Source organism: Melitaea cinxia, chromosome 21, assembly GCF_905220565.1.
Source record: "Melitaea cinxia chromosome 21, ilMelCinx1.1, whole genome shotgun sequence".
Taxonomy (NCBI): Eukaryota; Metazoa; Arthropoda; class Insecta; order Lepidoptera; family Nymphalidae; genus Melitaea; species Melitaea cinxia.
The window spans coordinates 1,483,716-1,738,162 of record NC_059414.1 but is presented as its reverse complement, the minus strand read 5'-3'; the positions used below and the strand labels follow the sequence as shown (position 1 = coordinate 1,738,162).

Sequence of the window (254,447 nt, the reverse complement as noted above, 5' to 3'; positions counted from 1 at the left end):
TCTGGACTTAACATCATCCACAGGCAATATTCATTGCTAAAGACAATGATCAAAAGCCAAGAATAACTATATCTAATCAATGCTATTTTTTTTAAACAGCCATTATTACAAATTTAGAAATAACAAGGTATATGATTCTGTTTAACAAATAAAAGATTTTAATTGAAAGAGATATCTAAATATGTTTAAGAAAATTTCAAAAATCTATAACGCAGAATTTCTTCAGTAAACAACTAATACCGGAATAAAAACTACTGTATTAGTTACTTTAATGAATTCCTTTAAAGAAAATTTTTATAAGGTGTACATAGAACGGATAGTTTTTAGTTGAGTCGTACATGTGTAATCTAAAAATGAATTATCAATGTATCTGGAAAATGGCAAAAACCAATTCCCAAGACTGACTGTTAGATGAGTCTTAAAAAAAAATCTAACAATACGTAGTATACTTACACTGGATAACACATAAAAACTCCAAATTCAAAATTAAAAAAATTAAACTTACATCTTTAAAAAATTTACAATATGGAAATGTTTTAAGCAACGCTAATATCAAACAGTGAATGTATACAGTAAATAAAGTTTCAAAAATTTATACAAAATAAGGGTCACAAAATATAATTTTCACGATTTATGTTGTTCCGCTTCAATAAGTATCACTAAACTTTATTATCTCCGGAAGCTGCTTTCATTTATATACTATTTTATCTTGTGTCGTAACTTTTTATATAATCATAAGCATACGATATATTCTGATCTTCATCGAATATCTTTAACCGATAACTAATCGACTTGTACAGTTCCACCTCTCAACGTCTCTGTAGTTATTGACATCTTTAATAAACACGTTTTTTTTAAAGTTGAAACAACGAGACTCATTGAATATACAGTTGGATTCTAATTAAGCCTGCCTAATTTACTGCTTAATATTATAACATAGATTTTATTATTTTTAAATAACTAATTCCGTACCTGGCGTGATGAACTTGATAAGTCCAAAATGGCAATTTTACAGGGCAGCGATTTTAATGTTTGACATTTTCTCTAAAATCTATTTTCATCTTGATCTCATCTTTATAGCTTGATTTATGGATAATTCTATGAGATCTTTCGAATTATTTTATGTATTATCGTAAAATCTACTTATTTTGTAAGGTATTATCAACATACGTTCCAGAGACTTATCAACTTATATACAGTATACATACATCTGTGAAAACACTGTTTAATTTAATTCCTAAAAATCAGTTTTTCAGTGTATTTGAAATGTCTAAATTGATTTGGAGTAATTTTAGATGGTTTTTCAAATATGGCTATGCATTTCTTTCTTATTATCTTACTATTCATAATAATTAACTTGTCAACGTGTTCACCGATGATTTATCAACTTATTCACCATATAATTGGGTATCAATAAACACATTTATCGTTTGTAATCAACTTCCTTTTAATGAAAATGTTCGTAATGAAATTTCGATCAGATTATAATTCTATTTGCTTGCAAACTAAATAATCGAATTCAATAACTGTTCCTTTACCAAAATAAATTAACAAACGTAACGATGTTTACGCAAGTACGTACATACGATCGTAGCTGTTAAAGATCACAACTGTCATGTGACGTATTTGTTATCTGTAGACCAATGCATAATTCTGAGACAGCCGCCGGCGGTCAAAAAAACGCTCGACAGATCCTCACTGCTCGTGAAACCGTTGCTATTCAAATTCAATTACGAAACGTTAATTTGCTAATAGTTAACAAAGGTGCTTCAAGCTTATTAGGATTGCTGCCCACAACGAAGGCTGGATCATCGTGCAGTTGCAGACCCAGGTACGTCATACATTGTACTTCATTTGTGCTGCTTGTCGTGAACATCGTTTAACACGTTTTGTACCTATGTGACTCTGCCACCGCTCAGGTGCAATTTCCATGCATAAAATTGGTGCCGAAACCCGGGATCCTGACTGTTTCACAATTCGACCTAGGTATATATGGTATTTTCTGGTGAAATCGTATCAATAATCGTAATAACCTTAACTGAAACATAGTTTAACATCGCGGTTTTAGTTAAAACGATTTTTCATCCTCGTACCAAGTATCAAGTAATTCTAATAATAGTCATTATCAAAAAGGCGTTTCTTCAATTTCGTGTCGTAGATATGGGATAAGATAAGATTCAGTGTAAAGAACAAAGTTATGCGACCACAAAATATCGGTGCTTAATATCTTATCGACTTACATTTTACCCTAAATCCATAATATTTCCTTTAATTTACATCATTATACATCAAATAATTATTATTTAGGTACAAAAAAGATAATTATTATACAGGTACGGAATTAATTTACAACTAAATATCCTTTCTGGTGTTACTCGCCTTTATATTACGGAAATTGTACCCCTTATTCTATTAGATTATAATAAAATTTTAATAATGCAGTTTTGTATGGTACTCTACCAAAATTATACAAAAATATATATTATATTAAACATGCCAATTCGATAGATTTTTTGCCGGTATCGTATGTAACTAGTCTACGACCTGAAGTTCGAGTTTAGCAAAAAAACGGGTTTCGGTTTAGTTTCGGTTTCTTCAGGTTTGCCGCCAATACGACCAAAGCCGAAACTATATTTAGGAGTTCTCGCGCTGTGAGCGAATGTTTCAGTGAACAATTATTTAGTCACTTCAGCCTATCGCAGTACACTGGTAGACATAGGCCTCCACAAGTTCGCGTCAAAAATGGGGTGAACTCATGAATTTTGGCCATAGTCACCACGCTAGGCAGGCGAGTTGGTGACCGCAAGGCTGGCTTTATTGCACCGAAGACACTGCTTCCTGTCTTCGGCCTGTGTATTTCAAAGTCAGCATTTGGATGGTTATCCCGCCATCGGTCGGCTTTTTAAGTTCCAAGGTGGTAGTAAAGGTACGCCCAAACAAAACTTAAGAAAATTTGTGTCATAATATCAGTCACATGAATTAAAAAAAATTGAAAAAAAAATTATGTACAATTATAATTATAACAATATTAGTGAGTTAATATTGAATTTGTTTGCGTTAATTGCACAATCAGTTACAGGTATAATACACCACATGCTTTTTATATTATGTATACATAGAAAAAATTCTTACAAACTAAATTATGTGCTAACCACCAAGACTAATAAATAAATGACTAATTACAATGAAACTATGAAACAACCCCTCCAGAACCCACCGTGACCCACCAGGCCTCTCAGATGCCCGACGCTCCGGATACTTTACAGCGACCACGATAACGTCGGGCATCCAAAAAACCCAACAGACCGCGACAAAATCCAAAAAAGCAGTCCCACTACAACAAGTGAAATTCGCGTAAACATTAAAAAAATAATAATAACAATAGCCACTAAGTCAGCCTTTGGGCAATTAGTGTTTTAAATCCAATTAGGGACATGGTGTATACGTCAATCGATCCCCCACACCTATTATAGAGCAATAGTATAGAGTATTTTCAACGCTTGAAAAAACGAAGAGGTATGATAGTATTGGCATGACCTGACATGATACAAGTGAAAAAAAAAAACGCGAAAAGAATATTTTTTCTTGCCTCTTTTCATAACTTTTTTTGTATAATCCGGTTTGGGAAAAATAATGAAACAGAAATTTGAAGATAATGCTTTAAAATAATCGTGTTTTGAAAAAATCGGCGATGTATTGAAAACTACAAGTTCATGCGCGCCATCAGCTGACAGAGTTCGCCGGCGCGAGGTCAAGGTATTCCCGCACCGCTACGCTCGCGTGCTTGCGTCTCCGGTGCGAAATATCGCTTTAGCCGTTCATTGTTTTAGTTTTTACGAATAAATTCAATAACAACATTCCTATTTTTTGTAATTATTCTAATTTGTTATGAGTGTACGTGTTACGCCCAAAAACCCGAAAACGCTTATTGAGTAAAAAGAAAGCCCCAACGCGTTGTAGACACTGTAAAACACATGAAATATATAACACACCAAACACACAACACCAAATTATGCAAACGACCACAACGCGTTGTCGACTTTCTGTATGATGGTTTTTTTTTTCCGCTCAATAAGCCTTTTTGATGTTTGAGCGTAACATACAATCTGCACGCTGAACAATAAACACTGGTACTTATACATTTTCATACGAACTTTATTAAACATTCATAAAAAATATCTTTACTTAGTACTACAAAAAGAATAAATAAATACGAACATTTTTTTCTAATATTTACGCGAATTTCACTCATTATAATGAGATAAAGTAAAATAAAAATAAAATAAAATAAAATAACTTTTACGGATTTTACTTTGTACATATTGGTTGTAATAACAAGTTTACCTATTCGCGCGGCCGCGGCGGCCTTTTGTAAAGACATGCGGCATCTTTGGCGAATGTCGCCTTTGCCGAATACCGACTTCTAGTAAAGACTGGTTACATTTGCTATTTTTTTATACGTTTATAACGTCCTTTTTCAAAGCATACTAAAAAAGCACGCATTTAGCAAATGTAAATATGCTATGCTTTTTAGCACACTAAAAAATCTGACTGATGGTTTCCTCTACTAACTCTGGTATGATAACAGCGGCATTTCAACGGGTGTTAGAAAATCGTCCGATAGCTCCTGTGGCAGCGGGTGGTGGAAGAGAAACAGAAGTGCAAACGGAAGCGAACATTTTAGATGTCGTTCATCGCAATCCTCGTTTAAGCACACGAAGCATTGCGAAACTGTTACGGCTCAGAGGCTGGCATATGCCATCTAATGGTTTTGTGCATAAAGTGCTTCGACGGCACAGAATGCGCCCGTACATAATCTACAGGGTGCAAGTACTTGTACCTGGTGATCTAGATCGGCGCTACATTTTTGCCAATGGCTTGTTAACAAACAGGACCAAACAGAAAATACTGTCATCCTACATGTAATTTGGACCGATGAAGCCACCTTCACGTAAAATGGCCTGTGGAATATGCGGAACCTTCATTTGTGGTCAAACCAGATGGCCTGTGAACGTGTGGGCTGGAATATTTATTAAACAGTTACTGGGACCAGTGTTCTTGTCGGAGCGATTAAATGGACCACGTTATCTCGAGTTTATAAATGACCATATAGAAACATTTTTAGACAATATTCCACTGTCAGAGTATCGGATAACGTGGTTCCAGGGTGATGGTGCACCACCAGACGTTGTTAGGTCAGTAAGAAAGCGTCTAACGAAGTTGTTTGGCGATTGCTGGATTGGCAGACCAGGGCATTATGCCTGGATGCCTCGTTCACCTGATCTAACTCCATAAGATTTGTTTTTGTGGGGTTACGTAAAGGATAGGGTATTCGATCGGGAGTGTAATATCGCTATCGAAATGCGTGATCGGATTTGCAGTGTTTTTGCCAAGTTGCGAGAAGATTGTGTAGAGGATCCATCTTTAATGCCCCGACTTCACGAAGAGACCCATAGACGAGCCCAGATTTACGTCCATAGGAATGGAGCACAATTTGAACCCCACCTCATTCGAACCTGAAGGATGTAAAAAGGTAAGTGGTTCTGTACTTTTCGCTACGCCGCTACCCGCTAGTCGCGCGTCTCGCAGTCAACGAGAGTGCACAGCGTGTATGCATACATTGCGGGTTCGCAAAATACTTAAGTCCTAAAATGTTCCTAAAAAAACGTTTCTGAGATAAATGGTTATATGGATTATATAGTATAGAAATAGTATATTATTAGGTTTAAATCTTTTCAAGCGTTCCAAACACACCCGGTATTATAACTAAAGTCTACTGCATTATGATACATAGCTTTCATTAATAATTGTGTTTGCTCGCAAACGAAAAAAAAACCGATTTCAATTACATCGACGAGTAATACAACGTAGATCGACGAAAAAATAATCAAGTAACTACGCGTTATCAAAGATTACTCAAAAAGTAGGTTTCAGATCTCAATAAAATTTATATGTGACCACATGACAAACATTAGCTTTCGATTAAATTAAAAATTATTAAAATCGGTACACCCAGTAAAAAGTAATTGCGGATTTTCAAGAGTTTCCCTCAATTTCTCTGGGATACCATCATCAGATCCTGGTTTCCTTATCATGGTACCAAACTAGGGTATCTCCTTTCCAACAAAAAAAGAATTATCAAAATCGGTACATCCAGTAGAAAGTTATGCGGTATAATACAACGTAGGTCGACGAAAAAACCGTCAAGTAAAAACGCATTATTAGATATAACTCGAAAAGTGGTTGTTAGATCTCAAATAAATTTAAATGGGACCAACTGGCACACACCACCTTTCGATTAAAAAAAAAATTGTTGAAATCGGTCCACCCGGTCAAAAGTTCTGATGAACATACATAAAAAAAAAAAATACAGTCGAATTGAGAACCTCCTCCTTTTTTGGAAGTCGGTTAAAAAGACTTCCATATAATTTTTTTAGTATGTACATTCGGACACAGTCGTCTGTTCCTAAGGTGGGGCCTTACTTAGTGTTTATGCTATAACTTACATGCGACTGACATAGCTTTTTTCTCGATGAACACATATAAATAATACTTATATCAATTAAAACTTATATTACACCCAGACTTGACACACAAATTTTGACAACTATTTTTGTGTTTGTTATCTATACTATTAAATTTATAAAGCTAAAGAGTTTGTTTGTTTGAACGCACTAATCTCAGGATCTATTGCTTTTATTGATTTTTTTTTTTTTTGGCTAGTCCATTTACCGAGAAAGGATAGGTTACATCATATTTTAGCAAGTTTGTTTCTCAAATGACGGTGATACCTAAACGACTGCAAAAAATAGGTTACTGAACGTAATTAGAACATACTATTTTGTACTTGTGTATTAACCCATATGTGCTCACCGCCCCATTTTTAAAACGGCAGGTTATTTATTTTCTGTGTCAAACTAAAACTGTGGTTTGATTATTGAATGGTACTGTCCGCTTTGTTTACATTTTGACATTATGAAAAAAAAAAAAAACGAAAAGTTGTTGGCGCCATTTTTTCTGTTTTTTGGAAGAATAGTAAGTGCAAGTGTGGTGTTCACGATGACGAGAATAAAAAGTAAGTTTATTTTTTATTTATTTATAAGTAAAACCGTGTAAAGCAGTTTTTTTATATGTATTATTTTATATTTGATTACTTTTGTGATAAAAATCGATTCTTTCGGTTAAGATTTAGTTTTTTAGAGGCATTATTTATAGCGCCCCATTATTGGGGCGCTGGGCACGTACTTGCATGTTGATTTCAAACTTCATGGTATATGTGTTATATTTTATTTACATTGTTTATAGCAACTTCCAGTTATATTGGAACTTTATATGTTATACTTTTATATTTATTATGTTGTTTTAGGTTGAGTTTAGCAGAAATTATCGACTTATTGGAGACGGAAGATGAGGACACTATCTACACATAGCCCAGCAACCAAATGTTGACGAGAGACTGCGATAGTGACGAAGTGCGAATGCGCTTGTAGGTAATATCAATCATCTGACAGGCAATCAACTACGAGCCGAGGCGCTGCTTGTATGTGTGCGCAAATCGGGTTCACTTTTACAAAGATAAGTTATAGAAGTGGACTCGATTGATGACGACAAGATATCCCTATCGGGAGATACATCCACTTCTGCGCCAAAAAGAGGTAGCACAGGTAACACTAATCCCGATCTAGGTGTTGGAGGATCTGTCATTACGAACTTGGCGGCCAAATTGCCTACAGATTTTCGAGTTCATGTTTACATAGACAATTTCTTTACATCGTTTAGATTGCTTATCGCTTTGAAGAATTTTGGTCACCAAATTTTGGGGACATGAACAATACGGGCCAAAGGGTCGAAAATGCGCTGCTGGAGTCAATCGACGACATAAAGAAAAAACAGCGTGGGAGCTATGATCAACACGCCTGATGTTTCATCAAATCATTGATGAAACATCAGGCGTGTCTCTAGTACGATACAACGTCAGTAACGTCGTTACCGTAGCTTCGACCTGTGAAGGTGTTTCTCCAGTTGGCGGATCCAAGCGATGGTCAAGTGCTGAAAAAAAAACCCTCGATTCAACAGCCCTTTTGTGTTCAAATGTATAATCAATATATGGGCGGAGTAGATCGCCTAGAACAAAATATAGGCTGCTACCGCAATAGCATAAATAAAAAAAAATGGTATTATTCTGATGTGTGGATGTATGTAGATGTTCTTAGATGTAATAAAAATTCATTTACAACCTCTATAACCGTTATTTTATTAATATTACCCTTTAAAATAAATGCAATTGAAAAAATTAAGGAGTGGTTATAGACGTGATCTGCCGTGCTCAGCGCCCCAAAATTGGGGCGGTGAAAATGTCCAAAACGGCATATTTTTTTTTATTTAATTTTTAGAATACCTTTATTTTTATGCTTATTGGACTTAGAATAAAACGAAAAAATATCAGTTTTTACGAAAAAAAAAAGTTGAGCACATATGGGTTAATATGACAACTAACTTGACTAGTGGGTCAACTAATTATTCGACTATAACTAGTCAACAATTAGTTTATAAATAAAATCAAATAATTTGTTAACTTATTACTCGACTTGTTGCTATACTTGTCACTAGATTATTCGACTAAATATTTTTTAGACCAGTTGGTCGATTTATCGCCTAACTTTTATCTAGACTAGTAACTAAACTAGTATCTCAAATATAAACTTGATTGACTCATAATGATTATTAACCGTTCGGTTTGTTCAAGTAGTTGTCCGACTTGTTGCGAGAGAAAAATAAAGTACTAGGTCTTGTGTTTCCGTCCGTACGATTAATTACCTATTATCACATACGAATTTCATAATTTACTTAGGTTAAGCTAGCGTATGTTAACTTACATAGTTAAAAGTTCTTAGTCTATTATACAAAATTATCATAATTTTTACAATCTCGTTTCATTTACTTCGTTATCGTCCTCTTTTAACTTTTTGAAAAAATGCCAAGATGTTAAAGCAATCATAATTGATGTCAGCATGAGGAACGCGCAGAAGTGGCCAATTAAATAAGGGAAGGATGCGCTCTGTAGATGACACTTATTTCCTTCGAACCAACGACAAGTCGTAACTGAAAAAAAAATTAAAAAATTAAACTTGAAAAAAAATTATGTTGTTCATTGTTTTCATAATTTACAGATTTTCGGTAAATATTTCGTATCGTCAATACAGAATACCGTAAAAGTTAACGCTGGTTTATTTAAAAAATGTATTCTGTTCAAAAATCACAAAAACGAGAGAGATGAGAGGAGTACAATACAAAACGAGAGAAATTAAAGGAGTACAATACAATATAATTATCTTATTACCATATATTTTTTTTTATATTTCTTTTTATTATACGATTAGGTCGGTAAACAAGCGTATGGCCTAATGTAAGCGAGTATCGACATCAGCAATACTAAAAGCATCCGAAAAACGTAACATGATATGGTCAGCTGACTTTATTTTTCTTTCAAGATATTAGGTAAACTATAATCTGAGAAATTTTAAAGGAGAAGGAAATGACCAAAAAAAAAACTTTTTGTTTCATCTTTTAAAGTACCAACTAACGAAATTTCCACCGAAGTACAACCAGCTGACATTAATTTTCATTCATAGAAGCATATAAAATATCATCCGTTAAAATTTTAGTTGAGAGGGAATCATTGAAAAAATATATACTTTTTATTGTTCAATCAGCCAGCTGACTATAATCCACCATGTTATGATCAGCTGACTTTATTTTTCCTTCAAGATATTAGGTGTTTACCTATATACCTATATATATAATCCGACAAATTTTAAGTGGGAGGAAATTACTAAAAAATTATTTTTTCCTCCATGCGTGGGAGGCTGCCACTGCCAGTCCCACCCATGGAGTCGCAGCTAACGGTCGCGGATATTCATAATATAAATCCCTAATGCAGCTTACGAAGTTTCGAATGGGAGGTAATAATTGATCAAATTTGTACCTGGCTCCCGGACCATAACGGTAAGCGATTATCGTATCATCGTAGCGGGTATAGCCTATACACATCTGCAATACCAAAAGCATCACAAACACGCTATCGACCCCACCCCAGACCCTTCCCAGGAGCTTTGGGCACGTTACTCACCAGAGGTACTTCCCCAGTCGTGCTGCTCCAGAATTCGAGCAAGATATATCAATGTTATCTTGTATTTTGGGAAACTTACTTTGAAGTCCATAGAAAATTGTGTGGCCCACGACGAAGGTCAAGATAGCGACGAAAGAAAAAGCCAAGCCTTGCGCCACGGACTTATCGCGAGGGTCCACGATTTTCAGTAACAGCACGCCCTGACCTTGCAGCGTTAAAACTGTAATAAGGTAAAAGCAAGAGTGAGATAAGTTCTGATAGATGTCAGTAAATATTTTTTCGTCATTGTATCTATTATCAAATATTACTTTTGTTTTTTGGTTTATATCTATAAAAAGTGATTTTTTTGTTTCAGTTTTTATATTTAAATCCGTAATAGATTTAGATTTATTAGATATTAAATTCTCATTATGATGATAACATTTGCACTCAGAAGCTTAGTCGAAGTAAAGTAATTGCGCGTCTGTCGACACTTCAGCGATGTATATTATAATATCGGTTTTTGTATAATAATTACTCCTACTAAGCAGAATGATTGAAGAGTAATATGCCAAGCTTCTCCACTACATATTGTTGGATTAACTTGTTCCTGTCTGCAAATTGGGTTCGAGACATTCAGTCTTAGCTATGGTATTCTTTCATAAGAAATGATGACACGAACTTTTTTACTTCAAATTAACTTTAAAGTTTCTAAGCTTCTGGTACACTTTTGCGATTAGAACTAGCTCTTGAATTTACATTTTCTGTGTCGGGAGCCCGGAAAAGCACAAAATACTCAATCGCAAACGCCCAGACCACAAACATATGTATAACCAATACAAATGTATGCCACATGCGCGGATCGAACCCGCAACCAACAGCGCAACAGCCATAAGCCAATGCTTTGACCGTTACGATAACGCTTTGACTAAATTTTGTATCTATAGTAATAGTTCGTACTTCCGAGCATAAAGAGCATGTAGAACATCAGATCGTGCAACGAGTTCGCGTTCCGACACGGCTCGTCGCCGCACGCGCGCTCCAACACGCGTCCACCTCCCGCACACGTGCAGTTCGAGTACACTCTGTAACAACGTATTCTTACTTAGTAACACGGCGAAAATGTAACGAATAAAAAAACGTAATTTATTCGAAATTTTTAACTTCTCATTAAGGTCCAAAATTTTGTAAAGGAAATTGAAGTAAACAGGCGTCTCTAAAAACACCCAAGATGATCTGACATACTGGAAATAAATTTTCTGTATAGTACGATATGATCGTGTGCCACTAGAAAGGTCACGTTTCAAGGTCACGCACCGACACTAATTACAAGCACTCACTGTGGTCTAAACAATGTAGGTGTGTTCCTGACGTCAAAGAGTCAATTTGCACTTTATTATCGCTGCACAAAGTTCAAATTCAATCATATCTATCAAAACAGTGTGCGTGTCCGCTTTGGAGGATCTAATGTCGCGTTCCGAAACTCAACAAAAGTGATAATATCGCGAACCCGACCAAATTGAATAGTCAAAAAATGTAAGAACTATAGATCATTAGTACTGATTTTTATTTCAGTTGGCTTCGCGATATTATTTCTTTTGTTAACCTACTTCCAAAAAAGGAGGAGGTTCTCAATTCGACTGTATTTTTTTATGTATCATCATTACAGCCTATACAGTCCACTGCTGGACATAGGCCTCTACAAGTTTACGCCAAAAATAACGTGAACTCATGTGTTTTGCCTATAGTCACCACGCTGGGCAGGCGGGTTGGTGACCGCAGTACTGGCTTTGTCGCACCCAAGACGCTGCTGCCCGTCTTCGGCCTGTGTATTTCAAAGCCAGCAGTTGGATGGTTATCCCGCCATCGGTCGGCTTCTTACGTTCCAAGGTGGTTGTGGAACCTTATTATCCCTTAGTCGCCTCTTACGACACCCACGGGAAGAGAGGGGGTGGCTAAATTCTTTAGTGCCGTAGCCACACAGCACATTTTTTAATGTATGTTACATCAGAACTTTTGACCGTGTGGACCGATTCCGACAATTTTTTTTAATCGAAAGGCGGTGTGTGTCAATTGAAGAAGATATCCCTAGTTTAGTACCATGATAAGGAAACCAGGATCTGATGATGGGATCCCAAAGAAATCGAGGGAACTTCTTGAAAATCCGCAATAACTTTTTACTGGGTGTACCGATTTTAATAATTTTTATCGAAAGCTGATGTTTGTCATGTGGTCACATATAAATTTTATTGAGATCTGATAACTACTTTTTGAGTAATCTTTGATAACGCGTAGTTACTTGACTATTTTTTCGTCGATCTACGTTGAATTACTCGTCGATGTAATATGCGCACGCGACATAAAATGCATCAGTTTTCACGTCATTACATCTGTCAAGCAAATCGCGTTTAAAAAGATCTTGATAATTTAATATCCCTATCTGTGTAAAATTATTTATCCGAGCGAGGCACCAATAAGATGTTTTAAAAGTTATAGATACGCTATACTCGCCTAAATTATCTCACTTACATTCGATCACGATCGGGCCAAACCGGTGCGATTGGGCACGACGCGTCACGCGTTCTGTGACTTGCGTCACTTTTAAATACAATTATGTCGGTTAATAACCCGTCTATCTCTATGTTATGTCATTGAGACACGCAATTTTTAAATATTTAGGTTCCCACTGTACTTTTATATTATTATCCAATCAGGTTTGAACACTAAGTTCGCCTCTTAGTTTGAAGCCCTCTAGCAGACATCCCAGTCGAGGTTTTTTAGTGGGTCACAGAAGGGTGGCCAAAGTTCGTGGAAACGAAGATACTTTGGTAACCCAAGCTGAACCTCACACACCGCCTATCATCAGGGTGACGGTTCTGTTCAGGAGAATTTTTTGCAACGACTATAAAATAGGTGGGCAACAAAAACCTGCCACATTCCAAATTTTTTTGATGCGACGAAGTCTATCGGGTCCGCTAGTGCGCAATATAATTAAATTTTACTTACTGGATCCCATTTATTTCTTGTGATTCACGGCAACCAGCTTGGCATGGTGACACATAGCTGACCATATCATCAACCGCACACACCGGCTTGAATTCCTCCCATTGAGGTTTACAACTATAAAGAGAACTTAAAATCAGTAACTGTTCAGAACACCAAAATAATTTCTAACAGAAATGCTACATTTACCTACTACATTTTACATTATACTTCATATAAATTACTAATTTTAGCTTTTAGCTACACTTTAGCAGACTGACCAGAACTGAACCACATCATTTCATAAAATCGGTAAGAAGTGGTACCAAACTAACTGATACCAAACTTTCAGCCAAATTAGTAGTTTTCCTTATATTTAGGTCCCTTTTATTCTTTCACCTGTTTTAACGAACCTCCACAAATACTAATAGTAATTTAATGTAATGAAATTCAATAAATTACAGCGGTTACAGCAATAATTTTGTGTTTTTATAATTACCAACAAGTAAAGGTTCAAGACAAGACATTTTTAACGTACTTGCAAGCAAGACTGCATTGCGGGTGGCTGTAATAATTTCTTCCGATTCCCACAACATTCCCTGTGTTGCAGCGCGGAACAGTTGTCATTACTATGTAAAATACAAACATTAGCACACTCATACTGGTCGCTTGTTTGAATGCTTTTATTTGACAAAACTTCTTGAGTATAGGATCGGAGAAAATAGCACCGAAATACTGAAATAGAAATTACCTGTATTAGAAATAAGTGAATAAATAATATATTTTTCATTATATTACAAAAAAGAAAACGCTGAGACGACAAAATGGCACAAATATTCATCACTACTTTTACATCCGAATTACATCTTTGTGCCTATTGCAGTCAAAACACTTAAACCTTGGAGTAGCAGAGCTAAAAAAAAATTAAAACAGATAACTCCTTGTCTAATTGCCTTCGCTGATGACAAGGGGGCTGGTGCATTTTTTGCCCAGACAGTCGGCATAGCGATTCAACGGAGAAATGGAACTGTCCTTATGGGTTTCCCCACCGTGCCTCGGAGAGCACGTTAAGCCGTTGGTACCGGTTTTAATCATAAATACCTGACAGCAATAGTTACTCATAATACAAAATATATCAGCCAATCCGCAGTGGAGTAATTTGGTGGATTCCTTCTCCTAAATGGGGAATGAGGCCTATGCCCCAGCAGAGGGATGTTAGAGGCTAAATGCGATTATTTTATTATAATAATTATATTGATTAAAACTCACCACTATGCAACCAACTATTAAATAATGTAGTAAAATTTTAGAAAAATTTACGTATCCACTAGAAGTAGGCAGCAAGTTGAATTTCGCCTAAATAAAAAAAATGTAGTTAAATACTTTACTTGAGAATTAAAAAACAATATAAACAACAAATTTTCATTAAAACTTGGATCCTTTTTAACATTTATATAAATTTAATGCATGATTTTAATTGATTTAAGCTCTGTTAAATTTTGAACATGTCTTTTAAATTTAGCTGTTCGTTTGCAAAACGACTCATTTTCTCAACATAAAAAAGTGGAATGACTTGTTGTACGTAGTTTGTCAACTAAAGTCTATCAAATTATAACGTATAATAAAAGATATGACAAAAAAATACCTTAATAATGTCAATCTCGTAGTATCCATACCCCCACATAGAGGCCGATACGAGTCCCATTGAAAACATTTGGGTCAGTGCTATTGGGTTGTACATCACGCGTTTAATACTTGCGTATAGACCTGTCAAATAAACGAAAATGTAAAAAATGGTGATTTCCTGATAGCGATCGTTACTCTAAGTAACAGGGAAATACATCGCACGTCGTAACAGGGAATACATCCGCCGACCCGCAATCCTTCTCCTACATGGGGAAAGAGGCCTATGCCCAGCAGTGGGATATTAAAGACTGAATTAATAGCACGCGCATTAAAGAAAATTTATACTAATATTATAAAGCTAAAAATTTTGTTTGTTTGTTTGTTTGAACGCGCTAATCTCAGAAACTTAGTCTAATTTGAAAAATTCTTTCAGTGTTAGATAGCCCATTTATGGAAGAAGGATAAAGTCTATTTTTTTTTTAGACCGACTACAGAAGCCTCACTTCTTTCAAACCTAAGAATCTGAGGTATTTATTTATTTAGTAAGAACCACCAACTGAATTACATGTTTAAAAAAATTAAAATCAGTTACATGCCAAGGTATTAAATATATACATATAATTCCTCTTAAAGGTAGTTACTGTGCTTAAGAGAATTAAGTCGTCTGCCTATTAAAAATATTTTGAACTTTCAGGATTTAAACTAAAAAATACATAGAATATAAAGAACTAAATAACTATTATACTATTATCAATTAATATTAGTGCTACATAGCTTTTGATTTGAGGAATCAAATGACTTTATTATTTTCTTCTTAAATTTAGCTATGTTATCTGCAAAGATGTCTAATGACTCGTTTTCAACTGTAAATTCTCTGTAGAGCCTACTTAGTCTAGGGATGAGGGAATACTAACCGAGGTTTGTTCTCTGGGTTTTATAAGCAAATAGTGAAATGGGATATCGTGGTATGCGAGAGGGAACTTTAATTGAAATTTTGCTTTGGAGTTCTGAACTATCCATAGTTCCATTCACTAGTTTGTGTAAGAAAACCATATCAAGGAGCTTGTCCCGGTGTGAGAGTGAATTTAACTTAAACTTATTTAGCCGCGAGTAGTATAGGCATATTCTTTTGTCCTGCCCAATAGAATAAAATTGCGTAAACCGTCTCTGTATACTTTCCAATCTATCTTTATGGGTCTGGTAGTTTGGGTTTCAAATGGGCGTTCCATATCTAGCTTACTCCTTGTAGAGAATATTTTTTTTTGGTTTTAAGTTTTTTAAATTGTTTAGAATTTCTAAAAATAAACCCCAAAATTTTGCGTGCCGACCTGCATATGTTGCCAATATATGTATATACAATATACATTATAACGTAACTTAGCATCAGTAGTGATACCTAAATCGCGAATGTACTTCAATTTCTGTAATTGGTGCGTACCAATAACATATTTTACCTCAACAAAAAATCGTTTACGAATGAAGGTAATATATTAACATTTGGAGGGGTTAAGCTCCATTCCATTTAACTTACACCACTCGAAAACTCTATTGATATCTTTTTGTAAAGATTTAAGGTCATGCTTATTAATAATTTCTTTAGCAACCTTTAAATCGTCAGCATAAATTAAACATTTGGAATTCTTGATGCATTGGTAATGTCGTTAATGTAAATATTAAATAGTAATGGTCCTAAAATTGATCCTTGAGGAACACAAACGTGAACAGTGAAAGTGAACATGGCGTGACAAAATTGAGTGTAGCAAAGATTCGAAGACTTTTGATAGTGTTGAGAGTATTGATATAGGCCTGTAGTGGATTCATGATCGCCATTCTCATGAACAGGAACTATTCTTGCTAACTTCCGTATTTCAGGATAAACACCAGTGCATAAAGATATGTTATATATTAATTGAAGTGGTGCTAATAATGGAACAGCGCATTCCTTAATGAATAAAGGAGGCAAATTGTCCTATCCTTTCCTTACACCAAGTACTTTCAGCTTTCTGAGTGTAACCTAAATGGTTATATTAATATTGGAAAGGCTATCTGAGATAACATTCCAGACATGTTAGTGAAGAGTTTGTGAATACTCACTCGAGTCATAAACCGATGCGAAGAAATCCGCAAAAAGATTGTACAAGCTAGGACTATCAGTGGTAATTTTATCACCAAGCTTCATCTTTGCGGGATATGTGTTTATTGACTGTTTAATATTTTTTAGATGAGTCCAGAAATATTTGGGATTTTTCGTCAAAGTATCATCAATTGATGCAATATATCTATCATAGTATTCCTTCATTAAATTGTTACTGTCGTTTCTTAGAGATTCGAAATGAATTTTATCAAGTTGGTTTTTGAATATTTTAAATTTTAATCTGTTTATTTTTAGTTTTAACATAGAAATGAGTTTGTAGTTATACCATATAGGGAATTTACTGTTTTTACGTTTAGTCTTAGGAACATGTTTATCAATGATTACCCTCACTTTAGTAAAAAATATTGTGAGCATTGAATTGACATCATAACAATTTGAAAGTAAATTAAGTTATATAATGCACCTTGCATTATTTAAATCATTGATAATATTAGCATAGTTTGCCTTATAGAAGTTTAATCTTTCAGTTGCCTTTTCATCTATATTAGCTAAGTCGCCTTATTCAAGACTAACTAATAAGGGTGGATGGTGAGTGTCAACTATACTGATAGGTGTTGGGTATTTGATGACATTGACATACATATTACAAGTGAGGACTAATCAAGTAATCTTTCATTGGAATTGAAAATGTTATTAAATTGTTTCAAATTATTTTCTTCAATAAAATCAATAAGAGAAGTACCAAGATAATTAACACATTCTGGGTACATATAATTTACTTCTGGTAATACAGACCACGATATACTACTTAAATTAAGGTCACCTATAATGAGCACATGTTCATTTGCGTTAATTATTCTAGACGTGTTAATTAAAAATGTATTGAGTACTTCACTTTTTACTGGTGGTGGTATATACAAAGCACAAAAAGCTATTTTATTAAGTTTGTTTTGTATTACTGCATCAACTGTCACCCATAGGTCCTCGCAAATATTATGCCACTGTGATAAACGACTAGAACTAATACTACTTTTTACTTCAATCATTATTCCCCCTCCATTACTAACCTTTTGAGTATTACATTTTGAGTGTTTCCTGTCTCTACGATAAACTATATAGCGATTATCAATAAATTCACCATCAAATACTCCTTCATTAACCCAAGTTTCTGTTAGTATAATAATATCAAAGTCGTAAGATAAAATATTAAGATTTACCTCGTGTGTTTTGCTTTTCATTCCTCTAACATTCTGGTAATATATTTTCAAATTATGGAATTTTATATATAATAAATAAAAGACTAGACTATTCAAAATTAGAGTTCTAAGATTTAAGTTGTTCTAGCTGTTCGATATTCTTTACAAAAATACATTCTGAGCCACCCGTTTTCCTTAAAACACACGTCCATTTTTTATCCATACGTATTTGTTATTTAGTTTTTTTTTTTGCAGTTATTCTATCAAAAGCATAATTTTTTTTTATTTCGGGCGTCAAGTGGTCTATGACGTAGATTTGTCTTTTCTCACCAGATATGGTTGGCTTGGCTTATCTTTAACTTATCCTCTTTATTTTTTTTTTTTTTATTGAATTTAATTAATCCAGCCAAAAATGTGTCTCGAATACGCGGGCTTGCAAACTTTACGATCACGGAACGTGGGCGGCCATTTGTTGGATTTGTTTTGCCAACCCTGGTACATCTGTGAATATCAGTGTGTATATATTACTATCTATATTATTGCCTGTTATTTTTCCTATTTGTAAAATAGTATTTGGCAAGTTTTCGGATTTATGCTCTGGTATAAATTGAATCTTTGCGTGTTCCATTAGAGTTAGGCGACTATTGAGATCTAACAACAACTACTGTCGATTTCAATTTTTCATTTTCTTCCTTTAGTGCTTTAACCACAGTTAGCTTTTCTTGAATTTTATTTTTTAAGTCCTCATATTGATTATTAACTTTTCACTAGTTTTAATTTCCATTATTTTGTTAAATTTACATTCCATTTTAATCAAAAGTGTGTCCATTTCTTCCTTGACTAGCTGTTTTATATTTTCAAGGGTAAAATATTCATGTACCTGTAATGTTGGCTGTACAGAAGGCTGTGGTCGCCTATGCGTGATGTTAGAAGATAGACTATCGTTGATGACGGTAGTTCCACGTGCTGGTGTGTTGCTATTATCACCTTTTGGTTTCTTAGAGCAGCAAGAGGGACATAACCAGTTAGTTTTATACTCTGGTGACAGGTCATTAAGTTTTTTGTAAGACGTGTTGATACATTCAATGTGATATCGCAGACCACATGTACCCCATTAGATTAGCTCTGTTGCTGCGATGTCGTTTGTGCATGCTGCGCATTGCTTAAATTTTGGAAATTTTGTATTCATCTTTAAGGTAAGTTTTCTATGCATTTTTGAATATCATATCAAAAATTGACCGCTCCAGCGGGGTTCGAACCCGCGTCTCTGACTGACCGTGTCGGCTTTTTATGGTTGGTTTTAAAAGGCAATCATATTATCAAGTAGAGTTGCGTGAATGTTTCGCTGTATCTCTATATTAAATAATTTGGCTAGTAGATATTAATTCGCTGACTAATTTATAATGTATTTTCGTTGTATTAGGAAATAATATATAGATAAATTTTTAACGTTTTTAGTACTACTCTCAATATGTTAAAATTCACCTTTTTGTACACAGATATGAAACGAAATGAAATGAAAACATTTATTTCGTCATAAGGTAAGGTAATATACACACTTAACGAAAGAGTTACGGAACCACGATCCCACGAACATGCTGACGTACCAAACAGATGGAATGTTCCCAGGCGATCGCCTCGTGAGTTTCCCATATTGGCCGAGTTCTCCGTATTAGCGTTTCAATGCCCCATTGTTATAATTTTTAACTTTATTAATTGTATAATTATTTCGAACACTCTTTATTCCCACTTCGAATAAAGTAGTCGTTAGTCTTAAGAATAATTGTATTAATTTAGTATTAATAAATAATTAAGTAAATAATAATTTATTTTATTTTATTTTTCAATTATAAACCGTATAAAATATAAAAAAAGTAAATTTATACGCCTTTGACAAATTGGCACTTTTTTTTCTTCTTAACAATGTAAATATATGTATGTAACATATTGTGTGTTGAAATTAAATGCTTTATAATTTACATAAACTATGGCATGTACACAATCTGAGATCTTATTTTTGATACAACAAAAAAAAAAAAAACACTCACCCCTATCTTTTGGAGGCAAAGCTTCCATCAGCACTCCGTCCACTATTGGCGGTTCGTTTGGTATTACGTTAGGTAGCTGCACTAAATTCGCCAAGGATCCAAGTGATAGAATGAGGATTTGAATCAGTAAGCTATTTTCCACCACGATCGTCAATATTTTATATCCCAGGATAAGTGGAAACATTCGTGACACTAATAAAACACCTGAAAATAATACTAGTTTTTAAATATTCATACCTTATTAAAAATTTTAAGGGATTAACCTACTCTGATAATGGATTGTAATAAACAGTGTCTTTAGTTGAAGGTTCAAGACGAGAGAACCTTCATATTTTAAGATAAATTCTTAGCTACTTTATTAAACGACCCAGCAGTGAAATTGGGATGCTTACAAGTTGCTACATTATGGTAGAATATAACCAAGTAAAGTAAAATATTACAAGCTCCTACTACGAGTATATACATACATTTAAGTTCAAATGTTAATTATGGTTGTTTTTCCATAATAATTATTATTTACCATAGTGCATGCTTGTCCTAGCTGGTGCGTATTCATCAGAATAAGCAATACTGTGACTAAAAAACAAAACTCGCCCGACAACAAATATAATACAATAAGATATTATCATGACGAGTCGAAGAACAGTGCGGGTCGAGGTACCGATGAATCCTATATTGTTTTCTAAGTTGGCTGCATCGCACAATTCTGTGGACAAAGAATAGTATCGTTAATAAAAGTAGTAAGGTCAGGGTGGCATACTCCGTCTATGGGGCGTAACCGTCTACTTGAAATATTATGCTCATTATAGTCGAGTTGCAACGTTTGTAGAAGTATCGGTGAAACAGCATTACTTTTAACTTCAAATTAAATTCCTTAGATGGCGTTAGTCGCTATAAAAATTAGTAAAACCGTCTTTAAAGTTCAGTTGCTTTTTAAAGTGAAATATGAGTGTCCCACGCTGCTGTATTTTCGAAGGTAAGTTTAAAATTATAATAATAATAATAAATAATAACTTTGTTTGTAAAACACACTGTTTCTAACACACACAATATATGCATATACATATAACGTCCGAGGCAGGCATTACAATTAAAGTCTTAAGTCTAATACAATATGTGAGTAATAAAAAACAAAATAAAAAAATAGACGATAAAAGAAGATAGTAGCGCGGCAACAGTGTGTCTCACAAAAAGGTGGGACCTCAGCTATTCTCAGGACTAAAAGCCCTGACACTGGTTTTTAGGACCACCATTTGTTTTCCCATTCTGGCGGCAATGGTAAAAAGAATAATAAAAAATAATGCGAAATTGAGGTTAAACAAATATTAATTATTAATAAATATATATAATAAATACACTAAGGAAAACAATAAATTATAATATGTGACATATTAAAGACAAAATATGACCTACATGACAATACACATATTCATGAACACACACACACACAAACACACACATACAATTATATAATACATGACACATACAATGACACACAGTAGTACTGAACACAGGTGACCAAATCAACGAATGCTGCTAAATTGATAATGAATGTATGTAATTTATCACGTTTGCAATAATCAGACTATAATTTTAAATATCTTGTTGCCCTAAAAGTAACGTTATTTTGTATACTTTTTTAAAACTTGATTTGGTTGTTAAATTACGTAGCGGTGGTGGCAAGTTATTCCAACACTTAGTTGCAGCATATTTAAAGCTACCGCGAAAAGCGGCTGTACATGGGCAAGCTCAGGGCATACTGAGATGACCTTGTGCAGTGCGCGGTGTTAACGTCTCGTTTCCACTCAAGTTTTTCAACCAGATATGTAGGTACGCCATGCTTAATGACTCTAAATAACATTGTGGCCAAGTGTAACCGCCTACGGTTCTCCATTTTCAAAATGGACGCCTGATTCAGGTAAGAAGTGACATGATCTCGCCGCGGTATGTAGAAGCAGTAGCGTGCACAGGCGTTTTGAACCCTTTGTATGGACTTTTTTGCTCTCTAGTAGTCGTGGCCCTATAACGACAGCTATGTAGTTAAACTTAGAGAGTACTAGTGCCTCACATAGTGCTATGCGCAGCTTTTCATTGAGAGAATCCCTGATGCGATATAAAACTTTAAGCCTATGAAAACAAGTTCGTACTATATTAGACACGTGCGATTCGAATCGCATATTATCGACCAACAATAGTCCAAGGTTCCATACACACTTCACATACACCCTCGATCCTGCTACCGTTTATTTTGAGAGAAGGGGCTTTGCTCTTCACTAACTGCACTTGGTGACGGGTGCCAAGGACTATGTGTATTTTGTTTTATTTGGGTTCAAAACCAACGCATTGGATTTCGACCAGTCAAAAATGCGTTCTAGGTCACTGTTAATTAATTCTAATAATTTTTCCAACTCATGTGGCTTGATGTAACTTACACTGTGCTTATGTAACTTACAGTGTCGAATGAATTTTATATATATAGTGTAGGGCCCTTGTAGAGGATTCGTGTATTATTTTGAAGGTAACGCTGCAAATGATTAGATTATTCAACGAAATAAACTCGAAATCGTTAAGTGCATAATTCCGTCTATTTTAAATGGGGCTAGATCATCATATGTCGAATATGCCCCATTTCTGAGGTCGTAAACCTTTTTTGTCCCAACTTTTTAAAAGAGAACCATTCAATATTCACTAATCTACTTACTTAAAGTTCAAAGAATATATAATTTTTGTAACAGTTACAGAATAATCGCCACCACAATAAATTTTAGGGACATTTCTTCTGAATTTGTTTTTTTTTTTTTTTTTTTTTGATGATCACAAATAGTCGTTGTATGTTTAGTGAATTTAGATAATTCGGTTGGTACTAAATTGAATTAATTAAATTGTTTCAGTTCAACAGACGTTGCTGTCATTCATTATGGTAATAGTTTAATTAAATATTATCACTGTATTTGAAAGTTTACAACATTATTATTTTCATGAGACCATATCATTGATCATAAATCAAAACGGTCATCGGATACGGGCACTCAAAGATAAGTCGAAAAAAACTATGCCGGATTTAGCCACCATGACCTTACATAGTTTTGTACTCAAAAACTTTAAGTACCAGGAAAATAATTTAAACTATAACAAAAAAAGGTTAAAGTTCTAAGAAAAAGATTAATACCATATCAAATGGTAAATAAACGAATCAAATAACGCCACCTCCGATATCTAATAGATGGCCATATTAGAATGGTCGAACGACGTATGACATCTTAATACAGACACCACCACACCTGAAAAGTGAAAGGCGCGGAGAATAGGTAACGCACGGAAACGTAACGAGGTCATTTCGTTCAGTAGATTTTACTCCTCATATTGTTTTAATACCGGAGGCCTTAAATAAAATTGAGTATTGTAACATAAACTACTACGACTTTTACATGCGTAAAATAACTAAAAAATGCTTTGCATATTCGCAAAGTAAAGTAATTTGAAGATAATTTTATTATAAATGCCTTCCGCATGGAACATTGCCAACAATTCTGGTATCAATTTGCCGTTCAAACAAACGAACTTTTGTAAAGCTTTCTAGTTACCGAAACTCTTGACGGACATTTATGGTTTTATTTTATTTGCATTACGAATATCAATAGAGTCATCTCAAAAATATGTTTGAGCGAATTCATATTTTGATAACATAAGTGATATATTTTATCACTCCTGGGATTACACATTCTTATCTAACGTCACGTGTGTGTTTTTTTTACACTTTCATACAAAATAATTACCTGATTCCTTTCTTTCCAATTTCGCTGGCAGTAGAAACCAAGACAAAAAACAGACGATCAGAGCAATTGTGTAACCAATGAACAGCTTTCGTCGCTTCGTATAACCCCACCAGGATACTATTGGTGCTACTACAGCTTCAAATACTCCGAATATTACTATCATCAAATCTGAAAAACAAAGACTAACTTAAAAAAAATTATTTCGATACACAAAATCTGTACTAATATCTACGATTTTATTTTTGTGTTACCCACACATTAGGAATTCTAAACACCTGACACGACACGGTCAGTCGGAGACACGGTTTCGAACCCCGCTGGAGCGGTCAATTTTTGATATGATATTCAAAAATTGTTTAAAATTTGTACTCTCATACTCAATAACGCCAATTAGCACGTTTTTTTAATATCTGTATTCCGAACCCACACAACACAAACGCAAAAATTATGACGAACTACATTTTTCATCAAATGAAATTTTCTCAGGATATTTTTGTAAGTCGCTGAACTTTTTACTAAGTAAGATAATCGAGGTCGATTCCTAATTAAAACTATCGCAAAGCATACTCATGTTTTCAACTTGAAGTCATCTATATTAGAAATTTAATAGATCTAATTCTATATATTGAAGACATTTTGAGAATTATTTTTCGAGCCCTCTTCCTGGATCCTTTTTTTCGTTTTAGTCTTTCCGTATCTCAACCTCACACCGAAATTTTAGATCAATTGGAATGAAACTTGTAATGATTTGGGTGATGCAAGGTGAGACTTGTTTCACCTAAGATTACTAAATATTTTAAAAAATGACCTCTAAGAAAATTATCCTTGAGAGAGTGGGTTAGAATCGACAACAGGTTTGCAATATTTCTAGTGTTCCAGTTGTCCATAGGCTACGGTGTCCGCTAACTATCAAGTGGTCTGTACGCTACTTGGTCGGTTATAAAAAAAACCTGTATTTCCATACCTGCAGTGTAGCTAGGAAGTTCTCCAGCTCTTACATCTTGCAAGATAAATCTATAACAACATATCTCTCCGACTGTAATATTAGCTATCGTTCCTAACATAACTCCTCTTAGTTTTCTTGGGTCAAAATTTGTGTTCTTCATCCATGATACTATTCGATTTCGTACTGAAAGAAATCAAAAATCACAAATTAAGAACCGCGTATTTCACATATTTTCTTCAAGAGTCACTAAAGCGTGAAAGCAAGTAAAGTAAGAATTATGAAATTAGAAGAAAAGAATTATATAGCAGACTTTAGCAGTACTTCTGAAAAACCAAACAAAAATTTAAGCTTAGGATAGGTGCAAGTAGAAGTAGTAATAAGGCAGAAATTAGATTATTTTAGTCAAAAACCGACTTCAATTACATCGACAAGTAATCTGTATCGTAAGTAAATGAAAAAATAGTCAAGTAAATACGCGTTAGTAAAGATTACTCAAAAAGTAGTCATCAGATCTTGATCAAATTCGGTATACGCAGTGTAAAATTTTGCGGTATAATACAACGTAGGTCAACAAAAAAGTAGTCAAGTAAATACGCATAATTAGATATAACTCGAAGAGTAGTAGACCTCAATTAAAAATTAAATGGGACCACATGAAATACAACAAATTTGATTAAAAAAAATCATTGAAATCGGTCCGTCCAGTCAAAAGTTCTGAGGTAACATACATTAAAATATACAATAGAATTTAGAACCTCCTCCTTTTTGGAAGTCGGTTAAGAATATTATTGTATACAAAGCACTTAACATGTATGTATGACTCATCTTAAGTTGTTGATCATACTTTATCTAAAATGCATCATATAATGAAGAACGATTCCAAGATTAAAGTCGTGAGATTAAAGGCGTGAAAACAATGCAATTTTACCTCTCCTCGATTGACTCAACATTTGTTCAACATCCATTGTTCTATTTGTTAGTATATCTATTATTGAATTTCAAATGTAGATTTCAGAAGTCTTCTTACTTAACTTGTTACCTTTTTTCTTTTAACCTGCAACAAAAAGTAAAAACATTTATGATAGGCTCTCATTTAGATTAATACAGTTATTAATAAAATAATAAGATTTTGATCTTTATTAACTTTCACAAGACCAATTAATATTTTAATAAAAAAAATTTTATAAAAAAAATCGAATCTAAGTTCATCTGAAAAAAAACGCATTTTCGTTGTTTATTAACATGCGTGTATGTTTAGTTGTAAAAGTTGTAGTTGTAAGTTGTAAACTGCACGCTGGCCCACCTGTTGGTCATCGAGTTGCCGAATTGTGATTCGATTCGATGACTGTACCGACGATCTACGAAAGATCGCCGGTATAGGCTGGATGAGGATTACGAAAAACCGCGATGTCTGGCCTGAACTTGGGGAGGCCTATGTCCAAAACTTAGTTTGGCACATGTATCTTAAAATCATGCTGAATTTACAACGAAAACAGTGCCATTTATAAACTTACACGTCGTTGATTGTTATTACTATTAGCAACCACCTTTTCCATATTACAATTAACACAGATTTATTAACCACAATGATCAGGAGGTAATTTATTTATTGTGGTTGAATAGGACGGAGTATGTTAATATGTTATCAATGCACGTGGCTGTTGAGTCGAGTTTTAATCCTTTTAACATAAACTTTTACGATTCAGCCTGTAATACCCCACTGCAGGGCATTGGCCTCTTTCTCCATGTAGGAAAAAAATCAGAGCTTAACCCACCACGTAGCTCCACTGCGGAATGGCCGATATATTATGATAAGTAACGACTCATAGTCTATCTATAAGTACTATGAGTCATTAGTCATCGCGATGTTTATCGCTACCAGGTGTGTATGATAACGATCAGAAAGATAGCTTAACGTTCTCTCTGAGGCACGGTGTCCCCACTTTGACACCTACTAGGACATCCAAACTAGAAATAAATATTAGCACAAATACACATATTCATCCCCAGCGGCAATCGAACCCGCAAACTGCCGGTGTATAAACGCTTAGACGGCACACACGCACCACTACACCATAGCGGTTGTTATAAATAATAATATAAACTTTTATGTATCGGTAATTGTAAAATCATTTGGGTGTTTTTTATTCGAAAACGATTCCACACTCTAAAGAGCATTTACTTTGTGTCCACCACGCTGCTCCACTACGGATTGGCGAATATCCGTATAAAAACTATACTACTACTACTACCGTATATAAACTATAACTATACTACTTACGTATTAACAGTGACGTAAAGAGCTTAATTCGCGCCTGGGGCAAAATACATTTTCTGCGCCCCCCACCCCATTCTAAAAGCATAAATGTCCTACATTTTTTATTTTGCGGACCATTTGGCGTCCCTTTATGAGTAGCGCCCGAGGTATGATGCCCCCTTTTGTCCCCCCCCCTCGTTACGCCACTGCATATTAACACTAATACTACGATCCACTGGTACCTATCACTGTTATCACTGTTATTTGTATTACCGTATCTTTCTTTATTTATTGTAACTAAGTGTTTATGAGTCAGCCATATAACGAACGAATGACGAAAAATTAAATAAGAAAATCAAGCCGGGCGGGAAGCATTGCGGTGATTTAGATGTCTGACATTGAAAATATCGGTCTTCTTCATTTATACGAAACAATTTCAGTACTTCCCCGTTTTGGTCCGTAAAAACAAAACATAGCCGTTAGCTATCAAATGTTTGTGTACTTATTTTTTAAGGGTACCGTATCTCAAAAGAAAAAACGGAATCCTTATAGGATCACTTTGTTGTCCGTCTGTCTGTCAAGACCATTTTTCTCAGAACACGTAGAGGTTTCAAGCTGAAATTCATATCAAATGCTCAGATGGAGTATTTGATATGAATCCTCCCTTGGAGCTGTGAAAAAATCAAACTTCTAAGCCACCCCAATCAAAAGATACAGCCGTTTAGGCTGCAAATTTTCGACACTCGGAATTTTGGTTTCTATAAATAAAAACCCATGTTTCTATTGTAATAAAGACATATGGTAATTTTTTATTATTGTTATATTCGTAACTCAAAAACAACAACCTTCTTAATGGCGTCATACCAATTAAATTACTTAGCTATACTGTATATATTAATTTATTTTCTTTTTGACAGTTCAAAAACATTTAAAATTAGTGACCGTCACACGTTAACACTTCGAGTTGAAATAATAATCGATTTTATTTAAGATAAAAGGAATAACACAGTTCTACTACTATAAATAAATAAATAAATATCTACACAATACACACACGGTCGTCTGTTCCTAAAGTAAGCAACTTAATGGTAACAGCCGACTGGTATAGCTACATTTTTTTTTACTCATCATCATCATCATCATCATTTCAGCCTATGGCAGTCCACTGCTGAACATAGACCTCCCCAAGTTCGCGTCAGACATCCCGGTTTTCCGCAATCCTCATCCAGTCTACAACGGCAATCTTACATAGATCGTCGGTCCAACGGGCCGGGGGACGTCCCACACTGCGTTTCCCAAGACGCGGTCCCCACTCCAGGACCCGTCTACTCCAACGGCCATCGGTCCTGCGACACAAATAACCAGCCCACTGCCACTTCAACTTGCTAATTGTGTGGGCTATGTCGGTTTATTTTCGTTCTCTCGCGGATAGTCTTATTTCTAATCCTATCTTTGAGAGAAACCCCAAGCATGGCCCGTTCCATTGCACGTTGAGCGACTTTAAATTTGTGGACCAGTCCCTTCGTCAGTGTCCACGTTTCGGCTCCATATGTTAAAGCAGGCAGGACGCATTGCTCGAAGACTTTTGTCTTCAAGCATTGCGGAATCTTCGAAGTGAGCTGTGTGGCTACGGCGCTATAGAATTTAGCCACCCCCTCTCATTCCGTGGGTGTCGTAAGAGGTGACTAAGGGATAACATAGTTCCACTACCACCTTGGAATTTAAAAAGCCGACCGATGGCGGGATAACCCACCCAACTGCTAGCTTTTTAAATTGCACAGACCGAGGACGGGCAGCAACGTCTTTCCTGCGTGGTGACTATGGGCAAAAACCTCCATGAGTGCGCACCTTGAGTCATATATGCCATTTTTATTTCTTTTTTTTTTTTATTAAATTTATAAAAACAAAAATTACATGACGTCAAATTATTTTTTTCAAAGTAATATTAAAATCCTCGATATTTCCACCGACTTGTTATAAAAGCATAATAGAATCAAAAACAACGTTCACGTTGCAAAATATTTAGAGTAAATCTTTAAATATCCTCCTTTTGTTTATTAATCTGAGGAGTGAATACAATGTAAAAAATAATTTGTAAAGAATAATTTAAAAATAAATTATTGACATCAAAAAATATTTTTATAAAAAAAATATAAAACACATAAATTGAGGTTTGATTATTATTCTGATATAAAAAGTTTGTATATGTGTGGATAACCTACACGTAGAAATACTTTTAAGATAATAATGTCACATGGGTTCAAAATGCAAAATAAAAATAATAAATATTATTGATATAAAAAATGTTTTTTTTTTTTTTAAATGAACATTTATACAAAATTCAACATACCGAATTCAGCAATGATATTTTTCTCACAATAGCTGTATAAATTCACAAAATTCTAACAAAAAAAAAATTACTAGGGAGATGGGCATAATCAAGTTATTGAAAATTGTCAATCACGCATCCACTATACACGGAATACACGAATACCACACAATTATGATGTGTCTAATGAGGATAATATACTAAAGCCGAATCCTCAAAAACTACTTTTAAATGTATTTTACCAGTGTTCCAAGAATTATCGTATTCTAAACACAATCATTCAAACAGTGATAACAAAAGATTAGATGCAATTTCTGATTTTTAAAAAAACTATGTTACTCATTCGACTGTATTTTGCCTCATAACTGTTTAATTATGTATTCACTTGACTATTTTCTCATCAACCTACGCTGTATTATTATACTTGTGCATCGGGTAGGTCTGAGAATCGGCCAACATCTATCTTTCATACCCCTAGTTATAAGGGTCCCCCCCCCCCTTAAGAGGCGACTAAGGGATAACAAAGTTCCACTACCACCGTGCAACTTAAAAAGCCGACCGATGGCGGGATAACCATCCAACTGCTGGCTTTGAAATACGCAGGCCGAAGATGGGTCGCAGCGTCTTCGGTGGGATAAAGCCAACCCTGCGGTCACCATACCGCCTGCCCAGCGTGGTGACTACGGGCAAAACACATGAGTTCACGCCATTTTTGGCGTGAACTCGTGGAGGCCTATTTCCAGCAGTGGACTGTATAGACTGTAATGAACGCAGAACTTCTTCAGTAAACAACTAATACCGGAATAAAAACTACTGTATTAGTTACTTTAATGAATTCCTTTAAAGAAATTTTTTATAAGGTGTACATAGAACGGATTATTTTTAATTGAGTCGTACGTTGTAATCTAAAAATGAATTATCAATGTATCTGGAAAATGGAAAAAACCAGTTCCCAAGACTGACTGTTAGATGAGTTTTAAAAAAAATTCTAACACTAATACTTAAGTATACTTACACTGGATAACACATAAAAACTCCAATTAAAATTATGTCTTCAAAAAAGTTACTATATCGAAATGTTTTAAGCAACGCTAATATCAAACAGTGAGTATACAGTTCAGTAAATAAAGTTCCAAAATTTATCGAAAATAAGGATCACAAAATATAATTTTCGCGATTTAGAGTTGTTCCGCCTCAATAAATATTACTAAACTTTATTTTCTCCGGAGGCTGCCAGCATTTATATACTATTTTATCTTGTGTCGTAACTTTTTTATATGTTCATAAGCATACGATATCTGATCTTCATCGAATATCTTTAACCGATAGCTAATCGACTCGTAGTAAAGTTCCACCTCTCAACCTCTCTGTAAATATTGACATTTTGAATAAACAGCTTTTTTTAAGATGAATTAACGAGACTCTTTGAACATGTAGTTGGATTCTAATTAAGCTACTCCAATTTGCCGCTTAATATCATAAACATAAGTGTCATTATTTTTAAAGAATAATTAATTTACAGCTAAATATCCTTTCTGGTGTTACTCCTATATCTTTTATATTACGGAATATCTTTATCCTTTATATTACGAAAATTGTACCCCTTATTGTGCAGTCTATTAGTCTAAGTCTAAGTCCGTAATAAAAAAATAAGTAAGTTCCGAAATAAAAAAAAATATTACATTAAACATGCTCACTCAATCACTTCAGCCTTTCTCAGTCCACTGCTGGACATAGGCCTCCACAAGTTCAAGCCAAAATTGGCGTGAACTCATGTGTGTTGCTCATAGTCACCACGCTGGGCAGGCGGGTTGGTGACCGCACATTAAACATTCAAATTCAATAGATTTTTTGACAGTATCGTATGTAACTAGTGTCTGACCTAAAGTTCGAGTTTCGGCAAAAAAATGGGTGTCGGTATAGTTTTACCACGACCGAAACCGAAACTGCATTTGGGAGTTCTCGTGGTGTGAGCGAATGTTTCAGTAAACAATTATTTAGTGACTTCAGCCTATCGCAGTCCACTGCTAGACATAGGCCTCCACAAGTTTGTGTCAAAAATGGGATAAACTTATGTATTTTGCGCATAATCACCACGCTGGGTAGGCGGATTGGTGACCGCAGGGCTGGCTTTATCGCACCGAAGACGCTGCTGCCCGTCTTCGGTCTGTATATTTCAAAGCCAGCAGTAGGATTGTTATCCTGCCATCGGTCAGCTTTTTAAGTTTCAACGTGTTAGTGGAACTGTTATCCCTTACGCCATCCACGGAAGAGAGGGGGTGGCTATATTCTTTAACGCCGTAGCCACACAGCACTAAGATTAATAATAAAATAATATTATCTATGTAAATAAAAATAAATTGCCTTAATGTATTACACTCATTACTTCTAAACGACTACAAAAAATTGGTTGATGAACGTAATTAGAACAGACTTTTTTGTACTTTCTTGTGTATTAATTTGTCAACAAACTTGACTAGTGGGTCAACTACTCATTCGACTATAACTAGTCAAAAATTAGATTTTCAAATAATTGGTTAACTTCTTATTCTATATTCTTTACTGCCGTAACCACACAGTAGAATTTAGTGCTACTGGATAAATTGATTTAGACGGATAGAGCGATTTGCGTGATGAAAATATTTATTGTTTCTGACCTAAAATATAAGATTGTTTAGTTATGAATACTACTAAGAAATAAAATCACAGATATCTACTTAAAATTATGAGAATTCCTGTTGAAATTTCCTAAGTAAACTTCCCATACAATCATCGTTTTTATCACGCTTTTATTAGCTTGGGTTGTATGTGTTTATGTATGTATGTATGATGTAAAAGTGTGAGGTGCTTCATATATTAAATGTTACAATTATGCTACTTGCAACTATCTATGTGCGGAGAGTTATAAAAACATAGTAAAAAGTTATGAAAATATAGTAAAATGCACCCGACGTTTTTTACTCTGAATTGAATTATTCTCTTCATAATTTAAATTTTATTGGAACGAAGTTCCTTACGGTAGGCTTGACATTTGGCTGGGCGACCGAACTGAGAAAAATGTGAGACTAAAACCGTAAGAAAAATATATAATGGCAGTGATGTAATATCAGTCACACGACTGTATAATATGACGTATGTAAAACCGAACTCATTTAACATTAACGCTATAAATGTTTGGCGTTTTTTGGTAAAATAATGAATTATAATTGTGTTTGCTCGCAAACGAAAAAAAAAAAATCAGTCGAATTGAGAACCTCCTCCTTTTTTGGAAGTCGGTTAAAAATCAGCCATACGACAACCACAAAAGTTCCGTAGGGAGTGGCTTAGTAATCCGGATTTTTGTTCGTGACTCTTGCCTGATTCTAACAAATTAAAAACGCCTGATATTATTGTCCAAAGCGACAATCACTGCGGCGTTAACAGTTATTCGCAATTATGCAACTAGCAGAAATCATTTAAGAATGCTAAAGAGTTTAAATAAACGAAACAAAATTATTAGTTTTACTGATAAAGCGTTAAGTTAAGATCGAAATGAATCACTGGATGCTAAAATTTCACGCGCAGAAATCAAATTATGTAGTTTTATTTCAGAACACTTTATCTTTTAAGGTTATGAATCACTCTTAACACCTCAAGAGTATTTTTCTGATAGTGCCATTATTAGATGAATCAACTGACATTTCAAGGATGCAAACGTTGTACGTCATTACGATAAAAGTCTTGGACGAACAGTTAATCATTTTTGGGAATTGTGTAAAATTTTCAAGGATGATTCTTGAGAAATAACTGCCACAGCAGAGCATCTTTTTAATTGTGTCCGGGAACTCTTTCAACGTTTCTCTGTACCCTTTGATAAAATTATTGGTTTCGGGTCAGATGGATGTAATGCCATGATGAGTAAAAATAATTCAGTAAGAGCAAGATTTGCAGAGTGTTGTTCAAACATTTACATTATGACATGTATTTATCATTCACTTCACCTTTGTGCTAGTGAAGCTTATGATTCTTAATTGTGAAAAATTATTCCATTCTATTCAAATCACTTCTCATCAAGTTGTAAACGACAGCATGAATTGAAACAATATCAACAGTTCTTAGAGCTAAAAAGTCATAAAATTTTGCGTCCAGTGGGGACTTGATGTCTATCAGTCAATCAATCAAATCATTACAGCCTATACAGTCCACTGCTGGACATAGGCCTCCACAAGTTTACGCCACAAATAACGTGAACTCATGTGTTTTGCCCATAGTCACCACGCTGGGCAGGCGGGTTGGTGACCGCAGTACTGGCTTTGTCGCACCGAAGACGCTGCTGCCCGTCTTCGGCCTGTGTATTTCAAAGCCAGCAGTTGGATGGTTATCCCGCCATCGGTCGGCTTCTTAAGTTCCAAGGTGGTTGTGGAACCTTGTTATCCCTTAGTCGCCTCTTACGACACCCACGGGAAGAGAGGGGGTGGCTAAATTCTTTAGTGCCGTAGCCACACAGCACAACACAGCATGTCTATCAGTAATGGCTGTAATTACCAGGTTTTTAGCAGAACTCAGTGGGACGCATTGGTTTTATATTTTAACAATATTGCTTATGATATTGAAGGAAAAAGATTAAATATTTGTAAATACTACTTCAACGGCTATACATTTTGATACAGAAGAACTTATACCTAAACAACTTAATGACGTGTTTTCTCATTGTCGTATACATTGTAAAATATTTTGTGATATTAAAATGGAGCGGGGCGATAAAGAGAATTTTTAAAACTTTCCATACGCTTGGTATTAGTCAAATCTTTGTGTACCGGGCTATTGATAGATACAATGAATCCTCCTCTCTTTGTGACGGAAAAAGATCTGGCCGCCCATGTTGTATTCATATGAAAAAGGTGATCAAAACAGTAAGCGAAAGAATTTGAAGAAATCCTGTCCGAAAGCAAAAGTTTTTATCTTAGAAGATGAAGATATCACCTAGAACCTAAGACTAAAGAGACGCACTGGTCATGATGTACGAACGTCACTTTTTGTAAGGTACCCCATCCCCGTTTGTTATATCTTATCACGGAAAACAAAGCCACCCCTTCACCCTTTGTGTCCAACCTTCTACGACACATACGATTCTACATCTACGACACCTGACATACAAAAAATTTGAAATAAACCCTCTATTTCTAATTTTATGAGAATATAACTGCTTACAAAAAGTAATAATACAAAATATACCAAACTAATTACAGCTTATCGCATAGACCCCAATTGCTCCGTACACCATGTCTAATTACTTCCGCTGCGCCGACATCACAGAGGTGGGGCTAACGAGCTATGAAGCTACTACCGATTTCAAGTTGACAATGAAAATAGTTAAAAAAATATCAACCACTAAAGACCATCTGGGGTCGCGGTGGTCCCGCGCGCCTAATTTGAGGTTAATAACTTTTCAACAAAAAAATATTTTATTAAAATGTGTCGTAAACTTTATGCTCTGCGATTTTTACCCGACTGCCAAGGAAGGGTTATGTTTTTCGCGCGTATCTTGTATGTATGTATATTTGTATGTAATATTCTTTACTACCTCATATTTCCAGAACCACTGAACGGATTTACATAATTGAGGTATCGTTAGGTTCATCTTAGCTGCCCAAGTGTTCTTAGATAGGTGACATTAAAAAAAATCAAACATGGCGGCTGCACGAAGTCATTGTAGTTAATGAAAAAAAATTTTTTTTCTCGAATACTACAATATGGGTATCAAATTGAAGGGCACAATACAAGGATTTTAAAAAAGTATATCATGATTATTATTACCGTAATACTAATAAAGAAATACAATATTAAAGTTTAAAAAATGTGGACTTTGCTCTTTCCCACGCCTATGCCATGCCAAACTCGCCTCCTAGGCGACGATCAACTTCGGGGTGTAGCCTTTCTCGGCCATTCTCCGATTAGCAAATTTTTCGTGTCCGGGCTTGTTTAAACCGTAATATCATCATATTCAATCATACACTTTTTTATATATTAAAGATAGCATCCGTACCTAGCTGTAAAAAAAATATTGACTTCTGTTTTAAGTAATTAAGACTAAATTAATTTAACTTATGTTCAAAAAACCTCTGTTCTCTAATTACCGTGGCGTGTCCGCACACCAACTTAATCTTAAAACTTGCTTGTAATTTTTATAGCGTATAGATTTACTTTGATCCATTCAACGTTTTAAACGATATTAAGCAGCGTCTATCGCATAACAAAATATCAACTCAATAGAACCAGTCTACAAATAATTATTATGAAGTAATCGTATGTCCAATGGAAACTTCTAATTACCGTAACATCTGCTGTTCTCGAGTGCACATCCCTAAATAAAAGTATTTGGCACATCACTACCGTACGCATCGCGTCTCCTCAGTGTGTACCGAGGTCCATCAGCAGTTGTATGACTCTCATGTTAGTGTACCGCCAATGAAGCACGTGAGTATATAATTACCGTAGCCTTGGTTAAAAACTTTTCTAATTACCGTTGTTCTTATTTTAATACTAGATTTTTAAGATAGACCCAAGTTGATCATGTAAATGGAGACACTACTTTGGCCTCCGTACGTTGTAATAAGCTAAAATTTGTATACTGTGTCGGTTTTAAACATTTTTATGAAAATTTATCGTTTTCTAATTACCGTATACTAATTACCATATGTTTATAATTACCGTTGTATGAAAAAGTAATACTTGTTTACCGCGGTTTTCGTAGATTATTATTATTATTGTCCGTAAATATGTCTATATTCGTCAAATTATTTAATTTATAAGATAGGAAAACCTAAAAAGACCAAAGAGGAAGTTAAAGAAAATAGAAGGCTTGCCGCGCGACAATGCCGAGAACGAATTAAAAATGCCCCTTTTTGTATAAGCAATCAAAAAAAAAAATAAAGGAGAAAGAAGGGTACAATAAAAAAATAAAAAAATACTGCCTATCTGCGAAATGTCACCAAAAGCCGGAAGAAAACTCAAAAAAGAAGTAGAGAAAATTTCAGAGCTTACTATAAAAGACAAAAGGAAAAGGGAAAATTGAAAACAATCGAGGAAGAAGTGACCTTAGATATAGAGGTGCTTGATAACAATATAACAGATCCTCTTAAAACTTTGTCACACCACATCTCAATGATTTATCATACTCGCTGCGCTAAAAAGTACACTAAAAGTTTGGCATTAAAGCTATCAACACGCCTCGTAGTAAACATTTCGGAGGTACTGCAGTAATGCGGCAACTCGAGCAGCACTCTAAATGCATTGTTGTACTGGACTCCCAGGGCGTTGTACGCTAGCTGCGTATACCTGACCCAAAGGCTGCAGGTGTAGAAGAATTGGCAATATGCCTTAAACAGAGTTAGCTTCACACTATCAGTACACCTTGCAAACCTTCGGGCCAGCATGTTGAAGCGCACGGCCAGCGCCCTGCGCTCTCGCTCCAAATACTCGTCATCGCTGAGGTTGTCCGAAACCCAGTGACCCAGATACTTAAAACGTTCTACTCTATTTAAAGCAGCACCTCCCAAGATATAAAGGTGGCACATTCGCATAGACTTTCTTGCCAGCCTTAAACACTAGGAGTTCACTCTTTTTCGAGTTGTATATCTGAGTCCCTGGGCCTCAGCATACCTTTCACAAATCCGTATTAATTTGCGCAGTGTACCTATAGATGGGCTTAACAGTACCATATCGTCAGCGTAACTGATGTTATTTAATGTTGCTATTTCTAAGCTCACCAAGCAGCCCGTTCATATACAGGTTAAATAAACTTATAATCATAATTCATAATCGTTTGTACAAAATTGTCCCGAAAATCCCAAATTAAAAAAAAAGAAGATATGATTATATCAGCAAGACCAAATTTTTCTGCAGTCGACTTCTTTTGAAAAAGAATTAGTTCCCTTGAAAAAGACACCAAATTTTAAACCTTCTTTAACCACATCAACGCCGCGTCCATCTAGTGCTCTGTCATCATCTTCTACTGAAAGTATGTTATTTTATTATTAATCAATAATGAGCATTTGACCGAAAATAAAGATACAAGTGTGAATATTACGGAACGAGCGTCTTCCTTGTGTTCAACACCAACTTCACCAACTTCACCATCTTCAAAGATAACTGTCGAGAAACCGATACGTAAAAAATCTCACTCTTATTGTTATTTAGAAGGCATGTATAGAAAACAAATAAAGAAATGTCATATTTGAGACCAAACAATAGAGCTAAGAAGAGCAAAAGAAAAGTACAGGAAGCAAGCATTAAGACTGAAATATAAAACACGCTACATCCAAAACCAAAACAAAGTCACGATAAAGAAATAGAACCAAAGTATTTACATAATAATAATATAGGGATTACTGTAGAGAAAACCAAACAAGACGTCCAAATTTTTGTAGAGCAAGATGAGATCAGTCACATTTGTCCTGGCAAGAGAGAATATATTTCAAGAAAAACGTGGCGTGAACTCATGTGTCTTGTCTTGTCTTGCCCATAGTCACCACGCTGGGCAGGCGGGTTGGAGACCGCAGGGCTGGCTTTGTTGCACCTAAGACGCTGCTGCCCGTCTTCGGCCTGTATATTTCAAAACCAGTAGTTGGATGATTATCCCGCCATCGGTCGGCACTTTCAAGTTCCAGGGTGGTAGTGGAACTGTGTAATCCCTTAGTCGCCTCTTACGATACTCACGGGTAGAGAGGGAGTGGCTATATTCTTATTGCCGTAACCACACAGCATATTTTCTAATTACCGTTACATTAAATATAAAAATTTTCTAATTACCGTACCCATAAATTTTTTAAGTCTCATTATCTAGAAAACCACAATTAACTGTTACATGCCAAAATAATTATTGAATTCGTATTTTTGATTTGTTTCATATTTTAATGTGTTTAAGTCAAATCAGTGAAAAATAAAAAACGTCACGGTAATTAGGCAAAGAACGCCGAATTGGAGAATGACCGTTCTAATAAAATACAATGGTTAAAAAAAAACATACAATTAAAATTACAAATAAAAATTAATAAAGGGGAATGCCCATACGTGGTTTCCTCCTTCCACGTCGTTGTGCCTAAACCAAATTAATATTAAAAACTAAGTTTTTAATTTACACTAGCCATTGTAAAATACTTAGCCATAACTTCGACGGATAAGAATCCACATATTAAGCAGTAATTTATTCATTTCCGTTTTACTCGCAATTCCCAAGTATTTTTTGTTATTGACATTTGAATCCTCAGTATTGCCATTTTCGTACGAGCGTATCGACTCACCAAAGTATAATCGATACACTTATATTTATTGCGTTGCATAAATTTTCGAAGGACTACCGTATTAATATATTTTAAATGTACAGCACAAAATGTTTGATATTGTTTCTATTTATTTCGCTGACTTTGTGTGCATATTGAATTTCTATCTTGTTCCAGCTTTTTCAGTTGATTTTCTATTAGTTGTTCGTCACGCAGGCGGGTTTTTTGTTTTTTTTTTTTTTTTTTATAAAAATATTGACATAATTGGAGTTACCTATAGAAAACGAGATAATCACTTTTACTTTTACTGTCTTTCGTGACCATTGACCTTGAATAACTTATGTATTATTGAGGTGTTTTACAATAAAATACTATTACTTTTATCACTGTATTTTATTAATGTACAAATATATTATCATCTAGTTATGAGCTAGTTATAAACATGTCTCTCTGTATTCCGGCTATATTTTATATGACAAGGGCAACACTTTCGCCTGCGTTCAGGAGGACAGCGTAAGGCTGCGTTCGCTATCGCTACAACTTACAGCTCTCTAGGTGTACGCCTTTGACACCTGGTAATGTAGTAGTATCTCAAATGTATATATGTAATAGTATCTAAGGCCATTATGAGATAAACTTCATATGTGTCGATTTTAAAGTTACGTAGTAACGAGTTGTACTTATTACTGCTTCCTTTATTTTTTCATATATAATTTTGGCTATGGTATGCCTCAATGTATCTCTATATGGCCCTAAATGGAAAAACGCCAGTTTAATAACACGTTGTATATGTAAAAGTAAGAGGAAAATAAAACTTTTACTATAATACTTTAAACGTATAATATTGTCATTACATTATGAAAGCGTATTGAAGATTAACAAATTAAATAATTAAATAATGATAATATAATTATAATAATAAAGAGTTCAGAAGTAGAAAACCTTTAATAATAACAATATTAATGACCTATATAATAAAATAACTTAATATGTACAATTTTTTTTTTGTGTTACCCACACATTAGGAATTCTAAACATTTTAAAAATTTCGATCTAGCGGGTACATCGTTCTATAGCTTAATTGGCTAGGCGCCGACATGGTCAGTCGGAGACGCGGGTTCGAACCCCGCAGGAGCGGTCAATTTTTGATATGATATTCAAAAATGTTTAAAATAACTTAAATTAAAAAACAATATATTTACTAAGGCACGAAGTAGTGGTGGGTAGACGCAGTAAAACAAACAACGCCGATCGCTTTTTGAATTAATATTAGTACATAATATAATATCTTTTTATACATAATAATATATCCAGCCTTTTATACAAAATACAAGCCTTAATGCGCATATTATATTTCTAAACTATGTGCAAAAAATAGTCTATAATAGACGACAAGTTCGATTGTATACAAATTATGCCTATAGTGCTAATACAATGTTTGTCTAAAGCTTAGAAATGTTATATAGTACCTAGGTATATGTGGTTTAATTTTATCCTTCATTATATCCACTCAATATGTACACTGTATGTATTTAATTAATTAACAGTAATGTGAAATAAATAAACTACGTCTCCGTAAATCAGCCATGACAATCTGTCGTTTGTTAAAATCATAAGAATACCTTGGATACTATTTCAAAAGTGATGGAATACTGGTGACCATCGCGTGAAGCGATCGAAGACTGTCCAACAATTGATCAATTGTCGGTAGTATTACACCGATCAGGTCTAAATGAACATGTTTGAATCACGTTGAAAGTGACGTTCTTAGGTCAAACATGTCTTAGACCGTTTACGTAAGTTTTTTTGGGGTTAAACCCAAATTAAACGTTGTAAAACAATAAATTGAAAATAAAAAACTATTTTTCACTGCTCCTTATCCTTATAAAGATATAAATGAACTACAATACACTATGATTATAATCCTACTAATTTAAAGAAACTCAATATTTACAAATATATACAGTCTTAAAAAAGTTTTATTATAAGGCATAAGACAGTAAATCCTCTTTCCAAACTTAAGAATGTATAAAACATGTCTGTTGCACCATAACTTTGGAAACAACTGAAGAAAAATCAAAAGTAACAATTTATTCAAATACAACTATATTTAATAGTTATATTTTTATATCACATATATATGTATTTACAAATATACAAAATTTTCACCTAAATCGGCACCAATAAAAGTGGTTTAAATACTCAGACCGAGATTCTGAAATTGCGCCCTTTTAAGGTCCCAAAAAAAAGGTATTTTTGGCCCAATTAATGCTAGATAGCTATGATCGACTAAAATTTTTTAATTGATAATTGGTATAAAATAAGTTACTGCTTTGTCTCATCTTATTGCATCAAACTGTATTATCGAAAAGAAAACACTATTGACCATTTTTTTTATTCTGATCAAATCCCCTATCACTAGACCATAAAACGACTCTGTCTTACATAAAGTTATGACTAGAACTAACACCACTTTTTTATAACCTTGTAGCTGCAATGATATTTTTATTTCTATTTGATATTCTGAAAAAATTCCATGATGTTATCGTGGTCATAATGGATGTTAGCATCAGGAACGCGCAGGTGGCACCCAGAAGATAAGGAAAAACCTCACTCTGTAGATGGCATCTACCCCCTTCGAACCAACGGCATGTGAAAACTGAAACAAAACGATGAATAGATTTAGAAAAAAAAGCAGATATCATGAATTTTTTTTTTTTTTTCTATTAAACTGTTTTACGTCTCTATATTATGAGATTATTGTTTTATATTTTAGGATTGTTATTTTATCGTCTTCTTTATAGCGCAATTCCAAATACGTAACAGTAGATGTCCACACACCATACACACCAGTAAAGGACACACTAATAGGCACAAGGAAATCTTTTACATCGGATAAGGGTCGGGCAGGAGTTAGGTGCCTTATTTACCACTCCGCTGTACTGCGATAAGATTACAAAAAGGACTTCCAAAACATGTTTATAACTTTACGTGAATTTCCTCCAGCGCCAAAAAACTATTGCTAGTCCAATTCGCCAACTTAGTAATAATTCCTCCGGGTTACATTTGCTCTAAAAATAATACAAGTCCGAACATCCTAGAAACTATACCTTGAAGTCCATAAAAGGATAACTGTCCAACGACAAAAGTCATGATGGCGATAATAGAACACGCTACGCCTATTGCCAGGGACTTATCGCGCGGGTCCACGACCCGCAGCAAAAGTACACCTTGAGCTTGAAACGCTAATACTGAAAATTAGATAAGATCAACTAATTATTACCAGCCAGATTACCTTACTAAGCTTATTCCCTACATAAGTTTCAGGCCACAATTTTAAAGGCAAGAGTGACGTAAACAAGGCAATGAATGGTTTACCTAAAATCTGAACTATTACCCTCAATATATTTGATACATTGGGTTTACTAAAAGTTACTTGATTGTTTTTTTCTATATTCTCTTTTACTTTATATAAGAGCCTGTAAATTTATTTCTGCAAGACATGGCCTATTTCAGTAAGCAGATTCGATCGTGCTTTCTAACCTGTATCTTTAGTTTCTAACCTGTAGCAGCTGTACAAAATATTTCCAAAACACGTAGATTTCAGAACAATATTCAAATTCAATATACAATTTTTCGTTAATTGTTAATTCTTCACTAACTACTACTTATACTCCATGTTCTTTTTGGTATGTCTGACCTTAACATAGATATGTACTGGGTCGGTTTCACCAGTTGTGGATAAAATTTATCCTGCACATAACTTACGAAAAGAGAAAATTTAGAAATATAGAAGATCACAGCAAAATAATACTGTTTTCAAGCAGTATTGTGTTCCTGTTGGTGAGTAAGGTGACCAGAGCTCCTGGGGGGATTGGGGATTGGGTCGGCAACGCGCTTGCGATGCTTCTGGTGTTGCAGGTGTCTATAAGCTACGGTAATCGCTTACCATCAGGTGAGCCGTACACTTGTTTGCCGACCTAATGACATTAAAAAAAAAAAAAAAAAATATCTCATAAACTACGAAAAATGCGTTGAAAATGAATAACTAATAACGTTTATCTATTGGATACTCCCCGTTAAGTAGCGTTATCAACAACCGATGGAACAGGCCCTTACTGTCCATTAGTAAATAGAAATTATAAATAAATTATTATAAATAAATATCTACACAATACACACACGGTCGTCTGTTCCTAAAGTAAGCAACTTAATGCTTGTGTTATAGGTAACAGCCGACTGGTATATAGCTACATATTTTTTTTTCGATAAACATACTTATAAATAATACATATATAAATATATAAATAAATATTTATATTACACCCAGACTCGGGGTGGGAATCGAACCCACAACCCTCGGAACAGAAAGCAGGGTCACTACAAACTGCGCCAACGGGCTAGTCATGAAATGATAATAAAGTAACGTCGCTCACTCGCGAGGGTGAAGAGCATGAAATACAGCAAGTTGTACAGGAGGTGCGCGCTCCGACACGGCGCGTCACCGCACGCGTGCTCCAGCACGTGGCCGCCGCCCGCGCACGTGCAGTTCGAGTACACCCTGGGTACATAATATTCTCACTTAGGAGCAGAACTTCTTAAACTTAACAAGCGTAGTGGTAGAAAGTAGTTGCCACAACCATCTACACTTACAAACATTATATGAATATAACGAAGGAAATATAATTTTATACTTTTCTAATCAATAGCCAAATAAACAAATATTAACTGACGTGACAGACAGTCCCGTCTTGCGTAATATCAAAGGCTCCAAGCTTAAAGTATCTTAATAAACGTCACGCTGTTCTCAAGTTATGGTATGAACAAAAAAAAGTGATTTCTTTAAATAGAGTAGGAAACTCACCGAATCCCATTGATTTCCTGTGACTCACTGCAACCAGCGTGACACGGGGACATGTAGGTGACCATGTCGTTCACTGAACACACCGGCTTGTACTCATTCCATTGAGGTTTACAGCTGTAAAAGAAATTTTCAAAATATGTTTGATAATCTGTAAAGTGACAACTTTAAAAGATTCAATACGATATTTTATTTTATTTGAGAAAAGTTACAATAGGTTTTAGTAATATCTTTTGCTAATTTGTGTGAAATTTAATAATAATTCGACGCGTTGACTCAGCGATCACAGATCTGGACTGGCGCCAGCGGTCGCGGGCACGATCCTCGCTCATGACAAACGTTGGCCATATAGACGTTTGTCGTAATCTGAGCATCTGTGCTTGTGTATTGTTTCCGGACCCCCGACATAGGAAAAAATCCTACTGGAGGCCGTTGAGTGTGAAGCGTTTATTTCTTTATTTATAATGAAATGTATAGTATATAATGAGTGAGGGATCCCGAGGGACACCGGGATCCCGCTTTGCGTGATTACAATCCCTAGTAGAGCCATAACTCTCTTTAGCACTTGTTAAAAACACGAATCAAAAACCAAAAACTGCATTAGTGCTTTACAAAGTGGTATGAACAAGAATTCTTGACCTAAAATGAGATTTAGGTTTCCAGGATATTTAACCTACTTGCACGAAAGACTACACTCCGGATGACCATAAGTACCCTTCTCCATTCCCGCCACATTCCCCGTATCACAGCCAGGCATAGCTGTCATTGCAATGTAAACCGCAAACATCAGTACACTCATTATTATTGCCTGCTTGAGCGCCTTTAATTTGCAAAACTCCATTAAAACTGGAGCTGAGAAAACGACGCCACCGTACTGAAATAAATAAATATTGATATTATAATAAAATAAATTTTCTTTGGAGAGGCATATTAAGAATATACATGAACACAAATAACACATTGCACATTTTGCCCGACTGGGGTAGTACCTCGACCTTACAGAAGATCACAGCAAAATAATACTGTTTTCAAGCAGTATTGTGTTCCTGTTGGTGAGTAAGGTGACCAGAGCTCCTGGGGGGATTGGGTATTGGGTCGGCAACGCGCTTGCGATGCTTCTGGTGTTGCAGGTGTCTATAGGCTACGGTAATCGCTTACCATCAGGTGAGCCGTAAGCTTGTTTGCCGACCTAGTGACATAAAAAAAAAAACATGTATAAAAAATGAATAACATATCTACATATATACATATGAAAGAAAATAACTGTATTTGCTCGCAAACGAAAAAAAAAACGACCTGTATTGATAGGTAATTCAACGTAAGTAGTTAAAAAAATAGTCAAGTAAATCACGTTATCAAAGATTACTCAAAAAACAGCTATCAAAGAAGAGAAGCATTAGTTTTCGATTAAAACAGAAGCATCAAAATCTGTATACCCAGTAAAAAGTAACACGCTATAATTTATTATTACGTAGATCGACGAAAAAATAGTCAAGTAAAAACGCATTATCAGATATATCTCAAAAAGTACTTGTTAGATCTCAATTAAATTTAAATGGCACCACATAACACGCACTGCCTTTCGATTAAAAAGAATATTGTTGTGCCGTGCATTTGTTATCTGACCTAATTGTATACAAATTTGATTGTTAAATATTTAACTTGTTAATATTTATTTATTAATATTCAACTTATTTAACTTAATAAATTATTTAACTTACCGCAACAACAACAGCAATGAAATGACACATCCCGATTTCACTGAAGAATTCATATATAGTTGTGTGTGGAAGCAAATTGAATTTCACCTGGACATAAAATAACTTATTAGAAATCACTTAAAGATTGAGAATTTTTATTATTCCATAGTTAAGTGTCTTAAATTTTAACAAACTTGAGCTTTGAATGAGATGTTCTGATTTTTTTAGGCAAAACGATAATTCTCAGACACGTAGCAAAACCAGCACTGCTGGAAATTTTACTGAGGGTGATTCTTTCAATCACACTTAGATAAAAGCAAGTTATCATACTAACTGTCCTCTCTAACCTTCTCTATTTATGTCGAGTGAAATAACTATTAATTTCAAAAAACATAAGTATTGATATTCTAGACCCAACTAGAGCTTTGTTTGATTTGTATTTATTTGTTAAGTCGTAGGATTTCAGTAAATAAATAAGTTGCAGGATTTGTCTTTTAACTTTTCTTCAACACCGAGATAGTTAAACTATCTGTTATATCACACTAGTTAAGAAAGAAACAACAAGCTTACCTTGATAACATCAAGCTCATAATACCCATATCCCCAGAGAGATGTTGTTGTGAGCGCCATTGAAAACATAAGAGTCATTGCTACTGGGTTGTAAAACACGCGACCAATACTCTTGCAAAAACCTATAAGCAACACCGAAATCGAATTAATAATCAAAAAACTCGACACGATAAAAAATTCCGAAGTATGAAATTTATTAGGCTTGATTAGACAAAACAATTTAAGCATTTATTAGATCCTTGTCTGCTTCCATCTGTTGCATGGTTACGGCAGTAAAGAATATAGCCTCCCCCTCTCTTCCCGTGGGTGTTCGTAAGAGGGACGACTAAGGAATAACACAGTTCCACTACCACATTGCAACTTAAAAAGCCGACCGATGTTGGGATAACCATCCAACTACTGGCTTTGAAATACATAGGCCGAAGACGGGCAGCAGCATCTTCGGTGTGACAAGGCCAGCCCTGCGATCATCAACCCACTAGCCCAGCGTGGTGACTATGGGCAAAACACCTGAGTCTGCGCTATTTCTGGCGCGAACTTTGGGAGACCTGTCTCTAGCAGTGGACTGCGATAGGCTGAAGTGAAGTGAGGATGATGTCTGCTTCTATTTGGAACTTTCTTAAATACGGTCTTGTAAGTTGTATGAATTGTCACTTTGAGTAGGGTAAGTACCAATCCATAGTAAGACAGTGTGGCGGGTCAAGGTCTTCTTCAAGGATGTCTTTGTTTGGTTGTGGAACATTTCATTAATGTAAAAACATTTTATTGAGGTAGGACACAGCAGGATACATCCTGTATAAAACCGTCGCTTGTTTGCCGACCTAGACATGTAAAAAAAGTCAGACTTCGAATTTGGCTTTGAGACAAAAATCTATTACCTCTATCATTCAAAGACAATAGTATAGTTTGCTCTCCATCAACTATCGGTGCATTTCTTGGTACAGCACAGGGCATCTGTACAAAATTCATCCCGTATCCAATCATTATGAGAACAATCTGGAGGATAATGTTACTTTCCACAAGGCCTGTTAATGTTTTGTGTCCGAGGAAAAATGGAAAAACTCGAGCCATTAGCAAAACACCTGAAAAAACAAGAGATTTTTCGATTATTTAACGTAGCACTAAACATACCTACTAAATACTTTTGATAAAGATTAAATTAGGTGATATAGCAATAAAAAGAATGGTACCATTATATTTATTGGACATTGAAGCTAAAGCGAAAAAGCGTTGTAGATTAAGCTCCGATGCTTCTTTTGCATGGAAAATATGCCCAGCAATGGAATATTAAAAGCTGAATCCCGATATATCATCAACTAGTTTTATTTTTAAGCCTCAATCTTTCAATATGTAGTAGAGGACTTTGGTAATTTTTATGCTGTTTTATAATAATTAACAAATTTTTACCGTAGTGCATACTAGTCCGAGCTGGTGCGTATTCGTCGGAGTATGCAATCCCGTGACTCAAACACACAATCCTCGTAAGAATGAAAACTACACAGCTAACCGTCACAATAACGAGACGAACCGCAGTGCGTGGAGATGTTCCGATAAATCCAATATTGTTTGTAGTGTTTTCTACGTCACACAGTTCTGTAACACATTAAAAAAAGACAAATTAAGAAAAGAACATTTGAAGAAGTAAAGAAATTTATAGAATTACCTAGCTTATTAATTACTTCTACTATAGAAATCACTTTTTTTATCAGCTAGAATATATAGTAACTAATTTCTAAGAATTTACGATAACGCTTAGAATTACAATACCATAAAATATCTCAAATAAATAAACATTACCTGATTCTTGTCGCGCCAATTTTTCCGGCAAAAAGAACCAGGATAGAGAACATATAAAAGCGGCTACTGTATACCAAGTCAATAACATTTGCCGTTTTCTGAAACCCCACCAGGATACTAATGGCGCTGCCACAGCTTCAAATATAGCGAATATCACTATCATCATATCTGCAAGAAAGAATCAGCTTTATTGTTTTTGACATTAAAAAGTGCCTACGATTTGTTTCCAAGAAGTATATAAATCTGCCAATACTTATTATCAGCTTTTTTTCAGAAAGGCAAAAAAAAAATGATGAATTCATTAGTTTGCTTATTATGTGTATGTCTGTTTTCAGAATTTATAGCAATATCCGCTCTTCGTGCATCTAGCAGTTTAGAGCGTTGATTGCTATCTCCTTTTTTTCCCTTCTCGCTCAATATACATTGTTATTATTTATTTAATAACGTTTTTGTACAATATACGTAATGTGTTATAAAAAACGTTGGCAGAACGCTACTGCATTTATTACCAGCCAATCTCAATATAGTATGCTCGTATATTAAGTAGTAACAGCAGTAAGCGATCATAAAGAAACAAAAAGAAATTAATTTTATACCTGCAGTGTAGAATGGAAGTTCGCCAGCTTTTATATCCTGCTTGATAAGTCTATAACAGCAAACCTCCCCAATCGTAGAGTTAAATATGATTCCCATCAGAATACCCCTTAACTTCTTTGGAACGAAGATTGTGCCGTTGACCCATGATGCTAGTCGATTTCGTGCTAAAACACCATAAATATACAATATAGTGTTCAATTTACTGTCTTTTTTACGGTAAAAAATAAAATTTTATCTTTTATCGCTTAGCTGTTGACGAGATGTCTTATTTATAAAATCGTACCCAAATTTTTCTGACAAATTTTGAAAATTATTTAAATACCAGATATACATATATAAGTGACATTCTTGTTAAATTTTAATTAAGTTGAAAAAGTAATAAAATAATTGAATAATACCGCGCCTCATACTCAGCAATCCCCAGTATGTAAGCCCTGTGTCGCAAGTTCAGATAAACACACAACACACAAACTCAAATGCCCAGATCACGACAAACATTTTTATAGCCTGTACAAATATTTTATTAACCTTTCACACATTATATTACAAATTTTGGACGATTCAGCCTGTAGCATCTCACTGCTGGGAAAAGACCTATTTCTTCGTGTAGGAGAAGGTTCAAAGCTTAATTTGCCACGCTGCACCTGTGCAGGTTGGCGGATATATACCCATCTATGAGTAACAATTGCTATCATCATTAGTGTTTATGATAAAAACCGGGGCCAACAGCTTATCATGCTCTCCGAGGTGTTGAGATCCACAAAGACAGACATTCAAACTAGAAAGAAATATATTTACAAATATCCATCCCGAGCGGGAATCGAACCCGCAAACCGTTGGTGTTTAGGCGACTACACGCATCACTACAACAGAGGTGTTAGTAACATCACTAATCAAAACTGTAAGGAAAAATTTATGTTTAACATTCGTAGGTTAAGCATGGAAGGAAGCAAAGAAGCATGTATTCTTTTCAGAGTCATGTTCAAGTCTTGAACTTTCATAATTTCTCCGAGCAACTAGTATTTATTCAATTATTTGATAATCCTTTTATTTATTCATTTAGTAGTTTCTTTAGTGGTAGTGGAGATTAACTAGCTCAAGGGTTTGTTGGTTCATGATTATATTTATTTTGGTAGAGTTAGTCATCAATTTTGTCTTACTTAGATTCAATTTCAGTCCTAATTTTTGACTTTCTGCGAACTACATCTATAGTATATCACGAACTATATCTATATCTTGAACAATTTTTCCAGATTTTCCGGATTTTCTTCGAAAAGTACCAGATCGTCAGCAAACCTTAGGATGTTAAATTTAAACCCCTTTAAGTTGAGACCAAAACTTTCCCAGTTTAGGTTACGAAAAATGTATGAAGAATGTGTATATCTCTTCTTCCTATCAGCTGCGCGCTTTTACCCATGCGCATGGAAAATATTTTCTCAATGTTCACAGAAGCCCAGACCGGAAAGAAATACTTGCACAATAACAACAATCCATCCCGCGCGGGAATCGAACCCAAATTTTAAGGTGTTTGAGCGCATACACTATACCAGAGTAATGTTTACAAACTATTAGGGTTCATGAAAAGGATTTTTACCTGATAAGTTATAGCGTTTAAATGCCATCTTTACTTCTGTTTACTTATTTGGCTAAGCAAATAGTTCTTCATGCGTAGATCTTCAATTTACTCCTAGACCTACTTTCTTTTATCCTGCAACAAGACAAAATCAGAATTCAAAATTAATGTATAATTATGTTCTTACACTGTTTTATATTTCTTGCTTCTAGGAAAAATTGATCTAAAAGTAAGAAACCGATTCCTTTTAAATTGAATTTCAGATGTAGGTATGTTTATTGAATTTCCTTATTCCTGCTAATTACGAACTAAATACAAAAATGTATAACAATATATTATTATTAAAGTTAGTTATATTGATATTTAGTATTTACTAGCTGTACCCGCGACTTCGTCCGCGTGGAATTTACAAAAAATGTATTGCTCAGTTCGCAGAGTTATAAAATAAATAAATTTCTAAAATAATAGAGCCCTGCTCTCTTAATTACTCTTTATCACAGCCGCTATCTGCCAGTGAAAATCTCGTCAAAATCGCTCCAGCCGTTTCAGAGATTAGCCGGAACAAACAGACAGACAGACAGACAAAAATTCGTACTATACCAAGATCGGTTATAAGAAGTTTTAATTTTTTTTGTAAATGTTGCACCCACAAGACATCGTAAGCTTCATTATAAGTATATTTTTTCGGTGATTGTACCTTTTCTCGAACTCGAATCATGCAATTTTCAAACTAACTTTCTGGGTCCGCTGACCCTACCTTATCCTGTTAGACCATTTATGACAAAAATAATACTAAAAGATGTATCACAATATCATTTCTAGTGGAGTTTAAACTGAAACAAATTCCGCGAATAATAACAGAAAACGGAACTATATTTTTTTTTAAATACACGTTCTAAAAAAGGCAGTTCAATATGCGTTTAGTTAAATGGAGAATAGATATTAACTATAATTAAAATTTTAGTTTGTATGATGACGATTCGAAGTTGTGTTTGAAGTCTATTTGAATAAAAATATTTTGATTGTGATTTTATTATTTTGATAGACATATTTACATATATTGATCGATTGATTGATTCAACGTGTAACATCCAACTAACATAGGTCTCTTTCTCTATGTAGGATAAGAGTATTTTAGGGTTACGTTTTAATAAGTACATTTAAAACATTAGAATCCGAACAGAGATTAAAACCGCGACCAATCAACTACACCAAAGTGACAGTCGACATATTGGATTATTACCTACAATTCTAATCAAAGCAATGAAACTGGCAAACATCTCTTCATTAACTAAATAAATGTATCAACATTATAATCACCTACTTTTAAAGTAGTCTACTAAAATAATTGTATTTGCTCGCAAACGAAATAATAGTCAGTTCCCTACTTTCGTCTCTTAGTTATCATTCTGTCACCGTCTTACTCCATTTTCCCTTCGCGTCACGCATCATATCCGCCTCCATTTCTGCTTATCTATTTTGCTAAGAATGTTGTTAAGTATTGTTTTACTTCTGAAATCAGAGTATCTCACTTTATCTTATCGTTCATATCCTGTTATGCTTCGCTCCATTGCTCTTAGGCACTTACCCAGATTTTCTCTTAAAGTTTTGGTTAGTGACCATGTTTTACATCTGTAGGCTAGGCATAGAAGAATCACATATTAAAGGTTTTTCTTTTCAAAGCCTTAAGTCTTGAGGTTTCGTAATTTCCCTGAAGGACAGGACATTTTTTCTATTCCTTGATTCCTTATATTTATTTATTTAATAGCGGAGATTAACTAACCTCATCATTTCATCATCATTTCAGCCTATTGCAATCCGCTGCTGGATATAGGCCTCAAAAGGTAGGTACCTCAAAATTGTGCAACTGTGATTTGTGTATGTGCAGAGGCGGCCCTTGTGGCGCCCGTATGCAACAAGTACCCTGGCGCTGTCTTTTAGACGCGGGGTCAAAATGGAATACTTACAGTTATATTTTCAAACGGAAATTCGGGTGCAAAGAGTGCAATTTTAAATGATGTGGGGAAGCAAAACGTGTTTTTTCGGAAGGAGGGGAAACAATAAAAAAATCACAACTTTATAGTTCGTTTAAAAATATTGAATTAAAAACATATATATTACAAGGCGCTCGCACACACAAATATACATGTACACACACACAAATGTATTTACAAAAAAGTTACTTTTCGTGCTTTTGCATTAGCGAAATCTTTAACAATGTCACTGAGTTCAATTTTGATTCATGTTCAGTACTTTTTAACGATAAATTTGTCAATGTAATTTGCGACAATGTTGATCTAAGATAATTTTTAATTATTTTTAGTTTAGAAAATGATCTTTCGCTGTGTGCTACAGTGACTGGAAGTGTCAGATCTGAAATCCTCAGTGCTGTGGACAGATTTGGGAATACTAAAATTAATTTATTCGTAAACAAGTAATTTAAAATATCAAACGGCGTAGTGGAATCATCAATAAACATCGGTAATAATTCGATTTCATTAAAGAGCTCGAACTTTTCCACATCTGAAGAGCCAGCATGGCAAAGTTTATTTTCTAAATTAGAACAATGTGCTTTTTTTGTATCCGAGTTCAAATCCTTCCAGTGTTTCAATTTTTTAAGAAATGAAAAATTTACATTATTTTAATTCAAAAGTTTGAACCGTTCATCGAACTTAGTAATTGCGGTGTCTAATAAATAGTAGTAAAAATTTACTTTGAAATGTATTTTCGCGTCTGTAATCGGTTCATCCTCCGCCTCATAATTAAAAAACCTTTTACGAGCGCTAGGGCGTACAGATGTGGGATGTTATTACCTCGATTTCTTCCGCTACAGTTTTCGCGCTGTTAAGAAGCTCCTCAAAAATGGATTCATTACGGAATTCAGACAAACTTATTCTTGCATTGTTATTCATTTTCACCGGTTATGATAATACAACGTCTGTCTTTTGAAGTGCCCTACTAGCTACGTTTATCTTGCTTAAAATTTCAGACCAAATAAGCAGATAGCAAATGAATTTAAACGACTTAGTTTTTGCCAGTAAGGATTTTGCCATATTTCTTGACTCCAAATCTTTACTCCTGTCGTAATATATGGTAAAGAAGGCATCATACACTTTTCCCAATTCAAAAGGTAGTGCTTTTACTGGTTCAACCCTGCTCTCCCATCGAGTATTTGAGAGTGGTTTTAGACTTAAAGTTAGCACTTCTTTAGATAGTATTTGCCAACGTGCTGTTGACGCAGGAAAAAAACACAAATTTCTTGCCCAATTGAAACGTCATTCACTACCAAATTTAGGCTGTGTGTCGCACAAGGTACATAAAATGTGCGCGGGTTTAAATCTAAAATTCTTTTTTATAGACCTATATTTTCCCTTTCACGTTTGCACTACTATCGTAAACTTGACCACGCATATCTTGTGTCAATTTCATTTGAAATTAAAAAATCTTAGAAAAATTGAGATAAGCCCAGGCCAGTAGTGTCTGTAATAGGAAAAAAAAAACCAGTAAGTGTTCTTTTACTTTATTAGAGTATAACAGCCTTGTTGTTGCTTCCATTTAAAAGAACGTACCGTACGACAACCGATATTTGTTCTTCGTAAGCAATATCTGGAGTGCAATCTAAAATAATTGAAAAATATTTGGATTGTGTCAATTCCAAAACAATAGCTTTTTTTTTGCTTTTTTCTCGTAATAATTATATTATTTCATTCTGAATATTATGCCCAAGATAATGAGTTAGGCGTGACTCGGATTTTTGAGTAAGGGCAATGTGTTCCGCAGGAACATTATCAAAATTAGAGGTATATTCAACCAACTTTAAAAAGTTACCATTATCAGAATCGTAAAGTTTTTCAGATCTTCCCCGAAAAGCCAGACATTGCCTGGCTAAAAAATGAATTAGGTTAATTATTCGTTCGAGTACTGCAACCCAACGTTTTTTTTTTCTCGTTCAATTTCATTTTGGTGCAAGAAATCTACCGATTTTTATTTTAAAATAACAGTTTTCAATGTGATTTGTTTCTTAAGACATGATAGGTGCCCTAAGCTCTTTTCGTGACGCTCTACAGCAATAGACAAATGCTGCCAATCTTTGATGCGACACTACGCCAATATAATCTTTAATTATCTGTTTTATGGCTGATTTTACGTTGAAACAAAAGTTATTGTGTAGAGTAGGTAAAGACGCAGCTTGTGGGGGCGCGCATTGATTTGCTACCGCGCGCCCGGCATCGGTCGTAACACGGGCGCAGGGTCTGTGAGAGCACCGGTGCCGCGAGCGACGCATCTTTGGAGGTGTCGCATTAGTCGGCGCCCCCTTAGACCCGGCGCCCGTGTGCGCCGCACACCCTGCACTATAGGTACTGCCCTGCACTGCGCTTCTGTATATGTATGTGATTAATATGACATACAAGCCCATATGTGGTTGTTTTATTTGTATACGATTCTTTTTCTCAATATTAAATGTTTATGAATTTATGTAAACAACCGTTGATTAACCAAATAAATATAATTTTTATTTTTAATTTCCAATTATATCTTTAAGATAAATTTTCCACATGAATAATAGCACGGATAGCTTTAAACCGTGACCATCTGATATGAATCCTCTACTAATTTGTTCGATGATCCAGGTCCTAGTAATCTACGTAGATGGAGGTAATAAAGTATATATAGGCATGTCTCATAATTATGTTTTGGTAATATAGGATTTCATATAGGAGAAGGATCTCTCCTTCTTTGATAATATGTACCGTATATGGGTGAAACAAACTTTACGTATAACATATGTAATATCATACTTTATTATATTTTTACGTAATGTTGTTTTTTATTGACTTTTATTATTTGACTTACGCCGAGGTGCACGAAACAAAATTAAAATTTAAGTAGAGATTAAACTAATTTAATCACAAGAATTTCATACAATTCTTGCGATTAAATTAGTTTAATCACTACTTAAATTTTAATTTCTTTTCTTGCAACTCAGCGTTAGTCATTAAGTAATGTTAATTTAATTTTGTATTCAATTAATATTATAAATTGTTTATCATTTCAACTGTATGGTCAATTGGTCGAGACTTTATTATACTACTTTAAAATTGCTTTTAAATGTATTTTAATTATTAGGTATTGTTTGTTATAATTATAATATTTATGTATATTATACGTGCTTAATTTAATAGAATGAGTGTAACACATATAATTAAGATAACGTTTAGGTTTTATCATTTATTTATGATTATAACTGTATTGTCAGTGTCTTTTTGTTTTTGTTAAATAAATAAATAAATATGTTTTAATTCCACAAATTGAAATAATTCATCTATACAAATATATAAAATTGGAGTGTCTGTTTGTAATATTAAAATAACCGCTTTTTACTAAATGCTTATGGATGTATACACGAAATAAAATGTTTTATCATTTTTCTGTCTGTCTGCCTGCCTGTCTGTCTGTCTGTTTTTTTAAACTTATCTCTGAAACGGCTGGGCCGATTTTGACGGGACTGTAACTGGCAAATAGCTGATGTAATAAGGAGTTTTATAACTCTGCGAACTGAACAATAATTTTTTGATTAAATTCCACGAGGACGAAGTCGCGGGCACTGCTAGTCGTAATATAAATAATAGTAGTATAATAATAACAAATAAAATTATTACATACCAATATTTTATTTAACAAAGTAATTCCCGTAACTTTACTCACAACTGTCGGAAAAAAAAACGTAACAAAATTATAACAAATGTAACAACGTTACCTTCAACTTGACAATGAGAAATGAACTTGCTTGTGAAGAAACGAGTGTTATACTTTAATAAAATAAAGATAACAATCAGATAACAAATATACAAATATCACTAAACTCTGATGTCCACTATGTAGGGGAGAAGTGGCATGAAAGAGCCACTTTACTAAACAGAGCAAATAAATATACTTTTAATGAAAGCAATTATGATTTTTTTTTTGTCAAACTATTATTTATTTATTAAAGTTTGTCATTTCATAAGAAAAAAACCTTAAAAATATTACACAAATCAGTGCTGTATTCATTTTTAAAAAATGTGTCTTTTGGCTGTTTCATAACTTTTCGGTATTAAAAGAGCTACCAAAAGTTATGAATGAGCCAGTCAGTATTATAAAGTGTAATTGTGAAAATTATGCAGAATAATAATTATTGTCCTATAAAAAAAACGACAATTCTAACAAATTCTTCACTAACGACTTTAAAAAAAATTGTATCAGTCATTTTAAGTCATTATTCTTAACATATTATTCAGTCATAACTATTATAATATATATAATCTTAATATATTAGAGGCGGATTATATTTTATTAATAGCAATCTCAAAAATTTAACAAACAAAAAAATAATATACAACTTTTAAAAAAATATTGCTCACATTGAGCTTTAAAGTGTTAACTATTAATTTGCTTAACTTTAAGATTCAGACATTTTAGGAACTTTAGAATATAATGTCATTTTCTCAAAATTAGAAGCATGTCTTGCAAAAGAAGTTAAATTTCCCCTTAATGCCACAGGATTCGTGAGCCCAACCAGAACAAATTTTAACTTAAACCAATCTTCATCACTGTTTTCATATGTTTTGTGACAAAGTATGCAATCATCACTATTTTTCTTTGTTTTGGAGTTTGTTTTTCTTCGAACAACCTTTTTTTTTTACTTCAGCTAATACGATAGAGTCCGACGAATCAGAGTCACCTTGCAGTACGGAATTTTCTTGATTTATTATTGATTTTCTATTAAGGGTTTTCTCTTTTGTAGTCAGTTTCTTAATATTTTTTGTTTTCTTTGCATTATCCTCTTTTTCTTCTAATTTTTTCTTTTCGGGTGTGTCAATTACGATGGAAGACGACATTTTTCTGTTATTGCTTGTCGTGTTTTGTCGTGGCCCGCTTTAAAAAATGGTCTTATTATTTCTGGTGACATAATTTGTTGCCTTAAAGTACTCGGCATCGCAACCGTAAGAGTTAAATGGAGAGATGATCTGATATTCTGGTCTATTACCTCATTTTCTTCGTAAGCTTCAGGTGGTTTCGAAATTTCAAATGCTGGGTTAGGAACGAGCCGGTTATTTAGATTTAGAGTTAGCTCTTTTACGGCCCATTCACCCAGCTCTTTCAAAACTTATTCTTAAAAAAAATATATCCTTCAAAATAATAACAATATCAAAACTTTTGCGACTCAGTTGTTACGCAGCTGCAAAGCCCAATATATCCACAAACTCAGTCTACAATCCATGTACCTATATTTTTTTACAATAAAATATCAAAAAACAACTAAAATGAAGTAAAATACCTACTTTTTAGTGTCAAAAACTTTAACTCAATGCACTGGCGTCCGTTGATACCGGTGAACTGTCAAATGTTTGTAGGTGAGAGGGAATAAGTGCTTAAAAATAAAATCACCAAGCAAATCTTTTCCTAAACTACCGAAATAATAGAAGTGGCTCTTTCAAAACCTGGCTCCTTCATGCCACTACTCCCCTATTTAGCGCTAAATTGTATAATCAATGTTAGCTTCTGTTTTTATTTACTTCAAACCTTCTACGAAGCAATGTCTCATTAAAACCAATAATAAAATAAGATTAGATATTAAGAAATATCTATCCGTATTCTATAAATTAACCGGGACAATGGAAACACACGTTGGCACTTGGTTGATCGTTTATTCACACTCGAAATGCAAGTTGTAAATACCCCCCTATTTATACATATACAAATAATCTTTCTACCTGCAATTTACATATAGCATCACTACATAGTATAAAACAAAGTCGCTTTCTCTGTCCCTATGTCCCTATGTATGCTTAAGTCTTTAAAACTACGCAACGGATTTTGATTTTTTTAATAGAAGAAGAATTATTTGAAGCTTATACCTAGCGGCGCACTCTTTTAGCTTGTTAAGGAACTAATGATCAACCATTTGCTTCAGCCTGTATTATCGCACTGCTGGGTATAGGCCTCTTTCCCCATGTAGGAGAAGTATTAGATCTTAATCCACCACCATCCAATGTGGGTTGACAGATATAATCCCTACTATGAGTAAGGATCGTTATCAGGTGTACCTGATAACAACCGGAACCGACGGTTTAACGTACTCTCCGAGACACGGTGCGGAGACCCACAAGGATTGCACAAATACCCAAACCACGGCAAACATCCTTATGTCCAATACAAATACTTGTCATGTGCGGAAATCGAACCCGCAAACGCCAGCGCGACAGCCACAACCAGTACTGCGATCGTTGCGCCAACGCGTCGTCAAAAATGATCAACCAGACAACGACAATAAGTTCAATTGTATATTATTATGATAGAATCTTGATTTTTTTTAATTTTGTTGATTGGTTTTTAATTAAGTACATGAAAGTATTTAGGAAATTTAGTATTTTAGAAAATAACAAATACATTAAAGTAATATAAATCAAAAAAAAAAAAATAATAATAATTCAATCTATTAAATGAAATAAAAAAACATATGTCTTTATTTATTTTTGTCGACAGTATAAAATTACATAAATAACTTAAAAAAGTTTACTAGTAATATTTTAGTTTTACAAACGACATATTATACAGTAGTGTGACTAATATTACGTCACTTCCGTTATATATTTTTCTTACGGTTTTAGTTTCACATTTTTTTCAGTTCGGTCGCCCAGCCAAATGTCAAGCCTGCCGTACGGAACTTCGTTCCAATTATAACGACGCAAAAAAAATAAAAATGTAAGATACAGGAGGAAAAATATAACATATGAATTAAAAATATTGTTTAAAACAATTTGAGCTAAACAAAATTAACTAGATTTAAAGCTTTGCTGTCATTATTATCGCCTATATCTGTCCAACAACTGGCCAAATGCGTCTTCACCTTTCAAGGAGAATGATTTCACTAAAAACAAATAAAAGATAACAAACTCCTAACGAGGCCTTTTCTATGCTTATCTCTGTCCGGATATTAGATGTTTTAAAACAAAAATACCAAGACACCGATAAAACCACATATAACAAACGCAATTGTTTACGATAAGCGAACATCGCACTTTGGACGACTTGCATGTGAATTTAACTTTTTTTTTTATAACACTAGTTCGGCAAACAAGCGTACGGCTCACCTGATGGTAAGAGATTACCGTAGCTTATAGACGCCTGCAACACCAGAAGCATCGCAAGCGCGTTGTCGACCCAATCCCCAATCTCCCCAGGAGCTCTGGTCACCTTACTCACCAACAGGAACACAATACTGCTTGAAAACATTATTATACTAAAACTAAACTAAAACTTTTAATACAAGAGGACTGGTGCATTTTTTTGCCCAGAGAATCGGTATTGGGATCTTTTGATACGGATATTACTTATGTCACAACAACACGTTCCACATCAAAATGTGAATCTGTAAATAATCAGTTCTTAAGTTGGGAATTCTAAATATCCGTACTTTTGTAAAATTACTAATCAAATTTAAAAAAAAGTCATTTAACAAACTAAGTTGCGTTCATTCTCAATCTCTTAGAATTTTGCTTGCAACGTAAGAATATTCAACACAATCGAACGTCTATAAAATTCGTCTATAAATTGAAAAATGTAGTTTGCAGAACATAAGCTTTTCAATTCTTGTGGAATTGTATGCCAACTTTGATTTGATTATACTTATCTTAACTGGAATACAAATCGTACTACAGAGCTATTACATAGTGCCGTATGGAGCATCAAATTACAGTATCAATAGGTAAATCATAAAATTAGAAAGGCGTTGGATCGCTATAAATTATATAGAATTTTAAAAGAGTTTGAAATTAGAATTTCAGACTGGCTAGAACAGTTAAACCGTAACAACAGTCAAAATTAACTTGTTAGGTTTGACACTATTTATTTAACTACCTTTAATTAAATAGTGTCATTTATAAAAAATAATTTTATGTCACACCAAAGCTATAGTTTAATAAAATAAGATATCGATGAATATAATAAAATGAGGTAAGTATTTTAAATAGATATTTGTATATTGAATCAAATTTTAGATAAAATTATATTGTACGGCTGTATCAAGTTCGTCAGTTACAGATATCGCAATGAATAACAATGAACAAATAAGAAATAAAACGAAAAATTCGGTGATACATTTTCTGTATATTTAATCAAGATATTCCAGTGTAAATGACACGTGGACATTAAACGCAATGGCTTACTATTATAGCGACCATATGAAAATAACGACATCGTGATCTGTGATAATAATTGTGTTTGCAGGCAAACGAAGAAAAACCGACTTCAATTAGGTATATCGACAAGTAATACAACGTAGGTAGACGAAAAAATAGTCGAAAATATAGTAGAGTAGTAAATACGCATTATCAAAGATTACACCAAAATTTGTAATCAGATCTCGATGAAATTTAAATGTGACAAATATCGACATGATAAACATCGGCTTTCGATTAAATTAAAAATCATTAAAATTGGTACACCTAGTAAAAAGTTATGCGGATTTTCCAGTTTCCCTCGATTTATCTGGGATCCCATCATCAGATAATGGTTTCCTTGGTATCAAACTAGGGATATCTCCTTTCCAACAAAAAAAACGAATTATCAAAATCGGTTTATAAACGACGGAGTTATCCCCGAACATACATAATATATATATATATATATATATATATATATATATATATATATATATATATATATATATATATATATACGGTCGAATTGAGTAACCTCCTCCTTCTTTTGAAGTCGGTTAAAAAAAGTTATTGTTCAGTTCGCAGAGTTATAACATAAAAATAAATTCTGAAATAAAAGTAGCCTAAATTACTCCTTACTATATCAGCTATCTGCCAGTGAAAGTCTTGTCAAAATCGGTCCAGCCGTTTCATAGATTAGCCGGAACAAACAGACAGACAGATAAAAATTGTAAAATATTATTTTAGTATATGTACCGTGTATACCATATATCCATATGCATTTAGTAAAAAGCGGTTATTTTTATGTTAAATTCCACGCGGATGAAGTCGCGGGCACAGCTAGTATCTCAATATATTTTAATGGGACTACAAGAAGAGAATAAACTTTAATCGAGTACTGACATAGTATTGAACACACTCCTAACTTATGCAAAAGTTTGGATCACATAAAAATTTAAAAAGACTAAACAGCACATTCTAATCCTAATTGAGGCGTAACAAAATCAATCGCAAAAAAAAAGTACTTTCCTAAAATACGTTTACGTATATATTTGTAGGCACAAAACGATGGTGAATCATGAATGGTTTTCAATAATAGAACAAATATTGTGACTACAATAGTACACCTGAAAATTTGTTTAAGTTGATAAAATTATCAGTATTTAAATATATATTATTATTGATACGGTTACATTTTGTTTTATGATCGCGATTACTTGTGCTATCTGGTAAGTTAAATGTAGTAAAGCAAGCGTAGGTATCTAATTCAGCCCAAATAATCTGATACTATACTTATGAAAAAGGAGCATTCAAATATAATACTGTACGAGGTAATGCACAGCAGGAAATAATTTTTTAAAACTTAAGAATATATTAAAACTGAAGATAATAGCGAAATTATATTGCGCTCTAGATGTGTTATGTTCTTGTGGAAAGTAAGATAGCTAGCGCTTTTAGGGATTCACTGAATTTACGTCGGGGCTGACAACGCGTTTATGATGTTCTCGGTATTACAAGCATCTATGAGCTACCGCAACCGCTCATTAACGTTAGGCGAACTTTAAAATTCTTTGCTAACCTTAGTAATCGAATATTAAAGACTCTAAGGTATCTGATGAGTTATATCTAACTCTGTTGCTTTGACATGCTTAGAAATTATGTCAATAAAACAGTCTTTATTCAAATGTTTTATCAAAAAATATTAAAATTTATTACTCTGTTGTTTATAACTTTATAGAATCAATTTCAAGTTATAGATAAAATAAATAAACAATGGAAAATAATAGCATAGATCATTGTTATTTTTTGTTTGCGTGGTTAGTATCAGAGCACGGAAGGAAATATTTTATTCGAAATTTTGATTAAACTTTAGTAACTAGTTTAGTTTAGTGCCGTGTGGCTACGGCACTAAAGAATTTAGCCACCCCCTCTCTTCCCGTGGGTGTCGTAAGAGGCGACTAAGGGATAACAAGGTTCCACAACCACCTTGGGACTTAAGAAGCCGACCGATGGCGGGATAACCATCCAACTGCTGGCTTTGAAATACACAGGCCGAAGACGGGCAGCAGCGTCTTCGGTGCGACAAAGCCAGTACTGCGGTCACCAACCCGCCTGCCCAGCGTGGTGACTATGGGCAAAACACATGAGTTCACGTTATTTTTGGCGTAAACTTGTGGAGGCCTATGTCCAGCAGTGGACTGTATAGGCTGTAATGTGTGTAACTAGTTTAGTGTTCCTGTCTGCTACTCATGTAGTAGTGGGTTAAAATCGTCAATGTGCTTGCAATACTCCTGGAGTTACGGGTATCCATAGACTACGATATCTACTTACTACCAGGCGGTTCTTGGCCCCCATGTATAAAAAAAGTATTAAGTGCATTTTACGAAGAGAGATTTCTCAATTTCTTCTCTTCCATATGTATCTACGAACGACTTGTCAAATTCTGTAAGTTTATACCATTTGCGCATAATTTGACGAAATGGAAATATCTATAAAAATACAATACTGTTCATCTTCAAGCATCAGACAAAGAACTCACATTCAAAAAAAACTTGGAGTATATGTTTCAGTGTTAAGCCACATTTATTATGTTATTATTCCAATTTGTGACTAACTTTAATGTTCTTTTCAAATTCCCCTTTTTTCATTCGGTCATATATACGAGTGTTTATTGTCTCGCCGATTATCTCGCTCAAGTTAAAAACTATGCGGACTACCCTCCTGTTATTGTAACGTTTCAATTCAATAAAAGAATATTTACATAGATGAAGTTAAGTGAAGCACTATCCTTTAAACCAAAATAACCATTTTGAAACACTACACGAATAACATCTCGTATGTCTGCGGTCGTCAAAATTGTAAATTGAGATTGTAACCTCCTATGAACCAATCAATCTCTTAAGGATCTTCCCATCTATTCTAAGTGACATTAAATAATCTGTGCCATCTCGGCACCAATAAAACACAATAATTCTAAATAATAAAATTGTCTAGTATGTATGTAAAAATACATTAACTACTCGTATCTACTCGCAATAACTAAATTTTTAAAAATTGGCAATAAGCGTTTGACTGATAATCACTTTAGTCATCATACTCTGGATTCAATTTTAGTAATTACGTCACCATACTTTATCGTCTATAATATTTTCTGTGGCTACAGTCTATAATCAGCTGCAGCTTCAAAAGTATCAGTTTAATATTGGCCATCTAAATTGGCTTACGATGCGAAGAAATACTGATTTTTTCAACTCGATATAAAATGAGAATAAGGTCAAGTGAGCCGTACGGAAGCTGGACAATTTTCTTGATGGAAAGCAAGTTAAACCAATTTTAGTGTCCATTTGCTCTGAAAAAGTCTACTCTTCTGTTGCAGGTATCCAAATCCCGAGAAAATAGACATGCAAGGAGGCGGTTTTACTTTATATGAAAAAGATGGGCAAAAAAGGCTTTCTCCGAAAATGACGTAGACTACAAAAATATACTAATATATTATTCCCATAGCAACCATGAGTTTTAGTTTACACCTATGATGATATGATGGTGATCTACTGATCACCTGTTAGAAGTGAAGAAACTCAAAACACTTTTTATGTTAACTGGCCTTTTTGCAGATAGGCTTTATCATGCTAGACGGCAGAAGATCAAAATTAAAGGTTTCGATATGACCCAATCAGACACGCGGTTGAAAAATTGAGATACGTCTACTATATCTATGAAATACATAACAAGATTAGATTTAATGAAACTAATCTTGAAACACGACGATAAAAATACGAATCGTTGTCTTGTTACTGGTTGATATAAAAAAAAAAAAACTATAAATCATAATAAGCGTACAATTAATTATTATTTATCGAGTCGACTTAGAAGTCTAGACATTATCTACCAGAATTGACTAATTAATTTGAAGAGTCCGTTATGATTATGATCATCAGGTGCTTAAGATAATTAATGAGTCATTGTCATGCTACAGTATTACAATGCGATGAGAAACTGAGATTTGTGCAAATAAAAATAAGAGTAAGTGCTTCCCATACTTTTCATTTTGTGAGAGTAAGGTACAGCTTCCTTGGAAACGTGCAATTTTCGAACCAGAAGTAAAATCCTTAATACAGATATGTAGGTACCTCTACAACAGAATCGTGGTTATTGATTACTTTGATTTTGGTATACGAATGTTGTAAAACATTAAGTAGTCGGCAGAACCATTTTAAAATATAACAAACTGTAAATGTTGTGTGCTGAACAAAACTTCTGAAATGCTTCTTTCAAGAAAAGTGACAAAATAATATCTTTAATTATGCCTATCCTTTTTCTTGGAAAAATAAATGTATATAACAATTGCCTCGCTGTCTCTTATTTCTGTCGAAACATGCAGATTAACTCATCATTATTTCATTCACACAAATTAATAGAATTTTTAAATACATTTAGTATTAACGCCGCGTTGGTGCAACGGTCACAGCTATGGATTGTGCCGGTTGTGCTGGTGGTTGCGGGTTCGATCCCCGCACATGACAAACATTTGTATTGGCCATACAGGTGTTTGCCGTGGTCTGGGTGTTTGTGCAGTCCTTGTGGGTCTCCCCACCGTGCCTCGGAGAGCACGTTAAGCCGCCGTTCCGGTTGTTATCATGTACACTTGATAGCGATCGTTACTCATAGTAGGGAATATATCCGCCAACCCGGATTGGAGCAGCGTGGGGGATTAAGCTCTGATCCTTCTCCTACATGGGGAAAGAGGCCAATGCCCAGTAGTGGGATATTACAGGCTGAGGCGTAGTATTAGAAACTTGAAGTCAACTTCATAACTTTATTAATAAGGCATGCTATTCACTTTACCATTGGGTCTCAGAGTCCGCAATTATTTATTACTTGAATAGGACGAAATAATAATTTACGAATGAAGAACTAATTTACACAACATAGTTTATACTTATTTAAATATTATTATTAAGCTATATTTCGTTATCTCCAAGAGACCACACATCGCCCGATATTGGTCTTTATTTGTATATTTTTATATGCATATGTGGGACTTGTTTATCGTTTTATTAAATAGATTTATGACACCTAAGCCCTAGACGTACTTGTAAACAATTTGCTAAATCATAAAATTAATTTTCAAGGCATTGTGGCAAAATTTGTAAAGATTTCATTAAAGTGACACCTTTTTGGACAAAAAGTCAAAATGCATTATCTAGTAACAACCAGCAAGTCACACTGTCGCATTAAAAGGTCACTTTTACTGGCGTAATTTTGAATACATTATTTTACACTAAATTATTCGTAAGCACATTCATTCTCCCGTTAAATATGGCAGTCTCTGAATGACCCAATAAAACATGATTTGGCAATAATAATTGATGCCCAAGATTCTCTATTGTTGTAAATCAGTTCAACTAAACAAAATGCTGTTTCCCTTTAGGAAGTGGAATATAAAAAATAAGGAGAAATCCACTACTGAAATAATTAAGATATGAAAAAAGAAAAGATTGTGAAACGACTATTGAATTGAATATTGCATGTCTAGTTGCCAAGCTAACAAAAAGCTAAGCTTTGTAAAGATATACGAAAAATGTTTTTACGCAGTGACACTTCGAAACATAACCATCAAAGCAGCATTATCCTTAATCTTTTTTATCAATAGCAATATAATCATAAAACTAGATAAATTTATATTATAAGCTCGTAAATATTATCTAAATAATGAAATACAAAGAAGTATTGTCATGAAACGAACACTGACACCTTGGCCTTTAAAGTGGTATAAACACTCTTTCTTCTCTTTGATAGTGTTAGAGTTTTCCTACAGAGGCGGCGCAACCCACAAACAAAATTATGATCATCTACGTTGTATTTTTCTATACCATAGCAGATTGAAGTAGGAGACAGAAGGAAATATGTTGCTTAAAATTTCGACCAGCCCAACTTTGGAGATATCCCAAACATACAAAAAGCTATAGCTAAACATTACTGCTCTCAATTAGTGTGTTCTTCTGGTGGATTAGGTAGCTGCAGCTGTTAGGCAGATTCGAGGATAGGGTCAGTAAGGTGCTTGTATAGCCGTCCATAGACTACGGTATCCGCTTATTATCAGGTGGACTGTACGTTTTTTGCCTCTTTTTTTTGTAATATAAAAAAGTAGCTAGAAGAAGCAATTATCTGGGGGCACGGTAGTGCCCCCGCCAAGACGAGCCAAAAAAAAAAAAAACGAAATGCACTACCTATCTTTTCTCGAAGCGCTTCGTCGTTTTTTTGAACCATCATAACTTTGGTTTAGATTATACCAAATCAGCAAAATTCTGGGGATATGATGTCAATAGCGGACGTATTAAACATATAAAGTTTCAATTGCTTACCTCTTATACTTTAGATTTTATGGATATCTAAAAAACCCCGATTTCGTCACGCACTGATGATCATCAAAATTCTTAGAGTACTTCCTGAAGTCCCAGAAAGCTGAAATTTGGTATGTAAGCTAGTATTAGTACACAAACAACAAAAAAATTCTAAAACTTGGAACTTTTACCCCCAACCCCTTAAACTAGGGGATGGAAGTTTGTATGAGACTTCCGCAAATTTTGATGCTAGAGGTCTGAAAATTGATATAGGGACTCCTTGATACTCCTTGTTATAATTAATAATAATAAAATACATAAAAAATAAAAAACGGTTATGAGTTTATGTCAAAAATTTACATTTTGTAATTTTGGTATTTAAGTTTTGGCGGAGGTCACCGTTTGCATATCAGTTCAACATAAAATCAAAAACAGCGTGCTTAAACCGAATATGGTGAAGATTGGATGATATTTATGGTATTATTTATGGAATAAAATGTGTCTGAGGTAAAATGCAGCTATAATATTGTCATAAGCAACTTACAAAAAGAAGTGAAATCCCACCAAAAACATTTTCATGTAAAATGTTGCCAAGACGAGATCATATGGCTCGCACAATCACATATTTTGACTAAGGTGTAGAGTTTGTGAAGTTAGGGCTTGTAGAGTTAAGGCGTGTATAGTTAGAAGTTTGGCTCTACATGAGATCTGATAACTTTTTGATAGTGCGAGCCATATGATCTCGTCTTGGCAACATTTTACATGAAAATGTTTTTGGTGGGATTAATATGATTTTGCATATGTCTTATGGTTGATGTAATGAAAGGCAATTGGGTGTCGATATGTATTGCAATATTATAATTTGTAATATTTATTTAATGTAACAATATTACAGTGCGAAGTTAGAATGGCGACTGGCAACAGAATATATACTCGTATAATAATTTATTGATTGAATATGTAGCATATCGAATATCGATCGACATCTCACTTCTAGGCAAAAGACCTTTCTACATACAGAATAAGGGTTGAAATTAGTCCGACTGGTTACTTACTGGGGGTTGGCAGATAATTTTTCTATGATTAAAAATTATTAATAAGTCATTACCACGAACGATTGTCAAATATATTATCAATGGGTTGGACGTAATATACCATCAACCAGGAACCAGGTGTACTTGTTACCATCCATCAATGTAGGGGTACATTTTTGTATTGTATATGAACTGGCGAGGTTGAATAGTAACATTCACACAAACATAAATAATACAGAAATAGAATTCTACTAGAATGTAAAAGAAACCTTTTTTTATTAAATTCAATACAAATTCGATGCACTAAACTTAAAAAAATATCCTAACCCATTTTTAAAACACTGGACCGACGATTGTACATTTGATCCGTGTGGACTTAATGACGCTGTATTTTACGCAACATGTTACTAATTTTGTACTAAAACGTATTTAGGTATATATTATTTTTCAAAAGAGTAACTGCAGAGTTTCTTGACGATTCTTCTCTGCAGAATCTACATTCCGAATCGGTGGTAGCTTTACTTTTACAAAAATAATAATTTATTTTTAAAATTTTAATTTGTAAAATAACGATTTGAAAGTGCTCTATTTGAATAAATCTGTTTTTATTTTGATTTTGGTTTTGCTACAGATATTGTTAAATATAGCTTGAATGGTACGTAAATAAATGCTCAACTTTTTTCCGATAAATAAAAATGATTTGATAAAATTTGTTGATCTTTATCATAATTATACTATATATCATGTTCATGTTCATTCATAATATATATATACCTACTTAATCGTCATAAAAGGGACATAAAATAAAAAAAAATCATATCACATTCATGATACAAAAAAAAAAATCTACAAAAACTTTCCGTTACTTCGCTCATTGCGGAAAAACAATAAACCTTAATCAATGAAACAAAAATATTATGCAACGGAGGGTGTAAGATTTTAGTTTTACACACGAAACTCACTTAAGAGTCTCTTACAGTCAATTGAATGTAAAGAAATCTTTAGGGTTGTGTTTTGACACAGCCTCATTCTCGTACATGACGTAAAGCATGCACGCTTCTTTATTTTTTATATTTAACTATGTCGCCCTATTCATTCCCTTAGGAGATCTGGTTCCTATGGGAATTATGGACAAAATAAAATTATAAAAACATTATTTAATTGTAACTGTAGAACTAATACTGCAAAAATTTATAAGGAAACGAAAATTATGATTATTAAATATTAAACAAAAATTGTACATAATAAAATTTATTCAAAAATAAAATTTACACTAAACAATGAATTACCAAAATATATTCAACGAAGACCTGAAAAAACTTTTCTAATTTCAAAAACTAGAACTAAATACGGACAATGAACCTTGGTCTTTGAAGGAGCGCAATTATATAATAAATTACCAGACGCATTAAAAAGCTGCAAATCATTAAATATAGTTAAGATTGGACTTAGAAAACATGTCTTGCATTCATTTTAAATAAAATGAACTTTTACTTGCATCCCTATGCGGACGTAACCTGGAGTCTGGACCGGTCGACTGGTGTGCGACCGGCAACTGTGACAGTACCATCATAGTACTTTGTCGGCCGCGCGCTCTGTGCGCGCACGTCGGCACCATTTATTTTGAATGCAAGATAGATAATGTACCTATAGATAATGGATACAATGTTATACATAAAACAAATCGTAATGTACCTATGAACTGCTGGACAATTTTTGTATTTTTACCCACATATTTTGATAATTTCTCATGTAAGTGACTGTGTGTTTTCAGTGAGAAAATAAATATTCTTTAAAAACAAATATTTAAATATGCTTGAAATCAGCATTATTTTGCTGGTATCTTCTGTAAGGTTGAGGTACTACCCCAGTCGAGCTGCTTCATATTTTAAGCTGGAAATTTCCTATCGGAGGGGATTGGGAGTAAAGTCGGCAGCACGCTTGCGACGCTTCCGGTGTTGCAGGTATCTATAAGCTACGGTAATCGCTTACCATCAAGTTAGCCGTACGCTTGATTGCCGGATTACTTGTATAAAAAATGGCCATGTGATTCTTGAGGAAAAGTGGGTATCAGTAATCAAGGCTTATCAGAGTTAACACGACATAATTTAATCGACGATAATGTATTTGTTTTATGACCTGTTTGTGTGTCAATAGAGCTAGCTTAAGGATTTGTTGAGATTTACCTATTTTTGCCAAATTACTCAATTTAATGGGAACAACTTCTAAAAGAACATCAAAAGAAATAATTCCAGGGCTTGGTAGTATTTATTATTATTTCAGTGCAACATAGGGCTAACCTACAAATTCATTAATGCTCAGCGTGTGGCGGAATTATGGCTTATGGCGGAATTTGTGGTATCTATGACAGATAGAACTCGCAATGGATTTATTTGCCAAAGAACTGAAATTAATCGAACACGTCTCCAGAATTCCTGATCGTATTATAGAATCGACCGTGCTGTAGAACGCCTAGCGACACGACGTTATCAGTTCAGCCTACCTATATCAGTACTAAAATTAATAGCAATGAAAGTAAATAACATAGGTACATTAACTCTCAAAATATCATTTGGTACATCATTCGAACGTTCTTACGAAAAAAATCCGACCGCAAGTTCATAAGGTACTGATAATTTATATTTTTATTATATTATGTATGTCATGATATAGGTATGTTTATCGTGATAACAAGTTAACAACAAAATGACAGCCACATTACCAATTTGTGACAGGTATACGTCCTTTCCACAGGTCCGCTTTTAATAAAAGATAGATAACACAGTACATGCCATATAACACTTTATTTATAATTCTACAATTATAACATCAAACATTTAAACATCCACAATTATATAATTATGATTCATAATACCGTGTACGAAAAATATAGGCTTACAGTAAACGTTTAACAAATATACAGTATAAGATAGTCGATAAGTTATATGTATAAATAGGCAAGTCTTAAGAATTTGGTCGAGGTGATTACAAAAAAAAGTCTGTAAATGTGATAAATACGACTCAAAATAAAATTTCTGATATATATTTTTTTTTCTTCATACATTATATAATAATAAAGTTATAATATGTATAATTTGAGGTTATTCCTTAGGCTGCATATATTTTTTTAAATGTAGAACCAAAACATGTCCAACTAACAAAATTTTGATGTGGTAACACTAAATCATCACCATTTAATTTACTTATTTATGCTTAATTGTTAAAAAAATTAATCAGTATAATACCTAAAATTTCGTTCTTTTAAAGCAGTAGTGGAAAAAACTACGTAAGACAAATATTATAAGGAAACAAACTTTTTAATAGGACTAAAAATCTATTTATTTATTTTTTTCATTTCAAACTTCGAAGACTGAACTAATAGAAATTAATATGAGGTCCAATGAAATTATGGTCGATTACAATAAACCTATCCTAAAATTGTATTTCCAATAAGCACAATTACTAATAAATATAAAGATAGAATATGGAAACTGGCATTTAGTGATCTTATTTAATAATATTATATGTATTATTTGTAGCTTATGTTTGACTCTCTTGTGAGACTTGCTAATGAAATAGAATCATAAGTAATTAAATGAGCCATATACATTAGCTCTAAATTGTTTCTTAATAGTAATAAATTTTCTAAACATTTAAGGACACCGAATAATAAATTTTTATTTAATAACATTTATATACGATATAATATTTAACATTTATACGTATAAGAATAATGATTATATTTATGGAAACAAATACATTCAATTTATAATATGTATTAAATACACAAGAACAGTAGACAATATTATTATTACGAAGAATAAGGTTAAAAGGATAGGTATCTATAAAAAAAGTCTATATAACAAAAAAAACTACAAGAAATGGGTGTAGAAAAAAAAGTTGAGTTAAGAAAACAGTCTTAATCTTATGATATACAAAGAGGTATGTATACCTACATCAAGAGATTGTAGAGGGGAAATAAAAAGAGTCGAACATGTTACAAAGAAATATTTTGTGTATTTATTTTAAAATGCACTTTTTTTAATTTGGAAAAAATATTTTATTAAAACTTTAAAAAAAAAATATTTCGTTTAAACTTTTTTTATTTGTAATTTTTTTTTTAAAGATATTTTCATCTTAAATACAATTTAAGGTACACTGAAAATGCCATGAGATTTGCCAGTTTTAGTATATTAAGACTAGTTTAAAGGAAAAAAAAAAGATGATAACAAGTAGAAGGCTCAGACGTTTTCTATCGAAAACTACTGGCCATTCAATGGAAATATTTTTAAGGGTAAGGTAATGGAGGTACTACATCTACTCAAAGTCATAAAATATTTTTTTTCGTAATATGAATGAAAACGAGCTAGAGGTATTAAAATAAAATTCTTATACAACATACCTAACCTTAATAAGTGAACCAGAAAAAAAATTTAAATACATGATTTAAAACACAAACAGGTTTCAAGTATATAGATAAATTATAAATAATTAATTTAAGAATTAATTTTGACCGAAAGTTTATAGTTATATTATAAACATTTAATTTCAGGTTTAATATTGACCAAGTCTATTATAAAATGTAAATCTCATATTCTGAACAAAATATAAGTAACTAATTACAGGCCTTTCACCATTTACTGATCAGTTATCTCAAACATAAGTTAATGATAAGTTTTATCAGCAGGTAAAACAGACCTTAGAGCCTGTTTCATCTCTACTAATAAAGTACAACTACATAGTATTAGATCCACAACTGTGAATAGAATATCTCATAAGTTAGAACTTGATGGTAAAAAAGCAAAATTACATTGTAAACTTTTATCTTTTGTATACCATCCTACGTCAGATAGGTTCAACGGTAACCAGTGAAACAGTCACTGAGACAAGCATTACTTTTCCATTAGATGATCCTTTGAAATTTTAAACTGAAAACTCTAAAAATGTTTCCGATTCATAGATCATAAACTTTTTTATTGTTTTAGGAATATTACTACCGACCATATAAACAAAGAAGACAAAATAATAAGAATACAATACTTCACAGTCAATATTATTTAAATTTACTTGTGTCTTGTTTAAGATGGAGTTTATAAAGATAATTTTATAATATTTACTTTAATATTACTTGGAATAAATGGTTTAAATCGCAAATGTGATCTATCTATAAAAAAAAACTTATTATGCACCAAAACAAATTTAAACCTACTCAAATAATATTAAATAAAACATGCAATAAAATATACCAATAAAACACTTAACAGATTATAAATTACAAGAAGACCCTTAATATAGATCTGTTGAAATAAAGAATGCAAACTTTGTTAAAAAATTAGGACTTGTTTTTCATAACAAAGCGCAATATAAAAAGCTTTTATTGACAAATCAATTCTTGTACTTGTATTTACTTGTATTACTAGTGGAAGCTTCAGTGCTTCCACTTGTCTCCTTTTCTCAGTCGGCCGTCCACTGGCATGAAAAAAAAAAAAACAAGTTAATAAAATAATAAATAAATATGCTTAACATACAATCACGGTCGTTTGCTCTGAAGATATGCAACGTAATACTTGCTGTAGGTAACAACCATAGAGCTACGTTTTTTTTTGTAAATCATACATACATTACACCCAGACTCAGGCAGGAATTGAACCTGCTGTGTCACTGCATACTGTGCGTAATAACCAAATTGATTCAGCTCTTCTTAAAGCATTTAGCGATAAATTTTTATTGATTGTTTCTTAATAACATATACCTTTAAATTAGCGCCCCCCTCCTTCCGGAGCTCCTGTTCTCTCTTCTCCATTTCCTCAGCCCGCTGCTGCATGCGTCTCACCTTCTCCGGGTCTTTAACACCTCGGGCCGCTTCTTCAGCACGACGCCTCTCCGCTGCTTCTACTTGCTGCCTACGTCTGGTCTCCTGGAAACAAATTAGCGGGAAATATTCTAGTAATTTTAAGTGCTTAATTTATGACTTAGAAGGAATTTCTGACTAAATTATTTCTAAATACTAATCAGTATTTAGAAAAATTTCGCAATTTGAAATCTTTATCATTTTTTTTTTTCTCTCATATCAAATATATTTTGTTATTAGCCTGTGTTAAAAGTATTGTTTAAAAACTTGATGAATTTCGTACTTAGCAGGATAATATATTCAGGTAGATCTCATAACAGGCTTTCAAAGACATAAAAATACTAATAAAAATATACTAATAAAATTGACCAAGTAGATTATTTAAAAGTATTCTAGTTTGTAAAATATATGGATCTTAATTAATTTGAAGTAAACCAGAGGAAGAATAATCTCCAAAAATAATTTAATCTTAAAATACATCATTTAAGCAGGCTTTCATATTATTTTTGTATTTATTTTCTATATCAAAAGGTACAATTATATCAAAAGGTACAAATATACAATTGCCAATCATAGATCAAGTAAAAAAAGGTAGATAACGCACCTAGTACAGAAAACTGAAGCCACTTTTTTAAAGATGTGTGGGTGAGTGAAGTGTTGACACCTTTTAAAAAAAGTCCCTAAAATTTTTATTAAACAATTAATTTAATATCTCAGATCAAGTAAAAAAAGGTAGATAATGCGCGGCCTTTGTTGTTACTGAAGCCACAAAACTCGGCTCCTTCAAGTAAACACACGCGCTCACGCACACATATGCATCAAACTACGCTCATTTTCGTCAGTATCTCACGGGGCCTCGTACAGTAACTTTGCCTATAAAATGCCGTTCTTTTGTAATTAAATGGTGCAAAAACAATACCAAATTGAACAAAAAGTCTGAAGAAATATCGTTTCACACGTAAGTACATACAAAACTTTATATTTTTTGTTATTCCAAAATAATATTGAGGTTATTCGGAACTTATAATTTCTATGCCATGAAATGACGTACCGAGGGAGTGTTACCAGTAATTCTTATTTTCATTAGCCCAAAAGGCGGGTAGGTAAATTGTAGGCAATCATAGAAAAATAATTAAGTAGAAAGTGGACATCATTATTGTGTTTTTTTTTATCGTGTGATTTTATGTTTTACCTAAATTGAAGTCAAGCTAAATATGAATTTTTTACTTGTTTGTGTCTGTTTAAATTTGTGAATTAACTACTTATATTTTACTACTAAATATCATGATTTTAGGTTTCCAACAAATATTTTAATAGATGAATAGGTTTTTTTATTTTTATATATCACTAGGTCGGCAAACAAGCGTACGGCTGACCTGATGGTAAGCGATAACCGTAGCTTATAGACGCCTGCAACACCAGAAGCATCGCAAGCGCGTTGCCGATCCAATCCCCAATCCCCCAGGAGCTTACCTTACTCACCAACAGGAACACAATACTGCTTGAAAACAGTATTATTTAGCTGTGATCTTCTGTAAGGTCGAGGTACTACCCCAGTCGGGCTGCTCCATATTTTGAGCAGGAAATTCCTGCTGTGCCCTACCTCAGGTAGCTGCTGTACGACTGAGCCGAAATGAACTACAACGACAGCCATCCTCATCTAGTGTGGTTCGTTCTAACCATTTTGATAAAGCTGACATGTATGGTACAAAACGTGGACTTCACAGAGTTCCATCACGTACATACTACTACTTACTACTACGTATTTTAATGTTGAATTTTTTGTTCTAGGACCTACCGGATGAGTCTAAAATTAGTCGTTTACCAAGATTCAATCTTTGATACACCTAGAAAACATAAACTAAGAGGAAGTTAAAAAAACAGGAACTTTATTTTTAAAAAAAATGTAAAAAAATTAAATCATTACAGCAAAGAGTTAGATGTCTTTAAAACAGGAACTTGCCCTTCAGAGGAATCATCAATTACTTAAAAACGCACTTTTCATTGATTAGACACAGATTTATACAATTCATTAAATCAAAACTTGGCTGCAATAGATTTATTTAACAATTTGAAGCAAAAAAAAAGGAGTAAATATATTTAAAACTATAAACAGATTTTTATTTTTGCATACCCATTTTACCTATATTAAATTAATTGTGTTTAATCCCACTTAATAAAATTTTCAGGGACTTTTTTTAAAAACTGTCAACACTTCACTCACTCACACATATTTAAAAAAGTGGCTTCACTTTTTTGTTCTAAGTGCGTTATCTATTCTTTTTACTTGATCTATGTTTAATATAGGTAAAATGGGTATGTGAAAATAAAAACCTGTTTATAGTTTTAAATAAATTTACTAAAAATAAAACAAAAAATCGGTAGAATAATAAAAAAAAATATTCGTAAGATAATCGTATGAATGGACACTTCCTATCCCCCCCTATTTTTATCTCTTTTCAGTTTGCAGTCGGTTTTTTTTTAACTATTTTTCTTAAACCTAGAATCCTTTATGTTGTATAAGTTTTTTAAATTTTTGTCGCTTAGAACTCAGAGTCATCGTCATTGTTTGCATTTTACTAATATGATGTAGTCTTATGTTCAAATATTTTTCAATCACTAATCGTATTAAATTGACTTTATGCGCATGGCCAGCATAATCGTGGTCATTTTCTCAGTCTTACAGCCGCTACCCATTCACCTCTTATTAAAATATTCGTTGGAAACCTAAAACCATGAAATTTGATAGTAAAATATGGGTACCTAGTTTACTCAAAAATTGTAAAAAGTTAAAACATAAAACAAACGAGTTAATAATTCATAAATATATTTTGATTTTTTTATTTTCAATTTATGTAACATAAAATATCACGAGAAAAAAAAATAACTGTCTACTTTTTACTTAATTATTTTTCTGATTGCGTACAATTTACTTACCCACATTTTGGGGTATTGAAAAAAAGAACTACTGGCAACACTCCCGTAGTACGTCATTTCGTGACATTGAAATTATAAGTTCCGAATAACCTCAATATTATTTTGGAATAACAATAAATTTAAAGTTTTATATGTACTTACGTGTGAAACGATATTCCTTCAGATTTTTTGTTTACATTGGTATTGTTTTTGCACCATTTAATCACATAAGACAGCATTTTATAAGCAAAGTTACTGTATGAAGCCTCGTGACATACTAACGAAAATGAGCGTAGTTTGATGCATATGTGTGCGTGAGCGCGTGTATTTACTTGAAGGAGCCGAGTTTTGTGGCTTCACTAACAACAAAGGCCGCGCATTATCTACTTTTTTTTACTATATCTATGTTGCCAATGATGTTAATGGTTACTGTACTTATCTGCAATATTGGGAAAGTTGCAAGAGTGTTGCTAGCCTACACAATTTAATTCAATCAAATGCATTCAATGTGTTTACCAGATTTGGGTGTTAAGGAAAAGATACCATACAGTTGATTCTTGAAACTATCCAAAAATATATATAATTCAATGAAAACCCCAAGAGCATTATAATATTTATTCTGCTAAAAACATCTATTCTATTGATGTAAAACTTCTTTATGAATGCTTGACTTGGGGAGCAAGCTGGTGAATGCGTGACGAGAGTGTAACAAAAAGTGTGATCAGACAAGGGGAATGGAAGTTGAGAGAGAGATATTAGTTAGATATCATGCAATTAAAATGATTATGTCCATAAATGAATTAAGTATTTTGTAAGTTCATCATAATAGGTTTTGACTCTCAAACATTTTTAAAAATATCTACATCATTTAATAAAATTGAAAGCAAATATTGAATTGAATAAATCTACAATGTACAGCTGCAAAAACATAAGGAAAAGTACATAGCTATATATGATCGCGATTATGGTCATGGTATTTATAGCTGTGTTGACAAAATGAAACTTAATTTATTTATTTTTTTTTTCATCTGACTACGGTAGCAAATTGTGGTTGTTATGATAATCGAAATCTTATATTTTTTTTGTAAACAATATTTAAATCGCAATTAAATGCCTAAATTGTCAACTTACAGCGTCTGGAGTCAACACATCCGTGGCTGAGGGTCTACAACAGGACGTGAATATTCCCATTCTTAAGATTTTTTAATGAAAAACTTAATTTCGCTAGAAGAGATTGCACATTTCAGTATTATCAACTATACACTTATACAGTGCATTATTGACAAAATGACAACAATTGACATTTATATTAGCGTTCAAAACTATTTTTAAATGAACCATTTATTTTATTTCAACACCTGAAAAAATAAATTAAAAAAACACACTTAAATTAAAACAAGAGTAATCAAAATTAAATAAACAATAAATTTGAATGTAGGAAAATTTATCATGTAATTTTTCATTACTATTAACGTGTATTTACTAACTATATATAACACCACATTCATTAAAATGTTGTTTTAACTAACCATTCTCATCCAAATCATATTTAAGTTTGCCATGATGGTAGCAATAGGTAATACGTTGAAAATTAAGCGAAGAAACAAATAATCCAATCAAAATATCCACTACGTAAAGCAAGGCGATAAAATTCAACTTTACGATCAATACTCACCTGTTGCCAACTAATAAACGTTAAATGGGTCAAACTTTTTTTTTTTAATATTACAATAAATACTTCTGCTCATAATTGCATTTTTTTTCTAATTTTAACTTATTTATTAAAATAAGATGTCTCTTATCTCTTTCATTAATAGTAGGGTAACATTATTTACGTTTTTTGTCGATAGTCGATAAAATAAATCGTACGTCGTACCCGTACGTCACTAACGCAAAGTACATTATTCTGGGACTGTCGAAAAATAGTGGTTTTTATAGAAATTACGCTTTAAAAATGCTTTCACGCTTAGCTTTGCGTTCAGGTATGTTTAACTATATAAGAATATAATAATATATCAATTATTTCTCTCCAAATGAATAATAACCTTAGTGTTAGGGTGGTTTATGTAATCATTTTGACAAGTGCCGAATGTAATGTAATTTTTTTTTAATTGTTATATTTGGAATACTGGCCCTGTAAATTAAAAAAAATAGTGTTAGGCCATATATTCCCTACCCTTGTAAGTTACATGTTGATAAAAAAAACCAAGCTTAAATCCTATTACAAATGTAAAGAAAAAATTACTTAACCATGTACATATATTAACCAATTAGAATACATAAAAATAATTTAAACCTGTTATATAAAAAAACACATGTAAAGAAATAATTAGCAGCTGAGTATAAATAAAAAAAAAATCCGATTGAATTGTAATGTTTTAGCAATTTGATGATTAGACAAGATTATTAATTTCTACTATATAAAATAGTAAAAAATTATCTTTTTTTATAGTTGATTAAAAATATATTAAGAAATATTTTTGACTTTTTATTATCTTGTATAAACATGTCTATATAAAAACCACTATGTATATTTCAGTATTTCAATATTTCATATGTATATTTCAGTAGCGGCCCGTCAGTCCCCATCCACAGCCCTCATTGCACGTACCTCTGCCTCATCTACAGAGGTCAGTGGCGTGCGCGATGAGAAAAACTTCCCAAGACCAGTGAGAGGAGAACCCGGTAAAGTCAGACTTGGCTTCTTCCCTGAAGAATGGTAAGGATAATTTAGACAACATAAAATTATATATAATTGATTGATTGATTGGTTTAATGGTTCATTTGTGCTAATGGAGCACGGTTGAGTCCGCCAATGTCACTTAGAGTGGAGAATACACAAAGGCGATTTATCGATGCGGTTGAGATAACAATATCAATTTAATGTATTGTCTTATATTTTCAAAACCTAACCAATATTATGAAATTACAAACTGTACTATGATGTCAAATTAAGCATGGAATAGACATGTCAGTGTAAAAGTGTCACAACTGGAAAAAAATTGTAGGATTCTTTTATATCAAATCAATTACAAATTTTGTTTTATAAATCTCCAATTAAGCTAATTTTCGAATAATAAAAATGAAAATTACTATGATTATAAATATAGAATAATAAAATCACATGTGAAGTTAAATTTTTCTATGTATTGTCTATAATTTATTGCATTTCAAAAATCAACACCACCATATAAAAAAATGTATATGCTGCTCCAGATAGATTATGTAATCTGTCCTTTCCCAAGATCCACGTGACATCCATTTTACACTTGATCTCAAACGGCACATGAAAAAGACAACTATTTATTGTGTTATTGAAGCTACCATTTCCAATATTCATAAATTCCAGGTTCCAATTCTTCCATTCCAAGACGGGAGTGACGGGTCCGTACACATTCGGTGTCGGTCTTGCTACGTACCTGTTCAGCAAGGAGATATACGTCATGGAGCATGAGTACTACACTGGTCTCTCAATCTTCATAATGGTCTACTATGCCAGCACTAGATTCGGACCTAAACTCGCTGAATTCCTTGACAAGGAAGTCGAGGTGGGTGGATTTTATTAAAACAGCAATAATAATACAAGTAATTTTAAAAATGCTAAATTTATCTACAAATTCGTTTTTAAGAATTTTAGAGTATATTTCTAAGCAATTGATTTAAACTTAAAGAATATATTTTCTAAGGGCCTGCTTCACTGATTGTTGATAACCCTATTTGATGGATGACAGTAACTGACAGATAAAAAAGTTTATATTATTCTTCTTTACTATCAAATTTCACTACATTTATGAGATACATCTATTTGCAATAAAAATGTAATTTATAAATTATGGAGAAATAGGTCGTAGGGCCAATACTACCTCCTGCTGCAAAAACCTATTCTTAATTTAGCGCATTATAAATTTTTATCCAAAACCTGCGAAAAGACTCTTAAAGATATAATTACTTAAATGAGAACAATAAAATAAGTGTAAATATACAAATATTAGTTACTCAGTTAATGGAATAGGATATTGTTAAGTTGCCTTGTATGTTTTAAATACTATAAAAATGGCTATCTCCAAGCTAGCTAGTTGTGAAATATAAACTCTTAAAGAATTTAAAACTTCCATCTTCTTGAGCAAACTGTCTCATATAGAATTATTATTCCCATGTTTTCATTTATGGCTTGGTTATTACCTGTTGCATTATTAAGCTTAAGTTGTTTCTAGGTAATGTATCATAGTTACAATAATATTAAGCAAGTAGCAAGTTTTATTAGAGATCTATTTCTTATACCATATATGTCCGCAATTGTTCCACTGGTGGGTAAAGGTTATATGAAGATGAGGAAATGTTAATTACAATTTTTTTTTCAAAACACGTTTGTTCTCAACTGCTAAACACAAGATTAAATGTGATATAAAGTTAGGGCTTTGAAGGCTTGTCGAGATTATCATGGTGCAACTGATTGATTCTTGTGTTTTATCTCACATTATTTATAGAATTAAGAAAATATTTTTTTATACAATACTTAGCAACTATATAAGTAACACACTATTCCTAATTTGCTAATATTGTGTCAACTCAACTTTCAGAAAGTAGAAAGCAGCTGGAACTCTGGTCGTTTAGAAACCATCAAGTCCCTCGAAGATGCCATCGCTGCTGAGAAAGATTCGCAGTGGAGGGCTCAGGGACAGGAACTACTCATCGAGGCCAAGAAGGAGAATGTTCTGTTGCAACTCGAGGCTGCTTACAGAGAAAGAATGATGAGTGCTTACCAAGAGGTATGTTTAATACATTGAGGAACAGCCCGATTCTGTGTTATACATATATACAAAATAACCATTTTCCATAATTCTGTGCTTTGGCCCGAATATCAATTTTTCAAAATTTTGTAGCCCCCTCCAAAAAAATGTTGCTGACCCCTGCTATAAATAATATGTGGTGAAAACAATGCAGTAAGACATTAAATTGTTCAAGACAATCATGATCAATATAGACAAATTCCTACACAAATATTTAACTGAAAAAAAATTAACTCCAATAATATACAAAATTGACTACTAAAGTAACTTTTATTACTACGTCGCACTTAAGAAATTTACAGCAACAGTAACTCTTATTAAACAAACAATCATTGATATACAGATACCAATGCCAAAACAATTTTAGTCCTTAAACATCATACAATTTCAATAAAATTAAGCCTTAAAACCGAAATGTGCAGGTCAAACGCCGTCTGGACTACCAGCTCGAAAAGAGCGTTTTAGAACGTCGCATTGCCCAGAAGAACATGGTCGACTGGATAGTAGCCAACGTTACGAAGGCCATCACTCCCGACCAGGAGAAACAGGCTCTGGACCGCTGCATCGCAGACCTAGCGGCCCTCGCCAAGAACTAGACCTTAGCTATTTATCTGTATATTGTTAATAAAGTGAAATCGAACATACTATAGTATATTATGAGTCTTTTATTTATTTTCAACTAGCTTTTACCCGCAGCTTCGCTTGCATTACATTTTTATTTAAAAAAAAATACATATCCTTTGTTACTTCTAATACCTCCAAGAATATGTGCACATAGTGTCATGATGATCGGTTAAGTAGTTTTTGTTTGAAAGCGTAACAAACAAACTTACATTCACATTTATAATATTAGTAAGGATTACTAGCTGACCGAACATTTTGCCTTGATTGGTAGTTCGGCAAACAAGTACGACTACGTTTCATAGATACATATATTTACGTTTGCAACGTTTAAAACAAATTTCTCTGAAATTTTCGAATACATTGTAGAAATATTCTATAGAACAAAAAATTAGGAATGAGATCATCTGAAGTAGAGCACGACAGGAAATTTCCTGCTCAAAATACGGAGCAGCCCGACTGGGTAGTAGTACCTCGACCTTACAGATCACAGCTAAATATTACTGTTTTCAAGCAATATTGTGTTCCTGTTGGTGAGTAAGGTGACCAGAGCTCCCGGGGGATTGTGGATAGGGTCTTGCTTCTGGTATTGCAGACTTCTATAAGCTGCTAAAGGAAATTAAAAGACGAATCAAAAATACTTGGAATAAGTACTGGAGTCAGAAAGAAACACTGAAAAGCGACCTACCAATTCAGCTCAAAAAGAAAGTGATGGACATGTGTATACTCCCTACATTGACCTATGCATGCCAAACATGGAAGTTTTCAACAAAGGCGAAAAGATTAATAGTCACATGCCAAAGAGGGATGGAATGGAGTATGATGTAAATAAAAAAAAATACAAAAAATAAATCACTCCCAAATTAGAAAAAAAAAACGCAAGTTATAGACGCCATAGAGTTATAGACGTCTAGCCCAGAAACTTAAATGGAAATGGGCCGGCCGAGAGGCGGCCATCCCAAGTAACGACATGGAAGTCCAGAGGGCAAATGGAGGTCGGCCACTAGCACGCTGGACAGATGACGTCGTGGAGATAGCAGGGCCTAACTGGGTATGGAAGGCTCAAGATAGAATTAAATGGCAATCTCTGGAAGAGGCCGTCACCTCATAGAGGATTCTTGTGCACAAACAACTACTTTTTATTGATAGACAATTGTTACAATTTTTTTTTTACCAACAGCAAATTGTTTTTTTTGTAATCAATTTTTGTAAAAAAAAACAGAAATAAAAGGGTTTTATTATAAGCTCCAGTAATCGCCTACCATCAGGTGAGCCGAGCTTCTAACTCCCACCCAGGGTGTCCCCTGGGTGGGAGCTAGGAAGTTTATAGTAAGTACACCTGCATACACATTGATTAACTTTTAAAATAAGAAATAGACTAGAGGATAAAATAATAATAAAAGTAAAAATAAATATTTTTTATATTAATTTTATTACAATAAGGTATTACTTGACAACAGTATGGTTATTCAGTTAAGGGCGTATAGGCCACAGTTAAAGCTCTTTTAAACGTATCTACCTCGGTTACTCCATACAAAACACACCAGTTTTTATACGACTGCATATACGGGCGAAACTACATAAATAGGTAATACATAATATGATTACATCATACTGTTAAGCATTAGTATAAAAAGAGAAAATCAATGAAAACATTTGTTTCGCCATAAAGTGATACTAAACGAAAGTAAAAAAAAAAACATCTACGATTTCAAACAACTACGTTATTGTAGTAAAATTAAGTTAATTAAAAAAATTCTACATTTTAATATTCGGTACATAGCAAACTTGGTAACCTACCCAGTTCTACTTTCAATAAACATCATCAATCCAACATATTTATGAAAAAATATTTTAATACTAACAATTATCAATATTATATTTTGAAATATGTCACAAAATTTTGGACCTCTCCCCACCCCTTGTCACACAATGTCACACTTTGTGCACTTTAAAAAATTTGCTGCAGCATTAAATAGGGTGTTTTAAAGCATTGCGACATATACAATGTAGTTTCGCCCAAACATTTCATTTAACAGTGAAATCGTCACATTGAAACACTTGTTACCGACAGAGCTTAATCTAAAAAAAAAAAATTAACAAAAATTGCACAACACGTCAAAAAAAAACAAATGGAAATCACTTCATTGTATCTGTGTTCTAGTATTGTGTATAACATGTCTGAAACCTAGATTATTATAGACATTTATAAAAATAAAAATAAAGTGTACACACAACTGGAGTTTACTCCTTAAAAAGAAAGAACCGTGATATTTAAGAATACAATTATCTCTTTCTCGCGAAAAACGTTGCGCTGTAACACACACACAGTTTGTAAGAACTCTCCATACGTATATCTGTATATATTATTATTTATAAGATATATATATATTATTTCATATCACCGGTCTTATATCATTTGTTAAGGAGTGAACTCCAATAGTTATTGGTAGCTCAACCAGTCATTGGTAGCCAGCTCGGTTGTTGATATGTACAGTAATATAGATATATAAATAGATCTCAGCAGTTATTTATACGCTAATGTGATATTACAAGCTAAATTAAATTACATGTATATACCGCATCAAAACATGTGCGTCTAAAGTAAAGTTATGCTTAGCAAAAAATGCATACAAACAAATAATACAATATAAAAAATATATAGTATATCTCCATTATAAAATACCTAACACTGGTGGGACGACTCTCAATTCATCGAAAATTTATCCCAGACGTTTCAAAAACAATTATAAGACCGATGATCCAACATTCCGAAGACTATATTATTATGTAATTAGAAATCTTGGTCTTTAAATTTCTGTCCACGATATCTAATAATTTTGATACTCCAAAATTTCATTCAAACGACTTACATATTTCATACAGATCTCACAAGCGAGAAGCATAAAATAAAACCATATACCACAAGCTATGTAACTGAAGTTTTCTGATTCTTCTTCTCAAAATCTACATTCCGATTCGGTGGATAGCTTTACTTTTAATTTGTAAAATGACAATTTAAAAGTGCTTTTGAAGTCTACTTGATAGAGGTTATTTTTGATTTTGCAAAAAAGAAGTTATAGTTTAATAATTTTAGTTGTAAACCTATCTTGTGTCAACTACTGCGCCTATTTAACTGATTATTTGTATATAGCTTATAATGTAATGCATATTTAGTATATGTGATTTGAATGCCACTCGCTTATATATAATCTGTGTACGTACTGTAAAACTTAGTACTAAGTTAAAATGTTACAAAGAAACGAGACTAAAAACAAATTATCCATATAAATTAGTATTTGGTTTCGAGATGTACATGTAACATAACAATGGTTAGTTCACGTTGTTTTTTACATTTATTTATTAGTTACGTAATTACGTAATTAAATTTATATTTTTTAGTAAACACATATCCAATCAAAAAACATTTATATAAGATTATTTAATTTGTGTCTAACTTTTTTCTTATTGTATAAGTGGGTAGAAATAATGTTTACGTTATTCCTAATAGGATATTTAACTGAGTTGAAGGGCATATTGGTTTGGATTCTGAAGTTTAGTTGAATCGCGTCATTTATCCGACGAACTCTACGTTTTGGATTGTGTTGTGGAATTTGCGAGTGTTAAGTTGTCGAAGTTCTTTGGTTTTGTTGTGATAAATAAACATCTAAAGGCGCCTAAGAATCCATAAAAATGCCTTTGTCACCAAGTCAGATAGCACAAGCAGTGGAATTACTCGAACAAGGGATAACCCATCGTGAAGTGGCTACTACCCTTAATGTACCGCGTTCTTCGATCCAATATGAACTAAAACGGTAGCAAGAGACTAGCCTCTGCACACGCAGACCAGGTAGTGGTGGTTTACGTTGGACGTCAGCTCATGACGACCGCTTTATTGTGTTAGAGATTTTAAGAAATCGCTTCCTTACTGCTGTCGAGATCCAGCAGCGGTTTCAAATCTCCAGGAACGTAAATGTTAGTGAGCGTACGGTGAGAAGATGTATAGAGGAAGTTAATTTAAGGGCAAGAAGACTAGCCCGTGGCCCACAGCTTCTCCCACATCATAGAGCACCTCGACTTTAATTTGCCCGGTTTTATTAACGGATGAGTGCAGGATCGCTTTAAGTGCATCTGATGGTAGACAACGTGTGTGGAGAAGGAAAGGTGAACGATATCTGGCGATTAGTAGCACTCCAACAGTGAGTTTTGGTAGAGGCTCTATAATGGTATGGGGTGGCGTTAGTTCTGATGCATGTACAGAATTGGTCATCATCAATAACGCTCTAACTGCAACACGATACGTCGAGGATATCCTTCAAGAACATGTTTTACCCTTTGGAGGGTTTATTGGATATGACCAATTCATTTTAATGCATTATAATGCACATCCTCACGTCGCTCAAATCGTAAATGAGTACCTTCAAGAGGTTGGTATTCAAAAATTGCAGTGGCCAGCTCGCAGCCCTGACTTAAATCCAATAGAGCATATTTGGGATAAGCTAAAAAAGACAATTAAAACAGCATCGAACCCACCACAAACTCTTAACCAGCTCCAAGATGCTGCATTGATTGCCTGGCGCGACTTGTCGCAAGTGGACATCAAAATTGTCATCTAAAGCATGCCAGACCGAATGCAGGCGGTCATAAGGGCTAGAGAAGGAAACACGCGATATTAAAAAGCTCACCAAAGATCAAACAGTTCAAACAGTTTTTATTACTAGTGCTCAAAACTGCAGTGTTTAAATTTGTGTAAATGTGATTTTGCGCTTAAACTTCATTATAAACTAAGAAAAAACATTATTTATGTTTAATTACGTATTAAAGACGTTAATTGGATGAACAACGATCAAAATTGGCTTAAATTTTCAGTGTAAACTGAAAAAAATTAAAGTTATCACAAATTTTATACTTGGCCAAGTTTCCGTGCCGGTGAGTGTATTTTAAAATGGATTAAGAAATATTTTATAAAAATAAAATATTCTTTTGAGCATATTGTGCGTATTTGTGTTGCCATAGAAAAATTGTCAATTTCAATAGCATTTGCAAAATAAAATTGCAGATTAAAGACTACCGGGTATACTTTTGCCAAATCAAAAATTTCAAAAATGGTATACAAATGGTCACAATTTGTATTGCATCATCTGATTTGTTCATCGCTTTATACAATTTTACGTAGTGTAAAAATAACTGATAGTTTAAAAATAAATATAAATATATGAAAATAAATAATAATGCCTAACACCTAGCATAAGTAATATAAGTTATAAAAACTTCAAAATTCATTGGAATCAAGGTTTCGCAATAGCGGCCAGCCAAAAGTGGCACTGATTATTATCTAAAAATTGTAAAAAATTACTTCTGACAACAGTTTTAAAAATTCATAATCAAAGCCAAATCCTGTGTGTGACTTAAAGCAATAAATAGCTTAACAGCTAATATAAAAAAAAAAAACTATTTATTTTTAAATATTAACAAAAAAGGTGCTTTAAAATAAAAATGGCTTTTTGAAAAAGAAAACGAACGAAAAAGAGAATTTCGCAAATAACATCCAAATAGAAGCACCATATTGTTTTTTTTTTTTTTTTTATCCGAATGACAGATACACAATGTACAACTATCAAAAGTTAACTGTCATTCGAATTTGACGTTTCACTTTTTCTATAAAGCTCACTATACACCAAAAGTGTTACAAGATGGTGCATTTCTTCTTTCTGATCTTCTGTTCCGACTTGATGTGGATCCTCTCCGCTTCTTGGAAGCGACGTACTAACCTTACAAGTTCGTGGAAAGCCTGATCGACGTTCATTCGCGCTTTGGCGCTACATTCGATATACGGTACCTTCAACTGTCTGGAAAGCGCCTGCGCTTCATCTAATGTGACCTGCAAAGATAACAATTAAATGTAAGCAACACAACATTTTAAAGGAATAACTGTTTGCTAACAAAACGAAAAAGAAACCAACTTCAATTTACATTGACGATTATTACAATGTAGATAGTCGAAAAAATAATCAATTAAATACGCGTATTAGAGATAGCTCAAAATGTGTGCGTTAGATCTCTGTCAAATATAAATGGCACCACATGACAAGTGAAAGCTTTCGATTACAAAAAAATAAGCGTCAAAATTGGTACACCCAGTAAAAACTTGAGCTAAAAAATATTGAGAATCTCCCAATTAATAAATTGCAATGTACTTTTACTTTTTGTGCTGTGTGGCTACGGCACTAAAGAATTTAGCCACCCCCTCTCTTCCCGTGGGTGTCGTAAGAAGCGACTAAGGGATAACAAGGTTCCACAACCACCTTGGAACTTAAGAAGCCGACCGATGGCGGGATAACCATCCAACTGCTGGCTTTGAAATACACAGGCCGAAGACGGGCAGCAGCGTCTTGGGTGCGACAAAGCCAGTACTGCGGTCACCAACCCGCTTGCCCAGCGTGGTGACTATGGGCAAAACACATGAGTTTACGTTATTTTTGGCGTAAACTTGTGGAGGCCTATGTCCAGCAGTGGACTGTATAGGCTGTAATGATGAATGTACTTTTGCTTCTAATGAACTCGTTCAACACGGACAATGTTAACCAGAAGATCATCACACTTTCAACCAGTCCTCAGTCACCCTCTTTACCCTAGCTATCATGACGACACCCCTAATTATTTTCTAAAACCAACATAAACTCACTACTCTCTGGTGTTCCAAGTCAGCTTTATTCCCCACCATCAGCATGGGGAACTCATCACGGTCCTTCACACGGAGTATCTGCTTATGGAACTTGAAGAGTTCATCGAAGCTAGCGTGGTCGGCCACTGAGAATACCAGGAGGAATCCTTCACCAGACCGCATGTATTGCTCTCTCATGGCACTGAATTCCTCTTGACCGGCTGTGTCTAGAACTAGAAAGAAAAATATTTGGTTTTGTTTAGGAGACGTCCATTAATCACTTTTTAACCCCCTACCCCCTATGTGGTAAGGTTTTAGACTTCCTCCCCACACCAAAAAATGGTATTTTTATATAGTATATAAAAATTTTCAGAAAATTATGTTTCAATACATGTATTATCTGATTCAATTTTGAAAAATTAAGAATCGTATTACGAATTTTCAGACATCAGTGTTGGTGGTGTTTCTTGGGTAATCTTTTGGGCCCATGGTAAGCTTAGCTGGTAGAAAATGCAGTAGCTTTAAGCCTATCTGTTGTATATTCATTAAGGATAAGATAAAGTATTATATATATAATTAGGCTGACGCGCCACCGCCGCACGACATGGCACGGCTGACAACATACTGCGAAGAGTCCGGACTGCAACTGATTGTAGGCACTGACTCCAATGCACATCACATCCTCTGGGGAATGAAAACAACAAACGAAAGAGGTAAGCTCTTAGTTGAATATCTGATGACGACTAATCTACAGATCGTGAACGTGGGCTCCGAACCCACATTCGTGAACAGACGTAGTAGGACAATCATCGACCTAACACTAGCCACAGAAGCGGCCTCTGGAACCATCTCCAACTGGCACGTATCCGATGAGGCATCGTGCTCAGATCACAGATGGATACGCTTCGACGTGCAGGTAAACACAGTCCCAGCAGTCCCTAGGCGTAACCCACGCAAAACCAACCGCGTGCATTACGTCGAGAGACTGGAGCAGCTGCTCAGCGAGCAGACATGCCCAGACAGACTCGAGGGAACAGGACAGATAGAAAAACAGGTAGATATGTTAACTAACAATATTATAGACTCCTACCAAACTGCATGTCCCTTATCAATCCCACCGGAGAACAAAGTGAACTGGTGGGGGCCTGAACTGGAAAGACTCAGGAAAAAGGTAAGGCGACTCCTAAACAGAGCAATGAATACATGCGCCGATCTGGACTGGGACAAGTACAAGAAGGCCAAGTCCAGATACAAGAAACGTTTAAGGTATAGAAGTACCGACTCGTGGCGCAAATTCTGCAGCAGCGTGGAAACCTGCGAACAGGCCAACAGGGTAAGGAAGGTTCTCGTTAACCAATCTAGCCAGTTGAGGGGCTCCCTGAGAAAGCCAGACAACACCTTCACGAGCACGCTGGAAGAAGCTGAGACCATTCTGGTGCAAACGCATTTTCCAGGCTGCCGCATTATGCGGTCGGTCGATTGGCTCGAAGAGGATGTGACCCCAACAGAGGAGCAATGGGAGTATGCACTCAAGGTAGTAAGTCCACCAAAAGTTAGATGGGCTATCAACAGCTTTGACTCCTTCAAATCCCCAGGGTTGGACGGGGTCTTCCCAGCACTTCTGCAGTGGGGAGGCAACCAACTGACCCATAGGCTTACCGCTGTCTTGGTAGCGTGCTTAGCTCACAGGTACGTGCCAAAGCAGTGGAGGGAGGTAAAGGTAATCTTCATCCCCAAACCGGGAAAAAGTGACTACTCCGAACCCAAATCCCACAGACCTATCAGCCTAACATCGTTTCTGCTGAAGACCCTCGAAAGGCTGTGTGAACGGGATCTGAGAGAAAACGCACTGGCTACAGTACGCCTACACTCACACCAACATGCGTACAGCCAAGGTAAATCAACAGAGTCAGCTCTACATGCAGTGGTCAGCAAAATAGAAGAGGCCATTGAAAACAAGGCAATGTGTCTCGGCACCTTCATCGACATAGAAGGTGCGTTTGACATGACCAACTTCACCAGCATCTCGTCGGCCCTGGTTAAGCACGGTGTACACCCGGTAATGGTTGACTGGATAGGTAACATGCTCAGTAAAAGAGTCATCAGACTTACATCATCTGGGACACAACATGCACTGGTGGTTAAAGGATGTCCACAGGGAGGGGTGCTCTCCCCACTACTGTGGAACGTGGTGGTGAATGACCTTATAACCAGACTGAACCAGCACAACTACTTCACGATCGGGTATGCTGACGATATTGCCATTCTAATTAGCGGCAGGGTCAGCAGTACCGTGTGTAATGTTACACAACAGGCGCTACGGATTGTGGAGAGATGGTGCATAGACAACGAACTTACCGTCAATCCCAGAAAGACGGAACAGGTAATGTTCACTAACAAACGACTACTGGGGAACTACAATCCCCCTAGACTGTTCGGAACGGAGCTGCAGTTCAGCTCGGAGGTGAAGTATCTAGGAATCATTCTAGATAGTAAACTGAACTGGAGCAGCCATCTCAACAGCAAGATTGACAAGGCCACAATAGCCTTCTGGCAGTGCCGCAGAATGATAGGTAAAAGATGGGGTTTATCCCCGAAAATCACTCTGTGGCTGTACCAGTCCGTCATCAGGCCAATTATCAGCTATGGCGCAGTGGTTTGGTGGCCGAGAACCAAACTAATCACCGGCGAAGCAAAGCTACAACGACTTCAAAGGTTAGCTTGCATGGCGACTACGGGCTGCATGAGGACCACCCCGACTGCGGCCCTGGAAGCCCTACTGAACTTACCGCCGCTGCATCTGTTTATCCAACAGGAGGCGGGAGCGGCCGCGGTAAGACTCAGGAAGCTAAACCTATGGAGAAACGTAAAAGTAACACATACAGGTATACTTGGAGAACTGGCGAACAGGGAACCGCTCATCGAAGCGGTCACCGACAGAATACCCAAACAGTACGTATTCGACAAAAAATATAGAATACAATTACATGAAGACCCAGGGGAAGGCATCAACCCCAAGGAGCTGAGAATCTTCACAGACGGGTCGAAAACATCAACAGGTACAGGTTCTGGGGTTTACTCAGAAGACCTGAATATCAACATGTCATCGCCATTGGGAATCCACAACACCGTCTTTCAGGCGGAATGTATGGGAATCATAATGGCTGCAACAGCGATCACGGCTAGAGAGGTACAGGGTTTTCCAATCCGTATTCTTTCCGATAGCAGATCGGTCCTGCAAGCCCTACAGAGCGACACCATGACATCGGGGCTAATATACGAGTGCCATCGAGCTCTGACGAGGGTAAGTGAAACAAACACCATTATCCTCCAATGGATAAAGGGCCACAGTGGATCGCGAGGCAACGACGCGGCTGACCGACTGGCGAGGAATGGATCGGAGATGAGGGTCTACGGACCCGAACCCATTCTACCTCTGCCTTTCGGATGGCTGCGCAGCCAGCTGCGACACAACACCAAGGTAATGCACCAAGAATATTGGACAAACCTAACCACTTGCAGGCAGACCAAGGAAGCTCTTCCGACGATCAACCCAGGATTGTCCCGCAAACTTCGCGGCTATGGGAGAGCCCAGCTCCGACTACTGGTCGGGGCTGTTACCGGACATGCCTTGCTCAACAAACACTTACACAACTTAGGTGTTACAGACAGCCCCCTATGCAGAGCGTGCATGGAGGCAGAAGAAACGGCCACACACATCCTGCTGGAATGCGGTAGTGTGGCGAACTACAGGGCGATACACCTCGGGACACCGAGGTCGCTCCGGGAAGTCGTCGGCAACGCAAGGGGTCTGCTAGGCTTCCTCAAGGAGCTAGGCTGGCATGAATGAAGCCCCCAGCCTACCACGCAAAATAGGCGCACTAAGTCGTCGAGTTGCGGAGAATAGCCCGTTGAAAATCAATCAATCAATCAAGATAAAGTATTTAAATAAATAAATTCTTCTATACCATACTTACCATGTATAAAGGCATGATTATTCGTTAATAACATATTAATAAGACTTACTCATTATAAGAGAAACTTAAGGCAAAATTATGTTATAAATACATTATTAACGAGAAAATGACAAACATCTTATTAAGTATATGTGACAATGGCGTTGCAGGATATCGAGAACTCAAAATGATTAACAGCAAATAAGGTAAATTCCCTATCGTACTAAACAAATGAATTAATTGTTAAAATATATGTACATCAATAACTTCAAAATGATTGCACCAGTTTTAATTAATTTTTTTTTGTGTTTTTTATTGTCATGACAATATTTGTGTAAGAGAAAATTTAAAAAAAAATCGATATGTTAAAAAAAATTATGATATTCAATGGGTCAGCTACTTTCAGATATTTGGTTGATTCAGTTCGTAACATCCCACTGCTGGACATAGGTAGGCCTCTTTCTCCATATAGGAAAGGCTATTGCTATTTGGTTGGCAGGCTAAATTTGGTAAAAGATTTGAAATGTTTTGACACTTTTATATAAATTGACAAAATTTTATTGACTAGGCAAGCTCTTTAAAGCTAGAGAGCGCTTAAAATCATAGCAAAATAACACTAATCTCAAGTAACATTGCATTCCTGTAATGAGTAAAGGCTGCAAAAGCTCCTGGGATGCACTGTATCGACAGCGAGATATGCAGGTTAGCAGGGTAGGTTCAGCAACACATTTACGATGCTTCTAGTGTTGCAAGTGTTCATAGGCTACCGTAACTGCTTACCTTCGAGCAGACCATATACTTGTTTCTTATCATACTGATAAAAATGACTTACTGTCCAACTTAGCCGGAATATCGTCGATGACGCATTGCTTAGTATAACTGTCTTCAATGGTGGGGTCATAATCTGTTACAAAGTAGCTCTGAAATAGACAAAACAATACATTTTATAAACATCTTCAGCTTTAAACCTGTAGTTTTTTATCCAGTGATGTTAAGAGAAAAAGTAGAATTCAGGCAGAGGCAGTCAAACTTGTTTCTTTTACCATATATTTTTATCTCGAGAGCACTAACTTGTAGAGCATATACTATTTAATTTCGTGATACATTTTCAAGCCTGCTAAACATGACCTAATCCTAGACTAATTGTCATTATAAAATACAATATAGCAAATAGCCTATTGGCGCGGTTTGTAGTGGCCCTGCTTTCTGTTCCACGGGTTGCGGGTTCGATTCTGCCTGAGTCTGGGTGTAATATTTGTATTTATACATATTATTTCAATGTATATTTATCAAAAAACAAAAATTGTTATAACAGTTGGGTGTTACCTATAATACAGGCAATTAAGTTGCTTACTATAGGAACAGACAACCTAGTGTGTATAAGATATTTATTTAAATATTTTTTTAAAGTCAATAATTACACTTGAATAACCAAAACACAATTTCATTTTTCCTGTCAATTTTTTTAGTATGATAATCAGGCCATTGAAAGATATCCAGTAGATAGCATTGAACTTGTCAAGATATTTATTATGTCACAAAATACAGTAGGTATTATTATTTATCTCCTTTATTAAAATATGATTATGTCACTGTGTTATGTTCTTACTGAGACAAACAAAAATATTTTACTTGAAAAATACAAATACAGAGAATAATATTCTGATGTGGTGTCGCGAGTAATCACCTAAACACCAGCTCAGTTACAATTCACGCTTAAGACAGATATGTATATATCTGTAGTCTGTACAAAATTTGTACAGATATAAATATGTATGTTTGCTTCTGGTCTGGGTGGGTTATATGGGTCTCTAACGTATCTCCGAGAGCACATTAAGAAATCAGTTCCGGTTTTTAGATATTAGATAGTTTTTGTTACTCATCATAGGAATATTATCTGCCAAGCTGCTGTGGAGGGGTGTTCAACAAAGCTGTAACATGTAAAATAAGCTGTTGCCCAGTAGAGGCATGTGTAAATGGCAAATAATAAATGTAAACATGTAAATTTTAGACATCTCGAATTGTATACATCAAATTTGATTGCATTATCCAATGAGGAAATAAAAATTTTATGTCTGTGGCCTACTTATTGGAATTTGTAATACCACTTAGTAGTAAAGAGAGGTTATAGAAGTCATAGTAGTATGGAAATTATTTATTTATTATTTTATACTTTATTGTACACCACAAATACATTACAAACAAAGCATAGAGATAGTTACAGACAGTGAAGTACAATGGGCGGACTTATGGCTAATTAGCCATTTCTTCCAGACAACCCATACTTAAAACCGAAAACTGAACCGAAAACCCATACTTAAATTACTTATCTTTATAGTTCATATTATACAAATGACTTATAAATATAAAAAAATTGTTAAATTAACTGTTTATTATTACGTTAATGGTTTGTAAAAAAATGTTAGAAGACTAATATTAGATATAAATTTGTTAAGAATTTAAGATTGATACTAAAAAAGGATGCATATAGTTTTTATTTTATTCTTATAGAAAAAGTAATTTTTGATAAATGCATTACATTTCTTTATAACTGTCTTCTATGATTAACAATAGAAAAATAGAATTTACTAATAATTTTACTGACTATTAAAGGTAAATATATATTAAATAAGTATTTTAGATAATAATATATTTAAAAAAGTAACAAACAAACCGAAAATTAATTTTATCAATATGTTTCATTTGAGTACTCATAATTTCTCTTGTCTTGTGTACTCATTGACAAGAAATAATTTGAATTCGTGGATGATCGTTAGACGTCGTAGTAACCGTGTTTCAGACAGTTCCTACAATCAATATTCAGTAATTATGAGGAATGATGACACCGGTGGGCGGCGTCTACATCTAGCATTTTAGACCTTGAATGTGTATTCATTAAGCACTATTTATAAATATGACAATTCTTTACGATACACAAAACAATATCATCTATATTTTAAGATTAGAGAGCAAATTGTCTAAAAATAGAGTAACATACGTTCCGTAGGCGTATCAATAGCCAAATAGGGAAAAAATACCTGTATGAATTGAATTGTAATGGCACTCTTTCCGACACCTCCGCCACCGACGACAACGAGCTTGTACGTTTGGGCTTGATTTGGTCTATCTCCGGGTCGCGACATGTTAGAACATCAACAATTAACTAAAAAATTGAAAATATAACACTTAACTACAGTATTTTCTAATTTCTATGACGGTCATGGATGATTCAATGGTTACGTTTTGTTTTACGCAGTGTTTTATAATGTTACAGACTATCAAATATATTTAACATTCAAATTGGTACGAAAAAAATGTACTATTTACGAGATTGTGTAAACTGAAACGTTAACATCAGCTGGATGTCGATGTTGCAACTACAGTAAATCAGATTTTTTTTATACAACTAGGTCGGCAGCAACAAGCGCAGCTTATAGACGCCTGCAACACAAACAGCTTTGCAAGCGCGTTGCTAACTTCCTCCCCCAGGACCCCCGGGAGCTCTTTACAGGAACACAATACTGCTTGAAAGCAGCATTATTTAGCAATGATTTTCTGTAAGATCGAGACGCTTCCAAGTCGGGGTGCTCCAGATTTTGAACAGGATATTTTCTATTGTGCCCTATTTCAGTTAGATGTAAATTTAATTAAAAATTTAAATTAAATATCTTATGTAAATTTTATCTGAAATCTCTAGAAATTTACAAAAGTCGCTTAATCTGAAAAAAATAAATTAATAAAATATTTTCAATATAAATATAATAAAATGTAACGGATAGTTGTCTGTACATGGAAGATATATGAGAAAAAATATTACTGGGACCTTTGTCAACGCAAATAGCACCAAAAATAATGATTATTAGAATTTTTGTCCGTTTGTCTGTGTTGTTTTCACTAATTAATATATTGCTGCTGTAAAATAGTGTCAAAAGTGACTATTCACGCGGATGAAGTCGGAGTAATTGGACATTAATTCCCGGGAATTTATCAGTACGTTTTTGCCGAATCGAATGAGAAATGACAGTCACAATTTGATATTGACGTTGTTTTTTTTTAAATTCCCGCCACGTTTTGATGAAAGTCAACTCTGACCCATCTATATTTTATGGGTGAAGTGGGTGCGATATGATGGTGATCAATGAAGTTATCTATGACGTCGAGTTATCGCTCGCGACGACCACGGTGGAACGATAGGAAGGGCTGTGCAGTCGTTGCGGTTGCTTAGTGGAACGCGGCCATGGTTACGAACAACGTCACGTCTTAAGTCAAATTTGAAGTTTGAAGTTCAGACAGACCGTTTGTTAACATCAAATACGAGAGCCAAACTTGTTGATATTACTTAGAGATTTGTTATTAAATGTAATTAAAATGTTTTCAACTAGCTCTCAAAGAAAGTATTGGACATTTAGTGATGAAAACGAGTTGGCCCGTCACCGGGAGAAACATAACTTGGAATTCATTTCGAAACACGGTCATCACATCGACGAATATCAAAGGTACAACTTCTTTCTCTCACCAGAAGAAGAGAGACTACTTTTAAAACAATACGAGCTTCATTTAAAAGAGTTCTGCAAACGATTCGCTCCTCCAATGCCAAAGGGAGTAGTCGGCACAGCATTTCACTATTTTAAAAGGTTTTATTTGTATAACTCTTCAATGGATTATCATCCTAAAGAAATTCTTGCAACTTGTGTATATTTAGCGTGTAAAGTAGAAGAATTCAACGTATCAATTGGTCAATTTGTGGCCAACATAAAAGGCGACAGAGAAAAGGCATCAGACATCATACTAAACAACGAATTACTGCTGATGCAACAGTTAAACTATCACTTGACGATCCACAATCCATTCCGTCCCGTTGAGGGATTTCTAATAGATATTAAGACCAGGTGCACACTTGCTAATCCCGAACGGTTAAGAAGTGGCATTGATGAATTTTTGGAGAAAGTATTCTTAACAGATGCTTGTTTACTTTACGCGCCTTCTCAAATCGCGTTGGCGGCTGTTCTTCACGCTGCTAGTAAAGAACAAGAGAACTTAGACAGTTATGTCACAGATATGCTGTTTCGTGACGCTGGACAGGATAAGCTAGCTATACTCATTGAAGCCGTGCGTAAGATTCGGTCAATGGTTAAAATGGTCGAAAGTCCAGCTCGAGAGAGAGTTCGGATAATTGAAAAGAAATTGGATAGATGTCGTAACCAGGAGAATAATCCAGATAGTGAGATTTACAAGAGACGCATGAGGGAGGCTCTCGATGAAGATGATATGCCACAAACTGGGTCGAGCAGAATGTCTTTGGATACAAGTGGCATTTCACAAGTACTGTCTCCTTCAGCTTCATAGATTATAATATTGACTTATATTTGACATTTATTATTAAATAAACTTATGACTATTTAACTGTTTTTTTTTTTTTTAGAATAATCAATAAAACCTTATATAGAACTGATATGAAAGTTACTTTAAAAGGCATGTGTTCAGTGTTTTCAGTGTTTAATTACATCTTTTGCTAATTTATTTTTCCTTTTAATACTACATTTTTATCACAATAAAGAGAATTTTGGCCAGCTTTGCTACTAGCAATATTGTCTTTTGCCAAGCCTGGAAGATATCACTCCTTTGTTTATTTATTTTCTATTTTTATATTTTTGGCTCATATCTGTAACCAGCTTTCATAGCAAAAACAAAGAAATCAGAAAAAAATTTAGACATGTTTAAAATGTAGGGTCTCAATAAGTTTTTTTTTTTTTTTAATAATTGTAATATATGCATTTAATTTTTTTAAAAGCTTTATATTAAGAAAATAATTTCATGAAATAAATGATAAATATAAAAATAATAATACATATATAAATACAAATAATACACCCAGATCGGGCTGGAATCGAACCCACAACCCTTCGGAGCAGAAAGCACAAACGTCAACGGGCTAATATTAGTAGTAGTAGTAAATATATATATATAATTTGCTTAATTACAGTATAATATAGTCTATTAAGGGTTACTTATCATCGTTTATACCTATTACATCGGGTGTGCCCCAGGGCTCTCACCTCGGTCCTCTACTTTTTAATATATTTATAAATGATATAAGCAATGTGTTTGTGTCCTCTGAATTCCTTTTGTATGCTGATGACACTAAAATATTTAAAACTATCAAATCATTAGCTGATTGTTATGATCTTCAAACCGATTTAAATAGTCTCAAAATATATTGTAATTCTAATTTGCTTCATCTGAATATTATGAAATGTAGTATAGTTTCTTTTTCACGTAAAAACTCAAACCTTTAATTTATAAATATACTCTTAACAATACTTTATTAACCCGGAAATCTGAGGTGAGAGACTTGGGCGTTACACTAGACTGTAAACTTACTTTTGGGAGCCATGTTAACAACATTTCAACAAAGGCCTATAGTTTGCTTGGATTCATTATGAGGGTTGGATCTGAGTTTAGGAGACCTTCCACGCTTATTCTTCTTTACAACTCCTACGTTCGCTCTGTACTTGAGTATGCCTCTACGGTCTGGAATCCACAGTATGACGTTTATAGGAATCGGATTGAGAATATTCAGAATAAGTTTCTGAAGTATTTGTCGTATAAATTTACTGACTTACCAAACAAGCCATTGAGTCTGTCTAGTCGCCGTTCTGTTCGAGACCAAATATTTTTATTTAAAATTGTTAATAGTCACATAGACTCTTCATTTTTACTCAGCAATCTACTTCTGAACTGTCCACGGTCTGGTTCACGTCATCCGAGGTGTTTTCATACTCCAACCTGTCGTACATCCTATAACGCTAATTCTTTTTTGATCAGAGCTTGTCGTGAATACAATGAGCATTTTGAGAATTTTGATTTATTTCATTTATCTTTGCCTGAATATAGAAAGCAGTTGTCGAATTTCATTGAAACAATTTAATGTAGAATGAATTTTATATCGTTCATTTGAGCTTTTTTTTTTTTGAGTTTTTGATGTTGATTAATTTATTAAAGCTTATCATTACTTTGGAGTGCTTTTATGAAATAACAATTGGTGGAAACTTTGCTGGATTTTGTAAAATTAATTTGTGTTAATATTTTTTTATTATGTATATCTGTTTGATTCCCAAATATTAAATTAAATTAAATTAAATATAAATAATTATTACCTCAATAGATACATTAAAATAATACGTCATTAAAGAATATTTATTTGCATTTATTTAATAACAATAAAATAATAATAAACTTGTCAATATGTAATAACATTTTTTCATTAACAATAAAAATTAGTACCGCCATATGCCGTTGTTCATAACGTTGTCCTACAATTCGAGTCCTTTAAGGTTTTTGGCAGAAGATAAGTCTCTCGGCTTCGTTCTAAAAAATAACATAAGTTTTATTAAAGTAGCTTGTAAACACGATATTAGTAAAGATTTTAGTTAAAATATTAATACGATTTTTTGTTTTATTAAATAAGAATATAAGCAGATGATTTTTTCCTTTTTTTTTTTTAATTTACGTTGATAGTTTAAATTAGAAAAATACTTATCAGTTATTATGGGATACGATCAAATAATAAAATAAATAAGGTACCTGAATCATTTTGTATATGGCGGCAACAGCATCGTCGCTTCTGCACATCATCGGTCCAGCAGATCTCTTGCCGCCCCAACTGGAGGTGAACGTCAGCTGCGCCTGTACTGCATAGACGCACGCAACCAGGAACACGCAGAACAGAATCTTGTACATCTTGAGGGTAGTTTTGGAACTGTCCTGCTATACTGTCTTTGCACGTTGGAAGGTCTGCTGCTTATGATTTTTATCTGCCTAAAGACTTTCCTTTTATACTCTGTATATGAGAGCGAAGCCCTTCCTTTTTCAATTTGTTCAATCAATTATCAGGAAATGAATTGTCATGTATGGCCTCCTTAGTGTCATATATATAAATAATTGATACATTTTTACTAAAGATACAAAATTTTGCCGTTACAGCGAAGAGGCTTAGAAACTGTCGTTAAAAAAAACGTTAATGCGTTTGATTACTCCGTTTCGTGATAAGACTTATGACGGTAGGCAGATGCTTAAAATTATTAAAGCATACTAAATGAGGTTCGCGGTTTGTCTTGAAATATCGGGATGAAAATAGGATATGTGTTATTCTGTAACTCTACCTAGTGGCAGGTCTAGCCCATGTAGCGCCCAGGAACAATTTATACCGTCTTGAAGAAAAATAAGTCAGCCGAAAACATGTGTCTTAAGCTAGGTATAAAGAATTGTTATTGCTCATAAAAACCCACTACTGGGCATAGGCCTCTTTCCCTAGTAGGAGAAGGATCAGAGCTTAATCCACCACGCTGCTCCAATGCGGGTTGGCGGATATATTCCCTACTACGAGTAACGATCGCTATCAGGTGTACATGATAACAACCGGGACCGACGGCTTAACGTGCTCTCCAAGGCACGGTGGGGAGACCCACTAGGACTGCACAAACACCCAGACCATGGCAAACACCTGTATGGCCAATACAAATGTTTGTCATGTGCGGGGATCGAACCCGCAACCGCCAGCGCAACAACAATCCGTGGCTGTAACCGCTGCGCCAACGTGACGTCGCTTACGATGAGATATAATCAATAATACCTACTGGAAGGAGAAGACAAAATTTTTACCTCCGAAACGCTTAATAAAAGACAAAGTTATATTTGATTTTGATTTTAAAATATTCTATTCGGACAGGACGTCCGAACTTTTAACATACAATAAACTATAACATTATTTGGTAAGTTATACAATATTGTTTTCTTGCCACTTTCTTTTTCTTTGAGAAAAAGGTCTATCCCCAGCAGTGGGATGTTACAGGCTGAATCGTTCATACGCACATCAGTTAGCTTTAATTTATCTTTGTTTCTTAAATCGTGTTTAGCTATTTTTTGAAGTGAAATCTTCTTTAGCTGCGGCGGGCACTTTTTGGTAGGCGAAAATGTTATGGGTTCGCGTCACCGACATGCTCATGATTTACGCGCAGCGGCCGCGGTGTGCTGTGCGCCTTAGACACTTTTTGGATGAGTGAAATCCCCTCATCTTCGCGTCACCGACATGCTTTTGGTAGTATATCTGTAGCTACATACAGCTGACGTATTAAGCAACATTATAGATATAAACATTTTTGAATATCATATCAAAAATTGACCGCTCCAGCGGGGTTCGACCCCGCGTCTCCGACTAACCGTGTCGGCGCTCTAGCCGATTAAGCTATGGAACGATGTACCCGCTAGATCGAAATTTTTGATATGTAAATTATTTTATTCGGTTTAAGCGAACCTAATGTGTGGGTAACACAAAAATAAAATCGTAGATATTATAGATATAATCTTAATTCAAACATTATGAAATTTCAAATTTTAATACTAAGATTTCACTTCTATCGACAGTCTCTACAACTACCATTTTTTTTTAAATCAATTTTGATGTTAGAGTAAATTGAATTGATGAGAATGTCTTTATTAGTACAGATGTTTTTTTTATAGTTACAGGTGTAATAATAATAATTATACTTGGGTGATATTTAGTTATTTTTTTTTTCTCGATGCAATTTATTTATTGAGGTAAAAATGAAACAGCGAAGCGAAATAATATTTGTGTATCGAAGCCTAATATAAAAGGCTGCTTTTTATTTAATATTAACACATATGTATTTTCAAATTTGAGCGCTTGCGTTCGACTCTTGACGCCCACTAAGACCTGGAGTTCGGGTGCATCGCAACCCCTGTATGGCATAGATAAAGCTACCCGACTCTAGCTATTTTTATAACAAACCTACTAACTTACATATTGATTATGTGTCATTCTGGCTTATTGTTCTGGCTGTTTTTAACAGATTAACAATTACTATTGTTATGTTAGCTTTTTGTGGCATAGATTGTCACTATTTTGAGCAAGTGGTACGAAAAGAAAATATATATCTACATCCACTGCAGTTTAATATAGCTTTGTATACTTGCCAACCCGCAGTGGAGCAGCGTGGTGGATTAAGCTCCGGTCCGTCTTCTACATGGAGAAAGAGGTCAATGCCCAGCAGTGGGATGTTACAGGCTGAATCGTATTGTAATAGTAATACTGTTTAATAAGAACTAAGTACGCTGTAACATAACTTTTTTTATAAGTAATATAAAATTATTACTTTTTTCCTAAAAGTAACAAAACCAAAATCCTTTATGTACTCAAATATACCGGGTAATTATACTGTAAATACAAAGATATATCAAAATTTATATTGATATATCAACAAAAATAATTGCATTAAAAAAATTCAAAATACGCATTATTAGATATAACTCAAAACGTACTAGATAAGATCTTAATTAAATGTAAATGGGACCACATGACACGCACCACCTTTCAATAAAATAAAATCATCGAAATTGGTCCAGCCAGTCAAAAGTTCCGAGGTAACCATACATAAAAAACGAGTGAGCTTTAGACTACACGACTGAAGTAAAACTTCTTTAGCTCCATCTATATGAATGTACCTGTATATGAGAGAAAGATAGAAGAAAAATTTGTGCTCGCACCTCTCTGTTACCCCTATAGTAATATACAAAACGTAACTCTCGCTTTATCTTCACTAACTTATACATATCTCCATCTCAACTTCCGCTCGCCTCGCCCGATCACACTTCGTAACGCCACTTTATTTTATATCACTAGGTCGGCAAACAAGCATACGGCTCACCTGATGGTAAGAGATTACCGTAGCTTATAGACGCCTGCAACACCAGAAGCATCGCAAGTGCGTTGCTGACCCAATCCCCCCAGGAGCTCTGGTCACCTTACTCACCACAGGAACACAATACTGCTTGAAAACAGTATTATTTAGCTGTGATCTTCTGTAAGGTCGAGGTACTACCCCAGTCGGGCTGCTCCATATTTTAAGCAGGAAATTCCTACACTCATCAGCTTACTCCCCAAGTCGAGCATGCGTAAAGAAGTTTTACTTGAAAAGAGAGAAGAGAACCTCCTCTTTTTTTGGACGTTAGTTAATAAAATCAAGTTTCGACGTATGTAAAGTGTAATATTAAGAAGTTTCGACGTGACTCTCGTGAAGTTTCGACGAACGCCTGGCCAGGTACTCATATCGAATAGAGACTTCCAAAGTAATTAAGTAGTTATATCTAGAGTAATAAAACATTTACTGCTATTTTATAATAAACTATTTAACCTAAACTAAATAATATAGAACATCAAAGAAAAAGCTTACATTTAATTTCATCTAATAACAGATCAACGAAACAAACAAGCCGGTAGAGCACATGGTTTATAACCGATGTACAGAGGTTACAAACTGGGTAAGTACTTAACGCCTAGTTGCACGAAACAAAATTAAAATTTAAGTAGTAATTAAACTAATTTAATCGCAAGAATTGTATGAAATTCTGGTGATTAAATTAGTTTAATCTCTACTTAAATTTTAATTTTGATTTGTGCAACTCGGCGTAAGTAGTCTATTTTACAATTAATCAAACTATATCTCATTCTTAAAAGGAAATAATTTTATTTTTGCGTTTTTATATACTTATATACAAAAGCCGCCTTTCTAAAGAGCGATATTTTCGTAACAACTTTTAGAACTGACAGTTTGGAAGTGATCGCTCTTATATCGAAAAGCTTTTTTACATAAATCTGACAATATGGTACATGTTTGAACATAAAAAAAAAAACATTTCTTTTGCGTATTGTCCGCCTGATGGTAAGCCATTACCAACACAAGACATCGCAAAGCTATTACGTGCCACATCTGCATTGCCAATCTAACCCTCAACATTTCTAAGGAACACTGGCCACATTATTCTATCACAAGACCACGGCACTTCCTATCAATACTATTTGGGTGCGATAATAAAGAATTATATACATGTAATAGCATTATTTATCTGTGAAACACATCGGATGGAAATGAGATGCAGAATGATAAATGCGGTAAGTCTCGTTTCAAAGTGTTCATCTATACAAATAAATAAAATTTGAGTTTCTGTTTGTAATATTAAAATAACCGCTCTCTACTAAATTCATATGGATGTATACACCGTACATATACCAAAATAACATTTTTTTACAATTTTTGTTTGCCTGTCTGACTGTCTGTCTGCTCCGGCTAACCTCTGAAACAGCTGGAGCGATTTTGACGGGACTTTCACTGACAGACAGCTGATAAAATAAGGAGTAGCTTAGGCTACTTTTATTTTTGAAATTTATTTATTTTGTAAATCTGCGAACTGAACAATTGCTTTTTTGTTAAATTCCACGCGTACGAAGTCGCAGGCCCAGCTAGTATTCTCTAAAATTGAAATATTTCGGGGTGATCCAGATTTTGAGCATGATATATCGTGTTCTTCCCTAATACTTAGCTGTACGTTATTTATTTTACGATGTCGCTATCGCTTCAGCCTGTAATAACCCACCGCTGGGCATATGCCTCTTTCCCCGTGTAGAAGAAGGATCAGAGCTGAATCCTTTCCAATGTCGCTAAGCAGTGTGTTATAAAATAAGCTATTTTCAATTGATTTTTAAAATATATCCGGTCGTAGTAACACCTGAAAATAAAACAAAAGAAATGGGACAAAAAGTATAATCTGAAATAACGCACAATAAGAATACATAGAAAAGATGAAATATAAAAGAAAAATAATTCTTTTCGTCATGAGAAATAAAAGAACAAATTCAAAATAAAATGTTTTGAAGGTATCGTGAAAGTAACATTAACAGTTCATTTGTTTTAAAGATCAAATATTCTCCGAATAGAATAAATGAGCCGTTACAGTCTTGGAAACTTGTGACGGTACATTTATAGCTCCCATTATTAAGAAGCTTAAGTCGGTATGTTATCTACGAGTATGTGTATTAAAAATAATAGCTGCCTCACTAAACTTCGAATCGCTGTGTATTTTTTTAACCATCATCATCATCATTTCAGCCTATGGCAGTCCACTGTTAGACATAGCCCTACACAAGCTCGTGCCAAAAATGGCGAGAACTCATGTTTTTTCCATAACCTGCCTAGCGTGGTGACACGCTGGGCAGACGGGTTGGTGACCGCAGGGTTGGCTTTGTCGCGCCAGAGACGCTGCTGCCTGTCTTCAGCCTGTGTATTTCAAAGCCAGCAGTTAGATGGTTATCCCGCCATCGTCGGTCGGCTTTATAAGTTCCAAAGCGGTAGTGGAACTGTGTTATCCCTTAGTCGCCTCTTACGCCATTCACGGGAAGAGAGGGCGTGGTTATAATTTTTAATACCGTAGCCACACAGCTATTTTTTTAACCGAATTCAAAAAAGGAGAAGGTTTCTCAATTCGACCGTATATAGAATTTTTTGTGTGTTCGAGGATAACTTTGTCGTTTATGAACCGATTTTGATAATTATTTTTATTTGTTGGAAATGAGATATCCCAAGGGTGATACCATGATAAGAAAACCAGGATCTGATGATGGCATCCCAGAGAAATCGAAAAAACAAGGGAAGGGAAACCCTCGATCGTCGAAATCGTAGTGACGACTAGTGCGTTTGTTAATTTTTTCGTCTACTTACGTTGTATTACTTGTCGATGTAATTGAAGTCAATTTTTTTCGCTTTGAAAATAACGCATTAAAGAAATAAAAATTATCCAACACACATTACGTTTTTGCGATTCATTTTTATTTATAGGTACTAATATTATAAAGCTGAAAAGTTTGTTTGTTAAACGCTCTAATCTCAGCAACAACTGCTTTGAATCGAAATATTATTTTTGGATTGAATAGCGCATTTGTGGAGAAGGTAATAAGCTATTTTTTTTTTCAAATTAACCCGTGTGAAACTGCTGAGTATAGCTAGTATATAGAAAAAGTATCGTAGAATATGTATAGCATCCGTATGACATAGGTTAAGTTAAAAGTTTAAAAGTTTGTTGTATTTTTATAAATAAATAAACGCTTCAAACTCAACGACCCCCAGTTGGATGAGGACCTGTGTCGGGGGTCCGGAAACACACAATACACAAGCACAAACGCCCAGAACACGACAAACATCTATATGGCCAATACAATGTCTGTCGTGAGCGGAGATCGAATCCGCGACCGCCAGCGCAACAGATGGCTTGATATCGAGCTTAAATCCATACTGATATCACTGAAGTATCAAGTGCTGTGATACATATATCATCTTACTTATTTCATTTCACAATATTTTCAACAATCAATACGGTGTTCGGTGTAAAATAATAACAACGAAAAATTCGCTTTTTTTGTAAGAAATTCTAAGACAAAAATCCACCAAACCATTGTGGAATATAGTGGCAGGCAGGTGGCAGTAAACGATTATAAAAACGATTGGTACCGCAAATATTGGCGGATTGAAAGATCCAAATAATTTAGATCTCTCTGTGGTGAATAAGGTTGCCAGAGCTTATGTTAATGTGTTGTTTTGTCAGCGGTGGTAGGGTGCAGAATCTACATTCCGAATCGGTGGTAGCTTTACTTCTACAAATATAATAATTTATTTTTAAAGTTTTAATTTGTAAAATGACGATTCGAAAGTGCTCTTGGAGCCTATTTGAATAAAGATGTTTTTGATTTTGATTTTGATTTTGAATAAAATATCTCAACATTACTCAAAAATATTTATTTGTATAATAATATGGTTTTATTGATTTAATAACAATTCGAATAAATGCGTTTACATAGTATTTTTGTATAAAACAATAATAAGTGTCGTTGCCCAGCATTTTGTAATGTGATCTTTAATCTAAGGTTTTTGACACAGCAGCAGTCTCTCGGCTTCGTTCTGTGAAAAATACAAATGAATAGTTTTAAATACAAATCACAATATAATGTCACACTGATGTTTGATAATTTAATTTCTTTTACAAGAAATTTTTGAAAGTGTTACTCTGTGCTTAATGTATGACATAAACTTATGTACCTACAAATAATATGATTACTTTGTGAATATACGATTAAAGTGTATCAAAATAACCTTATACAAACCCACATTTTTCATACTTAGTAGTGCAATATACAATCAATCATAATCTCTCTCGTTTTTACTACTTTGAAAACTTTTACCAGTATACAATAAGAAAGTTCTGATACTATTATTTCTCTCTACAAAATACTACCTGAATCATTCTGTGTATAGCGGTAACAGCTTCATCGCTTCTGCACATCATCGGTCCAGCAGATCTCTTGCCGCCCCAACTGGAGGTGAACGTCAGCTGCGCCTGTACTGCACAGACGCACGCAACCAGGAACAAACAGAACAGAATCTTGTACATCTCGAAATATGTTATATTAGCTGTTTTAATTAGTTCGTTGAAAGCTCTATTGTTTGTGATGCTCTGCCCTCTGAAGATTCGTCTTTTATACTAACTACGAAGATACGAAGCCCTTCGACTTTTAATTTGCTCCGTCAATTATGACTGGAAAATGAATTATCCTGTACGGCCTCTTTGTTTTAATAAACAATTGATGTAAAGGGCATTACTTTGAAGCTTTAAAACAATTTTTTTATTATTATTTTTTTATTATACGAAAAGACATTACACAAAGTAAAGTATAAGTAATTGAAAATGTTAATAATGAATGCAAGAGATCTCTTAAAGAAGAAAAAAAATTTAACAGACAGAAAACTAATAAATAAAAATAATAAAAAATATAGGTGAAGAAAATGCAAAACACATTTATATTATAATAACAGATAATTAGATACAATCAAGTAGGCTATATACATATATAAACAAACGGCTACTTAAATACAAATAAAAAAACACATATTAATATACAACAATAAACGTTAAGAAAAGAAAGTGCTAATTTAAATTTTGGTTTAATTGTTTTTTTATTTCATCCTACATGTACCTGTGTTATATCTGTCCATATATATTTTTAGGAGCAAACTTACTTCGTAATGATGAATGGTTTAATAAAAAAACATTATCTTAAAAGCATAGATGGTAAGACGAATAATTTTCTTGATATATGAACATAGTGGGGAGGAAGCGGATTTTTACGACGTCGTAAATATTCTATGAATAAATATAAATCGTTTCGCCTAACGTTTGTTCGTCTTTTGATGTGGACGGTTCAGAATCAAATTGGATTAATTATAGATTTTTTAATATCAACTTTTATAAATAACAAGTGGTCGCCCAGTGGTCGAAAGTCGACCATAATAGATTTAAATTATAAGTATAAACATTATCAAGGATCTGTTGTTAAAGACTATACTTTTATAATCACAGATTTGCCAAGGCTACACTGTTAATTAGCCATTTTTTTTTAAAGAACGCGTATGTATGCGTATGCGCAGCGCTCACGCTTATGATATAAACGTTAAATTTGTTCAAACTATATATATTTATTTAAAAATTAAGGAAAGTGGAGCTGTTCCAAACTGTACTTGAGCAATTACAAATTTAACTTGAGCAGTTTATTAACACTTTGAGCAATTTAAAATATTGTATACATCAAAAGATATAGGAGCTTGAAATTAATGATAAATGAATATTTTTCAACGACTTTTTTAATTTTTAATTAAATAATTTAAGTTGAGCAATTTAAAAGGACAACGTAGTTGAATTGAGCTATTGAAAATCTATCGTAGTCTATTAGTATTTTTTTAATTACAAGTATCATTATTTTGCAGGCTGGGGTGGGGTAGGTAAATAACTCATATGAAATTTCTCTATAAACTATTCTTAATTTGACCACAGACTAAATCAATAAACAAAAGAGTATATATGCGTGTGTGTCACATACATGGTAGCGTGTGTAATATTTTTTTTTATTGATTTATAGTATTTTTTATTATAATAATAATAATAATTTACTCTTTATTGTACACATAAAAAGAAGTTCAAAATTTATTAAACTATTCACGAAAAGAAATGTACAACAGGCGGTCTTATCACTAAACAGCGATCTCTTCCAGACAACCAGCTTGGAGGAGATAATGTGAAAAAAGCGCAAAGGGTGTACAGACTTAAAATAAAAGAAAACAAGAATAAAATCAAATATACACACATACATGCATACATATGTACACATACTATAAACAATATTAACTATACTAAAAATTACAGAACGTATTACAAAAAAATATATAAATAAACTACACACATAAATACATATAAACATATACACATACAAACATACATACAAATAATATTATACATAACTATATATTAACTTAACTTTTGCAACTTAATGTTTGTGTTATAGGTGATAAACAGCCGATTGATATAACTACTTTTTTATATATATAAACATATAAATAATACATACATAAATATATAAATACAATTATTACACCCAGACTCAGACGGGCATCGAATCCGTAATGCACGAAACAGAAAGCAGGGCCATTACAAACTGCGCAAACAAGCTAGTCAACACATACATCTATTTAAAATTAAAATAAAAACTAAAACCATAAATTCAGTTACATTTTAAGCAAAAACCTATAAAAAAAACAAAGTTGATTTCATTATTTTTAAGTTGGTTGTACATTTCCATCTACAAGCGCTTTTGACAAACAGAAGCCTGAAAACAAATGCCGTGTGACGCTTTCAACAACAAATCAAGACGTCAAAGTCTAATTTTCTCCAACTTGTCTGACTTCACTTGATTTTTACTTTAATTAGATACAGCGATGCCAGCATAACTCAAGTAAAACCTTTGTCAACAAATTGACCCTTATTTTCACTAGTACAACGGTTGATTTTGCTTACGCAGTTTTACTGACCCGAAATTCAAGAAAATTGTATAATAGTATAAATAGAGGGTAGTTTTCCTTTTCGAATCATTATCAAGTGATCTTTCGAATCATTCGAAGTAATGGCTGGTTTGAGACGTATTTCCAAGCGTATAGCGCTATGCTTGCTGTTCGCTGCAGCTAATTTGTTCGCAGCATCAGAAGCTCAGCTAACGTTCTCATCGGGATGGGGCAAGAGGACCAGCGATGATGAGATTATCATCAACTACGATGACCAGTTTGAGTGAATTAATGATCTTTCGGTAAGCATATTTGTATACGTTTTAATTGTATGCAAATCTTAAATTTCCAAAACAATTGTCTACATGTCTCATAGTCTTCACGGATGACAAGAAGGCTATCTCAGAGAACTGGTGTTGTGATTCAATTATGAAATGCCTACTCTGCCTACTACGCCGTTCTTGTTATTATCCGTCAATAATAATTAGTTTGTAAGTTATATTTTGTAAAAAGGGTTTATTGTTTAAAATTTTAAATAAATTACATATTAAATTAAGCAAGAATATTGACAAAAAGGATCTCTACCGTTTTTTACATTTCCTTAAAGAATCATAATTGTTGGCTGAACTGCGTATTATGTTACTTGTAGCCAAATTTAGATGGTCAAATCGGAAATCCATTTTAGAAACAATTTAAAAGCTTCCGCTAGCCCTGATCCTGTTTAGTTACAGGCTCGCATAACATTAAACATATCCTCAAACTCTTTTAATAGTTTTGGTTTTAAGTTTTAACGCCCCCATATATCTCCCCTGCGTTTTTACAAATTTTTGGAAGATAATATTGTGTTCCAAGATTGATTTTGATGATGATGATTCCAGTTTCATTTGTCCTAAATGTTAGAGACCAATTAAATTAAAATAAGTAGTTTTACCCATTTAAATGAAATGAAAAATAAATCTGATTATAAACATTTTTTTTTTTTTTTTTAATATCATATCAAAAATTGACCGCTCCAGCGGGGTTCGAACCCGCGTCTCCGACGTACCGTGTCGGCGCTCTAGCCAATTAAGCTATGGAAAGATACACCCGCTCGAGCGAAATTTTCGATATGATAATTTTTTAAATTACGGTTTAAGCGAACCGTGGCGCCGTCTATAGTGAGCTCTTTACAGAAACCCGTAACTATTCAAAGTTTCATATTACAATGAAAATCTTTGACAGGAGACGACACCGTGCTATTTTTAATATCTAAGATTTTATTTTTGTGTTACCCACATAGGATATGATAATTTTCTCTCTTTTTAATTATCTGATTATATTTTTTGGCAGGAAATGAGTTAAGAAACTAATCGTTACCTTTTTACAGAAAAAACCAGATTAGGTTCTTTATTTCTTAAAACGTGAAAGAACCTATCTAACTTGAATCATTGCTCTTGGCTATATAGTAGATTATGGGTAATAAAACACTAAGTTTAACGGTTTATCAGAACATTAACTGTAAGAGTCAGTAACGAGTTAACGACAAGAATTGGGCGCGGGATTAACTGCGGAAGATTTATGGAGTGCTCACATAAAAACGAATTCATTCTTAGATACATACCTAGGACATAACTAAACTATTGTTTATTAACATTTTGAGTCTATAATGAATACTACGCATACGATACCACTTTATCGTGTATATACGGATTTTTATAATGCTCTTTTTATTGGATAGAGTATACCTCGAAATTGTGAAAAAATTCCTACCCTAAGGGTCGAAAAAAAGGTGCGATATATTGTTCGCTTAAACATTTTAATGCTAAGTCATGTATTACAAAAAGTAATCAAAAATTAAGCATGTAGTAATAAGTAGATTATCATCATCATCATCATATCAGCTCACGGACACTGTTGAGCATAAGTCTCCCCTAATGTTTTTCACACCTTCTGCCCCATCGGCCATCGAAAAAATTATAAAATAAATACTTAAAAAATTAAGCTGTCGAAAAATTTGAAATGAAAAAAAAAATTATAAGACTTTTATATTTAACTTTAATAACAAAGTTCTTAAACTATTGCAAGTATATCTAAGTAAGTTTGAGTCGGCGCCAAACAATCTATAAACAAAGATCGAAGACGAAATTACCTTAAATTTAAAAAAAGGTCTTTTTTATAAAAAATTGGTTGCCTGTAAAGTCGGTATACGGGCGAAAGTTTTACGTGACAACGACTTTGAGTGGTAAAATAATTTTAATGTGAATATTCATTCGTATAGTAGGAAGAAGGATGAAATAATAGTAACAATTTAAAACATTTATTTATACAAAGAATTATATTTAAAACATTAATTTATACAAAGAATCTCGCACTGAATTTCATTCACTTTTTATGTCTGTCTCTCTCGCTCTTAGGCGGGCTAACCATGCCCGCGTGCCTCTCACTCGCTCTCATTGTGAGCGCATAACGTGAGCGGAGCGTAACGCAGTTTCTTGAAGTGTCACCCGGCAAACCAATTTATAAGACGTTGTCACGTCAAAAAATTACCAAATCAAATTGCAACGTGAAATCTCCAAATAAAAACATTAATATTCCCAATAATTGTGTTTACGTTTTGTAAGTGGGACCACATGACAAATATAAGCTTTTGATTAAAATAAGAATCATGAAAATTGGCACACCCAGTAAACAGTTATAAGGTACCTATAATACAACGTAGGGGGAATTTATTTCTAAAAAAAATTAAGCGTAATATGAACTGGTTCGCAAAGGAAAGGGTCGGTTATAGAATATTCAATCACGATTCAGCATGTAGCATCCCACTATTGGGTATAGGCCTCTTTTTACATCTACAAGCAGGATTAAAGTTTAATCCACCGCTGCTCCACTGCGGGTTGGTGGATCTTCATTATCTTGAAATGCGTTTTAGCCTGTAAAATTCCACAGCTGGGCATAGGCCTAACAACCGGAACCGACCGCTAACGTGCTTTCCGAGGCACGGCGGTAAGAACCGCACAAGGACTAAAAATCAGATCACAAATATCCACTCCGAGCGGGAATCGAACCCGGCACACGCACCAATATCTTGAAATAAATATTTTGAAATAAATCTGACCTAGCTTTGTAAAATAACTAACTAAATTTAAAGATTATTTTAATGTGCTTAAATGAAAATTAAAAAAACATTAATTGAAGCTTTTTATTTTTAATAATTATAAAATAAATAAAAATGCGTAGTTTTTCCAGTATTTTTTTAAAAATAGATTGTTTATAGATGTGTCGTTTTCACGCATTTTTAACTGGCTTCAAAATAGGAGGACGTTTAATACTCAATTCGACCGTATATATATATATATATATATATATATATATATATACAAATGATATGTTGAAATAAAACGCCATTAAAGATGGGTATAATTTTAATAAAATCCTTTCCGCACAGTTCTGATCGCAACAGTCCCTTAAAAATAATTAAATTAATACAATGATGCCCTTTACTTTATTAAAGTTTAGTAGAAAGTTACAATGGCAACGTCAGATAATAAGATGCAATATTCTTCCCGATGATTTAAATAAAATTTTACACGACTCGTCATTATCTTGTTCCTAACATTCATCATCGATCGTACGAAATGGCGTTAGTGATGAAAGTTTTATCGATATAATATAATTATAATGATTCATCGATATCGATATGTTGACAGTGTTTTTATAAATGATTTAATTGACCTAATTTTTTTTTCAGATTAACGTTACCAGACTCGTATAGGGAAGCTTCGATTGTTTTGTTGCCTGTATCATCAAGTTTGAATTAAAATGTTAAACATTTTTAACTACACATCATCACAGCCCAAGAATATCTAATGTAATAAGAACATATCTAAATAAATACAGATGGATACATTTAGCTACGGGGATCCTCTACATTAGGCATAACTTCGCCGTATATAGCACAAAAAGTTACTACAACATATATAATATACCTATACCATGATATATGACATATAGACAGCAAGTTAAGAACGTGTTTAATTTGACATATTACATTCAAGATTACGTTATGTATATATTAATTATGTATAATAACAGATCAAGAGCCCGGGAGACCCCGACTCGGAAAGACCGAATCTACCTGTGTTAGGAGCATGCGCTGCGAAACTTTCAGCTTTTATAAAATTACGAAGGTCTAGCCCTCGCGGACTCTTGGACTATAATTGTCAGATCAAGATAATTCAAATCACGACCATTTATGTATATTTCAAAGTTTTCTTTTTATTTTAATCATATTAAACACGCATACATTTAATACAACGTTTTCATTAATACCCCAACAACCAACCTATCTCATAATGCGAAATAAGGGGACGGAAGGTGTGAAATGAGCAAGATAATTAAATTAAAAAAAAAAAACATAAAAATTCCGAAAAGTTGATAATTCCTTAATAATTTTAAATAGTATCATAATCGAACACAGCAATAGCGATATAATACATTGATTATATACTTAAATATATTATTCATCACAGCATGATCGTTTTATTTATATGCTATATTTTGTAATATTTGCGATAGAACTCTTAAATATATGCATAGTTTTACTGCTTATGTATGTACGTTACGCACTCAAGTCGGCGTGCAAGTTTGCGTACCGTGTTTGCACGTAATGAGAAAACGTGCAAGAAATGTGTTAAAAACTTTACGTCTAACAATCCACACTAAAACTATTACCTACGAATAGGTATGGTGGATGTTTCAGTTAAAAAATTAATAATGTAATTTTTTATGTAGATGCAGCACAGAAGTCGGGTGCTCATCCATTAAAAGTTACCCTAGGCAAGATCGAAAGCGATTTGGTTAAATAACATCGCTTCAATGAATTTCAATTTCAAAATAAATCAACTCAAAGATAAAATAATATAAGAAATTACTTCTAAACGTATCGATCTGATGGCCCCCTGTTCGGGTTACGATTCAAGCGCGAGATTACGTCGCACACAAAATCGCAACAAATTAAAACAGAACTTAAATGCAGTTACAACAATTATTTACATTTACCAAAGCTCGAGGGAACCATCCGACGATAAATTTAGACAAAATTAATTATTAAACTTTATATTGATAAATATATATTACCTTAAAACGCCCACAGTAAATTAATTTAATTTGATTCGTCCGCTCTCGCGGTAAGCCCTTTTTTAAGTTCCAGTAAATAAATTGAAATCAACGTGATAACAGAAATAATTAATATTATATATAATTATATAATAAATATATACTGCTAATATAATAAAGTTTGTGCGTTCCCACAGTTACATACTAGATTATTAGTTTTAAAGTTCACTGAAGCGATTTCGTAGATTTTATAGAAGCAAAATCTATATTAACCAAGCAGCGTCCGTTGTCGACACGGGTAACTTTTAATATGTCTTTGGTATCAATGAGGGACTAATTGAACTTACTGTAATCTTATAATACTCATAGAAAATTTATTTATAACTAATAATGAAAATGTGTCAACATACGTTATATTCCAAAATGGTCTTTACATTGGAAGAATTCCGTTCATAGATAACTTGACCGACAAGTTTTTCGACTACTTAGAAAACGTATTCTGACGAGCCAATTACTTGAATGACGGTGAAGATGAAAGAGTTAATTAAAATAAATAATGCTTACTCTTCAAATAATATAAGTATAGAAAATTAGGAAAAAATCGAAAAGTAGAAAAAGTAGAAGAGAAACTTGTCAAACGTTACAACCCGCGTGTTAGAATCAATCCATGAACTGGCGCTCCTGTGTCCGGCCGAACCTCGCGAGATTTCGACCGTGTCTATCATTACTAGCTGCGACTTGCCCATCCGCCGCTGCTGGTATCTCGACAGACGGACAGGAGGGTGGTCTCACGCCAGGCGGACCCCACGGCCCTACCACCAGTCGGGTTCTGTCGCCTCTTACGACACCCGGGTACCCCGACGTGGGATTGGGGAATGTATTCTACTCCGCCCCAATACGGAGGTTGATAATTTTTAAAATACTATTATTGAGATGCAAAATGTGATGTTACCATAATTATTCACCATTTTTTGGGCGATAGTGGACAAATATGCTCTCAATAATAGTGACCATGAAAGTTTTAATAGTTAAACGTTCAAAATGAACTAATGCAATCTATTTGTTCAAGAAGGAATTTATAAAATTGTCAAGTATTTGAATTTAATGATATTTTCGACGTAACAGCATAATATTCAAAAGAATCTCAATTTGCATTGGCAAATGAATGTTTTGTTATAGTTTCTATATAATTTTTCAATTTAATTAAAAAGTTCGAATGACGATACTGTGAGAATACAAAAAAAAAATACATAAAACCTCCATGCTGTGATGTTTTTAAAATACATTTATTTACAGTGTGACAAATGTGGGTGTATTGATGAACAATAAACCTTAGTAGTATAAATAATATAGTTTACTGTACAGTGAGCGACACAGGTGTGGAGTAGGCAGTATGTACACTTTCGTCACCTACTTTCACAATACAATTACAGTAACATTTTCAGTACGTTTTAAGTTTTCATCATTCAAAGAAATAAGTAAAACACTTTAGTCATTATAAAAAATACGCCTAAGCATATTTCTTTCAATTTTAAAATTATAAGCGAGGGATTTTCTCTGATACTTAGTATCGCGTAAGATAAAATTATCTTTACTAATAAGTATCATATATTTAGTAATAATTTTGTTTCATCGTTACCCTGTTGATTTTTTTTTCTTTCAAAGTTACCCTCGAGCGAAAACTTCATATGAAAAAATTATGTACCGAAAAAGTTACCATTATACGCAATTATAACCTACAGCTATTATAACGGTTAATGAATGATTCAATAATTTATATGTTATGAAGTTCTTAAATTATGGCATATATGACATCTAAATAGTACCTATATTGTTAAATAAATATGAATATTATCGACTAGGGTACTAACAACTAGGTGTATTTCGAACTCTATTTTCTATAAGATAAAGTCGAGCACATAGTGTATTACTAGTGTATATTTAACTATGATTAAAACTATAGATCCATTCATACAAGTATTCATATCTACTGATCACTAAGAACCTGTCGCACGCTTAATTGATCCTTATTGTAATAAAAAATCGGTTCATATTAGCGTGGCGACAGTTTAATTATAATTTCAGATTCGAATATCTTACCTACAATGTGCCACATAAAATACGATGCAGCCCAGCTTATCCCATATTAGGATATCATATTCTATTTACTAATCGTAGTGACACAGTGCGAGCTACTGCGAAAGTCCACCGTTACCCCAAAAGAAAGCCATCGCTACAGATTTAGAAATAAAAGTGATATTGTGAAAGATTATTTCTTAATATTTTTATTAGGAGAAAATACAAAATTTAATGCTTTCAATAAAAATTATATTGATACAAAAAAAATTTAGTACGGGTATAGGTAGAAGTGAGATAGATGGCACTCTTTCGCAGTCAAACGTACCGTGACACTTCATAGAATACACACAAACATTTAGACACATATTCAAAGTGGTCATCTACACGTAATACATCAACATCAGGTGACATTTAAACATTTATTACATATATATTGTACTCTTAATCAATAAGTAGCCCATCCAGTTATACGTGACACAGGAATCGCTCGAGTAAAATTATCCAAAAATCTTTATTGTAAGATGTATTTTTACAATGTTTTAATGAGATGTCATGATGCCATCTCTCCCTAAGAAAGAGACGGGATATTCATAAATATAACCCTAAAACTGAATAAAATACTGAAGAAACGCCATCTTGTTTTGACTTGTCAAATTTTGACAGCTTACTTAGTGGCCAGTCTCTTAGGATTACATTTAGGAATACAAAGTAATCTACGTGATAGTACGCTGTCTAGTGTATCTGCTCATCCTTGATGAATTTTCCTATCTGAATTAGACAAGTGTGCTTTTTCTTCGTAGTCAATCTTTTGGCTTATTTTTTGAGTATTTCAAATTATTTTAATGATGGTTGAATTGAAGTTATAGCATGAAATTGATAGTACTGGAAGGAAAGTTTTTTTTAGCATTAGAAATCATCCATAAAATATATCGCTTGACCATCAACAACTAATTTTCGTTGTCGTTTATACAAGGCAGACTTAAGCCTGTTGCAATAAACTATTAACTTTTTGATCCTCCTTCTTATGAGATTACTTTAAATTCTATTTTAAAACGTATTTCAAGACCCATGTTATAAAAAATTGGCAACATTCTCTTTTTACTTGCAACAACAAACTATTTTTATCTCTCTCTTCAATCTCCTTCTGCAAAGTATTTTATGAATGACCTCTTAAAAGTAAAGAAAGTGAAGCATTGGATACTCGAAAACGTTAAACAGACTTGATCATAAACAGAATAAAATTTAAAATGACAAAATATATTCAGAAGTCAGTCATTTCCCAAAATTTTTCAAGATTTTTCACTAATTATAGGTTGAGCTTGATTTTAAGTCACCTCGTTTTTCTGAATTAAGTTGTTATATATGGAAAAACAGAGGCATTCCATTTTATTCGTGTCTCTGGTGTGTTTTCTTTGAGGAGATTTGTTGTAGCTCAATTTCTAATGTTGAAATCTTATTTCCTTCAATTTAAGTACTTTTCAAGTCTGAGCAAAATTTTATGTTGAATTATGATGATAATGCTATTAAATAATTTCTATAGTTTCCGACCATTTTTCGTTTTTATCCTCAATCCAGTGAAAGCCTTCATGACCGTAGGAAGTGCAGAACCAACGGGTGAACATACATACACGCCCGCAATATATATCGCGCCATCACTTACGACCTTATAATTTTTGACAATAATAATATATTCTAAAAACATATCGTAAGCGACCTTTTTACCTATTACTGAATAAAGAAAATATTCTCAAAGTTGAAACTCTTCCAATTTTGATTACACATCTTGAATGACGAAGAAAAACTGTCGTCAAAGTTGGTTTACAATAAAAATAGAAGAAGGAACAGAAAAAAACCACCAAACAATCTAGAATAGAGTTAATCTACCTTTTATCAAGAGACGCAGTATATGCATATAGTATAGTCTGTAAAAAGATCGTTTACAAGATTATACAGATACAGAAATCAGTTACAGTATGCATATGTAACAAATCATTCTGACGCAAATGTCTAAAAGTGCAATATGCCTGTATAGATACTGCAGTAACTGTGTGCGCGTAACATGAGGTATAGTCGTCTGCGTTTTTTTTTTTAAATACAAATTCGTATGGTTTTTGTTTATCTAAGTGAAAGACGAAACTTTGTATCGATATGTTAATGTTTTTAATTTACAGTAGCTCGACGACGACTGCCACAATAATACACAAATTGAAACTTCGCGATCGATGATTGCCGCGGTATTGTCACACAAATAGGCTTGAATTGAAAGTTACACGCACACAGCAGTCCGCGCTAGAATGAAATGTGTAGAACCTCGGTAACAGCACCACGACAGTGAAAAGGCCCCGAAGCATCTGTCACTAATTATATGAATATACGTGTATGTGTGAGTGTAAGTGTATGTATATATGAAAAAAAACTGTCGAGGAGGAAAGCTACAGGCGTCGAATCCGCGAAGGTCGCTCGAGGCGGCGCGCGGCCCGCGGCCGCAGGAACAGCGCGTACACGACGACGAACAGCGCGTAGGGCGCGAGCACGGCGCCGGCCAGGCGCGCCGCCTCCGCGCCGCCCATGGTGGACACGGAGAATCACTTCTCCTCGTCCTCGTCGCGGAACAGGTACGTCGACCTGCACCGCCCCAGCCAACCATACTTAATTATCGCTGACTGTGGGTTCGATTCAGAACGCAGAGGGATGTTTTTTTTTATATCACTAGGTCGGCAAACAAGCGTACGGCTCACCTGATGGTAAGCGATTACCGTAGCTTATAGACGCCTGCAACACCAGAAGCATCGCAAGCGCGTTGACGACCCAATCCCCAATCCCCCCAGGAGCTCTGGTCACCTTACTCACCAACAGGAACACAACACTGCTTGAAAACAGTATTATTTTGCTGTGATCTTCTGTAAGGTCGAGGTACTACCCCAGTCGGGCTACTCCATATTTTGAGCAGGAAATTCCTGCTGTGCCCTACCTCAGTTATAGGCTGAATCATGACAGGTTATGAAGTATACACGAGAACAATCAAAGTAAGTAATAATCTTGTTCTTCTCAAACTCTCACCCTCTGCTAGGCCGTGTATTGTCGTTAATGACAAACAATATTTGCGTCCAAATTACTACACTCTTTCTGTTTTCTATTAGAATTGATCTTCAAATACGACTGCTCAATTAGCTAGACTGCTCCTCGAATTTTTTTTTACAATGGAAATTAATATAGCATATTGATATAGTTACCAGTAAGCCAAGTTGAAGAGCGCGAATACAAGCGGGAAGGTGATCCTGGAGATGACGTCTATCCGCTTGGAGCGAGTCGGGAACTTCGACATCCACAAGCGGCAGCAGTTCTTGCGCGGGGGCGTCATATGGATCTCGCACTGCCGCATCTTGGAGTCCACCACGCCGCCGCGCATCAGCGGTTTCTGTCAGTTGCAGACCAGTCAGGGAGGACGGACACAATGCATTTTGGACTTTTAATGACAATAACCTATACCTTTTTATACAACTAGGTCGGTAAACAAGCATACGGCTCACCTGATGGTAAACGATTACCGTAGCTTATAGACGCTTACACGAGAAGCATTACAAACTCGTTGCTGACCCTACCTCCCATCCAACTCAAAGTAGCTCTAGTCAAGACTATTTAAGATCAATATTATTTAGCTGTGGACTTCTGGAAGGTCGAGGTACTTCCCCAGTCGGGTCGCTCAAGATTTCGAGCAGAATATTTCAGATAAATTATGTTTATGGATCGTGGTCGGTTATGGTAATTTTTCACCGAATTACTCCATCTACTCGTATTATTTTAAAGTGTTGTAGAATAAAAATTAAAACGTAACAATACAATTATTTTGAAATACAAATTTCTATATATTTTTATAGTATCATTCTTAAAAATATCTTAAAAAGATAGACAATGAAGAAAAATTACTAGTACTGTCATTATGATCAGAAGTTTTAATTGGAACTCTGAATTTAAGATAATATTAATTAATAATTACTAATCAAAATAATTTAGGAAATAATTACTAAATTTGAAAACATAGCCCAAAAATCTACCAATACAAAAAAAAGAAAAATCTTCTAATCATGCTCCAATTATTACGCAACGGATTAATTACTGAAATAACTTTAAACTTTTGACGATTATGAATGAAAAATTAAACTGCATTACTATGACATAAAACAATTTGCTAGGTCCTATATCAACTCGTCAAAATCAAAGATAAATTCCGAAAACCTTTCATTACAGCAGGCCTTGATAAATTTTTCATTAACTCAAAGTTGATTTACTATAAAATCATTTAAAACATTGTTTAGATGTGATAAACCTTGGCTATAAGCGAAATATTGCAGAACATGATAGAAACCAAATCTATCAACACAAGACATTACATCCAGATTAAATGCGAGCTCACCATCGCGAATGTCGTGTTGCTGTCAGTATCTAGAAGATCTGACGCTGCGTCCATACTAGCGGCGGCTTCCATCTCCCTTCTTGTCTTCTTCATGTTCTCTCGGTGCATGTCAGAACGAGAGGCGTAGTTGACCAGAGCGAACTCCAGCAACGCTCCAAACACGAATGTTAGACATACCCCCGTCCATACGTCAATGGCTTTGGTATATGAGACGGGGGGTAGGGAGGCGTTGATGCCGGACGACTGTGTTGCCATTGTTAGGAGAGTGGTCACTCCTGCGGGATACATTTTAATGTCAATAAGGGACAATAGGATCCGCCAACCCGCAGTGGAGCAGTGTGGTTGCTTAAGCTGCGATCTTTTTCCTACGTGGAGGGTTATACCCAGCAGTGGGATATTACAGGCTGAATCGTGAAGGAACAATAAGAGCCCGAACTTGTAGTTAATAATAATAATATTTGGTATTTTGAAATAATAGTAGGTACTCAAAATATTATTACTTACTAGTAAGTATTGAAATACAAATATTGTAATGAAAATTAAATCTTAAGTATTCCGTCAGTGATAATTTACGATATAGTATTACGAATCTTAAATGTATGGATTGTGGAGAGCCGGGATACGTGAGCTGAACTTTAGTTATTTGGATGTAACCAATCACCAGTCTGATTAATTCGAGTGAACATACAACAAAAGATAAAAATGAAGCTGGCAAAAACTCACCAAGCGATACACGCGCTGGAACAGCTCCCTGGTCCAGCCAGAATGACACCCAGGACACAATGACCAACATGCAGCAAGGGATATAGATCTGAATGAGGTAGTAACTGAACTCTCTCTTGAACAACAGATCCACTTTTAGGCAACTGTATTCACCTGGAAGAAAATGTGTTATTTTAAACTTGGAACCAAGGAAACCGCTACAATGTTTTTTTTTTAAATAATATTTCTAAAAGCACAAGATATTCAGTATAACAAAAATTATCTTTTGCCTTTAATTTGTAATAAATTCTTGCGTGGAGTTAATGAATAATTTAAAAAAAGAGTTATTGGCGAAGAATTATTTAAAATATAACACTATCTGATTTTAAGTTTATTTTATATTTATTTAACCTTAACTTTCTTTTAATTTAACAATATATTATATAAAATGCATTGTTAATTGGTTCTGCTTTATATTTTTCAACACGTTACTTTATTCTTTTTTCCAGTGTCAAAACATTTTACAAGACTAATAGACAGACTAAGATAATGATCCAACTCATTTCATGTCACAAAAACGAAACAATGGAGCTTTGTTTCGACAAAGAGTGACACGCTCATCTGCAACTGTAATTCGTCAACTATCGCGCTAGAATTAAATAGAAATTTTAATAAATAATATATGAAAAGAAACTAATAAAACGGAATAATATTATGTATAAACTGATCATCTGGATTCTAAATGTGTCATTTTATGGCAAAAGCGTTCATTATTAAGAATCAATATGTGTCTCTACTTCGCTGAATATTATCAGAATATCCAATTTTAAACTATTTTTGCTTTTTAAAAATTACACATTGAATTATCCGTTACAAAGAAAGGCGATATGTTTGATGCTGTAATAGTTACTTTTATATTCGAAAGTTTTCATTTTTTAATGATTTTATCTTTCTAATAATTTCCTTAAAGTTAGTAAAAAGTTTAAATCGATAACGTGTTGTTAGTTTGGTCTTAGATTTGCAATAGTTAACATAGTTTTCGTTACCAGTATTAGTCTTGCTGTTGCAGTAATCAGTGAGGAACTTCTCGAGCGTAAAGCGAGGCAGGTGGAGGTTCTTCACAACCTGGACCGGGTCGCCCTCCTTCCACAGGAACACGAGGTCATCTGTCGTCCAGCCATCTAAGGGGATAGGAATTATGAGCATTCTCCTCGGAATAGAGTTCTAAGATTTAATGAATAAGATAAATATTTTATAAAGCCCCTAATTCGGATTAAGTCTAATTTTTTTTACTGCAAGTAACGCAACAAAATCTTCATATTATAAAACAAGTATTTTCACTCGACTCAACATTCCTAGAGTAATTTATCAATTTTGGACGCTAGAAAATTCATAATAACACAATTCTAAAATATCTAGTATTCATAGAAATACATAAAAATTTATTTCGGGAAATTTGAATATTTGGTTAATCCATTACATTCTTACCATGACAAACAACTTTATTATTAGAAGAGAATGCGAGCTAAAGTGGTTTACTTACACGATCTGTTTTAAAATTGAAATTTAAATAACATCTCCACAAAAATACGACAAGATATATCTTAACGTATAAACAAAAATCGTATGGAATCGATAATTTCACTAAACGTGTTCATTAGCCATTAACGCGGACATAAGTTGTACCAAATATTTGGATTCTAATCTTAAATTCAAGGCGAATTTTGTTTATACTGACGAGTTTAAAGTTTGAATTTTTTCTCGTTATCTAATAAACATTGGGTGTTACGATTAACAACATTGTAAAAATAAAATTAGACCTTACTACAATCAGAATCGTAGAATTATCCAGAATATTTTATTTTTTATCTCGCACTGATTTTGTGTGAACTAAATCGCCAGCTTCGGATATACCAATAAAAAAAAATAATATAGAGCAGACTGAAATCTATATAACGTAAATGATTGTAAAATAATAATCCTGAGCGGACCTATATAGGAGAAGGATGAAAGGATAAGAACTTAACAATAAAGAATTAGTTCTGCGTGAAACATGATGTGATCTATACAAATAAATAAAATTGGAGTATCTGTAATATTAAAATAACTGCTTTTTACTAAATACATATGGATGTACACGGTACATATACCAAAATAACATTTTATACAATTTTGGTCTGTCTGTCTGTCTGTTTGTTCCAGGTAATCTCTGAAACGGCTGGACCGATTTTGACGGAACTTCCACTGGCGGATATCTAATATATTAAGGAGTAACTTAGGCTACTTTTATTTTTAAAAATATTTATTATATAGCTCTGAGAATGAACAAATACTTTTTTGTTAAATTCTAGTCGGACGAGCACAGCTAGTACCAAATATAACTATCAAGTTCCTTGATAAATAACTTTCTCGTCTAACTAGGACTACTAATTATAATGATATACTCACAACTGGCCATTCGCAAGGAGCAGGTCTGTTTGTCCAGTGGGTATAGCTTGAGATTCATCGGGCAGGAGAGGGTGAGAGAAATTCGGATGCTGTAGAGCACGTTTCCATTGGGGAAGATCCTAATGTAGACGTTCGGCATGATGATGTTGTGAAAGTGGCCTTCTTTTTCATTGGAAAAGAACAGATCTGGCATCCATACTCTGTTCGCTTCAGTCAAGGTTAAGTATTTGAGACGACCTAGAGAGTAGAAAAAATTTAAATTCATAATACTTCTAAGATAAACATTTAGACAAAGGTAACATTTAATTGAAATTGGAAATTCACATGCTATGAAGACGAGACCAACTATGTTTTAATTTAAACAGATAAAAGCTAATTCAGTACATTTTCAAAGTTTTAGCCTTTGTAGAAATTTAACGAAGTTTCACATTACCATTTTACTCAATATATTTCAAGAACAGAGCCTACCTATATCTGTGAAGAAGAATTAAGAAGAAGAAAAATATTTTGAAAGTATTCTAATTTATCACTTACCGCCCAAATTATTAAACTTGAGTCTTTCATCTAACCATTGCTCCCTGAACGTCAACTGAACAGAATATTCCTGAAAACGTTTTCAACTGTTTGAAAGTAGTTCGAAGAGTACTTGGAATCCTTTGGAATAATCAACGACTAACAAAACAAGTGCAATTATAATTACAGGCTTAGTTTATGTAGTATTGATTATTCTCATAAGGACATTTTCTAAAACACTAAGTTTGATTCTTTCAAAACTCTTCATTCTATATGCATAATTTTTGGTATCATTCTAAAAAGCTTCAATGGGACAGCGGGTATTTTTAAATGATTTTGTCGCCGAGAACAACAAAAAAGACTATCTTGTCTTCTTGATAGGGAAATCCTCCCAAAATCATAAAATCTCTTGGGTTTTTATAAAAGTAAATTACTAATATATTTTGTTTAATTACGATTTTGCAACGCTTCCAATAATTTCATATAGAAATAATATAATATATAATGTCTACGCCATCTTCGGCGACAATATCAGTTCGTTGATAAATTGAGGCTGATGTGTTCATTGTGACTTCAAAGGACAGCACAAGTCTACAAACTTGCTCGTTTATCACAAGGTTTAATGATAATTTGTGCCAGTAATTTTAGGTGCATTTATTAGCCAATATGATCAATACATGTATTTGAACGAATACCCAATAAAAATATTTAGAAGAAAAAATATCTAATTAGTGTCGAAGGTTCTTAATTTAGGATTATTAAAATATTAATATATATATAAAAATAGATCCATCGACACCAAAAGAGCAAGTCAAATGAATTATCGTAACATAGAAAGCTCGCTATAATAAAAGTACAATAAAGCATGCTTTAAAGTTAGCTTTTGTTTTCGTTATGTATATGTATACGAAGCGAACCGAGTTATGTACGTCATAAATCACGCAGACGTGTTCTCTAATATGCATTAGCACGTAAAGACGTCGATAGTGGTAATAATTGCATGGATAAAGAATCTGAACAGGAAGACATTGATGGATGCCCAGAAAATCATCACAATGGATTGCTTACTTAAAATATTGGACGAAAGCCAGACGCGGGTTCTAGGGGACCTCGATTAATCGGATGTAATATATTTTCACAAATATAAAAAGGGTATGGTTACGCAAGGGAAATATTTAACGTTTTTAAGATAACTTATCGTTGCAGTGACTTAATTATTTATTTTCTAACACAATTCACGGTTTTTTTTTTAATTCATAGGTTGGGTTATAACCGCACTATTGGCAAAAGCTAACTTCAGTATATGTATATGTATATCGATATAAACAAATTGTTAGGATCATTACACGATATAGTACACTTCGCAAGGATTGTCATGCAAATGTATTTACAAGAATACTACAAAACGATTGAAATAATGTGAATTGAGTCATACAGATCGTTGCGTGATAGTGATGTGTTGACAAGTCTTTATATCGATATAAATGTTTCAAAGGAATCATGCGATTCATTCCTTCATGTTCAAGCGCAATTTATAAACCAACTCACCGTTTCGCATTCGTCGAAGGAATGCTTGGTTATACCTTCATGCAGACTCAAGGACCAGTTAACTAGAGCTACGGTACGGTAATACTAGCTTCAGGGCGAGGGTCACATATTGCGGTCGGGTGGTCAGCCACCGAACAGAAGCACCAAGCCGAGTGCGGACGCGACGTTGGATCCCGATATAATAATAACTTTACACAACACAAATTCACATGAACAAGACAATATCAATTATGTCACAGTCAACGAACACGACCAAAATAGTTTTTATGTCCAATCATCTTCCAAAAAAACATAATTGCATGACAGTAACGTAAATGAAGCATGATAGAAAATAAACCATAATAAACAAAATAATGAGATGAATGTTCGAAGGTGCGGGCCGCGTCTTTCCGTGTGACCTACTCGGAAGCGAATCATTGTATATTACACGATTTTGTATATCTTGCAACCAATCAAAAGTCATTATTTAAAATAATGTGCTCAATATATCGAAGCGATTGAATTTTGTGCTGTCTACTTATATGCCAATTACCGTCTGGTGTTTATACAACCGGAGCGTGCCCTCTAAACAGAACAAAAGTATAACAAAAAAAAAAGAAAACAAAAATTTAAAATATAACAATACTAGAACGTTTTTCATCAGTTACTTCCATTTCAATGGTCGTCAAATATTGCTGATTAAATAGTTCGGTTCACGCGGCACCGCACCGCAGTTCATTTATTTCTTGTTTCCAAATTTAAAAACATTTTGATTGAACATACAAAAGAACATCCAGGGAACAAATAATGTGCAAATATACAGGTAATTAAACTAAATAAACGGGGAAATAAATAAAATAAATAAATAAATAACCACAAACACATACCCAAATGTACGATAGCTTGAGAACGTTCAGCACAGTGCATCAACGCCAGATATTTATTTCATTATCGCCAATTTTATTACAAACAAAGCTCCTTTAACAAAACACGTATTTACAGCATTCTTTATACTCATAGAGAACTTTGTTTTATAATAAAAGTGTCAGTTACATTGTTCGGTTAATTGGTCATGTGCAACCCACTCACCATTTTATAATCATCTATTTTGCTGATGGATCGAAGATACAGGTTGACGCGGACTAACGTTGGCGCATCGCCTTTGTGAGAAAAAAACACGTTTTTAACATATTTTTTTAATCCTTTCTTGCTTATTATCATTTTAAGTTTTTATCATCACAAATGTTAAACCCAACGATAATCTAGAGACGCAAGTTGATGGAGTAATGTTAAATGTTGAAACATCTAATGAGATGGAACTGACGCAGTCGTTGAATCTGATTCAGGACTCAGTCCATTCCATTATGATAAGCTGATGAACATCAGCTAAATTATAAAAAGAATCGATTCTAAAAGTAAGAAAAAATCAATTAAAATATTGAAGGCTTTTAAAAAGTAGAATTAAAATAAATCGCTGGATAGTATCGAATGAAATGAAAATCGACCTGCCGATAATTTATTAGGTCCGAAATCAAAGAAATCTTAAAGCGGCTGTTGATGGGATAAATAAAAACGCGCGCGATAAAAACGATTTTGGTCGTCAACACCAAAGAGAAGAAGAGAAAAAAAAAATATTATATAAAACTGAACTTTACATTAAATCGGGTAAATCTCTCCACAAAACAGAAGGAGCGAATTGCCCATTCATTTGACTTGTTAGAGAAAATGAAAAACCGATTTAAAGGTATAAAACAATCTCATACATTATCTTAATCTAGATGCATGGTCCAGTCGGTCGTTGACTTACCATTGTGACGTCATCGATTTTTGATATACTTCGGACAAATATATTGACGCTGACTACGGCTGGCCCATCTAAGTACCAAGCAAAATATACGGTTGATATTAAATTATAAAATATCTAAGCCCTACTGGAGCAAACAGTTCGTTTCACGCGGTGCCGACTCTGAAAACCACACACTGTTCTATTTACTCACCTTGTGCCTGTAAATTTATATATGTAAGTCCTAATCGGTACCTATATTGTCAATGAGGTAAAAAGGGTTGATGAAATAATCACTAAAACAAGGGATGACGATGAAAATAAACAAACTGTAAGAAATAATCAAAAAATTTAAGTCACAAAGTCGTATTTGACTTGTTTATAGGAATTTGTGTTAGTGTTTAAGGACAGGAATTTTAAAAAGTATAATTTATTTCAAAATTTACCATTCAAGTATAGAATGGAACTTTATAAGAAGTATTATAAAGTTACTGATAAAATTTACATGTCAGAATGGTGTTATTTCAGTTAAATGTGCAACACGTGTGTCGGTACTGGCAAGACTCGAAACTGAGGTTGAAAATAAATATAATATCGATGTTATCGATAGTAATAAACATCTTCCTATTTCTAAAACTGATAAAATATAAAATGAACATAAAACAAAACAACAACACAAATATAAATGCTCATATCAATAATATATTCTAAGTTGTTCAATAAATAAAAATCTCAAATACATTCTTGTCGTAGGGATCCAGATACAGTTAAGTCTTAGTTAATTAAAATAACAATGCTAGTAGAGTACGTTTAAGATACAGATAATTTAAATATAAAACTTATACAATATGATAAACCACGTATTGTATAAGTTTTTATAATTTTTCAAAATAACGCAATTATCCTTTCGTGTATTTTCATCGCGTGTTAGAATTATTGATTTTTTTTAATATTTATAATTGACCAGTATCATTAACTTTAATTATTTGAACTTATCAAAGAATAGGTAAGTTTGAATATTTTTATTGTATATTTAATTAAATGATAATATTGGATAAATCGTTAACGCTCTCGCCCGCACTCGTGCGGCGTAAAATTAGCTATTACTAACAGTCCACCGGGCCGTAACATGAGTTGTAGGAAATACTCATAACTTACGACTTTCTAGACATAATTATGACGTTAGTATCAATAAACAGGTATAAACTTATGTCTCGGAAGTCGTCGAACAAGACACTCAAAACCACGTTCAGGCATTGGATTGGAAAAATAAAAAAAGACACAGGATTTGAGAGGACTCCTACAGGTAGTCCCTTACCATAGAGTTACAAATATTAGTAATTAACATAATAATATATTACTAAATTACTTCCACTATTCTGAGTCAAAAATACTATGGAGTTAATGCTAAATTTTTCGAAAAGTATCTTTCTTAAAGATAAACTTTGGCATTGGCAAACCTAACTTTTCATACTAATAATCATTTCAAATTATTAAATTTTTTACTAAACGAGTGATATAATGTCATATATTTAAATTATCTCAAATCACCAGTATTGATAACTATTCCATGGTAAGAGATCAAGCGTGTTATTGCACGATATCTCAATCACGTCACTAATAACGACACATTACTGAAGAAATTCTAGAAAAAAATTAGACTAATATGCTTATGAATATACATGAGCCATTACAGTCATGCATGAGCGTACAATTTGAAGACAATCATACATACTTTTTATGTAATAAAAATGAGAGATCGTACAAAATATATCAAAGCGAACGACCGTCGAAGGCTATTTTTGTATTTCTTCAAAATATTACTAACCATCTTAATGTCGCTTATTGTGGTAATACTTCGGACGAAGAGGTTTATATTAACTATTGCTGGGCCATCTGTTAAACATGTCATTGTGTCTTACGACTTGAGTGTAACACATGATATGATAATGATATTACTTGTGTCTATAACAATATAACTTATTCTAATTTCCTGCATCTTTTTACAGACAAAATCAACAAAAAAATAATAGTATACATATTAATATATGTTTATTATTTATTATTATTAATATATATTTGGCCAATTGTTAAAATAATACACTTAATAGTTTTGGTAATAAAACAGTTCATAAAGAATCGGGATATAAAGGTTTTGGGATAAATTTTCTACCAGATAGGATTTTTTGTAGTGGATGTTAAACGTAATTTAGAATGCTAAAATAGACAATATGCTTAAACACATTTTACAAAAAAGTTAATCCATATTCTATCTAAAGAAGACTTAACTAAAAATAAATTAAAATGATATAAAGCTTTTCTCAATAAAAATCAACTGAATACTGTTGAAAATTTTTTTTCGGTATAATCACATTTTATATTCACTCATTTCTGATTTTTTATAAATAAAAACAATTAATGAGAATTCAATGATTCCATTATTCTATATTTTATTTTAGCTATTTATTAAACCAACTTAAGCATCGTTTAGATTTTTTAATTACAACGTAAAATGTTTATTTCAAATAAAATTTATTTAAACACAAAATTTTATCGTAGAAAGATGTTTCTTTTTTATCATACGATGTAAAAATTATACTCGGTTTAATGTCGACAGTGTTTAATTTTTTATTATTTTCTTTACAATATGTTATAACGTTTATAGGATAAAAATAGGTATATATAAGTCGCTTGCACAACAACCCGAACCTTATGTAACATATAATATGTATATATATACGGTAGTAATTAATTGCATTTTAATTTGGAATAATATAAATTTTTATAAACTTTATTAGTTATAAGCAGAGCTATTTTTATCTTAAAATTCTTGCAAAAGTTACATTTTCTGGAGTGTATCCTATAGTAAGTACGTGTATAAGTATAAAGTCCATTTATAAGCTATTCAAAACATTTCACTAGTGGGCGTGAATGATTACAAAATAACATCTACAATTCTAGGAGCAATTTCTCACTTAACTATAATAACCGTTTTAGAGGGATAGTTGAAGACGTTCACGATATAAAAAAGCATCCAAGGCTAGTTATCGTTCAAAGATCCATATCATAACAGTTGCAAAATAAATTAAAACAAAATTTCAAGTCACGAACAAAAAATATATTAATATAAACCTATTGATACAGTTGGAGTTCTACAAGGAGCAATTTTAGGTCACTGCTTACTTTTTGTATATATTGATGATGATGTTATTTTATTAATTCTAACAAATGGTAGATTGAATGTGTTTGTCAACTTTCTTTCACATTGATTTATTAATGTAGCTGCCTCTATAAACTATAATATTTTCCGTGAAGTGCGAAGCAGCGTGATGCCGAATAAACCATTTTGCAAGTTGCGAATGTATTTATATGTATTTTACACGTGTTTCTTAAATGAAACTTGAAAGTTTTATGAAATGATTCACTCACCAGTTCCATTGATCCCGGAAGGTCGAATACGGGCATCGTAGCGTCCTGGACCAAGAATCTGATCCAGGATTTGCTTCTCTTTCTCCCTGAAGTTTATCTTCGCATTCATACATCTGCACAAACATACTTAAAGTTAAAACATTTGCATTAACAACATATGTTTTTCTTTACATAGTAAATAAAATTTATTTATCATTTTTTTAAAAAATTGTTAAAAATAATCAAATAAAATTTCTATCGCCTTTGATAAACATAACTATTCCATGTAGTGCCGTTATATTATCATCCCCACTTTAAAAACCATAAGTATAGAAACATTTATAGACACCATAAAAATAAAAAGCGTTATAAAAAAGCATCATAGTTGGTTGTCAAAGTGTACATAAGTAGCTCGTTAAAAATGTAAACATTTCAGCCTACTGACGACTTTGGCTTCAGCTTGGCGGCTATTTATATATACAACGAAAAAAAAATCTCACGTTGTTTCGTCAGTAAGCCATTAAATTATAATTAAACAACTGTTAACAGAACTGGCGCTTGACTGTTGATTTTTCTTACTGTTGGCACAAGTTAAACAATCATTAATCTTTTATTTCACACGGGACCTTAATATCTATATTAAATAACAATTACAGATTTATTCACCGACATGCAGTCTCTCTGGTTAATGTATGTAGTGTTAAATTAATTATTAAATATTATTTTTTAGATTATAAATAATCTGATAAGTAATAACACTGTCGTAGATTGATTGATTTATTTATTTATTTAATACATACAAGTTTACAGAGCATTGCTCCAGACACAAGTAAGTCAATCAAAATGAAAAAAAGAACGCAATAAAACAGGTATGGCAAATGAAGAAAATAATGATAAATGTAGAATTAGAATATACAATCTTATCAAAATACAATAATTAAAATTTACAATGTCAATAAAAATATACTCAGTGGATAATATTAAAAGAAATAAATATCAATAACTTGGTAAAGAAGTTCATATGCAGAGATTACAATATATCTACAACAATGTCAAAATACAAAATCTAGTTAAAATTCAGAATCCTGTTTAAAAAAATACATTAGTGTCAAAACAAAAAAAAAAAAAAACGTCAAAATTAGATAAATAAAATATTCTTAATGTCAGGTTTAAATTATACAATAAAATAAATTTATAACGTACAAAGATATTTATAGCTATTTTTATAGAAAACATAGATTTTATCGGCAAATAAGTCTAAGACCTCACAATGAGTGAGCAAATCGGTGATCAAATGTAGAGCGCGTATTGTTGGGGCGTGTGCCGCGTAGCGCGTGCGCTGGCTGCGGGTAGCTTGGCAGTAAGCGCGGACGACGACGCCGCGGTGCGACAATGCCGAGATTATTTTGGGGAATACGGGAAGAAACTAGAATATTTAAGCTCCAATAACACTTGACTATCTACTTTGTTATGTAAAATGCGAAGATAGTGTTTTAAGAGAAGTCGTTTACGTCTAAGACATTGCGTTTCTAGCCCAACCAGATGATAACTACCAGCTATATTTTTCTATATCTCTTAAAAATAAATTACGTTTTTTATATGTTGTAACCTCGTAGCATTTTACTGGTACACCCAGATTTGAGGATTCTTTCTTCGTTACATTAAAATTAAAGTGAGATCTGAGTGGTAGTTTTTGAGTTATACCTAATAATGCGTATTCTAATGACTTTAGCTACGTTTATGTTCTTATTTTATTACTTGTCGATGTAAATTGAAGTCAGATTTTTATTGTTTGAGTGTTACCAAATAAAAAAATGCGACGCAATTATTTTTCATTTTATGATACACTAGCTGCCCAGACAGACTAAAAACAATTAAAATTTTTTAATTTTTTTTTTAGTATTAAACCTTCGGTGGGCCTTAAAGAACATACAAAAATAAATTAGCCGAATTAGTTGAGTTAGTATTTTATGGATAAATGTGTTGCTTTCTTTATAATTTGACATCTGTCAGTATTTTAAACGCGACTTTAAGTACTTTTTAATAGCCCGCCAATCAACACTTTTAATCATTAAATTGAAACTACTGAAGCTTGGCACACGTTTGGCAAATAAAACAGTAATAATCGCAAGATGTTTTTAAATTTTGCAACATTTCGTACTCGACTAGATAAAATATTGATATATTTTGTCATATTATACTTTGAAAAATACTTCAACGCTTAAAATAAATATATTAAATTTCTATCTTAACTATCGTAGTTGTTCACTGTTTGTTAATATATTATTTATTTTTAAACTCTATTACGATAATCATTGACAATAATAAATAATTATGACAGAAAAAATATTTGTCGGCGACTACGCAAATCAATACTTATACTGTGGGTTACGTCAGATTAATTTATTTATTTTAGTTTGTAGACTTTCGATAATGCAGAGATAGCATAAAAAGTTTCACCAAAAATGATGTTCATTAATTTATTCAGATTAATGTCTTCCAACAGTGTTAAATTAGAACAGATAAAATAAAATTCATAAATTTTCATTTGTCTGATACGCTGACACTAACATGTTGAACTTGGAATCTTGCTATGTTTATCAAATTAAAGATTTCAGAATTATTAATACCTACCACACAAATACCTACCACACAAATTTTCAAATGTTTGTTCTTGACAAATTAATTGACATGTGTTATCTTTTTAAACATTTCGATTTAACTTTTTTTTTTCGGGAAAGTTGTAAAGTATAATAGGAACAGACTTAAACATAGGTAATAAAAAAAATAAAAATTAAAGCTAAAGTTCATACAGTCTCGTTATTAGTGCCAATTTGCCTCAAAGTTACTTCTACAAAGATAAAACGTATGATTTAATAGGTATCATGTTTGTTGTTGATCTAATATTAAGACTTCCGTATATTTCGGCATTATTGGCGTTTCGCTGTCAGTGGCTCGTACTCGTATGAAAGTTTAAAAACTAATAAAACCCTTAATTTCGAAATTTAAATAATGTACACAATTTTCGAAGATTCACACTCACTCACAGACACTCCCTGACTGTTATATTTATAAACTGTTTTGTTAAAAGGGAGTTATGTAACACGTGAATAGTTCAAATTCTCGCCTCTATGTTTAATTTCAGCGTTGTCCGGCTCAAGCTTAAATCTTTCAAGAAAGACAGTTATCTTGTTACGAGCGTAGTGTAATAAATTCTAATATTTGGTTAACTCGACACAATGTAAAATGTCGACGGACAAATTGTTATAAAGAATGTCCTAGGGCTGTGTCTACGACATATTTTTAAGATATCTTTGATTAAATGAACCTTCGACAAAGTAACAAAAATAGATGAATTTATCTCTCGATTTGAGTCAAGTATAAAAGGAAGGTAGAAAGCATGTTTAAATGTATACCCGTATTTTTAGAACAAAATATAAATCTATAGCTATCAAACACATTTCTTTAAATGATGTATTGACAAAAAAATACTAATAGTAGGTATCACTCCCACACACACACACACACACACACACACACACACACACACACACACACACACCCATCCGAATGAACTCTCCTCAGTGCGCCCATAATTTTGACGCTAAATAACGATCATCAATTTATTTCATGTCAATTACGCTTCCGGATATGTCTCTACAAATAAATAAAATTAGAGTGTCTGTTTGTAATATTAAAATAACCGCTTTTTACTAAATGCATATGGATGTATACATGGTAAATATACCAAAATAACATTTTTTAGAATTTTTATCGGCCTATACTAGACATGTCTGTTTGTTCCGGCCAATTTCTGAAACGGCTGGACTGACTTTTCACGGAACTTTCACTGGCAGATAGGTGATGTAATAAGGAGTAACTTAGGCTACTTTTATTTTAGTTTTTTTAAATTCTCTTTTATTAAAATCCACGCGGACGAAGTCGCGGGCACAGCTAGGAAATAAATAAATATCTTTAAACACTTTTTTTTACAGGCAACAAACGATTTTAACAGTTCAATATATATTTTTTATAAATAATTAATTTTACCAGTAAATAGAAAACTAAATTCGACAAGAAACCTCCAAAGAAAACAAAAGAAAATCGAATATCTTTATTAAAATTAAATTGATTAATTTTCAATATTCCACGCTCCTGAAGTGAGAATGAAGGGATGGAGCGACCTACATTTACCCCCTCAATACACTAAGACCGTCCTTTTCGGGGGTGTAAGCTAAGTGTCCTTTAAAGGGTCTGCTTTGTTATAAAATTGAAAAACGTCAACGACGAGATGATTTTCAAAACTAATCAAGCCTGCTTTCCCTTGATTTTACGATGAAAATATTAGAAAGTAAATTAATTTTTAATAGCCAATTTATTGAAAATAGGGACAAACTTAACCGAGTTGATTAGTTTTAAGGGATTTCCATTAAATTAGACTTGGTTTAAAAGGGTGTAAGTTGGTTCCAATCCACAGTAGAAACGTCCGAAAAATTATGTTGACAGATGACAAGTCCGTTGGCGCAGTTTGTAGTGACCCTGCTTTCTGCTCCGTGGTTGTGGGTTAGACTCCCATTCCGAGTTAGTGTATAATATGTATATTTATTAATATGTGAATGGCTATTACCTATAAAACAAGCATTGGCTTGCTTACCTTAGGGAAAGACGAGCGTAAAAAAAAATTAAGAATGATAATTCCAGAATCGAGACACCCCTAATTTAGCGTTTCAGTGCCGCCATAAAAATGGAGCACAACGTAGGCGTCCTAGGCATTACATTATTTAAACCTCACCTTGCTATAGCCCCGCCAAGCGTCTGAGTTGATCTACAATTGCAATTTATTATACTTTACGAGCTCACAAATCATGAGAATAGTAGCGCAGTTGGTACAGAAAGTGGATACTGCACTTCCTGTCGAGTCTGTTTGAGAGTGTTTCCTTATTTCCTATCACAGAATTTCGGCCTACTGGAGGCTGGTATGTTTGAGATGTTAGATGGTTACGAGTATTGAGTTACATTTTGCGAGGCTTATACATTGTAAGATACATTCTGTTACCAAATCTATACTAATACAATACAATCTTTAGGTACCCTAGTCTTAATTAATCTAATATATAAAATTCTCGTGTCGCGGTGTTTGTAGTTAAACTCCTCCGAAACAGCTTGACCGATTCTCATGAAATTTTGTGTGCATATTCGGTAGGTCTGAGAATTGAACAACATCTATTTTTCATCCCCCTAAATGCTGAGGGTAGTCTACTGCAATTTTTTTTTAATTTTTAGATGAATTATTTATTCTTTATTTTATTATGATTTGGCGTTGAAACATACATACAACCCTAAATTTTCACCCTTCTACCACAAACTCCTATTTTTAAATAGCGTTTAGCGGGCAAGACAACGTTTGCCGAGTCAGCTAGTATTATTATGAAATTTCTTGTTCCCAAATACTTTACACCGGCATATAATTCAAAAATATCTGAAACCACACGGTTGATCCATTACATGCCAAAAAACGGAGACACCCAATTAACAAAATAAAATAATCAAACGAACGCAAAACGCGTGGGTGTCAAATGAAACATGTTAGAGACGTCATAATGCGTAATCTTAAACACAGAAGCATGACGGGTGAACATAGATTTATTTCGTTGAATATTTCCCGTCTACTCGATGGTAGATAAATAAACTAATATTGTATATTAAAAACTATAATTTACACCATTCGTGTGTTGTTATGTCAATCTTAACACTTAATCTTACCATCTCTTCCAAAAATAACACGCAAAAATATATATTTCAAAGAAATCTTTTAATAAAACTAATAAAAGTTTCTGTAGACTAAATTTAAAACTATAAATATGACACTTACATTTTAAAAATATTATACCAGTATTATTTTTAAAAATAAAAAATAAATTATATTTTATAAAAAACAAAAAAAAACACGCTTTTATAGCTAATCGTACATGGGGTACATTTTACTATATTTTCATAACTTTTTACTGTTTTTATAACTCTCCGCACATAGATAGTTGCAAGTGGAATAATTGTATCAACCACGACACACTTTTTACTCTGAATTGAATTATTCTCTGCATAACTTAAATTTTATTTTGAAGTAATTAATTATGATTGATTGTTCGATCTTCTACTACTGTAATATAAACTCTTTGTAATTAAAAATTATTTTCTATTCTTTACTTCGATTAGCTATAAAAGCTTGCTTTTTTAGTGTTTTTAAACTATAATTAACTTTTTTTATTTTTTAGTTCGAATTTTCAATTAATTATTTGCGGACATGTGATAGTTTTCCATTATTAATATAAACAATAAAAGAACAACAATTCCGCGCGGAGCGAAGCCACGAACTTACGCCACGCGAAGCGGGCGGGAAACAGCTAGTAAGGAATAAACAAGGTAAAAATGCAATTAGCCTGAAAAATTATCTGCCTCCGTTGTGCTGTGCCGAGTGCCCAAGCGAAAGAGTAAGTCCGAAACTGCAGGCATGCGCAGATCGCGCACTAGCGTTATCTCTCTTATTTCCTTATACAGAAGATCCACGAAAGACTTTATTAATCCTGCTTCAGCCTGTAATACCCCACTACTGGGCATAGGCCTCTTTCCCCATGTAGGAGAAGGATCAGAGCTTAATCCACCACGCTGCTCTAATGCGGGTTGGTGGATATATTCCCTACTATGAGTAACGATCGCTATCAGGTGTACATGATAACAACCGGGACCAACGGCTTAATGTGCTCTCCGAGGCACGGTGGGGAGACCCACAAGGACTGCACAAACATCCAGACCACGGCAAACACCTGTATGGCCAATACAAATGTTTGTCATGTGCGGGGATCGAACCCGCAACCGCCAAAGCAACAGGTACAATCCATGGCTGTGACCGTTGCGCTAACGTGGCGTACAGGTACAGGTAATATAAATCTATCTATAAAAATGGATTGCCGAAATGTATTTACGAGCATAACTTCCGAAGGACTCCTACAATACATAATCTTTTAATTTGTGTTCGTTATTGTCAGGAAAATAAAAAAAATAGATATATATATATATATTTTTATTTTTTTTTAATCGTATGACAAATAATAAATTTACTTTATTCAGATATCACAAATGTCACTTACAATTCTAATAAATATAATATTATAAATTATAAAAATAAATAGTTAAGCTATATTTAACAGATAAATTACATTAAACTAAAAAAAAAAAAAAAAAAAAAAACCTTAAGTATATATATACACATAATATAATAACTAAAAAATATTATTAAAAGCAGTCCCTTTAGGCAAGGTTCCGAAGATACTGGCAGCGTTCCCCCTTTGAATAGCTAAATATATATATATATATATATATATATATTCCTGACAACAAAGTCGACACAAAGTTTGCCACAAGAGTAATATAAATAAATATCATAAGCATCCCATAGCTGGACAATAACCTCGTCTATCAAGTAAAAGAGCCTATCTCTCGCCTTATTCTTGTTATTACACACAGTAAAGTTTTTTTATAAACTTAAGTTTATACAAAAATCATGTGTATACCTGTAACATATTCAATAAATAAATATAAAAAGGTTTTACTTACGTTGCGAGGTTTAAAATGTATAGTACTAGTAGAACAAGGAGGGCGCATGATGGCCGAGTGACGTCCATCCTCCGTCTGAAAAATAAAACAATTTAGAAAAGAAAAAAAACATGGCGGTTACATTATCTTTATACCCAATTCTATAATATGATAGTACATAATTTTGAGTTTTTGTATTTTTAACCGACTTCAAACTAGAGTATAGTTCTCAAATCGACTGAATGATTTTTAGACTTACGTTATCTCGTAAACTTTTACTGGGTATAGCAATTGTGATTATCCTTTTTTAATCGAAATCATCAGCATCATCATCACTTCAGTCTATTGCAGTCCACTGTTGGACATAGACCTCCACAAGTTCGCGCTAAAAATAGCGTGAACTTATGTGTGTTGCCCATAGTCACCACGCTGGGCTGACGGGTTGGTGACCGCAGGGCTGGCTTTATCGCAACGAAAACACTGCTGCCCGTCTTTGGCCTGTGTATTTTAAAGCCAGCAGTTGGATAGCTATCCTGCCATCGGTCGGCTTTATTATAAGTTCCAAGATGGTAGTGGAACTGTGTTATCCCTTAGTCGCCTCTTACGACAGCCACGAGAAGAGATAGCGTGGGTATATTTTTTAATTCCATAGCCCCACAGCAATCGAAATATTTTAAATTTGAACAAAATCACATGAAATAGTATTTTTGGAGTAATTCCTAATAATATGTACGTAATTGGCTATTTTTGGACTACCTATATTATAATACTTGTCCATATCGAATTAAAGTCGGTTTTTTTTCATTTAGGAGCAAGCACAAAACAGTGGTAGTTAACTGAGGTACAGCACAGCAAGATATGCAGATACAGGAATATACTACTCAAAATCTGGAGCAGCCCGACTGGGGAAGTACCTTGACCATACAGAAGATCACAGCTAAATAATACTGCTTTCAAGCAGTATTGTGTTCCTGTGTGTGAATAAGTAAGTGAGGGGACCAAAGTTCCGGTGGGGGGGGGGGGTATTGAGGGAATTTTTTACAAAATTTTTCATTTTTAAAAGTTATTATTTAACTGAGGTACGAAATAGCAGGATATATCCTGCCTGAAATCTAGTGAAGAACTGGGGAAGTACCACGAGCTTATAGAAGACCACAGCCAAACACTGCGTATATTAATGTGTTCCTTTGGTAAGGTGGTCAGAACTCATGGGAGGTTAGGGTCGGCAACGCACCCGCTTCTGGTATTGCAGGCGTCTATAAACTACAGTAAACACTTACCATCAGGTGAGCCGTCCCCAGTTGTATTAAAAAAATAACAAGAACAAAAAACAATATACAAATATAAAGTAGATCGAGTGTCCGTCGCGTGCGTGTCGTGCGCATACAAATGATTTTTATGATTCCCTATCACAACAAAGTAACATGCAACTTTATTTGTAACGATGAAAATTCCATATTTTGTAATGTGTTTAATTTTTACAATTTTATATTGCGCTATAAAAATTTTATTTAATAAATCATTATGACACTCAATTTTTTTTTGTTTATTTACTATTCCTGGTGAACCCAATTTTTATATAGCTGCTAGCTGACCCGGCATACATTGTTTTGCCCCTAAACGCTACGCCGCTAACGCACGGTGAAAATTAAGGGTTATATATTATTTTGTCCCCTAGTATGAAAAATAGATGTTAGCTGATTCTCAGACCTCCCCGATATGCACAAAAAATTTCATAAAAATCGGTCCAACCGTTTCGGAGGAGTACCTACCTTACAATGTTTTATAAAATTTAGTAATTTACCTCAACAAAATGAACAAATATGACCTATTTTTTAAAAGCTTTATTACATGTTATTAATTAATCCTTTGTATGACTCAAAGCAAGCGACTTTATCAAACGTATATGCCGTAAAAAGGCTCTCGTAATTTGAATGAGAACAATTAAAACTGAATTTCAACAAAGGACTTTTAAAAGAACTGTTACAAAGGAGTTATTAAACCGGCGTACTAAATTGAGTTACGTGTGAAATATGAATGCAAAAATAAAGTACGGCTTTACAATGCAAAACTTGATAAATAACTATTATCAATTATAGTCTGTTGGCGTAAAGAAAAAAATTATTCATCGTCACTTAGATTCGTCTTAAGCTTAGAAATAAACCGTACAAAAAACCGTATCCGAATAGATCAGTGTAAGTAAGTATTTCAGACAGGTCAGTAAATATCACAGATATATATCACAAAATAATTCCTATATAAAAAAACAAGTCAAACGCTCTCGCTTTGACGTCATGACTCGTTATAATTTAATACTTTACAAAAAAATTGATGACTAATTAATCTTAAAACAGTAAAAAAATATATAAAAATTTATTAAATTGAATCATTAATTTTAAGCGCTTTAATGATCCACATCTAAATTAAGTCCAATAACAATTCATATGACGTTTAGATGCGATTGACTTCACGGAATTAGAATTTACGATCAATCATAAAATGTAAACTGCAGACGAATCGCTAGCAATTATTAGACAACAGCTGTCAAAATGCGCGATACATGTGCGATTCAATAACAAACGAGTAGCAATTTATCAGCCGAATTAACCTCCTGACGATAATTCGTATTATTAATTATTACCTGTCAGCTGCAAAGCGTGCAAAAGATACATAAAAACTTATGTACATACGCTTAAAATACATTTTAATTTCTCCTGGGGATGTTCACAAAACTATATGCATTATAACATGTATTTAATTGAATTCATTATCCATTACTTTGCTAATATGTATTATTTAATTAATGTTAAAGACATCAACCCAAATATGCTTTTCATTTGCTCTCAATATTTCAATACCGTACCTTTTTATTCTATTTTTTGTGTAATATTTTATTTAAAAGTTTTTGGGTAATATGCAATTTTTCACATTACAATAGGAAATAGCTAAATATATAATTCATGTAAAATTTTGGTGAACAAAAACTATATGGTATTACTGCTTAAAAACGCAGTTGTTAGTAGTAAAATATTTTGCAAATATCAGTTATAAATATACTGAAAAACGAAGGAGTAATATAAAAGCCCTGTGGTACACCAAGAAAAACAGAAATGAAACGAAGGGAAACGAAATTTGTCTATAGTGTAGTTATGTAAAAATAATCTGATTTAATACATACACACATACGAACACACTTAAGAGTTGATCGTAACCTATACGTATGCTGGATAATATAAGTGTACATTGGATGTTGAAGTAGTAATTAGTATTGATAACGCGGGTTTTGTTGCGGGATTGTATTTGCATCAATGTCTAGTTTTTGTTCAACTTGAACGATTAATCATGCCAACTTAATAGTCATTACTAAGTATTAAAATGGCTATATCATTAACTCTCATTGTAAATGGCGTTTATTTTATATAACAATATTAGAAAAAGTTTTAATTGTAACACTAATGGTGAAACAGATATTTGCTCGTTTTCGATCAGTAGACCAAAAAGTTTCGTATGGCTTGCGTAAAAAATTATGGAATCTTTTACACATTTTCACTCCCTTAGAGGTAGAATTTTTAAAAATCTTTCCTTAGTGGGAGCCTATTCAATTAAGTAACATTTCAACCAAAATTCATGTGTTAAGTTTGTTTATGTTCGGCGACAACGAATTAGTCAATCAAATGGAATCAGGACTTCTAAATATTGCTATTAAGATACTACTGTAAAATGAATACGCTGTAACTAATATTTAAATCAAATATTCAATCTGTCTTAGAAATAAACGAAACTATAGACTCATGGAACTGTCACTTAATAGCCTTCGCGTCTATAATATATTTACCGGCGCTCCTTGTATTTAAATAAGTTAAACGAATATTCTGCCAGCTCCGACCGCCATTTTGTAAAGGGCGGATGTAAACAAATTAGTGCGGGGACGCGGCGCACGACACTGACGAAGTTAGCGCCGATATCGATTGTCGATAATCGAAAGCTAATGCAACTACAGCACTATAGGAAATTGAATTTTGTGTAGCTCGTACGTACTCCGTTATATAAATAAAATTAATATTTATGTATGTAATACTGGTTAGTATATAATTTTATCATATATTGGCTGCAACCGCAGCTACTTTCGCATTTGCCAGCTTATTCATTAAGCCTACAATATACATAAGTACTCCAGCTTAAAATGAGCCGTATTTTCATAAATTTTTGTACATATCAGATTTCAAGTTGCTTTGTAAGTGTACTAAGGATAATTATGTATGTTGAGTTGGGGCACAGCAGGAAATACCCTGCTCATAATCTGGAGCAGACCGACTGAGGAAGTACATCGACCCTACAGAAGATCACAGCTAAATAGTACTGCTTTCAAGCAGTTCTGTGTTCCTGTGGTAAGTAAGGAGATCAGAGCTCCTGGGGGGTCAGCAACGCGCTTGCGATAGGTACTTCTGGTGTTGCAGGCGTTTAAGGGCTTTTTTTGCCGACCTAATTGTATTTAAAAAAAAGTATTATTTCTGAAATTACAAACCAAATTTCTCAAAATATTGTGTTGATAAGGATGATAGTCATAAGATCTACTTTTTCACAAAAAAAATTGCATCGAACTACGCTTTAAGGAATTAAACCTACTAGTAAGTACACATTTTAAATTTTGTCCTTTATCCTCGTAGAAACTTCATTTCAGTACCAAACATACGCAGGGATACGTTATACTCGTATCTTGCGGTATTAAAACGAATCATCCCAATAGAGATTTTTTTCCATAACCGATGATACCCCGTAACATTTAAATCTATTCTGAAATTTCGGTATGATTCGTGTCACTAACAAAAGGCTTGAAGAAGTTACATTTTTGGCTTCAATATCTACTTTATATTACTTTATGTGAAATAATTCAAATTATTTTCAGTTCACTGAAATTGGCATGTCACAGTTTGATTAGGACTATAGGTTTTATGTTTAAAGCCCCCCAAGTTACAGGGGGGATTAAGGGGGTTAATAGTATATATGACATAACAAACGTTTGCTGGGTCAGCTAGTTTCATAACATCCGAATGACTGCACCAAAATCAATAATTATCTTTTTGTTTTCTTTATTGTCAGGTAATAAAAGAAAGCTTTAAAATATATTATAAGATACATTATATATATTATATTATAACTAATTATTGTGTTTGCTCGCAAACGAAAACCAACCGGCTTCAATTTACAGTAAAACAACGTTGGTAGTCAGATGTCGATCCAATTGAAAGGGTGCCACACGACAAGCAGGATTATTCGATTGAGACAAGAGTTATCCAAACAGATACACCACCAGACTCAGTAAAAAGATGATATGAATTAACTCACACAGGCATATTTGCTAAAATATATAGCGGTAAAATAGTAGTTTTATTTTTAACTCTCTCCTCTAAGAAATTGCCAGTAGGTGTAACTTTCAAAATTATTTTAATGCTACCTACTAACGAAATGTGGTAAACAGCTGTTCTTGTGAAGTGGTGCGTGAAATTGCCTTAGCACCGACAGTAGCGGGTTTGATGAGCAATTATGGAGGTGTTGATCGATCACGTAAATACCATTGTTACATGATTGTGACAGTCGTGACCCAAAAATATGACTAAATCGTGCTTGGAATTATAATTCTACTTTTTACCAAACTTTTTAAAAATGATTTAAGAACGAAACCATAGTAAAAAATCAAACAAACGTCTGGTACACCGCAGTAAAAGAGCGTAGTGAATTATGTGTCAATTCATCTTTATAATGTATTATGTATCATCTTTATAATAGTGGAGATGAATATCTATACTAATATTATAAATCTGAAGATTATGTTTCTATTTTGGTTTGAACTCGATAATTTCAGTAGATATTAGTTCGAATTTTATTATTATTTTAATTTATATTAGAAAAATCAGGCTTCATAATTTATTAGTAAATTAGAACCACTAATAAGTATTGGTATAGTACCTATTCTGGTTGATGTGTCGAGTTGAATAAAATATCTTTGGAAAATGGGATGAGAATTAAACGCGTACAGATTGATAAATAACAACGATATCTTCTTTTACTAACCGACTTCAAAAAAAGGAGGAGGTTACTCAATTCGACCGTATATATTCGGAGATAACTCCGTCGTTTATGAACCGATTTTGATAATTCTTTTTTGTTGGAAAGGAGGTATCCCTAGTTTGGTACCACGATAAAGTATTAAAAAAATAATTACTTTTTTTTTGTACATTAAATATTAATCTTGACGGGCGCTCGCCGCTAAAGCTTTTCGACTATTTTTGACATGATACTTCCATATCATATTTAGAAACAATTAAACGTTGAAATTGAAAATGGTGTGATTATTTCTATTATATAACCTATTTCTATGTTTCTTTCTTTAGTTCAATTATAGTTCCTAAAAAATGTTTTTTGTTTTTATTTAGATAATAATTTATTTGTGAAGAAAGGATGACATTTTTGTATCTCGAATATTTTTATGCATTCATTATTTTTTAAAGTTGTAATTTAAGTTTTTAAAGTTAATATAGTATAATACTTACTATAATAATCTTAATACTCTACTTTTTTTAGGTAGTTATTAATTTATTTTTATTTTTAAATTTTTTTTAACCGACTTCCAAAAAAGGAGGAGGTTCTCAATTCGACTGTATTTTTTTTTATGTATGTTACATCAGAACTTTTGACCAGGTGGACCGATTTCGACAATTTTTTTTTAATCGAAAGGTGGTGTGTGTCAATTGGTCCCATTTAAATTTATTTGAGATCTAACAACTACTTTTCGAGTTATATCTAATAATGCGTTTTTACTTGACGCTTTTTTCGTCGACCTACGTTATACCGCATAACTTTCTACTGGGTGTACTGATTTTGATAATTCTTTTTTTGTTGAAAAGGAGATATCCCTAGTTTGGTACCATGATAAGAAAACCAGGATCTGATGATGGAATCCCAGAGAAATCGAGGGAAACTCTCGAAAATCCGCAATAACTTTTTACTGGGTGTATCGATTTTGATAATTTTTAATTTAATCGAAAGCTGATGTTTATCATGTGGCCACATATAAATTTTATCGAGATCTGATAACTACTTTTTGAGTAATCTTTGATAACGCGTAGTTACTTGACTATTTTTTCGTCGATCTACGTTGTATTACTCTTCGATGTAATTGAAGTCGGTTTTTTTTTCGTTTGCGAGCAAACACAATTATTTGTAAACTTTTTCCTATTAATCGTGATTTATTTACGATGTTAAATAAAAAAGGCTTATCTAACAAAATAATGGACCGAAAATTTCAATGTTATCTATCAAATAATAGTACCTGGGTGACCGAGCTTAGCTCGGTATTTTTAGTAAATCGTGTTTTTTGGAAATCATATTTTAATACGAATTACATATTTATAAAATATGAATAATGTTTTCCGATTTTACGAACACAATAATATAAAATATGAACTGGTTATTTAAATAAAAAATCATGAGTGCAATTAGAAGAAAAAAAAAGTAGTCGATCTGGAGACATGGGGATGTGAACCGTGGTTTTCTCGGACGATCCCGACCGGTCGATTTCCCACCTGAGCTACTACAACTTTATTGACAATTGCGAAATTTACCTTCGTATTCTAATAATATTGTAACCATTTTTTTCATTGCCTAAAAACAGGGATAAAACGACATTTTCTAAAAATTAATCCTAGCTATATCGATTTATTGCCCTTGAAATCCCCTGCATACTAAATTTTATGAAAATCGTTGGAGCCGTTTTCGAGATTCAAATTATATATATACAAGAATTGCTCGTTTAATAGTATTCGATATTTAAAAGTTTACGTTCAACAACAAAATAAAATACACCACAAATCAAGAGGCTTAAAAATTATGTTACGGGCTCTAAAATGTTTATAAATAATGTCAGGCGTTAAAATATTTATATTTGTGTTCAATATACTTTAAATTTAAAATAAAGTTAGTTGTAAATTTTTACCAGGATCTCACGCAATCTGTCATATTTTACCACTTAAAAGAAAGTTGTGAGAGCTAAACTAATACGTGTTTGGATAACTGCCAGTTATTTAGTAAGTTAGTAACTGAATCTGTTTGTCTGTATGTATGTCCGGGATAAACTCAAAAAGTTCTGCATGGATTTACTTCAAATTTGGCACAAATATTATTAAGAAGTCGGGTCAACATATAGGATACATATTATCACGCTATCGCCTACGGGGAACGAGTAGTGAACCTTTATTTCTTCAACGCATTCTGTAACAACGCGTAATCGAACGACGCATATTTGAATGTTGTTGTTATTATGTTAATAACCATATCATAAGCTAGCTTCACACTGTAAATAAAGACATTCTGTAGTATATTTAGTATCAGCATTGCACCCGTGCGAAGCTGGGGCGGGTCGCTAGTTCATAAATAAAATGTAATTTTAAAATAGAAACACTTAATTAGCATATCAATTTTCCGTTCAAAGTTTCGGGACGTTAGAAGTTTTAATTTTTTTTCTAATTGGTCGTTGTCAAAAAAAAGCAATTTTTAATCTTTATTCGATTTAACAATAACACGTTAAAAAATTAAACAAAGTAAGAAGGATTTTTTTACTTAAAATTAATTATTTAATATTTATATATATATTATATTTTATTTAATTTATATAGTTATATTTTATTTAATTATCAAGGTTAATAATATTTTTTTAGTTCCGTACGGGTATTTCCCTACCTCTTTTATGTAGCAGGAATGCGCTCGCGGTTACCAAAACAAAAACTATGTGTCTTTATAAATAACCACGGCGCAACGTTTGCCAAATGCACTAGCAAATGTCACACTATTTAATTCAAATTGTCACTAAATTAATTCATATTTTGTTTTAATATACTACTAAATACCGACGACCGTCCATCAAGGCGTCTTGTCGGTAACTGTCGGGGTGATCTGTCAAGCACAATAAGCGAACGAATATTTCATATGCGTTGAACTGCGCAGAAGCGGTGGCTGTATGTACCTAATGTAACCTTTACGCTACTACAAATGATAAATAAATGTAAATGTCACAATGACAGCTCAATTTAGCGGGACCTTTTATGATATTTCTGAAAGGTTTTAATTGAATTTTCTTTTTTCTTTTCTAATGTCGCTTGAAAAGTTGGTTATTATATGTATGCATCAAAAAACTTTAAAATAAAGATATTAATAATTGCAATTCTAAAGAATAAACTTATAAAATAATAACATAACGAAAGGTCAGGCTCCTTCATTATAGTTACGGACTGCTAATGACATACCGTGACGCTTTATTCATTAAAAGTTATTTTAATAACATAATATTTCTATTTAAGTATATAATATGAAGTTATTTTCACTCTACTTTTAAAAAGCCGGTAACTTGGTCAATAATATACTAAAAAATATTTATTAAACTTTATTTTATCTTATAAAAGACCATCAAACAAGTATAGAAAAAGAGATAGAGACGGAAGCAATTACCCTCTTTTCTTTTCCTCCTCCCTAGTAAAGTACATTTCTGAAACTTGAAGTAACACGGTCCTTTAATACAATAATACTAATCATAATAGGTCTAATAACAAATACGCTTTTTTTCGATTACCCGAGCATGATGTGATCTACCTGCTCAACATATTAGCCACTAGCTGTTGCCGGTATCTTTTGGGAAATGTGCGCTTTTCCAGAATAAAAATTTCACATTCGCATTCAGCCTGTAACATCCCACTGTAGGCTATAAGCCTCTTTCTCCGTGTAGGAGAAGGATGCACCACGCTGCTCTATTGCGGGTTGGCGGATATGTTCCCTACTATGAGTGACGATTGCTATCAGATATTTATGATAACAACCAAGATCGACGGTTTAACGTGCTCTCCGAGGCACGGTAGGGAGACCCACAAGGACAGATATCCAAACCGGAAAGAAATATTTGTACAAATATCCATCCCGAGCGGGAATCGAACCCGCAAACCGTCGGTGTTTTAGGCGATTACACGTAAACTTTACACCAGAGCGGTTGTTAAATAAAAAAAAAGTAAAAAATGGCGTTATGTTATTACGGATATAGCCTATCTCTGTGTCAAATTTCATTCAAATCAGTTTATATATTCTGGCGTAATTAAATAACAAACATTTTAGCAGCATATCACGCTGAAGCTAATTTTAGCTACAATTGTAGCTAATTAAAGAAAAAGAAAAAGAAAAAAAAGTAAAAACGCAAGCCCAATTGTCATTGAGAATATAATGTCTAAAAGAAATTGTCTTGTTATACAAGTCATACCCCCCCCCCCCGCTCATGGTGGATATTTAGATTTTCTTCTTCTATATTCAGGTTAAAAGATTTTGTATCTTTCTGAACCCCAGACAAATGATGTCTTCTACCCCCAATAGCTCACTCAGTATGAGACCTTAAATAATGATATAGATATAAAAAAAAACTTTAAAACTTTAAAAAATTTGCAGAATAGTTTCAGCCGTTCGAGTTTTCGCTTAGCAACGCATTTAGGAATTCATTTTTATTTATTTAAGTTGAAACTTCAACGACATATATAAATATTTACAATGAGAATGCAAATTAATAGTAGGGATTGAAAAAAATACTGCAACAATGGGCATTTCTAATTATTTGGGACTTTTGAAACCCGTAATGTGCGTAATGGCGTATACAACGTTCCGGAAATATTGGGAACTTACGATTGAAACAACAATTCTCTACAAGTCAAAACGTAACTGTGTTTGTTTTAAAACAAAATTTCTGCTGACTTCAATTTACATCGTATCTTATCTTCTTATACTATTAAGCGAGCAAATCTTGTGTATATGTATATATATAAAATCTGAATTTCGGAAATGGCTCCAACGATTTTCATGAAATTTAGTATGCAGGGAATTTCGGGGGAGGTAAATAAATCTAGCTAGAATTCATTATTAAAAAATGTCGTTTTATCCCAGTTTTTAGACTGAAAAAATATCGTTAGAATACAAAGGTAATTTTCGCAAATGTCAGAAAGTTGCAATATCTCAGTCCATGGTTCAAATCCTCAATCGATTATTATTTTTTCTTTTTTTTTCTAATTGCAATCGTTATTTTTTATTTAATAATGTATGTAAAATCGAAAAAAATTATTTATATTTTGTCATTATTATTTTTTATTATTTTTTTATTTTTGATTTTTTATATTTATTTATATTTTTTATTACTGTTGGTAAAAAAAATCATATTTTATACATTTAATTCGTATTTAAATATGATTATCAAAAAACACGATTTACTAAAAATATCGAGCTAAGCTCGGTCACCCAGGTACTGTATTTTTAATACCTATGTATTGAATTTGAATTTAAATAAGAGAGTTTAAATTGGGAACATGATCAACTCAAAAATTAGTCGTTTGGATAACTCAAATCTTTTTTACCCCAAAGTTGTCTGAGAGAAATCGCTTACCTAGCGATAAGACAGCTTTTGTGCGTAATATTATTTTGTAAGTTTTATTTTTAAGATACCTATTGTATGTTAACTTGTATGTACAATAAAGTATATTTCTTCTTCTTCTAGTCGTTAGGTCACGTTCAAATTTAAATATAACTACATGACAAGCATCAGCTCTCTAACATAAAAAGTATCATCAAAATCTGTGCACCCTGTAAAAAAATATAAGATAATGCACATAAAAATATATTGCCGGCTTATGAATCTCCTCCTTGTAATTCAGTTCTAATGTATCGATATTGACCGTGCAAGCTTAAAAACAACAATTAATATTTTTATTAATTAATTAATATGATTTTTTTGATGTGGCCTATTTGTTGTACCAAACGGTGCCACGGCACTGAAAAGGATAAACGAGCTTAAATCTGATAAACGCCACGCACACGAAAAGATTATTATAAAAATGAGCTTAACTTATAAAAGAAGCTTAGTTGGTTAGTCTAAGTAAAACTTTTTCGTGAATGTTTTAAGCTCCGTTTGTTGGTTAAGTAAAATAATATAACAAGTTTCGCATTTTTTTTTACTTTTATTTTAAATGTATTTTTTTTAATTAATAAAAAATGAAAACAAAGGTCTTAAGATTTTTTTTTAAATAAATAAAATTCGCATCCATAAAAAAATCACTGCATATAATTATATATATATTCATCCGTAAATGATATATATCTTTTTATATAAAAATCTCGGGTCACGATGATTTTCTGGGCTAATCTCCGAAACTACTGTATCGATTTAAATGAAATGTTGCACAGATGTATGTAACTTTGTCGAACTTAAAATACCAAGTCCAACTTAAAGTAACAAGCGTAAAAATACAGATAGGTGAGTGTTTTGAACTAACTGCTTTTTATAAAATTGATTAAAAAAAGCGTACTTATGTACGCACGTAAGAAGTTATACTTCATTGGCTAGTTAACTTCATGGTGTCAGTTTTTTTCGTGACGGTGTGCGCGCGCATCAGAAAAATTTACTCTCATAATTTTTTCCTAACGCGCCAAAAGAATTATAACTTCAAAAATTTCAGCATAACAAAATAGCTAAGTAAGCTTTATAGCTTAGTGTTAAAGTACAGGGAGCAAACTTAATATGTGTATAGATTTTTTTCTCAGTGATGAAAAAAAATTTTTTAAAGAAAGCCACCAATCTGGCTGACTAAAATTTGAAAAAAAATTGAACATAAAAAATTTAAACGCGAAATAAGTCATAATTAATTCAAAAGCCAAGACAAAGATACTATGCCGTAAATTATAATACAAAAAAAAGTATTCAATAGCAAAATTGTTCGCTTCAGCCTGTAATATCCCACTGCTGGGCATAGGCCTTCTTCGCCGTGTAGGAGAAGGGTCAGATACCCCGTATACCCAATGTACTCTGTGGGATCAGAGCAAAATTGTTACTAATACTATATTATATCTCGATTTTTTTTAGTTGCTTCATTATTATCATATTTTGCATGTATTTTGCTCTTTAAAACAAACTCAGTGCGCATTATCTGGTTAATATTCGATCGGAAATGAATCCCGGATTTCTAGCTATCTATCTACCCAGTTTCACGGAAATCGGTTTAATTGTTCTTTCGTAAAATAATAACAAATATCAATTCAAAATTTCGCATATGTACCTATATAATAATGTGGGTACGTAATCCCTAATCTAAAACATGTTTAATATAAGTCAATAATAAATGCTAATGAAACAAATAACAAAGATATATATACAACAAAATATATAATAGAAATTTCTAGTTTGACGTCACAAACATGGCCGCCATTTTGTATCTGTCAAAATGATTTAATAATGGTGTCTTAGGGAAAATAATCCAGAAGTATTCATTTTAGAATATTAAAAGTGAAAAGAACAACATTGATATATGATTTACTATAGTTTTGTTCCAATCGGGTTTTGTTAATTGTACTGATAGAACATGGGCGAGGTCACGATTTGTATACGTCAATAGATGGCGCTGGTCATGACGTCATTTTTTGTTATTTTTTTTTTATATATTTTTTTGTTTTTGCTTTAGTAATCTTATACTTCGGTAACCTTAGTAATCGTACAAATCGGAATATTTTGTCACAACTATTTAACTATGTTACAATCGAAACTAAGGCTTAAGTTATGAATTTCTAAAAAAAAATTTCGTTACAAAGAAAATTTAAATAAAATAGAAATGATAAAAGTGAAAGTAAATGTCAATTATACCAATATTTTGAGAACTTTACTTGAGAAAGAATATATTTATTTATTTTTATCTTCCCCATTCTCCATTATCTTTTCTACTTTTCTTAAAAAGAAATACTTACCTTTAGCAACGTCCCATCTCCAGAAAATCCGGAGCGCGCACTATTCTACAGGGGCCTCTAGTAAAGGGTTTAAAAAACCACGGCTAAATTCTAAAAAATAATAAAAAAACGCTCTTAGAAAAAGGTTTGCGGCGACGTCCGGGCGCAGACTGGGCCTGGATGGGCGGTGCAGTGAATCTCAATCGATTTGAGCTCCGCGCAGCCTCCGGACCGCGCGGGGAGGCGAGAGATGGAATGATCGGAAAGGTGTCCATCACCTGTCGAATGATTATTGCTAAATAATTACTTGCATTTATTATAATATAACCACATTTTTATGCTTATATCAACCGAAAAACATTTAAATACAACATTTAGAGATATATAGAACCGAATATAGCCTCCACAACAAGTACCGCCCTAAAATATAAGTAATCTAAAAATAACTTATGATAAAGCAATGTTGCTATGAGCTGTTTAATGTGATTATTAACTACCAAATCTTGTTCATAATACTATAATATGACAATTTTTTTGTAATGAGCTCTACTTCTTTCAGAATTTTATACATTTGAACTTAGACTTACAACTGCATGCGTAATAACTTATCCCATAGTATTGAATGAGCTACTAGCACAAGTATGCTACGAAAACATAGAAGAACGCTCTGGGGTTAAGGTTTTTTAGGCCTACAAGCTATACTCGACCTCCAAGTTAAAATAGAATGAAAGAGTATCTGTCAAGATTCTTGCTGATTCTTTTCAGCTGAATCTACATTCCTCATTAGTAGTAGCCACACTAATAAAGTCATAAGTAATTATGTTGTTAGATTACTATTTAAAAGTGGGTACTTCTAATTCCTTAATAGTGTAATGTATATTTGTCATTTGACTTGATTAATAAAACGTAATAAATAATCTTTGTGGCAATTCAGGTCAAGGATTGGAGTTTAATCTACCACGCTGCTCCACTGCGGGTTAACGGATATGGTCTCTACTATGAGTAACGATCGCTATCAGGAATTTATGATAATAGCCGGGACCGACGGCTTAACATGCTATACGAGGCTCGGTGGAGAGACCCACAAGGACAGACATCCAAACCGGAAAGAAATATTTGTAGAAATCAAATTTTAATCCCGAACGGGAATCAGACCCGCTAACCGTCGGTATTTTAGGCAACTACTAGCACCACCAGAGCCACCAGAGCGTCTGTTATACTATACCATAAAATATTTTAAAAATTTAATCCTGACCAGAAAAATTGCAAATATGTCACAAAGTGCATTTGCACTTTTCCAATTAATCAGCCATAAAATATTTTAAAAATTTAATCCTGACCAGAAAAATTGCAAATATGTCACAAAGTGCATTTGCACTTTTCCAATTAATCAGCGCTCACGAATACGTTTAAAAATGTGTTGAATTGGTTTTTCAATAAAGGTCAGATACACAATATATTGTATCAATACAAAATGGCGTCCTGTTTGCAGTCGACAAAATGGATCCTTGCAAATTATAATACGCAAATCAATACATCCAGGCATTCAAGGTAAATACACTGAGAAGGATAGCTATAGTACTACCATCCTTCTTCCCATTTCCAACAAAATCAATTAACTACGTGTAATATCTAAATACTAAAAATAGATTCTGCTAGGAGACATCGTTGCCATGGAGTCAAGTCTTCATAGTAACCGTTTTATATATCCCTTAATTCAAATGTTTGTCAAAAGACCTGTTGCTATATTCGGAGAAAATTTTTTGCTAAAAAAGACGAAAGATTTCATGTACCAACCAGACTACAACGGATATGAAATTTAGACATTTATATTTTAATAAATTATTCATACAAGTAATTACGTGTTTGATTTTGAAGGAAAAGAAAGGAAGACAAAAAATATTTATTAATAGCTGCCCGGACAGACTTCGTTCTGTCAAAAGTTAATAGTATTTTTTTTTTATATAAAAACCTTCCGTGGGCCTTAAGGAACATACAAACAAATAAATTAGTCGAAATGGTCCAGCCATTCTCGAGTTATGCGCTTAACAACATTAATTTTTATTTATATAAATTCATTACAAACAACTCAAATTAAAGCAATGTCATTGTGTACGATAAATTAGCAATTTTAAATTTTCTTCAACTGTAGTAATGCTCTTCTACCAAAGAGAGCTTTTCCGCGCTAGGCAGATATAAAATTAATGCGCTACGCCGCTCCACAACAGATTAGCGGATACAAGTGGCTTGAAATTCTTGACACGTGCTGGTACATTATTTTCCTTTTCCGTTTATCATGCTGCGAATTTTACAGAGAACAAAAAAAAACGGTAGAATTCGTATTGAAATATGCAAACATTCTATTTAAATAAAATAAAATAAAATAAAAATAAAAAAATCTTTTATTCCTGCGAATTTAAGAGACAAGTTAAAAAATCTATCAAAACATTCTATTAAGACCCATAAATGTTATCACTAGAAAAATTAAAAAAATTGAAAGATAAAATAACAAAGTAAATAAGTTTTATAACATTTAAATGATCATGACCTACCCACAAGCTAAGTCCATAAAAATAGTGTCTAAGCTAAAAATTGTTTTTTTTTTTGGTCTTGTTGCTAAGAAAGCAATGTTCCTTGCCATAATTTTCTTACGACTAGGGTGTACGACAAACAAGCATACGGTCCACCTAATGGTAAGCAGTTACCGTGGCTTATAGATGCCTACGATATCAGAGGATCGCAAGCGCGTTTCCAAAACTACCCTCAATTCCCCCGAAGGTCTGGTCACCATACTCATCACAGGAACACAACACTGCTTGAAAGCAGTGTTATTTAGCTGTGATTGTCTGTAAGGTCGAGGTACGTCCCCAGACTCAAGAGAATCTACATTCTGAATAACACACATAAGTCAGTCAGGCAGTCAGTCAGTTCAGCCTATTGCAGTCCACTGCTGGACATAGGCCTCCCCTAGTTCGCGCCAGACATCCCGGTTTTCCGCAATCCTCATCCAGCCTACACCGGCAATCTTACGTAGATCCCCAGTCCAACGGGCCGGAGGACGAGCCACATTGCATTTGCCAAGACGCGGTCTCCACTCCAGGACCCATCTGCTCCAACGGCCAACGGTCTTGCGACACAAATGACCAGCCTACTGCCACTTCAAGTTGTTAATTCTGTGGGCTATGTCGGTTACTTATACAAGTACCTAATTAATTTAAAATTTATATACGCTTTAAAAAAGACGTTTTTTTTTAATTTTCATACTTACTTCATTTCAACAAATTATTATTTATCTTTGTTGTTTTTATTATTTGTTGTCATATATTTTTTCCTCGATTTTCTTCTATTACAAGACATAATAAAAATAAATCAAACAATAAACAACAAAAAAATAAATTTTCCGTGATCAGTTTCGAGTTTCTATACCTATTATGGTAAAATAAGTTTGCGAGTGGTCTCTAAATATAGACTCTCGAACAATAGTAAAAACGTTCCGTTTGAACCTTTGAACCTTTACCCTTTAAACACGTGTAAGCATTAAGCCTGTCAAATACACAACATTAAATATCAGACAACACATTATTGAAATCGATCAACTGTGAATCGGGTTTCAATTCGCATAACAATTAATGAATATATATATTAATGATAAAATAATTTTATGGTATGTGTATTCTGTAACATTCTATTAGTGTCTTATTGTTTAAAAAAAAAAGAAAATTTAACCGACATTTAAAAAAAACGAAAAAGTTCTCTATTCGACTGTAATTTTTTCGTATCTTGCTTCGTAACTTTTTACACGGTTATCCAAATCAGTAGATTTGGATAACTCTTTTTTTATCGTGAGTTGATGCTTGTTACGTGATCCCATTTTAATTTGATCGAGATCCACGAAGTACTTTTTGAGCTATACCTAGTAATGTCTATTTAATTGAATATTTGTTCGATCGCCCTCTTTCCATTACTTTTCAGTGACAGTTGAAGTTGCGTTGCAAGAAAACAACATTATGGTATCTTCTACTAAGGACATTTAAAGCCATGTATATTTGGTTTATGTGTCTTAAAATTTTTGCTGAAACACATATTTTTGACGAGCCATCATTACTATTGTCGCAGCAAAATGGCTGATGTGCTAACGCTTGCGAGATAATCCCAGCAAATGACAAATATTTTATAGACCATGGCGATATTTGTCATTTCGTCTGAGCGTTTGTGCTTTTGTATTATTTGTGTTTCCGAATCCCTGATATGGGATTCATATTTTAGTTGTGGGTGTTGAGTGTCAGGTCTTTATTTACTTATTTATAGGTACTTATTACTTAAAACATTAATATGTATATCGTTTTAAACATTGAAATTCTTTGACACACAAAAAGCAATTTTCAATAATATTTCCCAAGAAATGCACGACTTAAAAAAAATACGCAACAATTTTATACTTTGATAGTCTATAATTTCATCAGTCATATAATACACACACAATTAACACATTCGATCATCATTAAAACGATATAAGAAACAATTTATTTTTATAAACAATATATTATTTTTAGCTAAGTCTAAAAATACCAATATCAAGTAGCAAATAGCGAGGCTTTTCATCGGAAACGAACAGTCGAGTGCACTTGTGGCTTGTCTACTGTCTAGCTGTCTGTCCGTTTCATGTCGAAGCAGATACGTTCGATGCATTATTAACTCAATAGCTGAAAACTTCACGATCTCTTCGCTTAGCTTAATGAAGAATAATACGTTATTATCAACAAAGAAAAGCTAATCAACGAAGAATAGTCAATTAATGCAGTTCTACATACTCGTATCAACAATACGTCTTCAGCAAACTTTGTACGATCAATATTTTTTTTTTTCGTAAATTGGTGATATTTTAAACGACTTCAAAAAAAGTAGAGTGTCATTTTAACTGTATTTTTTTAATCGACTGTGTTTATTTGTGGTGTATAATAATTAATTAAGTATATTTGTACCTACATTACTATATATTAAGCAAGTAATTGTAACGCTTCATTTTACCAGTTAAAATAGATCGCGTCAACACAATACACACCTACCCACACTAACCGTTTTAAAATTTTCTTGCTTTTTTTCTCAGTGTAGCGCCACGACGAAACGGGAACGCCCGCTCTGTGACAAATTTGACACTGAGAAACCGCTGACGTTGAGCTGTACAATTGTAAGACGGATGCGATTTATAACAAAGTGGTTTAAATAAAATTTTCAGTATGCTATTATGCTAAAATAAAGATGCAGTCTACTTATTGACACACTGGTCACGGTAATTGGCTGTAGTCTTGATGTCGCAATTTCGATGTCTGCACATGATAAATATTTAAATAAATATGACGTTTGTCGTGATCTGATTATGTCATACGAATTACATGATATTTGGATCCCGAACTTTGGAAGTAACACATATTGCAATTTTCACCTATAAATTCTTATTTATTGAATTAAAACATCAGCTTCGAAAATATACATTTATGACCATTTTATTGACATTTACAATATTATATTTTGAATTGGAATGTACCACTTCTTGTCATACAATGTCACACTACGTCGACGTCCCTTCCCCCTCTATGAACGTGTGACGTAATATGTTGATAGTCTCTTATCGTATATAACATCAGATCAAATATTAAATTACTTACAGTATTAGTACAGTTAGTTAATACTAGCAAGTAATTCATGCACTAATTCTGTCATCTTAAAACAAATAATTTTTACTCAACTCCAAAGTGTTAAAGTAGACAAAAATTAATAATATTGTATATTATTAATGTCTCGTACATTTAATATAATGTTAGACAATATTTTGTAAAAATTTTAATAGCTCGCTGTCATCTCATGTCGTGACACTACGCTCCAGATGCCAGACCACGCATCGTGAGCGCCGCGTCGACCAATTCAACGATCTAATGCTCTATTTTACTTCTTATTGTCTTTTAAACTGTCATAAAAAACATTAAAAAACACTTAAATGAAACATCAAATATAATATTTCAACGTTTAACGGTTAGATTTTTACTGTTTCGTTACGTGATTTGATAACATTTATGGTTCCTTCTCCGCTTCTTACGGCCTGTTCACCAGTTATTAAACTTTAATAATAGCAGGTAGAATAGGCCGTTAGGGCTTGTGTCATCTTAATTAATAAGGTACACGTTTTAAATACATATTTGGGACTAGAAATATCTCATAAATGCAGTGGAATTCGATGATGAAAAAGAATTTTTTACCTGTTGGACATCGTTATCTGTCAAATAGCGTTATCGACAACTGGTGAAACAGGCCCTTAGAATCTCGGTGATTTCTTTTCTTTTCTTTGTAAGAACTTTAATATACTAAAAACAGTGGAGTAGAAATCGTTATTATATAAAAATAAATAAATAAATGTCTTCAATGTACCCACTTGATCGTGTGTTCCTAAACTTCCTAAAACCTAAATTACCTAAGTAACGTAATGCTTGTGTTACAGGTAACAGCCAACTAATATAGCTTTTTTTTCAATAATTAAACAAATAAATAGGTAATTCATATATTAATTACACTCAGACTCAAGATGGTAATCGAATCCACAACTCATGCAACGTAAAGCCACTACATACAGCGCCAACGGGTTACGCTAACGCCACAATATATAATTATAACTAGTTTTTTTTAGAACTTTTATAGTGGGTTAATTCTGTCATACCTACGTGATATTTGCGAAACTTCAACTGTTTACGCAGCGCACGCAGCGGAAGCTCTCAAAATGAAAAAAAAAACCTGATTTTGAAACATTCTTCATCGGCACTCCGCTCCTATTAGTCTTAGTGTGATGATATATAGCCTATAGCCTTCTTCGATAAATGGGCTATCTAACACAAAGAATTTTTCAAATCGGGCCAGTAGTTCCTGAGATTAGCGCGTTCAAGCAAACAAACTCTTCAGCTTTATAATATTAGAATAGTTAACGGATCCGACATAGTTGCCGTATCTCCTTTATAAAGGAAAATATGTATTTTGTTAACTTAAATCAAGGAGATATCTCAGAAACCATCTCGAATAAAAATTTAATAAATTATGCCTCACAACTGTTTATGGATGCATAAGTAAATATATTATCATAAGATAAGAGGGTAACACTTTTATTAAAAAATTCACAAGTGATATCTCGAGGGAAGAGTGCTACCGTTGATTATTAAAAAAATATATAGTAGAACAGATTATAAATAGATTATTAGTTTTATTACTGTGGAAACTTGATTGATTTATATTTTTCTTGATTTTTTTACTAGGTAAGTATTCTAATATTTTTTTTGCTATGACTAAGTTTACAGTTGCAATCGAGTAACAAATTAGGTAAAATAGCTACTCTAGCTGGGTTTCGTTCGTTAAATCTTATAATATCTTACTCTTATCACCTTTCCACTCCTCCTTTCCTGTAATCAACTAATTGGAGACTCTTCTTCATTTCACTTCATCCCATGTTCATGAGTATAAATTTCTTGTTCCCTATCACTCATCATCATCACTACAGCCAATTGCAGTCCACTGCTGGACATGGGCCTCCATAAGTCCGCGCCAAAATGGCGTGAACCCATGTGTGTTGCCCATAGTCACCACGCTAGGCAGGCGGGTTGGTGACCGCAGGGCTGGCTTTGTTTTGTCTTGTTCCCTAACTACTTATAAATACCAAATAATCTATACTAATATTATGTTTGTTTGCAAGGGAAAAAAATGGACCCACTTTATTTCCACTACCCCTAACGTTGCTAGGCGTCCGGATAAAGCCGGACACAACTTAGTCTTTTCGAATTCGTGTCCGGCCAAATTAAACAGTGTCCGGCTTGTCCGTCTTTTGTTAGCCTTTTTAATTTTGGCTGGACACCTCGCAATTAAAATTTAAGAAGATACGTAAATAGTTAATAAAGTCTGGTTTTACACACAAATGTTTTTCGTATGTTGTATTAATACCAGGATCTGCCTTTTTAACCAAACATCCAACCAAACTGGCTAGTCTGTTGAGCTACTAAGTTTGACAACCTAGAAACCCTAATCGCACCAGGAGCATACTAAGTTAGCACTGAGTGACATAGACTATTATTTATCAGTTTTGTATTAATGACTAGCTACATTATTATTGAGTGATATTGTCCATATTTTAATGGGGTAAAACAGAATAACCAAGACAGTGTTGTCGACGCGGCTGAATCAGCAAACGAAAAGATAGTAATAATTACATTATTAGATTTTTATATACGTCCTACTTCAGATGATGTAAATTCAAATATAGACAATAAACATCACTCGAGTTGAGTATTCACTTATCCCGAATTCAGTTTAAAATGATTAAATAAACTAACGGTAAAATATCGCAGCGAGGCGATGGATATTATCCGCAATGCAGTCGAAGTCGGACGAAGAGAAGATATTTCAGTGCTTTACAAAAATGAAAATACTATATGAAACGGAGATTTCGTTCATTTAAATAATTTAATAAAAGCTTTCGGATTATACAGTGGATTTTATTAACATCACAAACGATGACGTCATTCGTTATTGACTTATAGTACAACATTGCAGATAAACATAAAACAGGTTCGCGTTTTTTCAATTATTTGCATGTATTTTGACATCTTTGTTTATATGTTATCTATACTATCTATTTTATTTATTTTGTCCTTATCTAATATATAAAATTCTCGTATCGCGGTGTTTGTAGTTAAACTCGAAACGGCTTACCGGTTCTCATGAAATTTTGTGCGCATATTGGATAGGTCTGGGAATCGAACAACATCTATTTTAACCCGTAAATGTCAAAGGTAGTCCACCCCTAATTTTTTTTTAATTGTTAATTAAATTATTTATTTTTTTATTTTATTATGATTTGGCGTTGAAAAATACATACAACCCTAAATGTTCACCCTTCTACCACCAACCCCTATTTTTAAATAGCGTTTAGCGGCAAGACAACGTTTGCCGAGTCAGCTAGTTAGATTATATATTTTGGCCTTTTTGTACCACTGAGATGGTAAATAATTAACGGTCCGCCTGATGGTAAGCGTTCCTGGACCTACCTATTGTCAACACAGTACGTCTCTGGGAGCCATTAGCATATCCAGTTTGTATAGAATGGTAAAGAAGTAAATAAATTGAAAATATTCAATAAATACGTAATAGAAAATTATAAATTACTTTTGCTGCTGGATGTTTGGTCTACAATTTAAATTACAGAACTAAATTTTATATCATTAGCTTGCTCACAGTTTGACGTCGTTTCATAATATATATTCTATATTAACAAAAATAAATGTTGCTAAACGCATAACTTCAGAATAGCTCGACCAATTCGGCTCATTTATTTTTTAACCGACTTCCAAAAAAGGAGGAGGTTCTCAATTCGACTGTATTTTTTTTTTTTTTTTTTTTTTTATGTATGTTACATCAGAACTTTTGACCGTGTGGACCGATTTCGACAAATTTTATTTTAATCGAAAGGTGGTGTGTGCCAATTGGTCCCATTTAAATTTATTTGAGATCTAACAACTGCTTTTCGAGCTATATCTAATAATGCGTTTTTACTTGACGCTTTTTTCGTCGACCTACGTTGTATTATACCGCATAACTTTCTACTGGATGTACCGATTTTGATAATTCTTTTTTTGTTGGTAAGGAGATATCCCAAGTTTAGTACCATGATAAGAAAACCAGGATCTGATGATGGGATCCCAGAGAAATCGAGGGAAACTCTCGAAAATCCGCAATAACTTTTTACTGGGTTACCGATTTTAATAATTCTTTTTTTGTTGGAAAGGGGATATCCCTAGTTTGGTACCATGATAAGGAAACCAGGATCTGATGATGGGATCCCAGAGAAATCGAGGAAACTTCTTGAAAATCCGCAATAACTTTTTACTGGGTGTACCGATTTTAATAATTTTTAATTTAATCGAAAGCTGATGTTTGTCATGTGGTCACATATAAATTTTATCGAGATCTGATAACTACTTTTTGAGTAATCTTTCATAACGCGTAGTTACTTGACTATCTTTTTGTCGATCTACGTTGTGTAATACTTGTCTGTAATTGAAGTCGGTTTTTTTTTTCGTTTGTCTGCAAACACAATTATTGTATGTCCCTTAAGGCCAACAGAAGGTTTTAATACAAAAAAAAAACTCAAAAAATAATAATTTTTAATATTAACTTTTGACAAAACTAAGTCTGTCCGGGCAACCAATTCTATAAATAAATTTAAATATTTACTGTCAAAATTCAGCTCGTTCAACTGTAGACGTCGAAGATGAACGTCATTTGCTATTTGAATTTTTTCGATTTGAATCTGGAAGAGAAGCCATTATAATACTTATGAAATTCAAGAGATTTGTTACTGGAATTTTCCACGATATACTCGGTCGTTGAACGTCTAATGAGGCCAAAATATTATTCAGACAAATAAACACCCCGGCACGTGTATCATCCCTAAAAAAATACAGGGAAAATAAAGGTAAAAAGTCTATTCTTGTGAATGGTAAATGGAAATTTTTTGTATGAAGTCGTATTTACTAGCTGAAAATGTGAAATTTTGGAAATCAAAAGTACAACAATATTTTTCGAGCTTTTTTAAGCAATAAATGAACAAATAATGTATTGTTTCTGGAAATTTCATCTCATTTGACGAAATAGACTTTTTTCTTAATGTCACTAGGTCGGCAAACAAGCGTACGGCTCACCTGATGGTAAGCGATTACCGTAGCTTATAGACACCTGCAATACCAGAAGCATCGCAAGCGCGTTACCGACCCAATCCACAATCCCCCCAGGAGCTCTGGTCACCTTACTCATCAACAGGAACACAATACTGCTTGAAAACAGTATTATTTTGCTGTGATCTTCTGTAAGGTCGAGGTACTACCCCAGTCGGGCTACTCCATATTTTAAGCAGCAAATTCCTGCTGTGCCCTACCTCAGTTAAACTCACTATTTCTTCTATAACCTTAATCCCATCAAAAGTAAATTTGTATGATAACTTGAAGCACAAGTGAGAACTAATCTTGAAGTCTGAAAAGCGTACAGACGAAGAATTCTAATTCGAACAGCCTTAACAAAAGGTAATATTCTAAACCGGGTATTGCTCGCAAAACGTATCAGGCGGAACGCACGCCGAGTACAAATTATCATAAATGTAGGCTTATTTATGTATTTATATTTCATACATTTAGATTTGAATATCATAAAACAGTATTAAAGTACTTGAAACGTGAATAGAATAACGCTGTAATGTTTAAATAAAAGGAATAAAATGAAACACGTGTTTACTCTCATACATTAATAATGTAAAATATGTTAATATAATGGTTTTGTACTTATTGTTTACAATTTCAGTACGCACTAATAAAAACAGTATCATTTATAAACTAAACTACGTATAATTAAAATTAAAATGATTTTTTTGTCTGTTTAGAATCGGTAAATATTTTCCAGGGACCACCAACTGTTTTTCAGGTAAGTACTATCTGTAGTAGTTAATTATTTCGTGTAAAAAATTTCGTAGTGTTATGTTTGTTTTATGTCACTAGGTCGGCAAACAAGCGTACGGCTCACTTGATGGTAAGAGATTACCGTAGCTTATAGATGCCTGCAACACCAGAAGCATCGCAAGCGTGTTGCCGACCATGAAAATCCCCAATCCCCCCAGGAGCTCTGGTCACCTTAGTCACCAACAGGAACACAATACCGCTTGAAAACAGTATTATTTAGCTGTGATCTTCTATAAGGTCGAGGTACTACCCCAGTCGGGCTGCTCCATATTTTGAGCAGGAAATTCCTGCTGTGCCCTACCTCAGTTGAAACCACCAAATGATATTTTTTGTATTGTTTGAAAACATGTATGCAATAAAAATGAATGAAACCGAACGGAACAAATAAGACTAGTGAGAATCGCTTATTTATTTTGTGATCTGCATGCACTAAACACGTCGAATGCAGGGAGCACCAGTGGTCCGCGGACCAACGGTTAAGAACCACTGTTCTATGTATTAAACCTATTTTAATACGTTTTGATGAAAAGTTACGTCATAAATAAAATAAAATAAGTTACGTCATACACTTTTAAAATAAATTAAAGTTTTTAAGTTCGGAAATAATATTAATAAATAATAAAAGTGTGATCGAGTGCGGCGAACGGAATTTAAGAGGCAGATATGAGAGCTATAGAAGTTATACTTCAGTCGTGTGGTCTAAAGCACACTCCTTTTTTATGAAAAAAAGTATAATCTTGTAACCTGCATTCAACACCGGGTGATGAAGCTAGTGTTCTATAAAACGGGTTACGGTTATACAGATGTTTCCTGACAATGGCTCTCCACTGAATACGCGAATAAGAGCGATGAGGGTGCGCCCGGAATACGAAACACACATTTATGAGGGATGTATTATTTTGTATTATTAATATGGAGTAGAATTTTCGCTTTTGTTTTAAATTAATTCCAATTTTCATTGTTTTAATTATGAATGTTAGGTTTTTGTACAGCTGTTATAAAGTAGCCTAACGTAAAGACGTTGCCCTGGTTTTGTGAACTTTCAATAATTGTTATATTTTCTGAAATTTTCTGTAAAAACCTGAGTATTGTTCTTAATTTTGTATTTCTCACGATTTCTCGGCAAAGTATTATACAAAACTTACAAATAACTTAGCAGACTTATTCCAGCCATTGTCGAGTTTTACGCTCAGCAACACGTGGAGAAAAATATTATTATGTTTTATAAAATATTTAAAAATGCATAAAATAATTTATATATTCTACAAATGATAATATTGTTTGACTTCTAAAAATATAATTATGTGCATCAGCTGGCTGTTACCAATAATGTCTGCCTTAGGAACAGTCGGCACGTGTGTGTATTAAAAATATTGACTTATTTCACAACCACGATTCACCTTGTAACATTCCACTGCTGAGCATAGGTCTCTTTCTCCATGTAGGAAAAGAATTGGAGCTTAACTATTATTACTTTATTTTATTTATTACTAGCTATAAACCCGACAAACTGTCCCGGCGTTCGCAATGCCATTTATTTCATAAACACCTACATAGCTTTTTTTTCTTTCCTGACAAAAAAAGTAAATATTACAAAAATAAAAACGAATGTGCTTTAGACAACACACTGAATCTTAGGTTATTTTCATTCTAGTTTTTTTTATAACTCTGCGAACTGAACAATAAATATTTCGTTAAATTGCATGCGGATGAAGTCGCGGGCACAGCTAGTTTTGATTATATAAACAGATATGACAGTTTTTTCCAGATCGCCGCAACATATCCTCCGCTGCCAGGTCAACAAACATCCTTGAAGATTTCGTTAACTTCAGGGAAAACAATTTAATATTAAACATTATTCATAACATAACCTTCATTACCGTAAAAACCCGATTGCCTAATGAGCCCATTTCTGGAATCGTTACGACATTGCGTTACCTAAGAGATGTTTACACATGAGTTTTGTGATGTTCTAAGCCTTTTTTGTCTTATAACTTAACTATGATGTGTGTTTATGTATTATTTTGAAAACGCAAATTATAATTTTTTGACTAGCCCATTTGCGGAGTTTGTAGTGAACCTGCTTTCTGCTCCGAGGGTTGTGGGATCGATTCCCACCCTGAGTGTACATATTTATTTATATGCGACAGGCTGCTGTGATGATGATGATGATGATGATGATGATTATAATGATGATGATGATGATGATGATGATGAAAATAATTGTGTTTGCTCGCAAACGAAAAAAAAACCGACTTCAATTACATCAACGAGTAATACAACGTAGATCGACGAAAAAATAGTCAAGTAACAACGCATTATCAAAGATTACTCAAAAAGTAGTTATCAGATCTCGATGAAATTTAAATGTGACCACATGATAAACATCGGCTTTCGATTAAATTAAAAATCATTAAAATCGGTACACCTAATAAAAAGTTATTGCGGATTTTCAAGAAGTTCCCTCGATTTCTCTGGGATCCCATCATCCGATTCTGGTTTCCTTATCATGGTACTAAACTAGGGATATCTTCTTTCCAACAAAAAAAAGAATTATCAAAATCGGTACACCTAGTAAAAAGTTATTGCGGATTTTCAAGAGTTTCCCTCGATTTCTCTAGGATCCCATCATCAGATCCTGGTTTCCTTATCATGGTACTAAACTTGGGATATCTCCTTTCTAACAAAAAAAGAATAATCAAAATCGGTACATCCAGTAGAAAGTTATGCGGTATAATACAACGTAGGTCGACGAAAAAAAAGCGTCAAGTAAACACGCATTATTAGATATAGCTCGAAAAGTAGTTGTTAGACATCTAATTAATTTAAATGGGACCAATTGGCACACACCACCTTTCGATTAAAAGAAAATTTGTCGAAATCGGTCCACCCGGTCAAAAGTTCTGATGTAACATACATTAAAAAAATACAGTCGAATTGAGAACCTCCTCCTTTTTTGGAAGTCGGTTAAAAATACTTTAGATTCCTATTTTTTTTCTATTGTTGCTTTCATATTAAATTTTATAACTAATTTTATATCTTTACTAGGTGACCCCGCAAACGTTGTTTTGCCATAGATATGTGTTATAAACCCCCTAAATCCCCCCTCCCCTTCCGTATAACTTAGGGGTATGAAAAATAGATGTTGGCGGATTCTCAGACCTACCCGATATGCACACAAAATTTCATAAAAATCGGTCCAGCCATCTAGAAGAAATATGTTTTAACTAACATTGTGACACGAGAATTTTATATATAAGATATCTTTCACAGATATACATAATTGTATGTATAAGGTTGTGTGGCTTTCAATTCGTCTTTCGCGAAAAACTTTATGTTCCGTTACGTATAATAAAGTAAAAAAAAATACACGCAGTATTACATTCAAAAAACACATTTCCGTTGAGAGCATCCTTTTTTCTACGTTGGTTAAAAATATATTAATATTTTATGAATTATTAAAAAAAAATATTAAAATATACCTATTAACTTTTAAGTATTGACAGTTATTTTAATTCAATCTTATCGTGACGGCCGTTATTCTCTTTGTCGATAACAATTGCTTCATTTGAATAATTGTATTAGAAAGGATGCATTGCGTCTTAGAATAGGATCATATCGAATGTGCAATATTAATAAATGTAATGTAATAACACGTGGGTTTGCTTGCTATTTTTATTATTATATATTTTTATTATATGGTGTGTGGTTACGGCTGTAAGAATATAGCCAGCCCCTCTCTTCTTCCCGTGGGTGTCGTAAAAGACAACTAAGGGATAACACAGTTTCGCTACCACCTTGGAACTTAAAAAGCCGACCAGTGGCGGGATAACCATCCAACTGCTGGCTTTGAAATACACATGCCAAAGACGGGCAGCAGCGTCTTCGGTGCGACAAAGCCAGCCCTGCGATCACCAACCCGCCTGCCCAGCGTGGAGACTATGGGCAAAACACATGAGATGGCGCCATTTTTGACGCGAACTTTTGGAGGCTTATGTCCAGCAGTGGACTGTATTAGACTGAAGTGAAACACGCTTACAGCTCACCTGATAGTAAGCGAATACTGTAGCCTATAAACGCCTGCAACACCAGAAGGATCACGCGCATTACCGGTCCTACTCCTAATCCCCCCAGGAGCTCACTCACCACAGGAACACAAAACTCCTTGAAAGTAGTATTATTTAGCTGTGATCTTCTGTAAGGTCGAGGTACTGCCCCAGTCGGGCTGCTCCATATTTTGAGCAGGATATTTCCTGCTTTGCCCTACCTCTTTTAATTAAAGTTTTAGTCTTTCATTTAATTTTATTCTTTCTTTCTTTTTTACATTCCTAATTTTTTACGCTGAATGGAATAGATCATTCTTTTACCAGTAAGATCACACTACTATTAAAAAAAACCGGCCAAGTGCGAGTCGGACTCGCGCAACGAGGGTTCCGTACAAAAAAATGTTAAAAATATTTTTATTATATAATGTAACCAAAATTTTACACTTTTTGCAATTTGCCCTTTATCTATGCTATAAGATGCCCAAATTTCAAAATTCTGAGTTCACGGGAAGCATCCTGTAGGTTTTAATTAACTTGCGAGTGTCAAAAATTTACAGCATAAGCGGCTGTATCTTTTGATTGCGTTGGATTAGAAGTTTTATTTTTTCACAGCTCCAAGGGACAATAAAACTGAGTATTAGATATGAATTTCAATTTGATACCTCCACACATTCCTGAGAAAAAGGGTCTTGGTTGACTGACGGACAAAAAAGTGATTCTATAAGGATTCCGTATTTTCCTTTTGAGGTACGGAACCCTAAAAAGTTATAAATACCTACTTTTGCATAAAATTGTGCTATATTCATTAGAATACTGGCTCCTAAAGTGTCTTCTAAACAGTGGTTCAATATACTTAAAAAAAGGGATTTTATCATTTATGTTTTTTTAAGATGCATATCTTTTTCATTTTCTATAAATGTATCACATTGTTGTCGTTGTATATGAATGAGTCTCTTTGTTCTTGTGTTAATGTATAAAGATCTAACTCAGAACAATGACTCCATCTTGCCACTATAATTCAAATATTAATTTAAGATGTAATATCTAATGTAATGCAATAACTCAAAACAATGTTTATCACCCTGGCACGGGACGGTGATCACGGCAGATCCGCATAATTCTGATCAACTCCCCACTGTATTTCGTGGAAAGTAAAAGCACGCGGTAAAACGTGCTCGGCTCACTGGCCGCTAAGAAAGTGAGCGCGAAACACGCGTTTAAAAAAAAAGAATCTCCCGCCAAAAAACACGATTTGACGTTGACGTTTACTGCGTTCGAAAACTGACGTTTTTGTTTCTTTTTATTTTATTTTTTTAATTTTGAGTTTTTTATCGGTGCGTTGAACTTGAGTGCAGCGTCCTCGGGTTTCATAAGTGATTATGTTACGCGTAGTGAAAGTGCAGTGACGTAAACGTTACATTAGATCAGTCATTATGGCCCGTAGTATTGGTTTAGGGAAGTGCTACACACTTGATATTGTTTTTGGTAAGTTAAAAAAATAAAATGTCAAATATAGAACCTTATCAGTAGCGAGATATTTTAGCCGTAAAAATATACATTAAAAATTTAACCCGAAAATTCCAATATAAATAAGGTAATTAGAATAATGTTAGTTTTAATTACAATTCTATAGGTCGCCATTTCCAATAAACATTAAGTTGTTTTAATTACCGTAAATCGATACATAGTAAACATTAGTATTTTGATAAAAAAAAAGTTATTATGATATATGGCTTCCTTGTTTTTATTTGATTTTTATTCGGTTTACTATAAAGTACCAAAAAAAAATTGTAACTGTTTTAACTAGTTTTTTATTACTTTTTTTTCTTCAATTGAGATCAAAATTAACATCATAATTAACGTCAATAATAAAATTTAAAATACGTGCAAAGAATCTTCGTCCTATAAAAGACCGTCACCAACTTATCGTAGACAATACTCTACATACATTTATTTTTTACGATTTACTATTATTAAGCTCATAATTTCCATACTTTCGGGTACAAGAACAAAAATGAGAACTGGAGGAAGAAAGACTAAAGACCCGAGAGAGGAAGAGAGGCAATGCCCTTGCCGAAATGCAAGAGCCCTTACTGACTTATGTCAGCCTGGAGGTGCTCTTTCACAAAAAAAAACTTCAGTGTTTCGCTGTATGTAAAAAAGTCAAGTTAAAAACCTCCTTGGTAAAAATTAGTTCGCTGCTTAAAGCATTCTCTTAAAAATTAATAAAAAATACAAACTGTATTTAGTTAAAATAAAACCTTCTTGTTTGACGACTTCTTTGTTATTAAAACACTAAACTATATAAACCACGTCAGATACAAAGTATGTAAATTCGTAATAGGTACAAACGTTCTTGATTGTCATCCCTTAAAAATAATTCGAATCTCCGATGATTGCCTCTACAAGAACCTTAATAGTGCAAGATATACATGTAATCGTACCGAACCTCCTTGCTTAGAAATCATTTACTACTTCGAGAACTACTTTTTTTTTTAAATATAAGCTGTGAATGGTTATAAAGAACCTCCTTAGTCGGAATCAGTTAGAAATAAGTTGCTTCAAAAACTGTTTTTATAAAAAGAAACTTAAAAAAAACATAAAAACTATATACATGTATGCCGTATTGAAAACCTAGTTCAATTTCTTTTTTTTTTTAAATTTCAAAACACTGCATCTAAAAGAAGTTTAAAATACTAGCTGCAAATTATCGTATTTTAAAAAAAAAACGTTGTTTCATGAATTGCTTGTTTAGAAAACCTTAAGAATACATAATTGTGTTCAAAATAAATTTTTGTGTAAAAAAACTGACTTAAATTTCATCGACAAGTAATACAACGTATGTAAACGAAAAAAATTAACAAACTCACTAGTCGCTACTACGATTTTCGAAGGTTTTCCTCGATTTCTCTGGGCTGCCATCATCAGATCCTGGTTTCCTTATCATTGTACCACCATTGCGATATCTCCTTTCCACCAAAAAAAGAATCATCAAAATTGGTTCTTAAGCGACAAAGTTATCCGCGAACACACATAAAAAAATATATACGGTCAAATTGAGAAACCGCCTCCCTTTTTGGCGTTGGTTAAAAATATATAAAGTTGTAATAGAAACCGAAAAAAATCAGTACATTGATTTTGTTAAGTTTTGAGCTTGGTTGCTCGAAATCCTTTCAAAATGTATTATTTGCTTCAAGAACATTTTGTATAAAGAACCTTAACAAGACAAGCTATAAAAACACAATGAAAACCTCCTTGGTTAAAATCCAAGAAAAATGACTCGCTTCTCAAAAATGCAGGCCACAAAAACTTATCTCAAGTTGTCCGTATCGTTGTTTTATTTGTCTAATGGAACGCACCGACTTGGTGACGGTTTTTGAACGCTTTCACTCGCCATGCTTTTTACGACGACAATAGATAAAAATTGTTTTACGTAATAATGTATACAAGATCGTATCGGCGGCTTTACCGACTCATTGTGTTCACATTTGTATTCACTATTACAGTGCAGTTTATAACGAACCGTATTCTATCACAGCTAAAATTAAATAAAATATAAATAATCGTTTTACACTCAACGGCCCCCAGTAGGATTTTCTCCTGTGTCGGGGTTCCGAAAACACACACACTACACAAGCACAAACACCCAAGCCACGAAAAACATCTGTATGACTAATACAAATGTTTGTCATGAGTGGGGATCGGACCGCGACAGCAAACGAAACACAACAAAGAAAGCCTCGCAAACAGAAGACAGAAAATGGTTAATATAAAATATATTATCTATATATTTTTTTTAATACTTAAAATGTAATATACATATATAATATATACTCGTATATGTAATATATATAGTGCGTTTAAAACAAAAAACAAAAACTTAAAAGCTACTCGACATCATTACACTACACTAGTAAATACACCTCATAATAAACTTCGTCGCATAAGTCGTCAAGTCCTAGGGTTCGGGAAAATAGACAATACACTCAAACGCACAGACCACAACTAACATTAGTATGGACTATGGCATCTTGTCAAACATTTGTTAAACATGTCCTCTGCGAATATTCGTCGTAAAAACCACTAGATATGCTTTATATAGATAATGCGTTTTGCATTGAGCTTTCCTTTTAGTAAAATTTAATTATTGCATAAAATTTAATTATTGCATTAAAGCATAAATTATTTATTTATTTATTTATTTTATTCTTTATTGTACACCACATAGAGTAATTTAATACAGAATTGTAAAGAAAAAATAGATATAGATAAATAAAAATAATAGATACATGTTGGAAATATCTGCATCGAAAGTATCTTATACTTACACTGTATTTCTTAAAAAAATTAGAACCTCAATCTTTCAAGGCTTAAGGATTGTTAGAACAGCATATATTAAAAAAGGCTATTCAATATGAAGTTTTAAAACAAAAGCTCCTGTACATATAATTATATATACTTTATTCTTCTTTAAGATAAAATACTCATACAGAAGATCACAACCAAATAATACCGCAAACAAGCAGTAAATATATCTTAATCTTAAATAAATCTTATAACACACACGATTGTCTGTTCCTACGGTAAGCAACTTAATTCTTGTGTTAAAGGTAACGGCTGACTGTTTTAATTTTTTTTTTTTTTTTTTTTTGATAAACTTACATACATAGAAATAATACATATATAAATATAAAAATACAAATATTAAACACAGACTCAGGAATCGAACCCGCAACCCGATGAGCAGAAAGTAGGGCCACTAAAACTGCGCCAACAGGCTAGTCAAACGGGCTAGTGTTGTGTTCCTGTTACATTGACAGCAGGCGAAGGATCGACCTCGATGCTGATGCTATTGCAGGCCTCCATAGGCTACTGCACTACACTATAGTAACCACTGTCTTATCGTAACCGAACCGTACGATTGTTTACCATCCTAGTACTATAAAAAAAGAAAGTTTATAATGTCAAGGCTACATCACAATGATGATGTGCTAATTATTACATATTCAAATAGCGTATTCCTGACGTAACGTATGTGTTACTTGTGTAAGTTAGTATACGCTCGATAGTACACGTTATATCATATTACAATCAAGTTTTAAAAAATATGTTTATTACTCGGACAACAAAGGGTCCATAATTGTTAGTAAAAATAAAAGATGAAAGAGCCACTTAAGCCACTTTTCTTTATTTTAATAAGCAGATTTTACGAATTGGAACAATTTATTTACATCCATCTATTTAAATAATATCTAAATCTATAAAAATAAAAATTAATCACCTTAATGTATGTACGCGGATAACTTTCTAACGAGTGCACCAAATTGTATTTTTTTTTTCTGTCTTCGTCTATTTTCACGAGTAGGTTGGTATAAAAGTAAATCATAATTAAAATGAATATCGTTACAGAAAAAATAAATTACAGTAAATATAGTTAACACTACTCCACAATATTTTTAATAAGATTATGGATCGACGTATTAAAAAAAATTCAAGTTATGTAAAGAACCATAAATAATAAATAAATGTCTGAACATAACACACGATCGTCTGTTCCTAAGCTAAGCACTTAATGCTTGTGTTATAGGTGACAGCTGACTCATATAAATATAGATACATATATTTTTTACGATATGCTTATAGTAACAAAAAACATACGAGCACATTAAATTGAAAGCATGCAACACATTCGTCAACGTTACTGACCTTTCCGTCAGGATACTACAATGTAACAATTGAATACGATGCTACGTTGACATCAAAGAAATTTTTCGATTTTTCCAACTCAGAGTGCCATTCCATTAGCCACTGACCTTTGGTACCTTTGACCTTTTTCTCATAGTACATACCACGAGATTATTGAATTTGTACACACGCTCTGACCATACTAACTTTTCTTTCCTGGACAAATATAACTTTACTTTGAAAAGAGTGATTATGTTTGCTCGCAAACGAAAAAAAAACAGACTTCTTTGAGAGGTAGTCGAAAAAATAGTCAATTAAATACGTATTATATTAGGGATAACACAAAAATTATTCGACAGATCTCGATCAAGATTTTTTTCAAGATTAACGCCTTACACTCAACGGCCCCCAGTAGGATATTCTCCTGTTTCGGGGTCCAGAAACATACACACAAGTATAAACGCCCAGACCACGTCAAGTATCTGTATGGCCGATACAAACGTTTGCCATGTACGGGGATTAAACCCGCAACCGCCAGCGCAACAGCACAAACCAGTGCTGTGACCGTTGCGTCAACACGTCGTTAAATTTAAATGGGACCACGTGACTAGCACCACCTTTTGATTAACGTAAATGTCAACAAAATCAGTGTAACTAGTACAAAGCTATGAGGACACGCACAAAAATAAACAAAATACGGTCGAACTGAGAACCTCTTCTCTTTTTAAAGTTTTTCTTTATTCGAAAACTAGTGCTTGTTATGAAGTTCCGTTTAAATTTGATCCACATCTGATAATTATCTACTCTTTGAGTTATTAATGTGTATTTAATTGATTATTTTCGACTATATACATTGTAGTAGTTGTCGATTTAAATTGAAGTTGGATTATTTTTTGTTAGCGAACAAACACAATTATTTATTTTCTATTAAATTTTTTCTCAATAATATGCTTACCCTACTAGGACCTATAACGTAATTTCGCGAGATACTTTGAGCTAGGTAAAAGCTAGATTTTGTAGCTGTGCTGAATTTAATATTTCACATCCTTGACGTTTTATCTTTTGATAAAAAAAGGCCCTTAGTAATTAGTAAATAATTTCAATCTTGTAACTTTTAATACATTTTTATAACTTAAACTTAAGTAAAGCAACTGATATTTTAAGAGCGAAAACTTTTTGTTTAATAAATATAGATGTACTAGCTGTGCCCGCGGCTTCGCCCGCGTAAAAATCAGTGTGTCACAAAGTTTTCCCGGCAAACTTCCAGTGAAACTATTATCGAAATCGGCTTAGCCGTTCCGTAAACCTTTCTCTCCAAGCCCTCTCTCCATTGGTGAAATCGCATGAAAATCCGTTCAGTAGATTTTGAAGGAATCTTTCACATATACTTTTGGGGACTTTGTTTTATAATACACTAACTGTCGCCTGCGACTACGTCCGCGTGATTATGAAGATGTGCATTACTATTAAGATGTTTAACGCAAATTATTTTTTTATTTCAGTCACTTGAAATGCTTATCAAACTGAGTAACTTTTTAAAAGGCACAATTTAGTATAATTTAATAGTTATTTTTATAAAACCTCTCTATACACCACATTTTTAGTTTTATTTTCAGGCTGTATATGTTTCATACAAACTATCAACCCTAATTAAACCCTCTCAGCGGTGGAATATCGCAAAATCTGTTCTTAGCGGACGTCAACTAACTATAATCTACCTCCCTGCCTCATCTTTGTCCATCCTGGATGGATGGACCATCCAGCGGTTATTAAGTTCTCGTGATGAGTGAGTCAGTGACCTTTCTCTTTTATATATATAGATTGCGATGCATTATTTGGACACCTTCTCGCTATCTATAGAGCATACATTTTAAATTTCTTTTACTCCTAAAACATAGGACTTTCATACAAACTTCCAACCCCCCGTTTTACTCCCTTAGGGGTCGAGTTTCGTAAAATCCGTTCTTAACGGATGTCTACGCCTTAAAAAAGAGCCTTTCTGCCAAATTTCAAGTTTGTAGGTGTTATAGTTTCTGAGATTTCGTGATCAGTGAGTCAACCTACCATCCCCCGTTTTAACCCCAAAAAGGGGTTGATTTCTAAAGATACATTATTTGCACGCCTTTTCATCATCTATAGAGCATACATTTTAAATTTCAGGTCTCTTACTTCAAAAACATAAGACTTTCATACAAACTTCCAACCCCCGTTTTACCCCCTTAGAGGTCGATTTTCGTAAAATTCGTTCTTAGCGGATGTTTACGTCTTATAAGGAGCTTTTCTGCCAAATTTCAAGTTTGTAGGTGTTATAGTTTCGGAGATTTCGTGATCAGTGAGTCAACGTACCATCCCCCGTTTTAACCCCAAAAAGGGGTTGATTTCCAAAGATACATTATTTGGACACTTTCTCACCATCTATAGAGCATACATTTTAAATTTCAGGTCTCTTACTTCAAAAACATAGGACTTTCATACAAACTTCCAACCCCCGTTTTACCCCCTTAGGGGTCGATTTTCGTAAAATCCGTTCTTAGCGGATGTCTACGTCCTATAAGGAGCCTACCTGCCAAATTTCAAGTTTATAGGTGTTATAGTTTCGGAGATTTCGTGATGAGTGAGTGACCTTTCGCTTTTATATATATTATAGATGAACAGAAATAAATATAATTCGAAATAATGAAAACGTTGATGTAGTAAACCTCTTTTGACCACTATTTGCGGTTAGTGACATTTTCATTGCCACAGACTAAAAACTGTTTTTAATAATTATTTTTGCATGAAATAGTTACTAAATTAACTTAAACTTCAATTTATATAATTGGATTTATTATATCGTTGGTATATAATACATATAATTGATTTATAGCACTACAGATAACACTCTAAATAAATACCAACTCTTTGATTCTCTTTGTCTGTCTCTTTAAATTTAAACGGCACTCTTACAATTTAAGTTGATATTTTTTTTGTACGTTTTTATCGTTTAGTCTTTATTTATAACAAATTATTTAATAGCGATTTATCATGTAAGTACTGAAAGTTATTTCAAGATAAATTTATTTTCTCTGATGACAGGAGAGCTTGTCATAAGGTTCACATACTCGTCCAATCGGAATTGAAATACAAGGGAGACATTATGTCTGCATTCTTGCTATCACTCCACACGGATTTCTAGAGCTATTTTCAATAAACATAGAATCGTTAGAATTGTTATAAACGCAAATTCTATATTTCCGTAACTTACAAAACTAATACTAAGAAATAGATATTAGGAAATTAGGTTGTAGGAATATTTGTATATTTTAATTGCATGGATTATTTTTTTATAAAGTACAATTATAGGTCGGAAAACAAGCGTACGGACCTGGTAAGCGATGACCGTAGTTTATAGACACTTGCAACACTAGAAGCTGGTATATAGATATAATAATATTCTAAAGTTTGTTTGTGCGAACAAAATACAGGATATACCGGCTAATATTGTTAATCATTCTTTTGGATAGGCTACATAAAATCACGTTACGAAGGCTCAGAAAAGTAAGAATAAATATCCAACAATTTGACCATAATTTTAAAACGAACAAAGCTGCAAAGAATTTGTACTATGAAATACATAAAAAAATGTTTTTTTTTTTAATGTAATCGACTTAGTAAGTAAATGATGAAGAAAAGTTTAACACAAAAAAAAAATAGTAAGTAAATGAAAAATCCCTTTACACGCGATGTCGAGATCAATCACCCTTTACCGTGTCGATATTCGTAATTTCAAAATTACCCAAACCTTAATTCTCTCCCGTCAGTCTGGAGTCAAATTATTTTAACTGGTAACGGTAAAAATTTCAATCATTATCTTTTAAAGAAAAGATTTACATGAAACGAGTTTTTTTTTATATACAAAATCTAATTTGTGACTTGTTCCTAAAAGGAGTTCGGGTCAATATACATTTAGGATTATTAAAAATGTGCATATCAAAAATAAAAAAACATAAACAACAATGTTGAAAATGAAAAATGCAATTCATTCTGATTTAAAACTATTACTTTTTTGAAGTAATACTTCCTTATGTACTCTTGACTTGGGGAGTAAGCTGGTGAATACATGCACGAGACGTTACGAAAAGTGTGATCGGGCGATGCGAACGGAAATTGAGAGGGAGATATCAGTTAGTTAAGATAGAAAGAGAGAGAGCAACGTTTCGTAAGTTTTACTTGAGTCTCGTGGTCTAATGAACACTCGTTTTTTTTTAATTGTAGGGACTGTTCTACAATCTGCTAATATATGGTAAAAATTAATATATCTTTAACACACACACGGTCGTCAAATTCCAATATAAGCTTAATGCTAGTATTATAGGTAACAGCCGATGATATAACTACCTAATTTAAAATAATTATACATATTTAAATAAATATACAAATTGCAACCAGACTCAACGAGCACAACCCTTGAAGCAGAAAGCAGAGTTACTGCAAACTGTGATAACGGACTAGTCTTCAATTGTCACGTCAAAAACTAACGACATTTCGACAACCTCAAAACTATCGTTACCGATATAGATACCGATAAATCAACTGACGTCATTAATCGGTCACAAATGCATCTACGATTACCGTTTGCAATATTGTCCGCAAACCGGACGCGACCGTAACACATCGGTCCGGTCCGCTTGACCGAGATACGAATGACTAAAGCCTTATGTAATACCGATAACGCACGAAGATTACCGTTCTTTTAGTGTCGAAAGTTCTAGTAAGTAGCACGTTACTGACTTTCGTTACCGATTTGTAATTAGGGGTCATCCATTAATTACGTGAGGCTTAAAAGGGGGGATGATACGGGAAAATATCACGAAATATGACAAGGACGAGGGGGATATATAGAGTCGTGTGTGTCTTGTATATTTATTTTTCGTTGAGCGCGCTACTTCTGAGCCCAAAAATCCAACAAACACCTTTAACCTAGTTCAGTCTTGATGCGTACGGCTAAAGAATGGTACTTTCTACTCTCTACTCTTTCATGTAATTCTTATGCGGGACTTAACGAGATAACAACACGACTTATGGTCGTCCGTGAGTTCTGAACTAACAATCCCGTAGAATCCCGTGTAAGTACTCGTAATAGTCTTTATAGTTACCGTGAAAATTTAAAAACTTAAAAGCCTGCTTAATTTCTTGATGACTAGCCTACACAAGCTGTGACCGCGTCTTCGTCAGCTTGGAATTTAACAAAAAAGTTATTGTTCAGTTCGCAGAATTATAAAATAAATACATTTCTAAAACAATAAAAGAAGCCTAAGTCACTCCTTACTACACAGCTAGATACCAGTGAAAGTCACGACAAAAACGGTTCAGCCAGACAGACAAAAAGTGTAAAAAATGTTGTTTTGGTATATGTACGAGTACCGTGTATATCCATGTGCATTTAGTAAAAAGCGGTTATTTTAATAATAACAAACAGACACTCCAATTTTATTTATTTGTATAGATAAGTACTATTTATCGGCCGGTATTTGTACAACACAAGCATTAACTTGTTTACCATGGGAACAGAAGACCATGTGTTTATTTCAAAGATATTTATTATTTAGTTTTACTTCACATTTTGTATGCCTGCATCCAAACAATCACGACCACGATTCTAATCCACCATCTTCATTCTTAATCCACCATCCTACTTCACTGCGGGTTGGCTGATAATAACAAAAAATAAATATAATATACCTAATTGTGTTTGCTCGCAAACGAAAAAAAACCGACTTCAATTACATAGACAAGTAATACAACGTAAGTAGACGAAAAAATTGTCACGTAAATAAGCGTTATCAAAGATTACTCAGAAAGTTGTAATCAGATCTCGATGAGCTTTAAATGTGACCACATGATAAACATCAGATTTCGATTAAATTAAAAATCATCAAAATCGGTACACCCAGTAAAAAGTTATGCTGTATAATACAACGTAGGTCGACGAAAAAATAGTCAAGTAAAATAATAAAGCATAATTAAATAAGACCAAATGACACGCACCACCTTTCGATTAAAATAAATTTTGTCTAAATCGGTCCACCCAGTCTAAAGTTCTGAAGTAACATACATAAAAAAATACAAACGAATTGACGACAACCTCCTCCTTTTTTGGAAGTCGGTTAAAAAGAAATTAAATCACAACACTATTTTATTGCGAATAAACAGCGTATTATATCAACTTACGAAGTAATTTCGCATTGAAATGCAAAGTGAAATTATGATTACAACACAGCGGTCTCAGATAACAATAACTTTACATAACACATCTCGACGGAATGTTCGCAAGTTTTTATAAATTCAATTTTAAACAGTCATAATAAAGACATTCACAATAAGGACACGGTAACATCTCTGTAGCGGAACTAAGCAAGATAAATGACATATTTATTACTTGTTTTTTTTTTTTTAATTATTAGTGTATACTGAATATGAGAGATTAAAGCTATGCAGCTTTGTTTTCCAACGAAACTTAAAAATGTAAAGGTTAGTTTTACAAAATCGTACATGAAAAGTATAATTATTCTAAAACAGTTAACTATTAGCATTTAACTAATTTTAGTGTGACGAACATCATTGTTGATATAAATTATACATTCATGTAATTATTTTTATTAAAAATTATGTTAAGAAAAATATTGGTTGTCTGTAACCGCTGTTGTATAGTTTAACGTGACAACGTCATAAAAAAACATCTCCTCGGATGCATAGGCCAATTGAGTGGAAGAGAGATAAATGATAGAGAGAGATGCGGCACAATGATCGTAACGAGACAGTGAGCGTAACGTGACAATAAGTCATCCTTTTTCGTGCATGCAACCGGCGTTCATCGATTTATTAGACGTTGTCTCGTCAATAGAATCACACTAAATAAAAACTTTAATAAAATAAAATGTTATAATTTCACTGGTTCAATTTTTTCCACACTCAATATGTAGCAAACTTTAACCATCGTAGTGCGATTTGGAAAGATGACATCATTTGCTTTCACTGTTGGCGGTCAGTGAGTCAGAGCGGATTAAGACTCTCAGATGTAATTTTATAGATTTCGCCTGGTTAACTTTCGTATCAGCAAATTAGTTATTAGCATCTAGCATTACTGATGAGTAAGTAAGTCAGTGTGTGTTGACAACAGTGTAAGATAAATTTTAATGTTATTTAGTACGGAAATTCTCCATTGATATTCATAAAATCATCTGTGCTAACTTGACATCATTTAAAATAAATATCATTATTCTTTATTTTACAACAAAAAATACAAGAAAAATTTATTAAACAAAAAAAAGTGCGTGCGTACAAAGTACACTTGTCAGAAGTGAACTTTAGCAAACTAATTTTTTAAGTCTCGTTTATATTTATACAAATCTAAAGCTTTAGGTTTCAGTTCCAGCGCCATCGACAAAAACGTTGCTGTTTCATCAAAACGTTGCCGTTTCATCCGTTATAATTTTACCCTCATGCGCCTAAAAAGTTTCACTTCAAAAAAGCTAAACGGACAAAAGGCGGTCTCATCGCTAAATAGTGTTCTCTTCTAGACAACTTTTGATCGTCACCGATATTCCGACACCGTGACGCTTGATCAGAGTGCCTAGTGCGAGTTTTATTCACACAAATATGAGAGAAACGCGTTTATACGTGAAGATTATTTTGCATGGGAATTTAAACAGTGCAGCCTAGACATCATCAGTCATCTAGCGGCAAACGCGAGAACTAGGTTGAAATGCATTTCCATACCAAATGAAGTTAAAATTTACGCCCGTTATTGCAAGACGGATTAAACAAAAGTCAAAACTCGCACTAGGCACTCAGTAACAATATTGTTAAAATCACTATAACGTTCCTAAACGTTCCTTACCCCAGCTCACAACTGCCTAAAAAGGTAAAAGTTAAAAACTAAGACATACATTAAATTTATTTATTTTTAACTTTTAATACACTTCCTTTTTTCCTCCTTTAATATATTAACGTCAAATTTAAACTAACAATTTTTATACTAATTACTGTAATAACTTATAAATGTTTAATAATAGTTTTAGGACGAAAAACTAAATTTATAAATTCATAATTGATTCACATTTTTAACAAAATTCATTTGTATTTTCTCGAATTTTAAAACCTGATATAAATTGCTATTTATATTGTATTTAATAATAATTACTGTTTTTTGTACTCGTTATTTTATAGTTAGTTTCGTAACAAGCACACGCGATGGAAAACACGCTTCATTAATAATTTAAGCGCGTACGATTTTAAGTCATTCATAACCCACTTTTTCGAGTATTTGTTTGTTTACTTGAAGTACTCATTACATTGAAATAGTTAAATATAAAAGTAAAAAAAAACTTTTAAAACCTATAAAACCTTATTACTAATTATACGTAACTATTTTATACTTAATCTATATGCATTATTATTAAGATTTCCAAGACCTTAGTTAATTAACAATGTATCATTAATTGTTTAAAATGAATTTTCTCACGATTAGTCGGTGTCCGGTTAAAATAATATTATTAAGTAATATTAATAGGCAAATTAAGTTTAAATTCCATAAGTTGTGTAAATTATTAATTAAAATGTATATTTTACACAGCTTATGGAGAAATGAATAGATCGTCAGAGTCTAGCATTGAATCGATGGCCGCAATAAATACATTTTGAAAATAAACAATAATAAAAAAACAAAATGTATTTACAGCTAACCTTAAATCTAAATATTAATAAACTTAAATGGAGTAAAAATTAAAATATAAGTAAGTGATAAAAAAGTGACATAGACCAAAATGAACCTTATTAATACTATTAAAATTAAAAAAAAAAAAGGACTCAAATACACGTGTATGTTCACATTAATTTTGATCCACCCCTGCTGAAAGTTCCAAATAAATCCAAATAAAAAACTATTTTAGTTATTGTAAAATATTGTGTGTTTGAAAAGGGATTCCAAATACGATCGATTCCAAATATTTTCGATCCAGATAGATCTATCAGGATCCCCAATGGAACTTAACATTTTATATCGGAGTTTTTCTACAGGGACACCGCTTGAATTGTTTGCATCTAATGTGCGAGCTTCCTTCCGCATCCTTTCCGCGTGCATGCAAACTGTGGAATGACCTTCCTTGTGAGGTTTTCCCTAAGAGCTATTATTTTGGGGTTATCAAACGTCGAGTGTGCAGACATTTTTTCTTTAAAGCTCGGCAACGCACCTGCAACTCCGTTTATGTTGCAGACGTCCATGAGCGACGGTAGCTATTTAACATCAGATAGCTTCGACCGCTCGTTTGCCCTCATTGTAATAAAAAAAAAAAATGTAGAAAGAAACAAATTTTTAATTTTAACATAAAACATATTGTAATAAAACAACTGTTTCGGATTTTATCGCGGTTCATTAAACGAGTGAAATTCTAGTAAATATTAGAAAACAATTTAAAACACACAAACAATAACAGTATATAATAAAATCTATATAAATCAAAATCAATCGCTAAGATGTACTACTTTCGAACAACTGCAACTGCTCCTGGGGGGATTGGGGATTGGGTCGGCAACGCGCTTGCGATGCTTCTGGTGTTGCAGGTGTCTATAAGCTACGGTAATCTCTTACCATCAGGTAAGCGATTACCGTACGCGTACGCTTGTTTGCCGAACTAGTGACATAAAAAAAAGAACTGCAACAAAATCAACAAATTCTACTATTCACTCTATCTTTATATACTATTCTTTTGTTGTGTGTACGTTATCATCAGGACAAGGTTTGAATAAATAAATAAATAAACTAACACGTTCAAGAAAAAAACATGGCGGCATAAAGTTCGCCTGATCATCTAGTAAAACAGAGATTCATTATTACAATATCGAATCGAGTAAAATGAAAACTAAATACCACTGCCCTCAAGTCGTGTTATGTTCCTGTAGTGAGTAAGATGGCGAGAGCTCCTGGGAGGTTCGAGGATAGAGTCGGCCATGCTCCTGGTGTTGCAAGCATCCATAAGCTACGCTAATAATATTATTTTGCTACATTTGTGATAAAAAAAATAGTTGCTGAACTCTACACTCTGTATATATGTCTGATTATGGTCCGTCTTATGAAATCCTCTCACGACGGCGAGTAACTTCAAAACAAAACATGACTCAAACGTTACAACATACAACTTTCTAATGACTTAACCGTTTTAGTGGAATTTTACGAAATGAGAGTTCACGATCAGTAGATTCAATGCCAGATCAAACACACACGCACATACATACATACATATATTTAATCTTATTACGTTTATTATGATAATTATATTACATTATTACATATTGATGTAAAACTCGTATTCAATGCCTACCATCACTTCACACTCTCCGTGTATACAAAATTATTTATTTGTATAGATAAATGAAGTTAAACTATTTAATTGTTAATTCTCTCATTTAAACGGATTTTAAATAAATGTATAAGCTATTACAAGACTTTAAAAAGTCTTAAACCAATCATTTCTTTTAAATAAACGCCAAATCTTAAAAGGTCTTAGGAACGTAACAACTTTTATATTATTTTCCCCATTACTTACTTAGTTAATTAAATCGTTCTTAGTTAGTAGTATTCTTCAGACAATACAGTTACGAATTATAAGTTTAGTTATGTAGTACCTACCTATACTATATAATTATGTACCTGCTGACCCCGCAAACGTTGTTATGCCATATATGTTACTAACCCCCTTAATCCCCACCCCATTTATAACTTAGGGGTATGAAAAATAGATGTGGCCGATTCTCAGACCGACCCCAATATGCACACAAAATTTCATAAAAATCGGTCCCGCCGTTTCAGAGGAGTATGGTAACTAGCATTGTGATATGAGAATTTTAGATATAAGACTAGCCGACTCCGTAAACGTGGTTTTGCCATAATATATGTTATTAATACAAGGAGTAACGATCGCTATCAGGTATCTATGATAATTATCCCTCTATTATCCCTGTTTATCCCTCTTTTAGTCAGTCCAGGTTTTTTTTTGGAAATCCATTTTTAATATGTTGTCTAATATACTAAATTTATTAAAAAGTATGTTTCATTCTATTATCAGCTAGGTGAAGATCAATTTAGGTTCGGATCTTCTACTATATGCACAAAAAATATTTTAAGTCAATAAAAAAAAAACATTGCACACACTACCATGTATTTGACACACACGCATATCAACTGAGGTAGGGCACAGCAGGAATTTCCTGCTCAAAATAAGGAGCAACCCGACTGGGGTACCTCGACCTTACAGAAGATCACAGCTAAATAATACTGTTTTCAAGCAGTATTGTGTTCCTGTTGGAGAGTAAGGTGACCAGAGCTCCTGGGGGGATTGGGGATAGGGTCGGCAACGCGCTTGCGATGCTTCTGGTGTTGCAGGTGTCTATAAGCTACGGTAATCGCTTACCATCAGGTGAGCCGTACGCTTGTTTGCCGACCTAGTGATATAAAAAAAATATACTATTTTGTTAATTATTATAAAAGTACCTATAGTCTTTGACAACGGAACCTCAATAATGCTCAAACTTATAATATAATTTAAATTAATTATGTTCGAATTTCGAGCGGCGACCACTAATTGTTTTAAATCTAAAAGTAATATGTAATATAACGGCAGTCTGAGCTTTAAACTTTTTTAAAATCATAAATAAACTTATAAATTTACAATTAAATTTGACACACATTGTGTTAAGTATGAAAACAGTTATTTGCATAAATTAATTAAATTGGATAATAAAAGAAAATTTACAGCGACGTAAACAATGGTAACGAGAAATACGATAAACATCTGATTTCTACTTTTCTTTTCACTGTAATCTCGTAGAGTATGTTTCATCAGTTGCTTGTAACGTTTATCTGATACATAAAGTACTGATAGGCTTTATCTGTAGGAAACAAAACTTACTCTTAACATAGGTAACACCTATTTTTTATCGCCTAATAAACTACAATTCTTGTATTCATAATTTTCAAATAGAAATATTTGAAAGAAAAAGTATAGTTTAATGGTAAAAAAATGTAGATGTTCTGAACTTTTATTAATTGAACAACGTTATTGTTGACGACGCGTTGGCGCAACAGTCACAGCACTGATTTGTGGCTGTTGCGCTGGCGGTTGCGGGTTCGATCACCGCTCATGACAAACATTTGAATTGGTCATATGGGTGTTTGCCGTGGTCTGGATGTTTGTGCAGTCCTTGTGGATATCGCCACGGTGCCTCGGAGAGCACGTTAAGCCCCCGATCCCGGTTGTTATCATGTACACCTGATAGCGATCGTTACTCGTAGTAGGGAATATATCCGCCAACCCGCATTGGAGCAGCGTGGTGGATTAAGCTCTGATCCTCCTCCTACATGGTGAAAGAGGCCTATGCCCAGTAGCGAGATATTACAGGCTGAAGTGAAAAAAAAGGATGCTCGTCCTATAGCGTCTGTTCAATGGATGACGTCTATTTACGAACTAAAATTCAGTCACATGATAATGATTGTTTTGACGGATTTGTCTCTTCAATTTATTTATTACGTTTAATGAAAGCTCAAATATATTAAAGACATATAATGGAAAATAACCGAAGTTGATCGGTAGCTCCAAATGTTTTTACCATTGTATACACCTATTATCATTTTGATGTAACAACGATACATGAACCACTAAGCTACCCTTGCTTGCTAGTAAGCTATGACCACAGACGTTAAAGATATATTTATATCCTACTAGTTGACCCCGCAAACGTTGTTTTGCCATATATGTTATTAACCCCCTTACTCCTCCCCCCCTTATAACTTAGGGGTATGAAAAATAGATGTTGGCCGATTCTCAGACCCGATATGCACACAAAATGTTATGAAAATCGGTCCAGCCGTTTCGGAGGAGTATGGTAACTAATATTGTGACACGAGAATTTCATAATATTGATTGACATGAATATTGGGATAAGAAATAGCCTATGTACTATTCTGGATCTACATCTGCATTACAAGTTTCATTACAGCCAACAGTTAAGTTTTTGCTTGATGAATTAATGTATTAGACATTTGAATGATTAATTAATGTGAAGTCCAGTAAATTAAAAATTTAATACAGAGCTTAAAAAAAATCGAAATTCGAATCCATATTAATATGAGCACATATACACCGGAATTTGAGCGTTGCAAATCGCAGTTAAATTTGCATACACACATAAAACCTCTGATTTTAAAAATCGGGAACAATATTCGGTTTCCTGGCAACCGGTTCCTTGCTACCTCACTTGTATACATGCGTTCTTTGACCTCACAAATGAGGTTACATATTAAGCTTGATGGTATCAAAAGCTATGCGACTTGTTACGATATTTTCGTATATATAGAGTGCTGGACTCCTAACTGCGTTAGTTTAAATGGAGGGTTTGAAAGATGTTCTTGACACGTTCTATGTGAAGAATAAGTTTTATACCGTTTTTTAAACCGTTTGTAAAGTGAAACAAGGTGTGATGATGTGTAGACATTTATTTATTATTTATTTATTGTAAATTATAGCCGTGCTTACGCGTTCACGAATCATGCGGTATGAGAGGAAGTAGCTCGATTATTTAAACAAAGTCAAATTTAAAAATAGGCTAGGATTTTCTTCACACGGTATGTGATCTATTACACTTACAGAACCCCCCATTAAAAGGAACGCAGTTATGAGTCGACCACATACATAGGTATAGGTTATCTATACAAATAAATAAAATTGGAGTATCTGTTTGTAATATTTAAAAAACCACTTTTACTAAATGCATGTAGATGTATACACGGTACATAATTATACCAAAATAACATTTTTTACAATTTTTGTCTGTCTGTCTGTTTGCTCCGGCTAATCTCTGAAACGACTAGACCGATTTTTACAGGACTTGACAGATAACTTGTGTAATAAGGAGTTATTTAGGCTACTTTATTTTAGTTTTTTTTTATAACTCTGTGAACTGAAAAATAACTTTTTTGTTAAATTACACGCGGACGCAGTCGCGGGCACAGCTGGTAGGTATATATATAGAGATATATAGATACCATTATAGATAGGGAATGCTGATACGATTTAGCTTTTCTACATTTTATTCAACAATAATAATGTACATCTCACTACTAGGCAAAGAACTCTTTGTTAAAATCGTCTTCGCTGCTTCATTGCGGATTGGAGAACAATGTTAGTGGCCATGAAGATTGCAACTAAACCTCTGTCAAGTAGTCTAAAGTCAAGTTATGAATCTTCATTGTTATAATAAATGGGAAGGGAACGGGATAAACAAATTAAATTTGAAATTGAATTTGTAAAAAACAAAAGCACAAGAGGAAAAAAAAGGAAAAAAGTTATGTTTATGTATTGTGTTATTCTGAAGTGCCATGCCATATCCAGTCGTTTTTAATGCATTTTTTGTCCGCAAAGTACGGACTTTCGGTCACTGCTGCTTACATCTACCCGCCAATAAGATTATTATTTTTATGTAATATCAGTTACTTTGCCGAACCGATTTTGTAAATCCTTTTTTTTTTGTTAGAAAGGCGATATTTCTGGTGTGGTACCATGATAAGGAAACCAGGATCTGATTATGGGATCCCCGAGAAATGCAATACAATACAATACAATACAAATAATCTTTATTGTACACTATCAGAGAAAAATTTTACACCGTAAAAGAAAATATAGACATGTACAAAAGGCGGAGGAAATGGAGGGAAACTCTCGAAAATCCGTATAACTTTTTACCGGGTGTACCGGTTATGATTATTTTTAAGTTAATTTAAAGCTGATGTTTATCATAAGGCCATATTTAAATTTCATCGAGATCTGATTACAACTTTTGGCGTAATCTTTGATAATGCGTATTTACTTTACTATTTTTTCGTCTACCTACGTTGTATTACTTGTCGATATAATTGAAGTCGGTTTTTTTTTCGTTTGCTTGCAAACACAATTAGGATATTATGTACAATCGAGGAGTGTATGGATAGGTTAGGGTTATTTTTTTTTTTTTTTTTGTATAACGAAACTGTCGTTAAACGTTGTACTTCTTAACTTAGATAAGTTAGGGTTAAATTACACTCCTCGATTGTACATAATTACCCACAATTATGTACTGTATGAAACTGTTATATTGTAATGGTGATATTATGATGTGTTTGATGTAAGTATGAAACTTTATTTGATAATGATTGATTATTACTTATTTATTGTATTATCCGATGCGACCATAATTTGTGTAAGTATAAGCGTACAACGAGTTGTTAAATTTATTTAAATTGTTCTTTTGTTTTTGATGTAAAACATTGATATGCATTCTTTTATTTGATTTATATTATGGCGTTTTTGATAAAGTTTCAATGTAGGTACTTTTTTGTTTTTACTACTACACTTAGCAACTGTGATTTTTGCATGCGGTGTTAGCCTATAAGTGCTTGTTGCATTTATGTGTGATGTATTATTTCTCAATGCTAAACGTTTATGAATCGGTGTAAAAAACTGTTGGCTAACCTAATAAATAAATACATAACTTAAATAAGTCAATTAAGAACTGTTTTAACTTTTGGTGGATCATTGGGTTAAACGTGTTCCTTAAGCGTTACATATTTATTTAATTCTCATATTTCCATACGATTCCTTATGCAAATTTCGTATTTTTTTGCGTTCTTACTACAACTAATCTTTATCATAATGTACGAGTAGCTACGCTTCCCCTTTAATACTTTCAACATATGTATATGTACTATTGTTGTATCATGCGAGTCCTTCAAAAATACATACAGACGAATAGAAATTCAACAGCTTCAACACTGTATTTAAATACTTAACTTTTAATAATACCTTTTGTACTAAATTGTTTGCAGTTACAGCAATACAGTCGAATATTATCTTATACGTATCACATTCTTTAGCTTCCGGACTAGAGTAGTTCCACGCGATTACATCTGAATTTAAAAGAAGAATGGTTTCAAGTAGGTATGTTAAAAAAATTCCACCGTAAATGTTACATACAGCCTATCATACAATGGTGCTTTTTAGTTGAATATTACATACATTAAAAAATACAGTCGAATTGAGTCCTCTTCCTCTTTTTGAAGTCAGTTTAAAAATAAGACTAAAGTATGTAGACATATATTAGTTACCCCTACTGTAATTTACGAAACGTAACTCTCTCTTTTTCTATCTTCACTAACTTATATCTCTCTCTCAACTTCCGTTCGCCTCGTCCGATCACATTTTTCGTAACGCTTTTGTCACGCATGCACCAGCTTACTTTCCAAGTTAAGCGTGCGTTAAGAAGTTTTACTTCAATATATATTAGTTTAGCTATAGACAAATTTGACGAACGTGAAATCGTTACTCTCGTTTCGAATTATCGAAACACGCCTACAATTATAATAAATATTACATTTATTTATAAAAGATTCAAATTATATATCTATAAAAATTTTATTTCCAACGCAACTTATTGTTAGTTCGTTTGGTAGAATGAAATTGGGACGAGAATGAACTAGTTTCACCACATGCGGGCAATTTGCAACATCTAACCCAGATATACTGCAAGGAATTTGTATCTACATACATATTTATACATTATATATGTACACTATGTACATCCTATAGGCTTTGTTACACAACTTGCTATAAGTCAACGTAGGAAATTATTAATTAGTACACACTTTAAGAAAACTAAAAATGAAAGTAGTAATAATACTAGCTGGCCCCGCAAACGTTGTTTTGCCATATATCTTATTAAACCCAATATCCCCCCCCCCCCCCCCCTTGTAACTTAGAGGTATGAAAAATAGATATTGGCCGATTCTCAGATCTACCCGATATGCACGCAAAATTTCATAAAAATCGGTCCAGCTGTGTTTCGAAGGAGTATGTTAACTATTATTGTGACACGAGAATTTTATATATAAGATTAAATAAATAAATCGTCGTAATCTACGAAAATATCACGTATTAGTCTGTAATATCCCATTATAGAAATAGAATTGGAGCTTAATCTGCTCTACTGCGGGTTGGCGAATATATTTCCTACTACGAACGATCGTTATCAGGTATTTATAATAAGAACTCAGACCAACGGCTTTACGTACCCACTCTCCAAGGCCCGGTGGGTAGACCCACAAGGACTGACAACCAAACGCGTGGCGTTAAAAAGGTATTGTGGCCCGAGCGCGAGTTAATTTGCTCGCTACGTCACTGATCCCCGAGCGTGAATCCGAAAACCGCCAAGGTGTAGGCGCCAACACGGCACACGCGCCACTAACCATAGCGGTTGTTCTATGAAAATATAATAAACTAAAAGTTGCAGTAATAAATACGGACAAAATTAAAACAAACGAGATTGTGCTAAACTTCTAAACAAATTAGCTTGTTGGCGCAGTTTGTAGTGATCCTGCTTTCTGCTCCGGGGGTTGTGGGTTCGATTCCCACCCGAGTCTGGGTGTAATATACATATTTATTAATATGTGTATTATTTATATGTATATTTATTGAAAAAAAATATGTAGCTAACCAGTCGCCTGTTACCTATAACACAAGCATTAAGTTGCTTACTTTAGGAATAGATGACCGTGTGTGTATGTTGTAAATATTAAATATATATATATATATATATGCATTGCCTTTCCTGGCTTTCGTCAACTGAATATTAATAAAAACTATCTCGTTGACAACACTATAAATGCCATTAAATGCCAACTTTTTCCTTGCCTATGTCGTACAGACCATCAACAAACGAAACTAAAACAAATATAACTAAATTAGTTTTCACTTTAAACTTAAACGTCTTCGCGTCTCAAACATGACCGATTTCTCCATTTTAGGAATTAAAAGTTTGTTTGAAACGCCTTTTACAATCATACGATTTTGTAACAAAACTGTCTGTTTTGTGAGAAAGCTGAAAAACTATTAAAGGTGCGACTGCGTCTAAATACGATTATCTACATAGCTATTGTTATTTTATTACTTGTGTTAAACTAATTTAAAAATAGAGAGAAAGTAAAAATATGCGTTTTTCATCGAAAACAGCTGCTAAGACAGTATACGCTTCTTAGCTCGTTACGTACGCTGTTTGCAAGGACAATAGATAATTTTAACGTCAACACAGTTCGTTGGCTGTCTACTAACATACCTCCTTTTAGTCAAGAAAAGCTTTAACAATTTTTGAACCTACCAATGTAAAAAATTTATCAATTTTTAAACAAAAACAAAATGACGCAACAAGAATTGTTCAAGAATTGTATCGATATTAAACCTATAAACCTAAATTTTAAGGTAGACCTCAGTATCATACGTGTTACGTCCAATTTTGTGCAATAGATTTCAAGTGATGCTTCGACAAATATTTTAAAAATAATTGACGTGTATCTCTCATTTCAGATCATTATAAATCGTTTTGTCTAGATTTCTCCCACGTATAGACATTATTCGATCGCAATCTTATTATATTTATATATAGGAAGCAAAAAAATATATAAAAAATATCTTTCGCTTCAGCCTGTAATATCCCACTACTGGGCATAGGCCTCTTTCCCCATGTAGGAGAAGGATCAGAGCTTAATCCACCACGCTGCTCCAATGCGGGTTGGCGGATATATTCCCTACTATGAGTAACGATCGCTATCAGGTGTACTTGATAACAACCGGGACCAACGGCTTAATCGACGGTTGGGAGACCCACAAGGACTGCACAAACACCCAGACCACGGCAAACACCTGTATGGCCAATACGAATGTTTGTCATGTGCGGGGATCGAACCCGCAACCGCCAGCGCAACGGGTAGAATCCATGGCTATAACCGTTGCGCCAACGCGGCGTCATATAATATAAAAATTATAATCAAAATTAATTAATATTATAAACCAGTTTCATAGTAATTTCTAATGTCAAAAGACATTCCGTTCTCTATTTAACGTTTATAAATTATTCTTCATATAGCCTCGCTGAAACAGCAGCATACAACAAAGGGAACTAACTAGTTCTGAAGTGTTCCGTCAACAGTAAAAACGCGACAACAATCCGGTATCCATTGTAAAAATAATAAGGTCACTCAGTGCTACAGGAGGACGAGACAACAAGTTAAAAGATCTTTAAATAGCACCTTTTACCATATTCTAAACCTTACCTTTATGTTATTCTAGAAATATTTTACAGTTTTACTTGCATCACCCTACTGAAAAAATGTTATAAGCCTCGTAAAAAAATAGACAAATGCAGATTAATTTCTTACAGATCTCATAGCCTCCATAACTTGGTATCAATATGGACTGATACTCGTTGGAAGCGAATATTATAATCAAAGCAGTAACTAATGTGTTAATAGCTACGGTTAACTTTCGTTAAGAATTTTGTTTTTAAGAGTGTATGCTACCTCAAATTGCTTATTTTCCACTCGACAGGATGTCCATATCTTCCAAAGTAACTAAATATTTAAGTTTGAAATTTATGTATGGTAAAGTTCAGGACATAAACTATCTTTCATATGTTTCGAAAACACAATTCCATAAAATTTTCTCGATACAAAAAAATCGCAAAATTACCTCTATTTTTGTATTAAAACCTTAATATCTCAGTAAATATAGAAGTTATGGACTTGATATTAAGCATGGTAATTGAAATAAGTATGAAGAACATTTTATATGTTGCGTTTTTAAAAAAATAGCTATTGATAATGTTTGTGGGGAGAAAATACATATAATTCGCGCGATGAACAACCAAGCGCTCTTAATTCTCATGTGTATTTAGTACGGGTGAAATCTGAATTCGAGCTGAGGTAGTGTAGACCCTTAACCGACTTCCAAAAAAGGAGGAGTTTCTCAATTCGACTTTATTTTTTATGTGTATGTTACTTCAGAACTTCTGACTTCTTCGGACCGATTTCGACGAAATTTTTTTTTAATCGAAAGATGGTGTGTTATTTGGTCCCATTTAAATTTATTTGAGATCTAACAACTACTTTTCGAGTTATATCTAACAATGCGTTTTTTCTTGACGCTTTTTTCGTCGACGTACGTTGTATTATACCGCATAACTTTTTACTGGATGTACCGATTTTGATAATTCTTTTTTTGTTGGAAAAGAGATATCCGTAGTTTGGTACTATGATAAGGAAACCAGGATCTCATGGTGGGATCCCAGAGAAATCGAGGGAAACTCTCAAAAATCCGCATAACTTTTTACTGGGTGTACTGATTTTGATAATTTTTAATTTAATCGAAAGTCGATCATGTCGAGATCTTAAATCTTTAAATTTTATCGAGATCTGATAACTACTTTTTTAAGTAATCTTTGATAACGCGTAGTTACTTGACTATTTTTTCGTCGATCTACGTTGTATTACTTGTCGATGTAATTGAAGTCGGTTTTTTTCGTTTGCGAGCAAATACAATTATTATGAAATAAAAGTGCGTTGCTTGCCCAACTCAATCAAAGTTATTAGAAAATCTCATTCATTTGAAGATATATATTACGTTCGATTTTTTTTTCGAATTTAAGTACTTTAAATACAATTAAAAAAGTGTAACGTAAAAATGTAATGATTAAACGCAAACCTATGATAAAAAAAAGTTATCAAAAATAAAATTAAAAAAAAAAAACAGTTTAAAATTGCTTTTTCAAAGGATTACTAATTTTTCCCTCCAACAAAGCGTTAAATTTGTGCTGAATTAAAAAGTAAATATTTGAATCAAAAACTTTGCTCGGAAACAGAAATTCGTTACAAATTAACTATGGTCATATCTGTAAATATATTTTGTTTTCTTTTTTTTCAGGTATTCTATTGTTAACAATACAAGCAAGATGCCAATACCAATCACACCACCCGGGTAGGTATGCATCAATAATTTTATCCCACGTAAGAATACCACAATTTAAAACTTAATAGCTTATTAATTAAATTCCAATATTGCAGTTTCCTTCGTTCAATCGCCGGGACCGCCGATGAGTCAATATCGTCAATCGGGTTATCCACCCTGGCATCAGTTTTCTTCACCACGGAAAAGGTTGCCTGACATACAAACATATTACAACACGCCATATAATCAACGGTTGTCATACAATCAGAATCCATTCCAAGTGCAAGGTCAGCAAAACTTCCAAGATTTTCCACAGTCGTACAACAGCCGGTCATCCCATGACTTATTACATTCGGAAACTAGAGGTAATATCAATGACCCTAGGCTTCTTTCAGAATCTGCATTCACTAGAATATCCGAAACTCTCGGAGCGATCAATACAGTGGGACATTACCTTATTGATGTGGTAAATGAAAACGAAAGAAATGAATCTGATCCCAACTTGAAGCAGCTGCCACAGGCACTGTATACAATTAGTAAAAATGTTCTAGGCAGAAATGTTACTGATAAAATAGCACCTATAGTCAAAAAAGCGTTACCTAAAGTGCTACCAGATGCACCAATAACTAGAATAGCAACAGCTGATTTAAAACCAGATAATGCTAGATTTTGTACAACACCAGAAGGAGAACAGGGTATATGTGAAGATTTAAGTAATTGCCCACAATTACTTCTAAATCTAGTCAGCCTACGTGAATCGTTATGCTTTAAAGATCTCTACGTTCCTGGTGTATGTTGTCCGAGAGATGCTGTTGTTCCCTCAACGCCGATTGAGAAGCCAGTGATAAGTACAACAAGTAAGCCGACATATTTAGTACCGGTGACTACGCAGAGGCCGATACAGAAACCGGCGACTACGAAAAAGCCATCTGCAATCCTTGTGTTGACAACTAAGAAACCTAGACCGACTACGACAACTACCGCCAGACCAGTCACCACGCTTTCTACCGTGACGACCACTCGGGTTCCATCAACGACAAGCTACTACACTGTTACTCCTCCGTTCATCGCTAACTTTTCAAACATCGTTGATATAAACGGTAAATAATAAGCACTTTATATCTATAATATAAAAATGAGTCGCTGAATGTGTTGCTAAGCGCAAAACTCGAGAACGGTTGGACCGATTTCGCTAATTCTTTTTTTAAAATATTCCTTGAAGTACGAGGATGGTTCTTACGGAGAGAAAAATTCTAAAAAAAAAAATTTAAATTTCCTGAAAAAGTCTAAAAACAACACTTTTCTATACTCCCATACAAAAGATTTGTGATAATACTTAAAAGTCAATTTGAACTTTAATACCATACGATAAAGTTTGTGTTAGGCGATACGAAGTTCGCCGGGTCAGCTAGTCTAAGATATTAATTTAAACAAAAATAAAAAAATTATTTTTAACCGACTTCTAAAAAAGGAGGAGGTTCTCAATTCGACTGTTTTTTTTTTATGTATGTTACATCAGAACTTTTGATCGGGTAGACCGATTTCGACAAATTTTGTGTTAATCGAAAGGTGGTGTGTGCCAATTGGTCCCATTTAAATTTATTTGAGATCTAACAACTACTTTTCGAGTTATATCTAATAATGCGTTTTTACTTGACGCTTTTTTACGTTGTATTATACCGCATAACTTTCTACTGGATGTACCGATTTTGATGATTCTTTTTTTGTTGGAAAGGGGATATCCCTTGTTTGATACCATGATAAGGAAACCAGGATCTGATGATGAGATCCCAGAAAAATCGAGGGAAACTCTCGAAAATCCGCAATAACTTTTTACTGGGTGTACCGATTTTGATAATTTTTAATTTAATCGAAAGGTGATGTTTATCATGTGGTCACATATAAATTTTATCGAGATCTGATAACTAATTTTTGAGTAATCTTTGATAACGCGTAGTTTCTTGACTATTTTTTCGTCGATCTACGTTGTATTACTTTTCGATGTAATTGAAGTCGGTTTTTTTTTTCGTTTGCGAGCAAACACAATTATTTAAAGTATTCACTTTGAAATGAGCTTAACATTGAGTTAAAATTGAATTACTTGTGATAGTATTTAAAATTTTAAAAGAATTAAGATCATCCAAAATTAAGGTTGAAAAAGCCAAATTATCGTATAATTTGCTTGTATATTCAAATAAATAACACTTCACCACTACTTATCAGGCAAAATAAATACTGGTTTTTACGGAGTAGTTTCCTAAATGGCTAAAGTACAAAAACAGTAACTCAAAATCGTTTTAATGAATTGAGAGGTAACATTAGAAAAACGAGAAAATTTACGTTATTTAGATACCAGTCTAAAACTTTTATTTCTTAAAATTTTCAGACTGTGGTCAGAGGGAAGACGAAGGCGGACGTATAGTTGGAGGCACTGAGGCTAAGTCTGGCGCTTGGCCCTGGATGGCTGCTATATACCTGCACGGAACCAAACGTCGTGAGTTCTGGTGCGGGGGCACGCTGGTCGGGACGAGGCACGTGCTCACCGCTGCACATTGCACAAGAGACTCCAAACAGAGGCCGTGAGTTTTGTACTTTTTGTATAATCACGTTTCTTAAGTTCGATTCACATTCACAATAGTGTGTACCTTTAGGCTACAGTATATACGTAACCGTAACTATAAACAAGTTTTGTAACTTTATTTACTTTTCAAAGAAAACCATTAAATTAGTGAATAAAAACGAAAAAACTTTGTAGTAGTAGATATTTTAAGTTAGTGTCCCGTAACTTATTTGTTTGTGCTCGTTAGTTAGTTAAAAAGTTATAAAACTTAACCATTAGTTATTACATGAACATTGAAGTATAAACAATATTTTCCTCTGACATTCAACAAGATTTTTCGTACTGATTATTATTTTTTTTTTTTTTTTGTAATTTGTAGGTACCACAACAAATATTATGTGCTAATTATTTAAATTTATGGAGAACTGAGAGTATTTAGGAAAAATGCCCTTTTCTAGCAGTGGTTCGTTTACAGCTTGATTCAGTACAAAGCTTTCTAGTTATCGCTGGTGAAACCTTAGCTGGTTCCTAGTCAAAAAAACGACTCACGTTCAATTTCGAACACAACATTTTCGATTGTAGCCCGGTTCCTATTCACAAATAATGATTTTATTTAAACAATGTAAAATACAAAATGTTCGAAATCAATCCATTCGTGAATAATACGAGCCGGTTTTTTTTATTGGAACGAAGTTCGTTACGGCAGGCTTGATATTTGGCTGGGCGACCGAACTGAAAAAAAATGTGATACTAAAACCGTAAGAAAAATATATAACGGAAGTGACGTAATATCAGTTACATGACTGTATAATATGACGTTTGTAAAACTAAAATATTACTAGTAAACTTTTTTTAAAATTATTTATGTAATTTTATACTGTCGACAAAAATAAATAAAGCCATATATTTTTTTATTTCACTTAATACTTTGAATTATTATAATAATAATAATAATAATAAATAACTTTATTGCACACAGTAACATATAACAATTATATAAGTATAAAGCTTAAAGGGAAAAAAAATTAAATTATATATTATTATTTTATTATTATTATTATTATTTTGTTTGATTTATTTTATTTTACGGTATTTGTTATTTTCGTAAATACTTTTATGTACTTAATTAAAAACCAATCAAAAAAAATAAAAAAAAAAATCATGAACTAGGAAATATATATATAAAAAACAACATTTTTTTTTTTCAAATTATCTTGCTTCTATACTATCCGAAGGAACTTCGTTCCTACCTGGTGTCCCATGACACCACATAATTTTGTAATACAGAACTTGACTTATGTCAAGCAATAGTCGACCGTCGGCTGAAGACGATAAGAGTCTCAATTATGTAATTCCCTCGTCCAGCTTCCCAGCCCGTCAGTTCAGCGTGCGCCTGGGGGACGTAGACCTGTCTCGCGACGACGAGCCCTCCCGCCCGGTGACCCTCCGCGTGTCGGCCGTCCGCGCTCACGAGCAGTTCTCCAGGGTCGGCTACTATAACGACATCGCTGTCCTCGTGCTGGCTGGTGAGTTAATAGAGGAACTTCATAAACGACAAAAAGGCAACAATAGCAAGTTGGTTTATTCGTTGATTCGAATAATTAATTTATTATTACTTAGCCAATGGTCACTTTTGATTCCTCGGGACTTACTGCGATTATTTATAAAGCTTCATTGCTGGCGCCATTGCTTAAGAAGTAACCTCATTGAAATATAAAATAAAATAAAGCTGATTGATTGTTGATTGGGGATTTTGGTGATGATTGATTTGTTATTCTTTTTCAATTTAGTTTGTTATAAAATTCACTTACCTTTTTTTACAATGTTGAAATGGGATATAAATAAATGTAGATTACCATACCTTGCATAAAAATAAAAAGAAAAAAATTATGTCGTAAGTATTTTTTTTAAGCTCGGTAAATTTTGGTCCTGCCCCAACTACACAACATTCTATGATTAATTAAGATAAGCATGTACTTACATCATAGTATAATACATATTGCAGAAAACGTTCAAAAATCGAAATACGTCATACCTATCTGCCTACCACGAGGCGATCTATCACGCAAGCAGTTCGATGGCTCCGTCGCCACAGTGGTGGGGTGGGGCACCACACGGTACGGAGGTTCGGAGAGTTCGCGCCAGCTTGAGGCTCGCCTGCCGGTCTGGAGGAACGAGGACTGCGACAGGGCGTACTTCCAACCCATCACTGACACCTTTCTTTGCGCTGGGTATCCTAGAGGCGGGGTTGATGCTTGTCAGGTAATATAACTCTTCTGTAGTGAAACAGACTATATATGTTCCTTTGGTAGGTCAATACTAATTATCCTAAGACTAGAAGCTTAATCAGCAAACGACTTCGCGAATATGGTAAATGTCCATGAACATGTACACGTCCTAAAATTCTTGAAACAAGTTCATTTTCTGATAGTGGTTTTCATCCTTTAAGTCGCGAGTGAATAGGCTACTTCTAGGTAAGCGTGCTCCATCCTAGACCTCATTTTTTACTTAACATCGGGTGAAATAATAGTCAAACGCAAGCCTATCTTAATATTTAACAAAAAAAAATCCTCGTTCCAACTTGGTATAGTTGTATTACATTGACATTTCTATCTGCATAAGAACTTATTTTGTCATTGTATATCCTTGAAAAATTAAATTTTCATGGTAATGTTTATTTTAATTGTTACTTAACAGTTGAACTGCTGTCGGTTACTAATGTCAGGAGTTATATTTAAAGGTGTTTCCTCTTTTTATGTCAAATATTATCTCTTATTTATCTTCTTTCCAGGGTGACTCTGGCGGTCCACTCATGTTACAAGCAAATGGCCGATGGACGCAAATCGGCGTGGTTTCCTTCGGCAACAAGTGCGGAGAGCCAGGCTACCCGGGAGTCTACACTAGAGTCACGCATTATTTGAACTGGCTGCAACAGAACCTAACATAAAAATGTTCACAAATAAAATTATTTGTGCCGATATAATCCACCAATATTAAAATTAGTCAACCAGTCAGTTAGTCAGGTCAGCCTATTGCAGTCCACTTCTGGGCATAGGCCTTAAATAAGTAATATTACTTTAGATCTAAAGTTAATATATTAATTAGTTCAATCAATCCTCACTTCTGATTTTAAGGAAAGTTGTAAAAGAGGAGACACGACACAACAATAAAACACTAACTTATTTTATTGCAGAACTAAATAGCTTTTATGTATCGTTGTGTATCTGTGTGTATTAGATTAAGAGCCGTCATTTTGAAGTTAGATAGGTTAGGGTTTTTTTTAACGAAATTATGTTGATAAACGGTCAAATTTTGAGCTTAATTAATTCGACGGCTCTTAATCTAAAAATTTACCTAATGTTTCAATTTAATTTTTGGGATTATATCGTCTTGATTACACGTCTGTATAATTAGTCATTTTTCGAAAGAATATTCAACTACTAAAATATTGGTGCTACTCCAATTTTTGTATCATGACAATCATGAAACTATTTTAAGTATTTAAATCTAATTACTAATAATTTATTGTAACACTTTTGTGGTTTTTTATGATAAATAAACCATATGGATTTTTTATAAATCTCTTCCCATAACGTGCCTAATTAGTCTAAGTTACCATCTTTGATACAACATACATGAATTTCTAACTATTTTTATTTTATCACTGTTCAGAATAATCACTTTTTTACATCAAGGCATATTTACAAGTACTGAGTCACTGGAGTAAATTTACCTATTAACACGTTAGTAACAAATTTCTGTTTTATTATTAGTTTTTACGCCATTATTTTATTTGAAAATTCAAGTCGATTGAAATAAGATAGTAATTGTAATTAGTGTAATTAGATTTTTTTTATGAATAAGTAATAAAATAAACCAATACCTTGAGTATTTTTTTTTTTATATTTTGTTTTTTTTAATTATTTTAACCTGACATAACATTTTGAAATTAATGCCAACCGTACCATAAAAAATTTCGTCCATCACTTTGAAAAAGGTTATCCTCGATTCAAATTAAGAATATTTAATTGATTTAGGATACAGCACCAAATTTCCTGCTCAATATATGAAGCAGCCTGACTGGCGTAGTACTTCGATCTTACAGAAGATTACAGCTAAATATACTGCTTTCAAGCAGTGTTGTGTTCCTCTTGGTGAGTAAGGTGACCAGAGCTCCTGGATGGGGGATAGGGTCGGTAACGCGCTTGTGATGCTTCTAGTGTTGCAGACATCTATAACCTACGGTAATCGCTTACCATCAGGTACGTTTATTTGTCGACCTAGTCACATAGTTATATAAAAAAAGTACTAGTCTTCCTTAGTGACTGACAGATATAAATAATCCAGCTAGGTATTTTTATACTTATATGAGTAAGTTTAAATGTATGTTTTGTTACTTTTTCACACAAAAACTACCAAACCGATCGTAATATAACTTGGTGCGAGCAGAATATAGACTACTTTTTATACCGACATTTAAATTGGATTGAAAGTTAAACGAGTAAAGATGTGAGGTAGAAATGAACAAATAGTTACTTTTCTTAGTTTCGGCTTATGACAAATTATCTATACATATAATAAATTGGTAGGAAAGTCAAAACTGTACATTAAATATTTTCTTAAAACTATATTTGTGGTGTGATCTACAATCGATACCGAAGCCAAAACTATAATTTTTAGAATTTTTGTCTGTTTGTCTGTCCGGGATAAACTCAAAAAGCACTGCATAGATTTACTTCAGGCACAAATATTATTAAGAAGTCGGGTCAACATATAGGCTACATAATATCAAGCTATCACCTACGGGGAACGAGTAGTGAACCTTTATTTCTTCAACGCATTCTGTAACAACGTGTAATCTAACGACGCATATTTGAATGTTGTTGTTATTATGTTAATAACCATGCTATAAGCTAGCTTCACACTATAAATAAAGACATTCTGTAGTATATTTAGTATCAGCATTGCACCCGTACGAAGCCGGGGCGGGTCACTAGTCACTTATAAATTGAGTCACAATACTACTATAGGAAATACTCAATATTGAGAATGATTATGAGAATATTTTGAAGTACAAGAGTAATTAGTTCTTTTTTAGAGCCTAGGTGCTAGCCTCAAATTTTAAAAATCCCATTGAGATTGTTATTTAGATATCTGCTCACGATGTGAACTGAAGTGGCTTAGCCTGTAAACGTCCCTCTGAAAGCAAAGACCTATCCTTTATTTAAGTGAAGGGTTGCAGCTTAGCCCATCACGCTGCACCACTGTGGGTTGGCGGATAATTTCCATGTGGGGTGCTTACAGATATTTCTAGTTCTGATCAATTTAGTTGCGCTAATTAGTTTAACTATAATAATAATATGATTTTAATTTAGATTTTTATCAACTGATTTCTGGACGAACAATGTCAAATCTGTCAAATTGACAATATCATGCCATGAAACTTTAAAACAACATATCATGCCATGACGATATGAAGAAAAATAAAGTGCTTCTGAGGGATTGTGTATTAGTTGATTATTCTTCTAATAATTGCATTTATTTAATTTCATACAAGAAATAATTTATATAGAAATATAAATAAGTGATATTACTTTGTGTATTTGTTATATGTTGAGTTTTATTTGTAAATATGATGAAATATCCTACATCGCCCGCACCATCACCGACTTTTCCTCGGAGTACATCACCTCTGCCAGCACCAGCCAACTACCAGCCGACGACAGCCAGCGCAGCAGTTAAGCGCTACAAATACCTGAGGCGGTTGTTTAAATTCAACCAAATGGACTTTGAATTTGCTGCCTGGCAAATGATATATCTTTTTGTAGCACCCCAGAAAGTGTTCAGAAACTTTAATTATAGGAAACGTAAGAATTATTGCATATTATAATTTATTATACATGAAGACTAATTAGATGATCACCAACACGCCTGCCCAGCGTGGTTACTACTGGCAAAACACATGAGTTCACGCCATTTTTGGCGCGAACTTGTGGAGGCCTATGTCCAGCAGTTGACTGCAATAGGCTGGAATGATGATGATGACTAATTAGATATTCTAATCACATTTTTCCATCATGATTAATGAATAACATCAAAAAATTCAATACTTAACTTTTCCTTTACAACGTGCAAACTATTGTAAGATTCTTGTTAGAATTTTGTCCAAATCTTGACTTTATATAGACCAGAAATTTACATTAAAATTATAGACAAATATTTTATAAATATGTGTAACATTACATTGCAGATACAAAATCACAATTTGCACGAGATGATCCTGCATTTCTAGTCCTTTTGAGTGTATGGCTCTTTTGTAAGTATTTAATTGGAGCTGTAATATATATTTTTTTATTTAAGTATTTAATTAAATTGTCGTAAATTATTCTAATTCAAGTAATTTAGTTTAAAAATAATTATGCAGATGATTGAACAATATTTTATATATTACAGTAGCTATACTTAGTATTGAGAATACACTGCTTATTATATCGCACCTTCGGTGCAACAAAGTCACAATTCGGGACAATTTTTTTGTAATGTCTTTTATTAGGACTTTTTGATAAATCAATATAAGATTATTAAACTGTAGCAAAGAAAGTAGACTATTAATTTTATAAAGATTTCAAACCTACCATAAATAGTAATCCAGAAATGAGGAAATAAATGCGAAAAAAAATTAAAAGTCCTCTCCTGTATAATTAAGAAATGAGCTGTTGTGACTTTGTTGCACCGAAGGTGCGATTATGTTGTTTTTTTTTCATATTTGGTTTTAACAAAACTGTTTATTATTAGTAAATGCACATTATTACAAACATTAAATATAATAATTATTTTTGTTGACAAATAAAACCAATAACCAACTTCAATATACATACAAGTTTGGTACAATACATATTAATAGGTATAACACAAAATTTACATGTCAGAGAGAGAGAGATACTCAAATTCTAATGGGACCACACATAAAACACTAGCTTTCAAACTAAGAATTATCAAAATCGGTACACCCAATAAAAATTAGGTAACACATGTTAGATTGGCAAACAAGCCCCCCTCCCTCTTACTCATCACAGGAACACAAAACTGTGTAAAAGCATTTTTATTTAGCTGTGATGTGCTCCAGATTTTGAGCAGGATATTTCCTGTTTATAACTTGGTTAATATCTTTTCTAACCGACTTCCAAAAAAGGTGGAGGTTCTCAATTCGTTTGTATTTTTTTTTTTTTTTTGTATGTTAACTCACAACTTTTACTGCCCCAAGTACTACGAGGTTGTGCTTGTCTTGTGGTCTCATTTAAATCTTATTGAGATGTGATAGCTACTTTTGTAATTGACGTCAGTTTTTTTTCTTTTGCGAGCAAACACAATTATTTTATCAATATTTTTTTCAGTGTCATCAATCTGTTTTGCCCTAGTGATGGGTTTAAATTGGGGCCAGGTGGCAAGTTTCGTCCTGTTTGTAGTCTTTGTGGACTTCATTGGAGCTGGCATTATTGTTTCTACATTCTTTTGGTGAGTAATTACTACATAAATACTATTAGCTTCCATGGCTTAACTAGTTTAAAATAGGTCTAGACTCCTTGTAATATATCGTGATGTTTTTCCGAACCACCTTCGAGACTAGCGTGATTAATGAAGGACCCGCAAAAGAATAAAGGAAGTAGATTCGATTTTATTATAAATAATAACATTACATAGAATACAAAAAATTAATAAAATAAGTACAGAAAAACAAATACTTTTTTATTTATATCTCGTAAACATGTAATTTCAGGTACATAAGCAACAAGTACATGTCCGAGGGCGAGGGTGAAGTGGAGTGGGGATACGCTTTCGACGTTCACATCAACGCCTTCTTTCCGCCTTTGTCTTTGTTGCACTGCATACAGATACTGCTGTTCTACAGTGAGAATTTTATCTTTATATACATATATTTTGTACTGTTTTTGTGTTTTAATTACATAGGGCAGGGGGTGCCGGATATTAGGGAGGCACCGAGAGCCACATGCAAGGGACTTTTATCTACTAGTTTTAAATTTTTATTTTAAGCCCCACGTTTTCGCGTGACTTTTTTTCGTCAATATGGCCCCACGGTATTTACTGCACTCAGGCTTTATACAGGCTAGAACCGCCCCCTGGCCTATTGCTGTTTTAATTTTTCGCAAACTGTATTTCATTGAGGTATATAGTAAGAAATATCCTGTTAAAAATCTGGAACAGCTCCACTCGAGAAGTACCTTCCAAAAGATCACAGCCAAATTATATAGTAGTATTGTTCGTGTAATTAATAAGATGGCCAGCTCTCCTGCGGAGGGAGGGGGCCTTGTTTGCCAATCTAACATGTGTTACCTAATTTTGGTGGATTATATTCCCTATTATGAGTAAAGATTGCTCTACTAAGATTGCTGATTGATCATATATACATGATAACAACCAGAACCTGTGGCTTAACGTGCTCTCCGAGGCACGGTGGGGATATCGGATATCCACAAGGACTGCACAAACATCCAAACCACGGCAAACACCCGTATGACCAATACAAATGTTTGTCATGGGCGGGGATCGAACCCGCAACCGCCAGCGCAACAGGCACAAACCAGTTCTGTGACCTTTGCGCCAACGCGACGTATTATTATTGTTATTCTATAGTAAAAAAAAAAGCGTGGACTAGAGGACATACTAAACAACTCTAGTTTCAAGCTTGTCCTCAACAAGCTAATGGCTGGCGTCTTCCATCTGTAGTACAGAAGTACTTTATATATTTCTTAATGTTTCAGGTGTGATAAACGAAAGAGGGTTCCTATCGTGTATGGTGTCGAATTCCTTCTGGCTCGCCTCAGTCGTGTATTACATGTACATTACGTTCCTAGGATATAGCAGTAAGTAACTCGTGTATGACAAAAAGATTTTTTTTATTAGATTTAGTGCAATGTTTTCTAGTATGTGGTCATTACCTAATTAAAACTTAAACATAGTTTAATTTTTTTTTTAAATATAAGCAACATCCACTGGCTCTAAATGCCTTATGCCTTTTGTTGAACATGCGTTATAATACCACAGGTGATTTGTTATTCGAACTACAAATCGACAGTCCTGTGACTACCTAGTAAAGCTAGGACGTGGTCCGATACTGATGGATTTTTTTAAGTATAACATACACACAGCCATATACATACACACATTACATACTTACGGATATACATTTACATAATTATTTATCCGTAATTTCTATTTTATAATGGCCAGAGTTGATAAATGAATAACAAAATTTATGTCGAACTGGCATATAAAAAATTTCATTACTTTTATACAAATTAGATGAGGTAATAATTGTGTTTGCTCGCAAACGAAAAAAACCGACTTCAATTACATAGACGAGTAATACAATTTAAGTAGACGAAAAAAATTAACAAACGCACTAGTCGTCACTACGATTTTCGAGGTTTTCCCTTCCCTTGTTTTTCGATTTCTCTGGGATTCTATCATCAGATCCTGGTTTCCTTATCATGGTACCACACTTGGGATATCTTCTTTCCAACTAAAAAAGAATTATCAAAATCGATTCATAAACAAATAAGTTATCCTCGAACATCCTCGGTACATTAAAAAATTTTGAGTAACCATAAAACATGTTAAACATTTTGTCAGGCTGGCATGCCCACTAAAACCTTGTTAAAATAAGGTTTTCTTTTTAATGTGTAGTGTCTTATTTTATAGATAATTAACTAACTAAGGTAGGGCACAGGAGGATATCATCATCATTCCAGCCTATTGCAGTCCACTGCTGGACACAGGCCTCCAAAAGTTCGCGCCAAAAATGCGTGAACTCATGTGTGTTGCCCATAGTCACCACGCTGGGCAGGCGGGTCGGTGACCGCAGGGCTGGCTTTGTCGCACCGAAGACGCTGCTGCCCGTCTTCGGCCTGTGTGTTTCAAAGCCAACGGTTAGATGGTTATCCCGCCATTGGTCGGCTTCTTAAGTTTCAAGGTGGTAATGGAACCTTGTTATCTCTTAATCGCCTCTTACGACACCCACGGGAAGAGAGGGAGTGGCCATATTCTTTAGTGCCGTAGCCACACAGCACACAGAAGGATATATCCTACTCAAAATCTAAAACAACCCAACTGGGGAAGTACCTCGACCTTACAGAAGATCACAGCTTAATAATACTGCTTGCAAGCAGTATTGTGCTCCTGTGGTAAGGTGGAGAGCTCCTTGGGGAATTGGGGATAGGATCGGCAACGCGCTTGTGATGCTTCTGGTGTTGCAGACGCCTATAGGCTACGGTCTGGTGTTGCAGACGCCTATAGGCTACGGTAACTGCTGAACATCAGATGTGCCGACCTTTTCTCATTTCTCACTCTTATGTGCATGTGGTGTTTGACTATATGAAGTTGACCTATCTTTAAATAAAAACCCCTTCAAAACCGTCTGCGATACAGTGGGCTCCATCGCCTACGCTCGCAAGGTCCCCTATACTCATATTTGGCTACGCCTTTGATTATTAGTCTTGTTGTATTTTTAATTAGTTTCAATTATTTCTTTCAGATTTGCCGATGATTAAGAACGCCAGAGCATTCCTGTTCCCGTTGCCAATACTTGTACTTGTTTACTTCGGAACATTAATTGCTAACTGGAATCTTAACCTAACGCTAATACAGTTCTATAAGTATCGAGTTTTTTAGCGTTATCGATTATTAATTTTTCATAAGTATTAATTATAAAATAGTATGCTATAATATATGTATATTCAAAAAATTCATAGACTTTTTTTTATATTGTAAGCCATATCATTTCAGTGACGTGTTATATTCATCTGAACAAATTGTTTATCACATTCATTTATTTATTATCAACATTGTATTTATATAGTTGTATTAATATAATTATTGTAAATAATATTTAATTAATAATAAAGTGATTAAGTTAAATGTATTTTCATTTTCAGTCATAATTTTAAAAAGAAATGTGTTTATTTGCATGTATTTTTTACAACTACTGTACTTAAGGTTAAACAAGTCGCTCGTCTTTCCATACAAACGTATAACAGTAACTACTACAATGTTCGACGTTGACCATTCAAAATTAAGGATAATATCAATTGATCTCGTCATTATCTATGTATGTATGTACTCAAAACCGTAAAAAAAGTGTACATTTAAAAAATACAAGCTTCTAAACTTTCGTATTTCAACACTGATTTTAGCCCAACTTTGGGCGAAAATAAATAGTATACGGAGAAAGAAAACTCTAAAATAAAGCCCATACCGATATAGTTTAGTTATTCAAAAGCGGAAATAAATTTATTTCGAAAAGATACATGTAGTAGTTTTTCTATAATAACTGTTATACTAAAAGTCTATTCACATTTTTTTACGCGGTCGTTTTAGTTATGAATCTATGTGCCTTTCAACCTACGCGCGGGGAGTGGGAGGGAAGGCAAGCGCCGCGCCATCCGCGCGCGCGCGCGGCTTTACATTATTATTAAACAATGTCTTGTTCTGCTGCCTGTCTTATTATTACTTTGAATTCCCATTTTGAGTGAAACATACGTTGCGTTTGAATTTTGACTTTGTCTCGCTAATCGCTATTATTAGTACAGTGAAGGGAAGTGACTTGTATATTGTTTCTCTATAAAACAATCAATAATAATAATAATAATAATTATTATTATTATTATAAATTCTTTATTTGACCAAATACTGTACAATTTTATAATCCACCAAACTGCGTGACAGATTATCGGCGGAATTAATGCTTGTCAATCATTGATCTATAGTTTTTAACCGACTTCCAAAAAAGGAGGAGGTTCTCAATTCGACTGTATTTTTTTTATGTATTTTACATCAGAACTTTTGACCGGGTGGACCGATTTCGACAATTTTTTTTTAATCAAAAGGTGGTGTGTGTCAATTGGTCCCATTTAAATTTATTTGAGATCTAACAACTACTTTTCGAGTTATATCTAATAATGCGTTTTTACTTGATGCTTTTTTCGTCGACCTACGTTGTATTATACCGCATAACTTTCTACTGAATGTACCGATTTTGATAATTCTTTTTTTGTTGGAAAGGGGATATCCTTAGTTTGGTACCATGGTAAGAAAACCAGGATCTGATGATGGGATCCCAGAGAAACCGAGGGAAACTCTCAAAAATCCGCATAACTTTTTACTGAGTGTACCGATTTTGATAATTTTTAATTTAATCGAAAGCTGATGTTTATCATGTGGTCACATATAAATTTTATCGAGATCTGATAACTACTTTTTGAGTAATCTTTGATAACGCGTAGTTACTTGACTATTTTTTCGTCGATCTACGTTGTATTACTCGTCGATGAAATTGAAGTCGGTTTTTTTTCGTTTGCGAGCAAACACAATTATTTACATATCAATGTTGTCAATAAGTAAAGTACCTTTTCTAGTCGCTTACTAAGTTCTTAGTAACCTGCCAGCAACATTTTAAACAATAACTAAATAGGTTTAAAAGACTCGCAAATTTTTATGAATTCTGTGAACACAGCCTCGAATGCGAATCTGATATAGGTATACGCTGACAATTGGTGGTCCTTGCTAAACCGTTCACAATATTTTTTTGACAAGAAATAGGGAACAGTCGCGTCGTTGTCGCGTGTCGCGGCAGTAGGTACATCAAAGTTAGACAGACGTATTTACGTAAACATGAATGCTCTTATTCATTGCAGCGGTTGATTGTTCGTGTTAGCGCGAAATTTATAAGTAGTGTGAAAAATATTTTGTGTTTTTTTTTATTATTGCGTTCTACAAGGAAATAAACTAGAAAGTAATCTGAAGTTAATTATTCTAAAAACTATATTTATTAGTTATACTATTTATCTAAATGATATATTTGGGGCACTTGGGAAAAAGAGATTTAGGGTTTTATATAAATCATCGCTTTCCCTAATACTACGAAAAAAAAAAAAACAATTTAATCGAAATTTTGTTTTTATCGTGATTTATAGAAAATAGTTTACAATTGCGGTAAATTCCCTTTCCCTTTAGTTGTACCTAATTTGTAATCCTTGTAGGATCCTGTAGACAATGCGTACCTACCGCAGCGTACCTATGTAGCTTTAATTTATTTACTAGCTACATACATCTGACAACCTCCGTAGCGCGGTGGCTAAGTCGCCAGCTGAGGGACTCGTGAAGCCACAGGTTCGATCCCGCACGGCGCAACAAAAAAAAAATTAGGCTAAAAACTTTAGATTATGGACCGTCGATTTATGGGGATTTGTGAGAATAATCTAAAGTTTTCTTTTATTGTTTGGGGAGGTTATTCTTTATTTTAGTATAGTTAGTAGTCTCACTACTTCCGAAAATTTTGACACTTTGAGACTAAATGAAGCACAGGAATATCTTCACAATATTATACTATACTTGGTACAAGTATAGCATAATATCAGTAGTTCGGCTGGAACTGAAATCTCGAAATCTACCTATCAGATCTGACAAATAAAATACCTACAATACAATTAATCTTTATTGCAAACTAAGTAAAACAGATAATTCACAGGACAGGGATAAGACCAATAAAGATAAATAATACTAATACAGATTACGTTGTACAAAAATTATTTCCTTTGTTTTTTCCTACTCCTCAAATCATATAAATCAACTTCAACTATCACCAATTAATAGGTAAGTAATATTTTATACATTACTAGCGACCCGCCCCGGCTTCGCACGGGTGCAATGCTGATACTAAATGTACTACAGAATGTCTTTGCTATTGTTTTTATTATTACTTATTTAGGCACGCGCCGCCGGCTGTCCGGCCGTAGTACCGCCGCAACCGTTATGTCCTTGCAATTTAAATTTGTAATATCTTCGAAAATATTCATTTAAATTACATGCTGTAAAGAGCTATATTGATCTATATTAAATGCACAGTGTATTGAAGATACTTAATGGGACAAGAATTAATGCTGTATTGCTTAAAATTGCTTCGTAAATAAGACATTATTTCTCGTAAAAAGTAAAGGATAAAAAATGGTTTATTGTGGGTTATCCCTAAGAGATAGACATATACCATCGCGGACTTTTTTGTAGATCTTTTTAAGATCTACAATACTGTAGTACAATATTTTGATCCATCTCGTAGGGTTCTTCAGCCAGCGCGAGCGTTTGCAATGTAAGCGCAAAAAAATGTGTTTATTAACGACATCACATTAGAAACCTCTAAAATTATCAGTGTTTATCTACTATATTATGCATGTATTATACATATAAACCATCCTCTTGAATCACCCTATGTAGTAAAAAAATCGCATCAAAATCCGTTGCGTAGTTTTAAAGATCTAAGTATACATAGGGACAAACAGAGAGCGCGAAGCGACATTGTTGTATACCTACTGTGAAAGTGATAGCTCATATCTCAAAAATATCTTGAAAAGAAATAGGTAAGTAAGTAATCTAAAAAATGAGCCGCGCCGATGCCGACGCGCGCATCTACCTACCGTTGCGCCCCAAATTATTTATTTTATGTTTTTTATTTTATTGTCATTGGTGTTCAAAAAATAAAATAAAAAAAAACATCTAAAGTAAGCAGTCTTGTTAAGGGTTACCATGTAGCGATTTAATGCTAATAATGTGACTGGTTGTTTGATGTTTTTTGAGATTGAATTGAGATTATTTCAGTAATGTTATTATTAGGTATTGATTATTTATTTCTCTATGATAATACGTACTAATTTATTTCATTTCATTTATTTATATTATGATATCTTTATATAAATAAAAATGAAATGCCAAAATGTATGTACACGCAATTTTTTTTTCAGTTATATACTAATAATAATAAAAAATCTACATATTAACTCCCAGATGGATCCCAGATGGGATTCCCAGACTCGGAACTCACGAGACTCATAGTGGTGGCGGTTTAGCCACCGCGCTACGGAGGTCGTCAATGAGATCGTAAACGCATTTGCTAGCTTGTCACATGCACGCGCGCGATATTTTCTCACTGCTCTTCTCGGAGTCTTTCCCGTTCGCACACTATGTCAGGTGAAATAGCATTCATTTAGGCCTCGCCTACCAACGAGTTCGCGCCGTCGACTTGTTGACCCTTAATTATATATCTTTAAATTTTATAAACAATATATGTATACATTTCAACAAGCAATGGTCACATGATAAATAAATAAAAAAATTAACTATCATACAAAGCTATATTTTAATTCATTTGAGTAATAATTTCATATATAATAAACATAAAGTTAATCATCATCTAAAACAATAACTTCATCAGACGAAATAGGTTGCGGTCTCACTTCGCTATCACCAAATGAAAGCGATTTTTTCGCTTCCGGTTTCTTACCGTGAACTAGGGGCGGTTTAGACGCGGACGCCTTGGTTTTGGTTATAGTCAAGGAAGACGGAAGCCTACTTATCGATGCGTTTATTTCTTGAGATGATGTCTTCACAGATGGCATACTTTTCTGTCTTTCCGCTAATTTCTCCTGCAATGTTTTCCCCGGACTGACTTGCTGGTGAGGCATCGGGGGCTTCGAGTGTATGGATGATGAGACGCTCGAAGCTGTAGACATGTGAGCTTGAGGGGCGGTGTGAGTGTTAGAATGAGACACGTGAGCCCCAAACGAAGAGAGATTCGCGGTCATCGATGCAGGCAGTGTCGATAACACCGTGCCCATACTAGGCGTTAATGGATTTGATGTAGATTTTTGTAAACTCGTTATCACAGGAGTGGGAGTGGCTTTAGTAACAGAGGTCATAGCGGCCGAGTAGGGCTTAGTCGATTTCATTTGAGTAGCACCGCTCGAAGCCGATCGACTTAAGCCAGGCTTAGGACCACGCTTTTTCTTCTGTGGAAACGTATTGTAAGGAAAACTCTGTCCCAAAAACTGTCGATAAAATTCCGCTTGGAATGAATTTTGAATTGAAGTCTGAAGTGAGTTCTGGAGGGACGATTGTAAAGAGTTTTGAAATGGCGCGTAACCAGCTAGAGCGCTAATATTACTTAGATACGATAAAGACAAAGCCGCAGCCGTTTGCTGAGACAAGACAGGATCATTTAATAAAGGCCCGTAGTTTTGGAACGCTGCTGCCATTTCTTGAGGAGTAATCTTGGGTAACCCCACATTAGATGTCGTACTATGCGTCTTAACATCCGCCTTTGGTTGACTTGCCGTTGTTTTTATCGCTTTGGCACTATCAATTGATTTATTATTTTGTTTCTTATTCATACATGTCTGCTGCTTATGCATTTGATTTAACGAGTGACTATACTTCAAACTTATGTCAACTACATCAACATTATCCGGAACAGGCGTAGGACTAATTAATTTATAAGCGTCGACGAGTAAATTAGTGAACTGCTTTGAATTCAAATGCTTTTGCGCTCTTTGATGAGCGTTAAAAATATCTACTATGAAACTTTTGAGGGCTTGCCTTTCGACTTCATTACTCTTTAAGTCAGCCTGTTGACTAAACTTAACTAATTGCCCCCTAAGCGATTGAACGCATAACGAAAGCGCTTGTTGTGCCAGGTCTTCTCTATCAGAATCTCGTAAATACTTTTTATCTAAGTCTGGAATTCTTTGTAAATGCACACTAAGATCCAACAGTGTTTTATGGTCGTCTATTTCTTTTAATATTTCAAGAGTAAGTAACACTGAACGGTTCATATGAAACGCGAAACTGCCTGGTCTAGCTACTTCATCGTCTCGCATGGTCCAAATATTATTGAAAAAGTTTGTATTTCGTCTCTCACTAAAGAGTCCATTCATTTTTTGACCTGACCTCGAAATGAATGTTGATAGCATGAGATCTCTGCACCGTTCAATATCTCTGCCCTTTTTATAGTAAAAGTGGTAATGTGCAAGTCTGTATAATGCCTTATAATGTGGCGGATATCGGCTGGCACAATCTTCCAATGCATCCAGACAAGCTGACACTATTTTCATTATTTCTTCATCAGCTAAAGGCTTTGAATCTTCAGAGGATTTACTTGATGTATCGGAATCTCCACTAGAAGAACTGGTGCTATCCGACGACGATTCGCTAGAATTTGAGTCTGACGAAGAAGACGACGAAGAGGAACTAGAACTTTCTTCTTTTTTCCCGTTATCAGATAAAACTTTTTCACTTTTATCATCGGTTGCTTTAGGGGATTTAGGTTTTTCATAATTTATATCTTTTTCAGCAGTTGCTTCCAGATTAATAATATCATCTTCCTTGGTCTCCTTTACTTGCGTTTCATCTTGTACTGGCGTTTCTTTAAAACCGACATGTTCAGTGTCATATGAAGCAGATCGTCTTACCTTCGCTGCAGCAGCTTCCATCTTAGCACGTTTAGCTTCATGCGTTTCATCTTCACCCGCATCACTAATAGAACGCTTTAGTATATTCGCAGCCTGAACAGAATGTGGTTCCTCCACTTTTGTGTCAATTTCCATATCTGAGCCATTATTCTTTTTAGGTTTTTTCGTAAAAGGTCCTTGTTTCCATTCTTCTAAACAATGTAAGAATACTTTGCCTACTGAAATCGGTATTGGTTTATTTTCATGTTGTTCAATATACTTAAGAATGGAAGCGTGGATTCTATAGTGCAATTCTAGTACTTTCAGACTTAAATGTGGAGGTGTATTATAATTTATTTTTGGTGGATACGTAGCCCCCACTTCTTTCAAACTTTTAAAACTGTACATATAATAATTAAGGTAAACAGAAGGTTGTCTATTTTGTTTTTCTGCCACTTTTCCTAGCATGTAGTACAATAGCCAATTTATCTCTTCATTAGATACATCTATATCGTTTCTATTAAGCTCTTCTACATTGGTAAAACATTTATACGTTGTATCTAAAAGATCTTCTTTTTGTTTCTCGAGCGCCGTGAAATTCTCCATGCTCAGAGATTCGCTGTCTTGTTTTAGTAGCCTTGAGCAGAACGAATGTACTATATAAACGAAATTTCCATATTCACTCCACATTACACTAGATTTATTGTTCAACTCCAAAGAACGTTTAAAACATCGTATTGTTGACTTAGCTGGATTGAGAAACTCTTTTTCATTATTAAAAACTTTATACAATTTCAATGAAGTCCCTAAATTAGTAGCTTTAGCGAGTGCAATCTGAGACCAAGAGATAAAACGATCATTATTTATTACCACATCAAATGTGTTATACTTTATGGACATTTTGTATTTTTCATTTTTAAAAGAATAGTCGCCCAAGAAGAAGTATATATCTTTCATTTTATAAGGTAATAATGGGGGTACTAATGGTAACTTCTCTTCTATGCCTTTTATGTATTTTTCGGTCTCTACTACATACTTTGATGGATCACATTCAGGTGGCAGTAAAGATAAAATGCGATGAAATAAGTTCTCGGTGTCCGTTGTAATAGCGGCCGCTTTACCTGACAACTCGGGCAGAATTGACGGCCGATATATTTCATATATCTGTTGAGCTCTCTTCCAATCTAACGTTAGATGAGTTACATTATGGTCTTTAATATATTTAATTTTTCTATTTTTATTAACTGGTGGATGTCCGTAAAGACAAAAGACACATTGTTCCATGCGTTGATTAATTTGCTGTAATGATTTGGCGAGTGATGGTGATCGAAGACGAGGGACGATAGTGTCGAGCATGAAAAAGAGTAGTTTCGCATCTTGTTTACAGCACCAACGTCTCTCTCCCAACTGGGCATGAGCTATGAACAAAACCTTCAATGGATTAGGTACTTCGTCACAATATTCGATCGCGTCTTTATCCGTAAAAGGTCTACTTCTGCCTTGATCTTCTTCTCTCTGTAAAATATAATACATTATAATCCACGGAGAAACAGTATCAAAAGGCATTTCGGTTGCATTTGTTTCTACTTGATGACCTATAATTCTAATCAGATCTTCAAGACCATCACTGAGCTCCTTTTGTGTCACGATCTCTAGACACGACAGTCCTTCGGTGGCGAATATATGTTCCATAGTTTTCAAAATTTTAATAACAGCAAGAGTCCATTTTTCATAATTAGATGAACCTGATGTACAACGAAAGAAATGCTTGAGAGCCTCATGTAAACAGGTTAAGGACCATTTGAAACAGTTTTCCACTTTGCCCAAAGCCCAGTATGTGTCCAGTATCAGAGACAATTGGACAGCAAAGTCTAGACACATTTCTTCTTCTTGTTCCTTTGCCACAGTTTTACAATGATCAAAGGATTCAATTACAATTAAGAGGACTTCCTCATAGCTACCTTGGTTATATAAATCCATCACTGTTGACAGTTTCTTATTTCTTTCTAAAAATTTAATATGCTCTGAGATCTCTTTTTCATTTATGTTAGGCTTATGGGTAAAGTTGACAAGATTCAAATTGTAGCCATCATGATACTCTCCCATTCCATCAAATTCACTCAAAAGCTGATAGAGACACTCAAGAGCTATCTGTTCACACTTATTTAATATATGAATATGTAACTTAAGCCAAAGAGATCGGAGAATCATCTGCAACAAATCAATACTAGAATAAATAGTGGGTTTTAATGTTAATATAACTTCAATAGATTCAGCTACACTCAAATCATGAGTGACTATTTGATCCATGCTCAATTTAAGCTTTTCATTAATCAGAATCTCTTCAACAAGAATATTTACTGAAGTATAATGTACTAAGTCTTCTCGGTTATCATCTGTACAAGCGGGAATATCAATGTGATTGCTGTAACACTTATTTGCTTTTACGTATACTTTTAGAAGGTCTTCGGGCCATTTTAACTGCCATTTTTTAGCCAAAATACTTAAGTAATCTTTCAACATGTCAATTATATCTCTATGGTTCTCTGTATACTTATTAATAAATTGTTTTACATCTTTTTGTTCATTTTCTGTATCGAAATACTCACCCTCTTTTGTTCCCTTTTCTGTTTCATCAAATAATTTTTCTAGATCAGCTGTATCAATGGAAACTTCTTTATCTCGGTTTTCATTATTTTGAATATGTTCAGGAACTAATGCAATGGGGACCATTTTGCGTAGAGTATCGTAGATAGTATCTTTAGCAGGTTTTTTACGGCTCGACTTGCGTTTATTACACCACTCCCATGGTTCTAGATTACTGACTGCACTCTCTCTACGTCTTACCGATGTCTTTTTCTGTACTTTATTGTCCAAAACGTTTTCCGATGTTGGCTCTGCAGGTGTCATCTCTATGTCACTCTCCACTTTCTCATTGTCCGTTGCATTTTTCTCCTTATCAGATAAATCACCGTTCTCCGTTGCACTTTCTTTATTATCTGCATTCTCATTTTTATTATCTTCAGTGTTACTTCCATTTAAGTCTTCACAAACTTCCATCATTTCTTCTTCCTTACTTTCATTTTCATACATAATTTCTATAAAACATGCATGACTAAAGCAATGCTCAGTCATATACTCGTGCATGTGGACTAGAGAATCTCCCACAGACTCCCAACTGAACTTACTAATAGGCTTCTTTAACTTAAGATTAGGCACCATATATGTAAATGTATCTGCTTTTTGTTGCTCAATAAATGATTCATAAACATCTTCTGCTTCTTTCAGTAGCTTCTGTGCTCTTTCTTCATCAATAGGCTCATTTTCGTCTTCATTCCATTTATAAATGGGATTTATTTCTGCCATGTACTCTCTCATGTGCCGATGTAAATTATAAATATGTCGTCTATACACAATTCCTCGTAAATAGCCTGGATCTAGTTGTAATGCTTCATGGATAGTGGCAATACACTGTTCTTTATAGTTTAGGCCGAGTAGTAGTACTATAATTTTGTCAAGGCACGGCCAATGTCGCGGATTCCGTTCGACACCCTTTTGAAACGCGTGCAGTGCCATTTCATAGTGTTTTCCTTCCATACATACTAATCCCAAACGATACCAGAGAGTGATGTCAGTGTCATCGAGCTCAGAAGCGGCAATATAGGCTTCTATGGCTGCTTCGACTTCACCGGCTGTGTTCAACATAGACGCGAGATTTTTATAACACAAATATTTCAAGTTATATAAAGGCCCTGATATTTTTTCTCCATCCTCCGGTTTCTTAACATCGTACAACAATTCTGTATCGAGTAAATCTTTTAAAAGTTGCGTAGCATCAGAAACATTCCCTTTTCTTTGTAAGTCGAGAGCTTTGCCGTATTGCTGTAAAGCTATCTGCTGCAGCGCTTCTTGAGTTACTTCCTCTTCTGAACCACTCTCTTCTTCTGATTCAACATTAAAAGCTGCAATTTTAATCATTTTGTTTTGATTATATTTGATATTTTCACGTAATTAGACTTTCATTAAGCCGTATTTATTTAAAAACAATGTCAAACATAATATTCAATAGTGTAACAAATGTCATTTTACATTTTGTCAATGGGCGCGTTCCACCTAAGGCCCACAACACCATTGATCACGACCGCTTAAATTACCGTTCCACTGGTTCCACTGAGGTAAAAAAGCCGCGGGCGTTGTACTTGTAAGTAGCCAGCCTGTAGGTGAATTTTATAAGTGGAACGCATATTTGGGTGCTGTCAGGTTTCAGCCTGTATGCTCGCAATATGGCGGCAAGGTGAAAACATGCAGCTGTGGCCGCTATGGGGATTATGAGTGAACATTTCGCGAGGATTGGAGTAAAACTTAATTCAACATGGATTCCCGGGAATTAATCGTTACGCTTTTTGCAGAATCGAATAAGATAACATTCACAATTTAACTTTAACATTTTTTGTGTTCAAATTCCCGCCACGTTTTGTTGAAAACTAATTTTGACCCACTTATGTTTTGTGGTCGATGTGGTCGAGAACAGTGACGTCATCTATGACGTCGAGCAATCGCTCGCGATTACCATGGGCCTTAGATGGAATGATAGAATGGGCTTTGTGGGCGTTGTGGACGCTTAACGGAGCGCGGACAATGTAAATGTATCTGATTCTTAGTCCGAGAAATGTATATTCACCACAGGTATACCTAAACATAACCAAAAAACAATATAGAGAACATCTCACTCGTATTTTAAAATAAAAATTTTTCTTTATAATGATCATCATCATTTTTTGAGAAGAAGCCCCAAAGGCATGGCAAAGCCCCGATACTGTGATGAGGAACGAGATAGATTTTATCATAGCGGATAAAAGGCATACATTCAGAGATGTATCAGTGGTTAACAGGTTTAACACCGGCAGCGACCACTGGCTAGTACGGGGCACTCTGAATATATGCCTCCAAAAAGAACGGGCCCGCTATATGAAATCTACTATCCGACCTACGCTGCCCCAAATACCAACTCCAAAACCGATTCGATTCGCTGGAAACTACTGGCGATGTGGACGAGATAACCGACAACGTGGTGAAGACGGTGTGTACACTGGGTCGCAGGCACTTTCCACCAACAAAGTCAACGAAGCAGAACAAATTTTCTCCCGAAGGCTTGGATCTGATGCGGCAAAGGCGCGAGTTGCTGGCTGCTTCGCCAGAACAGAGGACTCTTTCAACAACTTCGAGAAGGGGGCCGACAGGAGGATTCAGTTGGGCTGGGCGGCGTTTGGTGGCTTCGTCGAGTCTTCACTTCGAAGATTCCACAATGCTTGAAGACAAAAGTCTTCGAGCAATGCGTCCTGCCTGTGTTAACATACGGAGCCAAGACGTGGACACTGACGAAGGGACTGGTCCACAAATTTAAAGTCGCTCAACGTGCAATAGAACGGACTATGCTTGGGGTTTCTCTCAAAGATAGGATTAGAAATGAGACTATTAGCGAGAGAACGAAAGTAACCGACATAGCCCACAGAATTAGCAATTTGAAGTGGCAGTGGGCTGGTCATCTGTGTCGCAGGACCGATGGCCGTTGGAGTAGACGGGTACTGGAGTGGAGACCGCGTATTGGCAAACGCAGTGTGGGACGCCCTCCGGCCCGTTGGACCGACGATCTACGTAAGATTGCCGGTGTAGGCTGGATAAGGATTGCGGAAAACCGAGATGTGTGGCGCGAACTTGGAGAGCCCTATGTCCAGCAGTGGACTGTCATAGGCTGAAGTGAGGATGTGATGCTTTATAATGAATTATAAGTAATTACCTGGATATGGGGTAATATTGTTAATTTTTATTCTTTAAGACTAAATTTTCTAAAATAACTTTAACACTTCGTGTTGTTGAAGTATTCTCTTCTTCGTCTTTGAGCTTAATGACTTTTAAATCAGTAGTGCCAAATGAGAAAAGTATTTCCTGTATTTTTTTTTTACAAAAATTGTATTAGTGTTATTGGAATCAGACTTGGCTCTGGCCAAAAGTTACAAATTTAGACTGGGCTGTATGGATTATAGTCCTTTGCCTTTCGCTATTGGGGATAAATTTTAAAACAACATGTATCAATGTCATTTATTTTTGTCAATTGTCATTATTTAAAGATTAAAGTTAGGTTATGTTGTGAAGGAATACTTTCGTAGTTTTATTAATGAAATAAAAATGTTATCTAAAAATTTACTACTCAAACGTCCAAGTCCGTTTATTGCACAAATAGCGGAGTATCACAGGAAACCGAGATGGCTGCCTGTAGCAAAAAGCAAAATATATCGTATACCCAAACGACCAGAAATATCCGAGGAAGAGCGATTGGAACTTCTGCGAATTAATAACAATTACAAAACTCAGATGCGTGCGATACGTCGTTTTTATCACGAGGAAATGATAAAAGAGAAATCATCTCTTGAGAGCGCCGATTCTGAAATGTCTCAAAAGTTGGAAGCTGACGAGTGGGAAAAATGTGTCAAACTAAATGAACAGTGGAATATGCAAGTAGCTGCTGAGAGAGAAGAAAGGAGAAAGATTGAGTTAGCAGCGATGGAGGAGTACGCGCTCAAGAGGATGGAAGCCAAGGACATGGAATTACAGGAGAGAATCTTGAGAGCGTCTGAGGAAATTAAACGAGAAAAGGTATATACGTTTTTGCACGTTTTAACCATCTTTATTAATTTTGCACATATGTTATTCATAATAAAACTATTTTGGTATATAAATAAAAATATAAAATTTTATTTAGTGAGTGTATATATTCATTTTCTACTAAACAAATAGAACATTTCAATTTATTACTAAACTAACTGTGCCCGCGACTTTGTCTGTGTGGAATTTAACAAAAAAGTTATTGTTCAGTTCCCAGTTATAAAAAAAGACTAGGCTTTAGATTAAGAACTGTCATTTTGAAGTTAGGTATAGAGGTAAGGGTTATTTTATTTTTATTTTTTGTAATGAAATTATGCCGATAAACAGTCAAATTTCGACTTAGATAATTCTTAATCTAAAGCCTTACCAAAAAAAATTAAAACAAAAGTACCCTAAGCTACTCCTTGCTACATCAGCTGTCTGCCAGTGAAAGTCTCATTAAAATTGGTCCAGCTATTTCTGAGATTAGCCAGAACAAACAATGAGACAGACAGACAAAAATTGAAAAAATGTTATTTTAGTATATGTACCATGCATATATCCATATATGCATTTGGTAAAAAGTGGCTATTGTAATATTACAAATAGACACTCCAATTTTATTTATTTGTATAGATTATCAAATAAGTGTTGTATTTATTTTGTATTTTTGCAGGAATTAAGTTCAACATTTATAACACCAGATAAGCTAGAAGCAGCTATAGAACATGCTTTAGCAAACCCAGTGGATTACAACTTTGCAATTGATTTGAAAGGCAATGTCATTTTAGGGCGAGACACACAAGTACCAAAGCCTGAAAAAATTCAAGCTAAAGCTTAATATTGTGTAGTGTTATTTATTAGTTTAAATATAAATATATAATTTAGCAAAATTCTTGTTTTTTGTTTTACTAAACCTTGTGTTGAATTTTTGTGGTATTAATTTTCAAAAATAAACACGTGACACTCATTGGCTAAAAATAGTTTGATTACTCTTTGTTGGTGATCAGGAAACAATTAAGGGTCCATCCATAAATTGCACCACAGTTTAAGGGAGGGGTGGTCGACGAAATGCGACATTGTGTGACAAGGGAGGAGAGGGGTCCAAAATTTTGTGATAAAACATTTCAAATTATAATTTAAAAGGATATAAAAATTAAGTCAATCTTTACATTTAATTTAATGATTTCTAGGTGTAACTGCAAGATATATGACGTCACACTAAGTTGGGGGCTTCATAAATGTGACCAACTGTGACAAGGACCCCTCCTTCGAGGAGGGGGCAAAAAATCTTGAAATATCTGTAATGATAACAAAGAATTAGGAAATGAGCTATTTGCTGTGACCACTGCACCAATAATTTATAAAAAGAAAATTTTATTTAATTATTACATATTTAAGAAAAATATAAATTATGTTAAAACTGAGTTAGTACTGTAGATAATTTATTTGCTAAAACTTTAAGTAAACCTTGATATAATTCATTTTGTGACTTGTATAACAAACAATCTAGTGTAGCAAATAGTAGTAGACACTACAGAAAGAAAATGTGAATGTGTGTTCAGGTGTTACACAGACTATTGTAATTATTAAATTTTTAGTAATGAAAAGTAAAGACTATTTAGTACAAACTTTTTTAATAGTTAAGAGCCATATTATTCTCATCTTTTTTTTCCTATCTTTAACAATACTCTTTTATCAAAAAGAGTTTATACTTATACCTACTTATTTTAACTTACCTAAAATCATCTCAACCTGTGCCGTGAGCTTCACAGTTATGACGAAAGAAAGAAAAAGTTTTAAATAATATCTCTAGCCTGCCATTGTAAATATTTCGATCTTATGACATTACAAAACAATTAATTACTTCATTAACTCGCCATAATTACTGTCTGGTGTTCTCTCTTAACGTTTATCGTATAAAAGTCAGCTAGTAACACCTGTTTCTTTTTTATAGCCTTCATCGCGTCGGTACTTTGCTGATATAGGCATTTATGTATTCCAAAGAGTAAAATAACTTGCTTATATGTATTCGCTGTGTGGCTACGGCACCAAAGAATATAGCCACACCCTCTCTTCCCGTGGGTGTCGTAAGAGGCGACTAAGGGATAACAAGGTTCCACAACCACCTTGGAACTTAAGAAGCCGACCGATGGCGGGATAACCATCCAACTGCTGGCTTGAAATACACAGGCCGAAGACGGGCAGCAGCGTTTTCGGTGCGACAAAGCCAGCCCTGCGGTCACCAACCCGCCTGCCCAGCGTGGTGACTATGGGAAAAACACATGAGTTCACGTTATTTTTGGCGTGGACTTGTGGAGGCCTATGTCCAGCAGTGGACTGTGTAGGCTGTAATGATGTATTCATTGTTCTCTCATCATTACAGCCTATACAGTCCACTGCTGGACATAGGCCTCCACAAGCCCACGCCAAAAATAACGTGAACTCATGTGTTTTGCCCATAGTCACCACGCTGGGCAGGCGGGTTGGTGACCGCAGGGCTGGCTTTGTCGCACCGAAAACGCTGCTGCCCGTCTTCGGCCTGTGTATTTCAAGCCAGCAGTTGGATGGTTATCCCGCCATCGGTCGGCTTCTTAAGTTCCAAGGTGGTTGTGGAACCTTGTTATCCCTTAGTCGCCTCTTACGACACCCACGGGAAGAGAGGAGGTGGCTAAATTCTTTAGTGCCGTAGCCACACAGCACACTGTTCTCTCGTTTCTTTCAAAACCAAGCTTACTGTTTAAAAAACTTTAGTTTATAAATTTTAATATACGGGAAGTCCGGTAATTAATGGATAACCCGGCAGGTGCTTGTGGAGAGGCACAGGGCCAACCCAGAAAAAAAAAATAAAAAAAAAAATCTATCTGCAACGGTGTAGGATTTATTTAAAAAAAAATTAAGTACGAAATTCGATACCTTTGTTTAAACTTTTGGGCGCTACGGCTGCAAATTCAATAATAACGAATTGAATTTCTCTGGAAATAACCGTGGATAAACGGCCTTGCTAACGCGCATTACAAAATATTTCTAGCCACAACTGTTTCTTTTTTAACTGACTTCCAAAAAAGGAGGAGGTTCTCAATTCGACTGTATTTTTTTATGTATGTTACATCAGAACTTTTGACCGGGTAGACCGATTTCGACAAATCTTTTTTTAATCGAAAGGTGGTGTGTGTCAATTGATTCCATTTAAATTTATTTGCGATCTAACAACTACTTTTCGAGTTATATCTAATAATGCGTTTTTACTTGCCACTTTTTTCGTCGACCTACGTTGTATTATACCGCATAACTTTCTACTGGATGTACCGATTTTGATAATTCTTTTTTTGTTGGAAAGGGGATATCCCTAGTTTGGTACCATGATAAGGAAACCAGGATCTGATGATGGGATCCCAGAAAAATCGAGGGAAATCCGCAATAACTTTTTACTGGGTGTACCAATTTTGATAATTTTTAATTTAATCGAAAGCTGATGTGGTCACATGTAAGTTTTATCGAAATCTGATAACTATTTTTTGAGTAATCTTTGATAACGCGTAGTTACTTTACAATTTTTTCGTCGATCTACGTTGTATTTATTACTCGTCGATGTAATTGAAGTCGGTTTTTTTTCGTTTGCGAGCAAACACAATTATTTAAATACTTAAATATGAAAAATAGCAGCTCGTAGTTATAAAATAAAAAAAAATTAAAATTAAAGTAGCCTAAGTTACTCCTTATTAAATCAGCTACCTGCCAGTGAGTCTATCAACAACAGACAGACAGAAAGACAGACAAAAATTACAAAAAATGTTATTTTAATTTACGTATGTATTTGAACTATTTATGTATTTTTTAAGGGTGTTCCAGTGCCTGTTCTGTACGTAATTAAATAAATAAATCAAAATCAAATTTATAAACTTTTAATTAAACTTAATTCTTAAATAACATAATATTTACATAATTTAGGTACTCAAAGTAACAAATAACGATCACATAGACATTTTTTCGAAGATGCTCTCCCAGTGTGGAGTGATGTCCAGTTTATTTTGCAAGTCCCCCAGTGATATGAGGTTAGCTGACCGCGACGTGTCGTCTACAGCCGTCGACACCAATTCTTGGTGAAACGATGGTCTTATACCTGTAGACACCTGAAATAAAATTAGATCTTTGAGACTATCTCGATCTGTTTTTCCTTCAATAACATTAGAAGGTTTTTTTTAATTCCTAATTCGGGAAAGTGACGTCAATAACATTAGAAGGATTTTTTTTTTAATTTCTAATTCGGGAAACGCCATATTTTTGTCCTGAATATGTCGATTTTTCTATTTTTTTTTATAATTAAAAGCTATACAACAAAGAACATAAAGAAAATCTTTTCTAATTTAGCGATTATAGCGATATATTTAGCGATTTAGTTATATAGATGCAGAAATGTTCAGTATTAACTCTTATGCAACTGTTCATAATGCAGTCTATTGTTCGTCAACATCAGGACACCCCGTACGACCCTAGTGTGAGCAGCGGTAAGCGCGTATTTAGGAATGTTATTGTGCTTCTCAAGGTTCGCACTGCTCTGGCTAGAAGACAAAGCAATTATCTGTCCATTTATTTATACAATCGGGCTGATAAAATATTAAATTACTATACTCTATCCATGAAACAACTCAAAGCGATTGTTTTCAAGTGGCTGTCCTCACTGGACTACCCAGTCCACTGCTGAACATAGGCCTCCACAAGTTTACGCCAAAAATAACGTGAACTCATGTGTGTTGCCCATAGTCACCACGCTGGGCAGGCGGGTTGGTGACCGCAGGGCTGGCTTTGTCGCACCGAAGACGCTGCTGCCCGTCTTCGCCCTGTGTATTTCAAAGCCGGCAGTTGGATGGTTATCCCGCCATCGGTCGGCTTTTTAAGTTCCAATGTAGTAGTGGAACTGTGTTATCCCTTAGTCGCCTCTTACGACACCCACGGGAAGAGAGGGGGTAGCTATATTCTTTAGTACCGTAGCCACACAGTACTATGTTATGTTACTATTCTTTAATTTATGTGAATTTCGTGTACCTACGTAAAGTTAACACAATAAATCTTTTCAGAGAATGTTTCTTACAGAGAAAATTGTGTTTTGATTGATTGTGTCGTCTAAATTACAGGGAATATATATATCTATTGATTGTTATTTAGCGAACCACAAAAGTATATACAAAAGGTATTCTCTCACCTCGTACAAAGTGTCGCCGATGTACATCGTGACCTTCCCCGAGCGGTGCACCCGCATGGTTCCTATCCTGCCTTCCTGCAGGTCTTTCAGTCGACACCTGTTGTCCTGCTGCTAAATTATTAATAATATATTGCTTATATATTATACTTTATCGTACACCACAAGTACATTTTAAACATTAAACATATATTTAAGACAGTTACAGACTTTGAAGTACAATGGACAGATGGCTATTTAGCCATTTCTTCCAGACAACCCAAACTTACATAGTAACAAACGAGAACCATTTAATAAGGTCATGTATATTACGTTTCTAAGCTATATACAATAAATTATATAAAACAGTGTATGACCATATTCTATAATGTTCAAAAAAAAAAACGCCACTGTATAGTACTTACTGGATTGTCATCTGCCTCAGAGGTGGAAGGCTCATCGTGTTTCCTCCGAAAGTCGTCATCCCCACCGCGACCCGGTAGGATATCCGGTAGCTGCAATTGAAGTACTGAGTGAGCTAAAGTTTATGAAGACTGTGTATTGTAGGGAACAGCAGGAAATACGATTCAGCCTGCAACATCCCACTCCTGGGCAAAAGCCTCTTTCTCCATGTAGGATAAGAATTGGAGTTTAGTCCACCACGCTGCTTCGCTGCGGGTTGGCAGATATATTCCCTACTATGATTAACGATCACTATCGAGTGTACATGATAACGACCGGGACCGACGGCTTAACGTGCTCTCTTGGCTTGAACCCACAAGGACAGACAGACAGGAAATAAATGTTTGTTTAAAAACAAATATCCACTGCACAGGAAACATATAGCTTAAAATCTTATACAGCCGTATAGAAGATCATAGACACATATCCTGATCTGTGAATAAGGTAGCCAGAGCTGGGGATGGGCCGTGTTGCAATCGAATTGAATTGCTACTTATATTATGTAGTGAATATATATATATATATATATTTAATGTATGTTCGGGGATAACTTCGTCGTTTATAAACCGATTTTGATAATTTTTTTTTTGTTGGAAAGGAGGTACTATGATAAGAAAACCAGGTTCTGATGATGGAATCCCAGAGAAATCGATAGAAACTCTCAAAATCCGCATACCTTTTTACTGGGTGTACCGATTTTGATGATTTTTAATTTAATCGGAAGCCGAAGTTTATCATGTGGTCACATTTAAATTTTATCGAGATCTGATTACAACTTTTGGAGTAATCTTTGATAATGCGTATTTACTTAACTATTTTTTCGCCTACCTACATTGTATTACTTGTCGATGTAATTGAAGTCGGTTTTTTCGTTTGCCAGCAAACACAATTATTATAAGTAATAATCAAGATCCACATAGGCATTAAATCATCAAATAAATAAAGAAATGAACGTGGATCTACTGTTAAAATATATATAATCATAGATTAAACAAAAATTCAGTGTTACCTGTAGAAAGATTAATGTAGGTTTATCATTCTTCAACAATTCGGTCACATCGGTCTGTTTCACGAACATTTTCCCGATCGAAACAGGTTTCACGTCTTCGACGTCTTTAAAAAATTTGATATCAGAAATATTAATTTTGAAACAATTACACGTGAAAATAATAGCAAAGCGTTTCATTTAATTTATTTAGTTATATGTATAATAATGAGTCTACATTTTCTCTAAAACAACATTACTATCGAAATGGGATACCTAGATTCCTAGAAATAGCGTAAAAAGATCAGTTAAGTACATCAACAATGTTTATGCTTTACAAAAAAAAAACTTAAGACATCCGATTACAAAACGAATTAACAAATATTTCAAATAAAAAAAATTACCGTACATGAAAAAGCATCATATATTTTTTTAACTGAATAATGGCAACACTGTTATTTTACATGGGTATTCTTTTCATAATCGGAATTTACAAATCTATAATCAGCAAATATAATACATGAATAATAATGATTTACACTTTGCAAATAGAAATATCTGACATAAATAAACGAAAAGTGTGGCGAAAATAAAGACAATTTGTATCACAATCTACTGGATACGTTTATGCATCAGATATCTTTATCAGCAATTGGCAAAGTAGGCCAAAAATTTTGTGTCAGCTCCGACACGCGTCTGAAGGTTACTCCTTAAGATATTCGCGATAATTAAAAACGAAACGTTCTATTTATTGAATTAAATTATAATAAATTAAAAAAATAAAACTCTAAAATCGTAACAAAATTTGACACTTTCTATTCGTATCAGTACAGTAAATGCTAGTATACTGTTATATTCATAGGCGTTCCCACAGTTCCCCGTTGGGGCCAGTTGGGGCATTTGCCCAACCCAGACTCCACCAGAAGGAAATTTCAGATAAATTTAGCCAAAATTTCCGCAAGCTATTGTTGAAGTAGTTTAGACAGTAAAAGTAAACGAAAAGTTGTAGTAAAAAAAGCATTTTTAACCGCTTATCGAGTTTTAACATTTATTTATTTTGAACCACACTTAAAGAATTCTGGGTACGCTCATGATTATATCTATAAACAAACAGCTACAAGCGCTGTGAGGTCGGCGTCACAGTCACAGGCCATATACCGTATCTTAAAGAGTAAACTGCAGAAATATTACAAAATAGTCAAAGCAGTGAACGCTCCGAGTGACACAAGAGATCAGAACGGATATTCATATTATATAATTGAAGCACAATGTTTTCTCTAGCACCGTCATAGCCCGGGCGAAACATTTCGCTGGGCGTTCAGGAGATGCGATTGTTCAATATCATACAAAAGCCTCTTACAATCGCCATCACCCTTATCCCGATGATGATTATCATCACCACGATGATCATTGTCATCGTAATCACGCGGCTCCGCTTTTACGATCACCTCTTGCTTTATCACGCCTGGTTTCTTATCCGTATTTAACCAGCCTATAAAAAATATATCATCCTGATTCAAATAACTTGTTTACAACTAAAATACCTTTATCTTCTTTATTTTTTTATTATTTAACTTAATATAACAAAATAATTTTTAGTAATATTTCGGGTGGTAACAAAAAAATAGGGAATATTGGAAAAACATATTATTATTAACATCAAGAACAATATAGCCAGTTAATAATCGTTATTTTACGTATACTATATTACTTACTTAGATAAATAAAACTTACAGCCATATTTACTGCTATGTGGTTACGGCATTAAAGAATATAGCCACAACCTGTGTCATAAGAGGCGACTAAGGGATAACACAGTTCCGCTACCACCTTGGAACTTAAAAAGCCGACCGATGGCGGGATAACCATCCAACTGCTGGCTTTGAAATACACAGGCCGAAGACGGGCAGCAGCGTCTTGGTGCGACAAAGCCAGTACTGCGGTCACCGACCCGCCTGCCCAGCGTGGTGACTATGGGCAAAACACATGAGTTCACGCCATTTTTGCCGCGAACTTGTAAAGGCCTATATCCAGCAGTGGACTGCGATAAGCTGAAGTGATGATGATCTTGACATACATCATAACAAAAGGAAAAAAAAAACATTTAAACCGCAAAATGAGAGTGGAATTGACAGACTGCTACTAATAAATAACGGAATATTAAAAAATATTAACAAATTTATTTGAGATAATTGATTGTGTGTGGCTTTCCATATTGCGGAAAAACTTGCTTCCCGAGTAACTTTGTAGTTTTTCCATAAGACATAAAGAAATATTAGTGAACTTTGCATTTATTATATTTATTGTGTAATGTTTAAACAGTTCTACAAAAGTATTAATTTTAATATTTTATGCTAGGCTACATTTTTGAAAGGCTAAATTTGACTGTTGATTGTAGGTATTTAAGTTTATTTAAGCAAGTAATAGTAATTAAGAATACAGAAGAGTTACCATTCTATAATAAAAATCAATTCATTTTTTATCATTTTCAATTATGGCAAGTAAAGGATATTTTACGCTGATTACTAAAATCAAAGTTAACATTCGATGAGATGTAATGATATCATGATTTATGGTGAGATTGATTTATGGTGACACTGAATTATGGTGATAATAATTCGAGTTTACGCGCTAAGGTACAGCAGACAAATTTCTGAACACAAGGTTCGTATATTCAGCCCTTCTATTTTTCAATCACTCGTAACATTGGTACATGTATCCTGTATAGGAAATAAGCCATTAGTAAAATTAACTCAGTTAATTTTAAAAATATTGACAAAATTTATTTATTTGTAATATTCTTTTTAGTCCTTTGGCAGTGTGGCAGTTACATAACACTGAACCGGTTCGAAAATGAAATACATAATAAAATATACATGTATTGGCGCAAGTTATCGACATCACAAAGGATCCAGTGGCCCATCACTACTAGTGCGATATTAGACTCGAAGGCCTGTTTCTTCGAATACCAACGATAAAAAATTACTTAGCAAAAACAAGTTAAATTCTTAAGCGTTTCTTTAATCTACGAAATGGAAAGTGGGTCTTAATAGGGTCTATATGAGAGCGCTCCTCGGTGTAGAGCTATCGTCCAATCTGAACTTTGGGCAACACATCGAGTCCAAAGCAAAAACTGCAGCAAAAAAACTAGGTATTCTCTCTAAGGTCAGGCGATACTTCACTCCAGAACAGCTGCTTCAACTATACCAAGCACAAGTTCGGTCTTGTATGGAGTATTGCTGGCATCTTTGGGATGGATCCGCCAAATACCAACTGGCAACTTTGGACTCGGTGGAAAAACGAGCTAAGAGACTCATAGGTGACCCTACTCTGACAGACACCAAGTTGCAGAGTCTCGATCATCGGCGTAGGGTAGCTCGTCTGTCGGTGTTCTACAGAATATATTTCGGTGAGTGTGCGAAGGAATTACACGATCTAATTCCCCCAACAACCTTCCGCCATCGGGACACTAGGCGCGGTCGATCGTTCCATCCTTATGTCATCGATATGCCACCTACGCGCACAAAACGCTTTGGCTCTACTTTCCTGATGCGCACAGCTAAGGAATGGAACTCGTTGCCCGCGTCTGTGTTTCCCGAACGATACAATCTGGGTGCCTTCAAGGCCAGAGTGAATAGGCTGTTATTAGGCAGGCATGCTCCACCTTCGACCGCATCGTCACTTAACATCAGGTGAGATTGTGGTCAAATGCCTGCCTATTTGTCATAAAAAAAAAAAAAAAGTGTCGCTGATGGATTTTTTTACTATACAGAAACCAGTGTCTGTACAGCTAAGTTAGCGAAGCCCAGCAAGAAAACTAAAGCATTATCAAAGTACCCCAAGAGGATTTTGAGTAAAGGTACTTAATAGAAATAAGCCGAATTTCTCTGATATAGAAGCAACCTGAGTATTTATAAGTACATGTAAATATATTTACTTAAAGACTCGAAACACATTACACAAAAACATAAAATAGCTGAGCCGTTTAAATGAGAGATCTGACGAGTACTTTTTGAGTTATACCTACTAATGCGTATTTACTTGACTATTTTTTCGTCTACCAACGTTGTATTACTTGTCCAACATTAAAGTTAGTTTTTTTTTTTTTCGTTTGCCAGAAAAACCAGTTATAAATTGTAACGTTGTGCTGGGCTGTGCTGTTGCATTAACAATTATGTATGTATGTATGTTGTACACGGGCTATTTTCCGCAACTCGACGTCTTGATGCGCCTTTTTTGCGTGATCGGCTGGTGGGCACTATTCGTGCCAGCCAAGCTCCTTGAGGAAGCCTAGCAGACCCTTCACGTTGCCGACGACTTCCTGGAGCAACCTCGGTGTCCCAAGGTGTAGTGCCCTGTAGTTCGCCACACCACCGCATTCCAGCAGGATATGTGAGGCCGTTTCCTCTGCCTCCAGGCACGCTCTGCACAGGGGGCTGTCTGTAACACCTAGATTGTGTAAGTGCTTGTTAAGCAAGGCATGTCCCGTAAGCGCCCCGACCAGTAGTCGGAGCTGGGCTCTTCCATAACCGCGAAGTTTGCGGGACAATCCTGGGTTGATCGTCGGAAGAGCTTCCTTGGTCTGCCTGCAGGTAGTTAGGTTTGTCCAATATTCTTGGTGCATTACCTTGGTGTTGTGTCGCAGCTGGCTGCGCAGCCATCCGAATGGCAGAGGCAGAATGGGTTCGGGTCCGTGGACCCTCATCTCCGATCCATTCCTCGCCAGTCGGTCGGCCGCGTCATTGCCTCGCGATCCACTGCGTCCCTTTATCCATTGAAGGGTAATGGTGTTCGTTTCACTTACCTTCGTCAGAGCTCGATGGCACTCGTATATTAGCCCTGATGTCATAATGTCGCTCTGTAGGGCTTGCAGGACCGATCTGCTATCGGAAAGTATTCGGATTGGAAAACCCTGTACCTCTCTAGACTTGATCGCTGTTGCTGCCATTATGATTCCCATACATTCCGCCTGGAAGACGGTGTTGTGGATTCCTAATGGCGATGAGATGTGGATATTCAGGTCTTCTGAGTAGACCCCAGAACCTGTACCTGTTGATGTTTTCGACCCGTCTGTGAAGATTCTTAACTCCCTAGGGTTGAGGCCTTCACCTGGGTCTTCGTGTAATTGTATTCTGTATCTTTTGTCGAATACGTACTGTTTGGGTATCCTGTCGGTAACCGCTTCGACGAGCGGTTCCCTGTTTGCCAGTTCGCCAAGTATTCCTGTATGTGCTACCTTTACGTTCCTCCAAAGGTTTAGCTTCCTGAGTCTTACCGCAGCCGCTCCCGCCTCCTGTTGGATAAACAGGTGCAGCGGCGGCAGGTTCAGTAGGGCTTCCAGGGCGGCTGTCGGAGTAGTCCTCATGCAGCCCGTAGTCGCCATGCAAGCTAGCCTTTGAAGTCGTTGTAATTTTGCTTCACCGGTGATTAGTCTGGTTCTCGGCCACCAAACCACAGCACCGTAGCTGATAATTGGCCTGATGACGGACTGGTACAGCCACAGAGTGACTTTAGGGGATAGACCCCATTTCTTACCTATCATTATGCGGCACTGCCAGAAGGCTATTGTAGCCTTGTCAATTTTGCTGTTGAGATGCTTGCTCCAGTTCAGTTTGCTATCTAGAATAATTCCTAGATACTTTACCTCCGAGCTGAACTGTAGCTCCGTACCGAACAGTCTAGGGGGTTTGTAGCTCCCCAATTGCCGTTTGTTAGTGAACATTACCTGTTCCGTCTTTCCAGGATTGACGGTGAGTTCGTTATCTATGCACCATCTCTCCACAATTCGTAGCGCCTGCTGTGTGACACTGCACACGGTACTGCTGACTCTGCCGCTGATTAGAATCGCGATATCATCAGCGTACCCGATCGTGAAGTAGTTGTGCTGGTTCAGTCTGGTTATAAGGTCGTTTACCACTAGGTTCCACAGTAGTGGGGAAAGCACCCCTCCTTGTGGACATCCTCTGGCTACCAGTGCATGTTGTGCCTCAGTTGATGTAAGTTTGATGACTCTTTTTCTGAGCATGTTACCTATCCAGTCAATCATCATCGGGTGTACCCCGTGCTTAACTAGGGCCGACGAGATGCTGTTGAAGTTAGTCTTGTCAAAGGCTCCTTCTATGTCGATGAAGGTGCCAAGACACATAGCCTTGTTTTCAATGGCCTCTTCTATTTTACTGACCACTGCATGTAGAGCTGACTCTGTTGATTTACCTTGGCTGTACGCGTGTTGGTTTGGATGTAGGCGTACTGTAGCTAGGGCGTTTTCTCTCAGATCCCGTTCGCACAACCTTTCCAGAGTCTTCAGTAGAAAAGATGTAAGACTTATAGGTCTGTGGGATTTGGGTTCAGAGTAGTCACTTTTTCCCGGTTTGGGGATGAAGATTACCTTTACCTCCCTCCACTGCCTCGGCACGTAGCTGTGAGCTAAACAGGCCGCCAAAACAGTGGTAAGCCTCGGGATCAGTCGGTTACTTCCCCACTTTAGAAGTGCCGGGAAGACCCCGTCCAACCCTGGGGATTTGAAGGAGTCAAAGCTGTTGATAGCCCATCTGACTTTTGATGGGCTTACTCCATTAACAATTAACAATATAAATGTAAATGGGTTTGCTTAGGGAATTTAAACCTAGCATATAGACTCAGCGCGGGTATCCTAGTGGTAGTAATACTGATCCCAAGATGTAAATCGTAGGGCTAGGGTACCCATATAGACTACAATGGACCCCCATTTATACTAAGACTAAATACTGCTGTCAACTTCAATATTTTTAACATCTACTACCTAAATTTATGCTGTACTAGCTGTGCCCGCGGCTTCGCCCGCGTTGAAATCAGTTTGTCACAAAGTTTTCCCGGCAAACTTCCAGTGAAACTCTCATCAAAATCGGCTTAGCCGTTCCGTAAACCTTCCTCTTGAAGCCCTCTCTCCATTGGTAAAACCGCATGAAAATCCGTTCAGTAGATTTTGAGGGAATCGATCACATACGCTTCTGGGGACTTTGTTTTATAATACACTAACTGTTGCCCGCGACTACGTCCGCGTGGTTATAAAGATATGCATTACTATTAAGCTGCTTAACGCAAATTATTTTTTTATTTCAGTCACTTGAAATGTTTATCACTCTGAGTAACTTTTTCAAACGCACAATTTAGTATAATTTAATAGTTATTTTTATAAAACCTCTCTATACACCACATTTTTGGTTTTATTTTCAGGCTGCAGTATAAATAGCCTTTCAGGCGAACTTATAGCTGCTGTATATGTTTATTATGTTACAAACTATCAACCCCAATTAAACCCCCTTAGCGGTGGAATATCACAAAATCCGTTCTTAGCGGAAGTCTACTAACTATAATCTACCTCCCTGCCAAATTTCATCTTTGTCCATCCTGGATGGATGGGACCATCCAGCGGTTTTTGAGTTCTCGTGATGAGTGAGTCAGTGACCTTTCTCTTTTATATATATATAGATTACGATGTATTAGTTGGACACTTCCTCACCATCTATAGAGCATACATTTTAAATTTCAAATCTCTTACCTGAATAACATAGCACTTTCATACAAACTCGCAACCCCCGTTTTACCCGCTTGGGGGTCGAGTTTCGTAAAATCCGTTCTCAGTGGATGTTTACGCCCTATGAGGAACATATTTGCCAAATTTCAAGTTAATAGCTGTTATAGTTTCGGAGATTTCGTGATAAGTGAGTCTACCATCCTTCGTTTTAACCCCAAAAGGGAGTTGATTTCTAAAGTTACATTATTTGGATACATTCTCACCATCTATAAAGTATAGATTTTAAATTTCAAGTCTCTTCCTTCAAAAACATAGGACGTTCATACAAAGTTCTAACCCCCGTTTTACCCCCTTAGGGGTCGAATGTCGTAAAATCCGTTCTCAACGGATGTTTAAGCCCTATAAGAAACATATCTGCAAAATTTCAAGTTTGTATCTGTTATAGTTTCGGAGATTTCGTGATTAGTGAGTCAACCTACCATACCCCATTTTAACCCCAAAAGGGAGTTGATTTCTAAAGATACATTATTTGGGCACCTTCTCACCATCTATATACCATACATTTTAAATTTCAAGTCTCTTATTTCAAAAACATAACACTTTCATACAAACTTCCAACTCCCGTTTAACCCCCTTAGAAGTCGAGTTTCATAAAATCCCTTCTTAATAAATGTCAACACTTTATAAGGAACCTACCTGCCAAATCTCAAGTTTTTAACTGTTATAGTTTCGTAGATTTCGTGATGAGTGAGTCAACCTACCATACCCCGTTTTAACCCCAAAAGGGAGTTGATTTCTAAAGATAAGTTATTTGAACACCTCCTCACTATCTTTAGAGCACACGTTTTAAATTTCAAGTCTCTGACTTCAAAAACATAGGACTTTCATATAAACTTCCAACCCCCGTTTTACCCCTTTAGGGGTCGATTTCCGTAAAGTCCGTTCTTAACGGATGTTTACGTCTTATAAGGAGCCTATCTGCCAAATTTCAAGTTTGTGGCTATTATAGTTTCGGAGATTTCGTGATGAGTGAGTCAACTTACCATCCCCCGTTTTAACCCCAAAAAGGGAGTTGATTTCTAAAGATACATTATTTACACACCTTCTCACCATCTAAAGAGCGAAGATTTTAAATTTCAAGCCTCTTATTTCAAAAACATAGGACTTTCATACAAACTTGCAACCCCCGTTTTACCCCTTTAGGGGTTGAATTTCGTAAAACCCGTTCTTAGCGAATGTCTACGCCCTATAAGGAGCCTTCCTGCCAAATTTCAAGTTTGTAGGTGTTATAGTTTCGGAGATTTCGTGATGAGTGAGTCAACCTACCATCCCCCATTTCAACCCCAAAAGTGAGTTGTTTTCTTAAGATACATTATTTGGACACCTTTTCACCATCTAAAGAGCGTCCATTTTAAATTTCAAGTCTCTTACTTCAAAAACATAGGACTTTCATACAAACTTGCAACCCCCGTTTTACCCCCTTAGGGGTCGAGTTTCGTAAAATCCGTTCTTAGCGGATGTCTACGTCCTATAAGGAGCCTACTTGCCAAATTTCAAATTATTAGGTGTTATAGTTTCGGAGATTTCGTGATGAGTGAGTGACCTTTCGCTTTTATATATATTATAGATTATAGATTAAATAAACTAAATAATACTATTTAATACTCTTAAACTAGCTTATTGAGTGAACAACATAGTGCTGCAGTTGTTTACTCTGTGTGTAAGGATCTTTGTGTCGCTACCTACTACTGACTAAAAGATTATTATGAGAGGTGAAAGAGTGTATGTGATGTGATGTATGCAATGTGATGTATGGATATGATGTATGTGATGTGATGTATGTATAGAATGGAAGTGTAGTAAGTTTAGTTGTTATGCATAGTTGGTGTGTAGGACTGCAATTAAGTATTTTATCTTGCAGTGAGTTTAGTAGTTAGTTCAGTCGGATTTTGCTCTAGTAGGCAAAATCCTACGCTTTTTGGCGGGGTACTGTAACGTTGTGCTGGAACGTTACTCTAATAAATAAGATCTTGTAGTAAAAGTTAAGTTTTTTTCACTTTATTTTTATCATGCTTCTACTTGTGGCGCCATCTATCGGCATGTTTCAACACTTCGTGACTATTGGTGTTTCATATCGACGTTTTTCTCTAACGGACTTGATAGATGCCGCTGATGTTTTTTGGTAATTATTGATCTTTCTTTAATAAAATCAATTTAATTGTAATTAGAAATTCTAAATTTAATATTCCTGTCTACTCCTTAAATTATAAAATAATTTAATATCTAAATTTAAACTTAATAATTTATAAAAATACAGACTATGCTTAACGCATAGACTTTTGCTTGTCAATATTCCCTTGCTCGCGTGTCTTTGCTTCTCTTTTTCTTTGCACTTCGTTGCCGCCGAACCTCGAGACCTAACCTCGACCCTAACTCGGCTTAAATCCCGCTGGGGTAAGTTCTCATGATATCTATTATAATTACATATTGCTGGTGTTCTTAACTTAACGAGAAAATTGTAATTATTTATTATTTTGCTAATTGTGACACTGGTTTCTGAATTATTCTTTTCCTGACTCGGAACTTTCTTCGTTCCAGGATTTTTACTTTAAGATTTATATCTTTAATTATACTTTGCTACAAATCGAGTCACTGCCCTCGATTAATAACGGGCTGACTGATTACCGGCATTTACACCGGTGGAGATCTCCGCCGGTCATCGGACGAAGACGGAACTGAAGACCATCATCGCCGGGAATTAGTCAGGCCAGTGTCCTTCCATATTACTTTCTAAGGTACGTTGTCGCGGCGTGGGCCAGCTAAGGAAATAAAGGCTGAAAATCAGGTGCCTAACGCGCCTGATTCCGAACCTACCCCCTATTTTCTGACCGCGTGCTAATAAAATTCATAACTTTAAAATAAGTCTATTATTCTATTTCTACAACTACTCAATCTACAAAGCGCGGCAAAATCAATAAAAATATATAAAGATGAGTCCCTATATCTCTTGGTCACACACACCACACATGGCACATACTTTAAAAACGACTACTGATTTCCTTTTTTTTAAAGTTTTTTAGTACATTGCAGAAAGTGCTTACGTAATTAAAACTTATGGAAATTCGGCATAAAATTGAAAAACTACAAGAAAAGCTAACGACTACTTTAAACTTCGCGCGCACGATGACAGCTCTTGCGTTTGACATTTCGCGCCGTAAAAAATATAGCCGATGTCATTTTTATTTGTATAGAAAAATTCATAATAGATACATTTATTCTAGTTCCAATTGAATATTCAAAGTTAAGACAGGACGATATTTATCGAGTCAGCCAGTAAAAAAAATAATAATAATTGAGATACTTACTTCCATTGGGTGGGAGTTTGATGGGTGCCTCTTCATCAGAGAAAGTTTCGCACTCGGCTTCGTACCATTCTTCTCCGTACGCCTCTCTGATCTTCTGCTCTTCGTCGTCATAGTCGATCTGGATTTAAAAAAAAAAAATGTTAAATCCAAGCAGTTTTTTTTTAATTTATATTCTGTTTTGCTGTCACTAAGGTTTTTTTTCAGTGTGAGCTTTTTTAAATACTACAAAGGTGGCAAACAAGATGGTAAGTTACCGCAGTTTATAGATGCCTGCAACATCAAAAACACAGGAACAAAACACTGCTTGAGAGTAGTATTATTTGGCTGTGATCTTCTGTAAAGTTGTCACTTCGAAGATTCCGCAATGCTTGAAGACAAAAGTCTTCGAGCAATGCGTCCTGCCTGTGTTAACATACGGAGCCGAGACGTGAACACTGACGAAGGGACTGGTCCACAAATTTAAAGTCGCTCAACGTGCAATGAAACGGGCTATGCTTGGAGTTTGTCTCAAAGATAGGATTAGAAATGAGACTATTAGCAAGAGGACGAAAGTAACCGACACAGCTCACAGAATTAGCAAGTTGAAGTGGCAGTGGGCTGGTTATCTTTGACGCAGGACCGATGCCGTTGGAGCAGACGGGTTCTAGAGCAGAGACCGCATCTTGGCAAACGCAGTGTAGGACGTCTTCCGGCCCGCTGGACCGACGATCTACGTAAGATTGCCGGTGTAGGCTGGATGAGGATTGCGGAAAACTGGCATGTCTGGCGCGAACTTAGGGAGGGCTGTGTCCAGCAGTGGACTGCAACAGGCTGAACTGACCGAGTTCTATAAAGTATTTCTTACTGTACCACCCAAAAATACCGCCTATAAATTGTTAAAAGAGGAAGCTAATATTTTTTGTAATTTTTGTAACTTACTTTTCACTTACAGTTGACTCTTGACTGACCCTTTAGTAAGGTATCCAATGTGCACTTTTATGTACTTCAATAAAGTGTACAATCATTCTTTATATACATTATTACTTAAAAGAAAACAAGTAAAAACCCAAGAACATTTCTTTTAAAAATAACATTAAAAAAAAAAAAACACTAAAAATATCTAAAAATTAACTTTGTTCCAAAATTTATTTTTTTATTGAAGTGGCGTTCTTTAGGCGCATGAGGGTAAAATTTTTACGGATGAAACGCCAACGTTTTTATCAGACTTAAAATTTAGTTTTCCAAAGACGCACGCACTTTTTTTTTTTAATACAATATCACTACGACTATGTTGGTAGGTTACACTATTAACACTTATAACACTTACTTGTGAACACTATTTAGCAAATATATACAAAACTAACCTTTACAATATTTTCCATTTTGATAGTAGGTTTCTGTAGTGCCTGAGCCGGCTCGGAGTCCCTACCATATGATACCCTGCTGTGATGATGCCTTTCCACACTACCGAGACCTATAAAAAAAAAAAAAAACTATATAGCGTCAATTTGTACATAAAATTCTCGTGTTACAATGTTAGTTACAATACTCCTCCGAAGTGGCTGGACCGATTTTTATGAAATCTTGTGTACATATCGGGTAGGTCTGAGAATCTGCCAACATCTTTTTTTCATACCCCTAAGTTATAAGAGGGGGGGGGATTAAGGGGTTAATAATATATATGGCAAAACAACGTTTGCGCCTTGCAAGGGCAGGTTATAAATACATATTTTCTGATTTACTATTTAGTAACAATGTATTATATGTATTATAACTACAGAAATCAGTGACGAAATACTTAAAATGGCTGATATTATTATTTAAGCGACTAACAAAATTATTCTTATTAATAAAAAGACTAAATTTAAGTACTAGGACATTAATGACTGCTCTGGTGTAATGGTGCGTGTCACGGGCGCCTAAACACCGACGGTGGCGGGTTCAATTCCCGCTTGGGATGGATATTTGTATTAGTACAAATCAAGCCCCACCATGTATCGGAGAGCACGTTAAGCTGTCGCTCCCGGTTGTTATTATGTACACCTGATAACGATCGTTACTCATAGTAGGGAATATACCCGCCAACCCGCATTGGAGCAGCGTGGTGGATTAAGATCCAACCCTTCTCCTTAATGGAGAAAAGCTCTATGCCATGGGATGTTACAGGTTAAATTGATCGATCGGTATGTTAATTATTAATGGTAGTAGACCAATTTTAAATTATATATACGCTTTAGCCTGTCATATCCCACTGCTGGGCATAGGCCTCTTTCCGCATCTAGAAGGATCAGAGCTTAATCCACCAAGCTGCTCCAATGCGGGTTTGTGGATATATATAAAGAGGAGGGAGGAATCTTCCCGTGACCATGGTTGTTGTAAAGTAACCAAAACGTCGGGATTGTAAGAAACCTAATAAACTGATCGGTCCTGCAAGCCCTACAGAGCGACATTATGACATCAGGGCTAATATACGAGTGCCATCGAGCTCTGACGAAGGTAAGTGAAACGAACACCATTACCCTTCAATGGATAAAGGGACACAGTGGATCGCGAGGCAATGACGCGGCCGACCGACTGGCGAGGAATGGATCGGAGATGAGGGTCCACGGACCCGAACCCATTCTGCCTCTGCCATTCGGATGGCTGCGCAGCCAGCTGCGACACAACACCAAGGTAATGCACCAAGAATATTGGACAAACCTAACTACCTGCAGGCAGACCAAGGAAGCTCTTCCGACGATCAACCCAGGATTGTCCCGCAAACTTCGCGGTTATGGAAGAGCCCAGCTCCGACTACTGGTCGGGGCGCTTACGGGACATGCCTTGCTTAACAAGCACTTACACAATCTAGGTGTTACAGACAGCCCCCTGTGCAGAGCGTGCCTGGAGGCAGAGGAAACGGCCTCACATATCCTGCTGGAATGCGGTGGTGTGGCGAACTACAGGGCACTACACCTCGGGACACCGAGGTTGCTCCAGGAAGTCGTCGGCAACGTGAAGGGTCTGCTAGGCTTCCTCAAGGAGCTTGGCTGGCACGAATAGTGCCCACCAGCCGATCACGCAAAAAAGGCGCATCAAGACGTCGAGTTGCGGAAAATAGCCCGTGTATTAACAACAACAACAACAACAACCTAATAAACTGCGATAAAATCGGAATAAAGTTGTTTCACTATAATGAGTTAAATCCCCACATACATATGCGTGACTCATTTTTTAAATTTTAAATTACCTATGTATAAAAACAAAGTACCTTCTGAAAATACTCCAGTTGATCGGATAACCTTGGGGCCATTTTTGAGATTTTTATCACTCTTACGGTCCTTCTTATTTTTTTCCTCCTTCTTGACAACTTTACTATTTGATGGAGTGACACTGAAAAATAATTATATGTCAACTCATGTATGTTGCTCACTATGCTGGGCAGGCGGGTTGGTGACCGCAGGGCTGGCTTTGACGCAACGTAGACGCTGCTGCTCATCTTCGGCCTGTGTATTTCAAAGCCAGCAATTGGATGGCTATCCCGTCATCGGTCAGCTTTTTAAATTCCATGGTACTAGAGGAACTGTGTTATCCCTTAGTCGCCGCTTATGACACCCACAGAAAGAGAGGGTGTGGCTATAATCTTTGCTGCCGTAACCACGCAGCTAAGTTTACTAATGAACTTAAACTACTGCTTGTATATAAAATGCAATACATATTACATAATTATTGTTTTTGTTAATCTTAAAAAAAATATGTACAGTAATAAATGAATTCAATGGAATCTACGAATAGTATATAAATAGTTGGAGATCCAAAATAAAACACAGGCAGCTTATCCTAAAATTATCACAGTTTCAGAAACTATGCGCCCTTGTTAATCTCAAAATTACCTCAGTTTGAAATAAATTTAAATATAAAAAATAAAATTCTACATTACATAAAATTGATCATTACTAACCTATTTTGTTTTTTCCTTGCCACGTTTAAGTTAGGTGTAAAAACTTTTTTGTTAGGCTTCAGTCCGCCGAGTGAGAGATCTCGTGGTGGTTTAAAGGAAGCCAATCTCAGAAGAGGATCAACTGGGACATTTGTATTGAATTTATCTTCTGAGTTAGACATTATTGTACACTTACTATTTTATTACTAAAGATTTTATTTACTAATAAAATATACTATTATTTAATTAAATTATAAAACCTTATTTATTGATTCACTCAGATGATTTCATTAATGTCTCTCTGTTTCATTAATGTGTATGATAATGTAAAACACGAAGGAGACAAATCGGTGGGCTTGAGATTAGAACTTTGATAAAATTTTTGAAGACCATAGAACTTAAAAGTTCTTTTTCCAGATTACTCTAAACCTAGAATAACAAAAACATACGTGTTATTTTTCATTTCATTTAGAAATCAAACAAAATAATCAGCTATATAATATTACAATATTCATAAAATACATATGTAATTAAATTTATTAAAATAAAATTTACATAAAATAGGGCAAAAAAACTTAAGTTAATAGATGGTGATCACATTCAAAGTTTGATATCACCTTCACAAACAATACAGACAACTGTGAATCATCGGTAAATGATATTCAATAACAAATTCAGGACTTTAGTTGGGTAAACTTACAATCAGAGGACCATGAAGATCTGTAGATCGATCTAAGTCCACTTAAAAAAATTGATAAATAATTTAAAATAAAATAATTTAATAGAAACAATTAGAGCACTTATCTAGGCTTACGAGATATTCCAATAAATGAGTTAAAAAATATATGAATTATAAAACTAAATTATAATTATAAAAAAAAAACACAACACTTTCTAGCACGTGTGAGTAGCTAAGTGATACAAACACCAGGTTTATAAAGTGTGTATGTATAATAAGTTAACAGGACTCTGACAAAGAGTAAGTATATATCCCTACTCAAGTAGAAAAAAATTAAATCAAATAGTACTTACTAATATTACCCGTAGAATATTTTTGATTCGAAATACTCCTCTGTTACTCCTCTAAAGTCCTCTGTCAAGGTGTCATCTGTTTTTGATTTTTGATCTGTTTGATGTTTGTAAAATTAAAATTTATAAACCCAACAGATTATACAGAATTGATACACGACTTTGACATTGTCTTAACTCATAATTGCAGTTTTGCACTTTTGCACTTCGTTTTGAATAAGGCTCAAATATGTTGAGGTAAAATATTTAATTTTGGTCCTAATACTTTAATTATCTTTATGTATCTTGTAAAAAAAAATATAACATAAAAATTAATTTTTTCCTTACTATCACATTTTAGCGTAGAATCACATTAAATACATTTGCACTATACCATTAGTACATATTTAAGATTAAAAAGAATAATATATATAAATATTCAAATTAATTATAAATCTTTCTAAAAAAATTTTGTTATTTCTTTGGAAGAGAAGTAGCACCGGGCTTGATGTTGTGTGAGTCGGCCAAATGAAACTCGTACATAAATAATATTAAGTTAGTTTAATTATTAAGAACTTAAAATATTAACAGACGTGTTGTACTTTCTTCCATTCGTTTCTCTCTGACGCAGATTAACAAACCATATCAATCCATGACATTTGACAGATAAAAACCGTTCCTTACACTACCGTTTTATATCCAGTGCGTGTACACGCCACATTTCTATTTGAAATTTTGAAGTAAAATCTAAACTTACTATAAAATTTTTATTTCGCTTTGACAGTATTGTAAATTTGTAACACTAAATTTAAAATCAAATTTGACAATTATTTGAACTTTGAAAACATTAAGTTTTAAAAGTAACGGCTAAAAGGAATTTTCCAAAGAAACCGTATTTGCAAACTTGTATTAGAGAATTTGCGGTAATATTCTCTTTGATAATATTCAAGTTCAACGGAATGGCTGAATCGCTTTTTGATATTTTTGGAGATCATTTGTCGAGGCAAGCCGTGAAAAATGTTTCGCGGCAGCCGTTATCTAATATCGGTAAGAAAAAAAACATGCAAAATTGTTTTTCGTACGTACAATATGCACATCATCAACGTTGATATTGCTTTATTTTTAGAAAATATGGGAAAAACTGTGTCTTCTGGGCCGATCAAACCCAATGAACCCGTGAAGAAAGGTGAAATTAAGAAATCTTTTCTTTCAAATACTGGAAAAGCGTTACAAAGTACACCGATGCGGAAGGCTTTTACACCGCGCGCTATCAATGTCGGCTCGCTGATATACAGCGACGCAGATGCAAATATTAAAGACAAAGGTTTTAATTTTGATGAAATAGAGTTCACTAAACCTAAATATAAATATGGTAAGTGTTTAAAACCCTCTTTTCAGACGATGTATAAATGATTCATTGACATTATAGTTTTAGTAAACTTACTTTGTTTGTGTTTTTATTACAAACAATTTTTGGAACTTGGTTTGGCAAAATGGTTATAGCATCTGACTGACGTGATAGTTTATCATTGCTTATGTAAAATAGGTCGTAGATACATCATACAGATGTTAGTTGTAGTCTCGCTGTCTGTATTTCTTCTCAATACATCACTCTAATAGCTGGGTCGATTGAATGTGACATGTTTTTTATTATCTTTTGGTAGTTTATAAAAAAGTAATTTTTCGAGAATAATAAGATACATTTTGGCAAGAACTGTGGATATGTGAGAGGTATTCAATTAAATCACACATACTATATACCATTTGTAAGCTATATAAAAAAAAAACTGCAAAGTGCGAGTCGGTCTTGCGCACCGAGAGTTTTGTACAAACAAGATTATTAAAAATATTTTTACTATATGATGTGACTAAAAATTTATGCTTTTCGCAATTTTTCCTTTATCTGTGCTATAAGACATTGCTTCGTACCAAATTTCAAGATTCTGCGTTCACGGGAAGTACCCTTTAGTTTTTGATTCCCTTGCGAGTGTCGAAAATTTGCAGCATAAACGGCTGTATGTAAGAGACAGTAGACCTAAATATTTGATATGAATTTCAGCTTGATACCTCCACGCTTTTCTGTAAAAAAGGGTCTTGACAGACAGACGGACAACAGTGTTCCTATAAAGGTTCCCTTTTATCCTTTTGAAGTACAGAACCCTAAAAATAATAAAGTAAAAGCAGTAGTTTGGACAATGTATAGCTATTTATTCTGCTCTGACTCATATTTTATTTTCTTTATTATATTTATGCAAAATATCATATAATTTTTACAGATAATTATCACAAGGACCTCCTGGACTTTCTGCCTGTGCCAGAACCAGAAATAACAAAACACATTTCTCCACCAAATACACCACCTCCCGCAAGCAGAAATCACAGCTTTGAATTTGATTGTTCGTACCAGGATGAGTTCTTTACAGGTATGTTGTTGTTGTTAACACGGGCTATTTTCCACAACTCGACGTCTTTGTGCACCTATTTTGCGCGACTGGCTGTGGACACTATTAAGCCTAGCAGACCCTTCTTTACAGTAAAAAAAAAACTATACAATTCAGCCAGTTATATCCCACTGCTGAGCATAGACCTCTTTCTTCATATAGAAGGATCTGAGTATAGCAGTTACAATATAAAACAGTTTAACAATTAATGGCTTGCAAACTTCTGCAAATAAAATTCTTACAGTGAAATTATAAATTACATTATAATTATGTAAAAGTTTTTTTTTTTTTTTTATTGTTATATTAACTATGTTACTTTGTGTTCAGTTTTTATTAGCTGTTTATTGATATAAAGTACTGCCGCAGAGGCAGAGTTAACAATCAAAATATTTGTTTCAGATGATTTCTCAAACGAGAGCATTCCAGATGACGATCTGGGTCTTCCAGATATTTATTAAAATAGGATTATATTAATTTTTCAAATGCACTTTTCTTGATTTGTTTTTAATTACAGTAATATATTTACATAGAATTGATTAACTGGCAAGTTTCACCGGTTGCCACTAAGGAGATTTGACGTAAGACGTAACCAATGAGTTTATGGTATATGTTTCTTTCTACCCATTTTATTTATGGGATATTTTTATTCACTTTCTATGTATCTAAAATAAGTTTATTGACTGAATTGAAACCAGCCCTTATGGCCACCCTTATGTTACGTCCAGCTGTTAAAATGTATTTGTAACTTATTTGCAAGACAATCCTTATTCACAATCTGTGAAACATGCCCTAAGCTTAAAGCACTTTTTGTAAGATTTCCAAAATACCAGTATATTGGTACTTTCATATTCTCAAATGAAATTAAAAATATTAAGGTAGCTTGTAGAGTTTAAAGATAAATGAAAAATGTTGAAGATATGTAAACAGTATTAATTGTTTTCGGATATTATTGTTAAATAAAAGATTTGCTACAATATATTAATTCTTTCTTTTTATATAACTTAGAAATACACATTTTTATACATTAATATTCTAATAATGAAAATAGAAATAATTATTTACGTTATTGATACTTTAAAAAAAATTTTGTAAGACCTGATAGACAGTAAATATGTTAATATACACACGTATTCGGCCCGTGTTATAAGTACACATAAAAATATTACGTCTCGACTTGATGTGTAAATTGAATTTGCAACCACAGAGATGAAACAGTGGCACAATCAACTATACCATTAGGCTAGTTATTGCTATTGTAAGTTTTAAGTATAAGACAATAGTTTTTTCCAATTCTTGATTCATTTTAGAATATGCAAATAAATTATCCTTATGAGAATATACTCCATAATTTTATGTTAGATATTTCTTTCCAAGTAACTGTACTTTCTTATCAAACGCTGGGAATGTTATAAGTGTGTCTTCTTTGTAGAATGGATTCAAGAGAAGTTTTATGTACGCCTCATAGACATCTGTGAAGAAATTCTTAATACCATCTTCATTGCGTATGTCGTGTACCATAATGAACCTCATCTTGAATGAAAAAAGAAGTTTATTTATTGCTTGTTTGTTATATAAGAGAAATAACAAATATAGTGTGTTCAACTTAAGGAGATACAAGACGTAAACAAACCACATGTCAAGACATTTGCCTATGCAGGGTTTAGTAACCTTTTTACTTCTTGTATCTCTTTTTCTTGAACACACAATAAGTAAGACAATGTTGAATACTTCTGGTTTTTAGGTAGTCTGGAAAAGCTCACTAATAAGACTATTCATTACACCATTCATGTATTTAATAAGCTTTACTATATAAATAAATTTCTATCTACAATAAAGTTAATAATTTTTTTTGGACAACTTACAATACATACACTATCAGATTCAACAAAATGATTTTACAATTATTAGCTTTGTTGTTTTACTTACAAGTAACAATGGCATGGGAAAGGGCAGTTTCACTTTTTTTTTATATCACTAGGTCGGCAAACAAGCGTACGGCTCACCTTGCAAGCGCGTTACTAACCCAATCCCCAATCCCCCCAGGAGCTCTGGTCACCTTCCTCACCAAGAGGAACACAATACTGCTTGAAAACAGTATTATTTAGCTGTGATCTTCTGTAAGGTTGAGGTACTACTATCCCATTCGGACTGCTCCAGATTTTGAGCAGGAAATTTCTGCTGTGCCCTACCTCAGATATAAGAAATATTTACTTTAATCATAAAAATTTTATACATTATAATAACAAAAACTAAATAAAACTATACCTGACTTGCAGTGACGAATGCAGATACGAACCACTGATTAAACTTATCGACTGACTTTAAGTACGTGTTGGTCACTTTCCACATGTGTTCGTCAACTAAATCGAGAGCAGCGTGAGCTATAAATTGGTTTAAGTGTCTATTGTCTTCTTTCTGAAAACAGAATTAACATTTAAAGCAAGTCACATTTACGAAAAAATACACCTACATAAGCTTTTTTTTTAATAATTGTAAGATAGAGTATTAATTCAAAAAAAAAAATATATTTAAGGATCTACATAAGATTGAAACTACATTTTGTTATTAAATTTTCGTCGTATAATGATAACTTACCTTCACATCTTTGGTAACTGGTATGAAATCCATCTCGAAAATAGGATTATCGGAGTGGCCTACTATTACAAAGTAATATGTCCCTGACATAATTAGTTTGTTCTTAAAAATCGACTAAATAACTAATTAACAAACAGTTTTAAATTTGAATGTTTTGGATTTATAATATTTTTATTTCCATTTCGTTTGTTTTCAACAAAATATGACAGAAAAAGTTCAGTTCAGTTCAGTTCTTTGCTTAATGGCTTTTAGTTGTGTCAGTTTGACACATATCATTTCGCCAATGTCACGTGGGATGGAGAACACACGACGGAGATTGTTAATATTTCGGTGGATTTGAGAATACAATTTAGTAAAATTTTGAAAATACACGAAAATAGTATGTATTTATTCACAATACTCTCAAAATGTACAAAAATATAAAAATATTTATAAGTATATAACATTGTACTAAATATATATATATATACATTGTAATATTTACAATTTAATTTTATTATATTTAATATATTTACATAAAAACGAACACAGAGGACTAAACACAAACATTAATAAAGATTCAACATTTATAGGGCGGGGAACTTCAGGAGGGAGTACGTCATACAACGGATGAAGGAGTTTGGGGCAATTAAACAGGATATGGGATGGGGATCCTTCATCTAAACCGCATTCACAGAGTGAATGGTCCCGTACTCTAATTTTTGCGAGATGTCTGGGTGTGCACGCGTGACCTAAACGCAACCTGCAAATGGTCGAAGTGACCCAGCGATCGGCGTGTCTAAAACGGAAAAACCATGGTCGTCTAGGGATTTCTGGTTGCAGGCTCGCATAGTATTTACCTTTTACCATTTTGGATGATATCCAAGATGATGTCCACGAATTGGCCAACCGAGTATTCGCTGCAACACCAAGATCATAACAGAAATTTTTATAGTGAGCATGGGAGCCGATTTGGATGGCAGATTTGGCACATGAATCCGCAGTCTCGTTGCCGGGAATATCAGAGTGACTGGGAATCCAAACAAGAGTGATCTGCAATCCTTTCTGATGACATAAAAACAAAACTTCCCTGATCTTTAAAATAATGACAAATCTTTTTCTGCTACGAAACGGGTTTTCCTTAATTGCTAATAGGCAACTTAAGGAGTCAGTCAAAATTACGGTTTGTCTTAAATCATGGGAGTGGGCATATAAAATAGCTTCCAAAATAGCGACTGCTTCACCGGTGAAGACCGATGATTCAGGCGGGCACTTAAACTGTAAAATAATTTTGAATTTTGGGATCCAGCAGGCTGCGCCAACGCAGCTATCTGCGGACAGTTTAGACGCATCGGTATAAATAAGTAGATGATCGGACCAATTTTGATGAACTACATAATTAAAGAGAGACTTAGTGTTCGGGGAACCTTTGATAAGACCAAGGTTCGTAACAATGACAGGACGATATATAAGGGCTTTATAGGGAATAGAAAAAAGAGGATTTATAGGCAGTTGAATATATGGATTTGGAAGTTTAGTAAAGTACAGGAAGCTATTCAAAAGACATGATTCGGGTTTGTTGGGATTGTGAATTTGTGATAGTTCGCTTAAACGACTCCAAAGAGGATGTGAAGATAGCTGTAACATTTTGCTGACAAACCGATCACAAAGGAATTGTCTCCTTATTTGCAACGGAGGGTCAACGCATTCAACCTGCAGAGCATTCGTAGGTGTAGATTTCATAGCACCCAGAATGATTCTAAGGCATTTGTATTGTATTTTATTTAGTTTTTCTGAAGTTGATTTAATAATAGGGTCTAAAACGAATAAACCATAGTCCATATGGCTACGAACTATGGCATTGTAGAGGAGTTTTTGAGAATATGGGTGAGCTCCCCACCAAACGCCTGAAACTGCCCGAAGGGCATTTTTCACATTTTTTAAGAATATGCTCTGTATGAGAAAGTCCATTAAGTCGGTTATCGAGAATAACTCCCAGAAATTTAGCCTTATCTACGAGGTCAATGCGCTGACCTCCATAATGAAAATCGAAGACAGGGACGATTCTTTTTCTAGAGAAAGCAACTGCCTGGCTTTTGGTTATCGATAAAGATAAGCCATGGTCAGACAGCCACTGGCCTAGATAATGCAAAGCAGAGTTAACCCTAAATGTGATATCATCGACTGAATTTGATCGATAATATATGGCAATGTCATCAGCGTATTGTAAAATGTTGCAAAAATTGTTGACAGATAATTCGAGATCAGAGGTGTAGATACTATAAAGTAAAGGGCTAAGGACGGAGCCTTGAGGGAGACCTTTCCAGACAAGTCTGGGGGGAAGAGAGACGTTTTGGAATCTTACAGATATTGATCTGCAGAAAAGTAAATTACATATGAAATGTATCATCCTCGGTGGAATACCCAGCTGATGCAGTTTTTGCCTGAGTACCGCGAGAAGAACATTGTCATATGCAGAATTTATGTCTAGGAATACACCCACAAGGTACTCTCCTTTTGCAAAGGCTATTCGAATATCTGTGGTGAGAATGCTGAGACTATCCATTGTGCTCAGTCCCTTTCGAAAGCCAAATTGAGAGGGAGAGAGAATATTTCTTCTTTCCATTACCCATTCCAAACGGTTCTTCAACAGATGCTCTGTAATTTTCGCTAAAGTAGATGAAAGGGCGATGGGTCTGTAGGAATTTGAATCTGACGGATTTTTGCCTGGTTTTAAAATTGGTAAAACTATTTGTGTTTTCCAAGAGTCTGGAAGAACGCCTGTTGTATAAAATCCATTAATTATGTTTAAAAATATAACCTGAGATTTATGATTTAAGTTTTTTATAAAAGAGTAGGGAATGCCATCTTCTCCAGGTGAGGAGTCTGTAAGCCCAGACAAAGCACACTGGAGCTCAGAGAAGGAAAATGGAGCATCCATTTCGTCTGAGATAGGTTTTGGAAGAGAAGGAAGAAAGTTGTTCTGGTGAGGAACAAAGGGAGGAGCAAGTTTGTCAGCAAAATTGTTAAGCCATTCTGATGGATCATTAGAAGAATTATTACTTGAAATGAGGGAACGACGAAATTTTTTAAGTTTTGCCCAAACTACTGAAGAAGGAGATCGCGGAGAAAGTGATTCACAAAAATCAACCCAGCAGCATTTTTTCTTTTTAGACACTAATCTTTTCAATTTAGCGTCTAACCGTTTATAATGTAAAAAATTAGAAGGGGACATAGACACAGAATACATAGACTCTGCCTCTGTTCTTTGTTTAGATACACGAGTGCATTCCTCATCCCACCAGGGAGTGGAAAGCACCTGTTTTTTGGGAAAATGTTTTTTAGGAAAATGAAAATCGGCGGCAGTTGTAAGAGCATTGACAAATGATTCGTAACAGAGAATGACATTTTCAACACCTATAAAACCTGGGATAGCGTCCAATATGTCATCAACAGAACTGGCAAAGTCAGACCAATTTACATTTTTGAGGGAATATTTTAATAGGGGATTAGGATTTGAGATAATAGAAGAAGTGGAACTTTGATTAAGAGATAAGACGATAGGAAAGTGGTCACTGCCAAAAGTGGAAGAAAGGATATTCCATGAAAGTTGTGAAGCAAGAGAGGGAGACGATAAGGACAAATCTACTGCAGACCCGGGGTTTTGCGAAGGGAAAACCCTACGAGTAGGGGAACCATCATTAAGGATGCAAAGATTGGCATCATCAACAATGTCCACCAATAAGTGAGCATATCTATCGCAGGAATGACAGCCCCATGCAGTGTGATGAGCGTTAAAGTCACCCATTATAAGGACAGGAGGAGGTAGTATAGAAAAGACAGAGTGAAGATCTGGAAAAAGGGAAGAAGAAGGATGAGGTATATATATAGAAAGGATAGAAATGTTTAAGGATCTCACAGCAACAGCACTAAAGTGCTGGCTGGGAGGGAGGGGGATTTGAGAAAATGGGATAAAATGGCGGATAAAAAGGGCACAACCTGCATATCCATCACTTCTGTCATCTCTCAAACAGGAGAAACCTGGGACCCGAAACCGAGAACCAGGAACTAACCACGTTTCAGAGATGGCAATAATGGACGGACTATGCTGATTGATGAGGGAAATGAGTTCATGTTTTTTAGGACGAATGCTCTGGCAGTTCCACTGAAGGAAGCTGGTCGGAAACATTATTAGCAAAATTAGCTAGTTTGGAAAGGTTTAGGGCAACGTTGGACGGTAGGGGAACATCACTGCATGAAACAACCATACTAAGGATGAGTTCAGTAAGCATTTCTAAAAGGTTTGAGGAGTTTCTAAAGGAAGGAGTGTTATTGTTTTCATTAATAGCGCAACCGTTAGGAGTGGTGGAAGGACAGCTGCCAATAATGGCTTGGTGGGCTTGTCTATCGTACCCTTTCCCAAGAGCGGAAGAGGGGCGAGCAGAACGGACTACGGTTTTGCGGTAGGAGGAGATGGAATTGTTTGAGGAAGGGCTGGCATTGTGGGGGTTTAGAGAAATATGTAAGGACGGGGAGGATACTTCTTTAGTTATCTCCGCGTAGGATCTACGAACAGGAGGAAATTTAGTGGATGCTTCGGAATATGAACTATTACTAGCGGCCATTTCTAATTTAATCGAGTGTTGTCGCGAATACTCAGGGCAACCTTTGTCTGTAGCGAAATGCGTTCCTGAGCAATGAACACAAGAAGCATTGTCCTTAGAGACATCACATGAATCTCCACCATGTTGCTGTGAACATTTGTAGCACCTCGGTTTCGATCTGCATTGATTTTTAACATGCCCGTAGCGGCAGCAACTGAGACACATGATAGTAGGAAGGTTGTAGGTTTCTACAGGAAGGGCAGTGTGATAGGAGAAGATTTTAGTGGGCAATATTTGTCCCCTAAAGGTCAAAACTATGGATTGGGTAGGAACCCAGGTGATGACTCCCTCATTGAGAACTTTGCGATTCATACGTCTCGCTTTCACAAGTTCACCGCATCCAGCCGGAAGTTCTAATGAGTCGACGAATTCCTCCATCGACCAGTCCACGGGAACTCCTTTAACTAAACCCATTCGAGATATATTATATGTCGGGATAAAGGCATTATATTTGCAGAGGCTTAGAATGGGGTTATTTAAAAATGAATTAGCTGCATCAGCGGAATCAAATTGAACAGAGATTTTATTTCTGCCTAGATTTTTCACTCCGTCTTTTACGACGGAGCTGATTTTATGTTTA

At 34.2% G+C, this 254,447-nt stretch overlaps 14 protein-coding genes and 1 pseudogene across 16 annotated transcripts; 7 read left to right on the top strand and 8 right to left on the bottom strand.

Annotated features, from left to right (window-relative positions):
- Window positions 1–8,920: 8,920 nt before the first annotated feature.
- On the bottom strand, window positions 8,921–16,895 carry LOC123664204 (solute carrier organic anion transporter family member 1A1-like). Its single transcript, XM_045598800.1, has 7 exons — window positions 16,811–16,895; window positions 14,736–14,857; window positions 13,737–13,825; window positions 13,115–13,228; window positions 11,069–11,193; window positions 10,209–10,349; window positions 8,921–9,102 (listed from the first exon to the last, which is right to left on the bottom strand). Exons 1-7 carry the CDS (start codon window positions 16,893–16,895, stop codon window positions 8,921–8,923), a joined length of 858 nt encoding a protein of 285 aa, XP_045454756.1.
- Window positions 16,896–31,270: 14,375 nt separating this feature from the next.
- LOC123664203 lies at window positions 31,271–34,007 on the top strand (annotated as a pseudogene).
- A 2,659-nt stretch (window positions 34,008–36,666) lies between these two features.
- On the bottom strand, window positions 36,667–51,185 carry LOC123664202 (solute carrier organic anion transporter family member 1C1-like). Its single transcript, XM_045598799.1, has 12 exons — window positions 51,146–51,185; window positions 48,148–48,312; window positions 47,552–47,719; window positions 46,633–46,836; window positions 45,755–45,876; window positions 45,206–45,292; window positions 44,162–44,358; window positions 43,488–43,601; window positions 43,060–43,184; window positions 41,734–41,874; window positions 36,765–36,894; window positions 36,667–36,721 (listed from the first exon to the last, which is right to left on the bottom strand). Exons 1-12 carry the CDS (start codon window positions 51,183–51,185, stop codon window positions 36,667–36,669), a joined length of 1,548 nt encoding a protein of 515 aa, XP_045454755.1.
- A 21,381-nt stretch (window positions 51,186–72,566) lies between these two features.
- On the bottom strand, window positions 72,567–77,412 carry LOC123664081. The gene is made up of 3 exons (XM_045598697.1): window positions 77,200–77,412; window positions 73,054–73,218; window positions 72,567–72,770 (listed from the first exon to the last, which is right to left on the bottom strand). Exons 1-3 carry the CDS (start codon window positions 77,257–77,259, stop codon window positions 72,756–72,758), a joined length of 240 nt encoding a protein of 79 aa, XP_045454653.1. The 5' UTR covers window positions 77,260–77,412; the 3' UTR covers window positions 72,567–72,755.
- Window positions 77,413–77,907: 495 nt separating this feature from the next.
- Window positions 77,908–81,512, top strand: LOC123664080 (ATP synthase subunit b, mitochondrial). Of its 2 annotated transcripts, none has more exons than XM_045598696.1 (5): window positions 77,908–78,050; window positions 78,640–78,787; window positions 79,418–79,616; window positions 80,649–80,837; window positions 81,281–81,512. In XM_045598696.1, exons 1-5 carry the CDS (start codon window positions 78,023–78,025, stop codon window positions 81,452–81,454), a joined length of 738 nt encoding a protein of 245 aa, XP_045454652.1. In that variant the 5' UTR covers window positions 77,908–78,022; the 3' UTR covers window positions 81,455–81,512. The 2 variants fall into 2 exon arrangements, with proteins under 2 accessions (XP_045454652.1, XP_045454651.1); XM_045598695.1 differs by having other exon boundaries at window positions 78,637–78,787.
- A 5,556-nt stretch (window positions 81,513–87,068) lies between these two features.
- On the bottom strand, window positions 87,069–95,331 carry LOC123663888 (ras-like protein 2). Its single transcript, XM_045598535.1, has 4 exons — window positions 95,138–95,331; window positions 92,932–93,019; window positions 88,165–88,376; window positions 87,069–87,360 (listed from the first exon to the last, which is right to left on the bottom strand). Exons 1-4 carry the CDS (start codon window positions 95,240–95,242, stop codon window positions 87,166–87,168), a joined length of 600 nt encoding a protein of 199 aa, XP_045454491.1. The 5' UTR covers window positions 95,243–95,331; the 3' UTR covers window positions 87,069–87,165.
- Window positions 95,332–96,396: 1,065 nt separating this feature from the next.
- On the top strand, window positions 96,397–97,502 carry LOC123663891 (cyclin-H). Its single transcript, XM_045598539.1, has one exon. It carries the CDS (start codon window positions 96,468–96,470, stop codon window positions 97,443–97,445), a length of 978 nt encoding a protein of 325 aa, XP_045454495.1. The 5' UTR covers window positions 96,397–96,467; the 3' UTR covers window positions 97,446–97,502.
- Window positions 97,503–119,589: 22,087 nt separating this feature from the next.
- On the bottom strand, window positions 119,590–148,431 carry LOC123664065 (glutamate-gated chloride channel). The gene is made up of 11 exons (XM_045598684.1): window positions 148,126–148,431; window positions 139,411–139,485; window positions 131,821–131,933; window positions 127,698–127,768; window positions 125,103–125,172; window positions 124,569–124,805; window positions 123,167–123,301; window positions 122,142–122,294; window positions 121,419–121,693; window positions 120,238–120,422; window positions 119,590–119,629 (listed from the first exon to the last, which is right to left on the bottom strand). The coding sequence occupies exons 2-11, from the start codon at window positions 139,476–139,478 to the stop codon at window positions 119,590–119,592; spliced, it is 1,347 nt and encodes a 448-aa protein (XP_045454640.1). The 5' UTR covers window positions 139,479–139,485; window positions 148,126–148,431.
- A 22,343-nt stretch (window positions 148,432–170,774) lies between these two features.
- LOC123664201 (proclotting enzyme) lies at window positions 170,775–200,789 on the top strand. Its single transcript, XM_045598797.1, has 7 exons — window positions 170,775–170,910; window positions 195,259–195,312; window positions 195,399–196,382; window positions 197,669–197,861; window positions 199,208–199,368; window positions 199,848–200,104; window positions 200,634–200,789. Exons 1-7 carry the CDS (start codon window positions 170,775–170,777, stop codon window positions 200,787–200,789), a joined length of 1,941 nt encoding a protein of 646 aa, XP_045454753.1.
- Window positions 200,790–203,443: 2,654 nt separating this feature from the next.
- Window positions 203,444–208,720, top strand: LOC123663867 (protein unc-50 homolog). Its single transcript, XM_045598512.1, has 6 exons — window positions 203,444–203,709; window positions 204,093–204,158; window positions 205,237–205,357; window positions 205,620–205,750; window positions 206,623–206,724; window positions 208,395–208,720. Exons 1-6 carry the CDS (start codon window positions 203,475–203,477, stop codon window positions 208,529–208,531), a joined length of 792 nt encoding a protein of 263 aa, XP_045454468.1. The 5' UTR covers window positions 203,444–203,474; the 3' UTR covers window positions 208,532–208,720.
- Window positions 208,721–213,028: 4,308 nt separating this feature from the next.
- On the bottom strand, window positions 213,029–219,227 carry LOC123663892 (calcineurin-binding protein cabin-1-like). Its single transcript, XM_045598540.1, has one exon. It carries the CDS (start codon window positions 219,109–219,111, stop codon window positions 213,091–213,093), a length of 6,021 nt encoding a protein of 2,006 aa, XP_045454496.1. The 5' UTR covers window positions 219,112–219,227; the 3' UTR covers window positions 213,029–213,090.
- A 2,003-nt stretch (window positions 219,228–221,230) lies between these two features.
- LOC123663889 (probable 28S ribosomal protein S26, mitochondrial) lies at window positions 221,231–222,662 on the top strand. Its single transcript, XM_045598536.1, has 2 exons — window positions 221,231–221,787; window positions 222,452–222,662. The coding sequence occupies exons 1-2, from the start codon at window positions 221,320–221,322 to the stop codon at window positions 222,614–222,616; spliced, it is 633 nt and encodes a 210-aa protein (XP_045454492.1). The 5' UTR covers window positions 221,231–221,319; the 3' UTR covers window positions 222,617–222,662.
- Window positions 222,663–225,664: 3,002 nt separating this feature from the next.
- Window positions 225,665–243,499, bottom strand: LOC123663870 (DNA-directed RNA polymerase III subunit RPC4). 2 transcript variants are annotated; one of them, XM_045598515.1, is made up of 8 exons: window positions 243,202–243,499; window positions 242,512–242,633; window positions 240,626–240,735; window positions 239,283–239,400; window positions 228,426–228,529; window positions 227,380–227,469; window positions 226,979–227,089; window positions 225,665–225,908 (listed from the first exon to the last, which is right to left on the bottom strand). In XM_045598515.1, the coding sequence occupies exons 1-8, from the start codon at window positions 243,360–243,362 to the stop codon at window positions 225,750–225,752; spliced, it is 975 nt and encodes a 324-aa protein (XP_045454471.1). In that variant the 5' UTR covers window positions 243,363–243,499; the 3' UTR covers window positions 225,665–225,749. The 2 variants fall into 2 exon arrangements, with proteins under 2 accessions (XP_045454471.1, XP_045454473.1); XM_045598517.1 differs by having other exon boundaries at window positions 228,426–228,526; window positions 243,202–243,497.
- A 1,590-nt stretch (window positions 243,500–245,089) lies between these two features.
- Window positions 245,090–247,605, top strand: LOC123664030. Its single transcript, XM_045598658.1, has 4 exons — window positions 245,090–245,235; window positions 245,315–245,560; window positions 246,465–246,611; window positions 247,029–247,605. The coding sequence occupies exons 1-4, from the start codon at window positions 245,148–245,150 to the stop codon at window positions 247,085–247,087; spliced, it is 540 nt and encodes a 179-aa protein (XP_045454614.1). The 5' UTR covers window positions 245,090–245,147; the 3' UTR covers window positions 247,088–247,605.
- A 77-nt stretch (window positions 247,606–247,682) lies between these two features.
- Window positions 247,683–249,437, bottom strand: LOC123663881 (trafficking protein particle complex subunit 2). The gene is made up of 3 exons (XM_045598528.1): window positions 249,225–249,437; window positions 248,895–249,044; window positions 247,683–248,159 (listed from the first exon to the last, which is right to left on the bottom strand). Exons 1-3 carry the CDS (start codon window positions 249,312–249,314, stop codon window positions 247,980–247,982), a joined length of 420 nt encoding a protein of 139 aa, XP_045454484.1. The 5' UTR covers window positions 249,315–249,437; the 3' UTR covers window positions 247,683–247,979.
- Between the last annotated feature and the right edge of the window lie 5,010 nt (window positions 249,438–254,447).

Coding starts and splice junctions, on each gene's coding strand:
- LOC123663881 (XM_045598528.1), bottom strand. CDS start 249,314: ATGTCAGGGACATATTACTTTGTAATAGTAGGCCACTCCGATAATCCT. Junction 249,045..249,224: donor CAGTTACCAAAGATGTGAAG/GTAAGTTATCAT, acceptor TTCTGTTTTCAG/AAAGAAGACAATAGACACTT. Junction 248,160..248,894: donor CATTCGTCACTGCAAGTCAG/GTATAGTTTTAT, acceptor TTTTCATTCAAG/ATGAGGTTCATTATGGTACA.
- LOC123663870 (XM_045598515.1), bottom strand. CDS start 243,362: ATGTCTAACTCAGAAGATAAATTCAATACAAATGTCCCAGTTGATCCT. Junction 239,401..240,625: donor AAATGGAAAATATTGTAAAG/GTTAGTTTTGTA, acceptor TTTTAAATCCAG/ATCGACTATGACGACGAAGA. Junction 228,530..239,282: donor CAAACTCCCACCCAATGGAA/GTAAGTATCTCA, acceptor AATTTTTTAAAG/ACGTCGAAGACGTGAAACCT.
- LOC123663891 (XM_045598539.1), top strand. CDS start 96,468: ATGTTTTCAACTAGCTCTCAAAGAAAGTATTGGACATTTAGTGATGAA.
- LOC123664201 (XM_045598797.1), top strand. CDS start 170,775: ATGAGAACTGGAGGAAGAAAGACTAAAGACCCGAGAGAGGAAGAGAGG. Junction 196,383..197,668: donor AAACATCGTTGATATAAACG/GTAAATAATAAG, acceptor TAAAATTTTCAG/ACTGTGGTCAGAGGGAAGAC. Junction 200,105..200,633: donor GCGGGGTTGATGCTTGTCAG/GTAATATAACTC, acceptor TCTTCTTTCCAG/GGTGACTCTGGCGGTCCACT.
- LOC123664080 (XM_045598695.1), top strand. CDS start 78,023: ATGCTTTCACGCTTAGCTTTGCGTTCAG. Junction 78,788..79,417: donor GGCTTCTTCCCTGAAGAATG/GTAAGGATAATT, acceptor CATAAATTCCAG/GTTCCAATTCTTCCATTCCA. Junction 79,617..80,648: donor TCCTTGACAAGGAAGTCGAG/GTGGGTGGATTT, acceptor CTCAACTTTCAG/AAAGTAGAAAGCAGCTGGAA.
- LOC123663867 (XM_045598512.1), top strand. CDS start 203,475: ATGATGAAATATCCTACATCGCCCGCACCATCACCGACTTTTCCTCGG. Junction 203,710..204,092: donor AAACTTTAATTATAGGAAAC/GTAAGAATTATT, acceptor ATTACATTGCAG/ATACAAAATCACAATTTGCA. Junction 205,751..206,622: donor ACAGATACTGCTGTTCTACA/GTGAGAATTTTA, acceptor TTAATGTTTCAG/GTGTGATAAACGAAAGAGGG.
- LOC123663888 (XM_045598535.1), bottom strand. CDS start 95,242: ATGTCGCGACCCGGAGATAGACCAAATCAAGCCCAAACGTACAAGCTC. Junction 93,020..95,137: donor TTACAATTCAATTCATACAG/GTATTTTTTCCC, acceptor TGTCTATTTCAG/AGCTACTTTGTAACAGATTA. Junction 88,377..92,931: donor TATTCCGGCTAAGTTGGACA/GTAAGTCATTTT, acceptor TTTTCTTTCTAG/TTCTAGACACAGCCGGTCAA.
- LOC123663892 (XM_045598540.1), bottom strand. CDS start 219,111: ATGATTAAAATTGCAGCTTTTAATGTTGAATCAGAAGAAGAGAGTGGT.
- LOC123664065 (XM_045598684.1), bottom strand. CDS start 139,478: ATGGACGTCACTCGGCCATCATGCGCCCTCCTTGTTCTACTAGTACTA. Junction 131,934..139,410: donor TACATTTTAAACCTCGCAAC/GTAAGTAAAACC, acceptor ATGTTTGTGCAG/ATGTATGAATGCGAAGATAA. Junction 125,173..127,697: donor AAATAGATGATTATAAAATG/GTGAGTGGGTTG, acceptor AAACGTTTTCAG/GAATATTCTGTTCAGTTGAC.
- LOC123664081 (XM_045598697.1), bottom strand. CDS start 77,259: ATGGGAATATTCACGTCCTGTTGTAGACCCTCAGCCACGGATGTGTTG. Junction 73,219..77,199: donor ATGTGTTGACTCCAGACGCT/GTAAGTTGACAA, acceptor ATTTGTTTCCAG/GAGACCAGACGTAGGCAGCA.
- LOC123664202 (XM_045598799.1), bottom strand. CDS start 51,185: ATGGAGGCGGATATGATGCGTGACGCGAAGGGAAAATGGA. Junction 48,313..51,145: donor TGACGCGAAGGGAAAATGGA/GTAAGACGGTGA, acceptor ATGGTGTTTTAG/CACGAAATCGACTAGCATCA. Junction 47,720..48,147: donor ACTTCCATTCTACACTGCAG/GTATAAAATTAA, acceptor TCTTTCTTGCAG/ATATGATGATAGTGATATTC.
- LOC123664204 (XM_045598800.1), bottom strand. CDS start 16,895: ATGAAGCTTGGTGATAAAATTACCACTGATAGTCCTAGCTTGTACAAT. Junction 13,826..14,735: donor ACGAGATTGACATTATTAAG/GTATTTTTTTGT, acceptor TTTCTATTTCAG/TATTTCGGTGCTATTTTCTC. Junction 13,229..13,736: donor ACCAGTATGAGTGTGCTAAT/GTTTGTATTTTA, acceptor TTCTCTTTATAG/TTGTAAACCTCAATGGGAGG.
- LOC123664030 (XM_045598658.1), top strand. CDS start 245,148: ATGGCTGAATCGCTTTTTGATATTTTTGGAGATCATTTGTCGAGGCAA. Junction 245,236..245,314: donor GCAGCCGTTATCTAATATCG/GTAAGAAAAAAA, acceptor CTTTATTTTTAG/AAAATATGGGAAAAACTGTG. Junction 246,612..247,028: donor CCAGGATGAGTTCTTTACAG/GTATGTTGTTGT, acceptor TATTTGTTTCAG/ATGATTTCTCAAACGAGAGC.
- LOC123663889 (XM_045598536.1), top strand. CDS start 221,320: ATGTTATCTAAAAATTTACTACTCAAACGTCCAAGTCCGTTTATTGCA. Junction 221,788..222,451: donor AGGAAATTAAACGAGAAAAG/GTATATACGTTT, acceptor GTATTTTTGCAG/GAATTAAGTTCAACATTTAT.